Source organism: Melospiza georgiana, chromosome 4 (genome assembly GCF_028018845.1).
Source record: "Melospiza georgiana isolate bMelGeo1 chromosome 4, bMelGeo1.pri, whole genome shotgun sequence".
Classification (NCBI taxonomy): Eukaryota; Metazoa; Chordata; class Aves; order Passeriformes; family Passerellidae; genus Melospiza; species Melospiza georgiana.
The window spans coordinates 9,850,267-10,120,187 of record NC_080433.1 but is presented as its reverse complement, the minus strand read 5'-3'; the positions used below and the strand labels follow the sequence as shown (position 1 = coordinate 10,120,187).

The following is a 269,921-nucleotide window of genomic DNA, read 5'->3' as shown; positions in this document are numbered from 1 at the left end:
CTTCAGCTGACAGAGTGGTAACTGGCTACTTCAACAGGGGTACACACAGCCTGGATTTCTCCCAGTTTCTTTTGGATAGTTGTATGAAACTGCACTTTAAAAACACCTACTGCTCTGCACTGCTCTGTGGCAGCAACCTCTGCTATTCCAGGCTTTGCAGTGTGTGTGCTGTAGCCACATTTAACTAATAACTTAATTTAAAAGCTGATGAGCAATTTATTTCACCCTCTGTAGCCAGGAAATAATGATGATCAGCAGTTTTATTGAAAGGATGGCTTGGACTCTGACTCCTTTTGCTGCAGGTTGTAGGCTTGCCAGCCCAGTTACTTTCTGCAAAAAACAGCTGATTGTTTTTCTTGGCAGTTCAGTGGCCCAGTCAGCTCTGGACATCTGGCTGATGCATGATTCCAGATCAATTGGTGCACCTGCAATAGCTCAGCTTTGAAAAGTGGCTGCTGCACACTCATGGAGGTGTCAAGGTGGGTGTTTTGGCTTGCTGTGTGTGAGCAGGCTGGTCCTGCCTGCTGGTATCTGACCAGGCCTGAGCTGGGTGAGTGCTGTGTGGCAAAACTGCTCAGGATTCCAGCTGATGGAGCAGGAATCCCAAATATTCCATCAGGACAGGCTCAATCAGGAATACACAGACACTTCTGCTGTTGCCGTTCAGCTCAGGCTTTGTGGGCAGGTGAAAAGTGACCCAGAGCTTGCTAATCCTCCATGAGCACTGAGTGAAAGTTGTCCTTCATTAGAATGTCAGATGTGTTTCCTAATGAGGTCTTGCAAAATGAACACTCATTTTGCATGTAAGTGACACAGCCAAGAGATATGAATCTTTTAATGCCTGTACAGCTCAAGCTCAAAAGAAAATCCCAGTCCCCAGAATGTGATGTGCTGCCATCTCAAAGCTGTGGCTTCACATTTCCATCCATTGTGTTGAAAACCTGTTGCACTGTGGGACAAAAAACACTGTTCAGAAGGAAGAACAATGCTTGAACAAAGACTTTTTTTCCCCTGCTGTCCTTAGGACACATTTAAGAGCTCCAGCTGAGCAGAGAGCAGTAACTGGTGTTATTGTGGTATTCTGTCTCTGAAATGCCTGATAGCCCTGGCACTCTCATTTGAGGTTGTGTCACTGGGGAGAAGCTGACATGCAAGAATTTTTTCTTAAATGCTGCTAGGACTTATACCTGTCCCTTCTCTTCAGCATGATCACTTATTATTTCTTCATTAGCTAGTTCTTATAATTATTGGGGAACCAAATTCTTTAGCCTATGTAGTTTGACTATACCAGTGTGGTCCAACAAGTACAGGTCTCTCATATGGTGCATTTTAAAAGCAAATGCATTTATATTTACACAAAGCATTTGTACTAGGTAAGACAACAAGAAAACAATGAGAGAAACTAGTGGACTTTATAGGCAGTGGAGGAGGAGTGCTTGGAGCTGGCATTAGGTGAAGAGTGAATGGCTGCTGGTCCCTTGGGAGTGTGTAAGGCTGAAATTATTAAACAAGATTGCAAATCAGTCAATCTCCATTTGTGTGGAGGTCTGGGATGAAACTGCAGGTGAGTCCAGGTGAGTCTCACCACCTGCTCCTTCTCCATGGGGCTCAAAATTGTGGGTTTCACCTCCCCCTCTCTCATAAAGGCTCATCCTTTGTTTCTCCCTGCATCTATTAGCCAAAAAAACACTATCTCAAGTGAAAACACATTCCATTATTGTAGCTCTGCTCCTTGGAATGTTATGACACATCCCTCAAATATCAGCTTTGTTAACTGTCAACAAATTAGTGTCCTCTCACTCCCAGCATGTGCTCTCATGGGTCCTCTTGGCTCCTGCCCTCACAGAGAGCAGGACCAAGGCTGCAGTCCAGGGAACACTCCCTCTCCTGACCTTCTGTCCCAAAATCTCCTTCTTGCCAGCTGAACAGTGGGACAGCATCCCATCAGCTAGGGAAGCTTCCTCTCCTTCTCCAGCATCAGGAGAAAATGGCTGGCACTCAATTTATTCACTGCTGCCAGCAGAACTGGAGGCAAAAGCTGTTGGGCCCAGTCCTGAACCAGCTTGGTGTCACAGACAGATTTTATGGAAAATCTTTTGTTTAGGATTTTTCCTCCTGAGAAGCTGAGAGGCCTCAGGAACAAAATGTAAACATTGATTATCTGCTGCTGTGGAATGCAACAGGTGCATCTGTGATTGGTCTCATGTGGTTGTTTCTAATTAATGGCCAATCACAGTCAGCTGGCTCGGACAGAGGGTCTGGGCCACAAACCTTTGTTATCATTCTTGCCTAGTCTATTCTTAGCTAGCCTTCTGATGAAATCCTTTCTTCTCTTCTTTTAGTATAGTTTTAATGTAATATATATAATAAAATAATAAATCAAGCCTTCTGAAACATGGAGTCAGATCCTCATCTCTTCCCTCAACCTGAGACCCCTGTGAACACTGTCACGAGTTTTCTACACCAACCCTGGTGAGTTTTCTGCACCATCCTACTGAGTTATGGCTGGACAAAGGGCTGAGCCTGTTTTGCCCCAGCAGATGAGCCACAGGACCCCCTTTCCCCCTTTCAAGTGGCCCACAGGCTCCCCTTGGAATCCTGGTGCTGAGCTGGGAAAGGGCTGGGGGTGGCTCTGCTCCCAGCACTGCCAGAGCTTTAGGCTTTAAATCTCCCATCTCAGGCTTTAAATCCCTGTCAGGGATCCCAGGATGTGGCTCTGGCAATTATAAACCAGGCACTTCAAATCACATGGTTAGAATTTAGGTAAACACTCAGGGAGAAACCAAGGCACGTCCCCCAGATGCAGTGTCAGAGACACCATTTAAGGGAAATGAGAGGGAAAACAGCTTTGCTCCAGCCCAAGGCTTGTCCTAAAGGTGTCCCAGCCCTCAGCTCCAGGCACTGGCAGCAGCAAGCTCAGCCTTGCAGCCAATGCTTCACTCCATTGTGCCTGCAAAATTGAGGTGCTGCTTCACTGCTGCCCCAGGGCGTGCCAGGCAGCTGAAGGAGCTCCTGTGTAGGCCCGAGGTCAAGAAATTACCTGAATTCATGTTAATAAATTAACTAAATTAATATATTTAGGTCAATAAATTAACTAAATTAATATATTAACTGTGCAATGGATCTGTACTTTCTGCTTGCTCCTTAAGATGGTAAGCAGACTTAAAACCAGACTTAAAAAAAAACAACAAATAACCCCCAAAAAACAAACAAACCAAAAAACCCAAAAAACAAACAACCCCCCCAACAAAAACAAAACCAAAAAAAAACCAACCAAAAAACCCCAACCAAAAACCAAGCAACGACAAAAAAAAAAAAAAACCAACAAAAAAACCAAAACACCAAAACCCAAAAAAGCTCCAAAAACCAAAGTGAAACAAACAAAAAACCAAACCACCAAAAAACTCCTCCCATAAAAAAAAAAAAAAAATTGAAAACCCCTCTGAATTTTCTTGCTTAGGGATCTGAATTTCAGAAGCAGATGTACCATATCTGAATTTCTAGGGGACCTCCAAGCATTCAGACTGACCTTAACAGTTCAGCAGAGCGAATGAAGGGGAATTGGGCATACTTGTTAGTCAGCTCTGCTTTTTCACCCTCACTCTGATTGTCCATCCTGCCTTTTCTCCTCTTTTGAAACACACAAGGTAAATTTAGGGTGAATTAAGGCATGGAGGAAATGTTTTTGGGTTGTGTTTATTTTTTTTTTTAATTTTAATTTTATTAATTTTAATGCCAGTCTTGCTTTTAAAGTATAGAAAATGCTGCACGCTCTCCTGTGAAGCCAGTTTACACTAAAGTCATAGCCTTGCAAATATTCAATTAGGAGAGCAGTCAAGTATGTGGGATTAAGTTGTTTATATGGATGTTTGCAGAAGCAGAGTGTGAGTTCACAGGCAGGCATGGGAGCTTTGCTTTCCCAGCTGATCCATAAAAAGGGTCAAACACAATGTTCTGATAAATGTAGCACGATTAACAGAAAAAGCCAGCCAGCCCCAACCCAGTCCTGACTGGAGCTCCCAGCACCAATTCCCAGTTGTTTATCAAAGTTAAGCTGTAGGCTGATGAGTTTGCAGGATGTGCAATTTAAAAACAATCTCAGAGCCTTCCCTGGGCAGCACTGCACATCTCCACACTGCCATGTGCAGTTGGGAGCTAAGAGCAGATTCTGCTTTCAGTAAACAAAGAGCTCCCACTGATCACCCAGAAGCAGCTCTGGTGTGAGCAGCAGTGGAAGAGGCCCCATGGAATGAGGTCTGAAGATCCAGGGTAGCATCATTCCCTGGAATTTTCTGCATTTCCTCCTCTTTGTTTCTGCTTCTGGCACCAAATTCCTGAGAGAAGCTGGAGAAGAGTTCTGGTGTTCAAACCCATGGCTAAAATGTGGAGGTGAAAAAAATACTTATTATGAGGCATTCAGAACAAAAAAAAAAAAAAAGGCTAAAATGTGGAAGATAGAGGAGAAAATTAACTCCTCTTATGAGGAGAAGCAAATGCTTTCTTAGCTCCAGACAGAATTTTGGTGAGGACTGTTGGAATGTACAGTGGGAGAAAAAAAACTGGGCAAAAGAGTAAAAGGTGAAAAGAGGAGAATTTAATGCAATTATATTTCCAAAATTTAATTTGGGAGTGGTAAAATTTTGGCAATAAATTTCTCCAGTCTCTCAGGAAATAGAGAGGAAGCAAGGACTGCAGTGCTCTGGAAATGCTTGGTGCCTGGTTCCCTGATCTGCTTTCTGTGCTGGTCAGGACAGGGACACAAGAAGCCATCAGCAAACAGGAATTTGCCCAACCCCAGTGGGCCAGAAGGAGGAGTGGCTGCATTATCACTGATTTTTTTCCCCTCTGATTAACTAGCATAAATTCAGGAAGTCCCTTACACCCTTGTATTTTTTTAGGGTAGTTTCTTTATACAGGTTATGCTGTTGAGAGTGTGCAACTGCTGTCTTTTGGGATGAAAGGTGCTGTGTCAGAGCAATATGTTGCTTTTCCCCTTGACTTTAAGCACTGGTATCTGTGCAGGAATTATTAATAGACTGAATTGTTCAAACAGGGATTCTTCACCCCTCCTGCTGCAGAATACAGACTGTGCTCCTGTTGCTACAGCATATACTGCTAAGTTACAGCTAGTACAGTCTGTTTTTCACTAAGTGCATCAGTGAACAGTTTAAACAAAGTTTAAAAAAGAAAAAAAAAGTACTGGCAACAAAGAGATGACTTATCATTTGCAACTTTAAAAAGGAGCCTGCAGCTATAAGAATCTGGAAATAATATAAACTTAACCCACAGGACTGTTGCATTGGTTTTAGAAGAGCTTACTTTAAAGCTGGTATGTGGGCTCACTAAGAGACTGAGTGGTTGGCAAGGATGCTAGCAATTTATGGAATGTGTCTTTGGAAAGGATTAAAGCAGAAAACATGTTGCTTCTTACCAGCTCTGGGCTGGGAATATAGCTCTGAGGGGCGAGTGCTACATTTTAAGCATCCAGTATGTAAAGCTTTTAGAGAATAAACTTTTTTTCTTTCCTTGCCCTGCTGCTTGGGATCAAATTGAGTCCAGACAGGATAGACTAAAAATCATTCCCATCTGAGGTCCAGGGAAAGGTCAGGAGCTGCAGCAGAGCTGGCAGGGCTGGAGCAGATCCCAGCTTGCGTAAGGGCTGCTTGTGAGCTGCCCAAGATCACAGTCAGCATTTTAGCCCAGTGTTCCAACCCTCACAGAGCTCTGCCTGCTCATTTTGACCCTCTAAGCTGCTTTTTGTACCCAAGTAAAAGCACAATTAAAACTGAAGCCTGAGAGCCCAGTCAAAATGCAAAATCTCTATGGCTTGGTTGGGAAATCTTTCATTTTCTACTTTTATTTTCCCTGTTATGACTCTTTCTCTGCCTTAAATACTCATGGTCCAGCCTCTTCTTCCTGTGGCACTCGCTGTCCCAGGCTGTGCTGGAAAAGCCAGTGAGGAATGTCTCTGAGTGGCACCATTTCCCTCTGACAGAGATTCCCCGTTCCTGATGAACCCACTCCACATTTTCCCTGGTGGATGTGGTGCTGCATCTGCAAAAAACTGAGAGAGGACTTGCTGCCAAACCCAACTTTGTGCCCAGTGGGGAGGAGAAGAGAAGATGGTGCTGTTCTTAGCTCTGACATCTCTCAGAAAGGGCAAAGATCTCTTCTAAACAATCTGTCTGTCCAGCTGCTGCCTCTGGCTATGCAGTGGCCATGGTTATTGGGCATCTCGGAGTCCAAAATGTTTGCAAGGTTACAGCCACTCCCACAAGGTGAGGAAATAGGACACAGAGGCCTAAAAGGTGTTGGAGATAACTTCCAAGGGGGTACAATGTCTCTTTTGCTGGAAGCATATCTGCAGGGACAGCCCTGGTGTGGTGGAGTTTGAGGGAAGAGATGAGAATCTTGACTCCATGGTTCAGAAGGCTGATTTATTATTTTATGATATATATTATATTAAAAAAATGATATATTAAACTATACTAAAGAAAAGAGAAAGGAGACATCAGAAGGCCAGCAAAGAAAGGAATGGAATGATAATAAAATCTTGTGACTGCTCAGAGTCCTGACACAGCTGGACCTGTGATTAATTAATCATTAATTAAAACAACCACATGAGACCAATCAAAGATGCACCTGTTGCATTCCACAGCAGCAGATTATTTTTTTTTACATTTTGTTTCTGAGGCTTCTCAGCTTCTCAGGAGAAAAATCCCAGCGAAGGGATTATTCATAAAACGTGTCTGTGACAGCCGTGGTTGATGGGGCAGTGCAGGGTGATGCCAGGGTGTGTGCCATCTGTGTTACCTGCTACTTGTCAACACCCTGGGGGTGAAACCATGGGTGAGTCTGACCCTCGGGTGCAGAGCTGGGGGCTCTGGATGTGCAAGATCACACCAGTGGGTCACAGTCATTTTGGAGAGCTCCCACTACTGTAGGAATTTCTTAACAGGATCCTTCCCCTCAGAGATTTTGTGGTTTTCTTTCTCTCCAACCATTCATGAGACCCAGAATCCAGTCCTGTACCACGAGGATGTGAGACAGGATGGGCTCACTTTAGGAGTGATCAATGCCTCTAGAGTTTGCACCAAATGGCTGGAATGTCTTTGTAGTCTCACTTTGAAATCTTTGATGTCTTACTGGATGTGACAGGGTTTGTGTATGACTCAATTTTATCTGTTTAGTAAGCAGTCTGACATGCTTTATTTGACAATGAGTGTGAACATCAGTGCCATAAAAGCATGATATCACATACTTATTGTGAGGGTCTCAGAACAAAAAACATGGTTAAAACTGGGAGGTGAACACCTCTTTCTTCTTCAAAGTGAAAATCCTAAAATTCTCCTTTTGGGAATAAGTGAATTTCCTTCCAAATGAATTGCATTCTATTGAATGCTCACCTTTTTCCCCCCCATATTGCTTTTGCTGATGAAGTGCCAGAAAAGGTAACCCCAGCTGTTCATTGTTAGGGTCCTAATTGGCTCTGATGGCCCTGATCAGCTTCACCTGAGTCCTGCCTGCACTCCCCTGGGCACAGGAGCCCTATTTAAGCTCAGCCCCAGTAAGGGACTGTTGGTTGCCAGCCTTGCACTTGGATTTTCCTCCTGAGCTGCCGTTGGCTGTGTGGTTTTGGTGGCTGTTTTCTGTACGGGGTTCTCTAGGATGCATTGTACATTTCCAGCTCTCTGATTCTGCTGCTCTTGAGGGGATTCCTGGATGGATTCTGAGCTTGCTGTGCCTGGAGCTATTGATGGGCCCTGGGCAGCACCCCCAGAGCTGCCTGATCTATGTCCTGCCTCCACTGCTTTGTCTTCAGTGTTTGGGAAATTCTGTGCTCTACTGCTTCACAAAGGTAAGAGGAAACTGAATAGCTTGGAATTAACCTGGTGATGATAGAATTTGCAAAGCCTGATTGTGTTTTTATGCCCTTCCTCTATAATTCAATGATTATGATGTTTTGAAGCTATTTTCCATTTCCTTCTCCCCCACAGAATATCTGCACCCTTGCCTTTGTGTGTCCCTCAGTTACTAGCTGAGTGAAAGGCAATAACGTGTCTGGTTTTAAATTGCATGTGTACTCTCAGCTACCTGAAAAAGGTCAAGCAGCACCAGATAACTTGTGCTGCAATATTTCTCTTGGGATGGGTGCAGGTAACTTGCAGAAATCATCATAAGTGCAGTTGTAAAGGTGTTAGGACAAAACAAGGAAGGTTTGGGGTGAAGTTCTTTTGAGGTTTGCACCTGAAGGGCCTTAGGAGCTCAGTGAGATGAGTAGCTGCAATCTCATTTTGTGGCCCTGGGCAGGCCCTTTGGAGAAGGGTAATTCAGGAAGGCTGAGCTGGCTCATGTGGAGTTCTGGGTTCAAGGACCAAGCTGCTCCTCCACCTTTTCTTCTTCTGTGGCTTCAGTGCTCTTATGACCCCTAGTAAACTTTCTGGAAGAGAACCTGAAGCCAATTAAGAGGGTCATTTTTGTGGCATTGGGTAAATGGGAGATGGAATTTCTCCCCATTTACGTAAACAGAGGTCTGGTAGCAGCTGGAGCCCACTGCTGGAAAATCAAGGGGGAGAGGTCTGAAATGGGTTTCAGAAGAAACAGATTTGTTTAAAATGAGGGTTTACAGATCTGTGTGCCTAGATAAGAAACCTGTGCCTTCACATATTCTGTTCTGGCCCTTAGTTGTGAGGTAGGACTTCAGGCATCTGACCCTGTGGGTAATTTTCAAAGCTGTGTAAAGACATTTAGTATTTAATGCCCCAATACTCTGCCTCTCCTATTCCTGCACAATAATAACGTGAACTTTGATTGATTGGATGCCATCATTGCCTCAGGAAGGGGATTCTTATGTTGCCTTTTGTGTTATGATGTAACCACAGGCCTTCTGGTTTATTTTGGCAATGGTTTGGACTTAAAGAAAGCCTGGTTAATTTGAAATTAAAACAATTGGGTCCTTTATCCTATTTATAATTGGTTTTGCAGTAGTTGCTTGCTTATAAAGGTGATTTCATTGTCCATTGGGGGTGGTTCGTAACTGCGTGGGTTGACATGATTAAATTTGATCATTGATGGATTTCTGGGTTCCAAATCCAGATCTGTGCTCAATTCTGTTGTCCAGACTGAGATATAGAAAGGTGTGACAGTGGGTTTATTCAATATTGACAACACTGAATATTCCACTATCATGAGTCAGACTCCTCCCAAATTCTGTGCTTGGTTTAAGTTAATGAGACTTAGAAAAATATTGAGTTATCCATTTTTTCTCCTCTGCAATAGTATGACCATCATTTCCAATGAAACCTGTAATTCTCCCATGAGCTTTTGTCTCCAGGTGCTCTAAAATATTGCCAATTATTGAAAAACTTGAAGTAAAATGTTATTAGTCCTTATGTTTTTAAGCTAGAACAATGGACCTGTTAAAATATTTATAGTTAATGTTAGGGCAGCCTGTGGGAATTGGGTTTGAGAGTTTGATTCAGACTTTATTTCATACATTTATTTATGCTCTTACTAAGTAAGCAGTGATTGCTGCAGAGCTGGGAGGTGGGTTAGGTCTGATACCTCTGCATTTTATTGGCTGAACTGTGAGCTGTGGCTGTGGACAGCAAAGAATATTTTGATTTGTTGTTTAGCATAGTGTACATCTGATGGTCTGCTAAATGTTTCTCAGTGTTTATGCCATGGTACTCTGTCCTCTTGCTGCCCTTGTCCTGAAAGCATTACCAGCTCCCCATTTTTAGTGCTGAGATGCTGATTTCATTTAAAGAGAAAACTTAGAAGCCTCAGATGGCCAGGATGCTTGGTGAATTTTATTTTAATGGCAGTGCAAATTGTGGGACTCCTGAGTTGCAAGGTCCCTTTACACTGGGAACAATTTTCCCACCGTGCTGAAATACCACAGAAATTGGTGGAGGCTTCCCTCAGCTGTTTGTGTTCTTAGAGGATCTTTTCTCTTAGAGAATCTTAGAGGTTCTTTTCTATAAGCACACACTGGATTCACTCAAGAATTAGCAAAAATTAGGCAGGAGCTAAGCAGATGATAGGTAATTCTACCTGAAGCAACAGTAACTTCTGTGAAACCATCTTAAGAAAAGTGTTCCTGTTTCTCCTTCTCTAGAGCAGAATGTATCCTCACAGGAATAGGACGCTGCTGTTTTCAGTTTATCAACAGTGTGTGCTCAGATGCTGGTATCTTTTTTACATGTGCGTTTTATTTCAGAGGATTTGCTAATTCTTCATTCTCTTTCTTTTCAAACCAGACAAACTCATGTAATCAATCTCAGATTCAGTGTTCTGCTTACCTGCTGCTGCCCAAACCCATAGACTCTGTTTGCCCTCGAGCTTTTTTGTCTTTTGGCAGCTGCTCTCATTCCAATTACAAAATATCCTTGGAAACTCAATACCTCATTTTTCTATTATTTAAATCATGGCTCACATTGTAGCTCCGTGAATTCAATTAAAGCATTTCCTTACACATGTGGTGTCCATGTGGATAGGAAATAAGAACTTTTAATCCTTTTAATCTCACAACTGGGCCATGTGTAATAGTTACAGCACAAGAGATCATTCCTCCTTATTGCATCCTTCAGGTGAGATGAATGTTCCTGTTGCCTGGAGGAAGACATAATCTGCATGAGCTGGCTTTAAACCCTTAGGTAGCAGAGGGAATAACCTGTTTTAAACGGCCATGTTGTAAGAGGTGACCCAGATCTTTGTGGGATATTGGTGGGGTGGGCCAGGACCTGCAGATCTGGGGGCTCCCAGTGGAGTTTTGGGTATTGCTGCCTCAGCCCTGGGGCTCCCACCAGAGTTATTGGGTGGTGAGCAGAAAGTCTCGCTTCTCATCACAGTGAAGGCTTGCAGATCTGAGTGTTAATTTTGTGGGAGTTTGTCTTCAGAATACCCAAAGCTGGCTTGTAAGCTTTCTTTTTGAAGAAGTTACTATTTTTGCTAAATTCTATTTCTGATGCACTGAGGAGAATGCTCAGCTGATATTAATTCCTCTCCTTCTCCACCATCCTGCAAGCCTGTTTGTTAAATTTGATTAAACTTCCAACCTTTGGCCAGCTTCAGTATCCCTTTTATTTTTTTTAAAAAAAGTCACAATTCCAAGAGAAAACCAGCATTTGTGTGTAAGACAAATGCAGGCAACATATGCAGCATGGGCCTGATATGAATTTGGTTTGTCCCAGCAGCTAAATGGTTCCCCCATTGGAATCTGTGCCTTGGCTGCTTGGTGGCCCTTGTCAGGAGATGAAAGTGTTTGTTCAAGGGCAAGGGAAGTGAATTTGCAAGGAGTGAAAAAGCTGTCAACATTTTGTGTGCTGGGTAGTGAAGCCGAAGGATGTGAGCTATAACCCACAAATAGTGGCTTTTCCTTTTGTGATGATTTTGTTTCCACTGGAGTGGGAGAATTGTCATTATAGACCAAGCCAGTGGTCTGTTAACATCTCTGAATGGGCAGCATCAGAAGCATCCAGGGGAAATTGTAGCTGGCAGCTGTTGAAAAATTCCTTTGGACCAAGCAGCTGCTGCAAACCCATCTTCCCTTCCCATCCTTGGGCACCACTTTGTTTGTTGCTGCTTCCTTCAGGAATAGCAGGCTCTGCTGTCAGGGCTGTGTGAGCACTGAGATTCATATTGTGACTACACAGTGGAGTCTCTTTGCTCTCTTGTCAAGCCTGGGGTCATTAACTCTTTTTCCTTTGCTCACCATTCCATGTGTTTTCCTAGAAAAATTACCAAGTGAATGCAAACCCAGCTACTGCATGTTTGAGATAACACAAGTAAACACATGCAACAAATTATTTGGTAGTTGTATTGGTATACAGTCAAGTCTTGTAAGGGCAAGAAACTTGAAAATTGTGAAATATGAAATTTTACTGATTTCCAAACCATGTACTTTACTGGCTTTTGACACATTTGCAAAGAGGTTTTCTCAATCCCTATCTGAATGTCAGTGATTCTATTTCACCATGGTCATGCTGCTAGATGGGGTTGACCTAACAATTTAGCATTCTAGTGAGATGATTAATTCCAAATGTAACCAACTGCTTGTGTTAAAAACCCCTTTAATTTACCAGGCTCTTCCCTTGGCCATAGCTCCAAATGTGGATGGACACTGCTTGCCTCTCCTGCTTTAAAAACAGGCAGCTGGTTTGCACAACTTGGGGAATAGTTCAGCAGCTTCTTTTTGGGCAGGTGTTGCTAAATGAGGGAAAATATTTTCTTATTCCAAGTTCTCATAAATTGTGGCAATTCTGATATGATGCTGGTCACACTCTTGGGTGCAGAGTAGTTACAGGCATATTCAGGATACAAATTGTGTCAAGTGTGTTCTTAAACAAGGGAAGTGCTGTGCAGTAAATAAGATTATAACACCCTCAAGGCAGGGTAGTCTGACTCCCTGGTACAATCTGCACTTGACAGCTTCTGATAACACTGAGTTAAACCACTGCTGTGGCTGCACAAACCAAGGAAAAGTAGTTTTTAATGATAAGCTAATTATGTACACAACTACAGGACCTCTGAACCTTAGAAATGAGTCAATTATAACATTCTTCTTTGCTGAAATAGCCTAGCAAGGAAGATAATTTAAGCTAAATGTAATCCATGGTTAGCTTATAGCTGATTGCTTGTTTTCCCAAAGCATCAATTTTTGTAGCTCTTCCTTCCAGAACGATTTTAAAACATGTCTCAATATAGCACCTGTGTTTTCAGCTACCAAGGTGCTGTCATCTCTGAATGAACTCTGCTGCCAGTGTGACTTTGCCATGTTTTAATTTCTCCTTTGCCTTTCCATTATATCAGTGGGAACAAATGTGTTACCAGCTGCGTTGGGCACAAACAGATTCTGCTTGCATCTGGCAAGAATTTGGGGGACATCTGCTTGGAAGAGCTTGTTCTGCTTTAATAGCAAGAAACTTCCAAAACAGGGGTTTCCTGACACTCTTTGGATGTGAAAAACCATCAGAAATGAGTGATTTTCAGTCAGCCTGCCTTTCTTAGGAGGAGATCCTAAGCAATGGGAGGCTGTGCAGTGAGCTCTATTTATAACTCGGCAGGCACAGCTAGGACCAGCGTCTTTGGCCACTTTCATTGTGTTTGCAGAGCAGTTATGAGGATCCTCTGTTGTGGAAGGGCAAAAGAAGCTGTGCAATCTCCTCCCAGGCTCCTGAATTCCAGCAGCTGAATGCTGAGAGGATGTTTTGCCTGTCTCTGAGTTTGGGATAAGCACAGGGCAGGGTTTAGCGTTTCTCTGCTGAGCTGTGCTGCTGATGGATCAGCGGGATTGATTAATCACCTGGGTTTTAGTCTGTAGATGAATGAGCTCTGCCACCTCCCTGCTGAGGGGTGAGGCTGTTTCTCAGCTTGCTGCAGCCCTTGTGGCACGTTACACCTGCAGAGCAATTAGCTGTGCTGTTAATTGCTGCTGGGGATTAACAGGGGGCACCAGGCTCCTGTTGTGTCCTCTGCCAGTGCTGCTTGGGCTCTCATGGACCACCTGCCTTGGGGGAAACTGTGTGAAAAATGTCACTCCTGCTCAGCTGGCTCGTTGCAGGGAAAGCAGGTCCTAGGGAGAGTTTCCTTCCATTCCCCTTTCATGGAAGGAATGGCTTGGGAAGCTTGGGATGGCTTCTTGGTTCTCATGGAATGCATGGCAACCAGCCAGAGGAAGCCCCAAATCCTTTAAGTTGATTGTTGGTATGTGGGATGCCAAAATTGGCTTTTTTCCCCCCTTTGTCTGGTCAGGGCTGGTAAGCTCCATGATTGCCTTTTTCAGTCTCATAGGTGTATGGCAAGAGAGGCTAAAGTTTGCCTAAAAATTAATTTTAATTTTTTAAATGTCTCACAAGTGGGACCACATGTTCTGTGCACTTTGAGATTCTCAGTGACAAGGAAGGTTAGGAAAGATGCATGAATGAAACTTAGATGTAAATACAAATCACAGAGGGAGACCATGTATGGTTTCCATCAGTGTTTTAAAATCAGTCCAGTCTCTCATATTTCTGATTTTAGTCAGAATGAAAGGTTTTTTTAAAACCCCCAATTAAATCACTCAGCAGAGGGATGACCTCGTGCTACTTTTACCATGCCTAAATACCCAGACTGAGGCATGACACAATAGACACAACCAAAAAAAAAAAGAAGAATATGGTAATAACTTCTGCCCACCATTTTTCTGTGTTTTTGCCACAATTAGATGCTTGTAATTTTGTTAGGGAATTGGGAATCAGAAAACTGCTCACAGTAGTCTAGAAGAGAATGTGGGCATGTGAATTAGCATTGGCAAATGTTTTGTTGAGTTTAAGGGCAAGTATTGGAGTTATCGCCTTTGATTTGATGGAGCCTTGCATGGGCTTTGGGCATGTGCAAGCTGGCACACAAGGTGAGGAGCCACAGAAATGGAGACCCTTTGGCAAGGATGGGATTAGTCTTGGGGAGATTCTTTGGAGGCTTTTGTGGTCACAGCCCAGTTGCTGTGACAGTCTGAAATCCTTGCAGTGTTGTAGAGCAGTACTGCCCCTAAATCAAGCAATGGGGCAATTCCTCCATGTGAAAACTTGTTTCCTCTTTTTGGTCACCCCTTTCAAGCTGTTTGCTCTTGACATGGAGGGGTCCTCAGGTTCTGATTTGATGAGTACTTGAGTCTTTTAAATGGCAATTCTTTTCATCAGTGACTTTAACTGTACAAATAAGCTGCTTTACTGAGCTTAGGCACCAAACATCTAATTTGGAATCCAAATGATGCTTTTGTTTGTTTGTTTTGTGGATCTGCAGCAATAAATATTTTGCAGCACATCTTTATTAAAACTATCTTGTCTTATAATCCCATATGTTTCTTTCCTCCCTGTGTCCTTGATTGGTTCCAGCAGGTAGTTTGGGCATTGCCCATAGTTGTCTGTTTTGGAAATCAGCCTATTTGTGATGTGCTACCTTTTTGTAGGCATGAGATTTAATTTTTTTAAGTTCTATATCCATTGCATTTGAATAACAATTCCTGCTGTTCCAGATCATTTGTTCCCAGCTTTGTAATGACAAGCTTTTATGAAGAGTTATTCAAACTAGAAGACAAACAGTATATACAGTAATCAAAGTCTGGACTGATCCCCATATTCTGGATTTTAGCATAATTATAAACAATTTTATCTGCTTTTGATATTCATTTTGGGTATCATTCTAGTTTGGGAACTATATTCAAGTTGCTATAAAAAATGGCTTATTTTAGAGAGCAGAGCTCCACTGAGATTTCTAGTCTAAGTTCTTTGCCACTCAGAGAGTCCAAGTGTGTTTATTAGAGACAATGCTCACAGTTATTTAGTGTTGATTTCCATTAGCTTATTCAGAGCTGTGGCTGCATGAAGCATGGCTTTGGTGCATGGACTGCTCAGTGAGTGAGGAATTGCCTGGATGGTTGCACTCAGTTCTGGTTGATGGTTTGGGGAGCAAGTGGAGAGCAGAGATGGGTGATGTTCCACAGGGTTCAGGATTTATAACTAAAAGGGGCCTGCAACAAAGCTGGAGAGGGAATTTTACCAGGCCATGTGGTGCCAGGACAAGGGGGAATGGGCTTAAACTGAAGGAGGGAAGGTTTAGAGTGGATATCAAGAAGAAATTCCTCAGTTGAGATGTGGAAATGCATTGCTCAGAGCAGCTGTAGGTGTCCCATCTCTGGAAGTGCTCAAGGCCAGGATGGATGGGGCATGGAGCAGCCTGCTCTGGTGGAAGGTGTCCCTGCCCATGGCAGAGGGATGGAATGAATGGTTTAGGTTGAAAAGAACCTTAAAAATCCTATCTATGATTCTGTGTATATGGGTATTTTTTGTTAGCATTGCCTGGTAACTCTGAGCATTGTAAATATGTTAAGACATCTTTAAGGTTGCTGATCCTGTGGAATTTTCTTGGTGTTCTGTGCCTGCTGTATCCGTAGGAGACCAAACAGAGTTGGAGGCATCTGGTACTTGAGATAGTATGAACCAAATGCTTCCCCCTTATCCTGAAACTGCTGCATTGCACAAGCTGCCAGGTCCCAGAGGGAGAATTTGGTCTGTGCTTTGTGTGTGTGTGTGCTGAGCCACAGTAACTGGGCAAACTGGGGAGCCCCAATTCTGCTGGATATCACCCTGGTCTCTTTAGGGGTGTTATACAATATCCTGAGTTCAAAGGGACCCAACTGGTCCTGTACAGGACAACCCCAAGGATGTCGCCATCACATTTCACCCCAAAAAAATCATTTCACATTTTTGGAAGGGATTTTTGTCTTTAAAAACTGATGATGTCTGAATACTTGCCATTAGAATGAGAGGTTTTTTTGAGCTTTCAAGGAGAAGATATTAGGTATATTACTAACCAAGCATCCCTACCTTGGGTGGCAAGTAAAACTGGTTCAGCTGGCCCAAGCTTAATGAAAGATGGAATAATACTTACAAATGTTTCCTGAAATCAGTTTGGAAAGTGGTGTTTTGAGGTGTGGACCCCAAGTTCAGTACTCAGATTCAGATCTCACAGGTGCACTCAACTTTTTCTAAGTTAGTGGAAGCTGTATTTGTTTTGTTGACTCCTTCCCAGAGTGAGTAGATTACTGGGGATGTACATGATCCCCCTGAAGGTCTAGATTTGCATAAAATGGTTCTATAGGTCTTATGCAACCCATTCTGGATTTCAATTACCTTAAAGCTATTAAATAATTATTTTTTTGTGTACTCATAATAATTATATTTTTGGCACCTCAGAAGTGAATGTGATTTATTTGTGGACAGAAGAAAGCATGAAATATTAGCAGAAGCCTGGCTTTTTCAGTAGTGAGAAGTGGCAAGAAATAAGCATGGCCACTTTCTCATTAATGCAATTACCAAAGCCCATCAAACATGTGCTGATAAATTTGAGAGGCTTGTACTCTTCATTAGGCACACACATTCATTAGTTTAGCCATCATGAAATAATGAGGGGAGTGTCCAGCTTGGGGAAAAATTCAGAGGACAGGAGCTCACATTATACAGAGCTATGATGATGAATGTCTCCTGTGGCACAATTTTAACTCTTACCATCTGCTATTCCCTGTTGCCATAGCAATTTAAAATAAATATTAAAAATACTCTGAAACCAGGAAAAGCACAGCAGGGAATGTCTGTCCTGAAAGAAAACAAACCCTCAATGTTACCAGGAAATAGCAGAGAAAAGACTGATGGGAACTGCAGGAGATTTAGCTGGGAGAATTTTCAATATGCAGGGGTGGGTGAGAGAAGGATCCCAAACCAGTGTTTATGAGCAGCTGTATCTGGGCTACCAAAGCTCCCTCAGATGCTCAGTGCTGGACTTGCCATCTGTTTTCAGCTTTGAGCTTGAGAAGTAATTTTACTTTAACTCTTAGAAGATTTGTGTATGTACGCATAAATATGATTTTACATTTTTGAGAGATTTGATTTTTTAATTTATTTTTTTCAAATATTTAAAAATTTTTTAGGCTTTTTTAAAATTTTAATTTTTTTTTGTAGCTGAGCTAGAGGGCCACGAGGAGCTGTTCTGGTGCAGCCTTTGTAAGCTGTGAGCATTACACTGGTGTTGATCAAATGATGCCATTCAAATATTATTAGAACTGAGTGTTTAGGCCAAAGGATGCCATTCAAATATTGTTAGAACTGAGTGTTTAGGCCAAAGGCAAGGCTTAAAAGAAGAGCTTCTCTTTCATGCCAGGCCAGCACAGGAGCTGTTTCCAGAGGTTTCTTTCTGGAAAATACAAGAGGAGGAAAAGCTGAGCTGGGAAAGAAAGGCTGAGAGAGTGCAGTTAGTGTCAGGGCCATGAAGAGTTGTTTAAATGAGTGCAAGTGTTGTGAAATAACAGCAGTTCAAGAACTGAGGAACTTTACTCTTTTTGGGAGGAGTAAATCATTTGGGGATGCCCTATCTAAAGGAATCCTTGGTTGAGAGATGCTTTGCATGGGAAGAGCGGCCCTGCCTGGGGAATTGCTGACTGCTCTGGGTGGGTCCTTTAGTTTAATTATAATGAGGATTTGTTTAGCTGCCTTGGTGAGTGCTCCTGTGTTTTTTAGCATTCTCTTTCATTGGTTTGGCAGTCACTTCAGGAGTGATTTATGATAAGAGAGGAGAAAACAAACTGAGATTTGATGTTAGGCAGTAGCCTGACAGGGAACTCAGAAGGAATCAGTGCTGCAGATCATCTGTGCAGTGCTGTGAGCAGTGTGTGCACTCCAGGCACAGCATCTCATCTGAGCTCACAAACCAGGACAGACTGGGTATGCAAAACAGGCTGGGCATGCAGGTTGGATATAGAGAACAGCCTGGGCATGTGCAAATTAAGGGTCTGTGCATGGGACCTGAGGAACACAAATCAGAAATTCTCCTTGGTCCTGATGACCCGACAGGCAGCTTTTCATCTGCAGCCCTGTGGTTTGCTCTGTGTCAATAACAAATGCAAGTTCTAAAAGGCAGCCAAATGTAGAGGCTTTGATTTGCAGGGAGCCTCTGACCCACCAGAACTGTAACTTGAAGTGATAAAAGTGACTTGAGCTCCAGTTACAGCCACTGTATGCCTGGCTTTTCCTAGAAATGCCTTTTCCTGCCCTCTTGTGCTCCCTGCCACCTCAGAACCCTCGGTGTAATCTGAGAGTTCTCTATATTTGGCCAGAGCAGCAGATGAGGGCTGCCCTTGGCCTGCTCTGTGTCTGGGAGCTGTGGACACTTGCATGGCACAGCACCAGGATGCTCAGCCTCTGTGCACTGAGCCAGGGGCCCTGGGAGCTGTGCTCAAAACAGCTGCTGGAGGGATGCATTACCCTGATGCACCTCCAAAGCCTTGGGTTCACCCCAAAACAACTTAGGGTCGGTCCAAGGTTTCTCACAAGGATTCATATTCCTCCCGATGAGTTAATAATGCCAGAAATGAGGCATCTCCTGTGGGGATATGATCTGGTAAAATCCTTCCTGGCCTTGCTGTGATTTGGGAGAGACCTGGAGCAGTTTGCTCTCACTAACACAGCTTTTCCCAGGCTTAGTCCTAGTCTGAGCTGAGGTGTGCAGAGTTCCAGAAGGTTTTCTCTGAGACCTGTTTTAAGTGGTGATAAGGGAGCCAATACTGTTAGGCTATGGCATAAGATAGTGTCAGTTTTTGTTGGCACTCCTCTTTGTCCATGGTGGACTCTCCTGCCCATGACAAACTGAAAATTCCCCAAGTCCCATCTGAATCTCCTTCAGCCGATCCAATAGTTAATCTAAAGCTCCACTCACTTCTTCTGTGTTTCAAGCATTAATTCTGCAAAAGGTTTTCTGTGGAGAAAAAATCCTGTGCAATCTTCTGAACTTTACTTTTAATTTTTTTTCTTGTACTCCATTCCGGCATGCTTACTTTTGTGGGGAATCCATGCTCACGCTGAAGCGCTTTCTGGCATGCTGCAGGAAGGGAAAGGGTTTCCCAAGAATTCTGGGAACAATCCAATGACTTGGAAGTCCTGCTGGAAGCACTGCTTGGAAGATGCAAAGAAAACAATGAAACTTTCCTCCATTTTCTGCTCAAAATAGGCTATTATTTAATAGCATATCTAGTTAGATATGGCAGAGGGGGGGTGCGTGTGTTTTAGTTAACGCAGACCTTGTGCTTGGCGGTCTCTTCTCACTACTGAAGATAAAATATTTCCTGCTTTGGGGAATTTACAGCCTGGATGGACACTCCAGGAAGACTGAAAATCCAACAGCAGTTCAAGATGGAGAAGTTCATTTTAGGAAGTTTATCTCTATTTCATGATGGTGATGACATAATTTTTACTTGGAGGAGTAGGATTTATGCTGATGGACTTTCAGCTTTTATGCCAATCTCCTTATGTATTGCATTAGACAGTCTCTGCTGCAAAGGTTTGAAATCTCAGCTAGATTAAGATATCTGATCTCTGCTTCCCAAAAATTCCACTGTGTTGTCAAGTGAAAGCAGAAAGCTGATGGAAGACATAAAGTGTGCAGAAGGCCTGCCATATTTCACTGGGATTTACTCTGACATCTGTGTGCAGCTCGTTGATTTTTTTCCTCTGACCCAAGGAGCAGTGTGAGTTCAGCACTGTGCATTCTTTAATGCATCCAGAGAATTCAAATTACTGTTTTATGGGCCAAGTGATAGCCATGCAATTAGGATTTCCCTCTGCTTTGCGATGGTGGCAAACATGTAGCATGAAATCAGCTTATTACAGCTGTGGGAGCAGAGCTAAGGTTGAACTTCCCTGTTTACAGTTTTGCTGTAGAATTTCACATTTTAAGGAAAATTTCCAGATGTTTACATATAGCTGCTAACTGAAGTTATACCTTGCCTTCAATCAGAACTGAATGCTTAGATGGCCCAGAAGTTCCCTAAATCCCTATTTGCACAGAAACCTTTCTCCATTTAGCTCTGAATTGTGCTGTCCCCTTAATGAAAAGACTTTCCTGTGTCCTCTTGTATCCCCCTCTTTTACAGCATAAATTATGTATGTTTCCAAGCAAACCTGAGCCTTGTTTTCCATGAGCTGGAATTTAGTTTGGACCCAGTTAAAAACTCTATGCTGTTTTGCAATTATAAGGGATATGTGGGTTTGTATTTATTAGAGACACTTCTTCAAAGTTTAGGGCTGGTGTTTTTTTTTTTTTTGGTTGAATGCTATTTTGCAATTATTAGCCATGTTATTCTGTTTTCTGACCTGGAGATGTATCATCAAATTGTAAATAACTTTCAAGTTGCAAAAGGCATTTCCTTCCTTATTCCATTCCCTTAGCTTTCTTTTTTGTGCAGGCAGCAATAGTTTCCATGCTCACTGTTCAAGATCCCATGGATCTGGAGAACTCATGGTGACCATCATTCTGTTCTGCTGAGTACTTTAAAAGCTGTAATGAGACTGTGTGGTGAAGTTAATAGAGCCTCCTGGTTATTCTCACAGTGCCTGTAAAAAATTACTTGGTGTCATGACTTCATATCCAGATGACTGTATAAAATTAGGAATACTCCTAACGCTTGTTCCCTGAGATTATATGTATAATTTTAATTTATTGGTGCCATGAAAATGCAATCATTTTATCAGGGAGATAACTTGGAGCTTTCCAAATGCTGATGGATAGCAAGCCAAATCTTTTCAGTGCTCAATAATAAAGTTCAAGGCATAACACATTGGACACATGGGAAAGTTCCCTTTTGCAGATGATTGATCTGCCAACCTTTCATTCTGCTTGCAGTGTGTTTGTACTTTGAGATACAGGTTTTTTTTTAGGTTACAGGTTTTTCAGAATTTTTTTCTTATTTATACTATTTAGAAACCAAATGTTTTAACATTATTAGGTGGAATGAAAATTAAGTTTTGGGTTGTCCATTGTGGAAGAGTGTGTGGGGATTTGTGGAGTAAATGACTGTGCTCAGAAAATGTCATCCACCCAGCTCGTTACCTTGTGGTCTGCAATAATTAGATTTGTGTATAGGTAGCTTTCCTGTGGCATTGTATTTTTTATTAATCAAGTGAGAGGTGGAAATAAAATGCTAGCATGGTTTTCGTCAAGAATGGTCTTTATTCTTACAGGCATTAATTGTTTTCAGAACTTTATGCCATTATACAGTTTTGTCAGACCATTTCAGGTAACCTGTTATGGCTAAAAAAATTATGGGCAAGGTATTCACATTAATTTGGATGTATTGAAGTGTGCACCCATAAAAAATGGTCCCTTCCTTGTTTGTAATCTTGCCTGCAAGGCCTTTCTAGCTCTTCCTTTGTCATAAGCCTTCATCCTTTTATTTTTTTCCCCTGAGAAACTAAAATGGAAAAAACTGCATTGAGTGTGAATTCTGTGCTGAAATGACCATGCTGCAAAAATCAACCTTTGCCTGCAGCTGCCTTTAATAGTCCCACACTGAGGATAACAGTCTGTCCTTACAGAACAGCAGTCACTGGGATATTCTTGTGTGCCAGCAAGGAGAGAGTTAGTTCTGGTACCTGATGTCCAGGAGGTTTGGATGTAACCCTTCAGATTTTCTGAAGTCTGGCAATGATTTGTTGGGTAATGCTGGAAAAAACATTTTTTCTTTTGCTATGGCACCTATGAACTCCTGTGACAAATGGGAGAACTGATTCTTTCAAATGCTGGGGCACTGCTGGTGAGGCGTGTAGCACAAAAAACAGGTACCAGGTGTGTCTTCTTAGAATGCTAAATGCAGAGCTTTGTGGAAATGCTAAATGTCTGGGGTTGAGCAGTTTGGGTGATAAGTTCCAGAAAATGCAGGTGCTTTAACGAACAGAATACTGGACCTGGTATTCTCTGATTTCAAAGTCTATTTGTGGAATCAAAACAAGTATAATACACAAAATTATTGCATGTTGTTCTGAGATTAGCTCAGCTGATTAGAGCATGGTGATAATGAGTTCCAAGGTCAAGCATTTGATCCCCCATGGGCCATTCACTTGAGAGCTGAATTTGATAATCCTTGTGGGTGCCTTCCAGCCTGGAGTCCTCTGTAATTCCTCATCAGCCAAAGCACAGGGAACACATGCATGATATGAGATCATCAGCAAGTGTAATACATGTTTTAAATAATGTCATAAGAGGCTACTGAAGCTGATGGGAGTTTTTTGCAAATCTGGGGGTCTTCCCAGGATGGCTCTTTGGCCCTGTGGCATTATTGGAGGTCTCAGTAAATCAGTATGGGAACAACAGCTCATCCCTCCCAAAGCAGAGACACCAGTCACTGACAATTCTGACTTGGTTTTGCTGTGAACATCAGGAACTGGTGGGGTTTTTGGATGGGAATTCCTTGCCTTGAGGATGTTTTTTTACCTCTTGGTGTCTCTCCATGGCTGGGTTGCCATCATGGCCCAAAGGAAACTGGTACAGGGTTGGCAGAGCCTGCATGAGCTCTTTCAGAGGAGGTGGTGCGTGCTCTGGCCATAATAGCAACTGTGAGTTACTTGGCACCCTGACTACCTAGAGAAGCCGGGATGTTTGTTTGTTTTTTTTACCCCCCTAAAATGAATATCTTTGCAGCAAATGGGGTAGTCTTAGCACTTCTACAATATATTAATTGTCATAGGAATAAGCCTTAAAGAACTAACCCTACATTTTTGGATGTTAGCCCAATGTGATTGTGTAAATGAGGCCAAGTAGTTTTGTAAAAGGTCATAAGAAGGATCCTCTAAAACCTAGTAGTCACATTTCACTATAATCTTTGGTTGATGTTAATGATGCCAAAGAATTACTGAAGAAAAATAAATGCCTGGGGAAAAAATCCTTAAGGCAAAGAGTACAAATGGCACCTACAAATGTCTGATATTTCTTTATCTGAAAATCTAGACTATGTACTCAATCAAATGTTCTCTTCTAGAGATGCAAAACAATGTAATTCCTGGCCCATCTGCCTAAAATACAGGGTTGAGAGCTATTTTGCAAGGCCCATGTTTCTGCTAATTGTTAATTTGGCAAGCTGGAGATGATTATCAGCAGCATGAGAAATGACAAGAGTCACCTTGGCCCACACAACTGCCTGGACTCAAGAATTCTGCAAGTTCTCTGAAGCAGCTCCCTCAAAACACCTCCCTCTCTTAATTTGTATTTAATTCAACCCCCAAAGGTATGTGAGAGCTGCAGGGCATTTTACTGCTGATATGATGTGCCTGTCAGTTGTGTTCTGTGCCAAATCAAGCAGCAATATTTCTGTATGCCATATCTGTAATTAAATATGGAGCCCAAGCCTAATGTCTGACCTTGGGGAATTTAATTCAGTTGATTGTAGTGTTGGTGGGAAAATGAATTCCATAATTGAGGCTGAGATCTGATGTCCCCCATGGTATTTGAGTATTCAAATGCAAAGTTTTGGGAGAAGTACATTTCTAATATTCACGCTAATTTATCATTTTAACTGACATATTTGGATTCCAGAACAATTGTAGGTTAAACAAAAGGAAAACAGGATATTAAAGGATCTGATGGGTCCCATCCAAGTTTTGTGTGTGTCTCTCTCTACTGGCTTTAATGGAATGTGGCCCACTCTGTAGAAATACTTCTTGAATTCCTTTCACTGGAAAAGCTGATAAAAATGAATATGGCCCTAAAGTGAAACAGACCTGGGAAACAAAATAAAACTCAGCTCTTGGAATTGTCCAAACAGAGGAAGTGCAGAATTGAAAAAAATACCATGAGAATGCAAGAGAACTTATTCTTTCACTTTTAATATTTAAAGTATGAATAACAGAGATAAGGTAATGGTGGTCTATCTGCTAATTAGAATAGTGCTGCAGATATAGTGAAAATGGTAATTTTAAATGTTCAGAGACTTGCTGGAATTGAGACTGGGTATTTCAAAGACATGATTTTTAGGATGGTGCTGGAATTATGTATATCTTATTGACATAACAGCCTTAACAAAAAGTGTACAAATTTAAATAGGAAGCAGTTTCTTGAAATATCAACACACCCACCTGTCATTGGGAAGAAAGGGTTCCTTAGCGAGTGGCATTTTCCTTTATTTTAATTTATATGGAATTGTTTCCACTGTGCATGTAGTGTGATGTGACTATTTTTGTAGTGATGATTTTGGCTTTGCAGTGTCATGCAAATGGAAATTGTCAGGATATAGAAACTGGAAGTCATACCAAATAGAATAATGAAAAATACTTTGTCTTTTTTCTATGCATTAACTGCAATTAATAAGATGATGCAGGATACCTTAATGGTTGGGTTTTTTTGCTTTTTGCCTTTTTTTTTTTTTTTTGAGTTGAAGTTATTCTATGTAGAGTGCCATTGTGGCAAGTCCCACTTTTCAAGCTGAGAGTAGTTTTACTGTGACTTAAACGGTGCCAGTCAATTTATCTTTAAATGCAGTGGGCTTTAATCCTGCAGGAAGGCATTTCTTTGCATGAGAGGACATGAAAATTCAGTTTCTCTGTGGGGAAAAAAACCTACTAGTAGGCTTTGATAGTATTGAAATAAGTATTGGAACAATACAGTTGTCTATTGGGGGAGCAAAACAGCTTTTAGAAATGTCCTTATCAGAATGCAATAAGGGGCATGTACAGATTTTTATATATGTATTTTTTGTGATGGGTTGTTTCAAGTTAATTGTTTGCGGGTGGGTTGGTTTTTTTTTTTTTAACTTGGGTTTTGGCCTCTAGTTTCCAATTCTGAGCAAAGTGTGTTTGCTCAGAATTCTCCTAAGTTTCAAAGCCCAGAGCTCTGCCCAGGTGTATTGGAATTATTGACCAATATAGTGATGGAAGCTCTTTGTGATTGATGAGCACCCAGCCCTCGCAGCCCATGGTGCCACTGGAATTGTGCTCCAAATACTGTCTGGACAAACACCAAAAATCCTGAGGGTTGAAGTCAAGGAAAATCCCTCTAACCCTGCAGACAACTTGCAGGGGTAAATGCAGAGTGAGATCTGCATGAGATCACTCATTGCAGCGCAGCCTGGCTAGGAGAGCAGCATGTGATCCGCACTGTAAATACCCCAGAAAAATGGATTTGTTGAGTTTATTTATAGGCACTCCTGTGGTTCTCACCACTGCAATATCATTTAATTACTCTTAGGGTGTTCATGCCTTTAATGGAAAAGGAGAAATGTTTTGTCTCTTCAGAGTTTTGCAAGTGAGGACTCATCAGTGAACTTAATCTTAAGCCTAAATTGTTAATGTAATGAAAATAATGGGGTTTTCTTCTGAAGAATGCTACTGCTTTGCGGCAGGTTTCTTAGCAGAAAAGAAGTAATTAATGAACTCTTCATGCTTCCTTAAATGCATTGTGTAGTATGTGGGAAATTAAATTTAAAAAATTCTATGATGCGTAGTTGTTCTGACTTACAGCAGTGTTTATCTAGAAATTTGCTTTTTCTGGTAAAGGACATGTGCCACAGGGAGTATAGCTGCTTGGAAAATATCAATCCCTCCTCCTGTCTCAATCCCCCGAATTCTGATGACAGTGAAAAGAATTTCACTCTTAACAAGAAAATCCTATTGGAAGTTTAATTTGGGGGAAATGAAAGAAACTTAACCATATTTTTTTAAGCGAAATAAAAACATTGTGTGGAGTGAAGCCCTCAAAATTTGGCCATTGCTTTCTGCAGTCCCTCAAAACCCCAGGGTATAATTCAGATTTGTTTTTATGAGTTGGGCCACCTTGAACAACATCAGGAGAAGCCAGAATCATCTGAAAGACTAGATCTCAAAAAAGTGATGTTTAGAGGCATTGGTCCTAGAAATCTTGCTTGAGAGGCTGTGTCCTAGCATTTCTGAAGTTGACTATTTTTAGATGAAACAAAAAGTCCATTTTATTTTTGAGATTGGTTTGGTGCAAAAATTTATGGGGAGGAAAATGTCTAGCAAAATAAATGCATTTTATATCAATTTTTTGGACTGGAATTTTTTTTTAAACCTAAAAAATATTAAGCAGCTTGAAGTCTTAATCCTACTTCTGCTGCTGATGTGAATCCTTAAAATCAATTTATTTCCTCTGATTTTTGAATACTAATGTGAAGCCGCTGGCTGGAGCAAAAAGTGCTAAAGAGATTTAACTTTGATGGACCTTTGCACACCTGAAACACAGTAAATAAGTTTTAATATTATCTCTGCTATTATTTTGGCCAAAATTCTCTTTGCAATATGATCCAAAAATGAGAACAGAAAGATAATTTAGGAAAAAATGCTGTAACTGTCAAGCCTTTAATCTACATTATTAGCACACCATGTGTGGTTTCCCTGAAAACCAAAAGCGAGCTGAAAGCTTTGACTCTCATAACTCATATGCACAATGAGTTTGTCTTCTGGTGTATGTTTTGTAAGGTTTTTGCCAGTCCTGAAAATGTTGAAACTTGCCAAGGAGCCTGAGGCTAGAAAAAGTGTTTTCTAAATAAGAACAAATGGAAATTCAGAGGAAGAGAAGCAACCTGACCCTGGAGAGCTTTCTGGTAATGCAGAAAGTCGGAGGAGGAAGAGGTGGATGCCTCTTCAAAGCCGTGGTTGTTGGAAATGAGCTATTCAAAGTGAAATAAGAGCAGAAAGAGCAGGAGGAGAACTGATGTGAGGGAAGGAATTTTTTTGGTCAATGTTTGGAGGGACAAGAACTTGTGCTGGTCCTGCAGAGCCTGTTGTGAAGATAATTTCTGTGATAAAGGAGGTGAGAAAATTGCAGGGATAGGTGGTTCTCCAAGAGCAAGGGATGGGAGGTCCTCATCAGTGTAATGTGCACACTACTGGCTCACACCAGGAACAAATGTTATTTATCACTGTTGAAAATTCTGTTTTTAAAGCTGGCTGACTAAATGACAGCAGCCATCACTTATCCTGGGCTTTGGGGTTTTGATGTATTGAAATACAAGATGGGGATCACAGATGTAGTGGAAGATTATCTTCCCTTCCACATGTTGCCTGTCCTGATATGAGGGAGAAATCACTTTTAAAGGCAACAGGCAAAACTCCTTTTAAAGACAACACCTTTCTGTCCAAAAGGCGTGAGGAATTTTTTTAGGAGTTGGTTTAGCTATAGAGAAAAAAATGGCTCATTGATAAAATAAGGCAAATCTTATGTTAGCAGTGTTGCAAGCACTGAAGACGAGTATGTTAGAATTACAAAGCTCTCTGTAAAAATCATAATATTGGTTGTAAAGCTCAGATTTCAGAGCCAGATGTCCCTGGAGTTCAGTCATTCCAGTTGGGTGGGTGACTCCAAATCTTGAGTCTGATGAACTCAAGGAACTTGATCTTCAGTGGAGCAAAAGTTCCTTATTGCTTAAATTGAGAAACTTTCTTGGCAACCTGAGAATGGCTTCATTTCTATTCTGGAGGATCCTCTACACACAGAAAAACCTACTGCCTGACCCTGTTCTCTCTGTATGGAAACAGCAGAGCAGGAGTGTGTTTGTTCATGGCTGCAATGATGGGCCCTCATTACAGCAGATTTCCGTATTTGCTGACCTGTGAGATGATGCCACAGCTCTCAGGTCTTCAGAAACCCATCAGAAGTTCCCTCTCTGAAGCTGCAGGGGTGTGAGACACCACAGAGACTGGAAGCACCCCTGGCCAGCAGGTGCTGCTCTGGTTTCCAGTGCAGAACACAATGTGGTGATGGGGCACAGACCAAATCAGACCTGGTGATGTAGGAGAACATCTGTGGGTTGAGTTTCAACACTGAGCTTATAGCAATTTTATCTGGAATACTGGTGGAATGACTTGAAGAAAGAGAACTTTAATTCACTGAGTTATATTCTATCTAGCTAAAAACTGCTCCTGTGTTTTCGTCCTCCCTGTGCTTGTTGGACCCCATTGTTTGGTACTGTCTTGCTGAACAATTCCTTTCTTTTGCTCTGAGTTGCATCTATTTCATTAGTGACTGAGCCAATTCTTCTGTTTCTGTCAAAAACCTTTCCCTACAGTGAGAGCTAATATATAATAGAAGATATGTTTAGATTTGTTTGTGTACTTCCAGTTCTCCATTGCAAAAATTCCATCAATTCAGGAATTGTGTTCAGATCTGAGCAGCTGGTTTTGTTCCTTGTCACCCCAAAAACCCTTTATGTACCTTACACTTCCGTGACAGTGATTATTTCCTTTTGGGTTATTTTCAGAGGCCTCAAACAAGAAAAATCAACTGTACTGCAGACATGTGCCTAGCAGGAGTTTTACTGAGACCACCAGCTCATTTCACAGAGGTCATCAAGTGGTTTTCCAAGCATGTGCTGGCTTGGACTGGTTTTGAACCATTGACTGAGAGTGGAAATATTTCATATTCCTTGCTAATCCCCTGAGCCTGCTGGCCTCCCACCCCTGTGGCCATTATTTTTAAGGAGAATCAATTAAGTGCAGAAATTCAGTTTTGTGTTCTTTCACTTAGGTCTCCAGCATTCTGTGCTATGTCAGGGAACTTTTATGAAGTCTGGGGGAAAAAAGGTAAAATCAGGAGATTGCAAAGGAGTGAATCTTGCTTTTCTTTCTAAATGGTAACAAAAATATATTTAACTATCAAAAGATGTCAACTTTGCATGCTAACCACAAATTTCTCAGCACAGTTTGAATCCTGGTGCTCCTCTTTGGACAAGCTGGGTTACTTGATTTCAAGTGGTTTTATGATTTTGGTTTTTCATTCTTTGCAGAGACAAGCAAATCTGATAAACAATGTATACACTTATATCTTGTCTCCCTGAATGCTTTTTCTGCATTTTCTTCCCAAAACAAATTGTGAAACTGGCATTTCTAGTCACCACAGTATTTCAGGGAGCTAAGTCCTTGAGTATGAAAGTAGAGGAGGAGCTGCAAAAGTGTGTAGAGCAAAATTATGGGAACTTGACATACTGTCTGGAAAATATGTCTGGAAAGCTGTGGGTTTCCTTTTTACTCATGTGCCTCTAAGTGGATTTGCTTTATTGCAATGCCAATAAATAATTTAAGCCATTTATTTGACAGCTTGTGATCCTGTCCATTAGGCTAGTGTGTTTTTGCTACGAGGGTAGAAATTTCCTTGGTTTTTTTCTTTTCTGCTGGTTCTGTCATGGATAGCATGGGTAGGTCTGCAGCTCTTTTTAAGTCTTAATTGCATGGGTTTCTCTTGCTTTATCAATGCTGTTGTAACCTCTGCTGAGCAGAGCACTGATAAATATCTGTTCCCATCTGTAGAAAAAGATGGATGAGTTCATTGTTGTGCTACCCAAGTCAGGAAAGTGAGAGCTGCTTTCCAGTTCAGGAGTCATCTTTAAGCTCTTTCAGGATCTGAAGATCTCTAACTGCAAAATGGGTGTGGGATCTTGGCTTTCTAGAAAGTTTAGGAAACCTTTCCAGAGAGAGGTTAGGAGGTTCTTTTTAGGAATGCTTGCTCTGGGAATTCCTCATTTTTAAAAAGGTATTTTTTGAAATTGTTATTACTAGATATTGACCTTCCCACATTTGTGTGTTTGGCTGTGTTTTTCATGTTTTTTCACACTTGGTAACTTCTCTGGGATCAAGTGTTAACAGTATCATCCCTGGTGTCTAATTTTTTGGTAGTTCTGTTTGATGCCAGTTTAAAACCAACATTTCCCTGCCACCATCCTTCTTCAGCAGTGGCTGGTGTCTCTACCTATTTCTAAACATATCATAAAACCCTAAGCAAGAATTGTGGTCAGCTAATTAAAGGCAAAGTGGCAGAAAGTGCTAAAGACATGCCAGTCCTAAGGGAGAGAAGTTCTCAGTACTTGCAGAGCTCCTTGCTGCTCCTTTTTGCCTGATAACTCTTAAGGACTGCAGTTAGGGAATTGTTTGAATTCTGAAGATTTGTTTTAGAGCCTGACATCTCAATGAGCTTTGTGTAGGTGATAGGTTCTGCTGCTTCATAGAACTCTTCTGAAGCCCAAATGCTCAGCCACGTCCCAAAATAAACAATTTGCTGCCAGTTCAACATTTCTCTTAGTTCAACAAGTTCTGAAAGGCCATTTCTCTGCTATCCTGCTGTAAAAGCTGTTTGGTGATTGTTGCTGTCTTAGAGAATCTTGCTTTGTCTGTTTTACCTTCCAGATGAGATCCAAATGTGTTTTTCCTTCCAGTAAACTCCTGTTGGGAGTATTTTGTTTAAGTGTTGTTTTAGTTCTGTTCTTTGACTTTCAGCTGAGCAGGAGAGTAGCAAAAGTGTGATCAGATCTGCCTTGGTGAATTCAGTGTGTTGCTGTGCGCTTGGGTTTGAAGGGAGAGATATGAACACTGTTGTGGTCCCACAAAGTTTGTTCCCAGGCTCACTGAAGATAAAGATTCTGGATTTTTAGTCAGCTTCTGCCAATGAGAAAAAACCCTAAGATCTTTTTTCTCCTGTAAGAGCAAGACCTTTTTGGTAAAGATTGTATTTCTAAGTTTTTTCCTGATTTTTGTGGCTAAATGCACTAAGATACCCTTAAGGTGGATATATCAGTTTATCTAGTCTTTACTTGGCAACATGCAACTAAAAGAATAAATGATAGGTAGGAAAGGTTGTACATCTGTATACAGCAAGTTTGTGTCTCATTTCCATGGAAAAATCCTCCTTTGTGCAGTTTCAGGTTTTTCTCAGATGCAGAGTAAGACCAAATCCCTTCCAGCTATCTCTGCTGCAAGTAGACAGTGGGAAAAGCTCCAGTGAGCCCCAAGAAAGCATTTTGTAGCTGTGTCAGTTGTCAGCAGCTTCCTTTCCTCTGACACTACCCCCTCACTCCTAAAAAACCCTTTCCTGGGTGAGTGGCAGTGCCTGCTCTCAAAGCAAATCCAAATCTCCTCAGAAGCCCTGGAAGGGAGGTGATCCTGCCCTGATGGATCATTTGCTGGGATAAGTGGAAGGGGTTCCTCTGGAGTCACTGTGGCTTTGCTGACTTACATGCAAATCATTTGTTGATGTATTTTTATAGACTATTTCCATGTTGTCTGGAAATGAGGAGGACTAATGTGTCTCTCATACTTGCTGACCTGACCTCTTGTGTCCCAGTTAAGCTCATCTTCTCCCTGCAAAACTAACTTATCATAAGAATTTCTCTCCCTTTTCTGAGTTTAAGTGATCATTTACAGTAAGGGCCCTAACTTTCTCTTAGTCCGAACAAATATTTTACCCTTTGTATTTTCCTTCCAGAAGCTGCTGATTTGTGTTCTTACCCTGTTGCCTCTTCCTCTCTTGTTTTATGCCTGCTCAGTCCCACTTTGCATCACTGTCATGGAACACTGGAAGTTGTGCCTGTTCTCAAAATAATCACAGCTGTCCCCTTTTGTGGCATCTTCCAGAATACTGTAACAAAAAGTGAAAATTCGTCAGCTGATGTTTCACCTCCCTCAGTAGCCTGGGGTCCATTGCTTGCTCTAATATTCTTCTTGCTGAACTTTTGGAGCCCAAATAAATACCTAGATTGTCTTTGCTGCTCCAGCATTCCTCTGCAGAGAGAGCTCTCACAAAGTAGGATTAATAATCAACAGGAGGTCTCTATCTTGAACCAAAATCTGGGGGGAGAGGTGGGGCAAATGACATATCTGGGATTTCACAGGGCAGGAAATTCTGGTGTCAGCTGTTGCCATAAGTAGTGAGTGGGAGGCCATAGTGTGGATGAGGGTTCACAGATAATTTCAGTCACTTTTCCAGCATTGAGGCACTTGGGAGAGGTGCTTTCCTTGAATATGAGAGGTTTGTACTGCTATTGCCCATAATAAATATAAAAATGCAGGGAGGAATCACTGATGGTGTATTCTGGAGTTGTAAGTGCTGAGCTCTTGGGTCTCTTTGCTCCCTGTGACATGGAGGCACTGCTGGCCACAGGGTGTTGCTGGGTTTGGGCAGTGTGAATAACAGTGGGAAATTAGGAACAAAGAGCATTTGAACTTCTGATCAGCAGTTCAGCCATGCACCAAAATGTAAACATTTGGCAAAACTGTCTGGCACACATGTTTTGGATTTCAAAAGATGAGTTAAAAGTTTCTGGAAGCTTAAGGGCTTTGATGTTCTCCAGTTCTTTCACGATGAATTCCTTCTAAATGAATCTGTGAGGAATAGATTCTCTTGTCTAAGAATTCATGAAATGTCTTGGAATTTTCACTTTTTTCTTTCTACCATTGTTGGTATATTCCAGAAACAGGCAGTAAAGATACATGGCACCTATATATTTTACCACCAATCTGCAGATATCACAGAATCAGACAAAAGCTCAGGGGGCTGCAGCCTGAGTTTTGAGTGCAGGCAAGCTGGGTGACAGAGGTGGAAAAGACTAAGCATTTCTTGAAATTTGCAGGCCAACTAAGATGTGTCTTCCTTTGGCAGAAACTTTGGATCCTCTTGTGCCTGAAGATCCTCTGCTGCACTCTGTTGCAGTGCTTTCAATCACTACTTGTACTAATTAGATAATAAGTTTGAATCACTACTAAATAACTAACTTACAAAAAAAGGTGCTCAGCCTACCTCTGTAGTTTGGAAATGATGCTGGTTCTACGTGCAGGGATTGTGTGAGGGTCAGGATTTCCATGGAGAAGGGGCCACAACAGAATGAGTGTTCAGAGAATTTTGCCCAGGACAGACTAATAGATATCCTTTTCCATTTCTCTTGAAAATGTCAGAGGTCATTTAAACCTCACAAGAACCCCAAATCAGCAAGAACCTTTCTGTTTGGTGAGAGTTGTGGTTTGGGATCAAAATGGGCTTTTAACATTTTGACTGGTGCTGAAGTCTATGGGGAATCTGCCCAGAGTAAAGGAGATGTGGAACAGGATATCCACAAATAAGTCCAGATGTTAAAAATGCTGGGGTTTTTTTCCCTAATAGGCATGGGGCATAATTTTGCTGTAGATTTAGTTTTATAGGCAGGGGAAATGTAGAATAAAAGTACAGAGCTGCTCTTGTACAGGTCCTTATGTCCAAAAAATCACCTCCTCTAATTTAGATAGCTCCTTTGCTTGGGCAGTGAGTATTTGTGAGCACAACACCCAATATTTAGTCAGTATCAACTCATCAGCTCAGCACCAGCATCCTCTGACTGCAGGCCTGGCTCTCTCTGCAGGCCTGGCTGCAGAAGCAGATGCCAGAAAATCAGTTTAGCATGTCAGCCCAGCCCAGAGCTGCAGGCCTGGGGAGGAGGGATGAATGGAGGCACAGTTCTGGTGCAGACCACATGGGCTGGAGGCTGCCCTCTGATTTACACACGTGCTGGGCTGGGGGCAGTGCACAGGTGGATGTGGAGGCAGAAAAAGGCACGTTTGTGTTTGTCTTTTTATTAACAAACAACCTCTGCAGCCAGATCTGTCCCAGTCTGGCGCGTGCTTTGTGTCCATCCAGTAGCTAACTTCATACCCGAGGCTAGGTTATAGAATCTGGTGTTAGTTCAGAGTGACTTTGTTCTGCTGCCAAACAAGGAACAGGCTCATTGCTTCTCCTCCCAATCAAAAATACATTGTAAAAAGCAGCAGAACACAGAATTAGGCTTGCATGGTTTAAACATTAGACAGCAGAACCAAAGGGAAAGGTTTCTGTGTCTGCATCAGCCCCAAGCCAGGCTATTCCTATTGCTGCTTTTCCAGCTAGACATGCAGCTTGTGTGAGCAGTGCTTGCTCCTGATGAGAGCAGTGACATTTTTGTGGTGTGGGAGGCAAGTGGAGCCTCTAAATGGGCTGGTGTGAAAAATGCCAGCTGTGCTGCAAACCTCCTCTGTGCATCTGGGCTCATTTTCAGCCTGAACTGACTTTAAACCTTTTCTCAGGATGAGGGATATCTTAGGATGGTGTTTGTATGGCTGGGCACAGAGGCTGTGGCCTGGCTTCCTCAGGTGGATAATTGTGATATCTGCTAATTGGGCCCAAAGGATGTGTGCAGGTGTGCTGCAAGATACAGAAACATTTTCCTCTTTTCCCCCTTTTTTTCCTGTTTAAACAGATATAATTTGGAGATATTGAAACACACTAAGTATTTTATGCGTGCTGCATCTTCCTCCCACCACTACTCCTGTGTTATAGCAGAGCTGAGCCTGGCAAAAAGGTTGAATCTATCAAAATCAGGCTGGTTGGGAGAGTTAAAAATGCACTGATCTGCTTGGTCACCCAAGAAAGATCAAAACTGCACTTCAAGGCTTTTACTGAACTGAGTTGTTCTCACATGTGTTAACATCGCTTGCGACACTGACAGTTCTGGAGTATTTCATGTTTTTATCAGTAGTAGCCAGCCTTGCCCATGAGCTGTTTAACATGCTTCTGAGACACGTGGGCTGTAAATTGGTTTAAGAAGCTTGAGGCACAGATTGTTGATATCTCTCCCTCCCCAGCCACTGTAAATGCTTGTGGAAGTGTGCAATGTATGGATTTGCAGCTGGAGCAGTTGTGAAGTCTGGGCAAGAAAAGCAGGAGCACAAGCCTCTGTTTGGCAAACACAGCCAAAGGTTCCACTCCACTGTTATTTGCACATCTAATTCCAGGTTCAGGCTCAATGGGTTTGACAAACTCATAGTTTAAGATTCCTGATTAATGGCCCAAGAAATAAAGCTTGTTTTTTTTTTCTTTCTGCGTTCTGTTCCATATTGCCTAATTTTAATTTGGAGCAGGTATTTTCCTCTTGGGAGGGCAGAGAAGTCCCTGTTGAAGTGATGGCTGCTGAAGTTTGAGTGGCTGCTCATGGATATAGAGTTGGATGCAGCAGAACTCCAGTGTGAGGAGTGTAAATCCCTTCAGGAAGCCAGCAGGCAGTGTTGGGTTGATGCAGAGGATGTCTTTCTATCAAATCTGAACTTCTGTGCTCCAAAGGCCTGCAAGTTCTCTGTGAAACAGCTATAAGATAATTTTTCCTGTGGTCCAACATTTTACTTTTAATTTCTGTAAACACCCAGAAAAAAACCCCAACCCTTAACAGCCCCCCCAGACTGTCATCAGGTAACATGGCACAAATGCAGGGCATGGAAACTTCTATTCAAACACTTAACACTGAGCAGAGTTATAAGCTACTGCAAAGGGGGTGTCCTGTAATGGAAAATGTGATGCAAGATGAGCTGGAGGAGAAGCTGCCACTGGTATGAGATGCTGCAGAGCATGGGTGGCTGGTTTTCCTTCTGCCTCTCCACCTAAGCTGTATAAGCAGCATCTGCCACCAAGGTTGTTTTTGCATTACATTTTGAACTTGAAGTAGAATTTACGAGCTAGTTTATGATTGTATTAGAACTTTTTTTTAATTACAAATATACATGCTTTCAAGGAGGATCTTTCAAATTTAATGCTGGGGGAATCATTCATACTCAGGTTCTGAATAAGAATATATTTTTTTTTCTCTGAACCAGTATGTAAAATATCAGCTGCTTTTCCTGCCTTGCTTTTTCCTCCCTCTCTCCCCTCTCCACCCCAGAAGATGACATAATTTCTCTCCAAAATGCCACAGTGGCCATTTTTCCAGCCCAGCTCCTTCTGGGAATTTTTTAGTCCTAGTTCGAAGACTCATAAAGGTTCCATAACTCTTCTAATTAGAAAATAAAGAAGGCTTATTATTTTGTGAGGGGCAAAGGACTTAAAGCTTTTAAGCAATTATTTCCATGGTGAAATCCTGCCCATAATTGGGAAATCAAGATGGAAGCCAAAGAGATTAAGATCCCAACAACTCATTTGACATGAGAAGGAAGGGGAGAAAGCCCCCAAGATTTGATTGTCCCTTTTGTAATAATCCTTCTTGCCAGAATGTAAAAAACCTCCTAAACATCTGTCAGAGTTAGGTTAGTAAGAGTGACTGAAAGAATTGAGACACACACAAAGGGTTACAACAGCAAGTTAGAAAATGAGTTGTAGAAACTGGATGTGCAAAATCCCCTGTGCCTACAAACTGGGGAGGAGAGGAGTAAGAAAGCAAAGAAAATTATGACCCAATTTTGCCAAAATCTTCACACTTTGGGAGTTGAGGAGTACAGATCTTGCTCAATATCCAAGGTTTCCCAGTTGTTTTCTACCACTGCTCTAGGTAAGAGTTACTTGTGCAGATTTACAGTGACCCTTCCTTATTTGAAGGGCACAGGAGAAGGTAGGAAGGGGTACCAAATCTGCAGGATGTCTCCAAGCCTAGCTGTCAGCTTGCTTCTTGATTTTCTTTTATTTTGGTACAACTCCTAGGTAAAAAATGGACCAACTTAAAATTAGGATAATAAACTGGTATATCACTGACAATCTGTTTCAAGAAGTCTTCCCAGTTTCTTACCTAAAAAATATGAATTTGGGGGTGAAAATGTTCTGAAAATACTCAGAAGAGGGAATGTGTCTTAGAACAACAGGGAGGGTTCACTTCCTCAGAGTTTTAAAATCCTTCATCACTCACTACTGTCTCACTTGATTTATGCTGCCTGAGGTGGGCCAGCCACACTTGAGCACTACAATAGCCAAATACCTAATAAAACACTAAAAAAGCCATAAAAGTTTTACACAGAGGATGTGACCAGCATAAACAGCTCACAACATGTGTCTAATGCACAGAATAGGTGTCTGTGGAGCAAGAAAACAGGCATTGTTTAAAAAAGAAACTTTTTGTTACACTAGACAGCCTAAATTCATAACAGCTCTGACCCTGGTGCCTCCCTCTGCTCACGTGCTGGGATCCAGCAGAACTAAACAATTTTGCACCAAAATCTTGGAGTGTTTCCATTTTGGCAAGAAGTGCTGTTTGGGGCAGACAGGCCGTGTTGCTAAGGCACAGGGATGTGGAGAGACTGATCCAAGTCTTTGCTTCCTTCCTTCCTTCAGGTCCCAGTTTTCCTTCCCAGATTTCTCCTGAATAATCAGGGCAGGGGCTGGAGTAAACTTCAGGTCAGGGTCAGTGGTTTACTTCTGCTGTGGAGTAGAGGAAACCCAACAGTATTAAATGGAAATAAAAATGCAGGCTTCAATGAATGAAGTGATAATTCATCTGAGAATTGCCCCTTTGTGCTCATTCCCACTGAAAATTTATTTTACAATCATGCCTTCACCCCTTCCTTTCAACACCTCTTGTTGAAGATGCACTTGCTGTTTGTGTGTCTGGGCAGCACAAAAGCCTTTATAGGGGAATGCCCCCCACTCTCCTGTGTTATCTCTTTATTCATGTGTGCTATGGGATCTGCTTTTGCTCTCCAGGAAATATTCCCTGACTGGGCTTGGTTTTTGAGCAAGCTGGCTTTGGTGAGGTGAGCAATCCTGAGCCTGTGCCTCTTCGTTTAAAGCAGAGAGTGGGGAAATTGCATTGAAAAGAAATGTTATCTCTAAAACCAGAATATGTGCAAAGTGAGCCTTTACCTAACCTACAGAAATATTGCTTGTGGTGACCACTCCTGAGGAGTTTGCACAAAGCCAAAGTCCTGCCACAGACTTAATTCTAAATCCCCACTTTTCCCCTTAATCTCAGTGCTCTGTTGAACACTGTTCTTGTGTTTGCTGGAAGAGACACAGATGTTAATTCAGGTTTGAGAGCTCAGAGCACAGATTGGAGTGCTTGACACCTCATTGAGACTGCAGTGATGTGAGCCACAGGGCTTTCTGTGTGTCAGTGCTGACAGTGCTGTACACAGAATATCCTCAGAATATCCCCAGCCTGCTCTGCAGGGCTCTCTGTGGGAAAGGAGATGCAGGGGCTGAGCACTGATGACAGCAGGAATCAAGTACTGGGTATTTTTCTACACTTTATAAAGTAAAGCTTGGCTATAAAGAAGGGAAGGGTTTGGAAATTGCCTGGCTTGACTGATTTATTCTTGTAGTGTGTGAGGCCTTAAGGCTGTGGCTGTAAACACTTTTGTATCCATCAGAGATGCTGCCACCACCACCCCTTATACCTAATTAGCTCTCAGTAATGGACCTACAGCCTTACACATCCAGCTGCCACCTTGAGCTTCACCACTGACCTTTAAACTACTCATTTCTGGGTGATGTTCAGATTTCTTGGGTCATGTGCAGACTTTCAGCAAATTTCAGGGGTTCAGAAATTTGAACTCCAGTTCCTTTTGGGGGAGCTATGGCTCTGATGTGGAGTTTTTCCCCATTTTGTACAGACTCATCTCTCTCCTTTGTGCTATTTCCAGATCTCTACTCTTGTTCTCTGGACTGCTGCTTTGTCCTGTTGGTGAAAGCAACAAACATGGGTATTTTAAAGGCACTTTCAAACCTCCTGTACACTGCATGGGCACAGCCGGTGATAGATGCGCAACTGCAGAAAAAGGAAAATCCTGCTCTCAAAGCCTGGGCTCATTTTCCTCCTGCCACTGAGCAGGTTCCTCCAGGTAGTGCATCCACCTCCTTTCTCTTCTCTCTTTATCCTGGTTTCTGGTAAAGGATTCTCTTTTGACAGAAACTTCAACATAACAGGATAGTAAAACAAGGGATACAGAAAAAAATTTAAGATGGCTTGATGACTGAACTATTTAATTCTTGGAGTAGTGGAGCAAACTATTTACTTCTTGTGTTTGTGCACTCCTTCAGCTGATATAAATATCTCAGAGAAATACAGGCAGTGTCTGGAGAGAGATCTTGTAAGGCTGGGTTTGTTTGGGGCTGGGTTTTGAGAATTTCCACAAAATTAACATAAGTCTGCTTACAGGAAATGGAAAGAAAGCATGAATTTTGGTATAGGAATTAAAACATACCTGACCTTTTCAACATGGAAATGCTTCTGTGTGAGTCAAGGCCTCTCTGATGGCATTGCCTTGCAGCTGAGGGAAGCACAACCATCTGGGCTGTTTTGTTTTGTTTGTCTCTCATGTGATACTTTCTGAAAGCTGCCAAATCCTCCCAAATCTTGGGTGGCCTGGGCCTGAAACAATGAGTGGTCCAATTTCCCATACTTTTGCAGTATGTAACCACCAATATATTTTTATTCCTGATTAAATTTGGACAGGGTTTATAGAAAATACCCTTCCCCTTGGAGACAATGAATCAAAATGCCTTTTACTAATCCCTTTGAGCATATGAAGTTCATAAGACAGAACTTGTACTGCAGCAATTTCCTAATCAATCACAACTAATCTGGAAGATAAGATGGAAAAGCAATAGGGAAGTTGGTCACTGTGTCAAAAAGCTTAAGCTAAATATCTTTTGGGATATTTCTCTGCGCTTCTTCACACAGCCTTAATGGCTGCCAAGAAATCATAATAGAAAACAATGAATGAATAATATCATTTCAGGAGCTGAAATTAGCTCTGTTGGAGTCCTTATTCATAGATTTGCTGAATATCACTGGACTTTATTTCAGAAGAATTATTTTTTTTGTTGCCTTTTTTTGTTGAAATGTTATTGGAGGGGTTCTGAGAGCAGTTGTCGCACATTATCGGAGCATTTCTATTTCTGGGAATACTTTATTGCAAAGTATTTATTATAAAAATTTATTATAAAGTTCAGTGGAGAATTAGAAAGGATGTCATTTGACATTATGAAGAGGAGATATCCATCAAACTTAACTGGAGTTTTTTTCCTTTAAATTTAATAACAAACTCGAGGACATTTTGGAAATGTTGGAATCCCCCGTGAGGCATTTGGGACTCTGACCACCCCAGTGAAGGGCTTGAATGGAACTTTGCCTGTTCATAGCATTGTGCAAACTCTATTTAGTGCTCAGTGTGCCTCTGGCACAGGTGGGGATGGAGCTGTGGGAGGGAAAGGGGAACTTCCCTTGCATTTCCCAACAGCTCCAGGAGGATGCTGGGGGCTGGTGGGATTCCTCTGCAGAGCACTGAGGAGTAATCCCTGCTCAGGTGGGCTGGGGGGAACCAGCAAATCCCCTCCCTGTGGTTTTATGAGCTCCTGACATGCACTGGGGGCGGGATGACCATGGTTTGAAACACAGAGCTGTGCATTGCAGCTGCCCCACTGCCTGCTCCTGCAGCTCAGTGGTTTTATGGTGTGGCTCAGGCTGTCAGAAATGGGGCTGGTGTCTCCCTGAAGGATGGGGAATTTATCCATGATCCAGTCAGGAGTGGGAAGTGTTGCCAGGAGGGCCAGACAGGGGATTCAGCTGTTTCTGTGATGTTTAGTTTGCATGCATCTGTGTATGAAAACTCAGTGATTTTGAGTGAGCGTTCAATTGTATTTAACTGCTCAGATGCCAAATTCAGTGACCTGAGTGGCATTTTTTAAAAATCAAATATGGAATAGTTAATACTTGTTTTGAACACTGAAAGTTGGCAACTAAACCCCAGGGAGCTGGGGGTGCTCAGCCTGGAGAAAAGGAGACTCAGGGGTGACCTTATCACTCTCTACAGCTCCTGAGAGGTGCCTGTGCTCAGGTGGGGCTGGGCTCTTTCTCCAGGAACTGCCAGAACCAGAGCACACAGCCTCAAGCTGCACCAAGGGAAATATAGGTTAGATATTAGGAAAATATTTTTTACAGAGAGGGTGATAAAGTTCTGGAGTGTTCTGCCTGCCTAGTCCCCATCCCTGGGTGTGTTTAACAAAGCCTGGATGTGGCTCTGGGTGCCAGGGGTTTAGTTTGAGGTTTTAGGGCTGGGTTGGACTCAATGATCTTTGAGGTTTCTTCCAATCTAGGAAAAAAAAAAGATAGGAGTGTGTTTCTGAACCCATTATCAATTTAAATCCTCTTTAAAAGCTAAGGACACTTCTTAGAAAGCCTATCAAATGTTTCTTTTTTTTCTTTTTTGTCATAGTTTTGTCATAGTGTGCTAAATTTTAGAAAAAGTCAAATTTGTGATATTTCTTCTAATGAATCCAAACAATGGCTGTTAGCTAGGAATTCAACACAGATCCTGACACTCAGAAGCAGCTGTGACTGAAGGGATGTGCATGTTTACCCTGATGGTTATAATATATGTGGTAGATGCTGGCAAGGACAATCCCTCCCCTTTACCCAAAAGCATTTAGCAGCGGTGAAAAGACTTTTGTCAAGGCAGGCATAATTCTTTCCATATTTGTACTTTTAAAAAAGTTCACTGATTGGTTTTTTTTATTTATGAATGTTGTCTCTGTGGCTGAAAATAATGAAGATGTTAACCATGAGCCAATGGTGACTGGTTTATATCATCAGTATCTAAACTTGCAGCCCTGGGGATTGCTCCTGATGACTTGTGAGGCTGAGAGCTGGAAGTGAGAGGAGTGTGGTAGTGGGGCTGTCTTAGTAAAGGGTAGCATAGGATAATCTAGAGAGTTTAATGGAAGAATTTATTTTCTTTATAGGAAAATATAATCAATCCTCAGCCAAATGCTCTTAAAGATGTCTTTTCTATGTTTCATGGGGAAAAGATGGCTGCTTTTTTTTAAGCTTTGTATCCTGAGACCGTTATCAAGCCAGCTCTGAGGTCTGTTTTGTGAGGGACACTGAACATGTGTAACAGACATACCCACGTTCATTTCTTGTGGTAACTCATGAATCAGGAACACAAAGCCCATGAACACCCATAGAAAACTGTGAGCTGCTGGCATTGCTGGTTCCCTCTGATGCTGCTAAAGCAGGTAAGCAGTGATTCCTTACAGATATTATTTGAGGTATCTGGAAGCACTTCTTGTATCCCATTTACCAATGCAAAGATTCAGGAGCCTTTCCTGATGATAAAAGGCTTCTCTGAGGAAGTGGCACCTGAGGAGATCCATGTCTTACAAAAGAACAACTCCAGACAGCCAGTTGAGAGTTGAGTATTGCCTTTCCCTTCCTCTAGAAGCAGAATTGGAGCAAGGTCATTAAAATAAAGCATGAGCTTGCTGTAAAGTGGTGACTGTATTCACACTGCTCCCCTTAGGCAGTGGTGAAGTGTGGACAGTAATAAATTGACTGTTTCAAGCAAATACTGGCAGAATCAGGTATTCCTGCCAGCAGCTACCTCTGCTTCATTTTTATTGAATAAATTCAGTTGCTTGAAGTGCCTTTCTCTCTCCATGGCTTGCCACCCTCAGGGATGCACTGAGAAGCAGCTGCAAGTGCTGAATTCTCTTACAGCAGGCATAGAAGAAGATCACAAATGAAGATCACAAGTGTTGTTTGCAAACATGGGACTTAAATGGGCTTTGCCCATGCAGGCTGTGCTTTTCATTGGAGTCCAAGTCAATGACCCTGCCCCAACCTCTGCTCCCTGCCTGAGCCAAGCTGCTGAGCTGAATGGTTCATTAGCATCAGAGCACAAAGGGGGCTGGTTCTCACATTGCTGTGACAATGGGAGATGTCAGAGAATATTGATTTGATTAGGCTGATACTTGGTGTAGCCTGCTCCAAGGGAGGGGAGAATCAAGGCCAAGGAATATGCCTCACCCTGTACCAGCAGCTGTGTAATTTGTAAGCTGGTTGCAAGAGCAGATGACGGCACCATCTTTTCTGCCTGGAAAACAATACTGGAATTAAAGCCAAATTTACAAGGAGGAGTGTGTACTGTGCAATTCTTTGGGGCAAAGACACTGATTTGTCTCAAAATAAGGCACATAGAGACAATGTGTAAAGTGCTGGGCACTGCTGCTTGCACTCTAATTTTTCATGACTGGCAGTGGAAAATGGAGGTGTTTGGAAAATTATACACAGAGTGCCCTTAGCCTGTGTTCACCTGCAGAAAAAGTGAGCAAAATCCCCACTTTTGGAAGCAATGCAGAAGAGCTTTTTTTGTTTTTTGTTTTTTTTTTTTTTTTTTACTTTCTGCAAGTGAGTGAAGGTGCTGTGAAGTCTCTGTTCTTTGGGGGGCACTGTGTACTAATAGCTAGGCTTAGTTTTGTAGTGGAAAAGTGCAGGTATTCTGTTTTCTTTGGAATATGGGCCGCTATGTTGTTTGCTTTGCTTTTAGTAAGGTAAAGTCACTGTGACCATGATTAATTCTTTCTTGTTGTGGGCAAAATATATTTTTCCAGCAGGATTTTTTAATGTCTTTTTAGTTTTGATCTTTTTTAGTGTATAAATGTGTTTTGCATGTATTTATTTGTGTAAACCCGGAGAAATAAAATATTCACCTATAATATCTGCATATTACTGGATATAAAGACATACCACACCAAAATGAATGGCAAAGAGGCATAATTATATGCCAAACTTTTAATTACTTTAATCCAAGGTGAGCAAGTGTTGCTCATGGAAACACTTGACTAAATTCTACTCTAGGGTGCTTAGTCTATTCCCTGTAGCCAGGGGGCTTTTCTTTCCCAATACCTTTAGGAAAGCTGAAAACTGGTACCATCTGTTCCTTGCTTGATTTTCATGACCTGCTTTTTGATTCCTGAACCTTCAACAGCATCCAATATTCACTGATTGCTTTTCTTAGCACTGTGAAGAATTGTGTTGCTTCTCAGGTAGAAGCAGAGCACAGACCTTGCCATTCACGGGAGGGGTTTGGGGCACTTGGAGTGAGAGGCTTCGTGCCCTGGGTATGTGCTAAAAATCCATGATGGGAATAGCTCCTTGCAGGGCTCTGGCTCTTGCACTGGATATGAATGAGTCCTAGGCAGATTGAGGCTGGAATTTGGGTTAGGAAGTGTCCCCTTCTCAGTCCTTAGATTCTAGTCCTGTGTCTAAACAGCATTAGGGGTTATTTTTCCCCCCCCTTTTCTTTTATTCCCCCCCCCTTTTCTTTTATTCCCCCCCCCTTTTCTTTTATTCCCCCCCCCTTTTCTTTTATTTCCCCCCCCTTTTCTTTTATTTCCCCCCCCTTTTCTTTTATTTCCCCCCCCTTTTCTTTTATTTCCCCCCCCTTTTCTTTTATTTCCCCCCCTTTTGCTGACTGACATGGCACACAGCCCCGTATTTGAAGAGATGCTCAAATTTCCCTGCTCTCTTTTGTGGTAGTTTTTACACCCTCCTTGAGCATGCTGGTGGCTTTGAAGTCCTATGGGTTGTGCTGTTTCAGGCCAAAAGATATTGCCTGAAGCAGCATGTGTAAAACTTTCCTAAAAAGTTACCTCTTGCCTGTCTAACACAGAAGCAGCTTGTCTGTGCCCAGGAGGTAATTTTGGGGATGATCAAACCTGCTCGTGGTGTGTGGGCTTCTCCCTGCTGCCCTCACTGAGCAGCAATCCCCAGCCACAGCTGCCAGCTGGGTGGCTTGCTCACAAATCTCAGCTCCCTCACCTTCGTGTCAGAGGGGCCCAGCTGTGAGCTCCGGCACCGGGGAGATGTGTGAGATGAGCTGTGGAAATGGCACAGCCATGGCATCATTGAGAAACGTCTGCTGGGGTGGGGGAAACCCACCCTGGGCTCTCTTGGCACTGTCAGGAGGTTTGGGAAAATGTGCAGAGACAAAGCATGCTCAGTGAGCTGGCCTGGAGGGAGAGAGGAGCTGTGAGCAGGGCTGGGGTGCTCAGCACATCTCCTGCCTGCTGCTCCTCAAAGGAGGGAAAAGCCAAGTGTGAGCTGGTGAATGTCTCCTGGAGTGCTCCTGCTGCTGAATTTGCTCTGGGTGTGCTCCTCACCCAACCCAGTTCCTGAGCTGATTGTGTCCCCTGGGGCCAAGGGAGGTTTAGTCATCCATCCATCCATCCATCCATCCATCCATCCATCCATCCATCCATCCATCCATCCCAGGTACCACCTACCCTGCTATAGGCATCAAGGCCTCCTGCAAGGCCTGGTTAGCCTGGACATCTTGTGTAAGCTCAGAAAGGGCCCCTCATCTTTGATGGTGAGGTTCCACTTATCACATCTGTTCTGGAAGGGCTGAAAGTGAAGGATGGTGCAGTTGTGCCTGGTTTTTCAGGGGTTGAATACTCCAACAGGTAGTGAGGAGCAAGAGGGGTTTGTTTCATATTGCCAGGGAAAGGAATCCTATTTCTCCACTCAAGAACTGCTTTAGCTCCTTAGAGGTTGTACAGGGTAGGACCAAGCTCTGCCCCAGCCATGTGACCCTCCAGGGATGTGTTTTGTCATTGGGAATGTTAAGACTCCTTTCCATCCCTGTTGTGCTCAAAGGATGGCCGAGTTTCCCAGTGAAACCTTGCACTGCAAGAGGTGTGAAGGGAACCCAAACCTTTCAGGTGATAGCACTTTCTATAGATCTCGGTTTTTGCTGTGAGCATTAGGACAGTTTGTTAGCTGTGAAGACAACAAAAAATGACAATTTGAGGGTGAGGCAAGAACCAGTTTGGCCTTCCCTGTGGTGTATTTGATGCTCTGTGTGCATCCTGCTGTATTGTGGGAATGTGAAGGTGTGGGGTGATTCAGGATGTGTCTGGAATGGTAGCTAAAGAATTGCAGTGACAGTGGTGGGACAGTGCTGCTCAGTAGGGATCACTTGCACCAAGTCAAATAAAAAAAGGAATAATTTTGGAAAGCTCAATAATAATAATAATAACGACTTCATTTTGAAAAGCAAAATATTTTTCCTCCAGAAATACCCCCAAGGTTTATCCAGGCAGGGGTCACAGCTGCTTTGGGAAGAAGGCACTCTGGGGCTGGACCAGCAATGACCCAAGTGGACCCTCAGCCACCACTGTCTGTGAGCCTCAAGGGCTTTGTGGTGCCAAAATGCAAATGGTTCAGTGTCACACAGCAACCAGAGCTGCCCCCCAAGAGGATGATATTCACTGGGTTTCCAGACCACAGATTTACCTCAGCTTCAAAAAGTAAATTTTGCAGGAAAATTTGATAAACCTGTGAGAACCCCAGTCTGGACAGAGATTTCCAGGTACTTCTAAGATGATTCTTCTGAGGGAGACACTTCACTAACAACCCAAAATGTGCTTTGACTCTTATCACAAGCAGTCCCACCCCTATTTCCTACATGTGCAATCATAAACCAGGATTTGGGTTATTCCAGTGCCAGAAATATTTTTAGGTGTGGGCTGTGGCACAAAGGGTATCTCACTGTTAAAGCAAAGGGGAGGCTGTGGCTAGACTGGCAGTCCTGGTGGTGAGGGCAAGGGCTACCATGGGAGTTCCCTAAATTGCTACAACTGTGGATTTAGGCAGGTTATAACTGCATTTACAGCAGGATCCTGTCATAGGATGCAGAGGGGTACCCACCAGAATTTAACTCTGCATTCTTCAAAGTTCAGGTTTCCAGTGGTATCTCCAGGAAAACTCTGGGCTCTGTGACATTTTGTTGGCTTCAAAGCTTCAGGACATGGAATTCAAAAGTTCCTCTCAGTGAAGTTCAACTGAGCAAGAAGGATGCAAACTTTACTTTTTGTGATGTAATCACCCCAAAGGAAAATTGGGGTTTTTTGGTGGAATTTTGATGGAAAGATGACTTGGAACACAGAGTTCGGAATGCTTTAGCAAGGGAGTATCAAAGTCATGGTAAGAAAAAAAAAGCTAAAATACTACAAAAACACAGTTTTAAACAGGTAAAATACCACAAAAAAATCGAGTTGCTTTCAGCTTCAGGTAGTGCATCCCTTCTGGCTCCCTGTTGCAGTGGACACTGAGTTTGTAGGGGTTGATGGCTGTGCTGCAATGAGAACCTGAGGGTACTCCTAACCTTCAGTTTTCTCTTTTGAGAGCCCACATCCCTTAACCCTGCTTTTTTCTTAGCCTGGATTCTTCAATGTTTTCCACCCTAAATATCTGGGGGATGCTATGATCCAGGAGAGATTTGTAATTCCTTCCTGAATAATGTCATTACCTCTTTTTATTTGGTCATGGATCCATAGGCTAATAATTTCTGTAGTTATGGAATGACTGAGAACTGGGATTTTGTTCTCTCTTGTCTAGTAAATCCCACCAAACGAAGTCATATATATGCTGTAGGTATTACTTTTAATATTTAAAACTGTTGTGGCCACATCATGGGAGCTGTGTGGCATTAGAAGAATTTTCCAAAGGGTTGTTAAAATGAAGGAAAAAAGTGCCTTCAAAAAGCAAACACCACTTTTTGCTTTATATAATAAAGCAGTGAAAGTTAAAATGGCACTGGAATAACTATGATTTCTTGCTGTAAATCTGCATAGATTTGGCTCTGAATTATTTTTTTTTATGCTATAAGGGTTAGTTTACTGTCTGTGGACTGGATCCTTCTTGCATTACACATGTGACTGAATCTGTGGGGCCCAGTGGCCAGAAAGAAGGACCCAGAAAGGCATTAAAATAGTTTAGCCCATTCAGCTGCAAAGTCATCTTACACATAGTTTCCCTGTAACTGGTTTTGTTTATGTTATTGTCAAATATGAATCTGCAGAACATCTCCTGGTCTGGAATCTCATTCCCTTGGAGCAGTCAGCTGCTCTGCAGCCTTCCTTAGTGGCTGGTACATGTTGGGATCTCTGTACTGTGCTGTTTTCTAGGCAATCATTTTCATCTTTATTTTCACACTTAGTTTATGTACTTTGTATGTTTCCATGACCAGTCTTGATCTGTTTGTCCATTTTTAAGATACCTGCATAATTTGCAAAGTTAGCAGCAGCGTGTGATCACTTTAACAAAACAAATTTAAAAATTAATCCAAGTTTACTTTATTGATGATGTTTAAAGACTGTGCAAGTATTGGTCATATTAAGGAGATGTAGGGGTATTCTCTTAGTAAGTGAGCTAGGCTTAATTCTAAAGGAATAGTTGTGGAGCTATAAAATAAACCTGTACACCCAAATAGTCCAGCTTGCCAAGGATCACTGTTAAAGTTTTGAATCTCTTCAAAAGTTATTTTTCAGAACATGGCTATCCTATCTGTAACTTCTATTGCGCTGTTTGAAATGGAATCAGGCTGTGAAGCCTGCCAACTCATCTTTCATGTGCCTTTCCCACTGGTGTCTCTCTCTGCAGAGTCAAGCCTGCACAGCAGAGTGTTTCTGTTGCCTTTTACATGTGGTCCTCGTTAAAAAAATACAATGTAGTTTAGCTGTGGTGAAATTATTTGATTTAAAAAAAAAAAAAACAACAAAAAAAATCCTGGTGCAAAAAGTAAATATGTTTACTGTATCCCTTTCCATTCAGAGCATTTCCTTTTTTTAAGCCCCGTTTGTGTCCAACAAGACAGCCTCCTTCTCCAAGATTAACATTTCTTATGATTGTTCCTGACAGAGGATTTACTTTCAGAGGCCCTGCTAAGGATAACCAAAAAAGGGCATGTAGCAAGACACTTTTGGCAGCTCGCACGAATTTTCGGAGCTTTTTAGGTCTTGGTTTTCTGATGAGTGGCTTCCTGAGCATGCCTGGGGAATGACAGGCATCTCTGCAGGCAGGCTGAGCCCACCTTGGCTTGCTCGCAGCCATTGGCTGCCCCTCGGAATAAATTGAGGACAATGCATTCCGCCGCCCGCCAATTGTAAACATAAGGGATATGTATTCACTTAGCATTGACTTTTGGGAGGGGCCAAGGAAAAGCTGCACTTTTATTGAATAGGGCTCTGTGTGTGTGTGTGTGAGGCTGCTGCTGTGCCTCTCTCGCTGCGCTCCTGCCCAAGCAGCCAGTTATTCATTTCCTTCCTACCAGAGCTGAGAACTTTGCAGCCAGAGGTAAGGAAGGGCTTGCGGGACGGGTTTGCCTTGCAGATGGAGCAGCTCTGAAAGGGCTGTGGGAGGCTGGTTCTGATCTGCTGCTCTCTGTGTCTTCTCCCCCTTTCCAGATGTTCGTGGTGAACTGAGGGGGATCTGGGGTGGAGGGGGATGTGTGTCTGCTCACCCTGCTGGACCTCAATAAGGACAGATCCCACCACTCCATTTTTCATCCTTTGCTGGGTTCATTAGTAGCAATAACCCATTCTAATAACCCTTCTTTTCTTTAATTTTAATTCCCCCCTCTCCTTTTAAATTTTTTTTTTTTTTTTAATGGAGGCATTACAATGAGAAACCTCTCAGCACATTAAGGTCTGCTGAATTGCTTTTAATTTTGCAACTTAATACATGCACTTCCACACTGCAAGGGCAGTCTCGGGGTGTAACTGATACAGACACAGAGAAGCTCTGCTTAATGTAAGCGATCTGATACTTGCTGAAGCAGATGTCCCTCATGGCAGCCTTTCACAGAAGTGTTGTTGACAATAGATGGCATCAGTTTTTGTTTTCAGCCTCCAACATGCTCAGCAGCGCGTTGCCAGAATGTTTCTTGTGAAGTTGTCTTTCCTGTTAAAAGAGGGGGGGATTAAAGAATGTGCCTGGGTGGGACTGGAGCTCTCTTGGAAGCCTGGCTCTGTGTTTGTCAGAGTGCTGCTGGGGAGAGCTGGCTAGCAGGCTCCTTCCCAGCTCCTTTGACATGTTGGGACAGTTGGAAAGCATTGTGCAAGGCTGGCTGCTGATAGCAGGATATTCTTGCATGGCAGGGAATTTCTCAGGGAAAGGGCTGGGAAAATGAAGGAAGTTAGCTGCAGATGAATGCTTGGTAGCTGCAGACACTGACCAAGCTGCTAATCTCTGGCCAGACCTGCAGGGATGGAACACGTTGGTCTCATGTGTCAAATGTTGTTTGGAAGAATGAAAACATAACTGTTTTAAAGTTACTTTTTTTGTTTTCAGAGGAGAATTTCTTTTCAGAGCATGCAGTTTTTGTACGACTCTGCCTCAGAAGGCTTCCCCTGCTAAAAGGCAGACAGGAGAATAATTTGGGAAAATAACACATTCCCTCCTTGGCAGCAGCTCAAAGAAAACAAGGAGGCAGAATTCTTTTTGTAAGAACCATGTATTTATTACAATTTGTCTATTTTAGGTACCATACTGTGAAATGACTGTGTTTGTATGATTTGCTATTGGAGAACCCTCAGACTCTGCCTCCATTCTTTTTCTGTCTCATAAAATGTAGCTGTAAGTTTTCATCTGCATCAAGTCTCATCTTCCTCTCCTGCCGTTTAGACAGGCTGGGACCCTAAAACTGTGCACACCATCATCAGCAGAACAGACTCTTTTAACATAAATTACAAATGGAGCAAAGTTTTTAGCCCATTTGTTGTATTAAATTGGTAATGAGATATAGGTAATTGATAAGTTCTGCCCTTCTTTATCCTTATTTTCTCAATGTATTTGAAGAAATGATAGCTCTGCCTTTTCTGGAGAAACTGCTTTGATAGGCAATCTTAAAAAAACCTGCATATGTTCATGTAGACTCTGAAGTCATGATCAGAGGGAAGAAATACCAGATGACATGACTGTGAACAAGAGACTCAATTGACATAATTTGTTTTTCCTGCAAACTCCTCTTTGTTGCCACTTGCAATGACAAGAGGATCCATTCCACAGCCTTCATTCACAGGATTAGTCCTGGTGAAACCAATACCATCATTAATGGATTCAGGGGTCCTGTGTACTCTGAATACACTTTGACAGTGAGTGATGTAAGCACTTTTTAGGAGAATGAGGGATTTTCTACAATTGCTTCTTCCTATCCTCACAGCATTATTCTGGCATGGAGCAGAGGAAGGGGTCACTTCCCTTGTGCTTTTATTTCTTGTCCAACACTGCTATGCACAATGCAGCAATGACACTGAGAGATTTGACAGGAAAGTGGGGAAGGTGGCATTAGAGGGAAAATTGAAGTGAATTTAGATGGGAAGGTTTTGTATTGATCTCATTCGTGGGGCCACATGTGACAATGGAGTATTTTCTCAATCCCATCCAGGATTAGGGAGCAGTGCTGCTTATTCCAGGTGGGGAGAGCACAAAGGTGTGGGGCAAGGCTTTTCTCATGACTTCTGTGCTATGAAGATGCCATGGAGGCTCCATCAGGAGCCTGACTGGAAATCCTCCTTGTTCCACACTTCCCTTTGCACAGCTGGAGCAGCCCTGCCTGTGGAGGTGATCTTTTCACTGCAGAAAAGTGAGAGCCTGCAGGACAAATAGAGCTTGAATGTCCTGGGACTGTGGAAAATACTCTGATTTCTTAGTAGCTGCTTACATGAAACCTGTTCTTGTGGGCTGACTGAGTTCTACTTTGCATTAAAGATCAGTGGAGTTCTTAACCCCTCTCTGCCAAGGGTGCAGCTTGGAACATTTGATCCAGTGTGTGAGCACAGAGGGACAGGAAACCATATATGCCTAAGAAAAAGAGGGCCAGGAGAGCATAACTGTCCATCTGCAGGGCTTGCCTGGACTCTCCTGGGTGTGGGAGAAAGCACCAAAAAAGGTAACACAGGGCAGAATGGGAAGTGCAGTCCTGAGAGCATTTTGCTGCCTTTGAGAGGAGCTTTCTGGGGAGTGTGCAGGATTGGGCTCCAGGTGCACAAAGCCTGAGGCACACAGGCCTGTGAGTGCAGAGAGTGGAGACTGCATTCAAAGCAAGCTTTCATTCTTTAAAAATTGTCTCCTCTCAGTAACTCCCCCCTGGCAGCTTGCAGGGAGAGAGCTGCTGCTTTGGGAAAGGTGTGCGGGCAGGGGATGGTTTGCTGGCTTTGTGCAGGGCTGCTGAGGGGTTAAAAGGGTGGGAATGGATTTGGGGGTAATGCACTGGAGGGAAATCACCTCCCCTCTGTGTAGGCACCTCCTCTTGGGGTGCTGCTCCTGCTTGGAAGGTGTAGCTTGTCTAGGGTTTGGCTGAGGCTGAAATTTGACTCAGAGGTATTTGAAGGTCATATTAGATCTGACCTCTCTGGATGAAACACCGAGGTCACAGCACTGTTGAACTACAGAACATTTTTTTTTTTTTCTTTCCTGATGTTTTTGTGCATTCAACTGGCCCAGCAGGGAAGGAGGCTCAGCACTCTGTAATTTGGGAACCCTCCCACCCCCGGGGGAGTTAAAACCCCTGAAGCCCAGGGAATGAGGTGAGGGCAGACCAGGCTCAGTGGTGACACTGCTGTCATGTCTAGAGGGCATTTCCTCCGTGCTTGGAGATGGAATTTGTTTGGGTTTTTTTGGAATTGTTTGGCTGCATCTGGACCAGTCTCTCTGTGAAGCTGTCCTTCTCTGTGAAGCTCCAAAAATGCACAAAGGCAGCTTTTGCTTACAGATCCACCATAGTGTCACAAGCTTGGAAGCAAAACTACTCAGCAAGCTGCTGGACCTTATCTGCTTGTTCAGTCTCATGTTGATGAGAGCAATTGAAATCGGAACCCCTGGGGCCAGGCCAAGCTGCAGCGGGGAAAATATTAGGGAAAGGATTTCAGGCAATGGAAACATTACATTTTTCCACACCCTCTTGTGTACAGAATACAAATAAAGAGCATTTTCCCTTGAGACTGGCTGTGGAGGGTGTGAAGCAAAGTGGAACCCACCCATTTGCACATTTTCTGGTTTATGTCCTTAAATGGCAAAGGAAAAAAAATCTTTGGAATTTAGCTCATAGGAGGGTTATAAATAGATTTGTGGAGATCAAGTTTTGCTGTAAATGCTCTGGTTTGGGATCTGTTCAGGAGGGTAGGACAACAGATAGGAGGAGGAAAGGTATTGCTAAATGCAGGAGGACAGTGTCACTGCACATATGTGTAGGTGTGACCTTCCCAATCTTCCCCTAAAATTGTGGAGACCTCAGGGGCATGGAAATCACTGTGTCCCTATAAAAGTTAAATACCTTGGTGAGAGGAAGAATTGGTGTTCACGATGTTAAATGGCTAAGGGGCCTGAACCTGTGACAGCAATGCAAACAAAGATGTGCCGGCAGCTCGTTTTGTGCCCTTGTCCAAAGGAGCTGATTGTCCCTAGGGAGGAGCAGGGCTGGACCAGCCCTCACCCAGCAGCAGCTCCTGGGCTCCTGCAGAAGTCAAGGTTGGATCCTGCAGGCTGGTGCCCATTGGATTCCAGTCATCTTCAAAGGCAGCTCTGCCCAGATGGAGCAGCCTGTGATCAGGCCATTGTTTGTTTCTTATTTGCAAGGCTTTGATGTTCTCTCTTGCCTTTCTCACTGCCACAGGGCATGTTACTACCCTTTTCCCACTCCATTCTTTTCTTTGACAGTGAGCTCTCTCATGGTGAAATGGCCCTCACTTGGTTTCTTTTTTGCCCCCCCTTGAGCCGCAGCGTTCACCCTGGTAAAATCTTTCATCCCAGGAGCACAAAGACATGACCTTTTATGATTCCTCTCAATTTCAGGGGATCTAGCAGTGCTAGTGGGATAGCCCAGACCATTATTTTCTAATATCAGCTGTACTGAGGACAATTTCTTCTCAGTCTGAGTAGATTCCAGCTGCAGAGGGAGGAGGCAAAGGATTTTATCTGCACCTTCCCAATGACCTCATGATAACCTCATTGCTCTCAGCAATTTCAACAGTCGCTGAGCTGGGGAGAATTTGGCTTCTCTCTGGCCTAGTTAAAACTCATAGGTTTGGAAAAGAAATTCCAAGAGCTCGGCTCAAATGCGTGGAAATTGCAGAAGTGTTTGGTCAGCTCTGATTTACCTGCACAGCTTAACCTGCTCTGGTGCTGCAGGATGCCTCTGGTCAGCACCACTTTGGAGAGGTTTTGTTGCTTTGTTTGGCTTTGGGAACAGCATCTCCCCATGTGCAGAGCCACACCCCTCCTATGAAAATGAGGAGTTTCATTCAGATCTCTGATAAGCCACAGCTGTTGCTTTGCCACTTCAAACAGAGCTTGGAATTATAAAGAGTGAAGTGCAGCATTTTAATTGCTGTAAATATGAACAAGAGCATTTAGGCAATCCAGTTGATCCAGAGCCAAGCATTTCTGTGGCTAATGTATATTATCCTGACAAAAGCAGGCCAGCTGAGAATTTCCCTACTGCTGTCCCAGTAATTTAAAACACCACTAATCTCTTTTCTGCTGCATTGGGGAAAATGAGGGAGAACCTGGGCATTAGCTAGCCTGGATCTGAGCTTCAGTTCAGTGGCTGTACTGGGATGCATTTAGTGATGTAAATGATACTGAGGGGTTTTTTAAAATATACATTGCATCTAGTTTGATTTCCTTGAGTTGGAGGAATTCAGAATTCCCTGTGAGATGCATGCTATCAAGAAGCTGGGCCTTTTTGTTTGATTTTCTACACATCCCCTGAAGGACAATGACAGCAGGAAATTGGGTCAAAATCCCAATAAAAAGCACTCGCTGGGAAATGATATTTTGTACAAGAGAGGGCACTGCAAACCCAGAAAGCCAGGAAAATTCCATTGCTCCTCACTCCCTGGTGATTAAAAGGCCCTGCCATATATGGGAAAGGTCTGAGCTTCATTCACTCCAACCACAATAGTAAATGGCTTGTTCACTGGACACAGTATGCAATCAAGGAGCAGATTGACAATAAAGAGGAAAAGCAAAACTTTTCTATGTAGTCTGCTTTCTCTGCTGTGTGTTATTAGAAGCTTTGAGAGCAGCTTTTTCCCTTATTCCTTTATTTAGATCCCTGTAAACTTCAGTCACTTTTGTTTGCCACTTAACCCTCCTCCTAAAACCAGACACACCAGCCTATTTCCTCTCCTCCCCCCTATATAACCCAAACAAGAAAAGAACATTTCCTTTACCAGTGCATATATAAATGTAGTTGCTTGGTTTTTCAGTGCACCTAGTGTGCGTTTATATGACTAAAAACTGGGATTAGTGGACAAAATCTTATTCTCACTAGGTATAAAGCAGTAATGTTAAGGAAAGCAATGATTAAATGCCAGTGTTCCAGGGATGGGACCACAGCAGTGATGCAAATATCTGTGTGTGTATAAATAGGAATGAGTTTTGGGGGAGGAAGGGAGCAATGTGCTTTGGATGGGAGCTGCAGAAAGGCTCCCATGCAGCTCTCAGGGGTTTCCTTTCCACCACATCAGTTTCCAGGTAGTAAAACCCCACATAGACAGCACAGAGATGCAAAGTCACTGAAGCACAGTCGTGTTTGCATTCTTGCTTTTCAGTTTATTTTGTTTGGGGGCTGGTACTCTGCCATCAAAATCATGGAGGTAAAGTAGCTGAGTTTTATTTCACATGGAGAAAGCAGCTTAAGTGCAATAATGTACTTTAAGGCAAGGTGTGCTTTGCTTGATGGAGATTTTCTGGAGTTTTCGTTGTTTGTTTTGCATTGACCATCCTAGAAGTACATTGTTTGTGACATATTGTTAAGTTTAGAGATTCTCTGATATCTCCTCTATGACTTTGTGGAAAACCCACATCTTCGTGGCCAGGAGGGCTGATGGATCAGTTGGATTTCCCAGACTACACCACACTCCACACCACACTCCTGTTTTGAGGCTGTGTTGGACATGGGTGTTACAGTCAGACACAGGTTGCCTGGATTTAAAACCAGCAAATCCTTTTCATCCCTGGCCAGCAGCATTCTGAGGCGGTGGCATTTGACCATTATCACAAAGTCATGCCAAGGCCTGCCCACTGATGTGGCCAAAAGAAGCACGGTCAAGTTGTGACTGCTGGGTAGTGCAGTAGTAGCACATGAATAATTCTGTTTTCCAGCTCTTAGAAGGATCAGGGGTAGCCAATTTGGAGACCAAAATAACTACTTATCTAATCTCATTCATGTTTTTTCATTCAGGATTTGGATTGGGAGAAACTCTGCGTTATATCAGCTTTTTAAATGGCATCTGGAGCATTTGGAAAAGGTCCTTGGGCAATAATCACATTGAATGCAATAAGTATTATTGCATGGTCAAAAATGCTTTTAATTTATTCTATTTTTACCATCTCCATGATTCAAAAGGGAGAAGGGAGACTGCTTTGGCTGTTTTACCTCTTAAAATAGGGAAGAGTAAACAAAGCATGTTTTGGAGTATTTTTTCCTTTTGGTTTTTCTCTCCCCTGACTGATTTGTGACCCAGCCCAGTGTTTGTGCAATCTCATTGTGGCTGCCTGTAGAGGAGCTTTGCAGCAGCTCCTGGTGTTTAACTCTGCTGCTCTGCACTGTCCCTATGGTTAGTAAAGATGTTTATTGCTTCACCTGTCAAACCAAAAACTGCTTTGTCATTCTTGTGCCATCTGCCATAGTTACCTAATTGCTGTTCTGAAATAGGCAATTTTGGTTTTGTTTTGATTTTTTCCCCCCTTCTGTTCACTATCATCTGTAAATAGATGTGAGCTCCTTTCTTGGAGCCAATATATAGCAAACTTATTATTAACAAGTGGAGAGGGAGTAATGGTGTGTTTGCCTTCTGTGTCAGAGTATCTGATGAAGATCAGTTCATCTTAGTGAAAAATGAAAGGAATTTACTGTATGTGCAGGAAATATGTTTTGTTATAAATGAACAGATTGAGGTGGTGACAGGCTATGAGTCTGACTTACATGACAAAATACAGTTATACACTTCTGGAAGCCTGGAGACTGGTGTGATGAACTGGAAAAAACATTATAATCTGAGCAGGTTATTTCTGTCTCTCCTGTGGCCCTTCAAGGCAATGGAAAGTCACTGATGGAAAGGCTGTTGGCATTAGCAGGCACAGAGCTGGTTTCATTGGTCCTGGTTCCATGCTCAGAGATCTCTGAGGCTGAATTTAAATAGGTACACTCAGTGTTTCCCAATTTAGAATTAAGTACCAAAAGCTATAGGTGTAAAAAACCCCCATAACCAACACCAATCTCCCCCCACAAAACCAAAAAGCTGGGAAAGCCATATACAGGTCATCTTGTCCCTATCCTGTAGGCAGTGTAGGACAATTCCCAAAAGTACATTCACACATGTTTTGTCCATAAACACCTCTGTTTATTAACAAAACACAATAAACTCTTTTTGGTTTTTTTTTTTTTTTTTCAGTGAGGATGGGGATAGTTTGCTGCACTTTCTAGATTTTAGCAAGGGGAAATAGCTATCATTCTAAAATGTGTTTCTTGGCCCATGGATATTGCTCATGTGAATTCAAGCAAAAAAAACCCCAAAACCCTAATGAATGGAAACTTGCAGAAGAGTTACCAGCAGCTGCTTTTATTATGGACCATGGCTCTGCCATGATCTCACACACGTTTAAGTGTTACCTCACTGGCTTCCATGGAAATGCTTTTCATTTGCAAGGGAGTAAATGAAGCCAGAATCAGACAGAGACCTAGGGAAACTCTCTGGGAGAGGGTTTTAGTCTGGGAAATGCGCTTTACATGCATATAAAATATATGGGCATATCTGCACGCTGCAGTAAATGTGTCAGGCCACCTGAGAGAGGGAGGCCAAGTTCTGCTTTGAGCAGCACCTGTGTAAATCCAAAATGGACTGCAGGGAAAATGTGCCAGGGAGGACCAAAGGAGTATCTAATTTTCTTTGAGTGCTGGAGTGCATTTTTCTTACTGGATTTCTCAGGTTTCCTTGATTAGATGGTTAAAAAATACAGCAGAATTAGTCTGTTCTCGGTGGGCTTCATGTTTTTAGCTACTTATTTCAATCATACCAAAAACCAGTGTGCTGATTGTGAAACCAGTTCAGACAAAAGCACCACATTATTCTGCCTTGAAAATACAGAAGGAGCAGTGGAATAAGAACTGTATATTTTCTGAGTCAACTCTTCAAAATTGGGCAATATTGCATCCTCTTTTTCAGCTTGCAAGAAGATGCAATATTGCCCAATTTTGAAGAGCTGACTCAAAAAATATACAGTTTTTTTTTATACAGCTAAAGATTGCAAAATTGGAGGAAGGTGGCTGTGCTCTGTTGAAAATGTGGCTATGGTCTCAAAAAGGCAGAAGAGCTTTAAAACTTCTTCAGGTCCAGCAGAGGTGTTAGTTCAGAGGAATATTTTGGTGTGACAGTCTGGAGGTGTGGCATGGGCTTTGCTGTTTTTCTGGGTGTGAGGAAATGCAGTTCAAGATGTGACAGGCATTGCTTAAGAGTGAGTAAAGGACACAAGAGAGGGATTTTCTGTCCTGGTTTGTTGCTCCTCTTATGTTTTGGTAGCCCTGCTTGCTGCTCTCCTGTGCAGCAGCACCTGAGGTCAGGCACACCTGGAGCCAGAGCCTGGGTGTGAGCTTTGAGATGTTGTGCTTTAGGTGCAGAGTTGGTTTTAGCAGGGTTTCCCACCAGTGTAAACACTGGCTTCAGATGCTTTTTGCTTTGCTCAGTGTTTGAGGCAGTGATGTTTTCAGGTGCGTGGTGTAGAGTTTCACTGTAATGTGGTTTGCAGCTGATGCTGTGCACTCCCTGTGATGGAGGGAAAATGTTTTAAGACCATGGAATTCAGTAGTGTTAACTTTCATTTTTACTTTCCTTGAGGACTTGAAGGAAAGCAGAATGATGGTAATTAAGCTTGATCTGTAGCCCAAAATTGAGGGGGGGAAGGCAATAAAGTGTAGGGAATGTTTTAAATGGCCCTATCTGCTTATTTAAAGGGAGCTCTTAGGGAGTGGGGTTACAAGCCTCTTCTCAGCCTATTACAGGTTTCTAAGTGTTCAGTGTCTGAGCCAAAGCTAATTATATTGTCCACAGAAAAAGCACAGCAGAAGCTGGTGTCCCTGTGGCTCATACAACTGCTAATTATTTCCAGTGGTGATGCTAAAACGCATTCTTACATAATTGGTCTGAGATCACCAACTTGTTTCACGTAGATGCAGTTCTGCACCAGGCTGGAATGACTCCTGCCAGCTTCACAGTGGCAGCACAAAGTAGAGAGCCTGTTGCTGGAAGCTTTTGAGATGAGATTTTTTTTAGCTCTCCCTAGATCTTCCCCCTGACGAAATTCAATGCTGCTAGGAGAGAAACTCCAGTGGGAGAGCTCATGTTTGAATACAGCACAGAAATCCTTTACTTCTGCTTGCTTCCAGCATTCTTCTGTCTTATAAACCACCCCATATTTCTATTTTAATGTTGTCTTTAGTTGAACAGCACTTACGAGGCAGAATTTCAATTTGGGGTGTGCTAAACAACACTGTGCATGTTGTAGGTCCTTTAACTGAGACAAAAATGGCCAAGGTCATGTGGAAAGTCAATGAGAGAAGACTTTGACCCTCATTCATGGAGAAAGCTTCCCAGACTTCAAGATAGACTGGAATTCACAAAAGTGTGAAATGGATTATAGAGAGCGGTGTAGGTGTATCACTTGGTGAGAAATTGAGGTTTTGGGATTTTTAGTGTGTTGTGGATGGAAGCAAGATGGAGGGCACAGGGTGTTGTGCTGAGTTTCCTCTTCATTCCTCTTCATGCTTCTTCCTCCTTCTCCATGGGTTTGGGTGGCATTTTGTAATTGGGCAGGAAAATCTGCACTGGGGGCTCTTTGGGATCAGGTATTGGGTTAAAGGGGAAAATAATCCAGATGTCAGTTCTTAATTGGATAGTTCAGTCTTAAAACACCTTGTAACCAGAGATAGTTAGCCATTTTGTGCCTTGTTGCTGAACTCACAGTAGTGAGACTGTTTTACTGATAAGAAATAATCAACACCTGAGTCCAAACATGAATTACTGTCTCAAGTGCCTTCAGTCCAGACCCAGAGAAACCCATAACTGGTACTGCCACACAGAATTTTCTGCTGGAACACCTCTATGGCAGAAGGACAGGAGGGTACCTGCGAGCAGCTGTTTCTCATCCAGCTTTGGTGCTGCACAAAGGAGCACAAAAGTATCCCTGAAGTACCAGAAAGAAAATCTTTATGTACTGCATGTGACTTTGCATTTATACAGGTGCAATTGGCTTCAACTGAAGGGCCATTTTTATGAGATAGAATGTCTCATTTATATCTTAGATATAAATTACATTTTTGACATTTCTATGAGTAGTAGAGAACAAACACACTGCACTTGTGTTGGTGCTCCTGTGTGCGTGAAAGATGACCTGTCCTCTTTCCCCAGATGCATTTTCTGTGTGGACATAATGCCCCTATTCAGCATTCATAAAGACACCAGTGGCAACCCAACCTGGCTGCTTGATGAGGAGAGGCATTTGCAAAATTCCACCCAGCTGAAATCACCAATTCTGCAAGTGGATTTTGTTTATACGTTTTTTTCTTCGTTAAAAAAATGCAATTAGTGGTTTACCATGTTTATATGGACAGCACCAGCTGAATCTTTTTCCAGTCCACTTTAATGTGACCTACAATAAGCATTGTGCAAAAAAATTCTGACTGGGATGGCCAATTTTAAGTTCAAATTCCCACTGTAAGTAAGACGCTTTGACAAGCTTAATTCATCTCCTTAGGTGATATCAGGAACTTCTTTTTGTTTTGTGGGGTTTTTTTAAGAGATAGAAATTAAGGAGACAATAGAAGTAAGCTGTTATCCTGCAAGTTTAAGGGATTAAATATTGAACTGTTGTATTATATTGAAGAATCAAGTTAATTCACCACCCAATACTCACCTTTTCAATTCAGCAATCCCTAAAATCTCTTTTGGGGAGCCAGCTGTGCTCACATCCAATTTCTCCCTGTCAGGGCAAAGGTGCCAGTTAAAAACTTTGGGGTGTGTCAGCCATGCTAAGAGGTGTCAAAAAAAGCTGATTTGTGGGAAACTGAGGGACAGTGCTATCCCAGACCTTTCTCTTTTACCTGATTACTTTAGTTTGGAAGTATTTTGATTTACTTTATTGATCTCTGCTACTTCTGGTTTAATATCACAGCAATAGGAAGCTTGTGGACATTTTATTTAAATAGATTTTGGGAATTATATTGTAGCAATATACTGCTTATTGCGTTGAAACTAGAGCAATCTATGTCCAGGTTTACCTCTGGTGACGTTAATTTCTAACTGTTTGTCGTTCTACAGAATATATCTCAAAGTGGTGCAAAAAAAGCAGTTGTTTCCCCTCTCCCTTAAGATTGAAAAAAGCTTCTGTGTTCACTAGATTACTAAATAAAGAGTTCTAGAGAAAAATGTGTGCTTTAGAAAACCCCAACACAATATTCAGAGATGACCATTACAGACAGTAAAATACCTTTAGAGGAATTCCACATCAGAAGTTGTAGGCATTCTCCTGTTTGTGCTCTGTGTCATGGTATTTCCAGCAGCTTTGAATGAAATGTAAATGTAAATTTCCAGAATTAAAGTAATCATTCCTCTTCTGGGTTGTCCCATGGCACATGCACAATATAACCTGGATTTCCCCAAAACAGTGCTTTTAGGAACTTTTAATTGTCATCATTTGGATTGGGAGTTACTCTCTCAAAAGAGCAGCTCTGGCTTTTGTGGGGATTCTTGTCAATTTTTCCTGCTCAATATTATTTTAACATTTCTTCTCCTGCTAACAGCTGATGCAGACTGAAAGAAATGTGTGCCTGCCCATCTGAATCCATTCAGTGGCTTCACATTTCCTAGATTCTAGTTGTGTTCACTGAGGGGACCTAAAATGTTATTTTTGAATGCTGTTCTGTCTTCAAACAGCTCAGTCACTGATCCATGGCCACAAATACCTGATTTTGTTAGGACCTTCAGCTGTTGACATCAGCCTAAGAATAACATAATTTCTTGTGCAAAAATTTATGTAGATTGAGAAAGGCTTCATTTGACAGAGACAAAGGATTTAAACATTAGGTCGTTGCTGTCTAATTATCATAGCTATGGTAATGTGACAAGGAAAAAGAGAAAAGGATATAAATTACTTTGAGCCATCAGATGAGAAAGATAGATCCTGTAGTACATGCTAGCTGCAGTGTTTCAGTTCCTAAAATGTGTGCATAGTTAGCAGCTTGGTGCTGTCTTTGATTATAACAGTGCAGAACTTGAGCTGCAAAATTGAAAATTCTGATTTTCTGGTACATCAGTGAGTGAAACCTAAACCCATGTAATGTGTAAAAATAAATGTAATTACTTTGGCAAATGTGTTACAGCTGGCCAGGTTTGACATTGAGGTACCTGTTTCTTATGGCTGCCCAGTGTCAGAGGACAGAGGTGATGGCTTGGGCTGTGCTTTGCAGGCAGAATGGAGCAGAAAAATTATTGCTTTGCGTTCTTCTGTGTGTGCATTAAAGTGAACTAAACAGACATGCAGATCTGATGTCTGATACTTCTTCCCACTTTTTTCTTCTGTTTAAAGCATCTTGTTGAGAGTAGCTTTTTTTTTTAAATTTCAAAATCTGGTAAAACTGTAGTTAAGAGGGCAGCTTCAAAATTGAACACTTGATAAAATCTTGAAGAACACTCAACAGTGACTGATCTCTTTCAAGGTGGGAGTTTGCTAGAGCAGGAGATGGGACTCTTGCACTCCAGCACTGCTGCTGCTTTGGTTTTGCTTTAGCAGAATTTTTGCCCTTTTTTCCTTATTAACTTATTTAGCAAACATATTTGAGATTTCTGCAGTAGCACAGAGATAAAGGGCTGACTGTAGCAAAGCTTTTCAGCTTTGGCCAGTAATTTCTGTGGTAAAAATAAGATCATGAAAGGCTGGACAAGATCTCTCTCTGGTCAGGGCACTGGCACAAAGCCCTGCTGGCACTGGTGTCGGTTTCTTCATTGTTCTCCAGACTTTGGTGTCACTTCCTGATGTGGACAGAACCTTGTTAATCTGCCATAAGAGCACACTGTTTCCCCTGATCTTTTGGAAATTTCAGCAGCTATTTTTTCACAGGAATGCTGTGGCTTGAGGCTTAATTAGGGCCCAGGAAGTGTTTAGAGGTCTTTAATGAGAGGTGTCCTGGAAGTGACAAGTGCACTGTGATGTTATTAACTCAAGGGATGCCTACCAAGAGCTAGAGGTAGATAAAGCTATCATCAACTGCTAAGCTTTTCTTTTCCTGCTCTTTGATCTTGCAGGTTTCCAGCTCTTCCACTTCAGCAGTTTTCAATTCCTCCTCACAAAGAACACATATTGAAGAATTGTGGACCAACTGATTTTTGGATCACTAATTCAAACAACTGGAGCAAATTATTAGGTTTACAGTTTCAGGCTCAATTTAGAGCATTGGGGTTTTTAGAATTGCTTTCTGGGAGGCTTAACATTTAGGAACAACTGTCTTTGAGTAGCCAGGGTGTGGTACAGACAAGAGTACCTGTGGGATCTTCCTGAGAGGTGGCCTCACTCTTGTTCTCACGTATTCTGCCCTTTCCAAGAGTAATTTTTCTCCTGTGAGATGTTACTGGGAGTGTTTTTGTGGCATCATTAACAACTCTGTATCTTGATCTTAACCATCCTGGCTCTCATGCAGCATCTGGAAATAAAAGCTGCAGTGAAATCCTAAACTTTGTGGGGTTTTTTGTTTTGCTTTGGGTTGCCCTTTTTTTTTAAAGAAGCAAAGCTGTAGTTTCTGAATGACCTGCAGCTATTATGCAGGCAAAATTCCTGCTCTGAATGGTTCCCAGGATAACTCTGCATTGTGTAGGTCCCAAGCAACTTGTAGCTGGGATTTGTTTTGTTTGCTTGCAAAAGAAAATTAATATATCATGATGGACAATGCACGGCACATAAGTCAAATTACACAAACAACTGAGAATTTTTGTGTTCTTATATCTATCCATGGATAATATTTAGCAAACAAAGTCATTTAAAAACCTTAAAGAATTTTGGCTGCCTTTCAGAAATGGTGGAGTTAAGTCAATAAAATGCTCAGTAGAGATTGCATGTCCCCAAACATATTTTATCTTGACAGGTTATATACTATTGAGAGCTGCAGCCATGACTTGAAGCCAAGTTGGGAAAAGAACAGCTCTGTTACAGGGCTGCATTTGATGGGAATCTGAGGAGGGGAAGGGAGGGAATTGTGTGAGCTCTGAGAATGCCAAATGCAGGAAGCCTGGCTGAGCTGAGCTCCTGGGCTCTATAAATCACTGTAACATCAGTGGGTCTTTACTGATTTACATCTCTTGGGCATCTGTTTTGGTTTTTATTTTACACAAACCTAATTTCTGTGGATGCATTGGAGGTTTAATAGGAGTTATATTGATGGGCAGTAGCTTGGAGAGTGTGTGTGAAAGTTTGTAGTGGTATCATTGACTTAAAAAAATTAAATAAAATGAACAAGTGTGGCAATGTCTAGCCTCCATGACCTGGATCAAATCAATCCATGATTTCTCCTCACTGATGTGGCTCCTCTCATCACAGATCTTGCTTCTATGCCAGTGTGTGACTGGAAAGAGTAGATTTTCTGGGTAGGAGACTGGAAATGATAAGTTATGTGACATTAGAGCAGATACTTTATTGCAATTTGGGTCCTCACATCTGAAAAGAATGTGAAAAATACACTCAAACAGCAAGGAGGATAAACTCTGTGCTATCTGTTAAAAGAAAGCTCAGTAGATCTAGTCCCACTGTTTCAGGATTGTAACTCTTTGGGGTTATGGGGGGAGAAAAGGGATGGTGTGGAGCAGCAAAGTGCTTTATCCCTGTTTTAGTTAGCCTGCATGTGAGCCATGTGCAGTTCCTGCTCTTGTGGAAACCCAGAGAACAGGGAATATTTCTCTGTCTGCTCTGGGGTGCCCTGACCCCCAGGGCAGCACTGACTCTGACCCTCATTCATGGAGAAAGTTTCCCAGAGTTCAAGATAGACTGGAATCCACAAAAGTGTGAAATGGATTATGGAGAGCAGTGTAGGTGTATCACTTGGGGAGAAATTGAGGTTTTGGGATTTTTAGTGTGTTGTGGATGGAAGCAAGATGGAGGGCACAGGATGTTGTCCTGGGTTGTTTTTTCATGCTCCTTCTTCCTCCTTCAGGGGTTTGGGTGGCATTTTGTAATTGGGCAGAAAAGTCTGCACTGGGGGCTCTGTGGGATCAGTTATTGGGTTAAAAGGGAAAACAATCTAGGTGTCAGTTCTTAATTGGTTAGTTTAGTCTTATTACTCATTTACTTTAATGACTGATTTTCAGAGAGATACCTGCTAAATGAGACTACATGACTTAGAGTTCTGGGCACTGAAAGGCACAGTGTGATGCAGAATTGTAAGGTCAGATCCAGCTGAAGTCAGAAATTGCTGAGAGTTGTTGCTGTCTGACAGTTCACAGTGATTTAAGCACACAAAGCAATATATTCCAGCAGTGTTCAGGAAATGCTCTTCAGCTCAGAACTGAAGACATATTTTTCCACTACACCTGTGTATATTCATTCTAATCTTTAGTAGATTGCTGCTCAGGACTTAGTGGTGTCTTTAGGGAAGCATAATGAGATCTGTGTTGCTCAGTGTCTGCTGTAACTTTTTTCTAAATAGAGGATTTCACAGCCAGCATCTTTCACCAGCCCTGGATTCCCTCAGTTTGTGATGCTGCAGTCACCTCTCACAGTCACCTTCACTGGGGGTGTTTGCAATGTTCTGCTGAAAGAGTGAAACCTGCAGTGCTGTGAAACAGTGACATAAACTCAAGGGATTCCCCCAGAGAGAAAAAAAGAATTTATTATAATGCATGTACTTAGACATGGCTGTGGTTGTATGGGACATCTGGCTTCTTTACTTTTGAAGCAACTTACTGTTTGTTGTTTTCATGGAATAATTAGAATAATTCCTCTAAATGCTGAACCTGCCATTGTTGGATAAATTTTGCACTTGGCTAAACATATTTAAATATTATCTGAGGCATTCATCCCTTCAGATATTTCTTCTGCCTAGGTGTTGAGAAATTGCACGATGATTGCTGGCAGGGTAAAGAAAATCTAAAGCAAAAAGGCTGCAGGGAATGATTGATAGGTGATTGGTACAGATATTCAAATGTGAAGGTGTCACTGTGAGCCAGCTGAAGTTAACACTGTTATTCCTGAAAGCACCACTAAAAGCATGAACCAGTTAAAGTGAAGTGGCATTTTGGAAGTGAAGTCGGGGTTTTTCAGAGATCACACTTCAGAAAAGCAGACATTCTTTTTTTAGTTTTCACTGGTAGAAATCCAGATGCATGCTTTAAAACAGTTTACTCTGGCTGCAGTGAAATAAGTAAAGACAGAATATTGGTCCAGATGGGGATGCTTAAATCACCAACTCATGTCTTAATTTCTCTTATTTTCCTCCAGTTTATCCTCCCTTTGAAATCTGGTCACCCAAGAATTTTCCTTAAAATATTTCCTTAAAAATATTTCCTTAAAACAGTATCCACTGAGTTATTTTAGATTGCTGATTTACTGCTGTCCTTCATACGTCTTTTTAGGTTTCTAATTCTTTCTACAATGATTCTCCATTACTGTCAAGCCTAGGGCAGTAATAAAAAGAAGTTTCTACTTGTACTAAACAACCTTATCTATTATTCAGTTCCTGGTTGTCCCATGTCCTCTGATTTCTATCATGACAAAACATGCTGATGCTGAGCTACCCCAGTACCTGGCCTGATTGTTCATGTTCTGTTTCTTGAAAAATAAAATTTATTGGAAGCTGGCTTGTTGCAAGTACTGGATGAGCGGTGTTGAAATGAAATGAATTTGCTTTCTAGAAGAATTAGCCCAAACAGGAGCTTTTATCAGGCTTCTCTCCTGCCCTGGGAGAGCCCAGCTGTTAGGAAGTGGGAAGGGATGTGTGCAGGGTTCATTCTCACACAATGCTTGGCCTTTTTTGTGCAGGCTGTTGTTGGAAGGGCTCCTCGTTTATAACAACTGTTTGTGTGAGCAAGTGAAAAACTGTCAGGGTCCTGTCTAAGGAAATTGTGTTCCATTGGTGCAAGGCCTCATCAGGTGTCATGAGGTAGATTAGTAAAAACAAATTTGCAAATTTTTCCAGCCGTACAGCCCTGGACTGTTATTGTAAAACGAGTAAAGAGACTCAAAGTACACATTCACTTGGGTTTTCTTTCCAAATCTGAAAAAACAAATGGTCTATCTAAAGCCTCTTTAATGGAAAATGATTCCCAAGGGGTTAGAGAGCTTCTGGGGTTTTTTTCCAGTAATGAAAAAGTTAGCACTGAAACAGGAAGTGCATATAAACATCTACTCAGCAAGCCCATGACACATTTATACAGAGCAGAGTTTAGAGGTTAAGAGTGTCCAGTTGGTACTGGGAGTGCTCCAAGTGCTTCCAGTTTCATTGTTGTGTTTGAAACCTTAGGGAAAAATACAAGTACTTATCAAATATTTGCATTTATCCACATTCTTGCCAATTACATGCTGGAATGATATTTTAGAGATTCCTTGAATTTAGTGGTTGTGGAAATTGTGTGGTCTGCCTTGTCCCATACCTAAAAAAATTTGCTGCTTGTCTAGCTGTTAGTTTTACAATTTTAAAAACAATTAATTAGAAAAAGAAGAAAAATTAACACACTGTAACAAGGAGAAAAAATTTTTTTATCCACATCCCACACTGAAAAAGGTTTTTACAGCATGGGGGTGGTGGGAGAAGCAGGGCCTGGAAGCTTTGTCCATAAAATCAATGGTGGGATAATTTCCAAGGTCAACAGAGCATGCTGTGGCTGTACTCCTGTAACCTGTAACTCCCATAAACACTCCTTTGCAGCATGAAAATGCCCCAGCTCCTCTGGGATTATCCCTGAGGAATGGGGCAGCAGGGGAGGCCTGGCCCTCTTTGTCAGTGTTTCTGCCTGGTGATCCTTGGGCAGATGGTCCCTGTGGAATTCCAATGTGATTTTGGGAAAGGTGTGCCAGGCACGCTGGTCTCTTTGAACAGTTGTTGTTACAGAGCTCCAGAACTGGAAAACTCGGGGAAAAAATATGAAGTGAGGAGCAGAAGTGAAGGAGAGTCACTGCTGGGTGATATTACAGCTGCGGCTACTTAGAATTCAGATAAAAAGCACAGAGGATACCAAGATGAGGAGGGTGATGAAGATAAGGCAGCTGTAGAGTGCAATCTGTACCATTCTATAAAGTGACTCTGTTCAGATAAATTGTTGTATTGCAGCCAAAACCAGAATCATGTATTAAGGAAAAAGAAAAATGGAATGAAGGACTGTATATTCTGTGTATGAACAGTATAGAAGATTCTAATAAAAATCAAATCTTGGTACCTCCTTGGGGACAGATACTGGCTACTAACTGGCTCTGTGATTCTAGCAGAGAAAATCCTGTGCAATAGCTGGAATCTGAAACCAGACAAGTAAATTAGACACACATTTTTGTGCTCAGGGTGAAGAACAATGTTTGGTTGATTCTTCTCTTGGTGGTGGTAAGAAAATGTGACATCTGCCTTATGTCACAGAGCCCACAGTTTTGTTTTTCTTTTAATTCTTTCTTGTGAAAGAAGTTCCCCCAAGTTCTATCTAAAAACTGGTTTGGGGATTATTTGTGCACAGGGTCAAAAGTCCCATTACGCAAAGTTGGAACTTTTCTGACTGTCCCTGAAGTGCAAATCTACTGCAGCAGGAGTATTGAGCTTGTTTAATTAAAATTCCAACAGGAATAATTTTGTTACAATGGTTAATAAACTGTGCTATCGAGCCTGTCTGGACTGTCACAGAAAAGTGATCAGAGATGTGTGAAAAGACAAGAAACACGTGGAAAATAAGCTGCTACACACCAAATATGAAGGCTGTTGTTGGACTATTGCAAAATGGTTTTTGAGGTCCCATGCATTAAAGACCCAGAAACTGGGGGTAACCAGCAAGGCACACACTCTAGAGGCTTTTTCTGGATGGATTCTTTCTTTTCTGAATTCTAGTTCTTTCAGGCTGGAATTTATTGTAGATTTAACTTCACATTAAAAACACACATCCACTGGAGAAAAATGAAGTGATATAAGTGAGATGCATTGCTCTGCTGCATCTCCAGAAGGAGAGTGAACTGTTTTGATGACTAATCATGATATAGCTACTAAATGTGTTCTTGGGTCACTAAATGTGTCAGTAGACAGTAGGCACCTCAGTGACAGAACAAGAAAATTTTATTTAATGCTTGCTTTATATATAAATTTATGCACAATAGAGTGGATTTACTTTGAGCTATCTGTGTCTTCCATGTTAGGTTTGTTTTTAGAGTTTTAGGAATAAAGAAATACTGTCTTCCACTAGGTATTTATCAAGAGATCAAATTAGTGACAGCTGACCAACAGTTTTATAAGACAATGTGGACCTGAGCTAGAAACCAAGCCCCATTCCTTTAGAGTGTTTACATGCTTACTCTGTACATCCACCAGCCAGGGTGGATGACTTTTTTGGTATTTCTTAAGTGTTATATGGTAAGAAAATGGATGTGAAAGAGAAGGCAATTTTTTTTTTTTTTTGGCATTTACAAAGCCAAGTAAGTGGGGAAGGTTGCAAAGTAAAGCAGATACTATGAAGAATCAGAAAATTTTGTGAGTTCTGTGGTTTAGGGTCTTATTATTTTTGTGGGTTCCCCCCCACTTCCCCCCCCCAGGTTTGCATTAATATTCCTGAGGAGGGCTAAGAGAAAAGAATTATGAGAAATGACAGAATTTAGCAAGAGACTTGAAATTGGGAGGAAATGTGAAGGGAAGAAATGAAGATGGCATTGGATCTGCAAGTTTGAGATGAGAGGGCAGAGCTGTCAGGAGGGATAGAGGGGACAGACAGAAACAAGGAAGATGGGTGCAGGCTTTTGAAGAACCAGTCTGAAATAAAGCTGTGAAAAAGGGTAGGAAGGGATGAAGAGAAGATTTATAGGTGATTGGAATGACAGAGCCATGGAATGAAATCAGAAATACCAGCTCTGGGCACTGCTGGAGGTGATAAACTGTTTACCACAGGTTTTGAAGGCTGTTTTATTTCCATTTAGGTGTGATGTTATTCACTGTATTTTAGACTATAGCAGCAATTTTGTTAATTGTGGCACTGCTCCATCTGGTGGAAAATAATTTTTTCCTGTTTAGCATGGACACTTCACATATCTGATGGTATAAAAAGTGATTGGAAAATCCACTCCCACCCCCTTCCCCATGTGTTTCAATGCCCCAAAAGCAAATAACTACACTTTGAAGTCCCGAGGGAGAAAAAGTAGTTCAAGTGTGAAATGTACATGCAACATATGATGTTACATGTATATTTTTGTATAATTCTCTGCTCTCCAGAAGTTTTTGATGGCTATCCACACTATCTTCCTACTTATCATCAGTGTTTTAGTAACAAAGGTTTGTTTTGTATTTTTCTGTAAACTGTATGTAGGCAATATTGACTTGCTGTCTTCTGTGACAGGTCTGGTTGTAGTTCTAACTTTTTAAAAATTTTTTTGGTAAGCACAGAAAAAAGTTGTTGGTTTTTGTGAAATTTAGGAGCATGGTAGGTTTTTTTTTTTATTTTTAATTGAAAAGCATTAAAATATGTACAGGATAAAATGCTTAATCTGTTTCTATGACTCTGGCCCCAGGTCAGTGTTCCAGAGTTGATGTCCTGGACACATCATGGCAGAGTATCAGACTTGTGCTCTGACTGTGATTAACTGGCTCAGTGTGAACCTCATGGAAAATGACAGAAGGTGGATCTGCCATCACATGAGTCTTAAGAAGGAAATTTTCACCTGAATACTTGGATTAGTTTGAGACAGATCCAAATCTAATGTAGAATTTGTCATCTTTTTTGTGTATTCAGTACTTTTGCTTCCATTTTCTCTGCCCATGAGTTTGAGTCCTGACTTCCCAGTAGGATTCCAGGACACATTTGTGATTTGCTCTTCTGTGACTCAAAGTTGCACTTCCAAATGAGTGCTTGCAAAGGCTTCTCTGCTGAATCTTTCATCACCATTTTCAGATGTCTCCCTGTAAGTGTCAGGCACTTCAGCACCTCCATGACTTCATGTACCTTCATGCAGGGCTGGTGGCCTGGGATATCCTACAAGTGTGTTTGTCTTGTCATCACCACTTGTGCTTTGGGCTGGACCTGCAGAGAGAGGGCTGAGTGATTGCAGCCCTTGCTCTGTGCTATCCCACTGCCCAAACCTGCCCTCTTTGCCTGCTTTTGGATCTGGCAGGGTCCCAGGATCAAGGACAAGGGCAATATTATCTCCCCATGGCTGTAAGCTGTAGAATGTGTTGCCAAAAACATTCCTGGCTGCATGCAGTGTGATAGCATCTCAGCATTTTAGCAAGATCTCTGTCACACAGCTGGAAGTGCAGCATGCTCTTGTGTCTGCTTGGTCATTGTGCTGTAAACTGTTTGTGAGGATTTTTATCAAGATGATCCCACGTGTGTCATCCCCTCTGTGGTTTCAGCAGGGCATTGCACAATGATTGGCAGGGCTGCCTGATTGATAAGTGTGATAAGATCCATCTGCTCAGCATGACTCAGGTGTGTGTGGTCACTCTCAGCTTTGATGTCTGTGTGCTCTGTGTGAGTCTCAGGTAGCTTTAACCACTTATTACCCAGTTGTGCTCTCAAATTCTCCTTGTTCTCCTTGCCAAGCAATACATGCAATTTTATTGCCACCTTATGTAATATAGCTGGGTCTATGTATTATATTGCACTGTAATATATATTATTTCATATATATGTACACACACACCTTTCCAGGCTTTGGAGTCTGGCCAAAACAGTGTTGCAACATGGATTGGTTGATGCTTTGTTGGGTTGGGAGCAATGCTCCCAATTCATTTGAAGCAATGCTCTTCCCTGTAAGTTCAGTGCTCTGACAGTGTTGTCTCAAGTTGAAATAGCAGGCAAATATTTGCTGGACTTGGAGTCACTTACTCCAAGTGGCTGACACTGTGTTATCTGTCAGTTTTAATGAGTATTTAACTGTTAGGTGTGAAATGGAGAAAGTAGGAAGTGTAAAAGATAGGATTTCCCTCTGCTGCAGAGGTTTGCAGTCCACGTAACAATAGCTGATACTGACTGGAATTAAGTGTGGATTACAATTTGGACACTAGCTGCAGACCCCATGCATGAAAAAAAATAATAGAGAAATAAATTCCTTTATGATAGCTGATTTTTTCAGAAATGCCTTTTGGTTGAAGCACTGCACGTATTTTACAAAGTTCATGTACCTCTGCAGTTTATTTTAAGAGATCTGAATTTATTTGGTGTAGATTTATTTCAATTATCTAATCAGAAGCAGACACATAACTTCTTAGGCTGTCAAAGGTATTCAGGAATGTATGACAAACTTCAAAGGAATGTATAAGATCTTGCTACGCATCTTACTATGCATTTTTATAGACAAGAGTTAATTAAATTTTCCCTTTCTGCCCAGAAATCACTTTTAGGCTAAATTAAGTATGTGGGGTTGTAAGGCTTTTCAATGTTCTCTCTTTCTGCTTTAGCTTTGTGACTGATTAAACAACCAAGTGCTTATCTGGATCAAAGAAATAATAAGCAGAGGGGGCATCCTTAGGCCAGCTATCAGTTGAAAACAATTTAGCTGTCAGGTATCCAAGTTCCAAGGCACAGAGCCCACCAGAGGGATTAAGCAGCAGGGACTGTGCACAATAATGTTTACTTGCAAAGAAGAAGCTTCCAGGGGGAAAGCAGCTCTGTTTCCCAGCTCATGTTTCTGCAGGGAAGGGTTTGCTGGGGAATAAAAGGACTGTGCCACACTTGGGAGCCCTGCCTGGTGTGGTATGTGGCCCATGAGTTACCTGGTGCAGGACAGCATCCTTCCCTGCCTCCAAACTGGGAAAGCACATTATTCATGGGTTAACTCCTGTGGAGACTTAATTTATGTTCACTTGCTGGGAGGGAAGGGGAGAAGGAGGAAAAAAAAGCTCTGGTTATCTGAATATACACCACTCAAGTACGTTTGCAGGGACAATATTTCAAGTTATTAGTCTCAGCAATTTAGATAAGAGCATGTACTTTGCTACAAAAGACAAGGCACAGTGTCTTAATATTAATACCTGACAGAGAGTAACCCTGTGTGATAAAGTACATAGATAGCACAACAAGGGGTGAATTAGAAATGCCAGGGAAGATATATGATGCCATTAGTAAAACATGGAGATTTATGTGTGACATTAACATCTCCAAGATAGCAGAAGCAGAATTGTACTACTAAAGCTGCCTAAATGTTTTTTTTTTCCTTTCCCCCAGATGCAATAACAAAGAGATCTGAGAGAAAGGGTTATCTAATGAGTAAAGTACTGCCTACAATTTGGCAGAGCCACCATTCCCTTCAAATTTTCCTCTGTATCCTCTGGCAAATGACTCGGACTCAAATGTTTGAAACGTGTGGCTGGTGGCTGCAATGATGGTGGTGTTTTGGGTGTGACTGAACACAAGGTTGGGTTGCCCTTCCTTGGCAGTGAAGGGAATGGTCCTGGAGGAGCAGGACTGGCCAGCAGCAGCCACCAAGCAGAGAGATCTCCTGGAATGCAATTCTTGAGCTCTGAGACGAAGAAACATGTGAATTTTAACTCTGCTGACCAGCTTGTGTGCCATATTTCATCTGCCAGGGCTGCAGGGCCAGGGGAGTGAGAGAATGGCTTCATCCTCTCTGTTTGAGTGTGCCCTTTGCTGTTTTACCCTGTGGATTCCTGGTGCTGTTTCTGTCATGCCCACTTAGGTTCTGTTTTCCGTGCATGGAGCAGTGATGAATCCTCCTTCAGCCATGGGGCAGTCCTGTCCTTGCTGCCAAGGGGGTGATTTTATTGTCTTGGGTTCATTATAACACACAGAGATGGAGCCACAATTATAACCCTGGAATGGTTGTAGTGGTTATAACCCTTTCATGGCCCTGGAATTTGAAAATGCTCTATGGTCTGTTGGGAGTTTTGTGCTGTACAAAGTGAATTCAGTTAAACAAGAACTCATTTTTCAAGAGAGAACTTTTCTTACAGTGCAGGAATTCTCACTTCTGGAGAAGGCAGCATGAAAGTCAGCAGTCAGTCTGTATTAAAAGCAGTGAAGAAAAAAGCTGTCATAATATCTTGAGGATGGAAATTTTAAGGGATAGCTCAGTATACAAGAAGAGAATGCAAGTTTCTCTTGAGCAGACCATCACTGTGTAGTAAACCAAGGTATAATTATATCTATTGAAATTGTGCTTTCCTTCTCTTTAACTGCTATAGAAGCTCTGCTGGATTTGAGGTAAAACAGTTGAATATTGACACGTGATTGTTAATTTGGGGAAAGTTGTCAGGTGCAATGGTGGGTGTGCAACATAATGGAGAGTTTTGTTGGGACACTTGGTAAATATCCTCAGAAATTTGGGAATCAGAAGTTAAAGATGATCCCACCCTCTCAAGTACATGGTTGGTATGCTGATTGGAAAAAAAATAAAGGTTGCTTATAAGTAAGAATAACCTCATGTTCAAATGATATTTTACATTTGGTGAAGTGTCCCTAATAATTAATCATGTGTGAAAGCATTTCATCTGAAAGTTCTCCAAGATCTTTCCAAAGGTGAGTTTTGTGCTAAAGCTCATTGGAAGTAACACTTGGATAACCAAGACTGAAGCACAGTGAGCATGAAGATTTGGTCTTAATTTACACTTGAAATGGGGGAGGGTGAATTAGAAACCTGATTCATGACTACTGGGCTAGTTACCTGACAGGATTTTGAGGTCTTTCCCTGGAAAATAACACTGACATATCCAACTGCTGCTTCAAAAAGGGTACCAGAGACATTTACAAATATCAGAGATGCTGACTTCATACTTTTTGATGCCTTTTTCATTTTGATGAGAGAAGTTGACCAGAAACAGCTCCATAGTGTACAACCCTTTGTTGTTTAGGGGTTTGTAAGTTCCATTTTATTTTTCACAGTGTAATTTTTTTAAATCTCATAGTCTAAAATGAAACAAACCCTCACTTTTATGATGTGTGAGCATATATATTTTACATTTATTTTCTTAACTTCCGATGGAAAGAAGTCCTCCAAGGAGCTGTTGTCAGGTTAATAAAGCTGGAGTCTGAGGCTCCACAGAGCAGGGATGTCCTTGAGCTTCATTCCATGACGTGGATGGTTTTGGATGCTTTACAGAAACAAAGATGTCAGGGTATCATTTAGCAGCACTTGTTTTCAGTAGCCACACAATGAAGAGCCCAATGGAAAGTCTTCAGTGAGTTTTGGATCAGATCACGAAACAGTTTGCCTATGAAACACCACAGAATTTAGATTTAATAATAGATTTTATTGGAGACCAGGCTCTTTATATAAAAAGTCTTTAAAATATGCTTGGAATAAGTGTTTGTGATTATTTTAAATCAATAAATGAAGCCATTCTAGTGATTTCTAAGAAAAGTGAAAGTCATCATGTAATAAACAGATGCTGATTTTTTGGCCCTGCTGAAACAATGATGAAGCTTCTCCCCTGTCCAGTTGTAGCCCTCAGATCTGGCAGACTCTGGTTTTCTGGCTGTTGATGGTTTTTAGCAATAACCTCTGGCCATAATACACCAGCTGGCTGGATGTCCAGTGCCCTAGGCTATTTCATGTCTGTGAATCCTGTGTGAATGTTTAGGACATAAATGCAGGGCATTTTCATTGCACATCTTGGTATGCCTGATGCTTTGGATTTATTCCAGTTGAATGCTGTGTCAATCAGTGCAGCATAAAGTAATTCTAATAGAGAAATATTCAGACCTACTTATTTTGACTTGTTGCTGTTGGCAGGGGGGAGAACTTTGCACAGAAACTGTTGGGTTTTCATGTAACCCCTGCATTCTTCTAGAGTAAAATGGACTAGCTGAACAAAAAAAAACCTCATAAAAATCACCATGAGAATGAGTGTGCATGCATAATAGAGAGCTCCCAGCCAGTCTTGTTAAATCCATGTTTTACACTGTCACACAGTCATGGAATGCATAACAATAGTCTGGTTATAGGTCAAGGGCCTGTTTGTTCTTTCATATTTCTCCTTAAGCTGGCAAGTGGACACACTTTCTGTCAAAGAGAAGATGCCAAAAGAAAGGGCAGGGTTTTTTTCCAAGTTATTTTTGAAAGGCCTTGATTCTTGGATGTCTGATTAGGATATTTTAGACCTGGCTGTCATTACCCTGGAAATCAAATGTTGCAGCAGCTCAATACAGGCAGCCAAAGTAATTTAAAATCGCTCCAAAAAAACTCATCTAAAGATACAGTTCTGTTCAGCTGCACAAAACAGCAAGGCACTAATTGTAAGCTTAGCAGGGGATTCATATCTTCTGTCTTACATCAGTTTTTAACCAAAATTGTCTCCTTTGAAGAGCAAAAGATGGCATATGCTGTGTTCTTGTTTCTGTAGCAGAAGTTTCTTTCTGTGCTTGGGGTCCTTCTCTTTTATGTACACATAAAATTGAATTCTGAGCTGTGTTCTGTTGGGAGCCTGAGCTGCAGCATCCAGGCTGGGCTTTGCGCCCTCCCTGTCTCCCAGAGGCGAGGAGCAGCTCCACTGGGTGGAAGCACCTTCTTGGGTGTGAATCTCTCCAGCATTTCCCATCTCCTGAAGGGAGAGGCTGCTGTGAGCCCAGGTCTGTCTGATGCCTGGGGCACGGATCACTGCGTGACCCACAGGTGACATCCTTCTGTTCAAAGCAGGAGAATTTCAACAGCTCATCCGTTTCTTTTGTTTTATCCTGTTCCTCAAATAGCCAGGGAAAAAATGCCAATATTCATGGCTTGTTCCAGCTCTGACACAGTTCTATCCTGCATTTTCCAAGGTGATTCTTCAAATACATTGTTCCAAAATCTTTTTAAACTTGGTTTTTCTGCAATGTTTTGCTTTCTTTATCTGCTTCTGGCATAAAAAACCCATAAAACTCAACAGCTCTAATCAGAATTATTTCTTGGGCAACTATGAAAGCAGCAGTTTGAGATATTATATCAAACTCTCTTTTAGTCCCAAAGCAAGTGTTGTTACAGTGAATACCTTGGAGTTTGTAAGATTCCCTGTACAAAGATTGCCTGTTTATATGGTATTGGACTCCAACTTGATCTGGGAGATCATCTCTCCCAGACTCAGGTTATCTACCTGCAGAAAATAGGTGATGATTCTGAATTACTTTCCACCCTGTGTTAGCTGCAAGGTGTCAGGTGGATTTCTTGGTACTTATTTTTAATGAAATCTTTAAAAGATACTTTCTTTCTGTAGTGTGAAATGGCTTTATGATCAAGCTGCCAGACACTGCTTTTTCTGAGTCTATCTCCAAGCTCTTTGCACAGGACTTTGGCATCATTTTCCCTTTTGTCACTCCGACAAAATGAAGCACAAAAAAAGAAAAATGATTCCTGTGACAGCACCAAACTGGAGGTGATGCCAGCCAAGTGCTTTGTCCAGTGTGTCACGCTGTGCTTTGAAGGGCACAAATCTCCCAGTCCAAACAACATCAAACATGTTACTAAAACCATCAAAATATTATTCCTCAAGGAGATAGATGGGATATGAAAACAGGGAATACACTTTTAAAAACAGCTAATAGTGTCATAGAGCTGCAGCAAATGACAAATCTTTTGAGAATCCAGCAAAGGGTAGAATTAAATTAACTTAAGAGAGATTCAAGAAATGGCATAATTTGTGCTCTGTCACTTGACATTCTAGCATGCACAGGTGAGCCAGACAACTCTGTTGCTTTAACCCATACTCAACATTCCAATCAATAAATCTGCTCAAAGAAAGCAGCATATCCATATTTTGGGTGGTACCATCATTAAATCTTTTTTTGCTACTGCCTGGAATTTCATTATGAACAATCACTGACATAACACCAAACCTATGGAATCTTAAACACATCTCAAAGTCTGTGGAATGAAATGGACTCCTACCAAATGAAAAAGATGCAGTATTTTTTGGTGGTACTGTGTTTTTTTTCAAGTGGCTCGTTCCAACATTTTCCCAAACATATTTCAACTCAAAATGTCTCAAAAGAAACTTTTTACAGTTTTTGGATTTGGGGTTAGGGTTTTGTTAATTAATGTTGTTTGTGTTTTCCTCTCTCCCATGTTTCTGACACACAGTTTTTTGGTTGTTTGCTGCCTTATCTTGGGTTTTATGTCTAAATGTGTGGCTTTGACAGCTCTGTGATTGTGCTGTGCCTTCCTATTGCCACACAACCTTCAGTCCCATCCAGCTCTCAGCCTGTCACGAAGCTGTGCTGGATGCATGCTGTCAACACATCATTTGCCAAAATTCAGTGTTTGGTGCTCAGTACATTTCCCACTTACAGAACTCTAATTGTCCTACCAATGCCTGTCAGAAAACCTTGGTTTCAAAATTTTTTTTTTGAAAAAAAGGTCAATTTCAGCCTTGTAGCATAGTCTCTGTCTAGGGAAAATGTTGTTTGGCTTGCATTTTATTCCTTACATCCACACACATTGAAAGTGAAGACAACTAAGTTAAGAAAATGAGTGGTGGAGTAAAAATTATGTGGTTTATAACACAGGCTACCAGTAGTTTGAAGGGAGCTCTCAGCAGGTCCCAAAGCTGGAGTTGATCACCTCAGTCATGGGGTGCAGGTGAGTGCTCAGCATGGTACCAGAGATCCTTCAGAGCAGATGAAGCTGTAAATTCTCCTTTTCTTTGTGGCAAACTTGTCAAAAGAGTTTTTCGGGTCTCAGGAAAAAAAAAAACAAAACAAACAAAACCTTTGTCCCACAAACCTCTGTCTCTTCAGAGTTCTCTCTGAGCTATAAATTCACTGCTGATATTGGCTGAGGAAATGGCTGTCTGCCCAATGTAGTTGTCTCACAAAAATGTACAGAATCTCCATCTTTTGGTCTCCTGTAAAGAAAAACAGAGAGCAAAAATGTTGTGGGGAAAAAATAAGTAAAACAGGACATGACCTTCTATGGGATATATATATGGAGGAATTAAAGGATCCTCATAAGGATATAATTTTTTCTAAAATGCCAATGTTTATGATTTGATTACAGACTTGATTAGAGGCAGAAGGATAGACAGATGGGTGGTAGAAGGATAGACAGATGGGTGGTAGAAGTATTAACCAAAAATGTCTTTCTATGTCCTATGAAAACAGACACCTTAAGGGAGATTTTCAAGAGCACATGAGAAGTCTGTGGCTCCTTTCTGTCACGTTTCAGTCCTCAGCCTGGTCAGCTGGGAGAGTTGGGAATTTGAATCTGAGGATGACCCTAATAGAGCATTTCAAATGTGCTTTTCTAAATGTGTGCATTGCTTGCTGTAAGGACACCAAAGAGGTGCTGCTGTCTGTGATGAGTGGTGCTTTTCATGTTGTCTCTACAGGTGATTGTAAATGGAGAATGATGTTTCTGGCTGCACTGAAAGAGATTTTTCTTTGCCATTTGCATCCTTTGAAATGCCTGCAACCCAGATCTGCTTGGGTTATGTCCTTTGGTCATAGGGGCTGAATAAAACCTGGCCAAGTAATCCTTGGGAACTTCTGCTACCAGAATTGCTAGGAAGAAGGGAAATTCAGCACATCTGATGCTTTCCTCTGAATCAGAGCCATGTTGATATGGTTTCAATGGGTGTTTTGGCTGCTTTTCCTGCTTTAATAGCCCTGAGCCAGGGCTCCAAAGATGTTCAGAAATCCAGGTATGGTTTCTGTAGGTTTTTAAATGTTGGTGCAATAATGGGGAGAGTTGTCCTTAGCACTTTGATCAAACAGGATTTCACAGGCTTTGCCATTTCCAGGGTGTTGCAATGAAAGAAAGCACTTTGTTTCTTTGTTTAGGTTATGGAAAGGAGGATCAAGCTTTTTCCAGTAGCCCTCAGTACTGTTGGTTTTGCTTGCCTAAAAGGCTTTACCATCTGAGTGTACCCATACTTAATCCCACAGAACAGGGCCATGAGGATTGCCCTCTGTGAGAAACATTTCTGGAAATTATCATTTCCCCTTGCTGCAGAGAATGGAATTTCTCATTGGAAAAGAACAATGGAAAACCAATTTGTTTGATTATAAAATGCTAAATAGTCTACTGTTCTGTTTAGAAGTAGCTATCTCTAGTTGTAAAGTTATGAAAGAAAGACAGTACTGACTCCTTGAAGAGGAAGAGAAATTTTTTACTTCCACAGCTGTTTGGGTTTGGCACTCAAACCTCAGTTTCTCCCACCTGGTGATTAATTTATCAGTATGTAAGTAAATATAGGGATGAGATGATCTATAGGAGGTTGAAGAAATAATGAGGAAAATCAAGTAAATTAGTTTGTGTTGCACTTAGTGCTCCTTTTAAGAAGGAAGCGCAAGATAATTGTCTCAGCTTTCCTTTGTGTCTGTCAGCCAGAGATTTCTAGAGTATGACCCAAATAAATTAATTTTATAGAAGCTTTTTAGTTACTGGTGCCCCTTGACTTTGATATTTTGCAGGCTATGTGGTATGAAACATTATAAAATTATATCAGCGAGTAGATTAAAAAATTCCTCTGGCTCAGTGTTGTCAGCATTTGCTCATTCATGGTATTTCACTTGATAGATCACAGAATCACAGAGTGGTGTGAGTTGGAAAAGGTCTGAAGTGTATTTGTGAGTTTTGTTTCAATAAGGAATTCCTGAAGATATTTGGCGAAATTAATTCCTTTTTTAAAAATTTTTTGGTACTGTACTTAGGACTACAGAGTAAAAACAGCCCAAGAAAGAAAAACATGTCCTTGGTCAGGAATATATGTGTGCATGTGTGTTTTGGCTCTGCCTCAACAAACCTGAGCCTAACTTAAAGAAGGTGAGTAATCTTGTTTGGTTGGTGAGGAGAACACTTAAGTACCCTGTGAATGAGAGCTCTCAGGAAGGACTTGGTGTTAAGGTATCACAGGAAACAGGGCTAAGTGAAGAAAACAAGATGTTCTTCTGATTTACACTGATGTCCACCTCCAGGGCTTTGTCTGCAAAACATCTCAGCAGTCAGGAGGTTACACAACTTAAAGGTGTTTCTCTGTACTGTGTTGTACCTTTGAATTTAGATTTTCTTCTTTGGATGTAAATGATGGGGAGTTTTTTCTCACAGCTACAGTAAATTAAGCAGAGTTTCTGTTGAAAGACCTGGATCACTTCATGTAGCTCCATGAATCCTGAAGGACATGTCAGTCCTTGGGTTTTATTAGTGATTGGAGTAGTTTGACATTTTATTGATGGAAGGATAGATCTGGGTTTTCTCTGGGTTAGAACATACAACTGCAATTGACTTTAATGGGAGTTTTATTAAAGCTGAGATAGTCCTGTAACCTGGATTTATGCATTGCACAAAGAGGACCTGCATTCCTTTCACCAGGTCTGCTGGATTTGGGAAAAGCTGCATTCTTCAGTATTTACTGTGGTACAGCCCTGGGAAGTTCAGAATGGAGTTTCCTGGAGGAATTGCCATCTTAGTTGGTTGCAGCTGTGATCAATTTTCTGTCTTGGCAGTTCTAGGGGGACAGCAAAGGTGTTTGTTTTTGTAAAACAACAGGGTACCCCTTGTGTTTAGCCATGGTGGAGCACAGGGCTGCATGTGTGGAGGAAACTTTGCCTCCCTCCCCATTTCATCACTACCTTCAAAAACCCCCCTTGGCAGGCAGTATGAAATTGAAACAAACACCTCAAAATTTTCTAAGATAAGCAAATCCTGCCCCTGACACTGCTGCTTATGGATTTAGGGGAAGTCCTGTAAGATTGCACTGCCACTTGCAAAAGCATGAAGTATTTTTTTCAGGGCTAATTCACATCTCTTGCTTAACAGAGTGAGTCTAATGAATACTCTTAAGCCCACCTGCTGATTGTGTTGATTAGGTGGGAAGGTAAACTCTATTTGCCAAATTAAATGCTGATTGTGAAGCAAGCTTGGTTTTGGTATCTTTCTTCACCTGGTTTAACAGATAAAAGAAAATTTCTCTGCACCTTGTAATTCCAGCCTTTTGTCTTCTGAGTATATGAACATTTGAAAGTTGTGTTTTTTGCTGCTTCTGTACATGGAAGGGGATGGTAATCACCAGAGCCCCTGAGCAGCTCTCCCAGCTGGCTGAGGTTACTCCAAATTGGAGATCTGAGTTTTTTCTCCCAAGAGCTGCCTCAGTTCTCCCCCTGAGGCATGGCTCAGAGGCAATTTTTTCTCACCACATGCTGAGTTATCATTTGTCCCAGCCATTGCTTGAAGGTGGCTGTTGTACCACTGTTGCAGTCAAATTACATGTACAGCCAGACAAACAACCTGTCACTGAAACCCGTGTAAATGCAAAAATGCAATCCAGCAGCTATGCACAAATAGCCAGAAGGTTTTTGCATCTTTGACTGGAGGCAGCCAGCAATCAAGAAACTGCGCTGGTCTACAGCCAAAAGAAATAGGGAATTCCCTCAGTTGTTTTTTTCTTCTCTGAAGTGATTAATGAGGGCATAATCAGGTTTGGCTTCATATTAATCGGTGCAGTTTGGATATTAAAATTGTCAGTTCTGTGGCTGGTGCTTCCCAGGGTGTTTTGAGGATTGAATTACTCTGTGGTTGGGTTGCAGTCAGGCAGCAGGAGCAGGTGAATGAATGGGGCAGTTTTCCTTGCAAGTGGGAGCCACTCTTTTCCCCTAATGGGGACTCAGATGCACAGAGTATCTGTCTTTGCTTGCTTGGGAATTTCTTCCCCACAGAGGAGTCACTGGAAAAAGAAAAGGAGCAGCAAATCAATTTAGTCAGTGGTGCAATTGTATCTAGCAACTGCAGCAAGGATCAGGATCTGTTTTGCTTTCCAGATCTTCCTAACTGTAAAGACTTTTTCTGCCTTTGGTGCCCTCTTCAGCCCCCCCATGTAAACACTTCTATCTTTGCAGTGCCTGTAATAACCATTGGCCTACTCAAAGAATCCCTTGGGAGCTGAAGAGGCAGCATCTTCCAGGCTCAGGGGCATCATATCTGGTGAGATATATGCTTTTTATACCTTTGGATTTTTTTATTTTTTCCTGGAGCTATAGTTTGTTCAGTTGAGACAATCTCTATCATGAACCTCACTTCAGTGTTAGCACAGTTTCCTTTGAAACCCAAAATCTGGTATAGGAAAAGGTTGTTTTGGGTTAGTGATCAGCCTGATTTGGAAGACAATTTGTGGTAGTCCTTGATCAAACTGACTGCCAGAAATTACTTGTATATTTGGGAATTTTCCACCCCGATTCTTCCCTTTTATTTTAGTGTTTTGTACTTTTGCTAAGGATTGTAGCTAAGTATGTGCATGGTAATTTAGCTCTCTAAAACACTGAGAAATTTTTCCATGTTGTGGCTCCATGTTAATCTCCTGCTTCCTGGAAATTACCTGAATGGGAAGGAGGTGTTTTTCCCCTGGAAATGTTGAACTCTTGTGTCTTCGTCTCTTTGTCATTAACCCTACATGTGGCTGTCTTTGCACACACAGAGTGAGGTAATGAGGTCAGCCCAACAGCCACTCTGGGCTTCCCCTTGGTGGAAGGTTATGAATATGGAGACCATTATGTGTCATTAAGATAATAATGGTGCTGAATATGTCAGCAAAGCCAATGGCTCTCTCTGTTCCCCAGGTGTCCTGGTTTTGGTTTGATAGGGACACGAAACAAAAATTCTGCTTGCCAGGAGGGAGAAAATTTGCCTTTCAAAAGATTCAGCACTTGATAGGAGTCCTGCTAATAATAATAAATGTTCCCAGGCTGCACTTGGCCTATAATTGCTGTTTAGCCCAAATTGCTGTGAGTGAGGATACTCCATCATTCTGGCTACACAGGTGGAGGTTATGATGTCATGTGCAGCAAATTCATTGATGCAAAAGGATGGAGCATTTACATAAAATAGTAACACCATGCAGTAGTGGAAACTAAAGAAAGTTAGTTCAATTTCAGGAAACTAAGGAAAACAAGGAAAATTTAATTGAAGCAGCCAGCCTTGATGAGGAGGTGAGGAAAGGGCTTGCCTCGAAGGGTTTCTCTGTCTGTTGAGCTTCACTCTGGAGTTATTGTCACTACCAGGGGCTGTGTTGGCATTATCTGATTATTATTTAACGGCAAGGTTTGTAAGGAATTATCCTTAGAAAGGATAATCCCAAGGAATTATGGCCACACCTGTGGGTAGAGCTTGACAGCTCTTGTGTCTGCATACCCTTATAGTGAGTTTCTGCCACTGAGTTTTCTTTCCTCAGTTCCTTTTTCTCATTGCTGATGATCACAGGCAGGTTTAAGTGGCCAAGCAGAGCAAAGTCCTGAGCACAGAGTTCCTGTGGTCACCCTGCCTGCTCTTCTGGTGCCTGGCTATCACAGATTTTGTCAGCAGATGAGGGAAAGAAGAGGCAGGGTGAGCTGGGCTGAAGCCAGGAGGAGAGAAACCTAAAAGTGAATTTGTTGGGTAATAGTGGCTCCCAAACGCATTTTTTTTATTTGCATGTGGATCTATAAAGGCTCCAGTTTCAGTCCTTGGGAATAATTAAACCTTAAGCAGTGATAAACAGCACAATATTCAATTAGTGAGCTGCCCTGACAAAGGCATGTTGAAGTAAATTGGGGTTTTCTTGAGGCTGTTAACTGTGCTGACAGAGAGTTGGTTAATTCTTGAAGGATAATGTTTTGGGTAAATTCCCAGCTTCCAAATGCCTGCAGGCAGACTTGTCCATATTTGTGGTATATTTGAGGTCTAGTGTTCCTCCTTTGGGCCATATATTTTAAGAGGGAATTTTAATGGAAGGAAACATTGCTGCAGAGCAACAGCCTTCTCTGAAACACTTTCCAAAAATATGTTAAGGCCAAAGGTCTTGTTTTTTCAGGGCAAAAGAAGTGAATCCTCTAATATTTACTCAGTTATAAATAGTGATGGGCAAGGCTCTAAGGATGGATTCCTGGAAGATTGTATCAGGGATAGTTATTCCCCAAACTAAGCAAAGGCAGTGGTTGTCTTTTAATTGTTCCATCTTCTTTGGCACAGAGAACACCATTATTAAACAGATAGCAAATAATTATTATAAATTTGAGGCTTTTACCCCTCTCTTACTTCTCTCCAGTCCTAACAGGAACTAAAATGTATTTTATTTCCAGTAAGAGATGGCAGCTAAATGCTGGGGGGAATATTCCTGATGAATGTTTCGGTTCTCCATCCATGGCATCAGTGAGGTGGCAGGAGAAGGTGCAACCCCATGGGGAAGGAATTTATCTGGGGTGCAAGAGGTGCTGCTCCTGACCAGCTGGGCTTGGACAGGGAGCTGCATTTCAGTTATGCACTCCTCTCTTCCCCTGTAAATAGAATGGGAGATTTTAACTTAGAGAGAAGCTGTTTGAAAGTGTTGTTACTTTCCACTGAAAGCTAAATCTGCTTGGTGTCAATAGGTGAGTGTTATCTAATTCCATTAGCAGGTTGGTTTGCCTCCCACAGTGAAATTCAGTCTCTCACAGTGTAGGTCTTGTACAGTTCAGGATGCAATTTCTGCATCACCAAAGAGCTAACATGAAACCCAAATGAGACACAAGCCTTGCTGAGGAGCCTGGAGGCCAGAGCTTCCAGGGATGCTGAGACACTTCCAAACAGGAGCACAGCATCTGAGGTGTCTTTACAGGCTCATGAGTCTGCTGTACCCATAAATTAAAAAAAAAAATCAGAACATGTACAGCATTATTTATTGGAAAAGGAATGCAGTTTCTCATTTGCTTTCTAATTTTCTGTATCAAGATTAAATATAGAGTAACTGAACTGACAGGAAAATCTTTGGTAGTAAACACTAAATAAAAAATGTTTGGTATTAGCAAAGACCTCAAATGGCAGGAAAAAGTATTTTTCAGACACTGATGTGCTTCTGTGCAGATATATTTTTTTTGCTAGTACTTACCAGAGAAGAAAAAGTAAAACTGATTTCTAACAGCTATTAGGTGCCATTCCAAAATCTTGCAGTTGAACATTTATTTCTGCTGATGTAAGACAGGTATTTAACTCTGTAAAAGGTTGTATCTGTACTCTGTAGGAGTACTTTTGAGAACTGAAGTGATTTCCCACTTTGAAACTTTTGAGAATTGAAGTAATTTCTCACTGTAACTGTTGTATGCTCTTTGTACCCCAAAAAAATAAAATTAACTCCCTCGACTCAAAAAAAAAAAAAAAAAAAAAAAAGGAAAAGGAAAAAGACACAGGGATTAAATGACAGAATTGCTGCTTTTTTTGGTGGCTGTTGGTACTATCATATATGCTGAAGCGTTCCAACCAAGGGCATGTGACTGCAGTGGAATTTGATGCACAATCAGTTTTAGGGAACAGCCTGTGCCTTGTTAATATAATCTATAAAAGGCTTTCAGACTCCCTGAAACCAGTCCCTTCTGTTTCCAAGTCTGCATATGATCTCATAGGAAATGATCTGGGAGAGGCCACCTAACCCTTTTGCATAATCAAGGTAGCATTGTTCTTTTAATGCCTAAAGTGAGCTGTTTCACTGTTATAAACTCAATAATCCCCTTCTCTCCTGTCAGAAAATCTCTATTATCAGGCTTTGCAATGATTTTAGTGGCATTACAAAAGAGAATAATAAGTGGCAAGACTGAAGTGTGATTTGAAGCCTGACCTCAGTAATGCCATTCATTTACTTTGTCACCCTTTGTCTCAGCCACTTCAAAAATCCTAAAACCAGTGAAATTTGGAAGGCTGAAATGCAAATACGTAACTCAAGTGGACAAGGTTTATTTTGCAGAGGGCTCAGAGGCAGGTGAGCAGCCTGAACCTTGCCAGGTTTCATAAAGGGCAGTAGTAGCAAAACTGCAAGGAAGGTATCTGCCCTTTATACAGGGGTGTGTGTGTGTCTATATACAGGGGGGTATATATATTATATATGTACACATATATATATGTATTATATATATACATATATATATGTATTATATATATATATAAAGGGCAGATATATAAATAAATATATATAAATATATATATAAATGTTTTCATAGTTTTTGATTGTAAAACTTCTCTTGAAGACATTAGCAGTAGGTGAAGAAAGTGAAAGAAAAAGAAGTCTTGAAAACCTTTACACAAACACAGAGTGCCTCATGCAGCCCATGCTCTTTTATATCCTTGGGATACCCAGGATTTCCTCAATATATTTAGCCCAAGAAGGGAAACTCTCCAATGAGCTGCTGTCCCTGAGAGCCTTGTAGGGCAGCGAGCCTGAACCTTCCCTGCCAGGGCAGGGAGAGCATGGGCTCTGGGCTCTGTGACTGTGCACAAGGACAATTATGGTCTAGTCCATGTCAGCAGGCTGAACCAGCTGCCCAGCAAACAGGCTGGGGTTAGAGTGAGCCTAAGCAGAGGGCTCTGTGGCACCCAGCTCGCTGCAGAGCTGTTAGATTTGGCACTCAGCTCTGGGCTCCGCTCAAACGTTTTCTTAACCATATTAGGATATGTGGAAATTGGCCAGCCCTGGATGGACTTGCTGCTTGTGCTCGTATTTTATGGAGTAGGCAGCCACTGCTTTGCTTAAAAACTAGCAGGTTTGCTAAAATAACACAAATGGACAGCTAGCATGTTTGCTAGAATAACATAAATAACACAAATGGACAAGAGGAAGTAAGCCTGTCTTTTATTTAGGCATGCTGATATCAGCACAAAATGAATGCAATAACATAAAATTGTAGCAGAGCTAGGAGTAATTTGTAATTGTTTTTGTAATAGTAATTGTAGCAGTGGATGGAGAGAATAAAATATTATTTCAACATATACTCTGGACTCATGTAAATTAAGGCACATCACAAATTATTCTTCTGAATATAGATTGGTAAATCCCCTCACTGGCACAGCATATGGATTTACCAGGTGAAAAAACCCTGAACCTGCATTCAGTTGATGCTAATTTGTGAGGACCAGGTCTTTATTAGTGATATATATCTGGTGAGGGGGTCTGAGTGTTGTAACGCATCTGAAATCCAGGCTCACTCATGAGCAGTATTCTTAACCAGGTCCAGTACTACTTCTGTGAGCTGAGAAATTTGCAGAGATGGTCCCTGAGGTTTACAAAGCCATGCACCATTGATAGTTTTAATAAGCTACATTTATATTTGGAAGTGAATACTCAGAGGTGGCTGAGGATAAGCTGTAGGAAAAAAAAAAATCTTTCTTAGTGTAGTTCAATTTTCCACTGCATTGTAGAATTTAGTGTTTGGAAGGCTACAAAACCACTTGGTGAAAGTTACTGCCCAGGTGAAGGCTTCTCTGGAGCCTTGGATGAGGACTGAAAGGTTCATGAAACATTTAAAAATGTGGATGCAAATGTGGATGAGCTCTCAGGGTGGGAGGGAAGGGATTTTGCATTGGTTTTTCATGCCCACATCATACTAAAACAAACAAACAAAAAAAATAGAAATGCAGCCTCAATATTGAATCCACTTAAGGGACATGAAGAAGGAAACATTTCTGTTGGTTTCTATTTGAGATCCATTACAAAAAGAACTGCTGTAGGGCTGTAATTCAATGCAGGAAGCATTTCTATGGAATTTTGGCATTAGGTGGACTTCCCAAGAACAGCTACTGTCCAGAAGATATTCCAGCTAAAATCTTCAGAGAGCAGTTTGAAATGTTGGCACTATTTCATGTGAGGTCTGATCCAACTTGACTTAGGGGAGGAACAGAGGAGGCTCTGATTTGGATCTCAATGGCTCCTCTCTGCACTCTCCAGCTTGCACATAAAATGGTCAAACAGAACAACACCCCAACCAAGCAACACCCCCAAATGACCCCTTATAAAGAACATGAGAGAAAAAAGGTTGTACAGAACTTGTATTTGACTAGATTAAGATGTATTTTGAACCACAGGCAGGAGCAGAGGGCAGTGAGAGGGGAGATGGTGGCAGGGGAACGTGGCACAGAAACAAAGGTGACCCACACTGCTCTTGTTTGAAATACAGCCTGGTTTGGATGGCTTTGAGCAGCCTTAGCAGAAATTCTTTCTGCCACAGCTAATTCACTTATTGCTGGATTACTTAGCATCTGCATGTGGACCTTTGCCAGATTTAATCCTAAACCACTAGGACTGGATTTGAGCTCTGTGGGCAGATACAGGAATATTCAGCAAGATGCTTTGGGGTTTTTTGGTACCTCAGTTTTCCTGTTTGGAACAAGATGACCTGAGAGAGCCAGATTAGGTCCTGTTATGAATTTGGTTATTTGAGGTCCATTTGGATGTCACATACAAGTGATCAATTAAATGCAATTCAAGTACATACAAGTGATCAATTTAATTAAATGCCATTCTCCTTATTGCTATTTTCCCTCCCCTATTCCCCACTCCCTATCCTTTCTATTTCAGAACTTTAATCGCCTTGCCAAGAATTTGATTGAGTAGCTTGGATATAAAAAAAAGATTGTTTTATGACTCTTAATAATATGCATAGATGTGAAGTTAAAAATGCATTTCATGCTCCAGACTCTAAGCTGAATGCTAAGGGATACAGCAAAAGAATTTATCCTTTTTTTATCCTGCTTTTAATTACATTATTTCATAGGTAAATTGTGGATTTATTTCATCTCCTTTCAGCTATCTCATAGCCATTTTTGGAGACAGAATGCTGATGCTGATAGAGTGGCAGCTGTAGCTGATACCAGTTCATGTTATGCTTGTGATCCAAACAAGAGTAACAGACCAGAGCTCTATAATAACAGGAAAAGGAATTTAATAAACAAATTAAATAGGTGGGGAAATTCAAGTGAAAGCAGTAGTAGTTAAGGGGAGAATTTCAAGGATGGGAAATAGGTACTCAGTGAAAGTTAAAGCTGGTGTCTGTCCATTGTATTTCTTTAAACATTCAGATTATTTTACTTTAAGGAAAAGGAATTGAATTAATGGACTTTAAAACTGTACGTTTGGCAAAAAAAAAAATACTCTGCATCTTGATTTCATTACACTTAGACAGCCATCCCAATCTGGCTTTAGATGGAGGTTCTGTATTGTGGGTTGATTGTTATCTTTAATTAACAATGTCCATGGTCAAAGTGTCTTGGGTTCTGGTTTTGTTACATCTGTCCTTGATTTTTGACACCTTCTGGCTCTGAGGATTTGCTGTCTGCCGGTTGAATCCTTGGGAACCTTTGCAAGTGCCTCTGTGGAGAAGGTGATGACCATGAGCTTCCTCTGTGCTGTGCTCTTGTGAGGAGCTGCAGCTTCTGATGTTCTTGTGAACAGGCACAGGCAGCACTTGGTCTGAAACTGGCAGGTAGTATTAAAAATAGATTAAATAATATAGAAGTATTAATAATATAGAGTGGAAAAAAATGTTGGTGTCGAATCCAGTTCATTCTATTGACCCAAAACAGAGTTTACTGTTTAAACTGATTTTTGAGTGGTGTATTTTGTTCTGGAAGTGTCCCATGTAGATCTTTGCCGTTTGCCTCACTTGACCTGTTACAGTGCTTAATTATCCTTCCCTTTACACAGTTTTCCCAAGGGTCTTAATTGGTAGGGAAATTGCTGGTGTCGAGGGACAAAAATCAGTGTCTGTTGCTCTATTTTAAGCACATTGCATCTCCTCCTGCCCTCAGGGGATGTGAAAGGTTTATCATTCTCCAATATATGTGTGAAAATTACTGGTTTTTAGGCTTAGCAAGCCTGACTCTTCCAAATTCTCCATGGACACCATGTTTCCTGGAGCTCTGGGAACTTTGCTTGCTCTCTTCCAATAGTTCCCCCATTTCCTGAAGCAATGTGTACCTGCAGATAAATTCAGGTTTCCAGCCAGGAACTGAGCAGTACCCAGGAGGGAAGGGGTGCTGCTTGTAGCTGCTGTGTTTCCAAACAAATGACATGAGTGTGATTTGCCACCAGCCCTGGGTTAGAACTTTTTGATTCCTTTTGTTATTTAATCTGTCAATTAGTGCCTCAGTAAAACATTACCTAGTGTTTGTGAAAGCAATTACCAAGCCACTATCATATTTTTGGAGAGATTTAACCCACAAATTGAGAATGTTCAAAGCTGAAAATGGCCTAATTTTGCATGTTCTGGCTGCTTGTCTCTTCACTTGTAATTCTTTACTTTCATGGGGTTTTTTTTAAAGTTATTAATAGCAAAATTTGTGTCAATTAATATTTTCAGTGATCTCTCTGGCCAATGGCTTGGGCTACCTGATTTATTCAGCCACATTTTGGCTTCACAGAATAGGTCAGTCTGAAAAACAAAATACACTGAAACAAGGAGGCAAGCCCTAGAGCAAGGAGGGGAATGAAAATGCATGCATGAAATGCTTCAATGAGGCTCTTGCAAGTGCTTAGAAAAGCAATTAGAGAAACACTTTGGGAGAGCAGGATGTGTCTGGAGCCAAGTTTCTTCAACACCTATGGGTGTGCTTCACATTAATTTTTAATATCTGCTTGTAGAAGTCTTGAGAAAGAAGAGGTAATGCTGTGACAGAAGAACAAACATATTTTGCTGAAAGTGGAGTGAGTCCTGTGGAAGATATCTTGTTATTAAAATGGAAGCCACCTCCTTCCATGTAAGAAGGACAGCTTAAAGCAAGGTGCTTGCTCCTCTAATCCCCCTTGCAACACCATGACTTAAAGACTTTGCAGTCTTTGAAATAAATTTCCCATAGTATTGGGGGAATCATCCTGATCTCCTCCAGTCTGGCTTCCTACATGCTCAGATGGTTGTTGATGAAGAGAACAGGTCCTATAAATTCCCTGAAGAAGTGAATTGAGAACACCTGCATTGGTGTAGCAGTGAGATTGTGAGTTCCTAGCACCTGATTGCCAGGGTCTGAGCCTGCTGAGTTCTCAGCAGCACATTTGGAGGGAAGGGTTCATCACTGTCCTGTAATGCCAAGCTGTTCTTTAAGTGCATACCAGCTTTTTCCACTGAGAGGGGGAATGAAAAAGAGTGTCTGTCAGTGGAAATATGCAGTACAGAAAATAGCTTTGGAAATACAAGGCCTAGGAAATATAAAATTGGACTCATTACTGTCATGAAGCATAATGGTGATAATTCACAATGGATCTGTCACTGTAATGAAGTAGAGGAAAAGCTCTAATCCCCTGAGGAATACAAGGGGTGTTTTATATTATTTGCCCAGGTGTGGGTGTGATGGATGGGGCCAGATATCAGTGGTGTAAGTCTTTGGGTTCAGTGTGGGCAAAGCTGAATCTGGCCAAGATTCTCAGAAGACACCTCCTAAAGGGACGAGCTTTGTTGAGTTGGTCCCTTCCCAGCCACAGTATTCACCTTCAGAAATATCCAAGCTTACCTCTGAGGGTGATAAGTGATACACTGTGCATTTTCACAGGGCTAGGAAAAGGAAATACCTGCTGTTTCAAACTTTCCCATGCACTCTGTGGGTAAGGACATATGTTTTTAAACTCACCACTTGTCTTCCTTTGGAAACTGATGGAAATTTTCCATCTGAACCTTAAGAATATTTTGTGCATGGTACTGTGTTGAATATGTAGACCTCAGCTGGCTGCTAGTTATTGTTTATAAAATTCTGTTTGTGCATTTACAAAATGGTAATTGAAATCCATGGAAACATGAAATAGCCTTTCAAGTATGTTTTGAGGCAGGATCTGAATTACAATAAACATATTGATAAGTCACTTCTGCAAAGGTAGATATTTGTTTTCCTCTTCACAGTGAAACAGAAGTGTAAACACTGAGTACTTACTTAGTAATGTAATATCTTATTTTTGTAGATTTGTGCAAAAAAAAAATCAAGAGTTTGCCTTTTCCCTCCCCACCCTTTCCTCTGGGGCATTGTTAGAATCTGTCTGATCCGTGGAGATCTGATCCTAGGGAGCTGAATTTTTTTCTGGATTAAAAAAATAACAACAAAACCTGGGTTTGGTCATTTCCCCAAGGCTCAGGAATGCTAGTGATGTCACTTTTCTTTCCTCAGAGCTGCCCTTAGGAGTTCATCCCTGTTACAAAGGCCATAATGGATATCCAACAAACATTTCAATAAAACTGTGGCAGCTGAAGTCTCCATCTCATCAGTAGGTCATGGTTCAGTGACAAATTGTCCATGAATGCTCATAGTTGGTAATCCTTCAAATTGCAGGTGAAGTAGTGCTCTTTCAAGAAAGAGTGTGTGAATGAAGGAAATTAACTGCTCACAGCTCCCATGTGGCATGAGAGCCACTCCATCTCTGCCCTGAAACCTATGTAAACACCCATTGTATGGCATCAATTGTCTATTTCTTGTGTTTTCATTCCATAACATATACCTACTCTTGAAAGCTGATTTAGATGACTAAAACACCAATGCAAAAATGGGAAAAGGGAGAATATTTTTGCATACCTTATGAGTGATAACAATGAGACCTCAGATATTATTGTCCCTGTTTTGTAACTTACTTCCGTGAAGTTGGATATGTTAGATGAGTGTTAACTCTCCTGCAGGGAGAGTATCAGTGTTGTACTGCAGAGATGCTGCTAGGAAAAACAAGGTGAGTTGTTTAATGAGATTTAGGTAAGGCTGACATTAGGTTTGGATATCATGGCTCCTGTAGATGTACCAGAGGATTTTCCTGCCCCTAAATATGACTAAAGTAAAAGCTAAGACATGTGGCCACTCAGAAAACCTCCACAATGGTGAACACTTGGCAAATAGCTGGATTGGATCTTTGAGGATTGAAGCTATCCTCTCACTGTTCTATAGCTTTTCCACCTCTCATGCAGGAGCTAGCCAATATGTGAATTCCCTGGGGTTTGATGTGTCTCAGAGGGAAGCAGCATGAAGCAGATTTCAGCATGTTGCTGAGCTCTCTCAGTTTTAGGTGGGTTGTGCAGTGCTGGCATGATTCACCCTGGAGTTTGTCTCAGGCAACCTTTTGGTTCCTCTCTTGGATCCTGCATATTTCATGGTTGATTTAGCTGAGTTCACAGAGCTTTCTGTAAACCGTGGAGTTCTAGGGGGAAATTTATGGGTTTGAAAGAATAACCAGCTTCATAGGGCAAATGGCACTGTCTCTGATTACTGTATGAAAGGAAGTTTTGGGTTTACCACTAATTGCAGATAAAAATTAATATTTGTGAAGGAGACACGTATGATTTATTTATAAGTGTTTTCTGTTTCCATAATGAAATTTCCTTTGGGTTTAAGTACAGTCATTTGGAGGAAAAAGCAGAGGTCTGTGGCTCATTAGTTTCTGGTGGTTGTCAGAAGCCATTAATCAATTGCCCCTTTTACCAACATAGGTCCTAATTCAGCAAAGCATTTAGGCACAGGCTTAACTATAAGCATGTGTTTCAGAGCACTTTGCTAAATCAGGGCTTTAATGTGATTCAAGCTTGCTGCATTTTTTCCAAGTACAAGTTTACCCCAAAATGACAGGAGTCTCTAATACATCAGCTAAAGTGTTGTGTACCTTCCTTACCTGTCTTTCTACATAGCCATATGCAAGGGGGGGGGAAATGGATCAGTTTTCCCCTCATCTTTTTCAAATCTTACCTCAAAAGGAGGCTGCTGTCCTGAGTAGTAGTGCATGTGAAGTAGCAGCAAGCCAGGAGCAAGAGGAGTGAATTTGGGCAAAGAAGATTGTTTTGTTCTCTCCCATCTCTGTTTTTGCTGAAGACTGCTTGGTTGTGAGGAGGAAAGAGGAAGGCAGCAGATCCATGTTTTGATACAGCCAGATGAATCCTGGCTTGCAGGATCTAATAAATCTAGGTGTAGAGTATGCCTGCATCTGAATCTCTAGAGGGGACAAATTCAAGTTCCCCTCACTCTATAATTCTCCAAACTGCTTCTACTCCTCGTGTAAAAATTACAGTGTGACTTTCAGGAGTGACTAAAGGTCAAGCATGAAGATGGTGTGCTGAGTCCAAGTCTTGTCCTCTTACACCTGGAGAAAGATGCAGCCCAACCACAGCTGTCCTGCAGAGAAATTCCCTGGAAGGAGCAGCACTTCAAGTGCTGCTGTAATAATGGCAGCATGACTGCCCCCTCCCACCATGTCCACCCTTCCCATTTTTTATTCCAGTAAGAGGATCAAAGGGACCTGGTTTTTTTTCTTTCCCTTTTTTTAGTGTATGATTCATAATTTAGTAGAGATGATTGAGAGCTCTCAGAAATTACAGCAGTTACTAGACCAATGCAATTTTTTATGGTTCAGCAGGAAGTTGCATGTTTTGAAAGTAAAGGTAACCAGCCTTATAATCCCTTCAGGAGTTGTTTGGCATAGAAGAGAGTGTAGCTTTTGGGCAATATTTTCCCAATCTGTGAAAGCCAAAGTGACATCCATGTGTCACACACAGTCCTGATTAGTTTCAGACTTTGCAGTAAGAATGCTGCCTGTTGAATCAGCAGAAGCACTCTTTGAAAAATACAGGTTTCCTGTGGATTTTCTCCTCTCAAATGTTGCTGTCATTCCAACTGGTTTTGCTTGTGAAACCTGACATCATCTCAGCCTGAGGTTGTATATGGGAAGGAAAATTACTTCATTGCTTCATGTTTCCATTTTCTTCCATTTCTGCATTTGACAGCAGCAGGAGCACCTGATGGAATGGTGCACAGAAACCTTTGCTGTGTACATTGCACAGATGGAAATGACAACTGAGCTTTGGCTTTCAGGCTGAAGCAAGGCCTGCACTGCTCCTAATGGACCTTGACTCTGCAGCATGCAGTCAGTAGATCAGTGTGGAAAATTTTGCGTGCTTCCTTTGACTTGCTATTGGTATTCTTTCTATCCCTGGGAGAAGAAACCAAAACACTTTCTATTTTCTGTATTAATAGTTTTATACCACACTTAGGGGGAGCTTAAGCACTGTTTATGTTGAAAAGAATTCCAAGGCCTCAAGTACTTAAAATCTGATCAGATGAGAATCAAAGGGCAGCAGGGGAAGAAGCAGCATTGAGGTAACCCTCTGTCCCCATTCTCACCCCAAAACCATGTGACAGTTAGGCAGAGAAGTCTCATCTTGAGTCCTAGGTCACAGCTTTCTCCTGCTGCTAAAAGGATGTTTTTAATAGGCTTTGATTGATAGCTGTGGCATTCTTTATTTCTGGAACCCTGACAAAAATTGTCACCCTGACCAGTTGTGGAATCTTTTCGATAAAGGTTTTTTTGCCACTCTAGAATGAGTTACCAAGACAGGCAAAAGCATAGGCTTTCAGTGGTATGGTTTTTAAAAATTATTTTTAACTTTGGAGCATGCCCCTTTGAATGATTTTGGTTTCAGAAACTTAAATCAACACTTATGGAAGTTTTAAGATAGCTCTCTTTTTTTCTTCTTGCTTTGATAATGCATTTACTTAAAATCCCTCATTGTCATGTGTTTTTTTAATATGCAAGAAGTTTAGGGGGCTTCACATCTCTTACCTCTGTGACTTGCTAAGCATTGGGTATTTGAGAATTGCAGCTTGATCAGGAGCAAAACTGTGGGCTCTGTGCAAAACTGGCCTTACAGATGCTGAGCAAATGTAGGTGGTCTTGGAAAGCGTGAATCTTGGCCATCCATAGACACTTGACAACAGCAGAGATTAGATCTTGAAGAATTAAGTAAAATAAAATGCCTGTGGTTTTATTCCAGTCTATGTAGTTTAACAAAGGAAAAGGATGGTCAGACAAGAAAGGGAGAAATGGTGGGATATGTGTGATTAATACAGTTTTAACTTTGCTGTCTGTGATGACACTATGCAGTGATGAAGTGGATGTATTCTGTGATTTATTTTCATCTACTTTAAAGTAGTGGAGCTCTAAAAATGACTAATGAACCTCCTTTCAAGGTTCATATCCATGACCTAATTCATGTGTGCAGGAATCTTGTCCTCCTCTTAACTGCTGCATAAAGTTGAGGGTTGCTCATCTACAGAGCATTAGAGGCCAAAGCAGAGACCCTGGACAAGTTCCAGCACTAATAGCTGCATTCCAGTGGAAACAGGAATCAGATGTACAGTGCACATCACAGGCTAATTGGCAGATGCTATTTACCATATGTTAATTGCAAGTTGTATTAGAAGCTATGATGTTGATTGAGGCAGCAATTAGAGCAGTTCCTTGTAAGATGCTGAGTTTTTAAAGATAATTGTTCCAGTAGATGCATTTTTATCAATTTACCATTGAAACTTATTCTTTTGAATCTTTTTAATGTGAATTTTCCCTAACCTTAGAGCAAAACCTTATTAATGTGCATTTTTCTACAGAAAAATTCCTACCTGAGGAAGTGCCCTGCTGTACTTTATTTAGACTATGGAGGATAGTATGGTGTGTGTATGTTTGCGTACTATTTTTGTGCTACATCTGTTCCAAGATAGATCATATGTGTATATAAAAGTCTATTTGATCTGTGGATCCAAATAGGGATTTTTCTCTGGAGTTATTGGAGGTGAATATGATAATTCATGGAGCACCAATACCCCCAGTGGGGATGCTGCTATATAAATGAAATTCAGCTTATGTCTTGTGGACAAATTATAGTCTGGAAGCTGGAAATCAGTTTTTGGGTTGTGCAAAGCTTGTGAAAAGCCTCATGTTCCATTGTCTGTGTGGTGTTTGGTATTTCATAGTAGAGGAAAGAGCAGGGGCAAACTGTTGCAAGAACAAGATCCAGAAGGTGTTCTCACCCTTCAGACCAGCTGGACAGGCATAATCCTGCAGTTCCACTCTGGTACAGAGTGATCCCGGGATTTTTGCTGCACAGCCATGGTAGTTTGTACTGTTAAACCTGAGCAATTCTCCAGCTGAATCTCACTGCTCACTTTCTTGAAATTACTTCTGTTCTGGTAACTGAGCTGGCTCCCTTCACATGGGACATCTAAAGACATCCCAAAGGAATCAGAGCTAGTTATTTGATTGCCCTGATGATCCTGGAGTGAAGGTGGGAGAAATTGCAGAACCAGAAATCCACCATGGATCCTATAGCCTGTAGTCTTCAAAAATGAACTGAAACCTGCCTTGGCTACAAGAGGGCTTGTCCTGTGTCACCACACCTCCCTCATGCCATGGTACTTAGATTTCCCTCTGCAGTAAAGTTTGAGAAAAACTGATTTTCTGGCATTGTTCTACAGCCAAAATAGTCACCCAGCACCATGTCATTATAACAAGATTTAAAGCTGTACAGGCAAGCGTGAGGAAAAAAGCTCATTTTTCTCTTCTTGAAAAAAGTACTTCACATAATCCATGAACAGTGTGGATGGCTTTGAGAGAACAGTTTATATCCATTCTCTCAAAGTGGAAGGGACTCCAAGCAAAGAAAATCACCATGTTGAAGGAGAGGCTACTTTGATTTATGTCATCTTCAAAGTGTTTGGACTTCCAGTCACACTCCAAGCTCTCAAACTGAAATAACTCTATCTGCCCAGGGATTTGTCAGGGCTCAGCTGCATCTGTTCAGCATTGTACTTCTCATTGAAGTACTGGAACTTTTTCTTCCTAGGAGAAGCTGTTTGTGTATTAGCCAAAGGCTGCAGTTGTAAAGCCAGGATTGAGCTGGTGTGAGGTTTTTGGTTTAAGGCTTTTGCTTATTTTCTTCCCCGCCCCCTTCTGTGTTCTAAAGTTTACATTGATAGTGTGCTCCAGTATTGTTTGGCTGTGGACATGTCACCAAGGTGACATGGTACCAAAGAGGGCAAACTAGCCCACCACTGCTTTGTACAACCAGGCAGCTGTTGTATTGAGGCTGGTATTTAAAAATGGAGACAATCTGTCACATAAGCAGAAATTTATTATAGGCAACTTTCTCATGAATGTTTGTCTGAAATTATATTAGATCTGGCTTGAAGGTGGAAGAATGGCAAACTCTTTGGGGGCTGAGAAATCCCTGTGTCTGCATTAATTCCATGGAGATTTTCATGTGTGATCTTCAGAGGTATTTGGTCAAGCACAGGAGATCCTGTGGAAGTTCTAGAGGGACACCAAAGATATTCCTGCTCTTTTGTAGGCTTAGAACAAGACAATACTTGGGACTTGTCTGAACCTCCTTCTGTTTTCTATATCCTCCTCTTCCCTCCGTTATTTTAAATGATTTAGATGTCATTTATGGTTGTATAAAGAGGCCCTTCAATCTGTGTAAAATGTGTACTTTGGTTCTGGCTCAAGCAAGGAAGCTGGCACCCATGGATTTGCTGTTTCTGGAGAAGGCAGCAGTTCATCATCTTCTGCCACATTTGTCACTGCCCTCTCTCCCTTTTCAGAGCATACCACTGAAAGAATTTGACAGATACCAGTTTTGTGTTTCTAGGAAATGAATAATTTGTTCTTTTCAGAAAAAGTGGTTATTTTTAAAAAATTTTTTCCCCCTGTAAAGAAAACCAAATAATAATGCTAAAAATATTTCACTGTTTGACACACTGGAAGGCCCCCATGTAAGCTCCTCATTCACAGAACATATATGTGGCTGTACAGGTTATTTTCTTTCTTTTTATAATGAGCCTTTTGTAAAATGAGAACAGAAATCACTCCTTCCTTCACAGTTTTGTTCTGAGAGTGAAAACTTTGAATCACTCATTATTGCAGTGGAAATCCTATGCATACCAAAGAAACGAAAACTGCAATGTGGTTGAGTGTTGACTAAAAGTGAGGAGAAATATATTTGTGCTTGTGTATTGCAAGGAATCTCTATAGAGATTTGGCCAGGTGAAGAGATAATAAAGTATTACCTGAAGCCTTTTCTGTGTGGAGTTTCAGCTGTGTTTTCCTCATGCTGGAATGCAGCTCTTTTCATTTCCCACAAACATGCACAGAACAAAGCCATGAGTGGGACAGGGATTTGCTACTAGAAGGATCACTAAAACTGCTGTCCATTTCTGACACCCTGGGAGGAAAATTCAGAGTATTCAGACAATAATTGGAAGTCTCCCTGTGCCTAAGTGGGCTGCCAGAGCTGCCATTCCAGGCATTGCACTGCAGCCCTGAGCTCGATGGGAAAGAGCCAAGGAGCACTGACTTGAGGAATGATGGAGGCCAGTCCAAATTCCACTGGAGGATTCCCTAGATGATAATTTTTTTCAGAAGTTTCTGATCTCTGGTGAGTAGAAGTCAAAATTAGAAAAATATCCGAGATGATGAATGGCCCAGAGGAGAACAATCTAATTGTTCTGATGAAAGCTGTTTGGTGGATTAAACTCAGAGCTACAGCACCAGCCATTTAACTTCTCAAACCCCCATTCTTCTCTTTTCCCCCCGTCTTTTCTTTGATTATCTATTTTTAATCTCCTGTTTCTGGACACACAGGTAGAATGAGCCCTGTTGCAAGAAGTATTTGTTATCATAAGGCTTTTTGTGCACTCCTCCTATCTGACACTTAATCAGCAGAGATTCCTTCTCTGCTGGTGTGTGGGCCTCTTTACTAGACACAAAATCATGCAGTGCAGAATATCTGTCTTTTTGGTGGCTGAAGAGGGGATGAGCACCACTTAGGATACTGTATATACTAAATATATATTCTAAATATAAAAGAATGTCATAATGCCTTGAAGTGACACCATGAAGTTGGAGATGCTTTAAGAGCTCTGGGCCCTGGTGTAATGGACTTATCCAAGTGTATTGCTAAATCTAATTTCCTTTGTGCCAATCGTTCTGGCCATCTTTTTCACCTTCTTTGATGCCTGTGTATCACTGCTTCTCTTTGTTTTTAACATATTCTTTCCATTGCTTTAATTTTCCAGGTTCTCTTTCACCCTTGTGTTGTGTGTTCTGGGTGTGTCATTATCTGAAGCACAGTGCAGATTTTATTCTTCCTGTCAGCTTTTTTTTTTTTCACTGATCTACAGGTGGAAATGTTATTTTAAGTATTCATAAAGGAGATTTAGGCTGTGATAGGTAGTGAGGCCTAATAAATTTAAAAGCATTGGGGTCTGCAGAGACCAGAGGTCCTCTCTGTGACTTACGCCAAAAGAAATGAACCTAAACTGGTGGTACCTTCATGTCATTGCCACAATGTGACGGTTCTGGTGGAGTTCTCTGCCATTCCAGATAAAATTATCCTGCTCTCAGCTGGGAGAAATCTTAACTTGGCTCCCACAGTGTGGATGATACAGGCAGCATTTCTGCTTAATTCACAGATTTGCAACAGGGCTGGGAAAGGAAGATGGAGAGTGTTCAAATAGCAATGTGCTTTGAACTGTGGTTTTGTGTATTGCAGAATGGGAGAAATTATTGGAGTGGGTGGCTATTGTTTAGTTTTGTATATTTCGACAACTTAGAGATCAAGGAAATCTTCATTTGCCTGACAAGAGGATTATTTTTAAAATAAGAAATATATAAAATGTAAGTATCAGTCTTCCTGAATTCCACTTGGTGAATGAGTTCTGATGTCCATATGATACTTTTGCTGTTTATCAATCTAATGTGACCCTTGTAGAAGGGTTGCTTTGGACAAATGGCACCAAGACATAAAATTAATAAACTCTCTGTGAGTGTTGCTAACAATGAGAGCTGGCAGTAGACAACATCAATTAGTTTCCCATGAGAAAGAAAGAAATATCAAAGAGCTGTAAATAGCATTCCATTTTCTGTTTGCCAGATGAAGATGGGACATGTTGATGGTTTTGAATGTTTTGCCCATTTTGGCATATGCTTGCATTTTCAGTGGCTTTAGCTGCTTGGTCTGAGATGCAAAAGACAAAATAGTGCTGTTATAAGGTGAGAGAAGCCTCCAAGCATTTTAAAACAGCAAAATCACTGTTATTCTTGCTGCTGTGACTGTTCTTCTGAATAAAATGTCTGATGGCATTTCTTAGTTTTTTACAACTCCTTCCCTCTAGACAGGATATTCTGTCTTCCCCTTGCACTTTTAAGGTTTATTTTGGTTCCCCTGTCCTACTTAGAATTCATCATTTTACCCTCCCTCCCATTTGAAAGGGAATGGAAGGAACCTCCCAAAGCTTTTGCTTGAGTTTGGTTTTAGGCTGAGCTGTTGCAGATCTTGAAGAAAAGCAAAAACACTGCGAGAATGGTAATAGAATCCTTCTCAGTAGGAAGAATTAGGAAATTGCTAATCTGGTAGTCAGAGTCACCCTACCTGGAAAAGAAAGCTTAGCTGAGAAGCCTCTCTGACTTGTCCATGTTCAGGTAACCCTTAGACTCTGGCAGCAAGTGACCCTCTGAAAGATAAAACCATCCCTCCAATCATGTTTAATTCAGCTAAAATCTCTTCTTGCAGGGAAAGTGGTGTAAAACCCAAGGAGGCTGAAGCTTAGCATGGGTAGGGCCGGTCAGTGCCAAGTTATTTGTCTCACTGAGTTTCTCTTATTTTCTAACCCAATTTTGTGTTGCCACATAAGAGTTAATGTTCATGGAATGTTTCATTGTCATGCTTTGATGCTTGGATACCCAGAATTCATTCTGTTGTGTACTGCTGGTCACTAAACTGTTGAGTTATTTATATTTTGTTGGGATGAGGAATAACATTTCATTTCCAAAGGCCTTGTCTTTTTCCTTTTTTCTTTTATAGTTTGGGCACCAATGACTTGAACTCTGACTAGCTGCAGTAACATTTATTTGTGAGCCAATGTCCTTGAGACAAAACAAACACATTGCTTTGCCTAATGTGGTTATGTTTCTTATTCCAAAAAATATGCAAAGCATAAAGAAAAGGTTTTGCAACCTCGGATCCTCTTTCTCCTGTGTTTGCTGTTGCATGGCAAATAATATGCATTATGGTATTTAGTTAGCTAAGATTTTGCTCTGTGGTCAGCCACAAATTTTCTCTGGAGTCAATGGAAGATTCAAATACTGGAGGAATCTGGATGTGAGTCAGCACATACTGACCAGAGCTGGGTGAAAAATTATTTGTCTTTTAATTTTCATGAATTCAAAATCTTTCTGAAAGTTCATTGGGGAGTGTAGAAGGAGAGTGTTAAATAAAAAGCAGGAAGAGACACACTTCCAGTCTCATCTCTTTTCAGATCTTGCAAGATTAAAGGTTGAAATGTCCCTCTGTGCAGCTGGGGGTGAATATTGAGTCTTTCTCTTGTGAAAATGTGAGTGCATTTGCCATCCTGTACTCTGCTGCTACTGGTCATGACTCTCTTTATAGTTGCTGTGCACTGAATAAATTATTAAATAATTTTTTTCCATTTTTTTTTTTTAATGTAAGCTGGAGTGATTACAGATAGTCCAGAGAGGGAACAATCCCACACCTGAACACCCTTTAGGTGGATGATGTGATGGTACTTCCCTGACATGCAGGATGTACATGCAGTTATTTTTACTTCACCTTAATTCTCTTTTCTCACCCTTTATCTTAGTGCCTAATTATTAGATAGATCTTTATTTGATTCAACTAGAACTGATATATTTGCTCAGCTGAAGATGGATATTTCTACAGAAAACATCCATTTCATTGATCTGGTTTGGGGAGGTTTGCCCCCTCAACTCCTATGTGTTTTATCAGAACAATTGAAACTGCCTCTGCATATGTATTTCATATGAGTAATGGCCTAAAACATCTTAAATACAATGTGTAACTAGCAAAGCAGATGGTGAATGGGAAAAGAGGAGTTGGTAATGCCTGATAAAATTCTGAAATGTGATGTGGAAGTTGTGTAGAGAAGAGCTTGGTCGCAGGAACCTTCTCTGAGGTCAGGCATAATAAAAGCACGCAAGAAATGTCAAAGATGAATGAAAAGCTGTGGGTAAAGAGGCTAATGAGGTAGTCAGCCTTTAAAAATAGTTAACCTTTGAGTCCTTGGAATGTGTGAAAATCCTCAACTGAGTCTTTGGATGCTTTGGTTTTTCTCTGCTAAGTGACTTCACACTCCTCTTTGTGAAGTGAGGACTGCAAAAAAAAAAAAAAATCTTCACTGGTCTTGGACACAAACAAATTTCATAAAAACTGAGACAAACCCCTAACCAGATGTGAGAAAAAGCTGCTTTGGTGTCAAAGAGAAGCAAGGCTCAACTTGGAAGGATGAACATGGCTCTGCTGAAACCTCCATCAGAAGGGCTGTCCAAACAGGGTTTTTACCCTTCACACATGTGCACTTTAGTCATGCATACTTGTACAGCTAGCATGGACCTCAGCAGCAGAAGACAAAATAATTAACAAAATTAAATTGTGATCTGAATGTTTTTAATCAAAAGGTATTGGTGTGAGAGGAAGAGAATGCCTTAAAAATAGGTGGTTCTGTGTGGTGCTGCAGATTCTAAACTAAACTTTATGACCGTGTTCTTTTTTGCAAAATCTATAAATACTTTTTTGGAGGGGGAAGGAGAGGACAGGGAGGGGAGGGAGGTTAGGAGGGAAATGAGAATGAAGTAAAACAAAATTCCTTTTTTTTTTTTTTAAATGGAATGCTAACCAATCCCTTGGCAACAAAGGCTATGTTTATTTTTAATTAAAAAATAACATAGCTGGGTTGACTTCAGTTTTCCCAGCTGCTATTCTTCCATCACAACAGCTCTCTGGCCTCTTTTCCCTTGCTGATTTCTTTCATCATTTGCACTTAGCTTGTATGTGTTACATGGATTTTATGTAATATTTCCTACCACTGCAAGCAAGACTAACAGTCTAAACAAGTAGCTGGGCCTCAGTCATCTTGATTCTCATCTGCAGTACCTGAGCATGCCCTTCCTCTTGGAAAGGTGTGACCAGGTTAACTTTTTTCCATGTGCACATTCCTTGCTGTTTATATGAGGAGAGATTCAAAACTGCATTTTGAAGTTATGACTTGTAGTTCATTAAAGTAAATGGAGTGGGTTTGGCAAAGCTCAGGCATCACTGAGCACACAGGTAGTGTTTGAAGGCTGACAGGCAGCCTTGGTGGTTTTCCTCCAGATGATGAATTGCAAACTGCCAGGTCTTGTGTTTGCACAAGGAGTGAACAGGTAGAAAGTAGACAATGCTTGCCATGCCTTCTCCTGCAGCTTCATTTCCTCCATCCATGGAGCAGGACAGGATGAAGTCAGGGTGATGATCCATTTTCCAGCATGTGGTGACAAAGCTGGTTCCTGATGGTGCCCATCTATAATTAGTCTGCTCTCCTGAGCAGACCAAAATTTCAGTATTTGTGTAGCCATCTAGAGGCTCTTGAGTATTTAGGCATATCTGCTTCTTTCTGCAGGCATTTTTAATTAAATTAAAATTGAGATAGTAATGCTGCAGCCTTAAAGAGTTGGTATAGCAAGAATGTGAACAGGAGCGAGCAAATAAACTGGAGGACAGTAGAACAGAGAAAAAAATGGGGCAAAGCTATCAAGCTGTGATGTAAATAAGATGCATGAAAACTTCTGGGATAGAGTAAGTGGATCTGAACACAAAGGGTTGTGTACCAGTTATATTAAACACTGGCAGCAGTGGGAACTGAAAGCATCAAAGCTCCAGCTGCTCCCAGACAGTGGCTGGAATAAAAGCAGTGGTTTGTTGGGTCACTGGAACAGCCTATGGAAGAAGATAGATGTATTAATCACCAATAATGTGACTACTGGGACATTCTTTTTTGCAAGCTTTCCATACCTAATAAAGCCACTTAAGAGTTTTTTGCATTTTTTTTTTTTTTGCATTATTCCTGTGTAAGTGGCAGCATTCTGGGGCACTGTGATGTTTTTCCTCTGTGGAAGTTTAGGTCTGTTCACCTTGCCTCAGTCAAAATGCAGAAATTTGAAATCTCAAATGCAGAGGAATGCTTATAATTTGAAGAAATTGTTATGCAAGAATTTTTAAGGTGCAAGAAGGGAGAGATTGGAGATTTATGGGAACAACTCCCAAAACTGATAAGATCAGAGGTAGGAAATACCAGGACAATAACAATAAGGAGTAGGAGGAAGAGAATCTGGGCCAAGACATTGATGTAGCAAGAATGTGAACAGGAGTGAGCAAATAAGCTGGAGAACAGTAGAGTTGAGGGAAAGCAGGAGAAGAGCAGAGGAAAAAATGGGGCAAAACCATCCAGATGTGATGCAAACAAGATGCACAAAAACTTCTGGCATGGAATAAGTGGATCTGAATTAGGTTATCCTGTGAGGAAGGTGGTAGAGAAGGGATGTAGAAAGTGAAGAGGATAATTTTTTTCCTCCTTCTTTTCTTCCATTTCAAAGTTTCTGGAGGATGGTTCAGCAAACTGGTGTGTGCTTCCTGTGGGAACTGGAATGCTGTGTCCTTCCCTTGTTTTTGCAATGGAGAAGCATTGGCTCATTTCCAATTTCTTGTTTTGGAATGTAATGCATTGCCCCTTGTAAAGATGGTTTATTTGAGATAGTACTTAAAGATTTTACAATAATCAAATAAAACACAGTGCTTGTGGTCAACTTAATCATTTTTCCCAAGTCTTTATAGGTAATTAGAGAATTGAAATCTTTTGAGCTGAGTGATGCTGGCAAAATACTAGATTGTCTTAGCAGGAAGGCGGTGGGAATTTAGAAAGTAAAAGTTAGTCTGAACTAAAAGCTGAAATAAATCCAAAAAAAAAAAAAAAAAAAGTGGAACCAAATGTTTCCCTCCACAAAATTTGGGAACACTCATTCTTAGGGTTTGATTTTGACTCCTTTTAGATCCTTCCCCAAGGACCAACCTAGAAAATGGAAGCAAACCTTTTGCCTCATGGAGAGGGTGTTCTCCGGGGACTTTTGCTGTCCTATCTCCACAGAAAAACCCATGTGAAGGGAAGCCACAGAAGAGGTTCACATGAACCTTCCCTGCTGAGGGAATGGCTTCATTTGCACAAAGCTCTTTTCTAAACTCTTTTTGTTTTTTTATGGGAGCTGTGAGGTCCAGGATCCAGAAATAGAAACGTTTAGTGCTGGCACTAATCCTGTCAATCAAAATACTTCTCAGAAATGCCATTAATTAAACTTCCTGAAAAGGATACAGCTCACAGAATTTTCCCTGCAGCCTCCTCTCTTCCATTCCACTAGTGTGTTTCCATTCAATAGATGAAGATGACACAGAAGAGGAGAAAATCAGAGCTGTCACAAGAGATTCTTTTGTTGTTTCAAATTTTTTAGCTTTCTGACTCTGTTTCTTTTGAGCAGATTCTTTTATTTGAAATGTTGAATGATGCTAGCAGCTGTCAAAATATGCTCTAAAGCAGGCAGTTTCCATTTACTGTCTGTGGGAAGAGACTATTTTTGAATTATTATGCCGTATTTTTTATGGATTATTAACAACTTGGATTAGAGCTCTGAGCTTTCTGGAACTCTCTTCTGAAAGGGACAGCGAATTTGCAAGGAATTTGGGACTTTTTATTAGCAGTAAAGAGTTCCCCTCAGAAGCACGTTCTGTAGCAGACAGGCCTGCATCCACTGCCAGTGATGTAGGGGAGCTCATGTTCAATTTACAGATTAAAAACAGGGATATCACCAGCTTTGGCTTTTAAAATTTGAAATGTTTTCTCTTGCAAACACAGAATTTGAGTGGGGAATGCTCCCCTTCAGCTGTCTCTGCCTCTCTGCGTGTCGCTGCTGTGTTGGCAGTGAGGTTTTTGTGAGGACAAATGGCTGCTCTGGAGCAGGCCTGGCCTGCTCCTGATGTCCCTGTGAGAGCAGCAGATTCTGCATGGAGCAGCTGAGGAGCACAGCCCTCTGTTTGTTCCTGTGGTCAGTAAGTGCTGAGCAAAGCAGGAAGAGACGAGGAGTCTGGTTTGCTGCTCATGTGGATGCCACTGCTGTGTGGTTAGCAAATGGTTTCTGCTTAGCAGCACAAATGTGGCCAAAGGAGGAAGCAAGTGCTATATTTGCATGGCCAAGGATGCTGTTCCAGCCCACATCTGTGCAGATGAGCACATACTTTGCTTATTTGTTAGCCTCTGCTCAGATGCACACATACTTTGCTTATTTGTTATTCTCTACTTTCAGGAATTACCAAGCGCAGATCTCACCATCAACTTTCACTCAGAACTGTACCTAGCCTTCCTTTTGGGTGTGTTTAACCTCAGGAAGCACTTGGCTTTCTTTCCTGTTCCATGCCAGGATGTGCAGAATGAAACCCTGTTTGCAGGGCAGTCGTATGTGGAAGACGCTCACTTTTGTTGGGAGAAAATCATTGTGAATGTGAGAGGAGTTACTTTCCTCCACAATATTAATGTGCCCTGCTACTGTCAATGTACTAAAGTCAGTGTAAGGATAATTGGCATTTTAAGATGGTGGAGGGGAAATTTGTCATTTTCTGAAGCTTGGATGAGTTTCTCATTAAGAGGATCTTAGCAGTGTGGCAGAAGGGAAGGGGAAGATTTTTCTCCTTCACACAACTTTTCCCCCAGGAAGTGGCTGCACCCCTCTGGGAGGTGGAGCGCAGGTACAGCAAACTCTGTTCAGCAGAGCATGTAAATGTGTGTTTAGCCTGAAGCCAGTGGGATTTGACTATGGTTTTTAAATGTAACTCAATCACATTGCTGCATGAGGTGTTTTTATTTACTTTGAACTGCTGTTTTGTACTGATAAGCTGTGTGCAAGTATCTGGGTGAGCAGCTCACAGGTGTGAACACTCCTTCCCTTTCCAGGTCAAATTCCTTGGGCACCTTTTTTTGGGTATCCTAGTGATGGATGAGTTTGAGGCTTCTAGTCTGCTGCTGGCAACACTCATTTGCCAAATCCTGTATTGAAAACTCATCTTCTTGCACATAGCATGTCCAAGGAAAAGTTTTAATTGCTCCCTCTGTAATGCCTTCCCACATAAATAAATAACATGACAACAGTGACAACATAAAAATCAGAAGGAGAAAAGTAGTTCTGGAAGAAGTGGGTATTAAAAGAAATATTTCACCTTCATTATTTTTTTAGAAAAGGTGGTTTCCTGCTGTCATTCTCATGATTCACAAGAAAAGAAATAGTTTGCACAACGGCCAATATTGAAATCTATGGATAAAAATTCCTAGCTGTAACTGGGCTGAGATTCAAGCTTAACTCTATGGCTGTCACACACTGTGACTCTGTCACCATGGGAGTAGGGACAGATGACAATAAAAACAACCAAACCAGAGTCTTCCTAAAGGTACCAGTAAAAGGACAGAAATTGAAATTAAAGAAAATCCATTTAGATTTGGGGAAGAACTTTATTTCTATGAGAGATCAACACTGGAACAGATTTCCAGGAGAGGCTGTGGTGTCTCCATCGTTGGAAATACTCAAACCCCAGCTGGACCTGGTGCTGGGGCAGCCTGCTTGGAGCAGGGGATTGGGCTAGGTGATCTCCAGAGGTGTCATCTAACCTGCACTGTTCTGTGATTCTGTGAAATATTTGATTTTACAGACTAGAGGATGAATCCTCTTATCTAACAAGTTGCTAACTCAGAGTGCAGTAGGTAGACTGGGTTACCTCCTTTGTCACAAAGAACACTCAAATGCACTTTTCAACTACTCTTTATGTTTCCACTCTTTTCTGCTGATGTAATTTCATTTTCCTGAGTGGTTACACATGAAAGTGGGACTGAAACTCAGGTGTGCTATTTCCAAGGTAGCTTTTTAACCACCTTGCTGTCAGGTTTGGGATTGCTCCATTGTATGGGGTGCAATGCTGAATACTTTGTGTGCATACCAGAGCTAACTGTGCTCTAGGTGAGTGAGGAGTCTGTCACAGGATTTTTTTCAGTGTTGGCAGCTGCTGAACCTAATGGAAAAAGGCTGTCATGGAGATCAGTAAATATATGGATTCTACCTTTGACTCAGGCCTTCTGGAAGTCACAAGCTGCTGTAGGGTATTTGTGGGAAGCACCATTATATACTTTCCCTGTCCCTGTGTTCTACTCTAAGCATCTGATATTGATCACTGCTGGGATCTCTTGGATAAAATGGAATACCTGCAACACAGAGTTTGATAACAGGGCCCCATAACTTTATTTCCATTCAAAACTACCTGGTGTAATGGAACCAGGCTCATTAACAGAGCAGAGTGCAGTGAAACCATGCTTTTCTTTATTTTTAATAGCCCTTCCCAACCCACATTTAAATGTCACAGGTCAACTGCTGAATGACCTTGAATGGGATTTGTTTTCTCCAGTTTTTATAATCAAGAGAGCAGCAACTCCTGAACTTAAGCCACAAAGTACTTCTGATGAAGCATTTTTAAGAACTTCCGATAAAAGCACTTCAGTTACTGAAATTGTGTTTAATGGTTCTGTCCTGTGTTATCTGGGAATCTATGATTCCCAGAATTCCCACTGGGAAAAACAGTGCCCATGTTGCAGGAAATTGAGCGTTGAATGTGCAGTGCTGGGTGGGTGCCAAGGCCTGGGGTGCTTTTAATGCCTTTGCACAAATGAGAGCAGAACACGAACCCAAAGTTTATGGTCAGGGTAATTCGAAGGACTGAGGAATCAGGGAAAATGGTGCCAATTTTACCACTGAAGATTACAGCCCAAAGTGTGTCCAAACCTGAGGGATGTTTGTTGGATTGGAGGGGTTGGATTTGTGGAGTCTGTTTTTTGACCTGGGCCTGAACTTCCTTCATGCTTAAGTTGTATGGAAATTACCTTTTTGTTAAATTGTTCATAACCCTTCATAGTCAGCTTACAATGGAATTGTGGTGGGAGAGAAACTCTTTTGGAAGGCAAGCACTGTGAGAGAATATTTCAGTCATTTTATTGATAGCACAAGTTATGTTGAACTTGATTCAGAAAAGTGTTGATTTAGAACAGAACAAATACAAGGAGAGCAACAGAAGAGGTCTTCATGATTGTGGGAAATAAAATGGAAATATTTTTGGGGGTTGTCTCCATTTTAGAGATCTTGAAGAGGTTGAAAGAGAACAAATGGTCTGAAGCAGAAAAGGGTTTTTGGACCCAGGAACCTCCAAAAAGCATGATCTGAATGTCTTGAAGTTATTCCTGCTGAGAGTCAAATGGGGCACATTAAACCATAGAAATGAGCAAAGTAAGATTTTCAATTTAGTGGAAAAGTTGGAATTGATTCAGTGACCTGGAAGGGCTTTGTTATTCATGAGTTGAAGCTCAGGACTGATAGAGCCTGGTCTGCTCTTGCTGTTAGCAGGTGTAACCAGGGAGAGGAAGAAGAAGATTAAAAGTTCTTGTGGTTTTTTTCAACCCTGAAAATCAGGGTTGTTTTCTTACATTGTTCTTTTTTCTTAGGTGATATTTGTCCAGTTATGCTCAGCATAAAATTGGGGTTGAGATCTCTTGAATCTAGTACTAAAACTCCTAATACATTGAATTAAATTCCTGCCTTTGGCCACCCCAGTATTTGCAATAATGTGAATTAGTGACAGGTGTCTTAAAACCTAGAGACCAGACTGTAAAATTGTTGTTGAAATTACAGAGCAGCCATTTATATTGAGTCCTCAAAAGTCTGAGTTTCCAGTGAATAACCAGAAATGAATGCAAGTACCAACCCCATGCTATTATCTTAAAATGACTGAAAATAGGTTGATTTTTAAATAATCCATTTCCTCTGTTGGCAGCAGATGTTCAACATGAAGGTCTTTGGTTCTAAAGAGAACAGACCACAAGAGGCTCTCTGAAGAAAGCTTGCAGTTTTTATTCTTACTCTGGTGTGTCTGTACACTACCAAAGAAGTAGCTGAATGTAGAGGAGAAAATACCCCGCTTCACTGAATCTTGTTCTTTCTGCATTTTCTGGTGTCCATTGTGGGTTTCTACCAGGTCACCCAGAAATATTTCAGGGTGGGAAACTTACTCCAATGCATGATAACCCTTTTAGGGAGCCACCTGATATTCTCAGACAGCTCCTCCTCACACTCCAAGAAGTTTTGAGTGTCATTGGCTCATTTAGAGTTGATGCTGCTTGTAGAATATCTCAGGGTTTCTTTTTTTCCCTCCTGTACCTTTCCTTCTGCAAAATGAGTTCAGTTTGCTTGTAGAAATTCATTGCTATGAACTCTTTCCCCCATTTGTAGTACTGACTTTTAAGTTTGATTAAACTGAATAGTTTTGCATCATCTACAGGCTGTCATCTTACTGTTTATTTGCTTTTGCAGAGTGCTTTTTGTAACATTTTTATACTGCATGGAATATCCTAAATCTTTAGGGGGGTGGGCTGGAAACCTGTCTGTGAAAATTCACTGCTGGTCAGACAGTATGTTTCATCTTGTTTTAACAACAAGAATCTGTATAAACTTCACTTTTTAAAGATGTTTTAGTGACTGATTTGGCTAAGAGGTATTGGGAAATCAAAATCTCCTTTGTCAAATTCTAATTTCTAGAGGTTTTGACAGTGGGTTTTATTCATGTCTTAAAACTTTTAAACTTTTATTCCATACTTAAGAAAACCGCAATTTTCTAGGAGTGTCATTAAAGCAGACTTTACCAAAGAAAAATGAAGAATGCAGAGTAATTATACCTTTGCTAAATAAGGTTCCTTTTTTTTCTGTTTTTGTATAGAGTTCACCTCATTTTTCTGGAGTCGTCGTTTTGATTCATCAAGCAGCTGGTTTGTTACTGAAAAGCTCAGAATATTTCCTCTGATTGCCTTCCTGTGAGTATGATCAAAGAAGTTACCTCAGACTTCCTTTCCTGTGGTATTCAGAAGCTGGGGGGTTTATTTGAGGCTTTTTTTTTTTTCTTGTGTGTTTTCTTATTTCTTTGGAAGCTGATCCAAATTCCTGTGAAAATCAGTGGAGAACCCTGCAGCAGACCCCTGGCTCCTGTCCCTCTGGTGTCACTGACACCAGTGATTACTTTGTTCAGAATTGATAATTAATTTAAAGCATTTCATGTGGAATTTTACCTTCAACACAAAAATCATTGCGTTTTACAGTAATCATTTTGTCAGTGTATGGCCATTCTTTTAAAAGCTCTGTTTCTCCACAGGATTTTAGCAGTTTTTTCTTGCAGTGGGAGTCTTAAATCATATTTATTTGTGTTATGATCATATGCTGGAGTGCTGCTATCCCGTTGTGTCTTCTTTTTGGTGCATGCAGTCTCTGAGAAGTGTGTGAGAGACCAAGTAACTGTGTTTACTGACCATTTACAACATGGAAAACTTATACATTTTTTTTTTACAAACATTGTTCTTTCGCTGCCAGAACAAGTGAGGGCTCACAAACCATTTAAAGGAAGTGTTTATAATGTGTGTAAACTTTAGCCCCTCAATATACGGAAATTCCAGGCTGGAGACAAACTGTGGACTGGCTCTAAAGCTCAAGGCAGTGCCTGCGACAGCAGAATGATGGGTCAGAAATATTGCCCCAGCATTGAGTCAGCCCCCTTAAATACCATCATTTTAAGTCAGTTCAGGGTATAAGGAGCTGCTGGTCACTGTTAGGGGATCATTTCTGTGCCTGGGCCTCCTCTGCCCCTCTTTTTTTGGCAAGAGCAGTGTGGAGGAGGCACACACAGCAGAAGGCAGGACACTGCTTGCATTGCCTTCCCTCCCCATCAGCATTGCTGGGCCCGGGCCCATTTCAGCCGGTTTTGTCATCGTCCTTGGGGAAGCAAATTTAACTTTGTCTGCACTTCTGGGAAGGTTTGTGCAAGTGCTGAACGGGCTGATAATCGTTGCAGGCTGTTCTCTGCCCTGGGTGTTGCTCTGCAGTTCTGTGTTACTTTCGAGCCTTCAGTGGGGGAGTGTTTAAAACTGAAGCCAGATGCAATCTGGTATTTCCAGTTGTAGGAAATGCTGATGTTTCAAAATTAGGATTTCTTTTCGATTCAGAACCAGCCAAAATGTTGTGGAATTTCCCATGGAACACTTCTTCCCATGAGATGTCTAGCTTAAAGTTCCCACATGCTTCCACAAGTAGTGTGTTTATGAGGTATTTAAATTCCTTAAAAATATGAATCCTGGCAAAGGAGGCTGTACTGTCCAAAAGCAAGTGGGGTCATAAATGTGAGTCCTTTTCCCCTGTGCTGAGGATTGGATGTTCAAAGGGAGCAGTGACTGCCCTCCAGAGTGTTTCTGATACCTCAGCAGTTGGAGTTGTATCTGGAGACAGGGGTTGAAAGAAGATGCTTCAGCCCCTCAAAACTGAGGCTGAGCTGGGGCTGGTTCCTTATTTTGGTTCATAAATTGCATCTGAAATTCCATCCTGCAGGGACTCAGTCATCTTCTGCAAGTGTAGGATGCAGGGTAAATGTCACCCCTCTCATGCTGAAGTCCCTCTGGTGTTTGCCCAGCACTTGTCAAGGTGACAAAAGAATTCTGTCACAAGAAAGTAAAGTAAAATCTGATAATATTTTCCATACTTAACCTCCACTTTCACATGGCAAAGCTGGCTGAACAGGGGGATGGGTTTTAGGGGATGTGAATGAAAATACCATGGAATAGGCCATTATTTGTCTTTAAAAAAAATCATTAAAGCAAATGTTATGGACCAATACACTCATTTGGAAAGGAATAAACCAGCATTATCTCAGTACTAGAAATGAGACACCTCTCTTTATCTGAGTATAAAAGGCAGTAGCAGTTTAGTATTATCATGACAGTCCTTTTAAATCTTCTGCTAGTTTTTGATTACAGTCAAACCTGACTTTGGAAGGCAATGTGACATGCTTGTATGAATTACTTTCAAGAATAAGTGCTACCCTCAATTAAGATTCAGAGTCACTGGGTAAGGATGATTGGTTTTTTTTCCTTGGAAATGTTTGTTTTGTTGAAAGATGTTTGCCATTAGGAAACATTGTGTAAGAACGGGTTTGGTCAGCTTTTCTCTTAAATAATCATTTAGGAGAAAAGCATTTCTGTAGAGTCTCTGAATATATTTTCTATGACTTTGTGAGGTAAAGTTAGATGGACAGAGGGTCTTCCTTCTCTCATCCATCCTCTCTGCTACTCAGAAAAGGAGGGGCAGAACTCAATCTGGCCCAAGTTTTTCTGTAACTTCTGGGACGTCAAGTGACCTCTGAGTACAACTGGGGCACTTTTTGGGCAAAGCTCTTTTGTGAGAGATGAGAGCCTGGTGGGTTTTGTTTTGCTGAGGAGGTTTTACAGCTGGTTGAATGGCTGTAAACAAAGTCAGAGCATCATTTAGATATAGGAAGTTATTCTTCATTTAAGAGTGAACCCAAACCTGTTGTGACTCATCCCAAGTTTTGGACGAAGAACTTTTTTTATTTTCTAGAAATTACAGCACCTAGGATTTGTAAAATGTACGCACTGGGTAGCTGAAGACCATGTCAGAACCTTGGCAGAACCTTCTGACACACCATGGCAGAACCTTGTCGGATAGAGGTTTAAGAACATCTGAAAAAAAAATATTAAAAAAAAATCTGAACAAGAAGAAAGATCATATGTAAGGGCAGAATCACTCCTGTGCTTGGGGTGAAGGGAGTGGAGTTGGTTATTTGCATCTTCTCAGTAGGTGGGGAGCAGATCCAGCTCACTGGAGAGGAGGTGGCAGGAATGTGCTGCACTCTGGCTCTGCCCACATCAGGGAGCAGTGACAAGCAGAAGCTATGTCTTTGTCCTCTGTGCAATATTGCCCTTCTGAGTCAGGCAATGCAAGCACAGAGGGAAAGGTTGGGAGCTGGGGTTCTTCAGTCCTCATTGAGAGCTGCTCTCTCTCAGCTCCATCACAATGAGCTCTCCTGTCACCTAAAAACTGCATTTCTGTTGCTGCTGCTTTGATCTTCCCAGGGCCATTGTTGACTTGGTGTGTAACTTCACAGAGCACACCAATCTCCCTCTGATAAATGGGGCCAATTCTTCCGAACCCTGATTATAATTACACTGTGCAGCATTACACTGTGTAATTGTGTAATTGTCCTTGCCCACAGTATGGTGAGGCTTTCAGATCATAATATGCCTTGGCCCAGTATTTCTATATAATGTGGAAGTGAGAAATGGCTGAAATTTTCAAGAGTATCTTGTCTCCAGCTTATGTTGTGCTGGGGTAGCCTCAGAAGCATACCACCATTGTTAGATGTTGGTATGAACTGAGGTTGAACTCCCAGTCTCTGGAAGTTCCCCATGCCTGTTTGCCAACAAGAGACTAATTTTTGTTTTTTAATTTTTTTTTTATTTTTTTGCAACTTTTTCTCACGTGAGCTCTGTGGGTTCGGAACTGTTGAGTCTTTGGCCTGACTCTCACTTGCACTTGAGTCCCTTTACACAGTTAAGCCATTCTGCTACAGGGGGTCTTAAAATGAAAGTAGATGACAGTTAATATCTTAAATGAGAAACAGGTCCCCTAAAAAAATAAGTGAAATTGGTCTTCCCTAAATTGTTGAGTGCTGACCTTGAAAAAACCCCTTACAGTCTCTGCAGGCAGACTGGAATCTGGAGAACAGATACCCCAAACTTCAAGAGATTACCTGAGGCAGGGTCTTTTCTGCTCTTCTTTTTAGGATAAAATTCTTTTCCATTACACTTGGTACCCACAAGTCTGTCTTAAAGCACTATTTGTTTGTCACTGAACTTCAGAACTGCTGGTATCGTATTCTCACCCTTCTCTAGGATTTTTTAACTTGCTAGATTTAATAATTTATATTTAATATGTATTTTGGTTATGTGAGCATGTTAAAGACTCTGTTTGTATTTTGAATATTGGGAGGGCTATTTTTTAAGGTGGGAGGTAATGTTTAAATATGTTTTGAGAAGGGGGGAGGCAAGAAAAGCTGTCATCCATCAAGTGGCATTAAGTCCACCTTTGAAAGTTTGATACAAACTAAATCTGACTGTTAGTGCAGATATGATACAAATTAGCTGTGACTTTATGATACCAGCTGTTCCTCTGACAGGGTAAAAGGGCACATAGCTAGAATAGCATCTTTTGTTGAAAGCAGTGTTTCCCTTTGTTAAATGTGGGAGCCTCAGGCAAAAAAATTGTAGTCCGTACTTATGTGGCATGTGCAGCCTGCAACATGTTCATGGAGCTCAGGGGGCTTTTTACTGATGTTTTTCAAAGTCTGGGTTATCATAAATGTTCTATTTTTGCTGGTTTTATCACTGAGACACAAATCTCTGTCATGTTTTCCCCTCCTGCTAGAAGTGAGGATAATCTAAGTGCTGTTTTTCTTACACGTACCAAGAAAATCCTGGATGACAAAACATGAGCGAAGTCTACAAAACTCAACATAAAATTTAATTGATTTAGTAATTTATGTTAATTGTTCTCTCAAATGTTTTTTTGTTATCAGAATTTTTAGGGCACTTTATTCCATAAAAAGTCTACATAGTCTCTAAAAAAGTAACAATGAGCACGAACTGAGATATTCCTGCTATATCTCTGACCTTAACACCACACTGACCCTGGCTCACTCAGACAACAGAAATTTGGCTGTAGCATGTAAATAAACTGAAACAATGGGATTTATGAAGAAATGAAATTAATCTTACTTCTGCCACTGGACTGAGCCAGCAGTTTTTCAGAATTTATTACTACAGGTACCAGACATACTCCATTTGAATCAGTCAGGGAAGGGCAATATTAACAATGGAGTTATGTTATTAGTACACAAATGCTTAACCAGGAGTACTACAGGGAGTAACACTGGGGCTAGAACTGCCCAGAGAAGCAAAAGTTAGGCTGAGTATCTTTCACACTTTCTTAGCCACTGTGAGAGATGGTAGAGCAAACAAACCCACTTCCAACTGAAGATGCAGAAAATAAAAGAAATACATGTATGTAGAACTGTAGCAGGCATGTGAGTGAAAGGGCAGAGTTAAGTGTGTTGAAAAATATTCACTTCTACTTGTAAACTTCTTGGAGTAAATTTTAAAGATAAATACATTTCAAAAGAAAAGTTGAGGGTGTAATAGCTGTTGAGTTTTCATGCATTGCTGCTGATAATATGAAGCATAAAACAGAAAATTCCAAGCACTGCTAAATAGCACTCAGCCATTTCTAATGCAAACATCCAATTTTACTGTCTAACATCTGTTTCTGAAATTATGTGAAGTATTTATTTAAAATGTCTTACCATGATAGTCTAAGTGACAAGAGAACATCTTGTTTTCATGAGTGTGTAGAGGGGTATGTCAACAAACAAAGGTCCATACATGACATTTGAAGAACAAAACCCAACCACAAGGAGTTCCACATTCTGTCTTGATTTTTTTTGTTGATGTAAGAGTCCCCTTAGCCAGCTTTCTCCTCATGGTTATATCCTTGCAAACCTGGAGTATCTCCAAGGAGAGCTTAATGCATCCCTTGCATCCAATCAAGGAGGCTGGGTATGGGAGCACAGGGCTGGCTAAAGAAGCAGCCAAAGTGAAAATGTGTGTGAGATGATAGAAAAATGTGTTAATCAACAATGGGAAGAAACAACTAGGAGGAAAAATGACATGGTGAAATGAAACAGGCAGCATTTTAGCAAGAAAACTGTGTGCTATCAAATGTGTGATAGCTGCAGAAGCCATCATCCCAGTTGTATGAGTTTTATGGCCATGATATGAGAAGGGATGCTAGCCCCCAAATCCCAGAATTTAAATTAATATTTTTATTATCTGAAAATGCATGCCTTTTAATGAAAACAACTTTCCCCCCTCATTTTAAGTTCTTAAATACTGAGTTGTATTGTTCTGAGCTTCAAGTTGCCATATTCCTCTCCAAGATGCTGATATTCAGTGGTGAAATAATAAATAATATTGGCTCTTTTGGGTGTTTGGGACAGGGAAGTTTGTACTCAGATTTGCCAGCTGCCTCCCATCCTCTGGGACAAGGAATTTGTGCAGTGATTGAGTTGCAGGGAAGTATTTGGGTGCCATTTCAACAGCACAAGGAGACCTGGGGCTTCTGGAGAAGCCTCTTTATCCGCAAGGCAGACAGGTTATTTCTGAAGTTGGGTTACTCTGAGATTTATGGTTGATAAGGAAAATCCCTTTAAGTTCCCACTGTTTTGAAGATGCTGATCATGCAAAATGGCTCAAGTGTGGGTGTTTCATTTTGTTACCCCTCTGACTGATGCACTGCTACCCTCATGGTCATTTGTGTCTCAACTTGATTAATTTGTGAGGGTCAGCAAATCTTTATTTCTAATGGTTATTTAGAATCTCATTTTTCCCTTTGGAGGGAGCAAAACTTCTATTCTGTAGGAGTAAAATGGGCAAAATTTAACCTTGAAAGTGAGTAAACATTTAAGGAATTGCTCCTGCCAGTCAGTGATATGTTGAACATTGGGTTAATTTTTATATATCTGTATTGATCTTACAGGTTCTTTTCTTTCCCCCCCTTTTCCCCTTTCCATCTCTTGCTTTCAATTTACTTTCATCTTTTAATTTCTTCCACTCAGCCCAAAGCAAAAATCTATAAGCAATGGTTCTTCTTCAAAGCATGGAAGCTGGCTCCAAAACCAACCTTGCTTCAGTTTTAAAACTTTGCTTGAGGGAGCCAGAATCCCTTTACTTAAATGATTTAATTTTCAAGCAGTATGAATCATGCAGCAACTGCACAAACTCTGGCTAGAATATATTGTACATATGTTTGTTCTTTAGGCAGTAAGGAGAGAATACAGAACTGGAGGTCATTTGAGTTACAACTGCTTTGGGGGATTTTTTTTTTCTCTAAAACATTCCTTCTAACAAATGCAGTTTAAATGGGTTTGTTTATACGGCGTGGAATTGGAAAGGCCCAAACTAACCAGGCTTTACACAATGTGGCCTTCTTCCAAATTAATCTAAAATATTTTAATCCCTCTGGAGTTTCTTTATCCTCTGCATCTGGGCTGTAGTGGAGACACATTTTTAACATTTCTTTGAGGAAAATTACCTTTTTCCCCCTCCAACTGCACTCAGCAAGGTCAATGGAGCACTGTTATATGCTATTTAAACATCTGAGATTCATCATCTATCTGCACAACAGAAAGAATCATCATAAAAGCTCTAATGAATCCCGACTGCTAGCCAAGTGAGGGAGTCCCCTTACGGATGCTGAGGATTAGAAACAAAGAATACATGCAAAACACAGGTTTTTACACTTCAGCTTTTGCAATTAATAGCTAAACTACCCCTCAAGAAGGGAGCGGGGGATGTTTGTGACCCCCAGAACAATTCTGGCAAATCACACCCTGCTGCAGCCAAATGCTGAAGTCATTGCAGGATGTTCTGTGGGTCTGGCTGGGAGAAAAGGGGTCCAGCCTGGAGGGGCTGCTTGCCCTGGGAAAGGGGATGCTCCAGGCCATGGGCAAGTTCCAGTGCTGGCCATCCCAGCCTCTCCTTGTGTGCCTTTTCTTGGTTTTAAGTCTTTCTTGCGTTTCTTGCTCAGTAGCAGGCTTATGGGGCTGAGCTCCTTTTTACTACCTTGGAATTGAAATACTGAGAGGCCTGAAAATTTCAATTTTTGTAAAATTATTTATCAGACATTTCATAAGCCACTGCTGCTCCTTCAGTTGCCTGTAGTTCCAGTCAGCCTGAAATGGCCACAGGGAGCAGATGCAGCTTGAATCTTTTGGGATGTTTTATCTCAAAAACTTAAATATGGGCATTTTTATCTGAAATAATGCTGTTTAGCTTTGCTCTTTTTTTGTTTTCCTTTGTAGATGACACCAGGGCTGGTTTAATATCTATGTTTGTTCTAGGCTCATTGATGCTCTGAATCCTGCTCGATCATGACCTTCAGATTGTTGTAGTTGAGACGGTCACAATACAGAGGAAACTCCATTTTCAGAAGGCTTCAAACCCACTTTTATTATAGCATGCATGCTTTTTATACATTCTTACAAAACTTAGGAGTTTACACTTGGTCAGGAAAGACAAAGTGCTTATTGGAGTAGACAGTTGCAGGTTTCTCTTATTTATCCTTTCTTTCTTGGTTTCTGTGTTAACAACCTTGATAGGAAATTATTTCAGGAGTAAACGTGAATCCTCTTATCAAACTTCTCTCTGCCTCACAGAGGTCTCTGTAAAACCTCTTCCCCATCAGATAACTTTAAGATTGAACCTCTGAGGGAAAAATGAAATACTGAAGACCTCTGTCCTCTGAAGGGTTTTACTACAGCTGGTTTTTAATTCTCATCACTGAGTCCTGCAGGGACTGCAGAGAAAGAGCTGCTCTGCCAACCCAAGGACAGGCTGGTGCCTTTATTCTTAATCCTGGTGGACTCTGCCTTTCTGAGCTATGATGTGTAGGGAGCAGCACTGTTCTTCTGCACAGGGGGCTGTATGATGTGAGTTATGGGATGGTACACTGGGACAGCGATGATCCGAGTGAAATCATCACCCCAGAGCGTCCCTGCTTTCAAATGAAGAACCATGCCTACCCCAAACACATTTTCCCCATCTTTTTGCATAGTCAGAGGTATTTTGGGACCATTGCAAGCCATACAGTAATGGAATAAATTCCAAATGCAGCAGGAGACCACATTGGAGGGAAAACTCATTATGTGCCAAGGGCATTTCTTTGACTTTTTCTACCGGTGCTGGAAAATATCCCCTAAATAATACATCTGGATGTGGAGGAGAAGAGAGGGAAAAGATGAAAAACAATCCTTTAAATTCAGTAGGAGCCTATTTAATGACTTGTTTAATCTGCCAGCTGGCACAGCATTGACTTCTTGCTGCACATACTTTAAGAAGACCTATGTAGTTCTTGGAAGTGAGTTTATATTAAGTTGTAGAAACTTAAATATGGATAAATTGGCAAGGCTGCTTTTTGGTACTTAATAGAAATCAAGAAACTGCTTAGTCATCTCCAAAGATATTTCTGTCTCCTTTTTAATATAAATACCAGAACAGTATGGACTTAAAGCAGTAGCAAAGATAGTAAAAATTCAGATCTATTCCCTGGGTGTGCCCTCTTTGAGGTATGTGCACATTTTTCAGACTTTGAAATCACATTTATTCCCTTTACAGGGTCTTGCTTTGGGCAGTGGTTTTATGTTGTTTGTGACACCTTTTTCTTTGAAGTAACATTATGAGTTTGCACATTATGAATTTGTGTCTTGTGCAGCATCCCTGGCTAAGAAAACTGGTGTTATCATTATGTGGATTTTATTAGGGGTGTCTTGCAGATGGTAGCACCTAATAGGTTCATTTATTTTATGTGGCTCTAAGTGTTGATGCATTTGGATTTTAATTGGTTTTGTGTGAAGCTAGGTGGGTGCAACTGAGAGCAAACTTGATGTGCAGTGTGATGTAAATAATTACATTTACACTTCCTGAAAAGTCAGGCTGCACCAAGATGCACGTCTTCTGTTTTCAATTACTTTCAGTAGTGGAAAAGCAAGGGAGAAAGGATTTAACTGGAGAGCAACCTGTCTTTTATATTTAAGGGACTCCTTTAACAGGATCTGAAGTGACATTTGTCACTATTTAAAAGTAGTAAAGGTTTTATTAGGTTCAGGTAAGCATCGAAAAATCTGACTGTTTATTTATGATTTTCAGATATGGATTTTATTTTCTTTGTTCTCCTTAAGAGTGCATGCTATTTTCAGGTTAGTGTGTTTTGGTTTATTTTTTAATCTGGAGCATGGATTGTAAGAATCCTCCAAGTTTGCAAGCGTTATCATCTAGGACTTTGGTTTGATTCTTCTCTGTACACATTCAACTACATTTATTTTGTGGCTGTGAAAAATGGGCTTCATGTGCCTTTGGTGCCCAGAACTTACATTGTGAGCAGTCATGTGTGCTCTGTGTCTCAGTCTGAGCTGGGTGGGATTACATGGCAACAGGAGAGGCTGGAGGAGAGCCCATAGGGGTTTTGGAAACTTAGGGAAGAGGATTTAGGGAATGGTAGTAGGTAAATTTAGTACAGAAATGACTTTTCCCCCCCACCTATTTCTTTGATGGATTTTTTTTTTTTTTTTTTTTTGCCTCTGGACCACACAGGTATTTGAGGTGCTGTTCCTAAATAAATGAAACAATTTGAAAATTTATTTGCTTTATGCAGTGCTCAAGTGTAACTTTCTTTTGTCACGTTAATATCAAGCATCTATGTGTGACTTTGTGCACACAGGACTCTTCCAGGTCTCATCTGTCTTCTTTATTTGACTCTGAGCCAGGCCAAATCCTCACTGTTTTTGGTGACATTGTTTCCTTGTTTTCAGCTAAACTCAGCCTATAGTGGGGTTTTATAATGTAGACTTTGAGGGATATACATCTATTTTGTGATACCCTGTTTGCACAGTCATGTTGAAAGCCTTGTGTTTGTGCTGCCCTGATTTACCTCTTTAAAACGAGACCTGACCTTCTGCTTCAGCTTTCAGCCAAAATGACATGGAACTGCTGGTCATTAGAGATAAATTAATAGACCTACTTGGCAGAAAACAATCTGGGTTTCATTTTTAAAGATGACCAGAAGTGTGAGCTGGAAAGGCCCAGCAGAAATTTCTGCAGCTGGATCCATGCCAGGTGGAATTCCAGAGGTTTCCATGATGTTCTGCCATGGAATAACTGGACTTTCAGCTGCAATATGTCTGTCATGGTGACATGTGTTGTTCTGGTGTAAGTGTAAAGATATTGGGAGGGAAGATGAGTTGAGGGTTAAAAGCAACTGGCAGCACCTTGAAAATTTATGATTCATTTCTTCCAAGGAACTGTTTGGATACAAAATACTCAGTGTCTCTTAGTGCAAAACTAGTTAAGCATCAGCAAACCAAAAAAAGTTTAGTTGTGTTGTGGTTTTTTTGGTCATATTTCTTTTTTCATTAAAAATGCAGGGATGATGTCTAAAACCTAGTATTGTTGCTTGCTGTTGGCTCAATAGAGCAAGCAACAGAGACTCCCTCAACTCTCATTAGAGTTGATCCTAGAGCTGGATCCTGGAGCTGCATGTTTTAGCACAAAAAGGGGTTGAAAACACAAAACTGAAACCACAGTAAGCTGGCTGCATTGTACCTTCATATTATTTTCTATTACTATTTTATGACTGACTATGTAGCTTAATGTATCATGATTTTCTGTTTTGAAGCACGTTCCAGAAAACATGTGGAGTCTGAAGCCTGGCTGAGTGAATATTACTGTTGGAACCTCACCTTAAGATTTGCTCAAACATTTCATTATTTTTAATGGCATTGCCTTAGCCTTTTAATTCAAGACCTGAGAGATACAGAGAAAGTATGTAAATAGAATGCTAAAACGTTTGTAAAACCTGCTTGGAAGCAAATACATTCAGGAAATGTATTGGTGAAGCTTCTCCACAGTTGTGCAGCTGCTTCTGCCTGTGTGATTCTCTTTTCTATTCTCTTTTTTTTTTTTCCTAATAGAAATTAGTGGGAAATTTGCATTGTCATTTAACAGGGCAAGAAGTGCACAAATCTTGTGATTAATTAGCAAAATGAAGATCTTTGCTGGTAGAAGCAGATAAAAGGCAAGGGTGACTAGTGAATGATATCCCATGAGCTTGCTTCCAAGTGTTTGATTGCAGGAAAAAGTGAACACAAGTCAGAGCTCATTTGGGGATGAAGCACTTTTACAAACGGTTTTGTGGACTACAAAATCCTTTCTGTTTCTTTGTGTTTTGCCTCATTGACATTGCCTGGGTTATTCTCACTTATGGTTAAACATTGGTAAAGGGCAATGAAGCTTTCTCTGCACATTGTATCTACAGCAAAGGCTGTGTTTCCTCAGTGGTAATGGTACATGTGAAAATAACTTATTTCCCACAACTAAGAATTGAAAGAGTGAAAGCAATATGTGTGCATAAAGGTACAAGAGGATGAGGCAGCCTATATTGGCAAAATCTGAGATTACACCTATTTCTGGCATGCAGATTATGCCCGTGGAGCTTCCATTGTGCATATTAGATGATTCTGGCCTGTGAGGGTGGAATCCAGCCCTGATTGAAGTCTCTGGGAAATGTGCCAAGTATTCCAACAGGACCAAGATTTCAGCTCTAGCTTGTATATGAATAATATTTCAGTGCCTTCTGATCTTTGGGGACAACATACTTGAAATAATTCAGAGGACACTTGGAGGGGAGAGTCAAGGGTTGATTCTCCTGCCATGAGAACCAGGGGCTGTGCCAGCAGCTTCCAGCTATGTCCTGTTTCTTCCTTCTTCTGCTAATGGGAAATGATGGACAAATGTCACAGAGATCACGGGTGGGACCAGTACATGCAAATCCAAATGTCAAGAGTAAACTCTGCCTGGCTCTTGAGTCAATGTGCAGTGGAGGAAAGGAGAGGAAGGAAGGAGGAGGAGTGGAAATGGCAATCAGCCTGCCTGAGGGAGTAAAGATAAATGGGGACTTTCCACTGCAACTGGCTGGCTCTGAGATGAGAGCTCCTGCTGCTGCAGCAGCACCAGTGTTTGCTGACACCTCTGGGGCAGTGCAGCTCCTGCTCCAGGGCTGAATTGATCATGGATACAAGAAATGGACCAGCCATGGATCTTTGAGCGGCAGACCCTGATGCCTTAGGGTTTTAGCTTTTGTAGTTTTCATATATCTGTAATCCTGCAATTCTTAACTCTAAACTCCATACAAAGTGTTGGCTCCTGTCTTCCCATTTTGGTCATACAAAACAATTCTGTCTCCAGGCCTGGGAATCAAGGACACCTCACTGTGTCAGGCCCCAAGAAATGTAAACCAAAGTGAGTTGGGAGCAGGGAGCAAACTTGGGGGAAACAGCTTCATTACTTCACTGAAGCTGTAATTGGAAGATTCACCCTCAAGATGCAAATGGACCAAATTTATAAAAGTATGAAAGCTGTGACCCGTTTTCCATTTTTGGGTGTAGCCCCTGGGTGGGCTTTGTCTGCCCTAAGGGCCTGAAGGCCCCTCAATACATAGAACTGCTTTTTATTAGCTCAATTTTGTCTGGCCTCTGTTTTTAGGTAGTCTTGAAAAGGCATCAACCCAAGGAGTGAACTCTGGCAGGAACAAAATTCTATAAAAAGTTCCCTGTCAACATTTTCATGGGGTTCTGTAGCAGTGGGAGCTGTCACAGGGCCTGGCACCTTCAAGAACATTTGTGATGTACACTTTGTTAGACTGTGCTGGAGGCAGGGTTGGTAGAACCTGTTCAGCACCTACTGCATTTGAGGGTCTGGACCATGACCTGGTCCTTTGGGCCACCAGTAGCTTGCAAAGCACCAGATGGGAATCTCTTTTCTGTGTAATCACTGCAGATTTTTGCTCAGGATGCAAATCTCTATTCTATGTAATTACTGCAGATTTTTGCTCAGGGTGCCACAGAGGTGTTCGCTAATATATTCATCAGGTTTGCAAATGCCTCACCCACCAATGTGCATGAGCTTCTTTCACTTCCATGGAAGATGAGATAGAAAATGCACTTCATACCAAAAGCAGAGATTTTAACAGATGGGGGGTTTGATTTCCTTGTTGAAATTCTTTTTAATTGACTGCCTTCTTCTCATAAGGTCAGTTTGGAAATACTCATGTAGCTCTAAGTGAAATGTTCAAAGAACTAAAACAGGGACCTTGTGAAAATACCAAAGTTGGATTTTCTTATGCTAAGGTTGGCTTGCCATTGATGAATTGCCCTTGGAAGTCCTAAGTAGCATGGTCAGATGAAGCAAAGAACAGCTAAATAGGAATAAAAGTGTGTTCATGTGACCTAGTATATTTATTTTGCCTCAAATCCCAAATGAGCTATTCTGTTTGGGAAGGAATAAAGCTGCTTGATACTGGTTTGTGGGTATGTGTGTATATATGTATATGTACAAGAGTTTGTTTTCTGCAGTCAATGTGAATGCTTGGCCAAATTTACAGAAACAATTGCAGATGTGGTTTTGCATGAAAGGAACATTGAAAATGAATTTATGGAGCCTTACTGTTGGTAATATATAATTCCAGTGATATGTAACATCTTGGATTAAAGAAGGAGCATGCATGAGGTGTGACAAAGGAGAAATCAATCCTTTGAACTGTGCCTTTGATTTCAATGAAGTCATGCCTGTTTCTGAAAGACCTGAGTGGCACTGAATGCTTCTAAAGCAGAATTAATAGGGGAGCAATGAAAATAATTTCCAAATGTTTTCTGACAGATTTTAATAAAAAACACATTTATTTGTTTTGACTGAAGATAGATTAAGGAACTCTAATTCTCCCAGATATTGCAGTAGAATGCCTGTCATACCTGCATTTCACGGGTGCCAGATTAAACAAGTCACATTTAGACAATGAGTGTTGCTTGCTGAGTTGCTTTCAGCTTCAAAAGGGGCAATGGAGAGGTTATGTTTTCACTTCTGAGGTGGAGGAGGTAGAAAGGGCAATGGTAGTCTTAGGGATACAGTGCATGTCATGGCATTAAGCCAGCTAATGTGAAATATCCTTTGTGCTTCTCACTGACCAGTCTTTTGCTGACTTTTGGAAGGTCCATGCTTTGACACCGGGGCTTTGAGCTGCCTGAAGTGGACACAAATGGGAAAATGGGACACTTGGATTAATGGAGTGCAAGTCACAAAGCTGCATGAAGTCTTGGTTTAAGTCAAAATTTGATGGTTTTGGTGGTAGTATTAAGAAAAATAAAGAGGGTAATGACAGCAACAACTTAGGTCAGAAGACAATCGTATGTTTAATTGCAAGCACACGGGTGTCATGGTTTGGCATGAGAGACATTGAGGGAAGTGATGCAAAGCTTTGCATGCAAACCATGACAATGGGAAACCTTTGTGTAGCTGGACTTGGAAGGGCCCTGAAATTTCTACCAGCTCCTGCAGAACTGGGATTGTGCAGGATGGGCCTGTGCTGGTAGCCCACCTTTATTCACCATCCTGAGAGGCTTTTTGGGCTCAGAAAGGGAGGGGACACACCTGAGGCACAGTGTGCAGGGGTCTTGAGATACGATGGGAAATTCAGCAGATTTGGCCAAAGAAGCTTAGGCCAAATTCCCTTGCTTCCCTTCAGGTGAATGAGGAAATTGGGAAATTTGCTGTTGTACTAAGAGAAAAATAAGATGGAATGTGCTTGTGTGATGCAGTAAGCAGGCGTGGCCAGCACAGAGCCTTGTGCTGATACCTTGGGAAGGCTGAGCTAGAACAGAGTTACAGAATAAAGTAGGGATTTATTAAAAGGATCTCCTCCATGGATGCACCTTGGGCAGCACAAGAGCCCAGCCAGGGCTGCACCCAAGATGAACCAAAATGGTCCCAAAATGCACGACTGGGCACGGGGTCAGTCCCTGGGATCAGTTCTGCTCCATTTGCACCTTGCAGTTCATTGTCCCATTCCAGCTTTAGCCCAGGCAGTCCCACCCTGCTTGTTTTTCTCTCTCCAGCCCACGGTGTTTGTGCTCCTGGGCTGAGATTTGGATCCTTGGTGCCCAGCTGGAGCAGGAATTGTTTTGTCTCCCTGCTCTGTGCACAGATCTCACCATCCCATCATGTGAACCCAGACCCACACACTAAAGCAGCACAGAATCTAAAAATATAAAAGCTCAGACCTGAGGCATCAGTGCAGTACCTGGTCATGTCATATCAGGGGATTTGCTTTTGTTTGAAGTTTCTTGGCTCAGCCAGGTTGAAGCTGGTGTAGAAGTTTAGCCTATAAACATCACAGAAAGGTGACTGGGAGGTCTTGAAAGACATTTCTTGCTCAAGACCTGAATAGTAGTTTGCATTTTGCTTGCTGCCAGACTGGCTCATCTCTTTTTAAGACCCCCTGGATGCTGAGTTCTCTCTGAAACCAGTGCTGGGAATAGGGTGAGGACAGTGTTAAATCTGAGCCAGAGCAGGAGGTTATTCTGTTCTCCATCCTGGATTATACAATTATATGGTTGAGTGTGTATTTCTACTGAGTCAATTTATTATTTACTTTCAAAAAGCGTATTCCCACCAAGCACTAGTAAAATATTTTGTCACATATTTGCAATTACCATGTGCTTTCCTTTGTTTTTCTACCTGGATGAAAGCTTGAAGAAAGAAGACAAAATTTTCAAAGTCTCTCATGGGAGAGGGATTTGCATGTGTGTGCTTTGTTCTGGAAGGGATTAAATGTGGCTGTCCTTGAAGAAAATACTTTTTATCAAGACAATGAAAAACTCAACAAATTTTAACAATAAACCACAGTCAGCTGAAGATCAAAGGCATTATGTGAGGTGGAGGGAGGGAGGGACTGGTATTGCTTTTGAAGGATTTTTTTGGGACACATGACATTTTCAGGGCACAGATTTTGCTGTGATTCTGGTTCAAGCAATGTGGCAATGTAGGTAAATTCTTCCACAGGTCCCTCTTTTGAACCTGGTGGTGGAAAAACCCCACAAGTTTAATTCAGATTATTTCAGTGGTGTAGAAGCTGAAAAGATGCTGAGGGTCTTGTTTTGAAGTAGAAGCAACCAAATAGTAAGTGGTGGATCTTTTCACACTGCAAGAGTGGCCCATCTTCCAGTAATTTGCACACTGGTGTTGATGCCAGGGGAATAGAACTGGTCAAATAATTTCAGACATCCACATTTATTCAATAAATATTTATATATATATTATTCAATAAATATATATATATTTATTCATATATATATATTTATGCTTCTTTAAAATTTATTGGTGTCTAGGTGAATTTGATGAAAAACATACCTGAAAATAATTTTGAAAAAAATAAATTGACATATAAGAATATTTTCCATTTTAATTTGAAGCCCCAAAATTTTATGTTTAAAATAAAACTAGGGAATTTTCCATTTTGACGTTGAATGAAACATTACTTTTGAAACGGTTTTCTTGGGATAGTTTTCCTCTTTTCAGAAAATAAAACTTTTTTTGGTTTGACACCAACTTGTTAAAAAAAAGTGTTACAGGAAAATAAATATGCAATCAAAGAGTAGAAAAATGAAATGTCTTTGCAGACTTTGGAGGGTCATGCAGAGAGGCATTTTCCCAAGTGGCTTTGAAGCCAGGCCATGGAGTGGGAGCTGGATGGAGTGTTACATTTTGTCCCAGGATGTTTTTACTCATGAATAATTTTAATCTTAAAAAAGAAGCATTAAAATGTACACCAAAAAAAACCAAAACAAAACAAAAGGCTTGTAGAAAACACTTTTCATTATTGATATCTGCATCAATAAGTAAAGCAATTTTTGAGCCTTCTGAGAATCTTAGATTTTATACCATATATAAAAAATGTGTATTATATTATATGTTACATATTTTTGTGGAAATTGGAAGAATTTTTAGGTGTTATTATCAAGTAGTTCTGAGAGGTGAAAGACATCTTGTCATTTCTGGGGAGACAGTGAACAGCACTGAATAGATGACTTCGTCAAGTGAACCTTCTGGCTGATGCCTCCTTTTCTTGCACTAATATGGTTTTGCTAGCTAAAGGTCAAACTGCTGACCTGAACTCCATTTCCCAAGTGGCTTCCTGAGTTCTGAAAGAGAGATTTGGATTGAAAGCTTTCTGAATGTCATGCAGTGGCTGTGCCTCAGTCCTTTGAGAGGGAACATTACTCTGGGATAAACCTTGACATCCTCCCAAGATCCATCTGATCTTCATTGCGAGACAGAAAAGTGTCCTGAGGATGGGGAAAATCTGCTGCATCAGGGAACTCCTTATCACTGCTGGGCAATCTCCCCAGTGCTCCTGGGGAGGAAGAACAGAAATAGTTCTGGATTGTTCTTATTGTCATCCTCACACTTCCTCAGCGAGGAAGAGATCGACCTTTTGGAGATGGGAGGTGGTGCTGAGGACCATGTGGAGGACGGGCTGGGATATTTGGCGAGGGCATGGGGGTAATGCTGGTGCACAAAACCTTGAGACGTGCAGAGAGGGATGTGTCTGGCTGGGTGGGAACTGATGAAGGTGCACATAAATCAAATATCAAAGTACGTCTGCTTTGGAGAGGCAAAGCAGGAAAAAGCTTTGGGATTCTTGTTTCTAGCATGTGAGCTGTCATCCCAACAGCTAGCTCTTTGTTTAAATCCTTGATAATGACTATGCTTCACAGACTAGATGCTGCTGCCTGGTAAAGTCCTAATTCCTGAGGACACTGTCATTGCACAGAAACTCAGCGTGCTGCTTTGAAATTATTCTGTAGTGTGCCATTCCTTCTTTGATCCTTGTCTCCCAGCCAGGGGGAACCACATCAGCCCTGCAACTCACAGTCCTCAAGTAAAGAAACTGGGGCCAGATTTAGCTGCACATGTAGGCTGAGATGGAAACACTTCTTGGGAGAAAATGGAAGATTTGCTGTTCTGGCCTCTTCAAGGAATACCCAGCACTAACAGTAAACACAAGATTGGCAAAAAAAAAAAAATATCTGTTTGCAGCTTGTTTTTTAGATGCATGGTCTAACTGAATTTATAAAAAGGCAGCAATTGTAATGTCTCTATCAGATTTGCAAAATTAATCTTTCCCTTGAATCTCCACAAAACAACCCCAGACAAACGCGAGGAAAATCGCATCAGCAACATCAAAAATTTAAATCCCCCAATCTGGGAACAAATCAGAAAGAAAAATACCCCCAGGGAAAGTAAACTAATAAAATAACCTCCACAAAACCCCTGCCCTCAGCAGTGTTTTAATCCAAAAAACGGGGCAGAAAAAGCCACAAATTCCCTGAAGCCAAGCAAGGCTTTGCTGGTGCCAGTGATTTTATGGGGAGGGCACTTGGCAGGGACATAAATAATGCCATGAGACAGATCTCCATCTGCAAACAGAGCCCTCCAAATAATGCCCAAATGCCCCTTGGCTTGGTTTGCCCCCAGCTGCAAGCAGCTCCTGAGCCACCTTTGGAAGTTTTGGGCTTTTCTTGCGGAGTGAGGGGCTGGGAAAAGTGGATTTTGGGGGCTGGGATTGCAGAGGAAGCTGAGGCCTCCAGCCCTGCACAGGAAGCAATCTCAGAGCAGGCCTTAAATGCCAGATTCCAGGCAGAGTTTAACTAACCACTGACAGCTCTGTAAACAAAGCAGGGACAAAAAGAGAACAGCTTTCCCTTTTCTGGTAGTCATTTTTGGTTTGGGGGCTGCAGGGGAATTCTGTAATAGTCGGCTTGATGGGATATAAACCGAGGCTGGGAAGGCTTTGTATATGAAGAACTGTAAAGGGGAAAATACTTCATGGACTAAATCATAAAGAAGAAGGTAGGGCACGGGCAAAACGCGTGGATTCAGCTGCAAAAATCGTATTGCTGCTCTTCGTTCTTTGAGCAGGGTTTGTACAGAGTTTGACTTCCCTTGCTGGTATTTAAAAGCAGTGGCTTATTTTTCTTTTTTCCCTTTACTTTTTTTTCTTCCCCTCCCCTCTTTTCTTTTTCTTTCTTCTCTCATTTTCTCTTCAATCTCTTTTTTCTGCATTTCTGGAGGTGGGGGTGGGAACAGCCTGCCGGGGACTAACTTCTGCAGAACTTTTAATTATCTGTGCAGCTAAAGAAGACAAGAACGCTCTTGTGCAGTGCTTTTATCGCTTGCGGTGAAAAATTGGAAGCTGGAAGTTAAAAATCCTGCTGAATTGTTGCTTTTGTTAGTGGAAAAGACCTGTGACGTTACAAATAGCTAGTCTGTGGCTAGCAGATGTATACAGTCCTTGCTTGAAGCATGTTGATTTAATTTTAACTAGGAAACTAAACGCAGGCACGGGCTATGTTTATCCTTCAAGACGTTTCATTAATCTTGTTTATCTCAACAATACTGAGGAAGTCGAGTTTTTTGATGGAAAAAGAAAATAGTTACAGCAGAGCTAAGGCAGCAAAACAAAACTAAATGGACTCAGTTGGTTAGATACATGCCTTGTGCTTTCACTCTCATCTAAGTGCTCATCTCCCTTTTAGATTTGGATCTTCCCAGAGCTTGGAACGCTTAAACACCCACCATGGATGACTTTGAACGCCGCAGAGAGCTCAGGAGGCAAAAGCGTGAAGAAATGCGCCTGGAAGCAGAGAGGTGAGTTACTGCAGCTGGAAAATGGTGCTGGTGCCTGGCCTTTGATTAGCAGTGGCTGTGAGAATTTCTGCCTTACCTTCCAAAGAGTCCTTGTGCTAAAGATATGTGCCAAAATATCAGCTTTAGCTATGTTGGGGGTTTTGTGTTGTCTAATTTCCTTAGACTGCTGGAAATGTCTGGCTCCTAGTTATTTTGCTACATGGATAAATGTAAACAGCAGAGGTGGAGGAATATGGCATAGAAACATGGCAATATTTCTATGGAAATCATAGAAAGGAAAGCTCATCCTCACATGCTGTGTGAGTGCTGTGCAGAAGGGATTGCGTTTGCCAGATATTTATATATCAGATATTATATATACTAAAGTTATAATATATAAGTTGAAAGCTGGGATACAATTGGTATATGTAGTATAGCATATGTGAATTGTCTGCCATTCCTGGGCAGTTGCTGTTGGGTTTGTACTGCCTGTTGCTTTTTACTTATTTTCAGTCACTTTATGTGGGCATCAAGAGCAGCATTTGCTGTCAGTTGTCACAGATTTACTTTGGTGAAATGAGAGCAGAATTTGATGTGGGTATGATGATATCAATTTATGAAAGAAATACCATGAAAATACTGGGAATGACATTTCATTAACTAAACCTGTTTTACACCTGTGCAGTCCTGTTTGCTTTAATGAAATTTCATGATTTACACTGGTATAAGCAGGGAGAAAGGCTCCATTTATTTTTGAAATGTCTTCAGTGATAAAAAGATTTGATTTAGCTTATTAACACTGCAATGATTAAAAAAAGAGCTAGGTTTAAGCACATTTTGTTCTAATTTTTGTACTTAATTGTGAATAGAGACTTCATTTTCGTTTCTTCTTCTTTGCGCAAAGCTGTTAAAGGAAAGGCCAAGACCTTGGTGTTTGCTGGGAATGGAGGCCTTGGGTGGTCTGTGGAGGATGTTAGGGGCTGTAGTTTTGGGGTTTCTATAGAGAAATGCCTCTTGACTCCTCTTTGAAGACCTCCAGGCTCTCATTGAGCATTCAGAGGCTGCAGGGTGACCTGGGCATCAGCCCTGTGGTGTGGCTGGATTGGGCAGGCAGGGACAGCCCCGGGGTTGAGGATAGTGGGCTCTGCCCTTGCCGTCCCTGGAGCTGAAACTCAGGGTGTCACCTGTGTCCCATCCTGCTAATGGGAAGTGGATTTTCCATGTCTGGAGTGCCTTGTTGGGGTTTAATGTGGTGCTTTCATGGAGGAGGAGCTTGGTGGTAGACTGGCTGGAGGAGAAGGGCTTGGGCCTGTGTGGGCCTGTGTCCCTTTTTCCTCTAATCACTGCAGATGTGCTCCATGCCCTTTCCCACACAGTTAAAGGCTTTCAAAAATAAATTACTGTATGCTAAATCTTGCTGTCCTCCCTTTGCTGCTGCCAGCTTCAAGCATTCAAGCACAATGACTCAGACCCCTGAAAAGTCACAAGACTGCTTTAAAAATCTCAGGATCTTAAAAATAATTTAGTCTGGCCTTTTTATTTTTGGTTTGCTTTAACAATAACAGAGCCTGATTCTCAAGTTGGGGTGTGAAACTGGGAGCTGGGACCTCCCAAATCCTGCCCTCAAAGAGAGGGCAAAGTGGGACAGGAGCTGAGCTGAGCATCTGCCCCCTTTGCAGGGCTCACACAGAGGGAAGGGCAGCAGCACTGTGGCTGTTATTGACAAATGAACATGTGATGCTACATTGGTTTTGACAAATTCAGATTTTTGGGGATTTGGGGATGATCTTCGCCTTTAATAATACGACCACAACTTGTTTGCATGTTATAAGCTGCAGAAATCTGCTTGCCAGACTTGCCTCTGAATGCTTTCAGGTGTTTTATGAAGTGGGTTGTGCAGTCCTAAAGCGCAGCTTGGAGGTTGGAAAAGTTCCTTCCTAAGTTCTGAGCAGAGGCCACTTCCCCAGCCCTCCCATCAGTGGCTGGAGCCTTGCTGTGGAGAATCCAGCCCTGCTTGCAGGCATTTCTGCTGGGAGATGGAGAGATGGATACCTGTGTAGGCTATAACATGCTTGCCAGGTCTCTCAAACACTGTTTAGACTTTGAGTAGAACAGCAAAGCCAGAAATGCCAGCAGCTGTTCCCACCAGCAGTGTTGTAACTCAGGATTTTGCCTTTTCCTGGAATAAATGTCCATTGGAAGCCTGTCTTTCTAGCTGGATGCTGTGCCCAAGAAAGACTGAGGGGTGAAAATGCAGCAGCATGGACTCCTGCACCACATGCCCAAGTGGCTTGGTGTTGTCATGCCTTCATCAGAGCCAGAGGCTGTGTTGGAGTGGTGAGGATACATGAGCTGTCAGGTTCCCAAGTGTTTGTGATGCTGGGGCCACTCATGTCCAGCTATTCAATATTAGGAGAAGCTCAGTGTAAGATCAGTCCTTGAGGTCTGGTGCTAGGCTTTGTGTTTTGGGGTTTTTTTCCATTTTCCATGTTGGAAATGATACTTTGCTGTGCTGTATATTCTGGGTTCATATGCTTAAGACTGATCCTGAGGAGTCATTTTATCTTTTGAATACCAACATTGCATTTCATCCCTAGTACGTGCTGTGGCTAGTAGTTCATGCAGAGGCAACTCAGATAAAAATTGACACCAACTCAAAAACAAAGTGAGGTTTTTTTTGCATTTTAAGTTCTTATAATTTCAAAGTACTCCAGACATTCTGGATTCTCCACACAGGCTCACTGTGCCCACCCAGAAATGTTGTCCAGCCAGAGTTATTTTTTTAAACTATTTATATTTGTCTGGATCTCTGGAGGCCTGTCAATGTGTTTGGAGCAGCACTGCAGACCTGTCTAGGGGGCACATTTCCAACAGCAGACATGTGGGACTTTGTCCAGCTCTCTCCCAGGCTGTCAGATTTATTGCATGTGCTCACCCTGGCAAGGACCCAGCAGCAGCTCAGGTACCTCAGGGGTAAAGGAGGATTTTCAGGCACAGCCTGGGAAAGCCAGGACAAAGTATGGCAGTGTTAGCTTGTGCCCATCTGGCAGCATTCTGTATCTGATGTGAGGTCAGGGAAAAAAGCAAAACCTCCAGCTGTTGGGGTGGTGGGGTGTGCTGCATCTTTGATTGCTCTGTGGCAAAGCTGAGGCTTTGTGCTGTCCCCAGGGGCAGCGGCACTGCTCTGTCTGGGTTTTATAAAGCCCTGAGGTACCAGCCTGGAGCCAGAGGGAACCTTTGCACTGATTTCAGTGGCCTTTGGATTAAGCCCTACCTGAGTTATTCCAGCCAGCTGATTTATGAGGCAGTGGCAGCCCTGGAAGGAGCTGGGTGAAGGCTTTGCCTTCCCAGCACAGGGTACATTGTGTGCTGGGGTGTCAGGGCTGTCACACAAGGGAGCTGCACGTAGCTGACAGGAAGAATCCCACGTGGAATTGGAGCACAGGGGACTGACTGCTTTCAGCAAGGGAAAAAGCAAATGCCACCTGCTGCGTTGTGCCTCTTCCTAGGCAGTAAAAGATGTTCTCTTGAACAAAACCATCGGGTTTTGTCATTTTGATGTTATAAGTGATGCTGGGGGAATTTAGCCTGGAGCTGGGTAGGATTTGTGTGTGTCTGCAGGGGTGGTGCTTTCTGAGTGCCTTGCTGGTCCACTTCAGTCTGCTGCAGCTGCACTGAAAAACAGAGGTGAAATACTTCTTGTGATGACAATGGACCTAATTCCTTGACTTCAGCATGACTGAGAGCAAAAATAAGCTCCTTGAACTCTCTAAAGACTATTTCTCAGGTTAATCTATTTAGCACTAAAGCCTCAAATTTACAAGTGGCTGACTTGCCATTGAACCAGCAATGAATTTTCGCTTCTACTTTTTGTGGTTGTTATTTTGTTTGAATTTGCTTTTGTTTGTTGATTTTATTTATTTATTTTTAAATTATACTGGGAAGCTGATCCAATTTGCTCCATTGTCACATCATCACTTCTGCAGACTTCAGGAAGGTCTTAGGGACATTGTCAGGCTGGCCTCCATTTAGCTGAAGCTTAACTTTGAATGTGAATCAGAGTTTTGCCCTGTGTCATGTTCTTCCCCAAGGGATTGTAGATCATATCACGGGGAAGGAGAGATGTTGGTCATCCTGTTGTGAAAATATGGCAAAGAGAAGGGGTTAACTGGATCAAGTACTATTACTAGTTATTTACTAGTAATTACTATATTCACCCTAAAAATGTTATTTTAGTAGGGCATAGAGAAAAACACTGCCACAAAGCTGTATGGTTCCTGATATCATTAATTTCTAAAGGAAGTGGTTAAAGATTTCTTTATTTTTTAAAAAAAGATCCTGCAGGTTGGGGATGGCAGCAACCTCCAGGAGGATAAAAATCTCCTGAGTTAGTAAATTGCTTAATTCAGTTTAAGCTAAAACAAGACATGTGGTTAATCCCAACTTGGTATAACTGAAAAAGAAGTTAAATTATTTTCAGTTTGGATCTATGAAGGTGTGTAGAGAACCAGAAAGACATTTCATGTGCTTTTTGCTGTTCCTGTGTTCCTTTTTTTTTTTCCTTTTTGCTGTTGAGGCTGTTGTAGCTCTGGTAGCACACAAAGGACTGATTCAGCAAGTTAAGAAGGTCAAACCAGCAGGGTACATCTTTGCAGGACACTGAGAAGCACATTTTTTATCTTCTGGAGAAGTTAACACTGGACACATTTGTGTCCATAGCATCTTAATGCTTCTGGAGAGCAAGGTTATGCCATCTTTGCCAGCCACAGAAAGTAAAAAATGCCCTTCTCCTGTCCAGGACAGCGAGGGTAAGGCTGTGTCCGTGTCAGATCAATGTGAATGACCACAAATAATTTTTGAAGCTGTTTTTCATTCCTACAATGGAGTTAGCCCTGGTATGGGGTGTACTTTAGTGAGAAATGTTAGAGAGTACAGAGTTTAGGAATTACACAAAAATTGTTCCTTTCTGGTTTCCTTTTTCTTGAAACACTAGGAGTTGCCCATTTCTTGTTCTCAAGCATCTGGTTGTGTTTTTATGAAGTTTTCAGAGATTATGCTTCAATTCAGGTTGGTGTTGAGGAAAGAAGAATATGTTCTTAGTACAAGTTTTCAATGAGTGCATGTTTGACTATAAGAGAATCTGGCTCCATATGTGTTCCATGTAATTTCCCAATGTTCATGTTTTATTTCAGAATTGAATTTCCCCACAAGTTAAGCCTCTGCCTTCCTAAGGGCTGTGCTCCTGTCTATTGCAAGTCTCTTTTTCCAGTAGAAAAAAACCTATAGTGGTTTTATCTCTCCATGAACTTCATATATCCTGAAGTTGCAAATATTTTTGGGATTTCTGTTTGTCTTTCTGTAAAACAATCACTTTTTGCTAGAGCCAAGAGATGACATCTTCTGCCCAGGAGTTAAATATCGAGGCACTGAGTAAATAAGATTAGAGATGCGTGAGAGTTGAGAACAAATTGAAGCAGAGTGCTCCAGCTGTTAACCTGTCTTCACAGCTGCCTGGAATTCCAGGACTGACAGGACATATTTGGGTTGTTGAGGTGGGTTTGGCCCTTCACACTGAATCTCTGTTGTGCAATTTTTGGAGTTCATTCTCAACCCAGGCAGAAAAGCATGACCCAGTGGCTCACTAAAACCTTCTCTACTGCAGGCATTCTCAAGTGCGAGTGGATGCTAAACAATTCTTTGCTATTGCAGCATTTCAAATGCCCTGGAGGAAATAATCAGATGTATGGAAAGTTTGGTGGAATTTAGTGGTTAATTTTTTGTGTTTTTCAGATTGCATTTTCTTTAAAATGCAAGAGAAATGTTTCATGAGAGCAGTTTTGTTCTTCCAGAGAGTTAGACACACAGAGTACAGACTTCACTGAGCTGAACCCACTGCAATTCCTAAACAGACAACAAAATCAGCTCCTTAATATTTCATATGATAATCCAGATTTTGGATTATAGTATGTTAAAATCACTCTGTAATCTGTGTACTCTGTATTCTGTACCAGCCAAGCTTTTAGGAGAACAGCTCCAACCTAGCACCCTGACAGTTGGCATAATGCCCCATCTTTCATCTCTTGCAATCACCAAGGAATTTTGGAAATAATTGGGCCTAAAAGAGTCCCCTCCAATCCACCTACTGCCAGTGGATAACCTGCCCTTTGTTTCCTACTGTAAATTTATTAGCTTTAACTGGACTGATGTCCTTTGTGAGCTGGACCTTATTTAAATATCTAAGAAATACAGGCATGGAGGCACAGATTTTTGTGCTTATTGTTGATAATTCTGACAAGCATGGCTGCTTAAAAGAGCACCATGTGAGGAGCAATATAAGATGGAATTTTATCATGATTTTCAGGATTAGACCAAAACACAGGTACAGCACAAAGAAAACAGTGAGTCTCAAGAAATGTAGCTGGTATAGTACAAATAAGTGTCAATGGCTTTCCTGCCATGTTTGTGTTGAAAAAATTACATATGTTTAGTATCTTAGATGGAAATTGGCAGTATGCAGTCTGTTAAGCCAGGGCAGACTGCAGCACTCTTGCATCTCTGCCCTGCAAACAGTGTAAGTCATATCTGCCACCAGAATTTTCTCATACAAAAGACTTCAGATACTTGAAATGCAAAAAGGCTGTATCAATGAACATTGGCCTAAGGTTGGGAAGGCACAGAGGCTTCAAACTTTCTGTGCCATCCACAGCAGGGTACACAGCTTAACTTCTCTTATCTCCACATGGCAGAGACCAAGGGCATTGTTCTAAACTGACTCGGAGTTAAAAAAAAGGTTCTGTTCTTGGTCCCTGGTCTACTTCTGTCAGACTCTTAGGCAGGGAAATCCCTCTATTTCTGTATTTCTTCCTAGACAATAAGGATGTAAATGATCTCTCAGCTGCTTAGTAATTTTCCATGTGCCTGATATCCACAACTAGTGCAAGTGGCAGAGTTAATTTAATTCACTGTATAAAGCATTCTCACGCCATAAGAGTTTACCTCACCATGTGCTTACAAATGAGTTGCCTGAAAAATCTGCATTAACCCTTCCTTTGACTAAATAAGGCCTAATATTTAATAGTGATGCTCAGCAACAAATTTCATTTAGTTTAAAGAAGAGCAAAGGGAATACTGGGTTGTTCCCATACAGAAGAAGCTGATGGTTGAATATCCCTGTGTCTTAGGAAAGGTTTAAAAAACACTCTTCAGGCAAATATGTTTGATATATTTACCTGCAGTAATGTATTCTGTCGACTGCATATGTGTATTGCAAGGGTCTGGACAGAAGAACAACTAATGTCAGCCTTTAAAACTGCAAATTTGCAGACTTGGAATGATATCTCTTAGTTATTACATTTAAATGCCTTCTTCTAAGAGAACAAGAACATTGTTGAGCTTATTGCTTAATGATGTTACTTTTTTTCAGGGCATTCTGGGCTCAGAATGATAGAAATTATCAGACATGAGAAAAATTGCAGTTATTGCCCAGCTGTAAGACTCTTTAAGGAGTAACATGAAAATAAATTTAGCCAGAGTATTTCTAGGAGCATCTGCTTCTCAGTGTGAGTTTGCATTTCATTAACATCTTTATGATCTAATATCTGAAATTAAACCAGATAATCAGGAGATGAGACTTCCCCTTAAAAAGCTGAGGCCAACTGGTTTGCAGGGATAATAGATGAAATGAAGTCAAATGCTAACAAGTTTTACACACGAATAAGCAGAGTTATGTAAACACCATCAGATTGCTGGCAGCCCAGGCAAAGCCATCCCTTCACAGCTCAGTTCAAAGAACCACAGAGGAAAAATGTGATTTACAAATGAAACCCCAAGCTGATTTCAACTTGCAGAAGCATCTCATTTGGCCGATTAGCTTCTGCATTTTTGGCTTTGCGCCTTTAAACAAGCTTTTAATTACTGGAGATAAATGTTTATAAGCAGCTTTATTTCTCTCATCGTAACCTACTTATTAGCTCGTGCTAAACGAGGAGAATCCCTCTTGCCAGCAGATTGTCCTTGCATGATCAAGGTCTTTCATGGCATGAAGGAACTCATCAGGTGGCTGTGCTTCTTGGGCTGATTAATTCATCAGCACACAGCTCAGGAAATGTTCCTGTCCAGAAATAAGTGGGCAACCAGACCTTGGGGAAGAAGTGTGGTGACAGCAGAGTCCCCAGGAGCCTGAGCAGAGGAACAGGTCGACAGTGATACAGCCATAGATTAGGAGCAGTAGTGGTTGTGTTGGTGCTGCAGCTGAGCCCTCCTCTTCCTGGGGAGCAGCGAGGGTGATGGGAAGTGGAAAAGTAAGCAGGATGCATTTCTTTTTGTTTATTGGAGAGTATAAACCAGTGGGTAGTGTGTCTGACAGTGAAAGGTTAGCTTCACGTTGGTTGACATTAAGGAAATATAAATAGATGCTGTTTTGCTTCTTTTTATGTCAAAACTTGTTGGTTGGTCCAAATAAACTTGTTTATTAGTAGTCTTTGCTAGATAGTCTTGAATAAAAGGCCAGCAAGTTTGTCATGCTGACATAGAAAATCAAGGGAAGGCTACAACTCAAGAGCAAGTTGTGACTATCTTTGATTAGGGATTTTGGTTTTTGATTTTTTTTCTCTGACATTTTTCTAAAAACATGCCTCAGTTTCCTTTCAGGTAGGTTGTGACCCATTTTCAATGCAGACATAGTTGAAGCAGACAGTAAGGACTGCTCTAGCAAAGGTTATCTTCTAGGTGGGCTGGGTTCTTATGCTGAGACCAGAAGAGGTGCTCTAAATTGGTACCCAAAAGCTTCTTCAAAGGTTTGATGAAGTTACTTCTCCATACTACTACTTCCCTCTTCCACCAGCTTGAGGCAACATTTTGGTGTAGGCAACATTTTGGTGTAGGCAACATTTTGGTGTATGGATTGATTGATTGATTGAATTGAGCAAGTACTCCCTTCTTAGTGAGGCCTCTTTGACCTGATGTAGACATATCATGGCAAATTTTAAAGTCAATTAAGTGCACAGAGTGGAAAGAAACACCTTGGGAGGGTGAGCACAGTCACATTTGCACTGGGAGGTTTGCACAGATTTAATGCACTTGGTTTCAAACCAAGTTTGAGGTAGTTTTCCTCTATTTCTGTGCACAAGCAAGAACTCTGTAGCTGTGGTGCTCTTCTAAAGTCACTGAGAACACAGGCAGTAATGTGTTCACAAGACACATCTTCCCACCACCAGACAGGTTCCTATATGAAATAGCTTAATTTGGAGAAATATGTCTTTTGAGGTTGTGTTTGAGCAGAATTCCAATGAGCAGACAGTGTTAACAGGAGCAAGCTGGTTTCATTTATAACACTGTCAGCCCTCTAGTGATAGGGAGAAGATCAGATACTCAGTGTATCAATCCTGGGAATTTCTGAAAGGCAGTGCTATAATTACAATGGTGAGAAAGATATAGGGCTGAAGTTGGCTCCAGAGCAGAATGCTTACTTTACATAAAGAATAAAACTATTTCCATCTGTGGTTTTTAGCAGAGAAAAGAAATATGGTGGTATAAATGGCTTTAAATGAAATGGACATTTTGGGAGCGGGGAAAAACAACAAGCAAGTAACCTCACAAATTTGTTTTTTGATCTTCACCTGAATTCCAGAACTGTTACTCTAAACAGCCATCAGATTTTCACAGAAATGCTTACAGCTGGGATGTGAACCACCACAAAAACTGCTTCTATGCCTCCCACTTTTCAGTGCTATCGTCTCTTCAGAGGACCAGAGCACAGCAGAGACTGAAAATCCATAAACAGAAGGGGATTTTTTGTCCTTCTGCCCCCTCATGAGATGATTATATCATTGTATTGGCATGTCACATCATGCCATCCCAAAGTCTTCCACCTGCAGTGTGTTTTGTCCCTTTTTCCCACACACAAAATGTTTGGTTAGAAATGAAAACAAAAAAAAAATTGTGTGTATTTCCACAGGAAAAGGATGATGTAGTTTCTTCAGAAGAGGTTTCAAGCTGAACAGTCCTCAGAGCTTTTACAAGTTCATTTTCAGCCTGCACAAAATGACAAGCTTGTTCTGGGCACTGTTGCCCGGATCATTCCCGAGATTCTCCAGCAGCCACTACTTCAGTGTCTTAATAAGGCAGTGCCAGAGCTGGGAAGGACAAGGAGATGGATTTTCTAAACACTGCCTACCCATGGATTCCTTTTATGGTCCAGCTTGCACAGTGGGGTATTCCCCTGAAGGTCAGGACACGGATAACAAAGTGCTTCCCACTGCAGCTTATTTTTTGAGTGCAGGCATCATTTGTCTGGTGCCACACATCCAGGCTGTTCTGAGAAGGAGAAAGAGATAGTTGGGTAGGGAAGTGTGGAATAAAGGGGAAAAAGCAGGGCCTGAAGTTCTGTGCATTTGGCACTGATGCTATTGCCGCAGGATGGATGGATTTGTGACTATCATGACGGATGGATTTTGCTGTTATTTCCCAAAAAACGCCCCTCAGAATGTCCTCTGCAAGATTTCAGGGATCAGGTCATCCCACAGCAATACCAAGGGCAAATTTTCATGTCATGGCCATGAATTTGGCTCTTTCTTCTCCCAGAAAAATGAGATAGAGTGCTAATGACCTTTTCAAACCAGTGAGTTATGATAGCTGGAGGGTTTGTCTGTGCTGGAATGCCACAAGAGGAATTTGTTTAAGGAAAAGATTTAATTCCACCCCCCCCTTCCCCCTCTCTCTTGTACAAGCTAGAGTATTTTCTCTCATTAGCATGTAATTGTCTTAGACTGGAGGATTGAGTAAGTTCCTTCAGGGCTATATTCTCATTTCTCACCCAAATTTCTGATGGTATGGATGAGTCATGTCAATATTCTAACGAGAAGGAATATATTAGTGATTAAATTAATATGAGAAAATCTCCTACTAAGTAATGAAAATATCATCATGTTTTTTCAGGCCTGAATATAAGTGGAAGATATACATAAATTGAATGAAGAAAATATATCTTCAAGGCAAACCTGAAGTGTTCAGGCAAATCCAATGGACCTGTAATCTAATTTTTAGTTTACTGATTATTATCAGATGGCCTAATACAGTACCTAATAAACTATGAACATAATGAAAGACTTCAGCTGTGTCACCAGCTCTGACACTGTTTGAGTGAAGAGAAGTGCTTGAAGGTGTTGTTTTGGTGACTCATATCTTGAAAGTCTAACTTCATCTGTTTCTCTGTTTCTCTTTGCTGGCTCCATCCTGATTTCACCTATGGTGCTCACATCATCCTTACAATGAGATCCTGATGTACTGCCTTTGATATCACCACAGGTCTTGCATGCTTGTGGTTATGCTGACTTTGGAGGAAATGTGACTTCTCAGTCTGTTGGCTGTGTGGTTTTGCTGGATAGAATATCTTGCTTTGAGGAGATAAAGGCATAAATGCACAGAAGTGGAGTAAAGGCCACAAAACACGCAGTTTAGCTGATGAAAGCTTTTAAACTCCTGCCTTTGCTTGGAGATAACAGAAGAATTCTGAAATTCAAGCAAATAGAAATGAAAATGTTTTAAAGCAGGATAGGTCTATGAGGAAAGGGTTGGCTGCCACTTAAACTCAGGGGACCCATTTAACAGGCCATGTCATACATTCAAAGCTATTCCATGTTAAATTGCATTCTCTTTCAAGGCTTGCCCTCCTTTCATTCTGAATTCTGTTTTTGAGGGTTGTGCCTGTTTAATTAACAATTACTCTGGATTTGAGGGACTGGTATAACTGAGAGCAGGATTCTTCTGTCCCATCCTCATTCAACTGCTGGAAGAAATTCTGGTAAGATGTCTTGGTGACTAGCAATGACTTTTCCATCACCAGCCCATCTTCATTTATTTATTGGTTGTTCTTCCCTCAGCTTGGGCTGTACCCTGTCATCAGTTTCCAAGCCAAATTCTTTATGGAAGCCAACAGGGAGTCCCTGCGCAAAGGGAAATGACATAATGTTGCCCTTTAGTCCTACCTACAGAGAAGCAGGCTTGGGAAATGTACAGATTTTCCTAATTAGCCAGCACTGAATTTACAGCATGTGATCATTTTCTATTGACATCCGGCAGCAACCCAACACGTTGTAAATTCGGCCGTTTGCATTCCAGACAATTGTTTTCAATCAAAATATTCTGGATGTTGTCTTTATTTGCCTAGCATATGGTAGATGTTGGGGTCTTCAGTGCTCTGAGGTAAAGAATGTGCCATTAAAATGGGCAACATGGAGTGTTCTCAGCTAAAAATGTTTCCTTGTCCCGTTGGAGTGCGTGATTTTGTAGGCTGCCACCTTTTACTGCATTTTACTCCAGCATTTTGCTGGAGATGTGTGCTTCTATAGTTTGTGAAACACTTTTGATATGAAAGATGCTTCTGTGAATGTAAGCTGTTATCATGTGAATTGTCACCTTCCACAAGGAAAGGGTTTCTGTGTTCATGGCCTGCTTCTGTGGCGCCTTCAAGCTGTTCTTCTGCAGCACAGGATAAACGGAGTTGCAGAATGGGTTTAAAAAGGAGACTTTCCTAATAGGACAGCCTCTTTGCTAGTTAGAATTCAGACTCTTTTAAGCTTAAATGCTTAATTAGGTGAAGTAAGGATGTAAGCATAAACGTAAGGAAATGTGGCCAGGGCAGACTGCTTGAAAGGGAGCTGAAAGTGATCCCTTCTATTGGGAGTACTAATGCTATTTTTTACTGCTTTTGCTCCTCATTTTAGCACTGTAGTGCTTCTCGTGATGAAAGCTGCTTTGTACACCTCTATAACTAGAGCTTCTGGCATTTTATCAATTATTTACTAAATGTATATATGTGTATATACATCTATCTATCTATACATATATATATCTCATCCTTTTAGCAGGGTAGTTCTGTTCCTTGACCTTTCCAAATGGGGAATGAGGAGGCACTCAGCCCCAAACCTATCAGAAGAGAAGTATTAGTGCTTTTTGCTTGCCTCTTTGCTTACCACATCTTCTCCAGGCTGCAGAATTGGGAGAATGATGTGCAAATCATCCAGGCCCACAGCTTTTAGCACCTGTGCTTTGGTACAGGCCACTTTTAGAAGGAGAAGCCATGAAAAGCAGCCTTGGTCACAGACGTCAGCAATCATTCTCCAGAAGTTTTAAGGTCTTTGGAGGTTGTTCCAGCTCTGTTACGTCGAATAAGGACTCTGTGTATGTTTTATGGCAGGGAAAATTGCATATGGAGCCATTGCTTATCTTGCCACTGGCTGTTGGCTCCTGGGTGCTGATAGGGAGATCTTGCAGTGTGTCTGCTGATGATGTCTCCTGGCAAGGGAGGCTGATAAGGTGGATACCCTGATAATGCTGGGCCTACTGGCTGTTGGGTGGCTGGCACTGAGGTGATTTGCATGGACTGCAAGGCTTTTGTGGAACAGCTGTGCTCTTAATAAACCTTTTCAGCTGGAGAGGAGTAATGCCTCCTTGTAACTCCTTTCCACCTGGATTTTGTGGGATTTCACCTCTACAGGTTTTGTTTGAGGAGACTGAAGGGTGTTTCAAATGCCTGTGTGAGCTTTGGAGTCACATCTTGAATGGTCAGTGGACAGGGTACTTTAATGTTGCTGAGCATGTGTGTGAGAGGAGAACATGGGGGACATCTGGAGACTTATTCTGTCCAAAACTAACAAACATGATACTGCATTTTTGGGAAAGCAATCAAAAATTAGGGCAGGAGCAATACCAGACCCTTTGACTGGAGGTGCTCTTCTGCCATTTGAACTGGATTCATCATCTGGGACAGCAGCTATATCAGATAATATTTTTTCCCTGGTTTTGTCTCTTTTCTTCTTTCCCTCTTCCTTTTTCTCCTTTCCTTTTTCTCCTTTCCTTTTTCTCCTTTCCTTTTTCTCCTTTCCTTTTTCTCCTTTCCTTTTGACTTCCTCCTCCCTAGCCTGGTTCCCCATTATTTATCAATTAAATATGCTGGGAGTAGTGAGCTGTTGACCACAAATTCAGGGAGGGGGGCTGTGGGGTAATAGTTGTTATCCTGTTCCAAAAGCTGTAATATGGATACCAGAAAGAATGAGAGGCAGATGTAGAGGATGCTGTTGAGTTGCCATTGGTAGAACAGAATGTTCTGCACTATCCAGCCATGGTTGTTGCAAACCATACAGTATGAGTGAAATGTGGATGTCAGTCTGGAGCTCTTGTGGGGTTCACAGGCTCCTCATTACATTGCTACACTGTGTGTGATTGATTACACTGCCATTTAAATTCCATGCCTCAAACCAGCTTATTTTGCTGCAAAGAATTTGCTTCCACTGAGAGTTGCATGCAAGTGAAGAGAGTATTATCACTCAGGCACTCCAAGGTGCCTGTTTGCTGTTCCTGATGCCAGGAAAATTCTGATTGACTTCATTACATAAACTGGATTAAATGCTTGTAGGCTTGTTTTCCATGAAAACCTGGATGGCTGGTGGGGAGCTAGGAAAGAGTGCTGAAAACTGGGAATGCTTACCCCAAACCCTTTTTCATGTATGGAATTGAAGGGGAGTGGGACAAATTCTACATTTCCTGCAAGGTGACAATGAGCAACTCTGGTTTTCTCCAGATGGAGAATATTTTCTGATGATTGCTCCATTGAGACATAAGGATAGAGGCCTTGCCTTCACTGAGCTGTGACCCTGGTGTCCCTAAATTGTGCGTAGTAACAATTTTTTGCTCCTCTTTTTGCTGTACTTCAAATCAGTGTTTTTCAGCATTATTTGGAGTCACAAATTGGAAACCAACATCAAAAACTTAAACAAGTTTCAAGGTCATATTTAGTTTAAGCTGTTATTCTTTTCCTGAAAAGTGATTCAGTCCAAATAATGACTTCTAAAAGTCTTTTTAAAACTCAAATATTAACTTGAATTGAAGGAGCCAAACTTGAAACCAAACCAAAGCTGAGCTGAAAACTGTACATCAGTTGAACTTTATGAGCAGAGTTGTACTGCAGAGCTGCTTACACCTGTGCAAGGGAAGGGAAGGACCTCTGCTCTGAAATTCTTGCTGTCTTAATTAACACAGGGTGTGGACAGCTGATTGACAGTGAAATGGCAGAACATACAGTCAGGCAATTACAGATAACACAAACTGTGGTCAGGACTCATCAGATTGACTGTGGAGTCGCTGGCAAATGTGACCCAGACATGGGGATTACACTGAAGGATGAGTTTTATAGGAAGAGCTAGAAAGGAACAAAGCAAAATCTCTCACCTACTTCTACACTCCAGGATGTTGCTGCTTCCCTGAGACAAAAAGGAAGGACACAGTTCCTTTGGGGAGTTAAGCTGGGGCATTTGTGACCCTGTTAGATCCATCTACTGGGACACAGGCCCTTTGTCATGTACAGGTGTGGGGATACCTTACCCCACTTGGATCACAGGTGTGCCTTGTTCTAAAAAATTATACCATAATGGCTGCAATCCACTACCATGAGTTATCCAAATGAAGACTCCTATGGATTTTAAAAGTATATTTACAAGCAATTTTATTTTTCCTTGTTCAAGGCTGAAGGCAACCAAAACAATAAGAAGTTGGCAAGTGCTGGGAGTGGTCAGACCAAGGGTAGTTAAAAGATTTAAAAGAGGGAGAACACATCAGGAAGAGAAAATTTTTAAAGCATCTCCCATGAGCTGAGTTGTTGACTCTGCCCCAGGAGGTTTCCCAGTGGTGCAGGATGATATCCAGGATGTGGGGATCCTCCTGAATTGTCCCAGGCAATCCTGGCTCCAGACTGTTGCTGTGAGAGAGTTCCTGGGCAGCCAAGGTAGGTCTGAGACATTTGCTCACTCTTTATTTCAGCTCAGCACCTCGCCCTGCAGTGCTCAGGTGTCAGCCTTTATGGCATTTGGGTATTTGGCCTGTGATAAATGGACCAGGGGGTTTTTCCTTCCCTCCCTTGAGTACTTAAAGCTCCATTGTCAGCATTCAGGAAAGCTGTGTTTAGACTGAGTTGGAAAAGGGTACCAGTATGGCTAGCTGACGCAAGAGCGGTTTATTTTCCATTTTAATAACTCTTTAAACAGACCCTGCATTTGTATGTAGCTCCTTTGTTGGAATAAAAATCTTTGTTGGAGTCTACTAGACAGCTATAAATAGCTGTCGTGAGTATTTATGCTGAGGATAATCTCAGGAGAAGATATTTTTAACTTTGCACATTGTTTAGAGTAGGAAATTCTTTTAATGCCCACATTTTCCATTCCCAGTGCCATTAGCTTTTCCCCACCCCTTCTTATGGTGTGTGCCTTGCTCGCTCTTTCTCCCTCTTATTTCCTTTAAGGTTCAAGGTTACAGCCAATCTGCTCCAGAGGCAGACTAGAGTTTATTATTTTTTTTAAAGGAAAATGCTAACTTTGGCCTTTTGTGACTGTGTGGGAATTGGGTTCATTTCATGGGGCTATCAGAATGTAAATGGGATATCTCACCAGGCTGTCCCCGTAAATTGGGTAATGAATGAGCACTTTATTTCTGTTTCTCTCCTGCATGGAACTCATGTGCTTGTTAGAATAACAGGGGCCAATCTATTTTATACTCCCACAGAAAGTATTCCACTTTATTTTGGCAAGTTGGTGAGAGCTGCTACTTGTACCAATACTTAATGCTGGAACAGGAAAAAAAAAAGCAACAAAAACCAAAAAACCAACAAAACTCCAGGCATTATGCTGAACTAGACTTGCGACTTAAAAATATTGTCCATAACAAAGCTTATTCTTACACAAGCCAATACATAATTTCAATCTACAAAAACATCAAATATGTGTTAAATTAAAAGTGAGGTGCAGACTGTGGGCCAGATTGAAAGCAGATATAACTTGAGACAATTTGATGTGCAGCCTTTGAGAGAAGTTCACAGTTTACCTGTGATGCAATCTAGTCAGACCTTTTTCCTTTTTCACAATTCTCTTTAGTCTAAAAAGAGACACATGCAAAGCCTAACAATAAATGGGAATTGGGTACCTTCTAGACAGGGATAACCTAAATTGTCAGTATGGAGAATTATTTGGCAGCAAAAAATATGTTAGGTCTGTCCTGTACATAGTCAGATTTTAAAAAGTATTTCAATACCTCTTGAGATTTGCCTTTGAAATCTCTTTTCATCTCATGGGGCTGCACAAAAGACAATCTGTGTTCTCTTGAAAACCTCACCCAAGCTCCCTGCACTGCCAGCAGCCCTGAAGCATCCTTTAGCCTGCATGAGGGGATGGCGTTTTTTTAGAAGATAAAAGATATTTTAAGCCTCTCTTTCTCTGCACAGTTGACAAGGATTTGTGGCCTGTAACCTACCTGCCCTACCTGCTGTTGACTTCATGGGAACTGTATTTGTGTTTTTGACAGCTTGTGTTACTGTTTATTTGACTATTTAATTTGTGTTTGCCACATAAATGTATAGGTAGATGTGCACACATACCCTGCTGCTTTGAAATGCTGCTGTGCTGGAGGCCACACAGCTCATTTGCTGCACTAATGGGTAAAGAAAATTAACTTTGAGGACAGGAAAATTAAAAAAACAAAAAACCACCTTCACTGCAGCCTGTACCTCTGTTTGGCCTGCTGAGTGAGCAATATCATGATCACAAAGATCAGGGCTTAATTTCCCATCTGTAATGTTGTTTGCTTGAAGATGAGAGGTTATTAAACATGACTGCTAAACAGAAAATCTGACCTTCCAGGCTATGCAAATGTTGGAGAAAGGAGCTTGGTGGGTGAAGAGAGGCTGAGGGCTCAGATAGGCCTCACTGGGGAAAGGGTGGTCTGTGCTGAGCAGATCAGCAAAAGGGTTGGCACCTGCTGCCCCAAGGCAGCTGATGACTCCCCCAGGCAGATTTTTGTAGTCTTGGAAAGTCTCTGCTGAAAACCATCAAGAACCCACCTGGAAAATGTGAGCTTTGAAGCCCAGTGTGATCCCCTTGCTTGGCTTAACCAGGAGGAGCTGGATAATAAAGATGGACAGGAACAATGGAGCTAGCCAGAAAATAAAAACTTTAATAATGGAAAGGAACAAATGTGGTGTAGGTACAGGGACTAAATTCCTAAAGACCATTTGGGGCAGGGCAAACCCAGACAGGTACAGGGACACAGATCCAGTCAGAAAGGTGGATTTAGATCATGACCTTATAAGAAAAAGGTCTTGAACAAGGGTGAAGGAGAAGAGAAAATTTGACCAAATGTTGGAAGGTTTTATTAGCATACTGACTGGCTCATAAGAACTCATGGTTCCTACTGTGGCCTGGTCAGGTGTCCCCTCCCCTCAGCACCCTGCCTGCCAGGGTTTATGGCCAAATCCCTTTGTAAAAGCATCTGAGGTAAAAATCTCTGCAGGGTGACATCCCACAGATAAGAACAATTTGAAATAAGCAGTAGGCTCAGCTACTCTGGGGGAACTCTGGCCCTGGGCAGGCAAAACCCAGGAGAAAAAGCAACAAGCAGATGGAAGCAGGGCTTGGTGCTGTGCCCTGCTGCAGAGTCAGTCCTGGCTGTGTTATTCCAGCAGGGAGGCCAGAAACCTCTGGAGGTCAGCAGGGATAAAGGTGATGGATTGCAGCCACAGTGGTGTCTTGGCTCCCAAGCCAAAGGTGGCAGGGTGTGCTCCAAATGGAAGTTTCCTGCATGTGCCGCAGCCTTGACTCAGAGGTGCCTTTGCTGAGTGAGCCTGCAAGGGTGCCAGGTGCAATGAATCCAGTAAAACCTGGCTGCAGATCTCCACGTTTCTTACATTCCCAGTTTATGGGATGCAGTCAAATGATTTCTTTCACTGTTACCTTGCCTTTCTTATCTGATGAAACCGTGGCTTTATTCAATCTCAGTATTTTTCTCTTTTCTCTGTTGTCGAGAATGTGACCAGATCAAATTTCTCCCTTCTGTCATGACCATTAGTAGCTTAGGTTTTTTTTCTTACATGAACCTTTTTCAACAGCAAAATCTTTCCCAGACTGTAGTTATATAATATTCAAGGTCACAGTAATCATAACAGAATATACCTCACTTATTAGGACTCTGGTCATGGAAATGAAAATGCCCTGGGAAGATTTTTTTTGCAGGATTTTGCTACTGCTACCATAATTCATGAGACTTGATCCATGAAAGATGACGCCATTTTTAGGCCCATTGCATTGCAGAATTTAGTATCCTAAATTTTTTAGTTGTGAGGTAAAACTAAAAAGCCTTTTGGCTTCTTCTCCCAGAGGCTAAGGAAAGAAAAACTTTGTAACTACAGAATTTTTAGATATTGGTATTGTATGCACATCAAGTGGCTTTGAATCCAAAGTGTTTATGATTAAAAATCAGCATTTTTATAGATGTACAGGGTTTTCCCAGAGTCCTTTTGTGATATTACTCCTTGTGTTGCCTCTGTTGCCCTGTTCAGCTCTAGCTCACAATCATCCTTACAGGAACTATTCATGTCAGAGGAAAAGCTTTAATGTACCTTTGGTGGTTTCATTGTGAGTGGAGGAATGGTGACCCAGGGGGAAGATGACCAGCTGCAAAACTCGTGTAATTTTCTTCATTCATATTTGTCTATTGCTGATATTCTTTTTCCTCTATCCTGGATAGCTGGGGATATATTTGTTCTTTGAAAACTGTGATACCATGTGTGATAATTTTCAGAGAATGTCAGGACAAGAAATTTGATGCAAATTTCACTGAAAGAAGAACAAGTTGCCAAAGGGATCTCCTCTTCACATCTTCTGACATGAAAATACAACTGAGCCCTCAGTATTGAAAAGTTTACTGTAAACAAAGAGATGTGTCCTCTCACTTGGTGCTTATGGGCTCTTCTCCATGAAGTAAACACAGGATGTGATTTGTGGGGGCTCTATCATCAGGGAAGCTGCACTGGGATGGAGTTTGGCTTGATCTTAGTCAGGGCTGTCTAGCACAGTTCCTTGCCAGAGGTGACTTCAGCAGACACATATAATGCCTTGAGAGGGGTGACCTAGAACAGAGGCTGGACAGAGTTACAGAATAAAGCAGGGATTTATTCAAAGGATCTCTTCAATGGATCCACCTTGGGCAGCACAAGAGCCCAGCCAGGGCTGAACCAAGATGAACCAAAATGGTCCCAAAATGAACCCAAGATGAACCAAAATGGCCCCAAAATGTATGACCGGGCACGGGGTCTGTCACTGTGATCAGTTCTGCTCCATTTGCACCTTGCAGTTCATTGTCCAATTCCAGCTTTAAGTTATCAAGTCCCGTCATGCTTGTTTTTCTCTCTTCAGTACACATTGTTTATGCTCTTGGGCTGGAGATTTGGATTGATTATTCTTGGTCCCCAGCTAGAGCAGGAATTGTTTTGTCTCCCTACTGTATACAGAGAGCTCATCATCCCCTGATATGAAGCTCATAATCACACACTAAAGCAGCACAGAATCTGAAAAATATAAAAGCTAAAACCTGAAGCATCACAAGGCACTGCTGAAACCCAGCCACTGCTTCATCAGACCTTTGTTCAAGTCTTCCAAAGCAGTTAGACCTGGTAATGGTTGATAAAATACTTATGTGGCAAGAATTTGTGCTGCACCATTCTTCTGCGCCCAGCCTCGATGGGGAGGAGCAAGGAGGACTCCTTTCCTTGGTTGGTGTTATCTCTTTGGGATGAGCTGTAATAGCTTGAGGGGTTATCTCTGCAATCCTCTGGGCTCCCATTGCCAGCATGGCAGGTGCTCCCTTCAGCACAGTCTGCTGAAAGTTTTTCATTGTTATTGTAAATCCAAATTGAGCCTCTGACTGCTGCAAAAATACAGCACTTTACTAGCAGAAGTGGATGTGTGCTTCCTTGGACTGTAGTGTGTCACAGATATCAATATCTTTGCCACATTTTCCCTGGGTAAGGATGCCTCCAAAATTTATGTGGTGGCTTCTAATCCGTTTGTGTGGGCTACAAGACTTGGACTTGCACACACTCCTTGCTGTCAGCAGGATTTAAGGAAGTTTTGAGGAGCTTTGCTGTGTTGCAGCCTGGATGGTTTAGAAGTGCCCCGTTGCATTTCTGGATTAGATTCAAGATTTATTCAGCTCAGCATGTTTCCATCAAGACAGGCCCTGTTTAATTCCAACAGTGAAGGAATGGAGGGCATGTGATTTCTGGGAGTGCACAGGTGTGCTGGAGGTCACCTGAGGTGTGGGGAGCCTTCCCAATAGTGCAGCAAGGTGACAGCAGGCTAGGCAGAGGGTGGAAATTGCTACAGAGGAGAAACACTGCCAGAACAACAAAATTTTGCTAACTGGTCTGTGTTGAAGGGATGCCTGGCTGTGCCATCTAAGGGCCTTGGTGGGACAATGCAAATTCCTTGAAATTCTGCAAGTATGATAGTTTGTTTATAGTGTTCCTGTAATTTGATGGCAATTTAAAAATAATTTTGGCAAAGTGTTTGACATCAGTAAAAATGTTCAGATCTTAACTTCCAAATAAACACAGGCTCTTGTAAATATGGACAAAGGTAAGGGCACCATAGAGTATCACAGTAAGAGATCCAAGACTGTGCCAATAGATGTTAATTTCAAGGAAGCACTAATTTCCTTTTCCTGTTTTTCAAGAATTTTTATGTGTAGGAGAAATGCCCCTGCTGCATAAACATTTTTTAAAATAATGTCTTTAAAGGGCATGAACAAGTGCCTGAATCCAAATGTTTTGCTAGTACTTAAAGACTCTTTGTTTAACTCTTGCTTCCTTTTTTTCCCCCCTTCTTTTTAGCATAGCTATAATATGGCTGGAGCCAAGATCAGTATAGGGCAAATGTGGTCAAAAACCAATAATAAAATAATATCTGCCTGTCCATCATAACCTGGTCTATTTTCCTGCCTAATTTAGCTTAAAAGAATAAAAGAGCCAGAGCAGGAAGAGGAAAGGATCATTTTCTTTCCTCTGGAGCTACAAGAGGGCAATTTGATCCCAGGCTTGGGTTCACTTCTCACCATATTTCCTTTGGGAACATTTGTCATTCTTCTTCAGGGGAAAAAAGAATCACCATGTGATATTTGTTTCTGAGAACATCATTTGGAGGTGGCAGTCATGTGTGCTGGGTGTGTGGACTGTATCTGGCTCTCTGGATAAATAGAGGAGAACATTTGGTGTAAAGAGGCTAAAATGGACCCACAGACAAGGGCTGGAGCACCTCTTAACTGCAAGGTGATCTGACATCAGTTACAGAATTAATAAAATTCTTTGTGTGTGTTTTTGGGGATGCACAAAGCTCTTGGGGGAGATGCTGGAACCCTGGATGCTGAGAATGTTAAACTTTCTGTGCTGAGAGGCTCTGATCCTTAAGAGAACATTACATTTGACCTGAGGCCATGGAGAAGGCTTCCAAAATTGATTCATAGCACTGGGATTATGGGTGTGCAGTTTGAATAGAAGTGTGTGATATCATAGGGTGGAAAACTTACAGTTTAAGGTTTTAGAATATAGTAACATATTTAAAGCAAGATGGAGGTTTTATGGCAGTGGCTGGTCCTTCTTCTTTACCTTCTTCTCCATGAGTTTGGGTGGTGTTTTGTAATTGGACAGAAAAGTCCACATTGCAGGGCATGAGGGATTAGTTATTAGGTTAAAAGTAAAAATCATTTAGGTGTCATTTCTTAATTGGATAATTTAGTCCTAAGAGACCTTGTAGGGAAAGAGAGTTAGGCATTTTGTAGCTTGTTAGTAGAATGCTGTAGAACTCACAACTTGTAGGACTGTGATATAGATAAGAAATAATAAACATTTGGGCCCGAATATGAAATACCATCTCTAGTGCTTCAATTCCGACCTTGAGAGTGGCAGAAAAGAAGTTAAAGAGTTGACACTTGGGAAGATTAAACTGTAACTTTTGAGGTGATGGGGTAGGAAAAGCAGTTCTTTGGCCCAGGCTCCCACTAGGACAGGGAGCTGAGGATCAGGGAAGGAACCATGGTCTGTTTGATGCTGGGATGCTGCCTGGCCTTTCCATGCTCCATGCAAGACTGGGCAAGGCTCTGCTTTCCCACTGCTTTAGCTGTGCTTTTAAGGAAGGATTGTAGAGCATCTGGCCCTCAGCTAGAGAGTCAGGAGGCAGGAAATGCCTTTGTGCAGCCTTTGCCAGCTGTGGTTTCTGGTATGTTGGTGGGTGGGTTCTCAACATGTCCATCTTGATAAGAAAATGCCTAAAGCCAGGCCCCGCTCATCCTTCATCAAAGGATCATTTTCCTTATCTCCAGTTTCAATTAAATGTGGAGTTTCTAAAAACAAAAAGGCACCGTGCTCTTCTCACAGCCACATTTAACCTTTTAAGCCTTGTTTTGTGCACCAGGAGTAACTCAGTTACAGCTGAGGATCAGGGCTTATCTTCCCAGTTCAATCAATGCCTCTTGACTTTCTCCAAAGAATCTTGTATCCCCTGGAATTCTGCATGTCATATCTTATCATATGTGAGAAGCCTTTTTCAGGGAATATTTTAGAGGACAAAAACATAACAGAAGGTTATAATGGTTGAAAAATTGTCCCTATTTTGTTTTTGTAAATTATAAAAATGTAAACATAAAAATAGTCTCCTGTCTAGTCAATATTATTACTCATATTTTTCCTACTAAGGAAGAATGGAGAAAGAAAACATCCCATAATTTGGTTGGGTTATTTGAGACGTATATAGTCTGGGTTTTGTTTTTTTAAGAAGTACACTTTTAAAAAATGTGTTTGGGATTCAAATGGAAGGGTGTGGACAAAGCTGGGGTTTGGAAAAAAGACTGTATTTAAGAAGAATGCATTTTAAATAATGCTGATAGAAATAAAATACCAGCGAAGGATCTACACTTGTTTCTTTTCTGTACAGTTTCTACACTCTCAAAATATCTATTATCTATTAATCTTTGGGTTCAGAATTGGTCCAGGCCGGCTGTTTTTGTATAAGTTCCTAAGTGTTGTGGGTGTTAACTTAAATTGCACCAAGTGGTGCAGGAGCCTTTGTCCATGGTGGTGTTCAGAGAGGCAGGACCTGCTGCTCGTCCCTTCCCACTGCCAAAGGGGGGCATCTCCTCTGGGAATTGCTCCAGTTTCTCCCAGCTCTGTATTTCCAACATTAAAAAACAGCTAAGTTAAATCACAGAACATCACAGAAATGGATGTTAGCTTACTCTTTGCCAGACCAAAATGAATTTGAATTGAACAAGTGGTTCAATGCTTCCATCCTGCTTTTAGGTTCTTCCTTGGCATTTGGAGCTGAAGGGATTTTTCTACTTTATTTGTGTTCTGAAATACTTTCTTAGTCTTAAGGGCAGAATTTCACAGCAGCTTTGGTGTAAATAAATGAACGCTGCGGAAAAAGCTGCAAACCTTTCCCAAAAGAAAAAAAAATGCTCTCAAGTATTAGAAGTGCTTGAATTCCTGTAAGTTTTTGAAAATGCTTCTGATTTCTTTATTTCAGACTTTTCTGAAATGTTTATTTTAATATTTTTGAAGAGCCCTAGTGAACTAAAATGTCTGGTGGCCATTTTAATGAGATATTTCTAATTATTCCCATGGAAACCTTGACATGTCACAAGCTCTCTAAGTGTGAGGATGATGCCTTAAGGACAGGGTTGTCTTCAGTTGCCTGTGCTTTGGAATGATAGAAAATTCACTTTCTGGAAGTAAGTTGTTTAGATTGGAAGGGTAAGAAGTTCCTGTTATAGTGGCTAATTTTGGGAGGAGGTTTGTAATACTGCATATGCTTTAATCTCTCCTGAACCTCCAAATCCTGTAAGAGCCTTTGCAGGAGGAGTTCCTGGAATCCTTCCCATCCCATGAGGTTTATTCATAAAATGTGACACTCTGAAGCCATGTCTCAGGGCACAAAACACCATCAGGGCATGAAAGAATGGCCACAGCTCTAAAACTCAGGCTGCAGCTTTTGGCAGATCTTGAAGGGGAGGTTTGCCATTGGAAAAAGGAAATTATTTTTCTTTGTAGCCAGTGGTTGATATTTCGCTTTGCAAACTGGACTGCTACTGAATCTTCTCATTGCTATTTTATTTAAACCTCCTTGAAGACAAGTCTGTCTGTTTTGGGGAAGGCTACATTTCTCTTAAGCCTCTCATTGCCAGTTTCTCCAATTTTTTCAGTTTCTATGAGGAGCTGAGTTTAAAGGGGGGATATTGGTTAGTGGCAGGTTGCAGAGAATGCAAACCTATCCCAGCCAGTGAGGGCTGACAAGGATTTCTTTTATATTTAGTGGGGGAAAAGGGGATTTTCCTGTTCTTTGAGGAGCAAAAGAACAGCTGGGGTTCAGAGCTTTTCTTGCAGCACACCAGAAACCCCTACAGGGTGGTGCAAGTTTGGCAAAGTGCAGTGACATGGCAGACCCAGGAGATGCACAGGGATGCTGATCCTTGCGAGAGTGGTCAAGCCACTGGGTTCCAGAGATGCTGAGAGGGAAGGAATTCAGCATTTTCCAGTTGCCTTAAACACTCACAGCTGCTTTTCCTGCTATCATCTGTCACTGCAGGTGGGAAGAAACCAGGGACTTGAGAGCTGGCTCAGACCTGTCCTGTCCTGGTGGTGTCAGGTATGGCCAGAGAGCCATTTTCCAGGAGAAGCTAGGAAGCAGATTTGGAGTGCCTAAAATCAGAGTTGTTCACATGGTGTTTTTATAAATTATAACAGCTTCCAGGTACTTCAGTGTAGAAATAAGGATTAGCACTTGAGTATGCAAAGAAAAAATATAGTTGGGTCGTTTATTGCACTAAATTTAAGTAATTTAAGATCTCAGATCATCATGCCCTTGATACACATGCTGTGATGCCATCACTGAACATTTATGACAGAATAAATTAATTTGGAAAAGGCTTTTGAGATCAAATCCAACCTATGACCACGTACCACAGTGAATTAGACCATGGTACTGAGAGCCACGTCCAGCCTTTTCTTACTCACCTCCAGGGATGGTGACTCCACCAGCTCCCTGCATGCTGATCACCTTTCTAATGGTCTAATCACAGAAAGGTCTCATGAGTGAAGAAATTTCTCCCAATTTTCTGTGAAGAAATTCCTCCCAATGCCCAACCTAAACCCCCCCTGGAGCAGCTTGAGACTATGTCCTGTGCTATGGTGATTCAGTTTTAATTTCTTGGTGCCCTTTTATGTCTATCACCACGCAATAAATCACTTTTTTCTTCTTTTGAAAGCCTGCAAGGCCTGGATGGGGCAGAGCCCCAGCAGAGCAGGCGGAGAGGAATTCTGCGTGCAGGGAGAACTCTGCTCCATGGCCCAGGTGCAGTGGGGTTTGCATTTTTTCCTTTTCCCACTGCTTTCCTCTAAAACGTTAGGGGTGAGCCGTGGCTGGAGGCAAGAATCCAGCCTTGATAGAGCACTGTCCTGATCTGATATGACAGGACTTGTGGAAGTGTTCAGCCCCTACCCTTTGTTGCTTTCAAGAGGGAAATCCTGTTAGATTGTACAGATGAGACTTGGAAGAGTTCATATTTAGGTTTCCCTAAAATGAAAAGAAAGGAAAGAAATCTTTTTTGTGTGTGTGGTTCTGTTTTGGTCTTCTTTGTTGGAAAAAGAGGTGTTGGATGTATCCTGTTTCTTGAGTAGTCCATGGAGTGTTGCACATCTAATACCATTTAATGTCCTGTTTGGTTCCTCCCTGGAGGAAGCTAGCAAGGCTTGCTGCACAGGGAGAGTAAGTTGGATGTTGCTAGCTCATCTTGGAAACTAAAAATGGGTTGGGATGGGAGTGCTAAGGAGATTTATCAGACAGGAGCTGTGTCTCAAAGTCAGTGTGGAGATGAATGTGCTGCTGGAACCTCTGCAGTGAGCCATGGAAGGAAGGAGCAACAGAGACAGTTCAGATCCACCCTCTGCCAGTTTGCTAAAGTGGATTTGAATGAAACTGAATGTACAACTAGCTCCTAATTTCCAATGAGTTTTTGTGTGGGTTTAGCAATCTGATTCCTGTCAAGCCCAATGACTGTCATATTGACGCAAATACCAGGCAATATTTAGAAAATTTAGGAAAGGTATTTTGCCAAGCAAGAGAAAAAAACCCCAGCCCCTCTCTTTTAACATGCATTCCTGTAGGAATCAGAAATACAGAAGAAAGGGGAAAAGCATACTGAAGTGTTGACCATTCTAACAAAAATCATACTGTACTGTTCTTTTTTTGGAATTATTTTTTTTAAGTTTTCTGCTGGCTGGAGGCTTTTGAAGGAAAGAAAAGACTCATCTTCTGTCTTGAATTAACTTAGTTAATGATTAACAGAGCAGTGCAGTATGTGTGGTGCCTTTTAATTAAATCAGAAGAGACATGATTTGGACAAGATTTTAGTTTCACTTTGAAAGTTATTAAATAAACTGACACTGTTTGCTCTCCAAAAGTTCCTGGGAGCATCCGGTTAGCTGGTAATCCCTGTGCAGCCAGTGAAATAAAGCTGCTCCTAAAACACCTAAGGGCCAGCACCAGATATTAAAAATGACTGGTCCAGTCAGACAGGGTTGCATAATTGAGCATTAACCTGCATGGAGCAGGGGCCTGGGCTGAGGATCCACTTTCAGTTGAGGGATAAAAAAGGTCCAAACTGAGTGTTTCTGGTCAAGTTTGCATTTTGAATACCTCTGAGCTGTTCAAGTGGCATAAACTGTTGAACAGTTGGTGCCTTTGGTGGAGTTTGGATGGCTTTTGCTGAGTTTATGGGGTTGTTTGTGAAGTGAGATCCTGACTGGCGCATGTGTAAATGACCGATTTACAGGTCATTTATGGACACCTTCCTGTACCAAAATCTCCTGTCTTACGATACTCTGAATTTTACCGCTCACCAGTTAAATTCGGAGTATCGTAAGACAGGGGATTTTGGTACAGGAATGTCTCCATAAATTGGCCCAGCTGGAAAAGCTCTTCGCCTCCCAGAGCTGTTTTCATGTGTGCACACATTCATATAAAACTCTCCCAGCAGTGAAGGATCAAGCCCAAAGCCTGGATTCAGACAGGACCAAGACACTGGATGCTCTTGCTGGCATGCAGTGGCACACAGGGGTGAACAGATCCAACATTTCACACTCTGAGCTTGCTGTTGTTTACTGATCTGTCTGCTCAGGAGCTGTGGCTGAGGCCTCCACCCATGCCCTCTCAGCAGTAAAATCAAGGCAGGGCCTATTTTGCCTGGAGATGCATCCATCATCTGTGTTTGTATCACACCTACCACATTGTGGCTCCTTCTGACTTTTGTGGCCAAGCTTGAAGTGAGTAGTTGTCTTTGCAGCATGCCTCCAATATTTTAAAAACAACAATAATCTCATATTAAAACCTGTTGTTGAAATTACCTATTGCCAGGAACAGTTGGGGCAAAGAGAGCTTACATCTGCATTACTGGCAGCTTTATGCAGCTTTCTGTTTTGTGGGCTCTGCAAGTATTATCCTACATGGCTGTGAGCAGAAGTGCTTCAAGTCTGGGCTTTGAGTGTTATTCTTCACACTGGTAAAGCTGAAATTTATTAATAGCCATTGTGATTCGGGTATAAATGAGAGAGAGCAAATTTTAAAGTTTGAAAGCCAAAATGATTGATTGTTTTTTATTGCTGTGAAAACTGCCATGTGTCCCTGAAATGCATAAACCAGAAAAGAATGGGCATGGAATTGAGTGGGGAGAGAAATGGGCTCCTGCTCAGAGCAGGAGGGCACCAGAGTCTGTCCCCCACCTGTGCCAGGGCATAGGGAGAAGTGATAAAGCCTTTGTGATTGCTTCCCTCTCACACTTTCCTCCATTCCAGTTGTCTGGTGACCAGAAATTATCTGTATCCTGGTGGTTTTATCCTGGACTGTTGTTTGGATCTCCATGTTTATTTGGAAACAGTGAAAACATGACAGAAAACAAAAGCTGTGCTTTGGTGGAAATGGTCTCTCACACCCAGGAAATATGATGCTGCTTTATTTCTGGATTTCCCCATAAATGACTGATAGAGAATGCAAACACCAGCAAATATGGTTTTCTATTCGAGTTTCAATTTACAGTGATAGCTCTTCTTGGAAGATGATTTTAACACTTGTCTTGTAGTTTGTTTTGTTTATTGTTTCATCCATACATGCAGTCAGTAACTTCTCCATGTGAGAAGCAGGATAATATTACCTCAAAAACTGAGGACAGTCAGAGAAAATTGAATTCTCTTCCAAAATCCATCCTGTCTCAGCAAAGCAGGCATCAGATAGGACTGAATGCTGCATGGACTCTACATGGGTCTTATCTGGAGCTCCATATTTTGGATGTGTTTATAATTGTGGGCTGCAGGCTCTTGCATTCTAATGTACAAGGCTTGTGCTCCCAATCCTGCAAAACCTGTCTATGCAAATAGTTCTGTTTTCTGATAAGACATTTGCTACCTGATAATGTGTCAGTGTGAACATGCAAATTCTGCTTGTGTGTGGCTCCATGATTTGCACATGCAGATGCCCAAACCCACATATTTCAATTTGAGTATGTATTTTAATACATAAATCCACATACATAGCTGGGTACTCATAGGTTTCATTGAACATGTTAAATTTTTTGACACTGCTGCTCTTTATAGGCACCCAAGTAGTTATAGATATGGGATGGAGTTAAAGAATAAAGGGAAGAATAGATATCATAGCTGTAGGATGGATTCTTAGTCTTGAATCTTGAAAGAGTTTGGCTTTTGTGGCCAAGCTTGAAGTGAATAGTTATCTTTGCAGCATGCCTCCAATATTTTAAAAATAACAATAATCTCATATAAAACCATTCAATTTGTTGAAATTACCTATTGCCAGGAACAGCTGGGGCAAAGAGAACTTTGATCTACATTATTGGCAGCTGAGTTTCATTGAACACATTAAATTTTTTGACACTGTTGCTCTTTATGGGCACCCAAGTAGTTATAAATATGGGATAGAGTTAGAGAATGAAGGGAAGAATAGATATCATAGCTGTAGGATGGATTCTTAGTCCTGAATCCTGAAAGAGCTTGGAAAACTTATGACTGGGAAATGGCAGAATCTCCTTCACTTGGGATACTTACAGCTTGACTTGGAAAAAATATATATAGTAAGAGACAGCTCAGCATTATTTGATGACAAAGTGCATAGTCTTGTTTTTGTAAGTGCTCAAGAGATACACTCCAAGAGATCATGTATGAGCTGCCAGACTTTACCTTCAGCAAGTGATTTAATACACAAAGTGTCGCTCATCTGTGAAATAAATTCCCTGCTCACATGCCAGTGTCCTAGAAGGAAATCTCCAAGGATGGTGAATGCAGATGCTTTTTGCCCTGTGAGATGCATCCACTGAGTTCCCTGCAGTGAACTCTATTGGGGCATTTCAGAACAGACCTTAAAAAAACCAGCAGAGTTTGTCTGCTCCGTGAGAACATGAAAGAAACTGTGGCATCTTTCATTTTCCCAGGGAGGGAACAGTTAAAAATATTCTTCAAATAAGGAGCAGATGTTAATGTCATTAGAATGGATTTTCATAAAAAACAGTTGTTCTCTTGCAAAATGCCAGTAGCTCTGCAAATTTTTCTGCAAGTCTGCCTGCTTCTTTCAGACTTGTGGCACAGACAAAGGGCAGTGCAGGGAGAGCTATTTACTGTCTCTGAAACCAATCAGGTGTGTTTCTGTAAGCTTCCTGTTTTAAAATTGCCTCAACATGGACCAAACCGCTAAAGAAACATGAAGGTATTTGAATAACAGGACAAGAGCAGTGAGCATCACAGAGAATTCCCTGTTGGCAAATAGGTACAGAGAGGAATAAGCTACATATGGAAAGTAATGGTCTGGACATGTGCCTCTGTCAGGTTCTAAATTCACTGTCATTTCAAAAGAAACAAAGGTTCACAGGCTTTTTTGATCAGCTCACTGAAAACTCTGCCTTGCTTGCAGGAATGGTTAAAGTAAAAATAACAAACAAAATATTAAGTGGCTCTCTGGATGACCTCTGGACATTCTTATTGTTAGTATGAGTAGACATTGGAACCTCCCTGTAATAATTTCCTTTTTGGAAAGCTCTCATGTCTCCTTCCTCCTCCTCATTTCACTGCTTTTAATGGTCAGAAAATAGGAAAGGCCTTGTAGTTCCTTTCCTTGCTGCAAGAGATGACCTTACACTGCTGGAGCCATTTGCCTTGAGTTCATTGGCATGAATGACACCTCACAAGTGCTCTGGTGTGGTTAGCATTTGTTTGCTCCAGTTTTTTTTTTTTCCTCTTTCTAGGGTCTTCCTTGGGGGTTTTGGTGTCCTAGATCTCTGAAGCATCAGGACATACAAGGAATGCAGGTTGAGACACGTCAGTTTTTGTGCTTTAGGTGCCCATGTGAATTTTTGAGATTATCTGGGAGGTGATTTGCCTCTTCCTGCTCCATATGCAAGATCTTCACCTCAGGGCCACAGTGTACTGAAAGTATCCCTCTTGGTTAAGGTGCTGAAGTAAACAACAAACATTTGGCTTCCAAATATTCAAGGGATTATGAAGTGCAAGGATCTATAGCCGCTTCAGATCCTCTTGCTCCCACTTCTTTTCCTCTATAGCTGCTTCAGATCCTGCTCCCACTTCTTTTCCAAGGGGTTGCAACATGGCACAATGTGTTTCAGCATCTTTCAGGGGAGCCAGTTCTGCTGTAAGCTTAGGGACCTGCTGGATTCACACACAGCTGGATTCACACACAGCTGAATTCACAGAATTTCACTCACAGAAACACTGGGTTGGAAGAGATCTTCAAGATCATTGAGTCCAGCCCATGGCCTGACATCACCTCAGCTAGACCCAGGCTTTGTTAAACACACCCAGGGATGGTGACTCCACCACCTAACCAGCCAGCCATTCCAGAGCTTTATCATCCCTTCCATGAAAACTTTTTCCTAATATCCAACCTATATCTCTCCTGAAGCAGTTTGACACTGTGACCTCTGGTTCTGTTAGTGCTGCTCTCCATAAAGCACAGGATTGTTACTTTTCACAAAGAATCTATCTCATTAAAAGTGGAGAGAGAGTTTTTGGGAGGAAAAAAGAACCAGTTAAGGCCTATGGGACTTAAGCAGAGCTTGAATTAATATCAGTGTCCCTAGCAAAGTGCAGCTGTTGGATTCTGGAAAGCTCTGAGGAAAGAGGAGTCAGGGTTGCTGCTCCCCTGGCCGTGCATTGTCCATGGCTCTGTGCAGAGGGTGGCCTGGGTGTCACCCCAAGGTGAGAGTGCCACCTGCTGAACCCCATGTTCCTCCCCACAGACAGGACAGCTCACAGCAGACATTTCCCTTTGGGATGCTGATCCATCCACACCCAGTCTGGTAATTTATGAGGGGTAACAAGATCACAGCCTGGGGTGGAAGAGCTGCAGGACAGCACAGTGAGTGGTTCCAGTTTGCTCACATTTTTGGGCTTTGAGGGGAAAGGGTATGAGAGCCAAGCATATGAAACTGGTAAATGATGGTGCTTCCATTTAAATCTGTTTGCATTTCTATTTCCTGCCCTGCTCACATGGAAGAACACTGAGGACAGACAGTGTGTTAGGCTGGGTTCAGCTCCAGTCCTGGTTTTAATCCTGTTGTGAAACAAAAGATGGTTTTACCTTGACTGCAAATTGAGCATGCAGCACCTCCCCACCTCCCTGGATTTGTTTGTGTTTAAAAATCACCCTCAGTCTTGAGCTGTCTGATGTAGCCTGACCTTTCATGAGTTAGACTGGATGAAAGTGCCTGCACAATGCTTAGGCAGTGATTTACTATCAAAAGGGAGCACTGCTCCCTGCACCATTATTTTATATCTGGGTGCTCTCATCTCTCAGCAGGCTGGAATGTGACTTTCCTGTGAGCAAGCACTTGTAAAAACACCTCTGTGCAGTGCTGAGCTGCTCGGATGAGCTGCCTGAACAGAATCCCTTCTTGTGAAAGCTGAATGGGAAGCAAGAGTTTGTCAGGCAGCTTGAGCAGCTGGGGAATCTGCAGGAATTTCTGTAACTGGGGGCCCAGAAATGAGGAGGAGGATCTATTAGAGAAAATACAGTAAAAAAAAAATAATCATAGGATCACAGAGCAGAGGGGAGGGGGATATGAGAGAGATAATGAGCTTGACAACAGGCAAATACAGAGTGTCATTCCAGGAGCTGCAGCACCAACCAAATGGTTAACCTGTGGGCTGGAAAGAGCATCCAATGAGCCTCACATGCCTGAAAGGATAATGGCATTTTTATTATCTCATTCCACGCCCTGATCATCCGTCCATTTGCTCCCTGGAGCTGCCAGCAGCTTGCACTGATTCATCCTCTGCAGACATGATCAGCAGATCACACTGCAGGCAGAACTTGTCCAGCCTTTCCAAGTGAGTGGCCAGTGTGTTATATCTGTATGGATTCAGCCTTTTGGTGCTGGGGTGGTGCAAATGGCAAGGGGAACAGAACAGCTGGGAAGCTGGCTGAACTGGGAAATATGCAACAGATTGGGTTATTTTGCTTCTTTTTTGCTATATTGTGCTCTGTTGTCTAAAATCTTTGTATTCATGCATTTCTTTTACCTGGATTGCAGGTAAGAGAACTGGCTGCTAGTTGGAGTTCTGTTGGTGGGAAGTTTGCAGAAGTTTCATAGTTAGTGTGAAAGCTTTCGCATAACTCAGATTGCTTAATTCACTGAGTAAATACAGTCCTCATGGCACATTCATGCCTGAATGTGGAAGGAAAAGCAAGAGGAGAAAATCAATTAGCCTGAGTAATATTGCCAGTAATACAATCTGCTTTATTCCTGTCCTGTATTGTTTTTGTATTGTAAAGCAGACCTGTATTTGTCTGCTTTATGAGTTGATGGGTAGGAAACAGGGCACTGCTATGTTTCTAAATTGCTGTGATTTATATAAGGGGTTTGGTTTAAAGCTTGGGAGAGGTTTTGAAGAGCAACTGGGATTTCTATGCCTGTTTTTAGAGTTTCCAGGATGAAATCCTGTGCTCTTGGAGGGAGAGGGAGCTCAGGGATTTCTGAAACTCAGCCCCTCCAAGAAGTCCCTTCCAGGAATCTGAAATCCTTCCTTGTGATTTCAGAAACTGGATAATAAATAATAATTTAACTAAGGGCATGTCAGATGGCATTTTTTTGTGTGGTATTCTGTGGTGAAACACAGCCACAAGCCACAGTAGCCAGCCCTCCCATAGTTCCGTATGGGAACAGGGAGCGCCAATTTCTCTGTACTCACTGCAAGGGGAAAGCAAGGGAGGGGAAAGGGCAAAGTGGATGAGATTTGGACACTTTAGTGATTATGTAATCATAATTATATATATATAAAATCATGTATAATTATATAATTGCCTTGTGATACCTGATGTGGGGAGCTGGCCCTGAGTCCAGGCTGGACCTCTGAGGTGACCTTGAAATCCTTTCTAGTCTGTGCTGGACCTGGTTTAATGAGGTGTGAGGGTCTGGCTGTTTTGTTTAAAATACTGGGGACCACTGGATATCCTTGCTGGGAGATATTCTCCTCAAGTCCCTTTTGGGCAGGAGAGGGAACCAGCAGTGTGCTGCCTTTATACTTGGCATATCTGATGTGTTGGGGGAGTAAAAGCTGGGAGCAAAGCCTTAGCTTGAGTGTGAAGTGAGTTCACTATAATCAGTGAAATTCCGCCTTAGTGAAAACAATCCTTTTCTCTTGAAGTATGGGTAGCTACTGTAGTGTTGTTTTGCTGCATTTTGAGAGTCCTGGGTCCTGTAACAGCTTCTAACAAAAGCAGACACACCTTGAAAACCAGACATGGGTTTCTTTTGTCAAGACTCACAGGAGCATGCTTGGGGAAGAAAAGCAAAGTTCTCTTTGGCAAGGACTCTGAAGAGAACTCAAATGTGTGGCCAGAACTTGGAAACTGATTTATTTCCTTGTAACAAACATCTCCATGACCTCAGGCCAAAAGAGGGAAGACACCTTTAGCATTACCCACAAAGGCTTCTTCAAAGCATTGCTCAGAGAAATAAATACATGATGAAATACTGCCCTTCCCAGGCTGAGGCATAACGTAATCATTCCAAGGGCTCATGGCTTCTCATTGCAGGGGAAAAGAAAAGGAGTATTAAAATCCTTATAAGTTCACTCTCTGGAGACTCTCCAGGGAAAAGGAGGAGGCTGTTATTGCATTATTTTGAATGAGGTACAATGTGATTGTTAACTTCTTGCAAATGTCCTCTAATGGCCCCTTTATATGATCATTTCATCTGCGTCGCTTAAAGATATTTTCTGTGCTTTCAGTGGACTTGTGGTATTTGTAGAAAATTCTGTAATTGCTGAATATAATCCTGTTAGCATTTGATACACTAGAAATTAAAAGCAGAAGCTCTCAGTGGAGCCAAGAAATTCTGGTTGGCCTGAAAACATGAAGTCTGTTTAATGAATGTATAGGGATTGGCTTGGCTTGCTGTGCTGGACACTAAAGTGTTTACTGTGCAAGTTCCTAGAGAAAACAGAAGTTCTCTTTGCCAACAGGTACAATATTTTCTTCCAGCAAATGATAAGTTCTGTTCAAACTTCAGTTTGGTTGTTGGAAGCTCAGTTTTTTGCAGAATTTTCTTTGTATTGTAGGTTATCTTTTCTGTATCTTGGCTGGATGCTCAAGACTGATTTCAGCTAATTTTTTAGGAGAAGAGAGGGGTTTAAGAGGACTCCTCCACAGATAGCAGTGGTGTTGGTGGCACTGCGTTGTCTGGTTAATTCTGCTCCAAAAATTGATGCTGTTAATTTTAACTTGAAGCTTTCTTCTTCTTCTGTTCTTCTCTTTTGACCATGCTCCTTATCCCTGTTCCTCAGTGGGCAAAGGCCTGGATCCTTAATTTGTAAAAGACTTTTTACACTGCTGAGGTAATACAAGAAGGACATAACTACAACAAGATATATGAAGATGTTTGCCCATAGTGAGGTTATTTTTCTGGTTTGGAAGCAAAGAATCCCAGTCTCAATTTCTGAAAGTGGCTCTTCCCCAGCAGGGACAAGTCTACATGAAGAACTGAAACATTTTTGAGTGGGGATTTCTGTGGCAGCGAAAGGACAGGTCTATAGGAAACCTCAGTGAAAGATGTTGTTTTCAGCATAAGAAAAGCTCTCAGGAGCACAAAGCTGGAGTGGAGTTTGGAGCATCCACCCCAGTCTCAATTTGAGACTGTGAGCATCAAGCATCTAAAGTTTTGTCAGAGAACAAGTGACTGGGAAGAGTTTTATAAAAATTCTGAGCTAAATTCTCTATCCTGTGCAAGCCTTGGTTCAGGCCAGGAACTTGCTGTGAGTCCAAATGCCTCAAATGAGCTGTGAGAACTGCTTCTGATGAAAGGTAAATTTAGTAAAACCTAAGAAATATGGGAGAGTTTTGGCCGGAACTCTTTCAGAATGGTTCAGAGCAGAGCTGGTTATGAGTTCATGTCAGGTTTCTGAAATTGGCTTTGTCTAAATTAAAAGAATAGGAAATACTTTATTTTAAAATTTTTTTTCTACACTTTCTACATAAGAAATTAGTGAGTTTTTGTAAATAAAAATTTCTGAGTTTTGAAAATCTTTTGATTCCAATTCACCTACCTTTCAAAGAGAAAAGTAAAAAGAAAGAACACTTACATGAAAGATTTACTTTCCTGTTCCAGGCTGAATTAAAAAAAAAAGAAAAAACCAGCCCTGAACATTTTCCATATCACTTCACTCTGACAAGGGTTTTTGCTTCTGCTTCAGCAAAACTAGAAAATTCATTGTTAGTGCAGATCTTTAATACAGATAGCTCCTCCACAGCCACACTGTTGGCATAGGTGTTCAACCAGTGCAGGATGGGGGTGGTAGAGCTTTATCCTGCTTCTTCATACCCCTGCCTTCCCCCTTCCCGCCAAACCTGCGCTGCCCATCCACCCTCTTCCCAATTCAGAGTAAATCAGGAAAAACTCAGGGAAATTCTCTGGTGATTGCTTCAGGCCCTTGTTGCTTCTCAGTTCATATATATGTACGTATTTCCATATAAAGCAGATGAAGTCAATTATATCCAGTAAATTAAATCCAATGCTTAAAAATGTAACCAAGAAAAACACTTCCATCAGTCACTGAAATGATTGAAACATAGAGGCTCAACTTACAGTAACTTTTCACTCTATCCACATTTTACTTTGTAAAAAACATTTGAAAAACCCTTCATTGCACTATTTTCATGTACTGACTATTTGATTTATATTTTGGGATGTGTAAGCTCTTAAATGTGGTGAAAAAGTCTCCTTGAGTTCAGTAAGGCAGCTTGCATGTACAAGTGGCTGCAGAGCCAAGTTTATAATTATATCTCTGTATAATGTTAGCCTTCATACATTTATCCATTCCAGTTTTAATTCTCCATTTCATAAAATCTATGATCAAATTTTGGAGCCCAAGCTAAGCTGATGCTGTCCTTTTTAATTTAGGACTCAGCCCTTTTATTCTCCTTCTGTGCTTTCCTTTTATTCGCTGCTTTCTTTTTGTGCTGATGTGCAGCACATATTGTTAAAGGCACTTATTAGAGCCGGAATTTTACAGCATGGAGACTGTCCAAATAAGGGAAAAAAATATCCCTTTATTGGTGAGGTAAGAGAAATCAGGCAGTGGATGATTTTTTTTTTTGCTGATTGAGAGGGATAAGGTGCGGTTTGGCAGGTATCGCATTGGTTTGGCATTTGCTGACACGGTTCCTCTTTTCTGCAGCTCAAATCCTTTGCAGGGCAGGCAGGGAGGGCTTCCCCCGCTCGCCCTTTTGCTTTGCCCTCCCCTTTTCCTTCTCCTTTTCACGAGTGCTCAGCTGCTGCTGTGCAGTCTCACCCTGACACTCAAGCTGGATGTGGTAACGAGGCGTTTTTGTGAGTCCAGCAGTGCAATGCTGTAATCACCTTTTTGGGGAACAGCAAGCACTTTGGAAAACTCTTTTCCATGTGGGTTTCTTTTTTTACCTCTAAAGCATTTAAGCAGTTTGTGAAGCTGTCAGAAAAATCACACTGTACTCCAAAGTATTTCAATGCAATTTCTCTCTTCTCCAAAACCCACTATTGAAGTAAAGTACTAGCTACAAGATTTAGCTGATGGCTCATCTGTTTTTTCCTTCCAATTGCTTTGGATGTGCATATTGAATTCCAGAGATGAGCAGCACATCCCAGGCTTAAGTACAGGCTTCACATCTGAACTCAATGTATTTCCTTGACTTTTAGGCTGAATTATGGTGAACAAAGTTTCAAATGAGGGCAGAAGCTGGAGTTTTGGGTTTTTTGTTCCTCAGTCTCTGTTTATCTCTTGGAAAAAGAATACTAAGCCATGTATTGGCTCAGCCTAAATTCACTTTGTGCTGCAGGAGACTGAAACTGATGTAAAGTAGCTGCCCCCTTTCCACCTGGTGCTCAGGTGTTTCTTTCATTGTAGGAGGTATAATGGTTAACTTAATCACTAATACCCAGTTTTCTCTGTCACTCTTTTGCTTATTTTCTTCTGAATACTGTACATTTGCTGGAATCACTTGTGAAGCCATTTTTTTCCTCTGCTCTCCACCATAGTAATCCTAGAGTACATATCCTGGCATAATTGAGGTTAGCTTACAGTATGGAAAGGATGTGAAAGACAAATGGATGATAATAAAGCAGAAAAGGAAAATAAACAGCTTTATTAGCAGGGGTTGGAGGTACCAGTTTACATTAAGCAAAATATACAGATACACCATTAGGTGTGGGCTACTCCCAAAAGCTTAATAAACAAATTTTGGGGGGGGTGATTGGTAGGGTTTGGGGTTTTATTTATGCAAGATGCTTATTTGTATTCAGACCCTTCACCAGGCAGCATTTCTCTGGAAGATCAGGGACTTGGCTAACTCTGTCTTCTTTTTTAATTTCCATCCATCACTTTTCTGCATACCTTGACTAAGCAACAGTGAGAAATATTCAGTTTCTCATGAGCAAGACTGGCTCCAGCAGAACCTCACCTACCAACTGGAGAGGAATAACTCTCTGCAAGAAGTTTCACTCTGAACTCTGAATCTTTTTCAGATCACTTTCAACCTGCTTTATACCTCTCTTTAGCAGGTTCTGGTCCTGCTGCAGGTCCTCAAGGCAAATGTTGCTGTATTACAGAACAAAAAAATAAAAGATGATTTTGGTTCCAGACTGAACATTATTGAGAAATATCTCCTAAATTGTGTGCTATGTATTTAAAAAAATTGAGAAAAAAGCTCCTGGAGAAGCCACCCATGTGCATTTGTTTTTCTTCCCACGATTCTTCTGGAAATGTGGAGGCCTGTCCTAGAGGTGTGTCCTTGAGACCAATGCACTTGACAGTACAGGATGTAAAATTCTGGCTTCTGTTTGGTTTGCTGAAGCCAAATTGCCCACAGGCCTTTTTAAGCATAAAAATATATTACATGTTTCTGAACAGGAGGTTTTTTTGGCTTGCCAGATTGCATCTGCAATTCGTTCAGCACTGGAGTTGCTGCAGTGTGATTACAGAAATACGTTTTAACATCACAACTGTTGGTGTCCTGGCTTCTTCCTTAGCATGTGTTTTTGTTGTTTGGGTTTTTTTTTTGCTGTTGTTGTTTTGAGTTGGTTTTTGCTTGTTTGTTTGTACTTTTGTTGTACCTGATTTAGTGGAGTTTGTGACTCAGTGATGTGTGCTACTATCATCATGTGCTACATGTTCACTGACATGGCCATGGTGGAACCTGTGCAGTCTCTTGGGTCATTTTCAGGTTGTTCCTGGCTTTCTAGCTCCCATGAGCTACAGTGGCATTCTCCATTATCATGTATTTCCTTTCTCCCCTTTTTTAAATTTTTCCTTTCAGTCATCTCTTGATAGTGTTTATTTGATTATTTTGCAAAACCCAAATGAAATGTGTTCCAACCTCACTGTATTCTCTTGCACACTGATGTCTATAAAAGAAGAATTCTATTTTTAAATCAGGGTGTGTGTTCTGTGTAACACTCATCTTTCCTCTGTGAAGCCTGAGGGTTTTTTTAGGATTCTGTTTGTCCTGCAAGAGGAAAATCACTGGCATGTGCTCTGGGTGTGTAAGATGGTGTTGTGCATCTTGGCCTTAGTCATCTCCCTCCTCCTGGAACAGGAGTGGTCAGACACATCATGTCAGCAGTTTTCTTTCTCAGGATTGCAAAAAGCCCAAAAGCCTCATTAGCAGAGGCCACATCTGTTTCCAAAACCAGCTAAATTTTTACTTTGCTTAGAAAGATGAAGTTTGAGGACTAACGTCCTCCTTGCTCCTCTGTTAAATTTGCCATAAAGTCTGTAGCAAAGCAGTTTTGTTGTTCTCTGAAAACATAACTTTTACTCAAGGCTTACCAAACTCACAAAACTCTCTTGACATTGTAGCAGAGCTATCTTGGTGTTCCCATAGTCCTTATCTATATGGCTGTGAAATCTTCCCACTGACTGCATGTGGTTTAGTGATAATTTGCAGCCCGTTCAGCTGAGAACAAATATTCCTTTCTTGCATCTCTAAGAGCTGCATTTGGTCCTTTGGCATTTTGGGAAAGCCATGGGGTTAATTACCTGAATTCCTGGATTCTTCTCTGTCTTTCAAACTCACCCAACACCCTGTGAAGTGCTGAGGTTGGAGACAGTGTCTCTCACCCAGCCCTATGTTTATTGCCTCTGAACAATTTTGGGTGGTGGTATTTTGAGCAAACTTTGGTCGAATGTCCTGAAAACCTGTTTGTGGGTGATTATAGCTGTGCACCAACACTGGCACTTTGTCTCTTGCTCATCTTGAGCTGGCAGAAGCACCCCTAAGTACATCCAGGTGCACCTCATTGGCAGAATGAAGATAGCTTGGATTAAGAATTAAATTAATTAAGAATTAATAGCTTGAACTAAGAGTAGTCTTAACTTTTTCAATTTAGAGTATTGCTGATCCCTAGACCTTTTTGTTACCTTTTAGCTGCTAAAGGTTATCTGCTTCTTGTTTATTCAGTAATCTCAGTTGAAATGTGGTAACATTTCAACTTGAAATGTTGAATTCCTACTCTGTGTGAGTAGGAATTCAAATTCTCTTACACTTGTCCTAATTCTATGTTGTGCCAGGTATTTGTCATTTTACGTTGCCAAATCCTTGCTTTACAAATGTTGTACTTTCACAAAAGTGTATTAAATGTGAATTTGCTGTCCAGTGCTTGGGGTTTGGCCCCTCTCAGTGCCTTTCAGGATGCATGACTTAAATTCAGTGAGAACTTTGATAAAAGGACAGATGGAATTGCGCCTCCCTTGCAATGGCCTTGGTGTGTGTCTGTGAATGGCTACAATGGATTGCTGGGCAGAGAATACTTGGATGAGCAGTGCATGGCTGGATCAAGTGTAAAGTCTGCTCTCTGGTGTTATTTCTGGGGATCCATCTGCTGTGCAAATGTGGCAGAAGTCTCAGTGACACCCCAAAACACTCTGTCTTGCAGTCCAGGTGAGAGGAGAGAAGTTTTGACTTTGAATCCAGACCAAGTCCTGCAAGAGCTGGGGTTGGAAGGGTTGGCTGGAATTCCGGTCAGTCCCATCTCCCCTGTGGGACCAAAGAGGGAGCACTGAGAGCTGTGGAAATGCACAGAAGCATTCCCATGTGACTTCCTGCAGTTTCTCTAGGACTAAAACCTCTCTGGTTTTTCTCATTCCATCAGCTTTTGGGAGTCCTGCCTCACCAAGTTCTGCTGAGCTTTCTGTACCTGTGGAAGCTTGAGAAGCAGAAGGGTGTGGCAGCAGGCCACACCTTGTTTCCACTCCTTGTTTCCCAATGATGATCCAATTTCTTTCATACTTTCAGGCATTTAAGTGTATCTCAGTTCAAAACCAACTGCTTCAGAAGGTTCCAGACTGTGTTGAGCCCTGCTGACCCCTGTGAAAAGTCTGAGGTGCTTTTGCAGTGACAAGGCCACAAGAACCCCTGGGTTAAACTTGCTTTTGGCCCTTCCTTTCCTATTTCCCAGCAGGCACAACTATGTTTTTAAAAATGTAGACTACTGACTTGGAAATACCTTGGAAATGAGCAACAGAAGGCTTTATTTAAAATGTAGAGCAGAGCTAGGCCATCACTTCATCAGGGAGAGCTCAGGGGAGCATGTCTCTTTGTTCAGTATGCCAGAAAAAGGCATCTCAGGATAATTCTGTCAGTGGCTTTCACTGACATGATCAGAACATGGGTATCCTGATAATGTCTATCTCAGGATGATTTCTGTCAGAGCAGCAGTGGAAGTCAGCACAGTGCACCTGTTGGGGATGGGACTGGGAGGAAGGAGCCCACATACCCACAACAACTCCCTTCAGAAATTGCTGGAAGAGCTCCTTGGAGCGTCAACAGGTTTTTGGAGCAGGTGTGAAGTAGTGCAGCCAACAGAAAACCAAATCTGCTGTGTTTAGACTAGAAGTAGTATGTTCATCTATAGATCTGTTTTTCCATTCCATAAACTGGCATTATAACAGCCATGGTACTCATCACGCAGAAGTCAGAAGGGTTGCAAGGATTGCTTAACATTTGTAAAACATGTTGAGATCTTTTGATGGAAAGAATTTAACCAGTGCCAAGAACTAGTATAATAACAAGGGGGAAATAGCCATCAGTCTGCATTCACTTCTGGAATCTAGTGGATTATACCAGAAGCCTTGGCTTAAACATCTGTGGGTGTGTACATTTAATGATGAATTTTTTGATGGCCCTCTCTGTAAAAACGTCAGTTGAATCTGTTAGATAGCTTTGCTTCTTGGTGATGGAAACTGGTGGCGATCAGGGCTTGTCTCCTCTCACCTTTGGGATCAGATCCTCTTTTGGCAGCCCTTGCAGTCTGTTTCCAGGGGCTGCATTGCTTTCTTATCACAGCAGCTCCTTGCTGTCCCTCCTGTCTTGTTGCTCACCTATGTAAAGCATTTTGCAACTGACTGGCTATTGAAAATATTACAATTACTGGCTGACTTCCTGTATGGAGCTGCTGTTCCAGAATGAAACTGAAATTAGCAGCAGCAGCACCAACAAGGGTGCCATAATAACTGCTGTGGTTTGAAATCACACTGAATATTTTACCCTGTCCCTATATCCCCACAGGGCAGTTTCTCTGTTTTAGGTGCCTCTTTACAGCTGCCTATGTCCCTTTGGAAGTCTCCAGGCTGTGGGCACTTTTAGGGCAAGCAAATTGTTCTTTTCTAGTGATGTCTGGTTTTTATCTGGACACTTCTGTGAACAGCTTATAAATGGTGGATAATTTGTTAGTGATGCTTTTAAATGGAAGAGGTTTTTGTTGGATACTGGAGTTCTGTTGTCCCTCTCCCCCACTTTTTAAAGAACAGTGGCTTTTGGATTTGTATTTGCAGTGTGATTAATCAGCTCTCATGAGCTCAGTCAGCTTTCCAGACAGAATCTCCAGTACTGAGCTTGGTAATTTCTTATGAGTAACATCTCTGGAATAAGTATTCCAGGGAAGCAATATGAGAAAAACAAGCACATCTAAGGGAAAACTAATTGAAAGGATGAAGGCAGGATATTTTATTGTGTTTGTGTGGGTGTAGTTACAATGGCTGCATTTCAAATCTCCAGCTGTTTAATTTGCACAGTGCTGTTATACGATGTCTGCAAATTGTTGTACCATTAGTGTGCTGTTCAAAGTGCTGTACGTGACCCTGCAGATGTGTACAGACCTGTTTTATGGAAGGGTTCTTTACCTTTCATGGAGGTGAAAGACACATCAGGATTAGCTTTCACAGGGATTCATGGAATGTGTCTGCCCCTAATCCTGTTAGCAAATGACGGGATCTGCACTAATAATTCCTCTGCTGCCTCACTGAAAGGGTCTCCTAATCACCTTGGTTGTTGACAGTAGGCTTCTTAAACACCTCAGAAAGAGAGAGATGCTTGCCCATGCTAAAAGCAAACAGCCATGAATTTCCCTTGAAACTAAATCCACACCTGCACAGCATCCTTGAGTTGTGTGCGTGGGGAATCAGCACCAGAAAATGTTTTTCATTAATTTTTTTTTCTACTCACCACATGCTGCAGCACTGGATGTATTTGTAATGCCATATTTCCCCTCAAGTGGTTTATTTCAGTTAGCATAAGGGTTCACAGTCTACTCTGTTTTGGTGCATGTTCTGGCCTTGCATTTTGTCTGCTATCCTGTTTGTGGTATTTGTTTCAATAGTCTGCTGTGCTATGTTCAGGCTGTGTCCTTCTAGTGCATATTTTGTGCTGGGAAGAGTGGACAAAAAAAGATTATTCTATTATTATCTGAGGAATTATCTGGTAAAGTATTTTTCCAGACTCCCTGTACATGCCTTGTACTTGGCTGGTCAGCACAGTGTTTGCTGTATTTCTGAAAGCTGCAGCAGACATCCTTGGGGACCTGCCTGGCTCTGAGCAATAGTCATTTAATGACAACCTCTAGTCCCCTGGGAAAGACAGAGCAGTTTTGATGCTTCACAGAGACCAGACTAATGCTAACACCCATACCTTCAATGGCGCAAGCAACAGAAATGCTGGGCTCGGGCTGTTTGTAGGTGTTTTAGACCACAGAACACTTCGGAGGTTACTGAGTGATGTATAACCTGGGTAGTCACACCCTGCTATGTTACGGTTTCCCTTCCATCAGTCATGGTTGTGGTTTTCCAGGCCCTGGACAGCCCTCTGGAGCTGGTTGGGTGTTGGTGACAGCCACTTGCCCTGTCCTTGCTATTCCTGGAAGGACCTGTTTCCCTTTTCCCTGTTCTCCCAGTATTTCTCTATCGATGTTCTCCATCCCCCACTGCAGGGATGGAGGCTCCTCATCCATTTGCTGTGGTCTGTCTCCTCTCTCCCTTCCCACAGTCCAGGGGTGTTTCTTCTTCCTGTGCTACAGACCTAGTCTGCTATTCCTGCTTCCACATTCCTCCTTCCTGCCCTACTTAGTACCTCTGTCCCAAATCCAGCATGAATTTCAGGGTCAGCCCTAAATCAGAGACCTCTGGTTTGGGTATGAAGCCATCCACAACCTGATCCACCCCAGGCATGGCAGCATTGATAGATGGAAAAACTCCTTCCAGGGTGGCTCCAGCACTACTGGTGGGCATTGTCCTTGATATCAATCCATGGGATGCTGGGAATTTTCTTCCTTTCAGCACTTGCCCTCTGTAGAGTCCTGGCTTGTGGTCCTTCATTATACCCTGCAAAGAGAAGAAACTGCAGGAGTGCAAAAGGCAATCCTGCTCAGAAATTTCTCATTTCTGAAAACCAAAGACTTGTTCCATCTCCAGTTTCACAAATCTCTTGTTTTGTCAGGGTGGATGGTGAATGAATATATGCTGGGAGTTGATTGTGAGTAGATTGGGCAGGGTGATGGAGGGTTAGGATGTGTGACTGAGATTGGTTTGGATATTGATGTGTCATTCCTTAAATAGGTGATTCTCTGAGTTAACTTTGTTAGTCTTTGTCCTTGCATGATATTCAGTGGAGCAAGAGCAGGTTGAAATCAAAGAAGCTTGGTGTTTATGAAACCTTATCCTCATGGTCCTGCATTTCCCTTTAAAATACAGCACTCTTAAAATGCAGCAATCCTGTTGATCTTTGTGGAGGAAATGAAGTGGAATTGTTGGTTTGTTAAGAGGCCCTTTATTTCCTAGAGTGCTGCATTAAAGAAGCCTCCAAAGCTGGTAAACAGGGTGAAAGTAGATGAGCAGATGAAATTGAAGGCTGGGTTTCCAGGTCAGGAATTCATACATGATTTATTGTAAATTCAGTTTGTGCTTTCCTGAAATGATCAGTTTGTTCTTGTTCGCTAATGTCTGAGGATGCAGCTTTGAAATAAAAACAAAACAAAAAGACCACACCAGAAACATTTTTTTAAAGTTGAAACTACATATTTTCAAAAAATATTGCGTGCTGCAGCTATTGGGCTAAACTGCACATTGAGTTAGGTCTTGATTTTGGATGCAATCACTAAGCTAGCAATTTGACATATAAAACTGCCTTGAAAGCCATATTAAATATAGCAGCCCAAAACCACAAGAAAGAAAACTTCTTATTTGTCTTTGTAGAAATTGTGGATTGTGCATTCTAGGGCAAATCCTGTAAAGCCTGACTTATGCCTCAGCTAGGCAAGATGCCCATTGTTCTCAAGTCATGTGCCTGAAATATTACTTACTGGGTAAGGCTGTGGCACAAATTATTTTGGATTTTATATGCAATAAAGCACTAAAAGCTGGAGGTGGTGGCAGCAAGCAATTTGCTCCAGAGTCAACAAATACCACATTAACCACAGTGGTATGCACACTGATTGGGATTTGCTCCCACTTTCTCCACATTTGGAAAAGCAAGCTTGTTTTGTACACCTTTTTTTGCATGTTTGCATATGCCAGGGAAACAGAGATCTGGGTGAACTCCACCAAGCTTCAAGGAAAACAGTAAAAAATTATCAGGTAGAAGGCCAATTATTGTTTTCTGCTTTTTTTTTTTAAATTCTGTTTTCTTTTTTTTTTCCATGTGAAACTTCTAAATTAGAACAGATTGGATACGCTGCTCTGCTCACTGGCAGGTCAATGCCATGTCTATTGTTGTGCAGTAAAACTGCAGAGCATTAGGCTTCACATATTGAGAGAATTATGTGCTTTCCCCCTGGTACATTTCCAGCAAGCACTTTTATCTAAATATAATATACGTTGGAGGCAAATTTGACATTGTTTCGGTAGCAGAAGGGTTTTACCCTTCATGTTTGCAGCCCTGTGTTGGATTTATGCTGAGGTGCTCAGAGGCAATATACCAGAGCTATGTGGCTGTGGTTGCAGAATCTGCTTGCATTTCATATTATGAAACAGATCATCAGTTTTAAGCCATGAGGAAAGGGAGGAAAAAAAAGAAAAAAGAAAAATAGGCTGGTGCATGAGTCATTCTGCCTTTGTGCAGAGAGATGCTGTGGTGGTACAGATGGATCTAACTGCGAGGCCCAGGTTTAGGGCTTGAGTCTAAAACCAAAGGGACTCTGCTGTTACGAGCAGGAAAAAGGAAAAGAGACAGGGCATTGGAAATCTTGGACATCTACAAAACTGAAATTTGCATTTTCAATGGGAACCAGTAATTTGAGAAGCCAGGGACTTTCCTGGAGGCTTCAGCACCATCTCCAGCAAAGCAATCAAATCTCTGGATGGTTTTGGCATTAATTATTTGATAATCACCAAGGATTTTTGTTGTCCCTATGGAGTCCTTTTTCCTTGTGGTTTCTGCTTTGCATGTCACTTTTTATCCTTCATTCTTCAACGTGGATGGCTTGCACCCTGGATTTCAGAATCACACTGTTAGAGAGATGAATTTACCTACTCTTTCCTTATCTGTTAAAAAAATCGAAATGTCAAAAACATCAAAAAAAGAAACCAAAAAAAAAAAGTCACAAACTGAAACTCTCAGAAGACCTTTTCTTTCCCATGCTTAACTGTTTTGTCATGTAAACAAAATAACAACCTCCCAGCCAACTCCTTAACCAAAGTAAATAATCCAAAGGTTTTGATCAGCTGAAACAAAAAAATTGCTGTTAAAATGGCCAAAAGTTTTAGCCTTTTAGGTATTTTAGATCAAGGATTATGGTAGAAGAAATGCTTCTAAATGTATAGTAGGAAATTAAGGATGCCACGTCTGACAGAAAAAATGTTCTTCTGAAAACATATTTGATAAGAAAAAACCAATAATCCTTGAAGTCTTTGGAGCTATGAAAAAGAAGAAAGTGTATTAGGAACACAGTATGAAAATTAAGTGAATATGAGAACATAATACACTGAAAGGTGCACCAGTGTCTGTTTTGGCCTAAGATCTGTGGGCATATCTGGGTAATTTGCCTGCTCAGAAGAACAGGCTGTGTACTTGTGTAGAATGGATGGATAAACAGAGTAAAAGCACTTCTGAGACAAAGATAAATTGTGGGCAAAATGAGAAACATGTAGTGTTTGTAAATGGAAGGCTGTACAGTTTAAGTCCAGCAGGTGCCACCATATAATCTAGTCTAACTTCCTATACATAAGTGTTAGTGGAATTTCACCAAGCTATCTACAATTAACCCAAAAATCAGTATTATTTTGTAGTATAACTTCCAAAAAGGCATCCATCTTAATGCAGAGATGCAAGAGATGGATGTTCCATCATTTCTTGTGTGTGTAATTATCCTCACTGTTCGAAACATGTGCTTAATTTCCAGTTTTAATTTGTCTGGGTTTCATTCCCAGTGATTGGTTAATTTTATCCACTTGTCTCTCCTACATTCAATGTGGAAAAAAATGGGGCATGTCAAATTGAGAAAAATGTGAAAAATATGGGTGTTAATAGCATCATTCATGCACAACATTGGACTGAGAACAGTGGTGGCATGTCTGCATGTCTCCACCATAATCTCCTGTTTTCACTCACTACATCTTTTTAAAGCATGAACATTTTGGACTGAAATTCTGCTTGTTCCCCCATAAAAAAATGAATCTTCTTGAGCAGGTCTGAGCAGAATTCTGGCAGCTCTCACTGAATGATGAAGGGATGATTAGGAAAAACAGTTTTACCCACAACTGCCCCCCACCATTCAGCACATTTTTAGGTATGACTTGAATGAAATACAGCTGAGATCGACACGCAGAGCCTGAGAGAGAGAGGCACAGCCCTCTGTGGAAGCATGTGCCCTTGTTATGGTTTTATTTTTTATTTTGAGGTGAAGATTGATCAGTTGTTTATATTCAGGTTTTGAAGTGTGCCTATCACAACACAAATTAAGCAAACAATAAAAAGTCTAAAAACATATTTCATCATAAATAAAATGGGGCTGAATGTCAACAGTGGCACAAAGAGCACTCCCCAGTGGGTATTTTAACAAAGTCCATCCTCACCCCACCCATCCTTTCAGGAAGAGCCTGGGTAAATAGTGTGACTTTCTAAGAGCACAGAAGGCCAACAAATTCAGCTTTTATGGGCTTAGTCTGGCAGTGAAATCTGTCATTGAGGACATTTTACTGACATCCTCCATCTGACATAAATTTGGAGCCACAAATCAGCAGATATCACCTCAGCTGCTGTGGTTTTACGTAATAGAGGGCAGAGGTCTTAGAGGTAGGTTAGGTAGCAAGCTGGAGGTGCAGTAGTTTGGTACAGGATGGATGATCTCATTTCTTGGGGTGGACCACAGGCAAAATCAATCTGTAATACATGTAAAAGCTCCAGGATAACAAAGCAGTGTGGGAAAGAGCTTGCTGAATAGGTGCAATTGTGTCGAATTGAGTCCCTGTTGTGAGCGCACTGCTGAGAAGGATGCAAGGTGTTTCTGCAGGCATAAAAACCAGACTGGCATTTGAGTGAACCATGGAGGAAAGAAAAGCCAGATATGAACTGCTTAAAAATCTTAAAGGCTTTTGTTCTGTTTGGAATTTTTTTCATTTATTTCTGACCCTTGAAATGGAGTCAGGGTTCAGATCCACAGCAGTTCTTTCTCCCTGCCTCCTCTAGAATGGAGTAGTGGGATCCAGCTCAAATTAGGCAGGTTTTTTTCTACTCCTGTGAAAAATGAAAAAAAGAATTTAGGTTCATCAGGTTTATTTTTGACTCTCTGAAGGCAGATTGTGCTACAAATTATAAGGTTTCTCTTTAATCAGAATGCACACTCTTTAGAATGGGGACCAGATTTTGCCCAGTCTTCATAAATTGCCTAATGTAGGAGCCCATGAGCTTGATCAGGAAATTTCAGTGCTGTCATAATTCAGAAAATAATAATAATGTACTAGTACTGGGCAAGGAACTCCAAACCCAAAGTGCCTTAGATAATGCTTGGGCTGATTTGAGGTTTCAAGTGGAAACCAGCTAAAGCTGGATTGTATGAAATGGTTTTGAGCCCCATGATCATCCCAGCTATTACCAAGTTTCTTGCTGGGTTATAACCTTACATAAATTCAGTGTTTGGTGTAAAATGCAGAGTGCTGTATTTCTCTGGAAAAGGCCTGAAGCAGATGGCCACATCTCCTGTGTTCCCAACCCAGCAGATTTATTTTTCACTCAAAGTCCCCCCCCTTCAATCTGAGGGCAGCATTTTTAGACTTACTCAGATACTAATGAGATTTGTTGTTGAGTTCTTCAGGTCTGGGATTTCAGTCCTTGAGAGCTGCACTTGATGTTCCTTGTGGGTCCCTTCCAGCTCAGAATATTCTGTGATCTGAATATTCCACAAGGGAGTGTTATCAGCAGGCTTGGCACGCCTCTTGGAGATCATGCTGTGCTGTGGTCTCACTGCCTGAGACAGCTGGAACAGCTGCTTGTGGAGAGATACTTGCCTGCAAAGCCACAAATGGATATAAGTTCAGTTTAATTGAGTTGCTGGGTGTGTGCTGGGCAGCAAGGCTGCTCTCCAAGGGTGGAGAAACAGCACAGGCCAGCGCGGACCATCAGATTTCCATCTGTCTGATAAAGACAGCTGAAATCTTGGAGACATACTTTTCATTATTTATTTACTATTGCTGAAGGATGTCAAAAGATGTAGGCAATTGGAAGATAAGCTTTAGAGAGCTCCAAAATTGATTTTGCTTGTGGTGGTTGCTGCAGAGATCTGTTGAAGTGGGAGAATGAGGGTCACCCCTTACACCCAATTGTGTTAACACAACTGGGAGGAAAACAAGGAACACATCTCCTAAAAAAAACCCTGCAATTAGTTGTTCCTTATGAGTGTTTCCTGGTTACTGAGCAGATTTCATGATTGCTGGTGAACAGAGATGAATACTTAAGGTGATTCTCATTAATGGAATACCTGGTGTACTTGCTCGCTGTAGGAAACTGCTGTGATATGTAGCAAGGCAATGGATGTGTTTAAAATCATAATAAGAGAAATTTTCAGCTTTCTTAACAGATGATCTATGTGATAAGTGTCCAAGGACAGGAAGTACATATCTGTTTAATAGATAAGATTTTGTGGGAATTTTTGCTTAGGGTATTCTTTTTGTTTCCTTTTTTAGTTTGCTGAGCCACTGGTGGTTTAAAAAAGGCATTTTAAAGAGGCTTTTGGAAGCAGTTGTTCTCCTTGCTGTGTAGGGGTGCTCTGTGTGGGTACAGAGAGTGGAGTAAACTTCTTCATCTTTGTGTGGTCTCACTGCAAAGACAAATCCTGAGCTGTAGATACTGGGTGTTGACTCAGTTGTGGCCATTGTCCAGCTGCCCCAGGCTGGGAGCAGTGTGTCCTCTCCTGTGCCCTTACAGCTGGAGTTGAGAGTGGAAAAGATCATAGGCTTCTTGTAGCCAGAACATCTTACTAATGAAGGGGGTGTCTGGTCAGTTTGATATTGCAGTTTTATTCCAGTCTTCTTCTTTTGAAAATTAAAGAATCCATTGATTTGTTATTGTACTAATATCCTTTCTGTTCTAGACCTAAATGAAATGTTGATACCTCTTCAAGTTGCTTGCAAATGGCAGGAATTGCTTTTCCTTGCCTTCCCTGCATCACACCTTTAGTGCTTTTAATTCAGCTCCTTCCTTTGTTCCTCATCCCCCTCTGTGTTCCCTCATGGCCATGCTGCTCATGGTTTGCTCTCTCTTTGAGAAGAGTTGTTTCTATAAAGAAAAACCTCTTAAAGCAAAGCATGAAAGTAGCAAATTAAACTCTTTGGTGCACTGAGGATGAAACTGCTGTTCTAGGTCTGGCAAGTGGCTCAGCCATGTTTTGCACTTTGAATTCTTAAAGCAAAATTGGAGTTACTGTGTCTGGGCTGAACCTATACTTTGACCCTTCTTTCAGCAATGGAGAAAAGTAGTACCAGAACATGGTGATGGGAGAGGTTTGGCCCCAAAGAGCCTGATTGATGGCTAAATCAAAATTTAGTTGCTTTTAATGTTCAAATGTTTGCAAAACTAATATTATCTGTACTTGGTTTTAGTAAGTGCAGAACTCTGGCTTTTTTCTATGTTCATGGCTGCACTGCTAACTTAAATACGTGACTATGTAAAGATGAGAGGCTTCTTAACCATGATGTGTCAGACCTCTGCCAGAAGCAAAGTAAATGAACGTCCTGACTGGGTCTGACACATGTTAGCTTCCTAATTCACTTTCCCTGCTCAAAAAGATAAGAGGAATGCAGGCCTCTCCCTTTATCTCCCACAGTAATAACCTCAGCAAAGATTTGAATGGGACACAGGATTATTAGGATTTTAAGGTCTTGCTTTCCTTTTCAAGCAGGATGAAACTGAATGTAATCATCTGTTGGGGCAGATGAATACAATGGGTTCTCAGCTGTAGGCTTTCATCACAGCAGAGATCTTGTGTGATTTGGCCTGGCAGGGCTCCGGGCTCACAAACATTTTGTGGGTGTCAGATGTTTGGCACTCAGAACCAAACACTGCTGTCATACTTGTGTCTCTCTGCTTTCTAGTCTTTAAAATGTAGAATTCTGTCACTGTTTTCAGCATGTGATGTTTAGAGGAGACTAATGAAAAGCTGCTTTGCTGAGTCCAGTTTCAGTTACGTGGGCTTGATCAAGTCTGCTCAAATCCTGTGAGTGCTCCAACAGGATCATGGTGCAGGCTAGGAGAATGTTTGCTTAGCTACAGAGCTCAGCTTTTATGGATTTGGTGTTTTCTAGGAGCCAGTGTGATGTGGCTGCTGCTTTCACAGGGACTATTTTCTCAAGCTCTCTTCTGAGAAAGAAAAGAAAACCAGGCTTAGAAATGGTGTATCTCAATTTCACAGCATATTTTCACAACAGCACATGGAGCAGCCACTGTAGCCATGCCTTCTGTGCTCTAGAAAACTGCTTTTTGTGACTTTTTTCAGTGTCCAATGTGCCATAGCACCAATGTTTCCCTGTTGCAGGCTGTCCTACCAGAGGAACGATGATGATGATGAAGAAGCCGCCAGGGAACGGCGCCGGCGGGCTCGGCAGGAGAGGCTGAGGCAAAAGGAGGAAGGAGATCTCTCAGGAGAAGCAACAGAGAAATCTGAGGTCAATGCCCAGAACAGGTAAATGTCTGATGTTGTTTACTGGCAAGCCAATGGTAGTTTTTGTTCAGAGTAAAGAAGGGCCTGGAAGAGGTTTGCTGTGGTGCTTGAGTTTGAAGTGCTGGGTTTGGCCATCCTTAAAGTGAGGAAGGACCTCACACAGTGAGGGTCAGCCTGGCTGTGTCTGCGTGGTAGGGTGGGAGCATCCCACATCTGGCTCATGGCACATATCCAGGTGTCCTCAAGGCTGTCTGTGGGGTAATTCAGCCAGGGCTCATGGAGGCTGTCAGCTTCTCTCAGGCGTGGGTGCATCTGGCCTCACAAAACACCACAGCTCTGGTTCTGCTCACAGGGGTCATGGCACCATGGGGGCACCCAGTCCTCAAGCTGTGGCTGCAACACTCCTGCAAGGTGCTGAGTGTGAGCCCCAGCACTCACCTGGCATTGTCAGTGTCAGGCAGGTATAAAGAGCAGGAAAGCTCATGGAAGGAGGTGACACTTGAAATCGTGGAATCATCCATGTGGGAAGAGGCCTTTAGGATCATCAAGTCCAACCATCAACCCAGCCACTGCTGGCCCCTAAACCATTACAACATATCACTGCTATCACCACCCACATGTCACAAAGCTGAGTGGGCTCCCTGTCTGTCCAGAGCTGGCCTTCCTGTCCGTCCATCATTTGTTTATTTTCACATAAACAATAATATAAACAATAATATAAACAATATACCCAGATTTCCAATGGCCATAACGCAACTGATAGAAAAAAACGCCCAAATTGTGATGGCTAGTGCTAATAAATCCTGAGTGCAAGAAGCAATTTATTTAAGGCAAGGAGAATGGATATAGATAGTAAAACAGCAGCTAAATTTTGAAGTGTGTAACCTGTTGAGTTTTCCACCTGTGGAATGACGATACAAGCTTTTTTCCTAGAAAGAGTGAAGTGCGTACGTTGTTAGACTTTTTGTGGGTTGTGTTTTTTAATGCAAGCCTGTCCCTTTCGCCCAGCGTGGCAGGAGAGGAAAGCAAGCGCTCCTTGGACGATGAAGCCGCGTTGCTGGAGAGGCTGGCGAGGCGGGAGGAGAGGCGCCAGAAGCGCCTGCAGGAGGCCCTGGAACGGCAGAAGGAATTGGACCCCACGATCACAGACGGGAGCTTGTCAGCGCCCAGCAGGAGAGAAGTGAACAACGTGGAAGAAAACGCGACCACGGGGAAAGAGGAGACTGAAACAGTTACCAAATCCTACCAGAGGAACAACTGGAGGCAAGATGGGGAAGAAGAGGGGAAAAAAGAAGAAAAAGACAAGGAGGAGGAGAAACCCAAGGAGGAGGAAAATCAGGTAGATGCGTCAGCAGAAAAACCCACTGATAAAGAAGAGGCAGTAACTGTAAATGCAGAGGAACACAAAGCAGAGAACAATACAGATGCTGTGCCAGAGGGGACGCAAAGTGTAGCTGATGCTGCAGATAAAGAGAAGCTCAGGGATGAGGAAAAGGCTGAGCAAGAAAGGAAGGAAGCAGAAGAAAGGGAGAGGTTAAAAGCAGAGGAGGAAAAGAGGGCAGCTGAGGAAAAACAGAGAGCAGAGGAGGAAAAGAGGGCAGCTGAGGAGAGGGCAAAGGCAGAAGAGGAGAGGAGGGCAGCTGAGGAAAGGGAGAGGGCTAAAGCTGAAGAGGAGAGGAGGGCAGCTGAGGAAAAACAGAAAGCAGAGGAGGAAAGGAGGGCAGCTGAGGAAAGGGCAAAGGCAGAAGAGGAAAAGAGGGCAGCTGAGGAAAAGGCTAAGCTAGAGGCAGAGAAATTAAAGGAAAAACAAAAGATGGAAGAACAGAAAATAGAAGAAGAAAAACGTCAAGCAGCTGCCTTAAAAAAACAGGTACAGTAAGCATTTTGCACCAAAATAAGACACCTGTGGTTTGTGTGAAATGTAATGCAAGAACAGATTGAATTGGAATTTCCTCACAGATCTAGTCCTGTATGAAGTTACTAACACTTGTGCTGTTGCTCTCTATTTTTAAAAATAAATCCCCTCCTGCTTACCAATAATTCAGTGCACAACAGGCCTGACCTCAGCCCCTCATTCAGAGAAAACCTTGCATGTTCAGACCTCTGCATGTGCTTTTGCTGCTTTTTTTTCCCCCCTCAGCTGCTATAAAAACTGGCCTAATGCAGTAACCCATGAGGTGGAGGCAGACACATCTTGGCAGAAAGTATTATGAGCACCTGTAGAAGTGTGTGAGGAATTCTGTGCGCTAAATGCAATCACAAGAAAGGGCTCTGTATTGGACACGTGAGCATGATGCCACACCAGGGAGAAAGGCCCAAAGGGGGGAAATTGGGAGGATTTGGAGAGGGTGGAGGGGGCACAGCTGCACACAGAGGTGTGGGCACAGCAGCACTTGATGGAGTGGTGGCTGCACACTGGATTGGTACGTGAACACAGCGTGGAGAAACAAAAAATGCAAACAGGTGCGATGGTTTTTTGTTAAAAAAATAAATAAATTATTGAAAACCCAAAAACAAAGGAGGAAGAAAAAGTGGAAGCTAAAAAGGAAAAGCTGCCAGAAGAGAAGCCCCAAGCTACCTCCGTACAAGATCAGGTAACTCATAAAGCACTGATGTACATGTGATAGGGAAACTAGAGATATGAAAACAAATAAGGCACCTATAAGTGAATGTTGATTCTTCAGCAAAGTACTTAAGCTTGTGCTCCACTTCAAGAACATGGGTAATCCTGCTGAAATAAATAGGGATGAAGCTCCTTAAGTGCTTAAAATTAAGTAAATTCTTAAGTAGTTTGTTCTATTGGGGCTTTAGGACCAATTCCTGTTTGTCTTAAAACAAATATTTCAGGAAACTCAGTTCAGTCAACAACACAAGTATGGTTTTCCCTCTGGGGATGAATTTTTCAGGACAGTATCAACTAATCATCCTTCTCTGGTTTCCTCTCACTTTACTGTGAACTTTTTCCCCTATGAACAAAACCTACTCTAATAATCATCATCATCATGATAATTAATAATCATCATAATGATAATAATCTGGGTCCTTTGGCCAGCAGACTGCCTTAACTAATAATTCCCCTGCAAGCTGCAACACCCCATGATTTAAACTGTGCATATCCAAGATTCTTCTTTTGTTTTGAAGAGAAAAATCCACCAAAATTACTGCATTGCATTTCCACTGTAGACACAGGAGCTGGTGCCATGGTGTTTTACTGTATGGTAAGTAAATAAGATTTGGGGACCATTTGCTCTTCAGGGTGCAGCTAGACACAGGGAGCCATGCTCAGTGCTGTGCAGTGGTTTTGGGTCAGTGCAGCAGATCTCAAACCAGTCCCTGATCCTGGTTAGAGGACACTGCTCAGAGCCTTGGAAATTTGGACCCATTTGGGTTCAGACAGGTCTGTGTGGCTTAAAGGGAGCCACAGCACAGATTTCTGTCTATCCAGTAGATTGGGACCATTGAGGGTTGTGGAGGGTCCACTGCAGGGTCCTTAGCAGATGAGTTTGGAACATGCTCAGCTCACCCTCAGAGAGCAGCGTAAATAGCTGCACAAAAAAGGGATGGATTATATTAAGACAGAATAAATTTCTACTATTCACTTTTGCACGCAGTCTTTGAATATCACAAGTAAATACAAAGAGGAGCCTGTAGCTGACCACAGAGTTTGATTTGTGGGAATTCGAGACACAGTTGTCCTGCTTGTTCTTTTGGAGAACTTGGCCAGCTCTCCCTGGAGCTCTCATCATGCTTTCAAACCCTACCCACTGGGTGGATTATTCCAGGAAATTGGCAAGACTTATAAAAATTGCTTGTGATTTTTAGTGTTTCCATCTTTGGCTGCTGAAGCTGAGACAACTTAATAGAATCCCACTTCTAGTTCAGTGCTTAATACCTGTCCTGAGCATTCAAAATGTCTTGAAAATCTCAGCTGTTGCTTCTTTACCTGTGAACAAAATTGATGACCAGGCAAGATCAGGCTCCCATCTCCACTTTCCCCCCTCTTTCCCGGACACACAAATTCAGTGAGGTCTCTTTCTGAATGTGCATGCAGCTGAGAGAATGCCAGTATTCCATGAACAAGACTCTGGGGGAACAGAATGTATCTGCATAATCAGGTTTTGCTTTTGCTTTGGACCTCAGAGTTCAGGTTTTTTGATTAATTTGGCAAGAAAAAATTTGTCTCTTGTTCTGAACTTCTGTGCAGTTTTTCGTTCTTGAAAGTGACCTGAGAAGCTCACAAGACCAAGCTTTCTCATGATGTGAGACTCCTGGTATTTCCTGCTTCCAGTTTGGCCAGACATGCTGCAGCAGTTGCTTTTCTCATGGTGTTTGGGGGTGGCAGCTGACTCCACAGGGGAGCCCCAGAGCCAGATGCCCACAGCTTTTAGCTCCCCAAATAACTGAGCTTAAGTGGGGAATCAGGTCTGCCAGATGGGCCCCAGCCTCAGTAACTGATTTGCTTCAGTCTGAAGGTGTTCAAACTCAAGATTCAGAAATCTCAGCTCTCAAATAATAGCATAAAAATTGAACAGAAAAGAGGCAGTGTGGAAAAATATAAAAATATAAATATAAAGTTGGAAATTTGTTAACCATGCCTTTGGTAATGTTCTAGCTTGATATCAAGATTTATGAGATTTATCACGTGAGCTATTTCAGTTCAGGTAATATCACCTGTCTGCTCCAAGAGGAGTCCTTTCTAAATTCAGCTGAAGCTAGATTAGTCTGTAATTAGGCAGTGAGACAAAGTAAATAATTTATTTTGTTGCCTGCCTTTGGAATGAGATACAAAGGATGCTGCTTCTTTGCTAATCAATTGCTGCTTTGGTATTAAAATTACTAGGAGAAGGATTGAGCCCAAAAGATGTGAAATGTTTCTGTAATATCTTGTTTTACCATCTTTTTTGAATGAAGAGACCAAGCTGTGTTAATGGTTTTCTCAAATGCAGACACATTGTCATAAATCATACTGGCCTCTGAAATGCTATTTCCTAACCTATTAATTTTTAAGCTATATTGTTTTAATATTAGTTTTCTCAGAGATTTCAATTAAGATGTAAGAGATACAACCCTCCCCAGTGGACCTGAATCCATAAGGCAGCTGGAAGTGTTGGCTTTTTAAATAAGACTTAGGAAGGTCTTGATGAAAATCTCAGCAAAAGGAAATCTTATGCTCCTAAAACCCCAGGACAGACATCCTGGCACGACGAATCTTGCACCAGTCAGCACAGACAGTTTCAGCATCACCCTGAGTGGGGCTGAAGGGCTGGGAGATTGCTGCTGTGAACGTGATCACCCATTTGAGTTGGGAAGGCCCACAAGATGATCCTGCTGTCTGGTGGCATTCAGCAGGATAAATGAACAGCCCTGCTTGCCCCAGCCCAGCAGGGCCATTCCTTGAGGCCCTCTCTTGCAGCATCATGGCCAAAGAATGGAAGCTGAGCTCCCCTCCTGTCCCTCAGGGAGCTGCCAGGCCTTATTGGAAGGATAGCATGGGAAAATCTGCTCTCAGAGCAGGTCAAATGCCTCTGATGGCTGTGCCCAGCAGCAGCAAATTTGCTGAAGTGGTTTAAGCTTCCTGTGCTCACTTTTTAACATGTTCTGCCATGGTGGCATCCACTGCTCGGCTTCTCTGAGCAGCAAACTGGCCTCAGGTAGAGTCAGGCTCTGACTCTGGGGCTTCACTCTGCACCAGCCTTAGGAGGATCTTGGCTTTGAAGGCTCTGAACTCATCCTTTGTAGGTAAAGATTTTGCTTCTCCAAGAGTTGAGATGGATGGATGTATGTTCTTCCTCTTTGATGAGGAAGAACAGAAATTTCTTTTGATTAGGGGTGTGAAGCTGTATTCTAATTTTTCATTTCAAGGTTCATGTTAAGACACCTTTAAGAGCAGCTGTGTTGCAGACAGGAAAGTTACAGAAGTTCTTTATCTTTCTAGTTAGCAAATGGGATTGCAACAGGCTTCCAAAGTGTTTATTTTCTAAAGGTTTCCATTTGAATTCTACACAGAAGGTATTTCTTCTTCCTTCAGCACAGAGCTGGAGAAAGCAAATAAATACTTTGGAGGTAAACGTTTCATCTGCTGTTGAAAGTTGGTTTTGGCTGGTAGTCTTAACTAAGAGAGAATATTTCTACCTGAGGATGCATAACTTAAATCAGTTCACTTTCTCCTTTACCAGCATCTAGCCATGACTCAGCATGCTGGGGTCAGGCCATCTGTGGTATTCATAAATACTTCAAGCTCATAACTCTAAAGAAATACTGTAGAATTAAATTTATGCACAAAATATTCTTGATTACTACTAAGAATCATAAGACAAAACTTTTTTAAGGATAAAGGGAATTTTTGCTCATGTTTTCCAGAGCATTTCATTCTTCACAGATTTAAATATTTATGTTTGATAATGCTACCCATGACCAACCAGGACTGTGCCTTTTGTCAGAGTAAGTTTTGCTCTGATATAAAGATGATTTTGTGTTTTGGCCATTTTTCTTACAGTAATGAAGTTTCCCTCTGCTGTGACACTGAAAAGAGCATAAACTTTGTCAAACCAGCTTGACATTTGTTAGAGGTTATGTGTTATTTTTATTGCACCAATGCCCTAAAACTGGTACTAAAAATGTGTTGGCAAGTCCCAGAGAGTTTGCAACCTGCAGTCTTAAGAAGCAAGAGGTGAATGATGCTGCAGTGGGAGGAAGAGTTGGGGGTGCAGTTGCAGAGTGAAGTAGTGTGGTGGCATGATCCTATGGACACAGCCAACTTTGACTTTATTTTTCAAAAATATTATTAGAAGACCACTAATATTATTTTCAAGATGTTTGGACCTGGAATTCAGGTCAGGACAGCAAAGAGAGAGTTGATTACAGTTTAGAGCTTTGCAGACTATTTCTGCCCTACAGCACATAAACACTTTGAAGACAGATCACAATCTTGCCGAGAAATTTGTATTTCTCAGCTCTTATTTAGAAGGCCTCATTCTGACTTTTTTTTTCCTTTTTTGGTGTGTCTTGTGTTTTGTTCTGTGATTTGTGCTGTGTTCTGCACAGGATGACAAAGGTAAAGCCCCCAAAGAGGAAATGAAAAGTGTCTGGGATCGCAAGAAGGGCGCTCCTGAACAGAAGGCGCAGAACGGGGAACGGGAGCCCCCTGCCTCCAAACTGAAACCCGCTGAGAATGCTTTTGGGTGAGTGCCACGGGACAACTGGGCTTGCTGGTGCTACAGGGGCCGTCTCTGGGGCTCTGAGTGGAGGAATTGGGCTGGCACCATCAGCAGTGGCTCAGGTGTTCGCTGGGTTCTGCAGTTTCTGAGCTGTCCCCACTCTGCTGCAGGAACAAAATGAAGCTCTGCAAGCAGATGGAAATGGCTTTCCTCCCCCAGCAGAGACAAGAGTCTTGGTTCTGTTCTGCTGGAGCTTTGCTTCCTTATTTCTAATATCTACACAGAGGCCAATAGTGACAAAACCCTAGATTTTGTGTTCTTCAATTTTTCTAGTCCGATCTCAACTTTTACTGTAGTAACCTATTTCCAATTACCCACCTATCTTTAATTAGCAGAATAAAGCACAATCCGGTTGTGCTTTATGTGCTTTCTCAAATGTCCAAGAGAGAAGCTCTTTCTCTCTTAATTTCAAGGCAAACATTGAAATTAATGACTTCTCTAGAAAAGTGTTTTTCCAGTTAGGTAAAACCTCTCCTAGCCAAAATAATATTTTTTCTTTTTTTTTTTTCCCCCTTCCTTTTTATAATCTGTATCACAATTTGATTCTTTTTAAAGGAAATATTTGGCTCGTGGTTATATCAGGAAATTCAAAGAAGGTAACAATTTTCTAGTGAAAATTTAATTTAAAAAGATCCTGCCTGCTAAAAGCATGGGATAGATGAAATAGAAATGAAGTTCTTCCTTTCAGCAGGAAACCAGGAATGAGTAGGTTAGAAATCAAAATTTTTCTCCTTCTGCATCTCTCTTCCTCTTTTACATTGACACAGGCAAGGGAAAGGTTAAGCTCTTCAGGCACTTTAAGAAATCTGAGCATGGCAGATGGGATTTGCTATTGTATCTCAGCATTCCCCTCGTGATTCTGCCGGGAAAAACAAACTTTCTCAAAATAAAATTCAGCTCAAAAGACCCTGGAGACACCCTGACCTCAGGCCAAAAGACAGGCAGTGATGGAGATGGAACAGCAGGAAATTGGCCTTGCTCAAAACTTGGGTCACATCATCAATAACGACAATGATTTTCTAAAAATATTTTTGATGTGTTTTCATTTGCTTTATTTCCTGTGGGAGCGAAGCATTAGTGGCAAAATGTAGATTTGAGTTTCCACTCCATTTTTTTTGTTTGGTTTTTTTTTTTTTTTTTTTTTTTGTTTTGTTTTTTGTTCTTCTGTTTCATGAAGTTGTGAAGAAGCCTGTTCAATGACCTTTTATCAGCTGAGTAGAAGATTGGGGTTGGCAGCATCAGCAGAGGTGCCAATGTTTGTTGGGTTGTTGGGCATGAATTAGGGCTATTTTATAATGAACTGCCCCCACAGAGTTGGGCTTTGTCTGGAACTGTCCAGACAAAGGGGCGGGGATGGGGTAGGGAGCCACCAACCAGGTACAGGAGAGGAGGTCAGGGGTAGAGGGCATCCTTTGAATCTGCCAATCCCTTGATGCCCTTCTGGAATTCCAGGACCGACAGTGGGGAGAAAGGAGAGGTGATTGATACACCTGGGAGGGAATCTTCAGGGAGGGACCCGAGGTTCTGGAGTAAAGCCTGAAATCACAACATGGCCCCATTGCCTTCCCAGGCGCTCTGGCGCGAAGGGCGCCGCGGAGGAGGCGAAGCCGGGCGCGGAGGCCCTGAAGAGGTTGGAGGATCAGCGGCGCCGCCGGGGCGAGAGCGAGAGCGAGGAGCTGGAGAAGCTGAAGGAGAAGCAGCAGGAGGCGGCGGCAGAGCTGGGCGAGCTGAAGAAAAAGCGGGAGGAGCGCCGGAAAGTCCTGGAGGAAGAGGAGCAGAAGAAGAAGCAGGAGGAGGCTGAGAGGAAAATCAGAGAGGAGGTGAGTGTGAAGTACGGAGTGTTGCACTTGGGTTTATTCCATTATTACTTGTGGTGTTTTTATATACTTGTGGTATTTTTAGGGTGCCCTGTGGCAGGAAGGAAATGATGGATCTGACTCCATGTTCTTAGAAGGCTAATTGATGATGTTACTGTATTATATTAAAGAATGTTATACTAAATGATACTAAAGAATAGAGAAAGGATACTTACAGAAGGCTTAACAAGATACTAAGGAAAAACTCATGACTCACTAGAGCCTCGACACAGCTGGACCATGATTGGTCATTAAGTCAAAACAATTCACATGAAGCTAATCAAACAATGGCCAGTTGGCAAGCACTATTTAAACCACATTCCAAATCAACAAAACACAAACAAAGCAAATGAAATAATAATTATTTTCATTTTTCTCTAAGATTATTTGGCTTCCCAGGAGAAAAAATCCTAGCAAAGGGATTTTTCAGAAAATACGATAGTAACAATTACTATTTTACTTCCACTTTCCTTGCATTAGTCAACAGCTCTTTGCAGCATTGTCTAGTGAAGACCTGAGGTAAAACATGCAGCATCCAGGTGATGCAGTGCTGGATATTTCCCCAGCCAACTCCTGGCTCCATGCCAAGAGTGGGCTGTTCCCAGAAAGCAGTACAGTCTGGGATACAGCTGTGGGGCTTTATCTCTGCAGCACAAAGTGATAATCCTCAAGAGCAGGAGCAAGAACAAGAGAGAGGTCTTTAGTATGGTTTCCAAAAGGATTTATCCTATGAAAGCGTCAGGGACCAGAGGCACAGAACACAGGTGTGGAGGGGTTTTTAAATGGGGGCTGTTCAAGGCAAGGGGATAAATCAGCTGATAATTGGAGATTCCTGGGGAGGGGTGAAAGATAGGGTTCACAAATGCTTCTTCCAATGAGGGAAGGGCCACATGGACCCCACATGGACATGGAGGGGATGTTGGGTCACATGGACTAATGGGAGGTCTCACTTTAGGGGATTTCTGAAGGGGAATTCCAAGCAGGGCATTGGCACCAGGTAGGATTGACAGGGAACTCAGGGTAGATTGACAATGGAGTGATGGGGGGGTATAATTTGGACCAAAACATTAACTTAGGCAATAACAGAACATACCATTAGGGATAAAAACACACCACAGCACCCAGGGTATGAAAAAATGTTCTAATTCTAGCCTTAGGACAGGCAGGGCTGTAAAATCTGCTTTTATGAGTCAGGATTTCCTCAGAGATAGCTGCAAATTTCTTATCTTCTTGGGGATTCAGAATCTTGGGCCAGTGCTATAGCCACAGATTTATTTTTTTTTTTTTGTGCATTATACAGATTGAATTACAAAGTGCATGTCAAAATTTATCTGCTGCAGATGGGTTGGAATGCTAATGTTATATATAGTTACAATGGGCTAGATCTCATTAGGGAGATATTCTTGTCTATTTAAATATTGAGTATCCAACACATCTGTTTTCTTGTACTTCCTCTGCCAAGGGACTCTACAAATAGGATTTCCAAGTCTCTGGTGCATCATTTAGGAATCCTAGTTGTTTGGAAAATAAATGGTAAATGAATAATACTGATAGTATCTGGCAGCTCAATGCCAGTTCCTTTAATGTACTGAGCTCTTTGCAGCAGAACTCAGCAGATGCCAAGATTGCACAATGCCCCAAGATTGCACAGACCCCACTGACCAGTGCTCACACTGGTGTTGCTTTGAGGGCTTCTGGTTTGACTTGTGGCTCATGAAGCAAAACTCATCTCTGGAGGGAGAGCTACAAGCATTTAATCTTGGGTTTCTTGGCCACATACTGATTTTTTTCATGTTAAATATTAACCTTGGCACAATGAGTGTCGGAGTAGAGGGACACGAGAACAATACCAATATGACACATGAGAACACAGAGAAACTGAGCTTGAGCCTTTTTCTCTGTTTAAGTGAAACTCTATGGCAGTATATTTGGTGACTTTACTGTGAGGAGCCACTAGAGCAGCACACTCTAATTGTCTTCCTGGCATGGATTGGCATTAACATCTTTATGAATTTCAGACAGATCACTGAACTTTTTCAACTGGCATAAAAGCCTGTATTTAGAAATATCTGGTAAATGTTTGCAGGGCTGCACAGCCCTGTGATGGCGACGTAGATTCTGAAAGAACGAGTAACCATTCATATTTTTCAAGGAGGAAAAGAGGAGGATGAAGGAAGAAATCGAAAAAAGAAGGGCTGAAGCTGCTGAGAAGCGCCAAAAGATGCCAGAAGATGGTGTGTCTGAAGACAAGAAGCCATTTAAATGTTTGAGTCCTAAAGGTTCATCTCTCAAGGTAACCTTCCCATTAGCATCTATACAGGACATAAAAAGCATCAAAAGCAACATTGAAATACTTGTAATCAAACCCAGGAAAATGCTTTGACAGACTTAACCTGAAACCTCTAGCTGAAAGACTTTAACTCATTGGGATGATTGAAAATTAGAGTTCCTGCTTAGAAATAGAGAGTAGACTGGCAGCTGTCTCTTCTTGATGAAGAATCTCCAAAAAGGACCCTCACCTCCAAGAGAAAATGATTTTTGAAACTTAGAACAGTGATACTGTGTTGTTTTAAATTTATTATAGGAGTGCTTTGTGAACTGGAGTAGAATCACAGAATCATTTAGGTTGGAACAGATCTCCTAAGAGCATTAAGTCACAAATGTTCTCTCCCTCCTTCCACATGCACAGTTACTGTCTTGCTTGCCAGATTGCTTTGTCCTTAAGCATATTCATCCTAATCATCAGTAATTGTAACTGACCTGCATGGGAATTCTAGCTTATGTCTAATCCCCCTAAAAATAACATCTAGAAGTGCTGGGCTGGATTTCATTTTCTTACATAACAAAAAATTACAGACCTCACCCTTCTGTTGCTGCAGGATTTCTAAATGGTCTTTTGTGGCCTATATTATATTAGAAGTGTGATAAATCAATTAAATGGTCTTTCAGCGTGGAAGAGGAATCCTGGCCCCACTGAAATTATTGGGAGTATTCTTTTGGAATTCAGTCCAGTTGCTTTCTCAGCTCAATCTCAAACTGCAGATCTATTAATGTTTTCAAAGTTCTTTTCCTTTTTGCATTTTGTGTCATTAGTCATTTAAAAACCCAAAACATTTGTCAAAAAGGCTATTTAGTGGGAAATAGGAGAGAAAAGAACCAGGTAGGAGCTCATTGAACCATGAATTTGATCTCCCTGAGATTAAAACTGTAACTATTGAGTGAAAAATTGCATTTGGGCAAAATTAGCTTTACCTACACTTTGATCCAATCTGGAAATTTGGGTCCAGTTCTAGCAAATACTGAGTCCAAATATTTTTGAACATTTGAACCTGAAATACTGGGACAGAATGCACACAGTTGTAAACAAAGATTGCAAAGCTTCATGACTTATTGTGATTAGTTAAACCTGGTCTTGCCATTTTCGTTGCTAAAGATGATGTCCATAACAGACACTGTAAATGTACAGCTTCTTCCCAGCCCTCCTGGGAGGGCTTCCTTTTCTTCTGTTTATTGAGATGCCTTTTATGACATACATTTGGAGCTTTAATTCACAGAAGGCTCAGAATGGAGGAAATTGTACTTGAAAACACAAAGTAAAAAGGATATAGATCCTAGTTTTGGGGAAAGTGTGAAAAAACGTGGGACTTGGCAGGAGGCTGAAAGCTTTCAGATACCTTTTGTACTCATGCTACAGTATTCTAAGTATATTTTCAGAGGAAAGTTGATGTTTATTAAATGTTGTTAGGCTGCAAGGTACATTTTTTATTTATGCTGGGTTTTGTTACTTGTTAGATACAAGTTGTTTGCTACAAAACCTGATATATTGAGCTCTACACATTTTTTCCTTTCTCTGTTTCTCTCTCTGAGAAATTGGCGATACTCTGCAGATTCCAGCCCAGTGTCTGTGGGTGGCCAGTGTAGATGTGTAATGTTGTAAAAGTTCACACCCCAAACTGTTTCTTGGAATCCTGTGGTCAAGAGCTGCGGGGAGAGTAATCTGAGTTTATTAACCTGATGTGAAACTTGATGTCAAAATCCAGCTATGAGAAGAAAGTCTGTTTTATTACCTTTAATTTGGATTTAATTTGGACTGACTTCCCAGGCTGGTCTCAGCTGGTTGGCATGCAGCTCTCTCACTGTCTGCTCTGCACTGCCCAACTTATCTCTTGATTTGTAAAGCATCTGGCACAGGTTTTGTCCTGTGATGAATGTATCAGCTCAGATCTGCCATGAGTCATGTGAGAATCCCAAATGCACAGGGGTGGGTGGGTGGTTGGAATTAAGACCGAAAAAAGGGAGGCTCTGTGTAAAAATAATGCATGATACATGTGCACATTCTGACTCCTCCTGGGTAACAATCTGGCAAAGCACCTTTTTTACTCCTTCCCTGTCCTTGCTGATGTGATAAGCTTTTGGGAAGAAGAAGTTCATAGCAGTGGTGGGTATGAGGGAGCAGGGTGTGCTGATTGCCAAGGGAACTACAAGAGCAAAGGGAAGAAGGGAGCTTAACTGAGCAGCAGTGTGGAATATTGCCATCCCATGGGTGCTGCATCTGCCCACCAGGCAGGCCATGGGCTGGCTTGGCTTGCAGACCCAGAACTGAGAGACAAAGATGTGCAGCTCCTCCCCATGTATGACACAGCTCATGGATGCCCAAATGTACATGTGCATACATGAACATGGACAAAATATACATGTATGCTTATATTTAGGAAAACCTGCTGTGATTGGCTAGTCTGGCATCTAAAAATCACAGTGTTGGCAGCTCCTGTTGTTTTAACTGGTAAATAGAGTGTTTCCCTCAAACCTGAGGCAAAACTTCAGCAGAGATACCACAGTGTGGAGTCCTCTCAGTGACAGCTCGAGGGTTAGTTCCTTCTGAGGGGACAGTGAAAAGAAAACAAGACCAGTAAATACAGGCCAAGTTTATCCCCAGCTCAGGGACAGAAGCAGCTTGGATTTCTCAGGGCTGGGTGGACACCCTGTGGGCTGCAGTGTTACCAAACTTCTGTTCAGCCTCTGTCCTGTATCTTGTTTTTTTCTTTTTTTTTAATTTTTTTTTTAATAAGGACAAAGCCTGGAACAGGTTCTGCTGTTCTCCCATCTGCCTCTAGCTTGTCCTTTCCCTAATTATTTAATGCAAAACGTGATGCATTCAAAGAATGGTGTTTCCTGAAAAATCTTTGATCATTTTGCTTTTTAGACAAGTTCATTCCTCATATTTCCTTTGAGAAGGAAGGTTATTGAGTCTTTTTATTCTATTCTCTGGGTTAATCAGGAAAGAACAGTACTAAGTCTCCTCTTGGGGATGAATACCACCACTAGAGAAATGGAAAAGCAGTTAGGTGTTGAGGGGAGGGAGCAATGGCAGGATTTTCTCCAAATCCCTGTCTTTGGAGAATTATACTCCACACAATCAGTTCTCCCTAGATGAGCTATTCTCGAGGCAGAGGGAAAACAGAATGGTAAGAGCAGGATATGTGACATTTGTTTTCCCCCATCTTTGATGCTGGTGGCAGCACTGGGGTCTGGAAGGTAAACTGAGCTGAATTGGCACCCTCTGCTCAGGTGCTGCTGACAGCAGGGAAAAGCAGAGCTGTGCTTAATGAAGCAAGAAACTCTGTGAGCCACTCGGGATAAGGAGAAGCCTCTACCAGGGACTGCTGCTCCAGTGGATTCCCACTAGGTCCTTCCACATGTTGGATAGGAGGCAAAATTAAAATACAGGATTTTCTGTGTTTGTTTTTTATTCCACTTCCTCCTTGATACTTTTTTTGAAGATAGATCCATTTACAAGTTCATAATATCCAATACACAGTTTAAAACTCCTATGAATCAATGTAATACCTCTCTATGAAACAAGTTTTACTGGGAATATCCAATGGTTTTTGTTTCCCAAGTCATGGTCTTAAATTGTGTGTTAACTCATTCTTTCTGCTCATAATTTAATTAGAGTTGACTTTTTTGAGTACGTGTGTGTTCTGAAAGTATTCCATGGTCACAGAACATAGTCCAAGCTATTTAACAAGAACCTGATAAGATGAATGCAGTAAAAAGATGATAATTCTTATTTCCTGAAAACTGAGAAAACATCTTGAATTTTATGTTAACCACCTTGCTTTGCCTGTTTTTTTTACAGATCTATTTTGTCATACTGTTTACTGTATGTGCCAAATGTTTTAAATTCTTTGCATGGAGTTTGTGTGATGTGCAGTGGGTAAATGACCTTTAGATGTTGCTGTGGTGTCTAAATGTGTTTGACTTTTATGTTGAATACACACGTGTAGAGGTTTGTTTGCTCTAAGTGTATTCAATGTCTCCTTCTGCTACCTTTTGAGGAGGATATTCTAGAATAAATCCTCGCATAAATGTGCAGAAGGTATTTTATCCCTCTATTCTTCCCCAGCCAGAGGGCTTTGCTCAGCTCTGAGGGTTTCTTCATAACTCTTTCCTGTTTATTTTCTGCTTTTGCTTTTCCATTTTCCTCTTCTGAGCAATCCCTGAGTTTTTCCTGATCCCACAGCTGATAACTGAGTAATACACAGTGATAACTGGTAACTGAGAACCTCTGTTACCAATGGGTAAAGAACAACTCCACTTTTGAGTTTTTACTCTAACCACAAGAAAAATGTTCCTGTTCCTTTCCACCTTCCCCCAGTGCCCGCTTGAGCCTGTGCAGAAGCATCTCTCCTGCTTGGACATAAAAAGAGTGTGAAGATCCTATCAGTGAATTATTGGGCAGTTCCCTTGAGTCCTGGTTCTTTGAGACAGTCCCTGTTATTTGTCCTTGCTGCCCACCAGGGTTTCAGTGATGTTTATCTGGGGATAAGCTGGAGGCTCTTGCTGGAGTAACTCGTCATTTTGCTGCACTGCTGGCTATGACCCAGAAGTCAGCATTGGGGAAACTCCTACTGTACCATAGCAGAAGTGAGGCCATGTGTTTTAAGTGACCATCCTCGGTCTGTTTGGTCACTTTTGAACCATTTCCCTGCTCGTTTTGTGGCATTGCCATCCCCTCTGGGTGAGAGCTGTAATCTTTCCCTGTGGGCGTGCAGGGCTCCTGCTCCTGCCGGTCTTTTGCTGCCACCTTGTGACATCCTTCCACTGAAACAGGGGATTTGTTCTTGGCAAAGCCCATCTTTGCACTCAGGACTGCTTTTAGTTCGTGTTTTGGCAGCTAAGACTGGTGATGGGAATGACTCTGTAAACTGTATGTATGTTTTAGAGTTTCAAGGTGCCTTTGAGCTGGGTGGGTGGCAGCTGGAGCTCCTCCAGTGAGCTCCTCTGGCAAATTCTGCACTCATGGGAACTGCCTGCTTGCAAGGGCTTGGGAAATAAACTGTGCATGCCCTTTGATGGGATTGCTGTGGGGTTTGGTGTTCTGGGATAGCCTTGGATGCTAAAGGCACTGAAGAGAACCATTTAAAGGAATGGCTGTCATTGCCTTGTTTTAAAGGCACGAGTGCCAGAGCAGTCACGGTTAAGGTAAATTGAAAATGGAGAGCCCCTGCTGAGACTGGGGAATCCCCAGGAATCCAGCCAGGCTGATTATTAATAATTTCAATCCCCTGGAGCTGCTTGCATGTATTTTACTTTTAAGTGAAACTGTAGAGCCTGGCATGAGAAGTGGAACAATGCAATGTTGATAAAACTTGAGGAAGTTTGATGAAAATATTTCTTGACCCTGAATACAAATAGATGCACACACTCCCCATCCCTCCACTACCCAAAGGGAAATGTTTTAAAACTTTATTCAGGGATAGAGTTTTTTGTTTTCAAAGTATTGAGAGATTTGACAGAAGCCATTTGAGACTTTCATGAGTCGTCCTCCTTGGAGGTATCACAATATTTTGTATTTACAGAGTAGAAAAACATGATAAAATGTCAGATACCAGTTTGTTTAATAACAGCTTGTAGATACTGATTCAGTAGTATCCTGAACATGAGAAAAGTTTACACTGGTGGGTTTTTTTGGAGCCCAAATTCAAATTGATCATGTCCTCCAAAGACATGAGTAAGGGAGGCTTTGTGGCTGAGCTCCAAACCTGGCCTAGTCTGGTCTCTCAGCTCAGAAAAACTTTATTAAATTTGCAAAAACTTTATTATACTTGCTCTTGTGTGGGAGATTTGAGGATGACATAGGTTTTTGTGCATATAAGTCCCTTCCATGAGATAGACTTCTTCCCTTTTCTTCTTTCTGCGTTGTTCATTTATTTTCTTGCGACGTATGAGGCACTGAGGAAATGTGTAGGATGCAAAAATTCATGCAGAAAATATATCTACTTTTATGAATCTGTAGCATAACAGGCTTCTGTCTATAAAACCTTTGTGTGTGTCTGTGAAATTTGTGTTGGAATGCATCTCTTTCAGATTGACTTTTTTGACATATAAAATGATGTTTCAGGCTTGCCTTGCACAGGCTGACTCTTTATGAACTTTAAACTTAAAGCTTTTGTTCCTCTCTTTTCTAGATAGAGGAGCGAACAGAATTTTTGAATAAATCTGCTCAAAAGAGGTAAAGCAAAGAAACAGTAAGTTCTGTTCAAACAGCAGGGCTTAAGTGGATGGAATAATAATTTTTGCCTTTTTTTTTCTCCTTACTTCCTACAGTGGAATGAAGCCCACCCAGACAACAGCAGTTGTCTCCAAGATTGACAGTAGACTTGAGCAATACACTAGTGCACTTGGTGTAAGTAAATTCCAGTAAATGGATCTTGTTACTAATGGCTTTGGGGCCTTTAATCAGCCTTTGTTTTGCTGTTCAAGAATTGCAAGGGTTTTTGATCACAAACTCTTCTTTAATGTGACTTCAAGAACAAAGTGCTCGAGGCACATCTGTAACCAACATCTAGAGATGCATCTAAACAAAACCTCAGATTTAGGTCTTCCCTTTCACGCTGTAATTTACTGTTTTGTGAGCTGGCAGAAGCTTTGGGGGGTTCAGCCAGCATCTTGAGTGACAGTCACATCCCCTGCTTGGCTGGTGAGAGCCCTGTCAGCACAGAGCTGATGGTCATCCTGAGCAGAGATGACCTAGCAGCTGATTTAGGAGAACAAGGAACTGGCTCTGTGCTGCTGGCTGCCACCCCACAGTGAAATTCCTTGGCAAAGACAGAGAACCAGTTAAGCAGTGACAAAAGGGAAATCAAAATCACATTAAAATGCAGAACTTGACCCCAGGTGATTTTGACAACTGTGGCTAAGAGCCAGAACTGAGGGCTTTTTCTGTCCCCAAGGTAAAACAGGAGATTGACACCACTGTATCCAGCTGCCATCTGACTTGAAATATTTCCTTTGCTGACTTTGATTTGTCCACAAGTTGCCAAATCTGCCTTGCTTTGCAATGAGAGCGAGGCAAAGCATCACTCATACAGGTTCTTATTCTCATCCAATCAATGATATGAAAAAAGGTGCAAGAATTTTGAAAATAAGAAAGAGGAAGAGGAGGAGAATTTGGCCAGTGGTTTTAGTAACCATACAAAAGACACATTTCCCCCCCAAAACCAGCCAAAAGCTCACACCCAATTCTCCACTCTTCAAAAGAACACATTTTTAAAACCATTTTAATTGCTGAGATTTACCCCTAGAATGCTGAGGTTCTGTTGTCTGGGGCAGATGGAGCAGTCTGATGCTGAATGACAGAACAGACTTTCCCCCTGCCCTTGCAAAGGGATTCCCTAGCTCAGGCTTCCAGGAGCCACGTATAAGCTTAGATTTTAAATCCTTGGATCAGTTGTGTGCAGAGCTAAGGTTTGCCATGGCTTTTAGAAAGGTAATAAACACAAAAATAAGGGAGTGCCACTTTCACATCTGCTTGTATCAAGGGTGAAACTGCAAATCTAAAAGGTGAGAGAGTCTCAGTGGCACCTCTTGAGCTGGGTACTCATCTTTGCATGGCCAGTGCTAGAGCCACATGGAAATGCTGCATTCCCCAGGGTCAAACCACCCTGCAAATCCAGCTCTCAATGCCAAACACCAACTGGCCCCAATTTTTCCCCAGGGTGCAAAGGCTTCAAGACCTAAAGCTTCCGACCTGCACGTTCCGGCCGAGGGCGTCCGTAACATCAAGAGCATGTGGGAGAAAGGGAATGTTTTCTCATCACCTTCTGGGACAGGAACACCAAATAAGGTATGTGTTTAATTAGCCTAACAATTATAAAGAATTATGCTCTTTTTACTAAGGACCTGGCCTTGCATTCATATTCCTGTCTGCTCCTGTTGGCATCACTGGTGAAGGGTATCCCAAAGGATCCCGAAGGCCTCAGAAAGCCACAAGATGGTGGGGCTGCAATATTGAGTATAATGGAAGAATTCAGTGACCTACTGAGCTCAGTTATGAGACATTCCAGAGCCACATCAGATATCTTAGAAAAATACATCTGGGTCATTCAAGCAGAGTACAAAGAAATTCTTTGAGTAGGGCAAAATTCTTCTGGGGAGCAGAAGAGCTTTGAATAGGCAGGATAGTGATGATATTTTCTAGATAATTCATAGAAGTACTTGTGAGACCTTTATCTTTTTTGTGTAAATCCTTAAAGCAATATTTTCTTTCTATAAATTGATGTGAGTTGCTGGGCATTTATCATAGGCAAAAAGATGAGCTGTGGATTGAAGTGGGTTATTACAGATAGCAATTAAATGTTAGTAATTTGTTCTTGCATTTTAAAGATTTAATGTTTTAAATTTTAGGCCACTTCTATATTGTATATTTCTTTTGAAAAAAATTAGTTTCACAAGAGGAAAAAAAGTAGGTTTGAACTGATGTCTCTTCTATTAAGCTAAAGATTTTTGGAGTTTGGGCTAGTGGTAGAAACAGCATGTTTATGTCTGACATTTATATACTGGGGTAGCAGTAAAGTGGAGATGTTTTTGTCAGTTCATGTATACAATTTTTGAAAATAGAGGGCAGCAACACTGTGTAATTCATAGGGACAAAACTTTCAGAGCACACAGGATGTCTCTGAGCAAGCCTTAGGCTCAGTGATGACCTCTCTGTTAAACCCAGGCTTGGCTTTGCTTTTAAATCTAAACCATGGTAAACAGGGTAAAAGCCATTCTGAAAGTCTTCTGATTGAATTTTACCATTTTGCAGGAAACTGCTGGGCTGAAGGTTGGTGTCTCCAGTCGTATCAACGAGTGGTTGACCAAGACCCCAGAGGGCAACAAATCCCCTGCTCCAAAACCTTCTGTAAGTAAACTTGGAACAGCCAACTCTTCAGCAGGTGGGCTCTCTCATGGGGCAGGGGGTGCTTCCTCCGCCAGCCTTTGGAGGAGCTCTGCTTTGTGTCCTCTTGGCAGCTCACAGCCCTCTGGCTGCTGGCTCCTTGTAGCCAAAAAATGGGGAGGGGAAACAGGGCAGCTCTCACCCTAAAGCTCAGAGAAGCACTTCTCTGGTAGAGGATGATTTTATTTACTGCTAAGCCTTTATTGTGAAAGGCTTACCATTAATTTAGAAATCACCAGCCACAGACCCCAGGCTGCACACATATACTTGGAGTTTGGCCCTTGCCCTGTAAAAACCTTCCAAGTATCTTTTAAAACACAACTGAAATAATTTAGTTCTTTATGAGCCTAAGTGTAACTCCTTATGAAGGCCCTTTAGCCTGCCCATTAGTTCAGCAAGAATCAGAGCAAAAAATGCTGTTCAGGTAATAAACTGGGAATGTGGGAAACAGCAGGAAGAGGTAACTGTGTGGTGGGGAAGGGTAAAGATGAGGAACCTAAATATCCATGTTGGAGAATTGTTTGTGATGTTAATGATTCAACTTCAGGATTTTGTTAAAGAACTGATTTTTGCCTGTATCCTTGTGCAGTGTTTTTCTGCCAAGTGTTTTTCTTTTTTCACCTGCACTTTATGAAAAGTGCAGCCTGAAAAACACTCTCTCATTTCACACTCCTGTTTGTCCCGAAGAAGAGTTTGAAATTTGCAGCATTATCCACCACAGAATCTGCCTCCAGATTTTTCTCTCTTTTCTTTTAAATTGTATCTTTCAGACAATGTAAAACTAATTTCTTGTTTTTCCCTCAGCCAGCTGTTTCTATCTATGTCTTGATTTCCCTCTTTCTCAAATAGATTGTTCTTTCTTCTTTCAATGTCTCTGCTTGAAGGAACGCGCCCTCCTCCTATTCTTCTTCTTTGGGGGTCTGTTTGCTAAGTTGGTCAGGTAAACCTGTTTATCATTGACTATGAAGGTTTATGTGCATCTATAATGTGTGATTTGTACTTTTTTTTTAGTCAGGATAAATGAAAGGGAAGGCTAGAATTTCTTATTTAGCAAAGAACTTCTCACTCTCGTCACATTCCACCAAAGTAATGAAATGTTCAAAGTTTTGGTGACCAACAGGATTCTTGTGGGTTTTGGAAAAATATTAAATTCAAGGCAGAGCAAATATTTCAGTTTTACAGTGAACCAAAGTCACAGATCCCAAGTTATTTCAGGACTATGTAAGTGGATTTGTGATGATGTCCCCTGCAAATGGCTTTGTGATAAGGTCAAAATTGCTTTCTTCCTTCTTCTATTATGATTGAACTGCCTTTTTAAGAAGCAGAATTGGCTTCAAATTTTAATGATCAGCAACCCTGTGTGGCTGCAAATTATGATCAGTTCTAAGGGTCTCTGCTGGGTGCAAAAATCCCTTGCAGGAATCTTATTTCTGTTCATCACTGAGCATTTCACAGGTGGAAATTCTCATGTGCAGAAAATTTACCTCCCAGTGGATGGGCAGTATAAAACCTGCAGGACCTGAATACTTCCTGAAAAGGAGATTAATTATGTGCAAAATTGTTTGAGTCTCTTGTTTGCCATGCACAGAGGTGGAATCAATCCAGCTGCCCAGCAGTTTTCATTTTCATTTGCAGCCCTCCTTTCCCCCAAGAAGCTAATTGACATTTTTATAGTATTTTGATTAAAGTTGCAATAATACACTCATTTTCAGAGATTACTACTATTCTTTAATCACTTTACCTCATCTAGGTTTTTTTGCTTGTTTTTTTGGGGTTTTCTTTTGTTTTTTGTTTTTCTTATAGGCTAGTGATTGGCACGTCCTAAGGCTGCAAAGGATGCAATGGAAATGGAAATTTGAATGGATATGAAGGATTATAGTGATAAGTGCTGAAATCTGTATTTAAAGATGTAGAGCAAGATCTGCTCTTCTGTTGTATTAAAACTCAAAATCTGTATTTACATAATTTTTTAAATAAAATATTTTTATTTTGACCTGAAATAACCAAGAAAAGCTACTTTTGAATTCCTCCCTAGCAGAAATACTTTCCCTGAAAAAATGTGGGGTTTTTTTCCTGCAAAAAATTTGATTTTTTTTTTGTAAAAATGTGAGGGTGCAGTAACTCTTCACTGTACTCCCTAAGTTGAACATACTGAGTTAAGACCAGTCTGTGCCATATAATATAAATGCATCAGGATTGTTTTTTGTCTTAAAACATGGATATGTGTGGAGTTATTTTGTGAAATATAATCCTTTATAACTGATAGACAATGTAATGTTTACCTCTGGTGGATGTTCCTCAATTTCTCTCGTGAGGAAGTGACATTTTAACTTTTTCTTAACAAGTGAAAATATACCTGAACTAATGTTGGTTTCTGTTCTCTGACATTAAAAATACAGGATTTAAGACCAGGAGATGTCTCTGGCAAACGTAATCTCTGGGAGAAGCAGTCAGTGGAGAAGCCAGGTGCTGCTTCTAAGGTAATAACACTTCTGGGTAGTGTTTACAGGATTTGAGTTACTAACCCATCTTTTTATCTATAAAAGAAAGCACAATGAGGTTCAGAAAGCAGTGTATCACTTTCATATTCATGGTTTGTAGAGCTGTGTTATGTGTAGATATCTGGATTTTATTGTTCCTGTTATAAATAGCAATTTTCTGCTATATGGGATATTAATAATGTGTTTTTTCTTTTTCAAACAGGTATCAGCTACAGGGAAAAAATCAGAGACTAATGGTAAGTAATGCCATAATCATATATTCCACCTCTTTCTATAGTTTAATGCATATTATTACATATATATAATATAATCATGTTATGTATGTAATGTTAACATACATACACTGTTTAATATACTGTATTTTAAAATAATAGAAATTTAATAAAATAATTAAAGTAAATTTTATGTATTCAAATATCAATATTAAGGTATTAATATTTAAATATGTAATAATTAAATTAATTTAATAATTAATTTAATTTAATAGCAAATCATTACTATTGATATATTATAAATATATTTAATAAAATTATAATGTAGTTGATGGTGTACATATAATAATACAATGCAAACATTGTAATACCTATTATTATACAGAAACATTGCCACATTTTTGCATAGGTGTACCTGTGTTTTAAAATTCTGCAGCTGTTCATGTTGATGCAGAAACCCCTTTTTGCCTTTGCCTTTCAAAAACTCCATTAAAATATCATTGAAACACGAATGGTTGAGAAACTGCTTTTGCTGGAGCTGTGCACTGGTGTCTTTTCAGGGCAAAAATAGTTGTGCTATTTTCATTTTGAAACCACTGGCTGGTGAAACACGACCTAGTTTTACAGAAAGAAATTGGCAAAATATCCCTCATATTTTTTTATTTTTAATTTTAAATTTTATTTAATATGTACTTAATTTTTTTTTATTTTTCATTTTAAAGCACTCCAAATAAAGCAAATTAAAGTAATTGTATGGCTAAGAACAGTGGGGAAGAATGGAAGTTCACTGACCAATTTAATGGCTTTAAGGATGCTTTGCAGCATCCCTCGATTCTTTGCTAAGAGTGAAATGATCAAATAGAGAAAAACTCTTGATTTTCTATACTTCAATGTGTGCCCACACATTTTTAGTGGTTTTATGTAAAGCCAGATGTATGGTGCACCAGTGAACTTTTATTTTTGGTTGAGAGTTGTCCAAAGCAGAATTGTTTTGTTCCTCTTGTCCTTTTCTAACCAAAGTGTCAGGAGAGGGGTTTTTGGGCTGTTTTCCACCCACAGAAGCAGTCCCAGCGCAGGGGTTTGGACAATGCTGAGTCTCTCCTCAGAGGCTGAAATCCTGATTTTTGTCCACCTGGAAATCACCCCAATACAGCAGCAGAGCAGCACCCAGCTGTGTCCTGCCTTTTTACATGTTATCCTAGAGAACTGTGCCCTTTCTGTTCTAGGGATATGTCTGGGTTATTTCAAGCCATATTTAATCTGTCTCTTTCTCAGCAGGTGTGAGACAAGAACCCTAGAAGGCCACTAAAGACGCTGGACCAATCAGTTTGGGGGAAAAAACAAAAAAGGAAAAAGTGCTAAATTGTTCTTTTTATATTTATGTTTACTTACCAAAATGTCTCTTTTTTTTGCATTATCCCAGTTAAAACCATGTATATTAGCACTGTATTTAATAATCAGTCTAGACATTCATCAGAATAGTACTGCCTTTGCACAAGAGCCTTTATTCCTAAAGAAACCCATGCTGTGAAATATATAGACTCTCCTACTGAAAGTCATAAATATGTATCTGAACAGTGATTTCAGCTGGCGTTAGAGGCCGACCCAAAACACATGTAAAGTGAAATTGCTTGGGAAAGGTGTGCAGTAAACCTATGAAACCAATGGTTACTTTTGTAATACAGAAGTCTTTTTCTTTCTGCACTTTAGACTAAGGCATGGAAGAAATATCTTTAGTTGACAATGTAATATTTTCTGTAAGTTGCCCATGTCATGAGAAATACTGCATCAATAACGTGTTTTAATTTTTTTTTGTTTTATACTTTTTTTTAAGTATCAATTTTTCCATTCTAGTTTAAGTTAATACCTAAATTTGGATGATTATGTTAGCTGACAGCGGTACTGATATTTCTTTTTGTTGTTAGTGACTAGTAATTGAATGCAATCTAGAATATATATACACACATAGCTTTACAAAGTTTAGCCTAAAGGCACTACTAATGGTAGAATGCTTTAATATGTGCTAGAGTATTATATTTAGCAATAAACATACATAATTAGCCAATATCACAGCTTAAAAAAAATAAAGACAAAATCACACACTTTTCTATAGTAAGATTTCATAATTGTCATTAGAGGTATGGTGAGATAAGTATTAAAAAAATTTAAATGTCAGTTGCCCAGTAATGGGTAATTAAAAAGAAAGTATAATTTTTAAAAGAGGAAAAGGTAAGGGTATAGTGGGTCAAAAATAGGTCACTTGTATAAAACGTTGTAGTTTAATTTATATAAAACTACCATAATTAAAAAGAAAAAAAATGTTAACAGAGTTGGAGCTTGTTTCAAATGACTGTACACTAAATCTTGCCATCCATCGGTGCCCTACACCAGGTCCAGGGAAAATGAAGTAAACCTCTATCTTTGTCATGCTTCTTTTTACCTCTCTCCCCTGAATATCCTATTGACAGATGTTTTCATTTGTACATCGTAAACACATGGCTTTAGGACTGGTTTGGATTTACATGCCCTGCAGTTTAGCATTTTCATCCTACAGTGTATGGGTGGCATAAACTGAGCAACTCAGGCAGCACCTGAGCACATTGATAACAGCTTTGTTGTGCACCAGAACCCCCAGGAGCTCCCTTATCACCACTTCCATCTCTTACAGCCCCTGGCTTCTTCCTAAAGAAGTGTAAATTCCTATTCCAACCCAAAGCTGGGCTCCCCTGCCTGGCTGAAACACCTTGTTTACATCTAGGGATGCACAAAGTTATCTGTAGGGGGTGAGACTGTGCCTGACATTGCCTGTGGGTTGTCGTGGTTTTTGTTTGGGGGTTTTGTAAACACTCCTCTGAGTCTTTCAAATGCATCTGATAGCTGCAATAAAAACCATTTGTTCAACCAATGTATTCTGAAACTGCATCTGCAATAAATGGAATATTTCCATCAGCAGCCCCTTTTGTTAATGAGCTGGAATGGAGCAGTTGTTGTGAGTGGGGTAGGAATTGTGCTGAGTCCCTGTGAGATAAGGTGAAGAACTCCTAGGGATGTCACTCCTGATGCCACAAACCAGCTTGGATTTGGCCTAGCAAAATCTGAAAAAAAAAAAATTTTGAATATGAAAATACTTGAATTTGAATATATTTTTAGAGCAATTAACTGTGAGTCTGTCTCAGGGTTTGCTTTGGTGATTTTTAAGAAAAATTTTTTTCTGTGCTTTCCTTAGATAAAGCCAGCTTGTGTCTGAGTGTAATGTCCTGGATGCTGCCAGCAGAGCTGCAAAAATCTCAGTTCATGTTTGAGACTCCCAGTCTGGTGTTGGAGGCAGCCCTTGTGTTCAGCTGGCTGGGTTTTACTGTGAGTTATCCCTGCCCATGATGCTGCCTTCAGCTTTCCCCAGGAAACACACAGGAGCTCAATTTCTGGGTGTTCAGAGGAAGGGTTGTGTGAGGAAACCTTTGTTCTTTAGGTCCTTCCTAGACCTCAACCTTGTTTTGAAGAATAAGCCACAAACTGATCTGTATGTCCTAGTACAGAAATTATAGAAACTTATTTCTATCTGTATTTAAATTTGTAAAACCCCAGACTTTAGAAAAACTGTATAAAACAATTTAAGGACCACACTGATCAACTTTTGTGGTTGATAAACTTTATTCATATAAAAATTTAAAGCATTAGAAATACTCTATGAAAATCACAAATATATTAAAAAAGCAATGTAATTAGAGCATTCTTTGGCAGTGACTCATGAGCCAGTATGACTGACTACACTGGAAGTAGCATATAAAAAGTTCATGTAAGTCTCTGGTTTTTTGTTAAGTATGTCTCTAATTACCCAGATAAAAAGGAAGGAAAAGGAAAAGGCATTGTCTTTTTACTACTAATCAAGTTAAGCATCTTTACAAAAACCCCACCCTTATTGCTGCATTCTTATATCAGTTAGTGGTCTCCTCCTTAAAAAAAAGGAGGAAAAAATAACTGCTCACAACAATTATCAGGTACAAAAGAAGAAATTAAGATGAAGCTGCAGAGCACATCTAATCTGGAAGGAGGTAAATGGAGGTCCTGCAGGAACCACCTGCATTTAATACTCTGCTTTGAATGGGTAGTCCTTGTGGTTGACAGCTCTGAAAAGAGAAAGACAAGACATTATTCAAACACTGAAGAAAGGATCCTGAGCAGCATTTCCCTTTGCAGCCTCCCTCCCCAAATGCCAATGCACTCTGCAGGTGTAATCAAACTGAACACAGGCCTGGAGAAAGCCCCTGGAACACCAACATGCTGGAGGGAACACTCCAAATGAATCTCCCTCATGAAGATCCAGGACATGCCTCATTCAAGTTTAAAGTTTTGGTTTTGGTCATGTATGTTTTCAAGATGGGGTGTGTGAAAATACAGGCAGAAATAGGACAAATGGATAGTAAGGATAATAAGGAACGTACTGGGTCACTGGAACTGCCCTCCAGTTCCTGTTAAAGCTGAGGATGACATCCATCTCCTTTTTGGACAGTTCAAAATCAAATACCTAGCAGGAAAAGAGAGAAAAAAAAAAAGCTCCTTTTAGTTAGGTTTGTAAGTAATTAGCTCCTAAGTGTGCTTCATGCACTTAGGACTTGAGGCAGGAATGCATTAAGCACAGTTAAGCAATCCTCTTATTTCTCAGGCAAATAAGAACCCTGGAAGTCATCAAGACAGTCCTTTTGTTTCTGAGCTGCTGCTCATACCAAAGTCTTACATTTCTGGGTGGCTGAATTCCAACACTGCTGCACTTTGGGTTGTAATGCACACAAAGACTTTATGTGCTCAGGATGTGTCACAAATACTGAACTGGAGGTAAAATTTCTGCTCCCAGAGAGGGCTACTGGGTATCAACTGCAAATAGTTGCCTCACAGGTCATCATCTGAAGAGTTATTGATAGGGGTTCATGGGAAAAATAATCTACAAACCCTGTCACCATGGATTGAAAGCAATACAGAGGTGTTATATAAGATGCCACACCTTATGAGCAAACATCCAGCTAAACTTCAAACTTCAGTGCCAAGGGGAGCCACAGCCTCACAGTGAGACAAACTCTAACAGGTCTGGTGTTTGTTCTCAGCTTTTCCTTTACACCCTAAAGACTTGTTAACCTTTTCCCCAAGGGCAAGTCCAAACCTGGGGCAGCCCTGGTGTAATCCATTTCTCTCCCAGCAGGTACAAAATGCTTCTCCCCAGGTTTTCAAATCTCAGTATGCCCATTCCAGTGCCTCAGGTGCTGCTTGGAAACACAGAGGGGCTCTGGGTGTGGGTGCCCATCCTGCACAAAACCAGGCAGCAGCATTTCCCAAGGGAATTTCACCTTCATGTTCTCCTCAACACGGTGAGGTTTGTCAGACTTGGGAATGACAATGATGTCTCTTTGCACCAGAAAGCGGATCAGCACCTAGGGAAGAACAAGGAGCATGAACACTGAGGTCCCAGGAAATCTATGCAAACACATTTTGTGGATTTTATTTTCTTTTAATCTACAATTTATTTTTCACTCTTTGGAAGATTGCCACGTTGCACACAGGATTTTGATATGCCAGGATTTGCTCATGTATTTGACAGAAGACTGGAAAACCATATTTTCTTCTAGCCTATGTTGTTTCTACATTGTGGCTTTTGCAGGATTTGTTTTGGTTTTGTTTAGGGTGGTAGCAAGGGGAGAAAAATGATGATGCTCTGGCTTGTATTATGTGAGTGCTCAGATTCAATGAGCATAATGACACCACAGATTATTTTGGGCTCACAGGTAAGTACTCACAAAGGTTCAGCTTTTGGAAGTCCATAAAAAGAAAAACATATTTATAGAATTTAAAAGTTCCCCCTCCAAAAACCCAACTGTTGCATTCATGTTTTCATCAAGCTCTGCCTTAAAATATGAATGCATGTGAACATGGGGCTTTGTTTGAAGTGCAAGTTCTGCACACCCCAGACAACAACTAATTTGTGTGACTAGCAAACTAATAGAAAGAAAAAATTCTTAAATAATCAAGCAATAATTCCTTGTGAACACAAGCAGATTGGAAGCAATCAAATATGTCTCCAAATTACAGTACTCTTCTGAAGAATAAATTAGCTGGAGAAAGGTATAAAAATTTAGGAAGGTGAACACCTGAGGTAAGCATATGCCATTCCTGATCAGTCCAACCCAAAAGCTGGCACTCAAGACCTCCTTGAAAATTAGCTGATAATTTTTATGAATGCTCTTAAGAACTTGGGCAGAATGAAGAGTCATTAATTTGACTCTTCATATCTGAAGAGTCATACATTATAATGTATATCTCTAGAGAAAGTAGCATCTGCTGGGACTGGCTTGTAAAATATCCAAGGAGGAGCAATGGTTTGCTCTGACACCTTACCTGGGCGGGGCTTTTGTGATGTCTGGCTGCAATGTCTTTAATCTTGGGGTCATCCATAAGTGTGGGCTCCCCTGGTTTAGCCCTGTTAAAAAACAGAGACGGTGGCAGTAGAAAGGTGATGGCTTCCCTGTAGGAGCCTTACATCATGTGATAATCTGCATCAAGACAACAGAACTTCTCATTTTAACTGTATCATTTACCTAATTCAATAGTAATAATGATAATAATAATAATGATAATTATTATAATAATAACAATAATAACAATATAACCTCCCTAGTTCAACTGCAGTGTTTTGTGTTCAGAAAGGCTGCAGAGCTCTCTTACCACGGGCGGTTAGGAGAGCCCAGGGGGCTGTAGGCTGTCACAGCAATCCCTTTGGATTTACAGTACTTGACCAGCTTCTCCTGGGTCAGGTATGGGTGGCATTCCACCTGCAAGCACAGAAAGATGGTTGATGAAAGAGGCAGACCTTGCTGAGATGCAGAGCATCACATTTTAAATCCTCTTGGGTCAAAGAAAATGTGAAGACTTGACTTCCAGTATCATGATTCAAATCCATCTTATAAAACAGTTATTAAAGTCACAGTATCTAGAGGATAGAGCTTTCTCATGTATTACCCACAGAAAGCAAAAAATAGATGAGAACAGTGTTATCTGTGGAATCTGAGCAATGAGCCTTCCTGGACTACTGCAAGGGCAGGATTGCACCGTCAGAGGGGCAGCTCAGAATGCCTCAAGTTTATTCTCTGCTCTGATGCACCCAACCTCTCCTTGCCTCAAGGAGCCTCTCATTCCTGAAGAAGCTTGGGGAGGTGATCTGAGCAAACCTAAGGAAGCAAGCTCAGTTTGCAAACAGATGTTTGGATAAAACATCCTGAAAGCAGCAGGAGCTCCATGGGGATGTGCGGCTCAACTGCCGCAAGCCATGGCATGGCCACAGGGCTGTGTCTGTGCTCCTCACGTGGCCCTGTGCACACACACAGCTGTCTCTAACACTGGGGCTTCACCACCAGGCATGGTGACGTGAAAAACGTGTACAGTGGTTAACTTACACCTGAGCTGGTGTGGGGATTCCCCTGGGTACTCCCCATCTGGAAGAGATGGGCGTTCAGCACCCTCAGCTGCGTGCAGAGTGTTTTGGAAATGGAAGAAAATCAGAAGATCCCTAAGCTGCTGCTGTCCTGTGATTACATTCATGACGTATGAGGTGAGAATTTGTTATGCAATTGTACTCTTCAACCTCCTTTCCATAATGAAGTTGAGTGGTTTATTTTGAAATTATTTTGAAGTTGAGTGGTTTATTCATTATGATGTTGAAAAATTAGTAAGTCCTGTGCATCCCTGTATAGTCCCGTGCTGGTGCAGAAACTCCCAGTGGGGATTTTGCTGAATATATTTAATATTATTCCAAATATATATTATTTATATATCTAAAGAGATATTTTAATATAATATATTATTATATTATATATATTATTTATAAATACATATTATATACAATTTATAGAATATGTATATTATATATTATATGAATTTAGGTATACTCTGATTATATACACACACATATATATTCTAAATAGATTTAGGAATGCTTTTAAGTGGAAGGTCCCAGCCTCATGGAAAGGGGATCTAGGCAATCCTCAAAGTATGGATTCCAATCCTAATCCATTCCATGATTCCAACCCTAATCCATTCTATGATTCCAGACTGCAAGGTTAGCTGAGGAAGGAAAAGAAAATTCTCACCTGGTTCATTACAGGCTTGTGTTTCAGTCCTGGTTTGTTCAAGATTCTTTCAATCTGCTCATGGTTGAAGTTGGAGACTCCAATGGCTTTTACCAGGCCGGCATCCACCAGCTCCTCCATGGCCTGGTGAGTAAGGACAACCAAGGTGGGTGTGAGCTGGTGGTATTGCTGTCAAACTGCATTATTTTATTTCTCTCAAGCTTGTGGCAAATGAACAAACAACTCTAGATTAGATTACATAGAAGTATCTCAGTTCATAAAATAGAATCCTAACTGTATGAATGCCCAGTAAATTAGCAGCCACACCTAGATTAATCTGAAAGGTTGGTTCTACCATTGTGTGTATCCAAATGTTTTAGGAACAGTAACTAGAGTGCTGATAGCTTCCTTCTCTTTAGCCTTACTAAAACCAGCCCCTTCTTGCTCCCCAAAACAAGAGATACAAGCTGGTTGAAATACAATTTCGTGTGGCTGTCCTTCACACCCAAACATATCCCTTAATTTAATTTTGCCCACAAATCTCTGCTCCATCTTTAGAGCTGAGACTTTCTCTGAAGAGAAAATAGTGACTTACCTCCCAGGTGTCCAGGAAATCTGTGTCACTGGGAACACTGTGCCCCTTGTCATCCAGGGGATGCAGCTCTTCACCAGCCTGTTAAAGCAGATAATACACAGACTTTTTAAAGTGTTTGATTTCCTACAGTGTGCCAGCACTTTGGACTCCATTTACAGCGAGTTAGCAGGTTGTTTAAACATCTTGCATAACTAAAAATGATGCTTGTCCATCAATATTCTCTTTTGGATGAAGGCCATATTTTGCAAAATGAGTCCCTGCATGCAAAGAGTGTGAGGATTAGTAATAATTATGTAACTTTGGCAGGCCTGGAGAGGGGACTGACACTGCACAGCCCCTTTATTCTAGTTTTTTATTTATTTCACACAGATGTAGACTGGGGGAAGAAACACATTCCTTCTGTGCTACACTTCATTTTTCACTGCTGGTTACTTCAGGCCAAGCCAACATCCCTAAAAATCAAGGTGTTCATGCTATAACCTGTGCTGGTTACCAGAGGACCCAGGGTGCTCACATCCACACCTCATTCCAAAAGGCATGAAAAGCCAGACCCCTGTGATAAAACACACTTAATTCTTGCTACTGCAGGGATCAAATGAACCCCAAATCCCAGGTGTGTGACGAAGATGGCCCCAGCAAAGATGAGAGAACTCAGTGTGTTTGTGGGCAGGAAAGGAGGAAAGGTGTGGAGAGCAGGAGTACCTTGAATCCCATGGGGAAGTGCATCAGGTAGAGGTCCAGGTAGTCCAGCTGGAGGGCAGCAAGGCTCTTCTGGAACCCTACCTTCACCAGGGACTTCTCATGGAAGGTGTTCCACAGCTGAGGGAAGAGAACAAGCCCAACTGTCCTGACTGTCACTTTACTGTCACTTGACAGGGCAGACCAGAGCACAGAAGCTTCTCACTTGGAGGTGGGAGGAAAACTCCTTCCCCACTGAAGTCAGTGCATGCTGAAGATGAGGATGTGGCATTTCACTGTTAAAGGCAGACCCCAAAGCCAACTGTAATGAAGGTGGAGTCAGGATTCCCACTTATGAGAAAATATTCTTAGGTATAAATATAAAAATCTGGCATCGGACGCAGCAAAGATGTCAGTGTTACAGTTATTTTTTTCAGCCTAAATTTTGACTATTGAACAGCTCATAGATACCTTCATTCTGTCCCTTTTAGCTGGGACAGAAAAGAGGAGAGAATGGAGAATGGTTGTCAATTTTACTTCATTTTCAAAATCAAAATTCAAGTAGTTTAATTAGAAGAGCAAGTATTATTAAAAGAAACCATGTTCTTTAACAAAAACAAAGTTCAACATGAGAAGTCTTAGTTATACTCTTATATACTTAGTTACATAAAGTTTTCTGGTTTTGCTGGTGAAAACCCCCAAATTTTTTAGCTGAACTGTTCTTTTTGTTAAGAAGAACATCTGGGACAAGTGAATGAGATAAGGAACAAAGAAGACACCTAAAAAATACTTTGATTTCTGCTCCCTTTCAGAGCAGAAATCAAAGTATTTTATTTCAAATTTTTCATTTGAAATTTCAAATTTTTCGTTTGAAATCTCTGTTATGTACCATTTGTACATAACAGAAATTTCAAATGTCTTGCTTAGCACTGATGAATCCAGACAACCATCTTGCCCTTTTTTTAATCTTACTTTTTCCCCCCTTATCTTGGGTGTGTCCAACTGAACATCCGGTACAATTGACTTAATCGATGTCAGGAAATTATTGGATAATCAATAGCCGTGATATCTTTCCTAAGTTCTCAGCAGTTCCTGATAAAGCTGAGTCCAAATTGCAAATATAGGATGAGATGCAAATACACAACAAGAAAACCATGAAGTGAATGTCAGAGGAGGGAATAGGTCCCTATGTGACTTTACAGCTACAACAAGGGTTTCTCTGCAAGAAAAACTAAATGCCCCAATAATCCTGCATCCTTGTACCTTAGTGACAATGAAGAGGTCTCCCCGTTTCACAGCTCCCTCCTTGATCTTCTGCTGCACCGCGTTCCCGATTTCATTCTCGTTCTGGTAGAAGTAGGCGCAGTCGAAGTGGCGGTAGCCGGCATCGATGGCAAACTTCACCACCTCTTCCACCTTTCCCGGAGGAGCCTGGGGGCAAAGAGCAGCCAGCCATGAGCTCTGCCATGTCCTCCTGGCAGTGACATCTCACTGCCCCCCTTTCCAGCTGCTTCTGGGGTTTGCTCATCACCTGCATTTCATTGAAACGCGATGGGGTTTCCAGGCGCAGCGGCGTTTCTGCAGGAAGGGGTTTATTTCTGCAAGACCTCCAGCTCTGCCGCTGCCAGCAGCGCAGCCCGCACTGTCATTTCCCCTCTTTGCTCACCGTGTTGCCCAAGCAGTTTCGCCATTTCACCTTCCCCGAATCCTCCCGGCCAGGGCGGGTCCGTGCCCCGACCCCAGCTCCGACCTCGACCCCATCGCGGGGCTGCGGGCGCTGCCGCTCGCTCTTTTTGCTCCGTTTCTTTCTTTCATTCTACACCTCCTTCCACCTTCCCCAGCCCCTAACTTCTATTTTTTTCTGCCTTTCCCCCCTCGCCCGTTGCTCCCCGCTGCCCCCCCTTGCCTGGCATCCCGCCCGGTTACACAAGCGGCCGCCATCGGCCCACGCAGGGCACGGATCCCGCTCTTGGAGGGCTGCTTCCTTCTCGGTTTTATTGTTTTTATCTTCATTTCGGCATCTCCCGCCGCATCCCCACCCTGCCTCCCTCCTGCGCCGGTACCTGCCAGGTGCCCAGCCCCAGGGCGGGGATCTTCATCTTGTTGCTGAGCTCCACGCAGGGGATGGCCATGGTGCCGCTGTCCGTCTGTCCGTCCGTCGCTCGGAGCCGCTATAAGCACCGGAGCCGGCCCGGCCCCGCCTCGTCCCTCCCCGCCTCGTCACCGGCCGCACACACGGGATGGGATGGGATGGGATGCCCGAGAGCCTCTGAGGCTGCAGGGAGGCTCGGGGATGATTTAGCTATTTGTTGGAAATGAGGAAACCCAGAGCAAAATGTCTCAGCAAAAAACCCAGAGCAAAACGTCTCAGCAAATCCAGAGCAAAAGTCTCAGCAAACCCAAAACAAATGTTTCAGCAAACCCAGAGCAAAATGTCTCAGCAAAAAACCCAGAGCAAAACGTCTCAGCAAATCCAGAGCAAAAGTCTCAGCAAACCCAAAACAAATGTCTCAGCAAACCCAGAGCAAAATGTGTCAGCAGCCGAGCTGGCGCGCTTTGCACGCGTTCTGCTGCAAAGAATCAGCACCCCTGGAAGGTCTCAAAAGGTGTGTGGATGTGGCACTTGGGTGTCACTCTTGTGCTGAGAATGGCACAGGAACAGGCAGTGTTGTAGAAAGCAAAGAAGGCTTATTCGAGAGAGCCGCGTGGTTTTTATAGAGTGGTACGATGCATTCTATTTAATTGGCTAGGTAACAAAAACACCTTCCTCGCTGTCCTTGAGAAGAACAAAAAGATGAAGTAGAAAAACACCACCTGCAGATTTTTTGTACTTAACAGGTTATCACATCCTTACAACTCCCTGAGAATTCTCATAAGCTGCTGTGAGAAATGCATGCCCTTTCTTTCTCTCTGTCGCATGGCATCCACGCTTGGGGACATGGGTTGGTGGCAGATGTGATGGGGACTGGTTGGACTCGACGACTTTGGAGTCTTTTCCATCTCTAATCAATCTATGGTACCACAGCTGGCAGAGCCTGTGGGCTGCCATGAGAATTTTTGCCCAAGGCAATGGGTGCCCATTGAAGGATTTTTCTCCAGTGGTGGCGAATGGACTGAATTTTTCATATTTTTCCTCAAAAATATTAGGCTTGCCTGTTGTTCAGAGGAGAATTCATTAAAAGGGAACGCGGCCTTACCTTTGAGCTCATTTCTGTGTTCCCTGTCTCTGCAGAGGGCTGGGCTCCCTCCCAGTTAAAATTTCACTCAATTAAAATTTCACCCACAGCTGGTAGGGTGTCAGATGCTGCACGAGGGATTTGTGATGACAGCTTGTCAATACAGAGTGCTTTAGTCCAATAACCCCCCCTTCTTTTTGCATAGGGTGAAAAGTTGTTGTAGTTAAGATGGTCACAATACAGAGCCACACTCCTGTTTAGAAGGCTGCAAACCCATTTTTCTTATAACATGCATGCTTTTTATACATTCTTACAAAACTCAGGAGTTTACACTTTATTCATTGGTCAGGAAAGACAAACAAAGTGCTCATTGGAATAGACAGTTGCAGGTTTCTCTTATTTATCCTTCTTTCTTTCTTGGTTTCTCTGTCAACAACCTTGGTAGGAAATTCTTTCAGGGGTAAACTTGGATCCTCTTACCAAACTTCCCTCTGGCTCACAGAATTTGCTGTAAAACCTCTTCCACAAAAATTGATATTTAAAGGTGGCAGGAGACTCTGCATGAGTGCAGTGCCTCAGAAATGAAGAGGCAGAGCCTGGAGGGACTGGGCTGCTTGGCTGGCAGCTCTCTGGAAGAAAAGATGCTTCACACCATGGAGCTGATGTAAGTTCAACACCCTTCCTTAGGCATCTCACATGTCACAGGGACTTTGTGTTTAGTTGTCACAGCAGGGATGCTTTGCTGCTTCAGTCTGCTGTTTTTCTTTTCCTTCTATTGCTATAAACTCCTACTTGCTCACTGCTGATCCCTGACTACTAATTTAAATGCTGTGGAAGTTCCACTGGTGTCATCTTGTATGGTGTAAGCCAGAATTAAATATTTTATACTTACTTTTCAGTGTTTGCCTACCAAAATGTAGAAGCAACCATGAATTATTGAGCCAGTAACTGTGATGTTTGATATGATTTGTTAAAATTTATGCGCATTTTCATTATTTAAACTGCTTTTATGGGACAGTCTTTTCAGTTGGCTAGCAAATTCATGTTCTGTGTTTAAATATAAACAAAATCTCTTCCTGGTTTCCTTGGCCTGGTTTCTAAGCCATTGGCTTAAGCAGGCTTTATTGTCATCTTTCTGTTGCCTTGGATGTCATCACACATTCCAGAATGGGAAAAAACCCCAAACTGATATGAAGTAGAGACAGAGAAGCAGGGAATCAGATTTTTCAAAATGGCTGATAATTCCAATATGGTCAAACTGCAGGAGCGAGAGGAGGTGTCTTCTATTGAAAACAAATATGAAATAACACATAGATCATACAACCCCACCCAAAACAAGAAAAAGACAAAGCTACTGTGACAGATGTGATGAATTTGACAGAAAAGAAAGATGTTAAAATAAAAAAAGGAAAAGAAACTCTGTTGAGATTTTATAAATTTAGTAATGGTACATTGTTTTTGAGGCTAGAAAGGACCACACTATTTGTCTTACACTGATCTCCAATTACATTGAAAAGATTTTATACCAAAGCTATGTCATATCCATATTGCCTAATTTTTTATTAAGGGCACTTGGATGCTACAGCAATAGGAACTGATTAAAATTATGTACAGATTAGACTAGGAAATGCTGAGATGGAGCTATTAATTGCTATTTATGGCTTTAATTGCAATAAATCTTGGTGTGGAAGGTACAAACCCCACATAATTGCCTCTTTTTTTTTTTTTTTTAACCCATTTGTTTAACAGAGCCATCAACAACTTTGCTCCCTATAAATTTTTATTTGAAGACATTAATGATTTTGGAGTGAACTTCCTGCAGGCCAGGGAGGAGCAGGGAGAGATTTTGGCAACTCAGCCCCAGCATGGGCTGGCAGAGCAGAACTGCTGGAAGGACTCTGATACGTGTACAGACTTTTCTATTCCAACATTTTTTTTGTTCTGATTTCTTTATCTGTACGAAGAAAGGCAACTCATAATTCAGAGCCACATAAAACCTGACTTTATGAGGGTTTAAAAGGCTTTAATTGTTTCCTAACTGCTGTTATTTGCTGGATGCAGAGTGGGTGGTGGCTGGAGCCCATTCACCTCAATTTTTAGCTGAGTCACGGTGATTTCACTCCTTGCAGAGCCTGGCAGCTCCCTCGGGCACCCTGCCCTGATATTTAATGAATCAGAGCCTGCAGGCACAGGTGGAGACTTGTCCAGAGCCTTGTTAATCATGCCCATGGGTCGCTACCGCCTGACTGGAAATTTCCTAGTGTCTGATTCGGAGCTGTCCCTCCTTTGGAGTGACTTTTCTAGGGAGTAATGGTGATCCTGCATGGCAGATTTTGGTGTAAGGCAAAAAAATGCAAATCTCGTATGTGGGCAGTCCAGTGGGAGTGTTTTGTCTGGACAGAATCATATGTGGTGTTGTGAGGTCCCCAGGATGAGATGAGAGATGAGAATTTGACACCAAGCACTCAGAAGGCTCATTTATTATTTTATGACATATATTATATTAAAAGAAATGGTATACTTAAACTATACTAAAGAAAGAAAGAGGATACATCAGAGGGTTTGACAAGAATGAATAATAAAACCCGTGACAGACCCTGACACATCTGGACTGGGATTGGTCATTAAGTTCAAACAATTCACATGCTGGGTAAACAATCTCCAGACCACATTCCAGAGCAGCAAAACAGGGAGAAGCTGAGGCTTCTCATCTTCCCAGGAGAAGAAATCCTGGCAAAGGGATTTTTCAGAAAATATCACAGTGACAATCACAGAACCATAAAGGCTGGAAAAGATCTCCAAGACCATCAGGTCCAGCAGTTAGAAATGAAAGTTTTTAGGTAGAAAGTCCCAACATGAGTCAGCCTGGCTGATAGGGTTCCTTGGGGAAACAATTTGCATTGTTTTCCTGAAGTAATAATGCTGAGGAGCCTAATACAAATGTTTATTCCTGCATGGCTGACAAAACATTGCAATGTATTGATTGCAACACCAGTGAAACAGCAAATGTGATTTTTTTAACTGCTAAGAAGGTAAGTATCGCTATTTATATTTTAGTAAACTTGGGTTTTTTTGCTGTGGATTTAAAGGCATACTGGGCACCTTTTCAGGATATGCAATGGGTGAAGATTGAGACACAGCGCAGAATCTCAGAATGCTGAGATGGGAAGGGACCGCTAGAATTCATCTTGAGCCTCTTCCCTGCTCAAGCTCAGAGCTGTGTCCAGATGGAGACACCACAACATCTCTGGGCAAACTGTGCCAATGGTCAGTCACCTTTGGAGTGGAAAAATGTTCTGTAATGGTAGAGGGGCCTTCCTCTGTGTCACTTTGTGCCCATTGACTCTCATCTTGGCACTGGGCACCACTGAAAAGAGCCTGGCTCTGTCCTCTTTGCACCTTCCCTTCAGGTATTTATGTACATTGACAAGAGCCCCCCTTGAACCTTCTGCTCTCCAGACTCAGGATCCTCAGCTCTCTCAGTCTCTCCTAACAGGAGGGAGGATTCAATCCCTTAATTAATTATTTCATTATATAATCCCCTGTGCTTTGGCTGAGTCACCTCCCTGTCATGCCCTGGGCAGCCCAAATCCACCTTGTGGGATGCCTGTGGCACCCAAATATTTCCTTTTTATGCTATAGTCTGTCCCAGTCTTCAGCGTGTTTGTGAATTGGTGCATGCTCTCAGCCTGTCTCTAAAAACAAAAATAAACAAGCCCTGGTAACTTCAAGCAGGAGAGGTCTGCTCTTACTGAGACAGATCTACTTCTGACAGTCTTATTTGCACAACATCATGTTCACGGATCTGACAATGTCAGTAGGAAGTGGTACATCAGCAGTGAAGAAAGTTTATATGTGAGAGAAACATCTGTAGAATGCTTTGGTTGATTCCCTCCTCAGTGAGTGCATTGGACTCAAATTTATCAGCAAGCTGTGGATTTTCAGTACTTAAATAATTTCCCTGCAGCAGCTGCCTTTGGAGTGGTTGCAAGACACCAATTTTACTAACAATGAAGTGAGACTTTTCACCAAAACTCTGAGGGCAGGGTTAGAAATTCCTTGGAAAGAATCACCAGAGCTGTGTCCACTGAATCCCAAGCTATGTCCTGTTCCTCCAGTATGGTGGTGCCTTTGCTCCCCTCTCCTTGGGGCTGCTCTACAACCTTTGGGATTCCTGTTAGGTCCTAAGTGAGGCCTTTTGAGCTCTCCTGGGCCACAGTGGGCTGTGCCAGCACCTCTCTGTGAGTGGAATCCTCTCAGAGCTCCTGAGCCCTCAATTCTGATCCTTGGAGGGCTGTTCCAAAAGCTGATGACGGCCTGGGCTGATAACTCCATTCCTCCACCCACTGAGAGATGCAAAGGCATCAAATGTGAGTATTCCACTGCAGTCAAGGGGAATTTTTAACAGGTACCTTTGTACAGATAGATATAGGTATCTCTGTTTATGCTTGCATCTGAATTAATTCAAATATCCTCTCCAGTAGCAATGGTGCTATCTTGAAATTGTAACTAGGTCATTGTAGTAATTGTAATAAATCCTATTTAATCACTTTATAAATATTAAATTAGTCAATGACTAAGTACTGTTAAGGCCTTTTGTACCATTACCCTTTGCACCTTTTCTTTTTTGTTCCCTGTGTAAATTATTCTGAACTGATTCTAATGCAATTTTCCTTTGTATGCTTCACCTGTGTGGTAAGTAATGGAGTCAGTCTTGCCACTGAACTCTGTTAAATTACATCTTTACAAATTTATGTTAAAAGCTGCTTTCACTAATTCCTTTAAGCAGCCTAACACATTCATTTGCCACATCCATAAGCACACACTCTAACTGTGTTCAGAGGAGCCTTGAGTTAAATCCTGCAAGGGCTTTCTCCAGTAGTACAGTCTGATTGCTGCTTATTCCTTGCTTTTAGGGCCTTTCCCCCTCTGAATCTTGGATCTCTTCCACTGCAGCTTTATGAAAAGAGCTGAGACAACACCTTTGATCCAGATAAGAACGTTGACAGCTCAGATCACCTGAGATTAGCCGCACAAAGGAAGTGGGGGTGGCTGCTCATCGAGAAGAGTGTAGGAAAGCTGTGATGGATGAGGAAATGTACTGCTCTGGCAGGAATCCAGCTCTCCGCACTCTGGAGTGTTGATAGAGGCCCTTGTTTGTGAATATGAACAAACAGATACGCCAGGGTGACATCCCTGAGAAGATGTTTACCTTTACTAACTGAGAATGGTGGATTTTTAAATGGGGTGGATGATGGTTCACTGTTGTCATTGCTGCTGCAAAAGAATTGTTTTTTATTGAATGGAGCTTGTATAATCAAGGAGAAAATCAAAGAAATCCAAAGGGTAGAAAACACAAAAAAGAAACCTGGCTCTGAATAGCAGATATTAATGTAAACACTATTTGGCTTCTTTCATTTCCTAGCATCTCTCTAAAATGTACTGATGCAAGGACACACCAGTCCTGGTCTGGAGGAAAGGCAGGAGGCTCTGAGGCTCTCTCCTGGCATGGCACACTTTGCTGCAGTCCCCACATGTCCAGGTGGGGATGACATTAATGCAGAGTCTGCTCTGCCCATCCTTCTCCACACTCACCTCACTGATTTTGCACCCACAAAGTCCAGTGGTCCTCCAGCACGGACAGAGTTTAACAGTGCCTTTGCCTTTCTGCATTTTTGTCTTTTTTGCCTTTTTGTCTTTTTTGCCTTTTTGTCTTGTGCCTCTGCCCAGGTGCTGCTTTGGGCATCCCCCTCTGGGTGAAGTGACAGAAATTAACATTCTCTTTGTGTTTTGGTTCTGAGTTTGTGGCTGTCCCAGCTGACTCACACATGAAGAAATGGTGAGTAACCACATTTATGTAAACAGAGTTGTCTGTTTTTATTACACTGCTACACTCCAAGTTCAATTTTTTTTCTCCTCACATATCTCCTTGTATCTTACAGCAGAGTTTTCAGTATGATTGGTGCATATGGGTAAAAAGGAGGGGTTCTGTAACTATCTGTAGATCAGTTTCCAAATGAAATTTTGTAACTTTGGCAAGAGAAGACAACCATGCGCTGAAACCAGTTCAGGGCAGGTAAAGTGACAATTAGATTTTCTTCTGTTCAGAAAATCAAACTATCAGCAAAGCTGGACTATGCTAACAATCCTGTGACAAAGAGTGCACCCTTTAAATACCTTTAGGAAAAACAGCCAACTTAACCATGCTTTAAGTAAAAAGAGGAGGGAAAAGGTTTTTTTTCCTTCTTTCCACTGTTAAAAGTGTAAGAAAGCTTGAAAACCTGTCTGCTGTTATAAAAGAATGAAGATGTCAGGCCCCACCTTTCCCTAGATTGAGGGCAGGCTGTACTGCCATTCATCCTTCAATTTTGGCATAATCTTGATCTTAAAGCTATTTGTTCAGCTGGAGACATGTTCCAACCTTCATAATGTATTTATGTGACCCCCATACAATATTAGCATTACCTGGATGTCAGCTGTGGGCTTTTAATAAGAAAGTACTATACTTGTAAGGTCTTTTGTTTGTGAAAATTAAATTACAATGTTTAAACCTAGTGCATATTCTTTTCTAAGTTTTCTTAGTTCTTCCTTAGGCTGATATTCTATAAAACCTGGTAACAATGATTTAAGAGAACAAATTTATTGCTGATCTTTAGTAAATGGGAAGGAAAGTGGAATTGTAACTGGTGGTGAAACAAGGGAAAGGCTTAGGAATGGCTTCTGTGTAGGAGGTGCAGGGTGTGAAATGAGAAATGAGGGATCCAAAAGGGAGAGAAGCAGGAAAAATAGGGGAGTCGTACCCTTAAATGTAAATGTGTTTTTCATCTGAGTCCCACTGGAAGCAACAAAGTACTTTAAAAATAAATAACCAAAAGCACAGTTGCTCTTAAAGCTCATCTTATTTTATCATGGATCTTTTGCTGACATTGTTTTCTCACTGACGTCAATGGAGGTTTCAAAGGCAATTAAAAGCAGCTGCCTGCTTCAAACACACGTTGAAGTCATCAGGAAAAGTGGTGTAGAGTCTTTCCCTGGAATATACTTGAGACCAGTCTTTCCAATATGTCTTTTCATCACAAATTTTAATCATCAATTGCTGGCTTTGTTTATGTTTGCTGCAGTGGGACATGTACTGGAGCAGCTGTATCAGATAAGGGTGCACAGTAATGTATAACTGGCTTTACCAAATCCATCAAACTCACTTTCATCTTAAATACAGTGTTATTTATTTCCCTTTTTTTTTCTCAGGCACTGTCAAGAGTTTTCTCTTTTAGTATTTTAGAGGATTACTTGCTTTTGAGGAAATAAAGTTCAAAGTCCATTGATCGAATTCCTTATGTCTATTTATATTGATATTTTGTGACAGTGTATTAGGTTAGATGATGTTTACACAGTGAACTTTCATTACATTATTAAATTGATATATATTGACTTTAAAAATTGGCCCCTCTTCTTTTTTCTTTTATTTTTTTTCTTTTTTTTCTGGGAAAAGGTGTGCTTTACCTTGAAATAATTTTGTTTCTATAAGGAATTGTGTGATGGCTGCTGTTTTTTCAGTCTGTGTGTGGTCAAGAGAGTCTCATACAGAGAAGTACAAAGAATCTGAACTAGAGCATGAAGGAAAAAACCAATATACAGTTGGAGTACAGGAGTACAAGGACATCATGTTTAGGTGAGGCTGTGTGTACCATAGGCTTTGGTCATTTAAAACCCCTTCATTCTAATAATATTTCCAAGTAGGGAAGAACAGATCATTGTCTAAAGAAGGCTTGTCATCACTGCAAGTGCCCTGAGCCCAGCTGGCAGGGAAGTGCTCTGAGCTAGAGACAAAACAAAAAGGGAAAAGGAAATATCCTATATTGCTTTTTTTGGGAAGGACAACACTCAGGGACGTCTTAAAGGGGGAAAACAGACATTGCCACAGCAATGCAGCACTGATAAATAAAGTATAAAATGCATTTTTACTACAGGATGGAATATTTCTAGGTTCTTTATATCTTCCTGGACCTGCAGAGGGTGCAAAATCTCCGCTGAGTAGAAGCAGAAATATTTCCTTCTGCTAGTGCATTTTGCATCTCTGGTAACTTGTAGCAACTGTTCGTCAGCACCAAGATCCTCTCTAGAAATGTCATTGTAACAAAAATGGAGATAAAAGCATTTATTACTGAAATTAGGGCTGTTTCCTTTTAATTGGCAGAAGTGTTTTATTCTTCAATAGCAATTCTTTCTAGCATAGTGCAATTTTGTCCCTTGTCATCTTCTCTCTTTCCCTAACAGGCTGTTTGTTTCTTCCTCATCTCTGTTTTTCTGCTTTCTGGTTGATTTTAATCTGGGTATTTCTTCTGGCTAACAGTTTCTGATTAAATTCTTGCTTGCAGCTTTAAGTGGTTTCTTTCATATCATGGAAACAGTGGGCATAAATGATAAACTACATGGCTTTACATGGCTTTGGTTACACATTTTACTTTCTCATGATTTCAGCAGTATCTGGAACAACAGAATAAAATAGCTGAGACATTATTATTATTATTTCACTTCATTTATTTTCAGTGATTTAGCAGAGGGAGAAAGTGTGACTACAATGTTTAGGCCAAAAAACTGCTTTTAAAGTGCAGGGATTTCTGGGATAAAGCTTCTCTGCTTTCAAAGAAAGCCATTCTGTTCTGCAAATCAAAACAAATGCTTCACTACCACTCAATTAGAGCAGTATTATTAGGGAAATAATCCCTCAAACTTTAAAATAGCTGTCAAGGGAGGGGCGAGAAAGTTGTTAGTGTGTGGTGGTGAAACTTGTCTAACTTGTCCAACTTCCCATGTTTCATAACAAGGTTTTCATTATTTTTTTTCAGCTTGTTTATTTCTGTTCATTTGTGTTTTGTTTTGTTTTTAATTAATTTTCTTCATTCCAGCTGTGAAAAGGCTGGGTTACAATATTGTTTGGTGGGATTTGCATAATTAGCCTTTGTGTAGGAATGAACGTGCACTTAAATTTAGATCTCTGTATTTGGTCAAAGGTCTTTGTGGGGCTCTTTTTAAGCAAGTCTCATTAGTTTTCTTGCTGTAACAAAAACTTTTTTTGCATTGGCCTGCTTATATGTCATCTTTGGGTTGATGAGGAGAAAAAACAACCAAAAAATAATAAGCAACAAAACAAACAAACCAAAAATCAACCAAGGTGATCAAGAGGCAAAGTTGTGCCAAGGCCCAGCACAGACCCTCACGTTCTCAGTGGCGCAGATGATGGTGATACTGGAGAAAACACAAAACCTTCCTTGAGGCTTGGCCTTGATCCTGCTGAAAAACAGTAGAAAAATTTCATCTTGCCTCTGATTCCTACACAGTGCAAGTCTTTTGGTCAGGAGTTTCAAAATGAGTTGCTTAGATAGTGTAATTTGTATTTGGAGATTTCTAATAGCTCTGATTAAGTCTGAGCATGCAGTTTTCTAAGATGAAAATGATTAATTGTAAATAAGTTGTTTGATTTGAAGATATTATTAGGGCAGTCTTCCAGCAGCTGTATTAACATCCTAAAGATAATCTTGTTGTCTTCTTTGATTCCAGGAATTGCAAGGTTTAGACCTGCAAGGAAGAACACAGCATCATTATATAATTTGGTAAGGAAGAGAAGTGCTACTCTTCACAAAGGAAAGATTGAAGGCTTGGGGCCTGTTACGTACCCACCTGCAGCTCTGTTATAAAACAGCGATGTTTCTATTTTAATAATTTAGAGAGAGGTGTGTGAGGAGATGCAGGGTGGCCCTTCCTTGGGTGGGTGTCACATTCACATTTTCTGGAAAAATCCCTTCACCCAGGATTTTCTCCTGGAAAGCCAAGAAACCTCAGAGAAAAAGGAAAGCAATTCTTATCTCATTTGCTTCTCCTGTGTTGTGCTCACATGCGGAATGTGTTTGGAGATTGTTTACCAACAGGTGATTGTTTCGTTGGTTTCATGTGAATTGCTTTCACTCAATGACCAATCAGTGCCAAGCTGTGTCATGACTCTGGAGAGAGTAACGAGTTTTCATTATTATCTTTTTAGCCTTCTGTAAATATCCTTCCTGTATTCTTTAGTATAGTTTAGTATAGCATTGTTTAATTTAATATAGTATCATAAAATCATAAATTAGCCTGAGAACATGGAGTCAGATCCATCATTCCTTCCTTCATCTGAGAACCCCACAAATACAATAGGTGGGGAAGGTGGGGGCTCCCAGCTGTAAAAATGTTCAGTTCCTCCCAGGTTCCTGCAGGGCCAGGCAGGGGGCCGGGAGAACACTGGTGCTGGAGCTTATTGCAGTCCATGGCTCATTAGGTGATGGAGGCCTCAGGATGAGGGAATTACTCTGCAGGCTTCCTTGTTAATTGATTAAAAATATACAGGAATGCATGAGAGAGCCTCTGTAGGGCCCAGACAGAGCTACTCCTGATGGAAGATGAAACAGTGTCTAGAGATTCATTTATGTGCATGGATGGGGGAGAATCTCCTCCCTAAGCAGCCAAGGCTTTTCCTTTTCTTCCTTTTCCTTTTCTTCCTTTTCCTTTTCTTCCTTTTCCTTTTCTTCCTTTTCCTTTTCTTCCTTTTCCTTTTTTCCTTTTCTTTTTTTTCCTTTTTTCCTTCTTTTCCTTTTCCTTCCTTTCCTTCCTTTCCTTCCTTTCCTTCCTTTCCTTCCTTTCCTTCCTTTCCTTCCTTTCCTTCCTTTCCTTCTTTCCCTTCTTTCCCTTCTTTCCCTTCTTTTCCTTTTCCTTTTCTTCTTTCCTTTTCTTCTTTCCTTTTCTTCTTTCCTCTTCTTCTTTCCTCTTCTTCTTTCCTTTTCTTCTTTCCTCTTCTTCTTTCCTTTTCTTCTTTCCTTTTCTTCTTTCCTTTTCCTTTTTTCCTTTTCCTTTTTTCCTTTTCTTTTTTCTTTCCTTTTCCTTTTTTCCTTTTCCCTTTTCCTTCTTTCTTTTCTTTTCTTTTCTTTTCTTTTCTTTTCTTTTCTTTTCTTTTCTTTTCTTTTCTTTTCTTTTCTTTTCTTTTCTTTTCTTTTCTTTTCTTTTCTTTTCTTTTCTTTTCTTTTCTTTTCTTTTCTTTTCTTTTCTTTTTTCTTTTCTTTTCTTTTCTTTTCTTTTCTTTTCTTTTCTTTTCTTTTCTTTTCTTTTCTTTTCTTTTCTTTTCTTTTCTTTTCTTTTCTTTTCTTTTCTTTTCTTTTCTTTTCTTTTCTTTTCTTTTCTTTTCTTTTCTTTTCTTTTCTTTTCTTTTCTTTTCTTTTCTTTTTTCCTTCTCTTTTTTCCCTTTTCTTTTTTTCCTTTTTTCCTTTTCCTTCCTCTTTGTGCCCCAGGTTGGGTGGCTGGTGGCAGGGGAGTGGTGCCACACAGAAACCTGCCAGCTGCTCTGTGAGGATGCTGAGACCCCAGTTGGACACAGCTCCAGGCCAGAATTTTAAGGCCAGCCTGGTCTGAGTGGAGAAGTTTAATGTGCAATTATTTTGACAGTATAATAACTAATATTTTATTAAGCTAAGAGTGGTAAGAAGGAAGACAGAGGGATTATATGCATCCTTGGATAATATTCTCTGTATGTAGGACAATTTATTGTTTCCAGATATTGTCATTACACTCTTTATTATCATCTGACACTTTTAGAAATCTGACTGCAGTGTTAATTTTATTTTCCATGTATCCTAGGGCATGAGAATTGACAGAGAGCTTTGCTAAGAGAACAAAAAACCCATTAATTTTAGTCCTTTTTGCTGATGTCTTTGATTCTTTCATTTTTCTATTAAAAACTTACTTTAGTAAAGAAACTGATAGAGGTTGATATGAATTTGGCAATTTGACATCCATCAAAAGTGGAATGGGGAACAGGGATAAATAAGAATTCTAAAATAAAAACTAGATCTGTGAGGGACTGCTGAAGAAAGGCAGAGGAAAATAAAAGTCTTAATTTGCAATCCATTCCAAGCATGCTGCCTCCAAGGGACTTAATTCAGCAACAAATCTCTTATTGCAAGAAATAATGTATAAAACCTGGAACGTTTCTGGTATTTCCAGTGGTGTTCCTGCAATGAATTTGCCATTTGAAAATACAGGGAATGTTTGTGTTTGTGAAGGGAAGGGATTTTTTTATAGATGGGGAGGGACAAATTTATGGAAAGGCAGGTGCTGCTGCCACAGGAGTTCTGAATGGCAGCTGCAGCCACAGGCTTGGAGCAATTGATGCCAGGGAGGGAGGAAGAGCTAATTCAAAGTTGATCTTTCAGCAAAGTCTTTTTATTTTTTAGGTTTTTTTTGTTTTGTTTTGTTTGTTTGTTTTGTTTTGTTTCGTTTTGTTTTGTTGGGGTTTTTTTCCCAGCAGCTCTTTCAGAAAGGGAGTAGCCTAGAAGTGGGTTGGTTGGTGTCAGCTCAGTTGCCATGACCAGCAGAACTAAAACATGCCCAGAAATGCACCAACCATTCACTGCTTGACAGATCTGACAGAGAGGAAGCAAACTGGATTAGAGCAGGGAGAGAGAAAAATCCTTTGGCGCTGTTTGCTAAGTGACTTCAAAAAAGAGAAAAGTAACTTCAGAAAGACTGGGTGGTAAGATCCTAATGCAGAGCAGATGGTAGTTTTCACTTCAGTTAGTCCTTTATAGATGTTATCCTAACTAAATAGCTCACATAAAAACAACACAGGCTTTAATTTTTGCTGCATTTTTACACTGAATTAGCTCTCCAGAATGCAACATATTTTATAACTCCATAAAGATAAACTCTTTGTAGTGCCTTTAACTAAGGACATTTGGCATGTTTATTTCTAAGTGTCACGCTGACTATTTTTCCCCCAGCAGAAGTAGTACTTGTACCCACTAAGATATTTTCTTAAAAAACAATAAGAAAACTTGAGGTATTAAAGGCAACCCTCATTACTTGTGCAGGTACTTTGTGTCCTCTCTGAATAACAGAAGTTCATGGCTGTTGGGTTTTGAACATTCCCTACATCTTAAAAGTAGATTGCTGTTATTAAAAGAGCAATCATCTTTCTCCTTTCCACTTTAGAAATTCCAAAGTTAAATACTGTGTAAAAGAGAAGCCATTTGCTTGGTCACTTCTTGTGCAACAGGGAAAAATACCAAAAGGCAATAAGAATAAGCACAATATATCTACTGCAAATGATCTGAATATTTAGATTTGCTCAGTGTCTTGCTGATCTTCTTGATAGTTAGAAGATCCACCTGAATGGGAGATCTCAGCTGTGTGTTCTGGAAAGGCTGAGAAGAATTTCTCTCTCCTGAGCTGCTGCTGTAGGTTGGCATCAGGAACTCTGATATTTCTCCTTGTATAATTCTGGCTCATTGGTGGAGACGGAAACTTACAGAAGTTCCATTTTGCTGTTAACATCTTACATCAATTGGGAAAAAAAAAAAAAAATCACAAGTCTCCTGAACAATCCATTTCTGAAATTCTAATGACTTTTATGAATGTTGCTCTTTTACACTCCAGCAGGCTGCAAGAAGATTACATGGTTCTTTGTGTTTTATCAGAGCGTTGCAAATGTTATTTTGCTGAATTCTTGAGAAGAAGCTCCTCTATCTTCTCCATAAATAATTAGTATCCCCAAATGGTGGATGCAGATTCATTAAAGCTTTGTTATACATTCTCTTTTATTTCACATTGCTGGGTTTATGTGTGGAATTCATTTTTTCTGTGCTGCTGATATGCAAAGTCTATTGCTAATTTGATCCATAGAAAATGTGCTGAGATAAAATACCTGACTGCTTCCAAATGTTTTGCTATAAATGTTGGAAGACATCCATGCAGTCAGGTGTGTTAGGGACTGGTGTGTCATTTTGGCCATGGAGTTCTTTTAATGTGTTTCTGAAGTTCTGACCACACCATCACAGCTGTGCTTGTTACTCTGCTGCTGTACCTTAGCTGTAAATACATTACTGCATTTGCCATTTCACTGACTTCTATAGTCTTGTTAGTTGACTCCTCCTCATAGTCACAAAGGAAGATCTTTGATTTTTAATTTTATGGAAACTTTTGGAATTGCTATTTTTTTCCCATCTTTCTGGTGGATTTTTAAATCCTTGCCATGTACTACAAATCACAGATCTTCTCTCTTGGCTAATTGATATTTCTTTGAGCCAATGGCATAAAGTAGCCTTGTGGTATTTATTTAGTCTTCCTTACAATTGTCAGCTTCAGAATGGTTTTTCTAATGCTTACATCTCTCTATTGAAAATCATGTCAGGTTTCTCCAGCACTCCTGTAAGAACTCATGATATGTGCCACCATGTGATTATTTATTTTTTTCTCTCATCCAGATCTTTACAGGCTCCAATCCAGGTCCACAGAGAGTAGAGAAAAAATCTGCGCATTTTCATTTCTGAAGATGACAGCCTTTGTTGTATTATCCATCACAACTATCAGCTATTATTATTATAGCATAATAACTATAGCTATTATTCTATTTATCATCAGAGGTGATGGTGTGGTAGGTGGATAAGGAAGAAGAAAATGATTCTTGACTAGCTGAGACTTCAGCTAACAAGTAAGTCTTTCTTGACCTCTAGATCCATGACAATGCAGCTCTGACTATAGTTTCCACTCAAAACATTTTCCTTTACACAGGAGAGCCCCCCTCAAAAATATTCAAATTTAATTTGAGGGAGGGATTTGACTTCATATGATCCTTGAGAACAGGGATGTTTGCTAGGAGCACAAACCTTTTCCTTGCCACTTACACTGGCTACTTTCACTCTGTTTTATAGCATCAAGTTTTCCTGTTGATTTTTTTCTTTTACTTCATGCCCTTATTTGCACACTGCTGTGAGGATTACAAGCAGAGCAAACAGGATGATTTGTTATCTGTAATTTCTGCTAAGTAACAGCATTCTGTGGGAGGTGCAGCCTGTGACTGCTCTGAGCAAACTGCAGCCAGAGCTGAATGAAGTATTGGTCTGGTTTGCTAATGGATAGGTACAGAACATTTATTTGTCTTGTGAGCTTGAAAATTTCATCTAAATTGATGACATTACCTTGATAATTCCATCTAAATACCAAACTGCAATCTGATCACCTTCGTGTGGAGTGTAGTGCCCGGTCCCACAGCTGTGTGTGGCTCTTCCTTGTTGTTTTATCTCCCACGAGGTGCTTGGCTTCTCCTCTCCCTTTCCTTCTCCTCCTGCTTGCATTCATCTCCTCTAGAGTCCCATTTGCTTCTGGACTCACTGCTTCTTTTAGCTTTGTAGACAAACACAGTTAAAATAAGGTTTATGTTGTGTAGCATCAAATCAATGCTTTGGTCATGGAATCAGCCCTCTGTTTCTGCCCACAATGAAAATTTCTGTAACACTTTTCCCCTGATTTAATTCAAGGCAGCAGTGCCAGAACTGAATTCAGTAGTTTAGGTTTTTTATTTGTTTGTTGGGTTTTGTTCCTCTCTATTTTCCTGTTGTTATTAAATGCTTCCCCATTTGAAACTCCTAAGGGGGAATACTCTGCCATATATAAATACTCGACCATATATAAATTCTTAAGGGGGAATACTCAACCATATATAAATTAAAAAACCATAACAGTAGGGAGATGGTCATGCCATGAGCCTGACTGTGAGAGCTCCATGCTTGGAGAACTTGAACTGGAGGAATCAAATCCTTGTCCCTCTGCTCAGAGCAGTCAGTGACCTCTCCTCTTTTCTCCTCTTTTCATTCAAGTTCTCCTTCTCTCTGCACTGCTGACAACACCTGAGAAATTAGCTGCTTTTTGGCTCAAATTTATTTGAAAAGCTGAATGTTTCTAAACGTAAATAATTTGCCTGTGTCTCCAGTGGACACAGTTTTCCTTCCATTTGGTTGTTGCTGCTCTGAAAAGCCAGATTACCTCAATTAATGCATCCTTTGCTGTGAGTCACCAAGGCTGTAAAAGTGACAGTGCCATGGGTGTTTTTTCATGCAGCACAAGTGAAAATGTGTGCTTTTCTAATGTGACACTAAATTAAACTCCTGGGCCAGGACAACACCTGGATTTCACTGCTGAATACAGGAGAGATTTTGCATTTCAGGAAGACAAGACAATACCCTGCTTGTTGCTTTGTAGTTATCTTTAGATAAGCAAAATCTGGGGGGAAAGAGACATTGGAGATATTTGGGCCAGGACCCTGTGGATGCAAATTCAGCCTCACCTGGCCTTTCTCACACTCCCTCTTGGAGCATATGGGAAGTTGGCTTGATCAGACACAATGAGTTCACCGCATACCATCAGGATACTGAAAACTCAGTGATTTCTTTGGATATTTTTTCTGCTTGATTTTATTTCCCTCTAAAATAGCTGTAACTTTCCTATACTCTGTGCTGACCCACTGTGTTTTAAAAAAAAAATCCCCCCCAAAAAATCCCACAAGAACATCCTCCCATGCACGCACTGGTTATGGTGGATGTCCAAGTGGTGAGCTTTGCTGTGGAAATCCCAAAATCAAAAGGGAGGAAAGCTTTTTGTGCTCATAAAATTTCACATTAGACAAGGCTTGTACATAGGCAGCTTCTTTTCTATTTAATTATTTCTCTCTCCCCCCTCACACCTTTATTCCTAAAGCCTGCATTAAGTATAGTTGTTTTGTTATGTACAATCTGTAGCAACAAGATTATGATAATGTAAAGATTATGTAAATACCTGATTTCTTTGCATCTAGATTAGATTTGCATCCAGATTGTCTTTGCACACAGGTTGAAGGTTGATAGGAGGTAAAACAGTTGTCACAGTTCAACAGGCAGAGAAAATTGTTTGTTTGTCTGTTTTTCTTACTGTTTCTGCTTTCATTAAAGCAGTGCTCTCACTGGAATATCTAAGTAGCTGCAATACTTGCCAGAGGAATATTACTTCTTTATTACAGTGTAAATCAACTCTGAGCACAATTTTGAATACAAACACAAATAAGACATTTCTAAAAAACCCTAATGTAAGTTGAATTTTCTGGAGTTCCATTTTGAGCAGAGCGTGTCGAAGCCGTAAGCAAGAGAAACAAAATTCTATTCCAGCTTTTCCTCTGGCCTGAAGGCAGAACTGCTCCTTGTGCTGAGTAAAGCTGTGCCTGAGATGGTGGCTGGACACCAGTGAGGTCTGAGAGTCCCTTTGAGGCTGGAGCATGAGGCATGGTTTGGGAGGAGGAGGAGGATGGAAAAATCTTTCTTGCTCTCACAGGCAGCATGTGTTATAAAGCTTTTTATGAACTTGCTGTGAATTTATGAGTTTATGTGCCTTTTATGAACTTGCAGAAATTGCAGGCAGGCATTCAGATCCCCATGTTTCTCTGTCTGGTTGGCTAGCCTAGTTCATTTTATTAACTGATGCTTCCAATTTAGCAAGTCTTCCCTTTTGAAACAGAAATCTCTTGCTACCAGCATTGATTCATTTACGTTGAAAAAAAAATCAATGACTGGCTCCAAAATTATTTTTGAGGTACTCCTCCTAGAACATATTCACTGCTTACTGCAATTGAGAGCTGCTTTCTTTTCCCAAGTGAAAAGGAAACAGGACAAGAGGAAAAGGCCTGGAATAGCACCAGTGGAGGTTTAGGTTGGATATTAGGAAAAATTTCCTCATGGAAACTGTTGTCAAGCACTGAAACAGTCCCCAGGGAGTGGTGTGGAAACCCAGGGCACTGGGAATATTTCTGTGTCTGCTCTGGGGTGCCCTGGCCCCCAGGGCAGCACTGACTCTGACCCTCATTCATGGAGAAAGTTTCCCAGACTTCAAGATAGACTGGAATCCACAAAAGTGTGAAATTGATTATAGAGAGCAGTGTAGCTGTATCACTGGGTGAGAAATTTAGGTTTTGGGATTTTTAGTGTGTTGTGGATGGGAGCAAGATGGAGGGCACAGGGTGTTGTGCTGGGTTTCTTCTTCGTGCTTCTTCTTCCTTCTCCATGGGTTTGGGTGGCATTTTGTAATTGGGCAGGAAAATCTGCACTGACAGCTGTTTGGGATCAGTTATTGGGTTAAAAGGGAAAATAATCCAGGTGTCTGTTCTTAATGGGAGAGGTTAGTCCTTAAAGACCTTGTAACCAGAGATTGTTGGCCATTTTGTGCCTTGCTGCTGAACTCACAGCAGTGAGACTGTTTTACTGATGAGAAATGATAAACACCTGAGTCCAAACATGAGTTACTGTCTCAAGTGCCTTCAGTCCAGACCCAGAGAAACCCACAACTGCCACACAGTGGAGTCCCCAGCCCTGAAGGGATTTAAAAGGAGTGCACATGTGGCACTTGGGGACTTGGTTTAGTGCTGGGGTAAATCAGACTCTGTGATCTCAGACCTCTTTTTCAACCTAAATAATTTCATGAATCCCTGTCTCCTGGGTTCTAACACCTTTGGTAGCAGCAAGACCTGTTGGCCACCAAGGCCTTGGCTGCCACATTTCTATATCAGAGCCTAAAATTGAAGCATTTTTGCAGCAGCACAGGGCATGGCAGAGTGGATGGGACCCTGGGAGCTTTCTCTTCCCCCAGCACCCACTGGGAAAGACTGGGAGTGTGCCCCCACCTCTTGCACTAGGAGGAAAAAGAGCTGGGATATGCATATCCATCTCCTGTGCTCCTAATAGTCTCCAACTGATATAATTAAGAACCTCATCACAGAGGTTCTAGATAGGAAATATATATTAGACAATATTGTTCATTGTCTTGGGACCAGAAAAATGAATCCAGAAATAAAAACATCTAAGTCGAGAACAACAGCAACAAAAGCCAAAAGTGAAAATCCTAGATCCTATGCTCACTGATTTTTCCATTCAGAGATAACTCAGAAAAAATTTCCCAAATCTTCATGGTTCTGCAGATTTCATTTTCTTGCATAGCTTTGCCAAAGTTTTAGGGTTAGAATGCCAGCACACGACTCTCTGGAATATGCTACATTATAGAATTCACCCTTGTAGTTGTAAATCAATATATGCACATATTTCTTAGATATGTATTTACCTAACTATCAAGCTGATAAATATGCTGATAAACATGTAAACAAGTCCTGGAGTGTGTCCCCTACCTCTTGCATGAGGAGAAAAAATAGCTGGGATCTGCATATCCCCTCTCCCGTATTCCTAATAGTCTGCAACTGATATAATTAAGAACTTCATCACAGAGGTTCAAGATAGGAAAGATATATTAGACAATATTGTTCATTGCCTTGGGACCAGAAAAATAAATCCAGAAATAAAAGATTGTTTCCTGTGAAGTAGTTTGCCAACTTCAGGGGAAGTTGAGGTCTGTAGCACCATGCAGGTTCAGGCTCTTATTGAAGAGCTTCAAGGCTTATACATACATCTTTATTAAAGCTTTTATTAAAAAAAAGCTTTTATTATTAAAAAAAAGAGAAGGCATTTCCATGCCCACTTGCTCTTGCAGATTTCAGCAGTGCTACTTTATTTCTCTGTGATAAAAAAAATACTTATTAGTTTTGTGTGCTCAAAGGGAAATAGGAAAAAATAATAAAGGAAGAAATTGGAAATGATAAAATACTTGGCCTTATTAAATCAGTGGAAGCCTTCAGGTGCTTTGAAGTTTCAGCCAGAGCTTCATCCTTTTTCTAGCTTATTTCACTTTGAGACAAGAGCTGTGAAAGAGGCTTTGTCCATCTTATTTATCATTTTAATGAGGTAGCATATTATTCATAAATATCTTTATTTTCAAGTTAAAGGAGTCTTTTTAATTATGACCAACATGGAGTGGGATGCAAGGCAGTAAAATGTTCAAAGCCTTGCACCCTCTCAGCCTCGCTTAGAATGTTAAATGATATGCAGCAAATTGCTAGCTGAAACTAGAAAACTGATACTTTGTCTGTTCTGAGATGTTACTGTGGCTGAGATACCTGGGGCAAGGTCAGAGGGTGCAGACCAAGAATTATTGTGGTCAATATTGGTCAAATGCTGCCTCTGAGTGCTTGCAGTGTGACCCAGCCCAAGCTGAACTCGATTTCTTTTCATGTAGAGGAAAGTGGAGAGAGTCAATCTGGATCCCCAGCCTGCAATTCCATATAATAAGAAGCTTCCTCCTGTAATGATCACTCTGATTGTTGTACAAGTGAAAAATAAGTGCTTCTGCTGTGAGGAGCAACAAAGCACAGCTCCACATGGCTTGGCACTTGCTGGCACTTAATCTGCTGTGTCAAAGGTGAGTTAAGGTTAGAAATTAGGTCTATTAACAGAGTAAATTATCTTAGTGACTGGATCAGTTCCGGCGGCCTGATAGACCACAAATGTTGAGCCTGGTCATAGTGACTCTGAAAACAATGGGGCAAACTTGTGCATTTGTTCCAAAACAGAAAAACTCCCAAACCTTTATGAAGAGTCTTACTGGGTTTAGAATTTCTGCTGTTCAAATGTTCAAAAAGCTTCCATTCATATTGCATTGGTTATAGTAAGTTTGTATATTGAGGTTGGCTGAAGAGACACTAACTGAAGCTGTGAAGGAAAATTTTATTGTACTGTTAAACTTTTACTATTTATTAACTTTATTGAAAGGATAAAATGGGAATAATAAAAATGCAAGACTGAAAAGACATAATTGCAGGCTCTGGGGAGCAAGCTGTTTTCAAGAGAATCCAAGAGTGGTGTCTATGGTTAGACATAGGAGTGAAATCTTCAGATCTGTTGGGAATATTTTTTTCCCTATGAAATATTGTAACTGTGATGGCTGGAGCAAGACCAGGTAGGATTTCCTCTGCTGATGGTAATTCTTGGCTGCAAACCCTGTCTGTGCAAGCTGGAGCTTCAGGCTGGGCATCCCAGAGTCAAGCACTGCCACTTTAGAGGGTTTAGTTAGCTATGCTCTGACAGCTTAGTGGGAAAGCAGAAGGACCAGAAATATTTTCATGCTACATTTTATTCCTGAAGCAATTCTGGATTGCACCTGTTCTGTGCCTGCCTCTATTCTCTTTATTTCATCTTTGCAAAAGCCTCCCTGGCTGTTTTGGGGCTGACTTGACATATCCAAAGGGATAAGGTGAAGATGGCTCCACAGGAAACAAGGAAACAATCCCAGATGAAAAGTTGGCAGGAAAGGGTGATGGTGGTGGGGAGGAAGGTGTTTTCAAATTGGTTTTTTATTGCAAAGTTTCTATAAAAAATACGTTTGCTTCAGCCACTTTAGTGTGGATTGCTTAACTAAAGGAATTGCTATGATATTTTTTTCAAGACTAAAAAATAAAAAAAGATTTTAAGAAAATTAATTTTAAGTGTAAGCGAGCTTAAATGATTGAAAATGTTGTAAGCAGTAGAAATCACAGCAGAATCATATGGGAAGTTGCCTTAACAATAACCTGTGAGCCCTGCAGTAGCATGTGTGTTCTAGGCACTGTGAAGTGCCAGAATCCTGCCAGGATTTTGCTCCTGTCCCCTGCATGGGGCACAGGGACAGTGGGAAGGGTTTCTGAGCTGGGGCTTGGCTGAGCCCACGTGGCTCTGTTGGATTATGGTCACATCAGAGCTCAGAGACTCCTCTAGAACCAATCACAGAGCATTTCTGCCTGCTGCACACAAGTAAGAGGCTTTGGTCTGCAAGTGCCAGAAAAGCAGCCATCAGTACTGATAATAATACAAGCAAGCTTTTAGAAGCAGTGAGTATGTAAGAAAGAGCAAGGGAATGAAAGTCAATAGGCAAACCAAATGATTACTGACTCTACCAGAAGCTATAATTTACACTCTCCAGGACTTGTTTGCATGTTTATCAGCATATTTATCAGCTTGATACTTAGGTAAATATATATCTAAGAAATATGTGCATATATTGATTTAGAACTACAAGGGCGACTTTCATAATGTAGCATGTTCCAGAGAGTCATGTGCTGGCATTCAAACCCTAAAACTCTGGCAAAGCTATGCAAGACAATGAAATCTGTAGAACCATGTAGATTTGGGAACTTTCTTCTGAGTTATCTCTGAATGGAAAAATCAGTGAGCATAGGATCTAGGATTTTCACTTTTGGCTTTTGTTGCTGTTGTTCTCAACTTAGATGTTTTTATTTCTGGATTTATTTTTATGGAAATTAAAAGATAACAGTTATTCTGGGAATGCCAAGGACATCTTGTGCACTTTCATGCTGTCAGAGGAGATGCTGAGCTTCTTGCATGCCTTGATTGCTGGGTGACTGAGAGTTTTTCACTTTCTCTGGTATATTCTGCTGGAGATCTGCTGAACTGGAGGCTCAGAGCCAGATGAAGATGTGGGATGCTCACAGCCCATGGGATATGCAGCTAGGAAGCCAAAGGTTCTACAAATAACTGTGTTTTTGCCTTAAGCTATAAACCACGTTCTCTTATGCAGATCTGGCAGGGTTAAGATAAAGCTTCACTACTTTCATTCCTTTGAATGCTTTCATTCCACTGTGCCCTCTGAAAATGAAGAAATAATTGGATGGAAGTCGATTTGAATGTATTACCCTTCGAAGAGTAGCAGGATTTGTGCATGTGTTTGTTTTACAATGAGTTCATACCACTAGCCAGCTTTCTTCCTGCCCATAAATTCCTTTCAGGAGGAAATATATTGCAGGATTTACTCTGAGCCTCAAGGTGCTGGCTGTGAATGGACCAGAGCAATCCAGACCTGGCACTGAGGCATCATCCTGCTTCCATCACTTTCTATTTCTGGATGCTCACATTTCCCATAATATCAGTGGCAGATACCTTCTTCCTTCTTTGGAATACTGTAAAGTATCTCATGTCATCTGTTATTTCTGCCTGCTACAAATCTGCTGCCTCATTCATGTTGCCAATCTCTCATTGAGTTGCAGAAGCCATTTTGAGCATTGACTGTGTGGATTTTTGGCTTTTGCAAAGGTGAGAAGTGAAAAAGCACAAAAAGGGGAAGTCCATGCAGATCAGATGAGCTGCAGACACAGACAACCTGCAGTGAGGTAAGAGATGTGGATCACAGCTTGGTTTTGGTACTCAAGCTCTGAAGAGATGCAGCTCCTATGTGCTGAAATTTTAATTTTGGTTAAAGCCACTAGGTACGGCTCAGTTGTAGCTGTTTTCATGTACTCACGCTCACCCTGCCAGAGCCTGACTTTGGAAAATAGTGTCATTTTTGGGACCACTGTCATTTTACATGGTCCTTGCAAGATATCAGGCAGGAGGAACCCAGAGGAACCCTCACACCTGAGGCTGAAAAACCCTTGAGAAAGTTTCTGAGCCCTTCAACAAAGACAAGCACATTGTTGTCCGATGCCAAAGCCGCTTCTTCTTGCAGTGTTAGGAGAAAAAATGCAATGGCATGGTCTCATATTTCAGTGAGACTCATAGAGAGATTGAATAGTCTGACAATCAAATGGATTTTCTTATCCTGCAGATCTCCAAAAACAATTTTTACAACAGCTCAGATCATAATCAGAGCCAGAGTGAGATTGCTGACAATGGCAGGCAAAGATTTGCATTTCACAAGGGAGTAAGAACAGCATGTAGGAAGTAAGGTGGGAAAAAATGAGGAAAATATCCATTTCTTCTCATCTCTGCCTCCCCACAAGCATAAAGAAGCTTGGAGAAGGAAGTTTTGAAGGTTGAGGTGAAGTTTTGATGCTTGAGGTGAAATAAGGCACTCCTCTCTAGCAGCTGAAAGAGAGCTTATTAACATAAAGGCTCAAGAGAAAACAATGTGCTTTAATAACCAAGGAGAGAATTAAGTTATTAATTTACACCTTACACACTTCTGGCCATAATGTTTGATGAGACAGTTCCTGCTTTAACAGTCTGTTGAGAGAGAGAACTGCTTTTTGGAGGACTCACAATATTTGTAGATAAATTTGTGACAATAGTGACCCCCAGCTACTCTCAGGGAGCCCATGGTGCCAATATCCTTCTCTGGTCTAATATTACACCTAATAACCCCAACTTAATTTTAGATCCGTCATTGTGGTTGCAGACAGGGATGGTCTGTAGTACCATGGAGTTTGGCAGAACTGCCAGGGTGGAGGGATAGACTGTAAGAAAATAAAGACAGTGCAGAAGGTAATCTCACACCTGAGGAGCTGCAGCTGTGCTAATCACCAAAGATTAGGAACAGGCCTGCCCTTAATAGGCCACAGCTGTGTCCAATAAGATGAGTGCTACAAAAGAGAGAGTGAGCTGGGTGAGGAGAGAGTTGGAGTTTGTTGGTTGTGCTGTGAAGAAGAAGGAGTCAGTGCTGTGAGGAGATGCACATGAGAAATCACTGGGAAGGTATGGAACTTTTGCAATAAAGATGACAACATGCCAGGAAGCAGAGCAAGGACTGCAGGAGGGCTTTGCAATGACCTATGGGAGGTGGTGCCACTGAATTTTGGTTTCTTATTAGTAGACTTGCAGTGAAATGACCCATTAAGGCAAATTTTCCATACCACTGTAATTAGCGTAGCAGCAAAATTGGCTGAGCGAGAGGAGATGACAACAAGGTCACATTTGCAATCAAATTTCCATGCTAACAGTGGAAAATGTAAATAAAAATAATTATGAATGCTCCCTTTGTCAAAGGGTGGCCAAAGATTGGGCTTTCCAGCTCACAGAATTTGGTTTAAAGTTACAGCCATGGAAATCATGGGCAGCTGGTTTCATTTGGGAGTCACACGATACAGCTCTTCTGCAGCCTTTTCCTTGCCACAAATTTAGGCAAGTTTTGCATAGAACAGAATTAATATTTGCACTGTGCTTTTGAAAAGATTGTGGGCCAAGCCAAGTGATCTGGAATGGAGCAGGAGAGCCAAAGGATAGCACAAACCAGTAATGGAAGCAACATGTGATATCATCTGGCCAGAGGACGATGAGAACGGTGGTGGGATTTAAGGGTTCATTATAAAATAACCCTCCCAAGATGAAGAATGTGTTCAGGGATTAGGATGGGATCCCGGGAACTGGGGAAACTGGAGTTTATTCCTGACCTTGTCACGTCCTATCTGTGTGCTCTTCTGTCTGTGACTCAGTTTCCCAGCCCACAAAAGTCCTCACTTCAAAGCTCTTCCCTGGGCTCTTCCAGGAGGCTTCTGGCTCTTGTGGGAGCCCAGCTGAGCTGCTGAAAGGCAGCATTCATTATTAAGTTGTCTGTTCAATGCTCCATATTTCAGATGAAATGAAAAGGTGACTAGAATGAAGTCTGTACAAGCCATTGAAGAAATGAGAGTTAAAAAAAAAAGGCTCAGTGTGTTTTGGACAGATTCACCTTGCATTAGGCTCTCCCCCAGCACATCCAGTTCAAACACCTCTGACAAGCATTCTGTGCTCCTGATTTCTGCTAGCAAGTGCCCTGCCAATAAACTGTCTCAGAGCCGCTAAATAATGTGGTTGCTGAAATTATCACTGCCATGGCAGCTACAAATTCCTGCAGGTTTTAGAGCCTCTAGTGCAAATCTGAGGTGAGGAAGAGGAAAAAGCACAACCATTAAAAGATTTTTGCAGTGGTACAGCAGAGGGTTTGGATGATTTAGTCTCTTCATGAGGATGATTTCAAGACAGATAAGAGAGAAATGGTAAATGACATCTGGCAAAGAAGTCATTGAGGCATGAGAGTGTATGCAGAAATGTTCCCTCACATGGTGAGAGGAAAAATGTGTGTGCTTCTCTCAGCAGAGGGTAGTGTTCTACTTCTGAAGTGAACCTGAGGAATATTTAAAGGGCAGCTTAAGGAATGAAGTTCAAAAATAATTCTCCTGGGAGCAAATCAGACCCTAAAACTATCCTTGTCATTGCTCATTGTTGCAGCACAGTCAGACTGTGTCCTAATGGTTTTGGGAGTTCACCTGTGTCTCTGTCAGGAAAGAGCATCCTCAGATTTCTTTATTCCTGGGCTGAGGGTGAATTCAGGTGTATTTAAAAGACCGGAGGCCCTGGAGACTTTGGGGGAAACTCTAGGGAAGAGGACTAATTTGGGGCACCAGGATAAAAGACTTAGAAAAAGTGAGGATTTATAGATGTATAAAGTGAGGATTTGCTGAGCTTGTTGCAAAAAGACAGAGAGCAAATTAAGTTATTTCTTCACGTTCCAGGAGCCTGTATTTGGCATCCCAAAGTGCAAACTCTGGAAGGGCTTTCCTGATGAGCTCTTTCACACCTTTCCCGTTTGGGTGAATGGGAGGGCTCAGACAGGGATGGTTTGGGATCAGGGATCTCACTGGGATGTCCCGGGAGAGGGAAGCGTCCCATTCCCAGCGACACCACTAGAGGCCACCGCACACCTCGACAAGGAGCTAAAAATCCTCCAAATTCCAGCAGAGAGCGAATTCACAAATAGGAGCCAGAAGGTCCCATATGAGCATGTGTTTTGTGTCTTCCGTATCGAGGGAAAATGTGCCTGATCTTCCATCAAGCTCGTGTATCCATCAGGTTTTTAATCTTTTTTTTAAGGATTTTTTTTTTTCCTTGAAAGAAGGGTTAGATAGAAGAAATATTTTTCATCATCTTGGTGATTTTTGTGAGGGTAATACATGTCATATCTGTTTCATGGAGGGGAACTATTAGGTCCAGAGAATTTTAGAGACTTGCAGAAATTATTAGATATTGTCATTAATTTTTGCTGTAGAAACATAACCTGCTCTGGGCCAGATATTGTTTAAAGCTTTTTTATTTACTGGGCCCAGCTATCACATGTGTTATAATGAAGAAAATGGACCACAACTTACTTAAAATCCAGCCTTTATTTAGTACAATGAGCAGCCTTGCCCTGAAATGCTGTTTTTTCTCCAGCTGAGTGCTGACACCAGTTTCCAGTATTACCTCAGCTTCTGTAAACCACATTCACCTGCAGCTGCAGGATCAGGAAGCCTGATGCAGCATTTTTCATGGCTGAATGCAGACATTTGGCTCAGACAGAATAAAGAACATAATTAAATATAATTTAAACTAGAAGGGTATAGGCATTCCGCCATTCACCCCGTTTAGGAGCACGCCCAGTGCAACATATTTTGCTGTGTCTTAGAAAAATTAAATGGATTATGTTACACTTTGTGACAAATTGTTTTGCAAAGAATTGGCTTTTTTCCATGGAAAACCTTTATCTATCCCTTTCACAAGTAAATATTGGCAGCAGTGACCCAAGGTTGTCAAATCAGCCTTTCACATTAAGTTGCAGATTGCTTTGTAGTGTATCCTAGTATTAACTAAAAGATTAAATTCTGTCAGCTGTGTCTGAAGAGAAGAGTCTGGCATTTGGAAAACTGGGCATTTTAGAGCTAAGGATCAGACCACGTGGAGATGTATTTGAAATTCACACCAATAGGGTAACACTTTTTTCCCAAGTCATTATTTTTCCTAAGTCATTAAGGATAAAGGATGGGCTGGTATTGCATGATTAATTTGGTGTTACATCTTATTCTTTGCATGCTGGAAGCTGTAGGAAGTATGGAGCTGGATGTTCCTTTCTAATTTTGTTTGCCTACACCTCTCACTATTTTTGTTATGTTTCTTATTAATGTGAAAATACACATTAAAACCCAGCTGGTACATTTTTACTAGTTTAAGTGGCCCATTTCAGCAGAGAGAAGGAGATTGCACTTTTTCCCATAACACACAGTGGAGATGTGCTAGATACAGTAGGATGTATTTGTTTTCCTTTTTCTAATTACATATGGGATGTTATCAGATCTGCTCTGGTAAATCCTCCACTCTCTTTTTGCAGGCTTAAATAAGCCTGGCCAATTTCATGTGTATGTGCTGCTTTTCTCCTCTCAGCCTCTGTTTACTTTCAACACAAGTTTTGTTTGGGCTGTAACAGTTTATTTTTGCCAAAAAGGATGATTTTATCAAGCAGATAAATGCACAAGCCCTATGTAAGCATGTTTTAATGAAGGGTTAAAGCGGTGCATCCTACAGAGGGAAACTCTGCATGCTCTTATTGCCTTGTGCCCCTCTGCAGCACTGCCAGCTGTGCCATCCACAGCTGCTGCTGCCCTCTTGGCCTTCATGGATTACATCAATCACAAAGCCAGCAGGATTCTCCAGGAGGTGCTGGAAATGCCTGTAAGGTAACTCAATTTTCTCTCTTCCCCATCACCTGCTACCTGCTCTCCTTAGGTACTCTGTTGTTCTGTTGCTGTGCCCAGGCTCCCAAAACAGTGAAAAGCAGAGTTTTCACCTGTTTTCACAGGTGCTTGGGGGAAAAGTCTTCATTAAGCAGTGTTCACCAGCTCCCAGTTAATTCAGTGAGAACGAGGTACCTGAAGATATAACAGGAGCTTTAAACTCTTAGAAAGAAGGAGCTCTCCACAGAAGTGCTTTAGGTGCAGTGATTCTCTGTAAATGTTATGTCTGCATAAGCCTGGATGGCTTTAGGTGCGTAATTAACGCACTTCAGTTAGGAAAATAATTGTGCTGTCCCCCCTGCAGCCAGGGAGAGGAATGAGCAGCCTGTGCCACCGTGATCTCAGCTGCTGTCAGGAGGGGCCTTGCTGTTTCCTGGAGTGCTCAGGGTGACAGCAGTGAAGTGTCTAAAATTAGTTAGCACAGGGCTGGGAGCTGCTCATCTGTCAATCACTTTTAAGACTGCAGCATAGATGTTTTTAGAGGTAGCTTGTTAACTTGAAATGTGTTTCTTTCTGACAGAGGTCAGAATTAATTTTTTTTTAAACTAAGAAGAAAGCAGGTGGGACTTGGAGCAGATATAAAAATCAAAACAATAGAAAAAGATGGTTTTTGGTTGTAAATGCTCACTTATGTGGAGTTTTGACTGGTGCCTTGGAAAGGGTGAGCTCCACAGCAAGGAGCTGAGGCACCATAAAATATTCTTTCCATGGTTCATGTTGCCTGCCTTTGCTTCTATGGCAGGTGTTACACACCGGTGGAAAGATGCTGCTGTCAGCATACATTTTTAACCCTTTATTTCTGGCAAACAATTTCAAAATGATACAGAATTTGTACCTTTAAATGGGAGGTTTCTGAGCAGCAGTCATTGAAACATCAGGCCATGAATGGATGGCACCAGCATCTGTAAAAAACAGATCTTTAACGAGCTGTGTAAACATACCTCCTTATGGAATCCAAAGGGTACAAAGTGAGGTGATCTCCTGAGTCAGAGGTTCTTTTATTTCCCTTTCTGGTTCTCAGTGTGTACCACACCGTCTGTACTATTATTAGGCCCCTTTGCTGACACAAACACAGAAACTCATTGGCAGTCACTGGTGGATTAAGGGATTTATCTCAAGAATTGCTCTGACTGGGGAATGGATGGCAGAAGTAAAACCACTCAGAGATGAATAATGTGGTTTTTTTCTTGATTTTTCTTTTTCTGCTTATGATCTATTTTCACAGCAAGTCATTAGCAGTGGAGACTCAAGAAATGGTTGTGTAATAATTTACATAATGCATCCTGGCATCAATCTGCAGTACTGACAAACATATGCTCTGGTGGGCTGAGGCTCATTAGGCGTGGCTCTTTCTCACCCACTGCTGTTGAAGATGTTAAAGGCTGTATTTAGTTAGGTTGGAGCTATTCTTGGTCTGAATTAATGCTATGGACATGTAAAGACATTTGGAAAGGTCCCTCAAAGGCTTGTTTTCAATTCATAAGAACAGTGTGAACAAATTAGTGGCAAAATCATGAGGAAGTATAAACCCAAGGGTTAAATTGACTCAAATTAACAGGAGCATTGTGCTGCCCTGCAGAGGGAGAATGAACATGGGCCTCTAAACTGCTTCCTACCAGAGCTTTTGCATGGCCACACATTAGAGATCTGCTGGAGTCTGCTCCTCTTTATTCCTGCTCCTTGAGAAAGGATTTAATGCAGTGGCAGCAGTGTAATCCCTGGGATGATCCCAGTGAAAACTGAGTTGTTCCAATGGGTACCAGGTCTGCCTTGCACACCAAGAGCAAAAGAAGCAAAAGTAGCTTTCTTCCACTGGCCAGGGACCTTTGCAGAGCAATAAAATTCTTAAGTTGAAACATAACTTTGGACTCTAAGATATTGCCTTGCATAGGTTGGGTTGGTTGAGTTGCTCTGGTGTGAGACTCTGCTGTGTTACATGGGGCAGTAGATGGGTGCAAGAATTTACAGGTAATGAGTGCACTGTGTGCTCAAACTTTAAGTAAAAATACTTTATGAATGTGTAGACTTCAAGTAAAAAGACTTTATGAACGTTTCCATGTTGAAAGAAATACTGTCATGAGAGGATAGGTTGAATTCCTCATCTGTATGATGGTTCCAGAAGCCCCAGATATTACCCCTGTGAAACACTCCAGAAAAATTAATGCTCCAGCTCCATCACTTAGTGAGACTTCAATTATCAGTTTTGAAAGCAACTCACACTTACAATCAGTGATGCACAAAATACTCATCAGAATTAAGTTAGCTTTAAGTGGATCAGGGCTGGGATTGTTTATGCTGCACACTACTGATTGCAAGATGCTGATGAGCTAATTAATGGTGAGGTTGAGTGCTTCAATCTGTGGTTATTCAGTGTGTTAAAGTAGGTGGTTAATGTTGCCTCACAACAGGAAACTTGTGAGGTTTTTAGGGGTTGTGTTCTTTCCCCTTGCTGCCAGCAGCAGGGTCTGAAGCTCTGAGGAAGGAGTTGTTGTTCTTTGCCTGGGTTCTTGTCCAATATTCTTGAGCTGAATTTATTCTTTTTGCTGTATTTATTGAAGCTTTATATTTTAGTTGGCTTTATTTATGGAAAGAAGAAAAAAAACTTCCCTCTTACAGGATTTGTGAGCCCATCTCAGGTGACGTAAGGGGATCTGAGGATGCAAACAGAGCAGTGACCCCATGTGATTTCTTTGACCCTTGTTTCTTAGAGCAGCAGAGGCTTTAGCATCCTGATTAGCTGCTTACTTTCCACCAGAAATATCTATTTCCTTATTTATTCTTTCCTGTGCTGCATGAATTTCTGGTGCTTTGGCCTTTTGCTGTTTGAGGGATTTGAGTCGACTTTTTGCGGGCTCTGTTTGCTCATCCAAGGTTGGGTTTCTCTGGACAAGGTCTGCCAACTGCTCCTAGGATTTATAAAGTAGGAACTGCTCAAAGTTATCTCCTTGCTATCCTTTATCTCATTCTCCTGGCCTTTGGCTGCTTTCAGTGTTTGACTCGTCTTTGTGCATGGGAGAATTCTGGACTGCGCTGACTCACAAGTGTGACCAGTTCTGGCTTTATGCCCAACTTTTCTCAATGTCTGTTTTGCTTGTGATGCCAATTTCTTCAAAACATTTAAAACAGCAGAACATTAAAAAAATAGAATTGCTTTCCTACCTAAAACAAATATAAAACTTAAACGAAACCCATCATTTTTCTAAGTCATGTTGGTTTGGTTTAGTTCTTTAGTTTGGCTCTTTTGTTGTTTCCTTTCCTCAAGAAGAGGTAGGGCAGAAGTTTCTTAAAAAAATGGTGAAGGTTGCCAGAATGTCCAGACCTTCAAAACTTTTATCAGCCATGCTAATGGAAATATTACAATGTCATGCAAATGTGAATTAGTTGGCAGAACATCTTGTTGCAGCCAGGGAAAAAAGCCCTGCATACTGAGTGGCATATTTATGCTTTTCAATGGCATCCTTATTGGCTAAAGTGGAACACATGTAGCTGTACTTTGTAAAAATAATGAAGTCAAGGATATAAAATGGCTGGGCTTCTCCAGTGTTCAAACACTCTTTCAGATCAACAAATTGAAAAGGTCTTTCAGGATTCTCTTGTGGCTTTGTGCACAAAAGATGAAATCATTCAAAGAGCAGGGCATAAAGATACCATCTGATATGTGGATCAAAATGCACTCTATGCTAGGAAAATAAGACCAGTACAGAAACAGTCTTGAATGAGGTTTAGCATTCATTGTTCCCTATAAAATTGATTGACAATTCTTTTTCAACTGCCTAATTTTTAAAAGAGCTACAGGAATTGTTCAGCCCAACCTCATTTATATTTTGAAATAAAGCTTTGTGTGCTTTTATTCATCGTGGCAAGCATAGAAAAAATATCAGCACTTATCTGATCCTGGCTTTACATAATGCAGCATTAGTCAACAAAGTTTTACCTGCATTCCTCCTGTGGGTTACTGGGCCAAGTACTCAAAGTCATTACCATTTCATGGCTGCTTGGTATCTTCTTTAAAAAGAAGTTGGAGACCTCAGCTTAGCTCCTGATGGATCAGCAGAGCTGTACCAGGGATGTGTAGGCTGTTTTGGAGAAAATGAGAACAAACTCAAAAAAATGGAGCTAAACCCCAGATTTAGGCTGCAGTCCAGCAATGAGTTCCATTGTTGTTTCCATGGAGCTCAGTGCAGGATCAGTCACAGTTGTTTTTTAAAAAATATTCTCATAAGGCCATAGTGTTTCCTGTCTTGCTGGGAGCATGGGAGGAAGAACAGTAATTTTGTGTTATTTTGGCACATCTTCCATGCTTTTCAGTGGAGAACAGAATGGAGACAGGAGCAAAAGGCAGCTGTATTGAAACATATTGATTCTTTTTCTTCCTTTTTTCCTTTTTTTTCTATTTAAGCCCCAAAGACGTTTAGACTTGCAGTAAGTTGTGAAGAAAGGATTAAAGTGATGGGTTGAGTTGTTTCTATGCTTCTTTGGGAGAAGATTGCCTTGTCTCTTTTTTTCTTTTTGTTTCTCTTTTATTTTTTTTTCCTTGCAATCTGTAACGAGGATTACAAATTAAAGATATCTCCAGATATCTTTAAACAGAGTAAGCCAAATGGATGGATGCTGCTGCTGCATGAACTTTCTTTCTGATTTTGTAGGTGTACTTTATTTAGCTCTGCAACTGCCAATCATCATCTCAGATCTGAGCATCCCCACCTCTGGGATCTGGCTCATACCTTCCTAATTTGCTTTCAGCTGACATGGTCACTGTGGCAGAAAGGAAGGAGCGAGATCTTGAGAGAGGAGCTTTCCCTTATGATTGTTCCCAACCTTGTGTGTGCTGCAAAACACTTCCAGAGCTTCCACAGCTGCTGTCCTTGCTCTCAGAAAGGCTGGTGAGGCATTATATAAACTGCATTCTGAAAGTTGATGCAAATAGGCCTTGCTCTTTTCCCAGAGCTGCCGAACAGCTTTTGAGTGGGGAACGATGCTGCACCAGCTCCTGAGAGGAGGGATGGAGGTTATTTTAAGCCAGCTATAATTCTGGGTTTCTGCAGCTGACAGCTACACTGGCTGGGGTGGGAGCTGGCTCCTGTCCCTGGGAAGGAAAACAAAAAGGTCCTGCCCACCCTGGCTCCTGATGCTGCTGGTGCCACCCAATTGGTGCAGGGATTAATGGGACATGATGGTGCAAGTGCTTTGAGACAGCTTTGAGACACTTCCATCCGGCATCTCACCCACCCATACAGCCTGCTGTGGCAGGCCAAAGAGCCATGAGAGCTCCCTCCCCAAGGTGATTCACCTCACCCCAGGGCAGGTGGCTGGGCCCTGTCCTGTGGGTAGAAACCTTTGCACACTGGTTGCTGTCAGGTGGGGTCTGCTTAACTGAGTCTGCGCAGCTGGAGCTGGATCACCTGAATTCCCTCCCTGCACCTGAGTGCATCTCACTTGGCAAAGGGATAAATCCTTCCAAAAACATAGTGGGGTGTTCGTTCTTATCCCGAAGGTGCCTGCAGTAACCGGTTCGGAGTATTTAGGTTCTTTGTAATGCTCTAAAGGGCCCCACACCTTCCTGGGAGCCTGTTTTCCCGTTTCTCCATGCACAGGTTGCAGCAGGGCTCATCCCCCAGCAATTGGTTTGGCTTTCCCCACGTCCCTGATACTGTGGAGCATTTCAGACACTCTGGGTGTGCAATCCAGACTGGCAATCTGTCATGGTGCTGGGTTTAAGGTTCCTTTCTTGCTCTCCCCAACACACATCTTTAGTTCTGCATTCATGACTTCCTTTCTTTCCAGAAACCCTATTTCCCCTCTTACCTTCCCTGCAGAAAATTAAACTTCGTCACAGTCTGAGCATCTTTGAATGCTTGTCTGTAACTTGAGATCTGAATTTAGAGCTGCTTTTTATTTTGAGAGCACTGAGCCAACCAAAACAGGCTCGGATTTGTTTAGTGCTGTAGATCTACAGAGAAGCATCTCCATCTGTGCTCTTGGTGTTTTGATTTGCTCCATGAAGAGCTGCAGGTGTTACTAGATCCTTCTTTTGGTTCTGGGGAAATATGTGCCCATGACATTGTGCTCAGCTATGAAAAAATAAAAATGCAGCTCTCAGATGGAACAAAAAGATTTTCTTGCTTTAGGTTTGACAAAACAGTAAAAAACACAACAAGGGATAATTTAGTAATATATGACTGCCTTGTATAAGTAACTCAGAGCTGCTCATGTTGGAAATAGACCCAGAAAATGAGGTAAAATTAACTAGTCAATAGTTAAGGTATTTTTCCCTATATACTTTAGATTTACCATTTTATGATGCTCAGATATTTGTTACAAGTGCTATTTATCCCACTATGTTCCCTAATTAGAATAAACATGTAAGCAAATTTAGCTTGCTTTCCTGTATCTTTATCTTGTTTTACAAATACCCTGTGGAACCTCAAGGAGCAAATAAAATATCTCTGTAGTATTTTTAATCCTTAAAAATTAAATTCTCCCTCCACCTCCCAGTTCAAAGGACTCTCAGTGTTCATCTGGACTTCTCTGTTTCACTGACAGAAAAGTAAAGAGCATGGAAAAGAAAGTTGTCCTAATGCTGGAGGTAGGAACCATGAAGAGATGTCACAGATTCTGTGAGTACTTGGTGAGTTTTGCTTGTGTTTTACTGAGAAGTTGCATTTAGTGATGGTATTTTTGTGAAGCAGCCTGTTGGACTCGCTGAGGATGTGGGAAGAGCAGATGCGGGAGGTTTTTGCAGTCAGAGCATCTCTGATCAACCCCACTCTTGCACTATATAGAAGTTGAAGGAGAGGAGTCTTTATCTCCAGAAATGCCTGGTGTGACCCTGTTTACTCAGCTTGTCTGTGACATTTGGTTCTGTAGCAGGTACCAGAGTCTTCCTGGCTTTTTCACCTGACATATTACCATGCTAGAAAACAAATCCTGGCTGCTGCTGAGCTCCAGCTCCATTCATCAGCCTCCCTCATGTTTGCAGGAGCAATAGGGTCAGTTATAATTCCTCCAGCATGGATTGTGTTCCTTGGTGTCAGGGGAAGCTCCTCCAGTCCTTTGGGTGCCTCTGAGCAGTTTGAAGCATGCAGGAGCTGCTGCTTTGAGTGGCATTTCCCTCCCTTTCTTCCACAGCTGAGAGCCTGCCACAAGCTCTTTGTAATTTCTCTGCTGGTAAAAGGTTACCAGTAAAATACTATCACAGCATCAAGAGGAAGAGAGTATAAAATAGACAATTCTTGTATTTTTCTTTTAATCCTCTGATATCTGATTATTTTTTCAGGTTGTAGTGTCTATTTGCAAGTAATTAGGTGAAAGAAAGCCAAGTAGTAATAGAGACCAAGAACATGAACAAGGTCAACATTGAGGCTGAATATTTAACTAAAAGTGGCAGGGTTAACTTTAGAAAAAGTCTATGGTTTATTCCAAGCATCTCTGACTTTTTTCTTGAGCATCAATTAAGTGATATTATGGTTGGTATCAGACATGCCAGGGAGGTGAATTAGCTGAAGGTTTCTTTCACCTCTTTGTCTCATGATTCAAGAGTCCCTCAGTTATGTTTTGTAGGTGTTCTGCTCTTCAAAGTGCTCAGAAGATTATACCTCTGATATAAGATTATACCTCTAAGGGCTGCCAGGAGCCAGGGTTTGGTGTTTTGGTCTGCAGCTCATGTGGGGAAGCCCTGAAGATGGAGCAGGGGGACATCAATCCCTGTCCAGCAGTGCTGGGTGCTGTGCATTAAGAAAGGAAGCAGGTAAGTCTCAGAGCAGTGCTTTCACAAAATCTAAACTATGGAAGAATATCTTTCAAGCCTTTAACCTTTGTATCATTAAAGGTTACAGTTCTGTGTTGTATTTCCAGCCATGGTGCAAAGAGAAATGTTCTTTAAGCAAACGTTTGGGCCATTTCTTCTTTTCCTGACATATTTGTGCATCCACCAACTCCAAATACTGATATTTTAAGTTGCCTTGTCTTCTAACAAGCTTAAGTTTAAACCAAGTGACTGAATGTATAATTGCTGAGAATATTCTAAATGGAGATGGTTTGGCTTCTGGAATGAAATCAGCTTGTTTCACATAATATTTTGAAGCTGAAGAAGTTGTGTGAGAATCCTTTATCTTCTGCTGTTGCAGGATTCTGGAAGCAGCTTCATGGTGAGGTGATATTCTCTTGGAAAGCTTTGATGCTCTTGGAGCAAACCCCCAGAGCTCAGGCTCCTTGGCAAGGACCCTGCAGCCCCCACCCAAGCAGTGCAGGCTGGTGGGAAAAAACAACTTTTCCTTGGCCAGAACAAACCCCCAGGGTCCAAAAGGGCCAGGGATGAAAAGAAGAATCATGGGCAGGAATAACATCTAAGGCTTTACATAAGTTGTCTCACCTTGATTTACAGTCAGGACATTTTATTTTTGGTGGCACTCCAGATCAGTTAAAATGAAGAGATTGCAGTAGCCTCAGCTAAACTTTAAACTGGATCATTTACACATTGCTAACATAAAAAAAAAATGTCCTGTGTGATTAATGTTATTATTATTATTCTGTGATATGCTATTTATTTTATGGCTTTCCCACATTTCCTGGTCCTTAAAAAAAATACTTTGGAATAACTGCCCCCACAAAATTACATGGTTGTGTTTGTCAGGAAATCTAACTGTGAGTATGGCACTTGGGATTAGGATACTGCCAGAGAACACTTGGATAGCAAAAATGCTGAACAATAGAAAAATGAATATTTGTCTATAAATAACCTCGGTAGACTTCAGAATTCCACAGGGCTGAGGTAAATAAGACAACAGCCTTCTTTGACTTGGGTCTATCCCAAGTGTTGAAAAAGTTATTCTGGTACATGGAAACCTGACTTTTCAAAGCAGTCGTAGGACTTGAAGCAACTTTTTGGCTGTGCCCCTCTGAGAGTGGGAATTGGCAGTTAAAAGAAGGGTGAGGAGAGGTGGAATGTCACCATTGGATAACTCTGGGAGCTCCACACATCCCTGTGGATTGCTGTAGTTGTGTGTCTGATCATCTTTATGGATGGTCACCCCAAATTCTGCGCAAATCCACGTTTTCACTGAGCTTTCTTGTTAAAAACCACAGGATTTTGTTCTAACTTTGCTGCTGCTCTCAGAAGCCCCTGCAAGGCTGAAAGCCTTGTCCCATTGACCTTTCCTTCAGTGGAACATAGGGGGTTTCTGTGCTGGCCTGCCACAAGAGCCCTCCCATCCCATCACTCATGGCTGTAGAGGAAAATGTTGTGAATCCAGCTGAGCTGGCATTACTGAGTGAATATTCATGGATTTCTATACTGGTGCCTCAGGGTTTAGCTTTTATATTTTTCAGGTTCTGTATTGCTGTAGTGTGTAGTTCTGAGCTTCATAGCAAGGGGATGGTGAGCTCTCTTTTCAGAGTAGCTACAGAAAACAATTCCTTCTCTAGCTGGGGGCTAAGGACAACCACCTAAATTTCAGGCCCAACAGCATAAACAATGTGGACCGAAGAGAGAAAAATAAGAAAGATTTGATTTCATAAAAGCTAAAGCTCTAATTGGACAATTAACTCCAATATGCAATAGAGCAGAATTTATAAGAGTGAGACACCCTGTGACCAGTTATCCATATTTTGTGACCATTTTGGTTCATCTTGGGTGCAGCCCTGGCTGGGCTCTTGTGCCACCCAAGGTGGATCCATTGAGACCTTTTCATAAATCCCTACTTTATTCTGTAACTCTGCCCAGCTTCTGTTCTAGGGCAGCCTTGACAAGTCATCAATACTACTGAACATCTCAGGGAACAGCTGTTCTGCAAGGTGTGCATCCTTTGGAAGCACAAGAAATCCTCTGGCAATGTTTAAAAAAGGCACCATTCAGACAGGGCCAGTGTGGAGGAGTGGAGGGAATAACAGCTGACCTGATGGCAATGACATCTGGAAGCTGCACACTGAGTGCAAGATGAGCTTTCCAGAGGGAGAGGAGCTGGCATGGTTTGTGGTTTTATGGTTCTGCAGGCAGCAGACCCTGCTTTTGGCACAAACTCTCTGCAATCACTCTTCCAACGCTTTATCTCTCAGCTAATGTGTACAGCAAAGCAGATGTGAAGATTAAGTCTCAAATGCAGTGAAATGGTTTGCAAATCTGCCCAGTGGACTGAAATGAATTGCTAGAGATGCTAATTTAATAATGCATCTCCTAATGCAAACCAATGATCTTCCCCTCCAAACCTCACCACTTCCACCATGTATTTTTCAGCCATGGATTGTGGTTTACCTCTGTTTTGAAGGCATGAGGCATTATTTATGTCATGAAATTAATTTGGGATATATTCATTGGAGCAAATGGGTCAGGATAGTCCTAGTTAGTGGTTGCAGATATGAATACATTTGTCCTCAATGTAAAACTGATGCCTGACATCCTCAGCATGCCATGCAAACTCAGGTTTTATCTTTGTAGTTAGGCTGAGCCCTATTAGCATCCCTAATCACATCAGCCCTGATGCTGGGACTGTGTTTTCTCCTCTTACAAGGGAGAAAAATGAAAAAGTAAAGTAGGAATGAGATAGACAAACTAGGAGAAGGTCCCTTAGAATTCCCATATCCAAATCAGTACTTTGTACCCCACACCTTTACACATGTCACAGGAAAGCATCTTGGGTGCTCTGAAATAGATTTTATTTTGGGGAATATAGTTATGATTCAAAGAAAGATATTTGCACTTTTTGGGCTTTTCTAAGCAAAAGGATGAATTAGATGACAAAAAAAAAAAACGAACCAAAAACACCCAAACAACAGCAACAAACCCACCAAAAGAAAAAAAAAAACCCAAAACAACGAAAAGACAACCAAACAAAAAACCTTGGTCATCAGAAAAAGGGTTTTGGTGGTTATTTCTTAACATTGAACTCCACAATTAAATGTCAGACTAGAGATGGATTTATAAAAACATTTTGGATGCTTAAGCCCCAGAGGAAAGACGGAACAGGGAGGGGAAGGAAAAGTGTGTGCACGATGATGGATCCATGCTAGAGGAGAAAAAAATAATACTGGAGTAGTTGGAGTCTTCTTTGTCTTGGAAAAAGCAGTAGACAAGCAAGGTGGAATTTCAATTTGATACTCCCACAAAAATATTTATCTGGTGTTTAGCAGTCTTTGTTTTTTAGTCAAGTTGTTCTATGTGTGCACCTGCTGATCATGTAAATGCTGTTGAATATTCTTTCCAGGATGTACTGCACCAGCTTCTGCTTCAAACATCCACAGCTTTTGGGCAAAACGTTCTGAAATCCTGAAATTAATATCAGAGAGCTTTCCAACTTAAAGAATTGTGTTGGCACCAACGAGTTCTGCTTGGATTTCTCCCACCTTTTGAGCCCTCAGCTGCCTGTGGCTGGTTAAAGTAGTTTGTAGCTGTTGCAGTTACCTTAACTATTTTACCTGGGGATTAAGTGTGTGGTAAAGCAGTTACTTGAGTTCTTGATGTTTATGTGAGCCAGGATGAGGCACAGCAATGGTCCAGCACCCAAGCAGGAATCTGCCTTCCCTTGGGCTCCTGGCAGGCTGGCTCTGGGCTGTGTGTTCAGCATTTGACACAGTTCTAAGCGGATGTTATCACCCCTCAGTCTGGCCTGAGCCCCTGAAAAGGCATTGCAGCACACAAAGACATTTGCAGATGTTTTTATCCTCACTGGTTTTGTGATTTGTACTTTGTGTTAGCGGCTCTGTTATGACTTGTTTAAAGAGAGCTCAAATTTATTGTTGCGTTTTGCAGGAATGATAACACTCTGCTCAAGGGTGTCTCAGTTTACCCCAGTTTTAAACATTTTGCCGTTAGTGAGCAGGGGGTGAGAGAAGGGAAGTGCTGGTTCAAGAGAGGCATAACTCAGCAAATTTCTAATTTGCTCAAGTCTATAAAGCCATTAAACAGGTTTTCCTTTTCACAGGAAGATCACATGAATTTGATGTTTTTTGTGGCATCTATCAAGCTCAGCTCCTCTACTTAACCTTATTTAAATTTATTTACTTACTTCCCTTTGGCCATTAAAATATGTGGTTTTAGGGTTTTTTTGTTAAAAAGTCACCATTTAAAAAACCAAAACAACAAAAACCACACACAACACAATACCACAAAACCTACAAACAGTTCCTCACACTAAGCAGAGACCATGATATGTAGCAGGTCCTCCTGTCTAATGGCTTTTTGTTGTGACTAAGAGGAAGATTGTCTGTACTTTCTTTTTCACACCTGTCATAGATCAACTTTATTTTCCAAACCCAGAGGGATCCTGAGGAAATAGAAAGATGGGACCTTATTTTTAACTGAGTTTGTGGTACAGGGCCTTGTAAGATAATTCTTCATCCCCAAAATTCAGAGACTTAAATTCAGCTGTTTTTGCAGGGTTGCATTGTTCAGTGCATTCTCCCCTTTTTAAATTTCAAACTTTTGCACCACTTTCAACCTTCCTTTTACTTCTCAGCTCCTTTTGTACCCACTCTGTGTTGCCAGTTCTCCTTTGAAGTCCTTTGCTGTTCTGTCAGGACAGAGATTTATTTTGCATGGCTTCTCTTGGCTCTCTTGCCTCTGCGAGGATGTGGCAATGCACACCTTTGTTAATCTGTTTTTAGATTTTACTTTTATTTTTGCCACTAGGTATTTTATATAAAGTATCTGGCCACTGTTATTTTCTCTGGAATCCCTTCAGCTGGGTCATTTCTGCCTGGGAGTTGGTGGAATTCTTTTGCACAGAGGGTTGGCTGTGACAAAACTCTCTCCAAGAGCTCCCCCTTACAATGGGGTCTGTGGGGTCAGGGCTTTGCGTGTGCCTGCAGCCCCACAGATCCTGCAGCATGCCCCACAGAGCAGCCCCTTTGCTGGAAATCCTTGGGGAACAGTGCCCACGGAGTGAGGTTTGACCCTTGCTGCTCCCCTACTCTGTTCCCTAAGCACCAAACTCTGAATCTGCACTGACATCCCCGTGTTTCATCACCCCTTTGTGTTTTGGGTGCATTTGCTCATTTGATGGCTGTTTAATCTCCCCCTGGTGTCCTGTTACCTCTGGGCTTGCTGCGTGCTGGAGACGCGAGGAGTTGACACCAAAAAGTTCTTGTACAATCCATCTTGCCTTATTCTTCAAGTCTGACTGTAGCATATAAGGAAAATGCAGAGAAGGATAATCTGGCATCCATAGGGGATACAATGAAAAGGTCATTTCTTGTCTTTGCCTGTCCTGCTGTTTGGAAAAAGCACTCGAGTATGTTCACCTCGCTTATATTTGGAAACCTTTGACTTCTATATTCAGTTTTCTTTGTGTCTTGCTGCAGCTCAGAAAAAGTTGTCAGAGATGCTGGGAGATGGCAGCTCTGAGTCCTGGGACTGAGGCTAATGGAAGCCTCATGCTCCTGTCAGCAAAATGCTTCTGTTCCCTTCTGACCCACCATAAATGCTGCAGATTTATGGTTCTGGCTCATTCCTCACAGGAGAGCAAATCCAGCTCTGTAGCTGCACCTGGAACTGGCAGGAAATCTACACAAGATCCGTTTCACCTGTGAGTTTCTCATATTGCCATTTATTTGAATTTCGCTTGTCAAAGTAACACTAAGCACTGGTGGTGGTTTGTTGATTAAGGATTCTGATATAGCAAATAATTTAAATATTTGGGTTGTGTGAAGAAAAGCATGCTTTAAATGAGTTGAGGAGCTCCACAGGGGGAAATACATAGTAAATATTAGCATAAAATGATGGAAGCAGGTGAGGGGGCCAAAAATAAAAATAAGTAAAAAATAGTAAATAAGTACATAATAAATATGAAATAGTAATAAGAAAATAACAAATAAGTAAATAATAAACAGTAAATAAGTAATATTTGTGATGTATGAAAGAAAGCATATTTTAAATGAGTTGAGGAGCCCCACAGGGGGAAATGAATAGTAAATAGTAACACAAAAAGATGGAAGCAGGTGAGGGGGCCAAAAATCGAAATAGGTAAGTATTTATAAGCCTTGTTTACTCTCTCTTTTAACTAAGAGACAATTAAAGCAATAGAACTTTGAATGTTTAGAAGCTTTGGGACATGCCATATCCCCCATTCGTAGAGCATCCACATGAGTTGTCTGCTGACCCCACTGCCCTTTCTTCAGGCGTAAACTCTTTGTAAAAGAAGGCAAAAAGGACATGGTATTGGGTGGTAATTAGACCCAGGAACAGGTAACAGGTGCTGCTGTTTCATGCTCTTCTCCTGCTTCTGACAATTCACCTCCTTAACACAATGCCACTCCATTAGTGCAAGGGGGTTTCTCCTTTTAACCTTTCCTGTAGCTTGAGAGAGATTGTTTCCCTTTTCACCTTTTCTGTTTTAGCTTTTCCTGTAGCTCCAGAGTGACTGAAAGCTAGTACTTGACTCAAAAACACACACAGGAGCCCTGATTTGCACCCTGAGCCCTGGCTTGCAAGAGAAAAGAGCATTCAATTGTTTCAAACCTTCTTCATTACTGCAACAGGAGTCCATCACCTCTGGGAATGAACAGCTTCTAAACTTAAGAGTAAGAAAGAAAGCAGATAGGAAACTATTCCCTTTAAATTATTCACTGCCTTCACTTGCTTTTATCTGCCATCCATTGTGGGCTGTTTATTTTTATTCCCTCCTAGGGGGATGCGAGAGCCAGGAGTGCCCCGTCCCTCTTTATTAAATCATATTTTAATGGCACCTGCCCTGCTTTGCAGTTGGCTTCAGCATTATGGGCTGTATCTCCAGCCTTTGTGTCATCTGCAAAGCAGCCAGGCATGAATCACACCAGGAAAACACATGCTGGTGCTTGCTGCAGGGATTGAGGCTGGGTTAATTAGGAAAAGCCCCTGGAAGTGCTGGGAGAGACATGCAAGGAGCCACAAATAACAGGAAGCCTCACAGCTTGAGTATTGACCTGTTTGGAAGCACTGTCCTCTCAAACACAGGGGATGGAGGATGTCAGAGGTGGACAAGGAGTTCTTTGTGAATCCCAAGCTGCCATGTGGATGAGCAGAACAGCAGAATGGGCAACAGAAGCTCTGCTGTTGTTTCAGCCCCTCAAAAGACAAAATTTAAAACAATTACGAGGCTATCTTCAAAAATTAGCACCAGCAGGTATGTTTTAAATGATGTATTTATCATTAATTTCAGATCTGATGGCCAAATTTGCCCCCTTTCATGTTTCTAGCTGGATTGTTCAACTTTGTAGCAGCTGTGTCATCTCAGCCTTTGTCTAATGATAAAATCATAGCACACAGATACGCTTACTGCTGAAATTCACCAAAATTCTCATTTTAAAGGTCAGTTTTCTGTCTGTCACAAGGGTAATAATGCAAGAAGTTTATCACCAGCGTTTTTCAGAGAGTTACACGTACCTGTCATTTCCGAACAATTCAGCAAGGGACTTTTGTTGTATAATGTATATACTTTTGTTGTATTATATATATATAATATATATATTCTGGTTTTGTGACATAAAGCAAAAATTCTTGCCATTTAACAATACACTTTTCTGTTTCATAAACCAAACCCATAATTTAATGGAATCTTAAGATGCCTTTGGGTAGAAGGCTACTTTTGATGCATTTTCCCCCTGAAGCACAAGGAAAAAAATAAATCATTGTTTTGCCATCACTATCAAATTTTTCAATCCCAGAAGTTTTTAGTTCAATATCTGTGTGATCTCATGATAACCCAGACCTGTGAGAATCCAATATAATGTAAGTTTTAGGTGAGGACTGTCCAGAACTGCAGCACTTGGAGTTTAGCTTTTCCCAAACTTCCAGAAGACTCAGATCCAATGATTTTTTGTTTGGGTTTTTTTGTGCCTGGGGGAAGATCAGATCCAGCAGTGTTTTTTCCTTTGCTTCACCTCTATAACTACCCAAATCCTCCAAATAAGATCATAAAACACAACAGGACCATGATCACACAGCTGCAGGTTCAGTGTTTTGATGAAACATTGATAAAGCCCCTGGGCTTATTTTTTTATGGGAATATCAAACCTGTCTCTAGGAGGCCTCTGGCTCCTCATTTCTTCTCCTCCCTCACACAAACAGTGGATTTCCAGAAAGTTTGTAAGGTAGCCAGGGGAGTGCTGTTCCACAGTACTTGGGAGTGGGGGAGAAGGGCTTTAATCCCCCCTTTCCACAGCATATCAGAAGTGATTTGTCAGGCAGCGTGGACAGATTGGAATTTTGTGAGATGTGGTGGATATTTGGCATAAATCAGCTGTTTGGCAGTAAATCAGCTGTCAGACCCAGGGAAATTTGGGGGCAGTTCTGTCTCTGTAGGAAGTTTTGCAGAGTATGAGTAGCCTTCAGTCCCACAGGACAAAGTAGCTGGTTCACTGCAGGGACATTCCTTTCTCAATGTATTACATGCTAAAACCATTCTGCTGTTTCCTTTTTCCTTTCTGCTTCTCCAGACACAGGGAACCAGACAGCCTGTGATGCTGAAATCCATGGAAGGAAACTCCAACTTCAGCAAACCCTTTTTATTCCTTGATGTCTCTCATATTCTCAGTTTCTATGAGTAAAAGTAATTCTCCCATTGTGTAAATCACTGGAATATGTGGTAGTCAGTGCCAGTAATCTGTTGTGCTTACTCTCTTCTGTCATTCTGCTTTTGAAGTTTCGGAGTCAATGCAATTCTTGCATTAAAGACGAACAGAAGTTTTGTAGCACCTTCCTTTTCCCTTCATAGAGAAAACTCAAAATGCATCGCAGAGGCTGTGGCCACAAATTTGTCTCACTAAAAATTACCCGGGAATTGCTAAATAGTGAGTGTTAAACAGTTAAATGTTGCACAGAATGAGAAGAGAACAAATAAAAAATAATCACAAAAAATGGACCCCTTATTTTCTCAGCAAGGATGTTATTTTCTCTTAAGAGCCAGGTGCATCCTGAGCAGATGTTGCATCTTCCAGAGTCTCTTGGTAAAGGGGTTTCTGTCAGTGCATCTTCTCAGGGGTTATGGCTGAGCTTTATGTGGTAAATGTCTCTCTTAAGCCCAGCTAATGTGAATCACAGAAGGGTTAAGGTTGGAAGAACCTCATCTTGCCCAAGTGGTGTCACCCAGAGCAGAAGGGCTGGACACTGCTTGGCCACTTGTTGAGGCAAAAATATCTGAGAATCAGAACAAGAGGGACCTGGAGAGGAAAATGCTGCCTCTGTGCCTGTCTCCTGCTTAGGGTCAAGGGAAGCAAAGAGCACTTGAAGGCTGAAAGGAGCTCAGGCAGTACCAGGGGAGATTTAGGGAGTTCCTGGTGATGTGAATGGATGGGCCATGGAGGGCTGGCTGAGAGATCACAGGTGGGATGGATGGGGCAGCCTGGGCTGTCCCAGGGTCTGATTGATGGCTGGAAGCAGGTATGGGAGTGTGACCGTGTTCACAGGGGTTCCTGGAATGGGGGAAGAGACGAGGATCTGACTCCATGTTTCAGAAGGCTTGATTTATTATTTGATTACATATATTACATTAAAACTATACTAAAAGAATAGAAGAAATGATTTCATCAGAAGGCTGGCTAAGAATAGAATAGCAAAGAATGATAACAAAGGTTTGTGGCTCTGCTCTCTGTCTGAGCCAGCTGACTGTGATTGGCCATTAATTAATGAGACCAATCACAGATGCACCTTCTGCATTCCATAGCAGCAGATAATCAATGTTTACATTTTGTTCCTGAGGCCTCTCAGCTTCTTGGGAGGAAAAGTCCCAAGGAAAGGATTTTTCATAAAAGATGTCTGTGACATGAGAGCCCTTGGGCCAGCTCAGAGCAAGCCCCACAGCTCTTGGGAGCTCTCCTGTGGGCTGCTCTGCTGTGTTGCCAATGCTTAAGGTGCGGGGAAAAGCTGTTTAAAAGGATTTTTATTTAGCTGCTATACATGAGCTTTTTCTCAGCCTACATTTTAATGCTTGACAGCTGAGCTTTTACAAGGTTCTGGAGCCATTAATCAGAGCAGTGTTTTGGGAAGCTTTTGCAACGTATATTTGAGAATTTGTATGGCACTGGTTTAAATTAAAGCCTAAGGCTCACTTTTGAGGCTGCTTTTGGCCTCTTTCTGTAAAGCATGGAGCCTTGTATTATTGTTCTAAGAACCCATAATTAGTAGCAAATGTTTGCAAAATGCTGAAGGTTGTTGCTAGGGTGCTCCTTCAGGCTGGGATGTGTGAGAGATGGTTAAACCTAATTTAGATCTATTTCAAAACCTGTTTAATTAAGCTGCAAGTATTGATCATTTTTAGGCAGTGCAGTACACTCTGACTTTTCAAATGGACAATGGGAATAAAGGCATTCCTTCAGGAATGGGTGTGGCTTTGAGTGAGGAGAAATTAAGCTCCCATTCTTTTTAGTAATTTACTGGGGCATCAGGCAGGAGATAGGAAACAGGACTTCAGGCCTAGGCTGGTTTTATTTTTCACAGAGGTGTTGAGTCTTTTGCCCAGAACCCCTCAGATTTCAAGCTATTTTTTCAATTCAAAAAAGGATCAGAAGTGTATTTTTATTTGCTTTGAGGGTCAATGATAACTCTTCTAACCAAGAGTAAAAAAATTATGGAGAAGCATTAAACAAAGAGTTTTAAAAAAATTAAGGACAAGCATTAAATCATTCCCTAAAAATCTCTTTCTCTAACATTGTATGCCTCTTGAACTTGTACATAATGTATGTAACAATGATGATTGCTTTTTGCTGTGTTTGATGCCAGATTTTGAGAGACCCACGTAAAAGGGGCTCTGTTTTTTGCCAAAATATCTCTGCATGTGGAAGTGTCTGTGCACAACAGAGCCAGGGTCACTGTGCTCCTTAGGAGCCTTAACTGGGCTGATTAATTCCTACTTGTACTCCAGCTGTGTGTGCTGGGGGATTGCTGAGCTGTGGTGTGCAGTCCCTTCCAAACCCTGCTTTTTTCTGTGTCACATCACCATGCATAATCACTTGAGTCAGCAGGGATGATGGGAGGGTGTCAGCTACAAAGGCTGCTAAGAATGCTCTGGGTGCCAGAGCTGAGATCTTTCCCCTGTCTATTCCTCCTTGTCTTTGTTTCTTCATTTCTAAATAAAAACAGTTCAAAAACAAAGAGTTCTCTCACTCTCAGAGTGAGAAGAGAAGCTGATTAGATGTTTTAAGAGTTTGGCCATTTGAGATGCCATTAGAGTTTTGTTTAGGGTTTTTTTACCACTTTGCTTCTAGCGCTCTTGGCTCCACCTAAAACCTTTAACATTTTGCCCTAAAGTCTGTGATCCAAGTTGAAGAGTTTGTCTACATTTAGAAATAGTTTGATCTTTACACTAAGCTCACAAGTAAAATCAGAGCTATTATTTCCACTTTTACAGTGAGGAACAGAAAAAATTATAAAATAATATTTCCCTAGGGTACATAAAGCTGTGATATGTCCCATTTGCAAATAAGCAGGACAGGTTTATCATTAAGTTGGGTTTTCTTTCTGGAAGAACACTCAAGATAGACTTAAAACTTATTCCAGGTTTGGGTGTTTTTGTTATTATCTTTATTTTATTTGTGTATTTATTTTTACTTTCCTCTGTTCCCCTACCTCTCTTTCAACTACCCTAGAAAAGGATCAAGAGTAACCACCTGGTTTTAAAGTCCTTCTTTTAAAGTCCTCCTAATTGTTAACTATCAAAATGTTGATTTCCAAGTGAAGTCACCAGATTGACATGTTGATGCTAATTGAAGAATCAGAGGTATTAATTACAGTCAGACACAGTGAAATGCTTCTTTCTAAGCCATGAAGTCTACAATGAGATCCAAATTTCTCTTTTTGCTTAGAACAAGTGGTGACTTCATTTTATTGCCTCTCTGAACTGTCAGTCTGATGTCAGTCATTGGGAAGGGTGTATAAACAGAACTAGTAGTTAGAAACAAAACAAAAGTATCAGACTGATGCATCAAGAGTTTGGAGTGAGTTTCATGGAAGGTGTAAGAATAGATTGTGTTTCTGAGCTGTGTAGTATTGGTCTGGGACTATCTGATGTAGTTGAAAAGCTTCAGCCAGAACAATGCTTGGTAACTTTGGGAAATGGTCTTTTCTCAATTTATTTCCCTTCAGTTGGGGATAGAGCTTGGTTTTTAGCTGAATATGAATGTGGGTTTTTCTTGAAAAATATCATCTTCTGTATGTGACTTGGCTTCTTTATTTGTCTTGAACTTGTGAAAAGATGTTTCAATGGCAGAAGTGAAAATAAAAAGGGATGGAAGAGCCCACCACTTGGAGGAAAGTACCACAAACTAAAAGTTATGAAACTGATTCTGCTTCCTCAAAAATAAGTTCTCAAGGTGTGCACATGCTGAAAAGAAGCATGGCTTGTGCCCCAACTGGTAATTCCAGATCCCTTCAGGAAGGGATACAGATTTATAGTTGCTATTTCCCAGCTGGGACTTGGTTAGCATTAAAATGTGTTGACAATGTAGATAAAACCTGAACCTGATTCCACGTTATTAGATTGTCCTCCCCTTTCTGAGTATATTTGTTTGCTATGGTTGCTAAGGAGATCAAGCACAGTCTAGCTTTTGTTGAACAGGCAGGAGAATCTGCCAGTTCTTCAACAAAGGCCTGATAAGGTAATTTCCTTCATCTCATGTTGGTGGCATTGAATGCAAGTCAAACACTGCAGATGGAAAAGTTGTCTCAAACTGTATTTTCTGGTAGTGGCTGTGATATTTGTGGGCTCGTGAACTGGCTGGCTTTGGTCCTAGTGTTGGTGGTCTGAGGAGAAAAAATTCCCCTTGTGTGGCAAGAAGAGATAGTATTGAAAACCCCTAAGTGCACTGTGCTGGGCCCTCACTGCTAGCTGCTTTTTCCATGCCATTAAAATGATAGATTTTGGGGAAGACCAGGTCAGATATAAGATAAAAATCTTAGTGGGAAGACCACCAAATTGATCACTAACAGCATAAGGGGGACTGTAGAGTCAGGAACAGGACAAGTAGCCATGGGTATGAAGGGAGAAATTATTAAAAAAATAAAAAGCTTGTAGCTGGTTTCTAGTTTTTTAAAAAAGGTGAGGATTTAGACAAGTATGTTACATGTTTTGGCTTACCCGTCTACCATCATAAGTAACATTGACACCCCTGAAATTAAAATTCTTTGTTCTTCTGTTTCCACCAGCTTGTATGCAACCACAAGGTGAGCTCGTTCTGTAAATTTTGCTGTTATAGAGGGATGTTTTAATAAATGTGTTCATCTGATTTGTTACCGTATTGATGAGCAGAAGGGTAGCAAGATTGGGAACATGGGGGAAATAGGAATTGGAACTAATAACTGGCAAATATCAACAACATGATTGTGGACACTGGTGCATAGCTGGATGAGTGTCAGGTAAGTTCTTCTATCTACAAATGATAGCTTGGACTCCTAATATCTGCATAAGAACACTTCCCTTCCTTTGGACTAAATGTTCTAAATTTGCAAGTACAGACACTTTTACTAATAGGATCAACATCTTCACTGAATCTGTTCAACCTTGGCTGGAAGGATGATCTTGGTGTGGCCCACTGGGATCCACTTTCT

The 269,921-nt window shown here is 41.4% G+C and overlaps 2 protein-coding genes across 7 annotated transcripts; one reads left to right on the top strand and one right to left on the bottom strand.

Annotated features, from left to right (window-relative positions):
* The first annotated feature begins 48,596 nt into the window (after positions 1-48,596).
* Positions 48,597-210,768, top strand: CALD1 (caldesmon 1). Of its 6 annotated transcripts, none has more exons than XM_058022072.1 (16): positions 48,597-48,751; positions 82,429-82,513; positions 111,778-111,871; positions 131,932-132,043; positions 184,727-184,873; positions 185,861-186,191; positions 191,897-192,033; positions 193,640-193,889; positions 196,078-196,218; positions 202,397-202,440; positions 202,536-202,614; positions 203,926-204,054; positions 205,018-205,113; positions 207,549-207,629; positions 207,853-207,886; positions 209,138-210,768. In XM_058022072.1, the coding sequence occupies exons 4-16, from the start codon at positions 131,973-131,975 to the stop codon at positions 209,158-209,160; spliced, it is 1,563 nt and encodes a 520-aa protein (XP_057878055.1). In that variant the 5' UTR covers positions 48,597-48,751; positions 82,429-82,513; positions 111,778-111,871; positions 131,932-131,972; the 3' UTR covers positions 209,161-210,768. The 6 variants fall into 6 exon arrangements, with proteins under 6 accessions (XP_057878055.1, XP_057878057.1, XP_057878059.1 ...); XM_058022074.1 differs by having other exon boundaries at positions 48,671-48,751; positions 209,141-210,768; XM_058022076.1 differs by lacking the exons at positions 207,853-207,886; positions 209,138-210,768 and adding an exon at positions 206,034-206,089 and having other exon boundaries at positions 48,671-48,751; positions 207,549-207,632.
* Positions 210,769-211,507: 739 nt separating this feature from the next.
* Positions 211,508-219,534, bottom strand: LOC131082301 (aldo-keto reductase family 1 member B7-like). The gene is made up of 10 exons (XM_058022080.1): positions 219,310-219,534; positions 218,510-218,677; positions 217,271-217,387; positions 216,569-216,646; positions 215,995-216,117; positions 214,574-214,680; positions 214,247-214,328; positions 213,202-213,285; positions 212,305-212,387; positions 211,508-211,989 (listed from the first exon to the last, which is right to left on the bottom strand). The coding sequence occupies exons 1-10, from the start codon at positions 219,376-219,378 to the stop codon at positions 211,947-211,949; spliced, it is 954 nt and encodes a 317-aa protein (XP_057878063.1). The 5' UTR covers positions 219,379-219,534; the 3' UTR covers positions 211,508-211,946.
* Positions 219,535-269,921: the final 50,387 nt, after the last annotated feature.

Excerpts from the sequence above, each read along its gene's own strand:
- CALD1 (XM_058022072.1), top strand. The coding sequence starts at position 131,973 with ATGGATGACTTTGAACGCCGCAGAGAGCTCAGGAGGCAAAAGCGTGAA. Across the intron at positions 186,192-191,896 it reads CCAAGGAGGAGGAAAATCAG|GATGACAAAGGTAAAGCCCC; the intron begins GTAGATGCGTCA and ends TGTTCTGCACAG. Across the intron at positions 202,615-203,925 it reads AATACACTAGTGCACTTGGT|GGTGCAAAGGCTTCAAGACC; the intron begins GTAAGTAAATTC and ends ATTTTTCCCCAG.
- LOC131082301 (XM_058022080.1), bottom strand. The coding sequence starts at position 219,378 with ATGGCCATCCCCTGCGTGGAGCTCAGCAACAAGATGAAGATCCCCGCC. Across the intron at positions 218,678-219,309 it reads TGGGGCTGGGCACCTGGCAG|GCTCCTCCGGGAAAGGTGGA; the intron begins GTACCGGCGCAG and ends CTTTGCCCCCAG. Across the intron at positions 213,286-214,246 it reads ATCACAAAAGCCCCGCCCAG|GTGCTGATCCGCTTTCTGGT; the intron begins GTAAGGTGTCAG and ends GTTCTTCCCTAG.